Raw genomic sequence first — 243,793 nt, forward strand, 5'->3', positions numbered from 1 at the left:
AATCCCCATTTAATTTTCAAAATGAAATGAAACACGTCTTTGTACATGTCAATTTGAGAGGGTATAATGATGAGGTTCAGAGGCCACGGTATATCTAATTGCAAACTGATCATATTACACGCTTCCAAAGCATCGTTACACACTTTCCAATTTTCGTCGATTTGTACGGAACATTTTTCATAAAATTCTGGATAAATGTCCATTATTATATCTTGAAGATGAGACGTGAGCCATATATCGTTACCCCAGTTTTTATTTTGTGCGTAAACCTAAAATAAACGACACGATAACGAACCTAACAGAAATAAATAAAGAAAATAAGACTCAAAAACTGCAAATTCTCTTCCTTACAAAAAAACAAACTCACGTCACAATTTCATTTCATTAATCTATCAACTTACCTCCATAAAAAACCTCCTGTAAAAAGGAAACAACAAATTATCAAAAAACAAAAATATATGACGCATAAAACGAAATTCCTTCTCTAACAGATACTCTTCCATCAAGATATTCTTCACTTTTAGACCAGATACAGTAAACCTTTCTTTCAATATACCACAAAATATCTTTTCGAAGAAATTACTAACCGGAAAGAAAGTTTTAGTTATCGAAGATATTCTAAAACATTATAAAAAAATAATACAACACAATAATTTCGATATTTTTACTAACTTTTCAAAAAGACTCCGTTTTTTCGGTTCCACTTCTTCTTTATCATATTTAAAATAATCTTCGAAAGCCAACATTAAAAATCCATCTGTAGTATCCACTAAATTATCAAGTTTATCCATTTCCGTTGGTTTTGAACAATCATCCGATGATATGACAGGAAATTTATAAGAAATTTCTTCCGTTGTTTCAAAATTTTCATCAATAAATATTTTTTCATCACTATTGAATAATCTACATAATTCTTCTAATACCCGTCTAACAAATTCTTCATAAATAGTTTCTAAAATGAACTAGATTTCATAACACGTTTTATTAAAAAAAGAAAAAAATCACCTTCGCGATCATTTACTAATGAAAAATCTTTTAGTAACCTCAGTAAATGAACATTTTTACCGATTTTTAACACTAGGGTACTCATAATTTTTAATAAACCATCGCTTATACAAATTTCATCGGATATAACGAAATTCAAATCACACCCCGTATCTGTCGATCTAAAATTAAAAAAAAAAAACAATTTAAAAATAGTATATTACATAATTAGTTTGGAAAATGATATATTTCACACTAGTTACTGTTTTGAAATACACTTTCCGAAGAATTCTGCACACAATTTTTCCTACGACCACATAAAAAATTCTTCAAAAAACGAATTTTTTAATTAAGTCATTTGAACAAAAAAGTATTTCAACACATATGTTGAAAAGTATATAAACACTTTCAAATTCGCTAGAATCCATTTTTTTGCCAGCACAATACTTATAATTTTACAACATGACTGCTTATATGTTTGACAATTAATACAGCCTACTTAATATAATTTTTAGACTTTCAACTTACCTGTTAGTAAAATCAAGACAGTCATGAAGAATGTTTTCCTTCACTATGGAGAATAAATTTTCATTCAACTACTTTATACATTACCCAGTAATAGTAATGATACTTAATTTTAACGTTTAAATTATCTTGCAGATACTGGTATGTATTTGAACACAAATCACTTTAAATTTTTATTGTAAACACTAATATAACCTCAAAAAATCATATTATCTGTTTCTTCAGTGTCTTAAATTTGGCCTTTTGCCTTTCGGCACCCAGCCAGATTCATATTGTATTGGTATTGTATTCCCTTTATCGTTCGAGACCATATATAACATATGAAAAAGAAGCATTTCAATACATGTATGTTTTGTTATTTATTAATACATGTGTGCAATAAGCTACTTTTTTAGGTAAAAATAAGTATGCAATGTATCATTTCCATAAGTGGTCGTAAGAAAAATTATCAATCAATAACTCACTTTGTTATTAAAAATTCGTTGGAATAATCGTTAAAATCATTCTTGACGAACCATGAATGTACAACATTCAAATAATAATATAAACTTTCAATATACAGGGTAACCCTCAAATCTTGATCTAATTTATTAGTAGAAAATTGTAAACTATCATGGAGACGTGTTAAAAGCGATGTAGCGCTAATAATATTTTGATTTTTCTCAAAATCTATCACTACGTAATCATGAATTGTTTTTAATAATTTAATCGGTTCGAAAAAATGTTCCAAGTCTTCGGAAAGATTCAATAATGTGTAGATTGTTTCTAAAAAAAATTAAAATAATCCTAAAAACTATTCAAAACGATATTTATTTCACTAACCTTGTTCCCTAACTTTATCTTCCAACTGTGATAATTTTAAATATAAAGGTCTTATCAAATTTTGTAAAGAATTATTGTAACTTCGATATGTTTGCGAAACTGTTGTAACACATTCTTCATTCTTAATATCAAATAATTTATCAAAATCCCTAAAAAATTCCAACAGGTGGATATATGGTACCACCTGATTTTCTAAGAAATTTTTAAAACTACCCTGCAACATAACAATACATACGTGGAATTTCCAAAATGTTCATATTAATAAAGAAGCTTCTTAACACATTCACAGCATTATTTTTGAAAAGAAAATTATTATTATTTTTGTACCACAACGGTTGAAAATTAAATATAAGTACCATTGATGATGTATACAACGTATACGAAATGATTAGGGGTAAATAAAAACCCAAAATCGCCATATAATTTATTTTGACTGAAAATAGTGAAAAAACAGTCTGAAATTCTCAGGAATCATCCAGCAGGCCATAAAAAAGATAAAAAAAATAATGAGATCATACAACTCTCGGAGCATCCCCTGATTCCCCCCCTCTCACTCACGCAGCTATTAGCAAATAAAAAAAATTAATTGAGGACAAGGATCAAGCTGAGATTTCTAGAAATCACCAATGAGGACATGAGGAAGATAGAAAAAAATATTGTGACCATACTACTCCTGGAACATCCCCTAATCATCACTTGAGCCACACAGCTGTTGGCAAATAATTAAAAAAAAATTAATAAAGAACGAGGATCAGTCTGAATTCTCAGGAATCATCAATGAGGCCATAAAAAATAAATATTGTGTCCATACCACCCCAGGAACATCCCCTAATCATCACTTATGTCATACAGCTGTTGGAAAATAATTTAAAAAAAAGTTAATAAAGAACGAGGATCAGTCTGAATTCTCAGTAATCACCAATGAGATCATAAAAAATAAATATTGTGACCATACCACCTCCGGAACATTCCCTAATCATCCCTCAAGTCACACAGCTGTTAGTGAATAATTGATTACATACTTTTAGGGCAAATTTTAAAAAATTTACCAAAACATATAATAAAAAACAGTTAACAACAATTGTCTCTAGTTTTGCTGCAAATGAGTTAAATAATTACTAAATTAAACAAAATTTTTACTTACTGCTCTTAAACTGGAAATAGTGACATTATCTCGTATTTTTATTATATTTCCATCAAAATAAAATACAGTAGAAGTATGAGTTTCCCATAATTGCCACAATATTTCCCTTAAAACTTTATATTCTGATAATACAGTGGATTTTTTCAACACAACCAACCCCATAGCTTGATTTTCCAAGTGTTTTTCCCTGATGAAAAATGAACTATTCAAAAACAAGTACAATACACAGACAAACACGATATTACCATAACATTCCAATATTTGCTTCTCGTCGTTCACTAAATGGTTTATCTTGAAAATTTGTATCATTATACCAAGTATGTTGAATTGTATTATACAACTCTTCCCTATTAGCCCTTAAATTCATTACTACATCTTTTTCACAACTTGTGATAGTAACTAAAGGTGCAGTTTTATTATCTTCAAAATAATCTGGAGTATACCTATCATCTGTTATTGAAGATATTTCTGAACAATCCTAAATATTATATTAATAGAAATTAATTAACAATTCTTCTCATACATACCGAACTTTCATCAATTTTTGGTATAGAATATTCAATTCCTTCCATTAGATATTCGCTCCAATTAATTTCTTCATCTTTTTCTTGTGGTTGTATTTGAAACTCATGTGGATTTTCTAAAAATTTACTTGTAGGTTTTTCCGACATGCAAAGTAGAAACTTTACAACATTCAATCGAGAAGTAAGATGATATTCAGGAACGTTTTTTGTAATATAATTATTGTAAGCTTCAATTAAGGCTTCTGATTGTGAAAAAAATCCATGAAAATTGAATTTTTCTGCCATTCCTGCCATAATTTTGTCTACTTCTGTTTTATTTAGGAAATACATCGTGTCGGATTTTCTTAATTTTTCGTGGAAATATTTTTGTACTCTATTAAATGATTCTGAACCTCCCTACGGAAATACTTAATATTTTGCTTCTAAAAAAATGTAATTAAAACTGTTACCTGATAACCGGTTACTTGTATAATTAAGTCTTTAACTAATTCTGAGACTTCGACACTTATTTGTCGGGCCATATTTTGATAAATAAAATACTTTAAATATATAGAAAGTTTTTTAAAATTTAAACAAACATTAAATGTTCGTATTGACGTTGACAGATAGTATGTAACATTTGAACTACGAAAGTTCCACTATTTGAACTACTTTTTAAATTTTACTTTTCTTAGTAACTACATTTTAGATTCAGTTGTACACACATTAAAACTGAACTTCATATTTTGAGATATAAATCGAGTCTGCGGATAAAGACACACAAGAAATAAAATCCATACTTCTCAGTGACATATTGCGCATATTCAAGATAAAATGTAATGGCGCTCAATTTGAATTTGATATTTTTAGTTAACAAAACGTTATATCAGATATTGTCTTATTTTCATTTGATATCTAAGAAGTTTTTGTTTATTAAATATCTAATATTCATAATTCGTTGATATTTTAATATTCTGAATTAAAAATAAACCTTTTAATTTAATGACTGTAAAGTATTGTATATTTTTATTTCAATATACCCGGTATAACAATATCGAAAACCTAATCATATAGTATGTTCAATTTAGTACAAGTATATAATTAACCTGTATTTTATTATCATATTCTTGAGGTTCTTATCAGGAATTTTTGAATAAAACTAGCAAAATATATTAATTTATTTCCGATGTAAATGTGGGCAAAATATATTTTTATTTTAAAATATGCATTAGTTACTCGGTTCTTGTGGTGGTTTTTTTATCAAAAACTGAGCTTTCGATGCCTGTTTTCTTGTCCAAAATGTTATGAATTCCAAATTTCGTAATCTGTCTTGTAATTGTATAACTAATGAACTTTTTGACCAACAGGTAAGTATCAACTATTGAATGGGTTAAAAATATAGTTTATATATGATATTCCAGGAATTTTTTTATTCCCTTACGTAAAGGAATATTGTTTGTAATGATTCGTATGTATATAAATATTCTTCTAACACATTTTTTTATTATTATACCATTGTCGATATTAAAAAAAATCATCCATCACAGTTTAGGATCCATAAATAAATTTTTTTAGTTTTCTACTTCACCACTAGAACGCAGTAGATTGGCCAGTTTTCAGTTACTAGTTACTACGCTAGATGGCGTTAAAATAAAAATCAACTTCAACAAAGGGCATTGATTAACCAATATTTTTACTTATATCAAAATGTCGAAAAAGATAAACTTCCAAATTTTAAATCTATCTCTTCACTTTCTTTTTCAGTTAATGATGCAGAAACGAGACGTCATACTCACGGCTGTATTCTCTAGTCTCGCTGCTATAATTCTGATAGCAGGTATAAGTGCTGCTTGTTATTTCTTTCACAAAAGGAGACGTAAGCGAGATGAGGAAGAGGAGGATTCTCAGGAAGTTACTTATTGTCGAAAAGTGGAGGAGGTTCAAGAGAAAAAATCACGCTTAAATGGATTTCTTACGTTAAAGACGCCCCTGATTTCCACTAAAACTCTGGGGTAAGTCGGAATTAGCAATAGCGTGAAGCGTTTTAAATGCATGGAAATAAATTTTATTAAAAATTTTGATCTTGGACGGATTTTCGTTTGTAATATGGGTTTCTCTATATGAAAATGAAAATTACTTCCAATACCATAAAGAAATTTGAATACTAATTATTGTGTTCAGCTACTTATGAGAAAATATGATTATTTGAATTTTCTTGACTAGCAGTGTCACCTATTGAGAGAATACAGAACTGAAACTAAAGAGCACTGCATAAATTATTACAGTTATCTTCTAACTTTGATTATTTCATAATATAGATGTATTTTAGCTTACAACGTTTTCGCTTAGATGGCGTAAGTATAGTTTATCATTTCTCTTCTTATTTTTGTGGAAATTTCTATTTTTATTGAATATTCACATTCTTTATAATATAATCTATTTTTAATTACTAAGATTCATTATAAAATAGTATCGTGGATCGTTATTATTATAGAAGATAGATTATTATAGTTCTACTCTTACCTCGGTAATTTCCGTTAAACTCGGAGATACTCGATTGATGGTATTAATCATAATCTTAGATAAACCACATCTATCATAACAAAGAAACAATTCCACTTTGGGTTAAAATTCATGTTAAATCTTTACTTCTTATACGTATAAATAATTTATTTTATTATTTAATATTCATAGTTGAAGCTTTGTTTAATTATTCAATTCATTTTTGTTCATACATAGAGGATACAATAACATGGGAATTGTGTGAAAGACAGAAAGTATTCAACGACCGTATTTCGTAATTTCTGGAATATAGCGAGTTGAAATGGGTGCTAGAAATAAATTGCCACATAACGTCTACATTTTTGTAAACTCATCGTTACGCCTTTAAAGGAAATTGCGATATCAAAATGGTACTCAGAGAATTCCATGAAAATTCTATATACAACTTAATGATCAGGGATCTACAGCATATTAAAATGAAAAATAAAGATAATATTTATTTTTAATACTGAAAAGTGCTGGGTAATGAAACAGCTTTACAGAACAATAATAACTTTAAAAGGTAAAGCGATATGAAACAGTGGGGTGATTCATTACTTCTTCTTTCTCATTTTTATAGACACAACCTTTTAGACATCTATCCAGTTTTTATCTATTTCGATAAACTATTGTCTTTGTACTTTATATTACGAGGTGTTAAGAAAGTTATGTAAAATTTTTACATTATGAAAGTGGATATGGAAATAAGATGTAGCGTGAATGTAAAAAAATAGAAATTAATAGAATATATGTTTTTGACATCATTCGATGTCCTAATTGTTTTGATAATCCATAGTTTTAGTTTGTTCTTTTTTATTTTTGTTGTGTTTCTCGTAGTTAAAGAGGAGTTTAAACGTGTATTAAAATAATAGGAACTGTTTTTGGCTTTGTTATTGCGGTATAGGTTATGTAATCAAAACCTTTATACTACACAAACTTTTAAATATGAAAAAATTAGGATAAGAGACATTGTATGCATTGGAGAGGGGTGCCAAAACATGCAAAGGTCACGAAAAGCACCAACAAAATGATGGCGACAATGTATTTGGACAGCTAGAGTATCATTTAGATTGACCAAATACATTAATACACAATGTTTTGCTTTCCAAGGCTACTGTATACGAATGTGTCTTCACAGTATATAAACACCCACCATATAGCCCTGATCTGATTCCGCGGCTAACGAAGATTTTGATTCTTATTTGTATATTTCTATATAACAAGTTTTACTGAAGTAAATCCCACAAATTTAGTAGTGACACTTATTTATCACCTCACCTCACATAAACATATTTAAAAAAAACTAAGTTCAGCTTAACTAAAGATGTCGTCGGATGTCATCTTTTCCGTATTTATTAAATGTTAAATTAATTTTCATGCGAAAGAAAGAAAAACTTGAGGGAAATCCATTAAAACTTTCTGGAACGTTAAACGATGTCATGGTATCTTGTTTTTCTGTGAAAAAATCCTACTTGAAAGTACTTTTTGCGACACATAAATACTGTTGAGCATTTCGTTAAATTCTTCGTTATTGATGAAAGGAAATGGATGTTACCATTTTTGTATCATTTTATATATTTATTATCTGGCAACGTTGTCGAAAAAAAGATCGAAACGAATCATGCTCGTGTTTAAGACAGTTGTGTCTGTGCGATGTTGAGTAGACGCGGTTTCGAAATGAGTAACCGATACAAGTTTTGCGTACGAACACGTTTTACGAACTTGAACAACAATTTCTGAACTCGCTGCTACCAAATGACTCAACAGTAAAGAAGACGTACCAGAAATTCTTAAAAACGGGCTCTGTTGCCGACGCGCTGCGCTCTGGACGACCGGTTTCTACGAATTTATTGCCTGACATTTGCTCTGTAAACAGATGACAGAAATTTTATGTAATTCCTTTAGAAGTACTGCCTGTGATGAATAATGATTAAATTTACGACTAAAAGTATTTCTGGAAGGCTACTTTACTTTCAAGTTACATTTTTTACTTTCAAGATGAGTCAAATAGTGCCAAATCTGGTGAGTAAGTTGGAGTGGACATTTAGCGTAAATAACCTTGAAATTTTTCTTCTTGCGTGGTTCTCAGTTTCTGGGTTACATCACTTTTAGTATATTTTTATCTATTTTTGAGTTAATACGATATTACAAGATGTAGTTTTCAGTATTTCGTGAGTTTCTTTGTTGTTTTTAACTCAAGGTTAATGTCAATCCATTGTTCGATGTATATATCACTAAAACGGGTATTTTTGTTTCATACCTCGTATAATGGTTTCAATTGTATGAAATATAGAAATTATTCCAATTCTAGTCTCTTTTGTGAAGTAATTCATCATCAATCCGATACAAAACCATCAAGCTTAATGCCTCTACTGTTTTGTCTTAATCCTGTAAATTGTAAAATCCTTTGATTCCATTTTATTCTTCTTCGCGCGAATTCTGTTTATCTATAATCTTATTATTGCTTCAATAACAGAATCTGACACTTTTTTTTATATTAAAAGTCTTCTTCATAAAAGTAACACGGTTTTCATTGTTATTTTTTCATATTTTTACGCTGATATTTGTTTTTGTTATCCACAAACTTTTATCATTATTTTTATAATTTCATACAACTCCATGCTGTGCTTTCATTTCATTAATAATATCATAAAAATTTTGAATATGCCGTACACAGTTTGATACTACATAATATCTTTTTTTTTAACATCGTTGAAACTTTATTAAACTTTGTTATTGAAAGATTTTTTCTCATTCCACATATATTCCGACCCATACAAGCAATTGCCTCAGATAATCCCCTAAAAAAAACCCAGTATCTTTTTACTTGGGTGAAACTGGAACATAAAAAAGTTAGACACGTGGCAGATTGTTTCACCACGAAGTAGTTGGATAAATTTTTCTTTACAAAACATTATGGAGAGGACTATTTTTTTGTGTACAATATGACATGATGAAACGAAGTTTTTATACTATTTTTTTTATGTTTCTACCAAAAGACAAAAAGAAAAACTATTGTGTTCATTTCGCTAATGGACTAGATAAAAATTAACCAAACATTCGTGATTCACAAGATTGAAACACGAAAAGCTGTCCTCACAGATGAATGACGGAAATTATTTATTCCGTCACTTGTCAATTGGGTTTCATCCGTCAGTGTCAGTGTCACTTCCTGCGCTCCACCTACATGTCGTTTTGGTATTCCAAGTTATTGACTGACTGGTAGTTTCGTTTTTGTTATTAATAACTAAATTTCATTTTCGAATAAATTCAGAAACGTTTTATTCGCTTTTGTATATAAATTATTTCCGCGGTCGTTTCTGTCGCCATTATTTAAGCTTAGTAGCCTCCGACGATCATTTTTCATTTGTACTTCGTAAAAGTTTTTACATTTTTTCTTCGATGGCAAATAATTAAATGCACGCTTATATTTTTTGAGCGAATTTGATTAATGAAACTGTGTTAGAAAGCGCTCGAAATTATTTCAATCCATTAATCTGAATAGATCAAATTGTGCAGGAATAGTTAAATATCAACCCGTTTGATTCGCGAAACAATTTGATAAATGGATTTTCATCGAAATAAAACAAATTTTAAGTAACTTATACTTATAAATGCGACAGAGTATTAAATTTTAGTGAACATTGCAAAACGATCACAGGATGAATCATCCAAATTGTATCAAAATATAGTTAATATTATTTTTTTTACTTCTTAGATCTTTTTATAAGTTTTTCCTTATCATTAATCTTGATTTGAGGTTAACTTTCATATAAAATAAAGTTAAAATAACAGGTAAAAATTCTTTATCAAAATATTCTGATATTTCGACTTCTTTTAGTCTTTAACAAAATATAATTGTTTTTATTTTTGTGTCAGTTACTTTTGAGGAAAGATTAAAAAGTTATTACGGTTACGGGGGCAAAAAATTTACGAGGGTTATCTCGTTTTAAGTCTATATACTTTGTTAAAATAAGTTTAACGTTTTTTTAAGCTTATATTTGTGGTATTTTTCACGCTGTTGCGTCTTTAGACCGATTCTGGTGGGGGATCTTTTGAGTATCACACTCGTCAAACTTCATTCCCCAATCGTCGTAGTATCTTCTTAGATTGTTAGTTTATCTTCATTCTTCAGTACTTAGTTAATGTTTATTGTTAGTGTTAGCGAGAAAAATCGATTTTTTGGTGAGTCAGTTAATGAATTTTGGTTACTATCTACAAATTACAGCTTAATTCGAAAGCTCGTGGATACTAAATCCAAGTTCTTATCAAATCCACGTTGCAGTGGTATCTGGACTTCGTCCATTTGAATTGCATGTGAGGAAATACCCTGTCGACATAAGAATTAGAAGAAGGGATACTTAGAACGAAGGTCACAACTTTTTTAGCGCGTCTAAATTCGGTTCTTTGGCACTAGTAAAAAACCAGCCCCAAATTTTCCTGGACTATCAAATTTATACGTTTGCTAACTTCAGAATAAACTTTTCTAGTTTCTTTAAAGGGTTATCGTCACTAAAATCAATATTCTTATGTAAATATTCGCAAATGTTGTCATAAAAATGAAATTGTACATCGAAAAACGTCTACATCAGCTTAATTTTTGGCCATCCTCGAATAAGAATAAAAAACTGTTAGTTTGTTTCAACGTTTAATAGTTACAAACTCTATTTGGTTTTTCCGCAAATATTAGCAAGAAAATGAAGATATACAGCGGTTTCGAACGATCAATTGTTTCTGGTTGATCTTGGTTCAAATTTCAAAATTTCAAAAAGCAGGAAACAATATCGAAATATTTTCAATGACCAGTTCTAATGACCACCAGTAGACTAATTCGTGTCTCGGGGGCAGACAAGGCGATACATATGGAATGGAAATGGGAACATCGGGATTTTCTAGGGAAATCGGGGACGGTTGGTAACCGTGATCTCAACGCATGCGCAACTATTATTCATTGACATCTTCAAATTGTAGTCTCAGTATAATAAAACATAATAAACAGTTTATACGTTGTTTTTTTTTTTGATTTTTTCGAAATAATACTTTGTATTTCTGGTTATAAAGGACGCAATTAGGATTATATTCAAATAAAAAATCACATAATCTATTTAAGTAGCGAATATGTCATTGGCACGTTTAGTAATAAATCTACAGACATTCGGGAACAATGGACAGTAGGGGTAATAACGTCAAACACAATCTGATAATGGAAAAGCTCTTCTCTTTTATTATCTTTTTTGTCCTTCGTCCAGTTGCGATATCTAATTTTTATTTTCGCTTCGCTCGAAGACGAGATTTTATATATTCGAAAATTTTTAGAAAAATCCCTGTAACCAACTTACTTTCAATACGACAATGTGAAGTAAGTGATGACTTATAAACGCAGATGTTTAACATCACTCATTTTATTTTTTCTTGAAACTTTTCTCTTCATTTGTGCAGTTTTTTCAATTTTCGAGGGGTAAATTGCATCAATTATCATCATACGGTTCTGAGAAAGAAGATCCATCATTTTTTCAAACCACACTTTCAAAACATCTGCGTTCATGTCCAGCTCTGCCGTTTGGTTCCCAATTGTGAGTCAAAAGTGAGGACCGAAGATCAAAATTAACTTATAAACACAACTAGAATCATTGAGACGCCCTGTACTTTGATATAAACATGGATATTATAATATTGTGCATAACCTCAACATTGGATTGAGTTCAATATAATCGCGTGAAAAAATCTGAGGATGCCTCATGCCGATCAACTTTTTGGTCCTACGAGAAGTCTCTGTTTAAATCTAACAATTTTTCTGCACATCTAAACTTGAGTCTAATTAACTTAAAATTTAATTAAAAGATGATAAACTGCTAATTATGTAATCGTAGAGAGTCAGATTAAATTAAAACTTCGTTTATAATTCTCACTTCTATCTTTTCATTCTTAATGTCGTTACTTGCTAGTAAAAAGGAAACTTCGTCTTGCATTTTTTCGGGGCTACAATCAGGAAGTGCGAAATTAATTTGATTATACGACTAGGTTAACAAAATTGATTCGTTATACCGTTTAATTAACCAACACGAAAATTTATTACGGAAAAATAACTGTCAAGAAAGAAAATTTTATGTTTCATTCAGATCCTTGTCGTTTGATCGTTCAATTTGTTTTGTTATTTGTTTTGACGTCCTGGATTAAATTAGCAGCTTGTCTATACTGTTTTCTCGTCTCCGGACTGGAATTTTGGTTTTCCTGGAGCTTCACGAGCTGTTTAAAATGCATATCCTTGAATAACTCTGTAAATCGTAAATTTTCCAACACCCAACGAAAAATTACTAATAAAAAGAATCATACTGGACCACCACAAATTAGCAGTCAAAATATTACTGCTCCGTTGTCTTCCTCGAGGTCTCGCAGGCTTTTGACATGCAGGTTTCATGTTACAAACTAAAAGCTAACACGCCTCAAAATCATTACCTAATAATTATTATTCAACTGATAGGTACGGGTTAGTTATCAAGATGAATATTCATCGCTACATCCTATAATAGCTGATTTATAAAATTGATTTTCCCGTATCTTCACATACAACAGGTGCTATACCGAACCAATCATGGCCTCGATATATTTCCAAAATCCCATGAACATAATCCAATATTGGTTTAATAGATGGCGCATAAAAGTCAAGTCTATTCATATTGAGAAAGGAAACTTATCCTGCAATAAAGATTAATTACCAATATATACCACAAATAGATGAGGTTAGACACCTTAACCAACTAGGTTTAGAAACCCCGCGACATGTATTGGTTAATCGGAAGGTACTCTAAGTAGAAACACTTTTACAAAGTAATCCTCAAGCTAATTTGGTGCTGTAGAATACAGTTATGGGGTATTGCATGTCTAGAAAGATTTTTAATGCGTCTTGGTATGTACCAATTGATACATAGAGATCTTGAAGTTCCTACAGTTAGAGAAAAGATCTTATGTAAGAAGGTTTGAGTTACACCAGAACCATCTGGCGGTTAATCTACTGGACTGTACAAAAACATTTGGTTTGGTTCATAGATTTGAGTAAATATGATGCCAGGTCATCAATGGATGACTGACCTTCATGTTAATCGGATTGCAGAACCTATAAGATGTTAAAAAGTGTTGAAGGATAGATTTTTCGGTGTATACGCGGCGCTTCCAAATTCTTCATAAACAAACTAGAATTTACTTGATTAGTAACTTGTTTTTATGACCGCGTTCCTTAATGAAAGATTATTTTTTTGTATATAAGCAACCCTGGTATCGCAGTAATGAATATATTTTAATGATTTTCGTTATGAAATACTCCAAACTCATACTAGTTATACGAAATTTTCAGACGACTATCCGAGTACGATATATAATTAAAACCGTACTCGAATTTATACGAATTTTATTAAAGTTTTAATCACTACTACAACGTTAACAAGATTCATTTCGTTCGAAGGAATTTATCGAATATATTTCCCACTTCGTAATTGTGTAACAAGCTCAAACATGTTGGCGTTATTTAGTTACTTTATTGTCGCTTTGTTGGTGCAACTGTGACAAAGCTTTATATAAATTTGAACCGTATTCAAGAGAAACGATCAAATTAACTATTTACGATTAAAAAATAGTTGTGGTTATCATTATATATTGAGTATCACATCGATAACTCTAGAAAATATCGATTAAAAAAAAGTATCGATATCTCGATTTATTCATATCGATTTTTTTAGTGTTTGCGTTTACTGGGAAATGTCAAAACATACGAAAACGAAAAGACGTTGTTATTATTTGTTAACAAGGGTCAAAAAAGATATATAATGTTAAGACAGATTACTGAATGGAAAACTGATTATTAAAATGAAAATACTATACAAGATAAAGACTCAATTAACGATAGTAAACAAAAATACGGTTAGATGTAAACAACATTTATTGAAATAAGTTTATGATGGAGATCTGTTTGAGGTTATTTTGTATTTAGGTCCTAAAATTTCAACTATTGATCGTGGTATATTAGATGATGATCTTCCTGGTGTGGACACTCTGCGATTATGTGTTTTATAGTCAATTTGTCATGGCAATTGTCACATTTAAGTTCAGCTTTAGCATCAAATAAGTACCTATAAGTCAGTCGCGTATTACCTAGACGGAAACGCGTTTGAAGAACTTCATCTCTACTCCATGGTTTCACGGAGTTTTTCACTTCACTAAGCTTATATGTGGACGTTTATCATTTGTTTTCCCATTCATTGAGCTTAACATTGACTTAAATACGGTCGTAGCGTCATTCAATTGACAAAACATGATAGAATTTTCTACGCAATCCAGTTGTTCAAAAAAACCTTTCTGTAACATATTCTATAGCGATTGATTTATAAGATGCAGGTAAAAAGTTTTTGCTCACCCTATAGTTTGAGTGATACAAAATAAATGAAATTTTCGCGGAAGTCGGACATTGCTTTCGAACTTTCCTGTCAAATTTGTTTCACTTCACAAATAGGTTTCTGGTTACAAAAAATGTAAAGTACAGTAGGTGTTTTACAGGGCTAACTGGGACTAAACTACAATCATAAACAACGAAGATATAATTCATAGTTATAAAATGATAAATAAATCATCCTGTACATGCAAGTTTTGACTCGTCGGAAAAACATAAACCGTTGTATAAAGTAAACAAATAACGGAGATCGTTTTGACTTTCGCTTGACAATATAAGGGAGAAATTTGTTTTATTATTGAATGTATTTAGGGGTGGACAAAAAATTTTTAGTGATGTAGTGTATATTTACTAAAAATGCCTCGTTTTAGTGAATTAATTATCTATACTAGCAATTACAAATCACTCCGACTTTCGTATTTAACTTTTAGACAAAACAATCTTTTGTGGTTGCCTTAACCTATACAACTCGATCCGTTTCTCCGTCGAAAAAATTCTTTTTGAAACAACATTCCGAGCTGAATTTCCACCACGCCTATGGAAAAGCATTTTCCTCCCCACCGCCCTTCGAACGCATGGATCCGAACTCCGAATGGGATGCTGAAAATTTCAGTTCTACATCACGATGTCGGCCAAAAACAAGGATGTTGTGGTCCTTCCCGCTATTTTCTGATCCTTTTTTTTCATATGTCTCTCCTTATCACGTGTCTAATTTCTTTCTGAACTTAACGGCTTTTTTTTTATATTTCGCTTACTTCGGGACCGTGTTATGTAACTGTTAACTGAAAACAAACAAAGGTGGTCTTTGCGTGGTCATTTGTGCTTTTGTTGAATTAAATTCTTGATAATTGTTAGTGTAATAATTTTGGATACGTCGTCGTTTTCGGTGAGATTCGAAATAATCTGATCCTTTGTATATTTACAGGAACGATTTCATTAAAGAAAATAAAAATTATATTATTTTCCAAAATATGTATCACAGATTTTGACACTATTATTGCTATTAATTATATTGATGATAAACTGATTGAGATCCAAATAGACAACAGATTTGTTATATCGATATATGTAGTTTAAAATAATTATACAATTGTTTGAAAAAATATATAATAAATTGTTCCCCATGGACCATTGAACACCACATTACTGCTTAATTTTCTTAATTGAAAAACTGTCATTATATCGATTCAAAAAACGTGAAAATATATTTTTCTTTGTGTATATGGCCGTGTCATTTTCCCCTACATACAAATTTCACCCCTGAATCATTCTCTGGACCATCTTCACATTAATTCTGAAGATTTCTTTCCTAAACATTTCTTGATTAAAAACTGACGTTATATCGATTCAAAAAACGTAAAAACATATTTTTCTTTGTGTATATGGCCGTGTCATTTTCACTTACATACAAATTTCACCCTTGAATCATTCACTGGACCATATTCACGTTAATTTTGAAGATTTCTTTCCTAAACATTTCTTGATTAAAAACTGTCATTATATCGATTCAAAAAACGTGAAAACATATTTTTCTTTGTGTATTTGGTTGCGACGTTTCTACCCACATAAAAATTTCACCCTATAATCTTTTCTCCTTCTCTTTCGTTAATAACTTCCTGCCTTTACCATTCTTCTCGTGCCTAGCCCACATTTTCATTATTTTGAAAGTTTTCTTTTTGGAAAATTCAATTTTTACCATGAAACAACTGTCATTTTATTAATTCGATCAATATAAAACGTAAAAACACATTTTTCTTTGTTTATTCGATTGTGATTGTAACTTCCTACCTTTACCATTCTTCATGTATCTAACCCACTCAAATTTGTTTAAAACAAACATGAAAACACATTTTTCTCAGTGTATATAGTTGTGCCATCTCCACCAATATAAAGCTGATTAATATGTTGTTGTAATTTCATACTATCTGTCATTTCTAGGTGATAACATTTTAAAATAATAGATTACTAATTATAGACAACTAAATAGTGTCAAGATTTTCTAAAGCCTTCTTTAACTTCCGGATTTCTTGTTGATGGTCTTTTCGATGTAGATAAGCTCAAATCTTAGCAGTAATTTTCTTATTTTTGGTAAAATTTCCTCATACAGTCTATAACATTCTTAGGAAACCTATTTTCAATATAATATGACTTTTATTTAAATATCCCAAATAACCAGAAAGGTTATATAGTTTTTTTTAGATCAGTTTCTTTTATTATAGTCCAACCTTAATCCCCCGATACATTTAATCCCAGAAATCGCTGAGGATATTCTTAAAAAATCTAAAAATCTTGATGAAAACATTCATCAATCATAATTCCTAAGTTATCATAGAAAAAAATTCAAATGTTAATGCAAGAAATGATTATTCAACTTCCATTTTCACAATTTTGAATTTTTTATTTCCCAAAAATTTTTCCAACCTCTAAGATGACTTACAAGAAGACAAGAGACTTTCAATTTGACTTATCAACCGTCTACATACTTATTTCTTTGTTTCTATGCAGTTAGCAACCAATTGCCACCATTCTATCTTGTTCAGCATCACCTGGACGATATTATCAGTCTTCTCTACTTTCTGAAATCGTTCTAGAGGTTACGCGGCTTCATCCAGCTGGTTTACTTTCCGCATTTTGTGTGAGAAGCTGGATCCATAATCTAAGATCCTTTATCAGTCGTCAAATCCAATCACCACGTCTGTATTGGTTGCCGCATCCTTCTATCCTATGTCTGAGCTGTTTCTGTTTATTCTCTAACGCTCAAAAGCTAGGAGGTCCACGAGGATGACACCCACAATCACTAAGGCAGACACGGTGCGTTCCTGCCGGAGTGTCTCTGCACCATTGTCATCGCTTTGCAATATTTCTTAATCCCGGGGCTTTACATACTAAAGAATCCAGTGGGCCGTCGCCATCAGCATCTTCATAGCTCTCTTCACGATTTACTGCTTTTTCTATTGGTCCTAATAGTTTAAATTATGATGAAATAACTACAAAAATGTTATGAATAAATTTGCTACTTTCAACAATGCTTATCGAAGATCTAATTTATTATACCATAAACTGTATTATCAGTTTTTTCATATCAGGTTGGTTCTCGTTATATTTATGGCGTTGAATTTATAACACAAATTTAGTTTCCATAGTGTGTTTCAAAGATAAGTTTGATATATGCGAAAATGTGACAAAAATTTGATTCAAAAATTAGTCTATAGTCTTGTTTTATGTGCGTAATTTTAGATAATATTACGTACCAATTTGAATATTTCCTTAAATTTTCGTGAATTTACCTGAGTCTAAGAGTTTTTTATTGTACATCAACCGGTCCTTAAATTTAAAAGTGTTATCACGTCACGTTGAAGCTAAAACTACGGGCGTAGGCGACTGCGAGCTCTGGCACTACATACTCCGCCATTTTTGACATTCAGGCGTCAGTCGGCGTTGTGCTACAACCACGTAAACATGTTCAATTTATATCTTCAGCTATTTGGAAGTTATAAGGTTTATTTGGTGAAATATAACTGTACACTCGATGTATACATTTTATTTATACAAATACCATTTTATAAAGAAAATACTGGAGGTTAATTAGTAAAAGAAGTGATACGCCTATGGATTACGAATGCTCCATCATTTTATTATTCTCTCATCCATACAAATAGAGTAAAATTTTCATTACGTTACAAAGGAACCGATAAAGTTTCAATATGAAAAGTTAATGTAGTATTTCAGATATTTTCAATTTAAATTAGGTATTTTCAAGCGAATTAAATCCCTATTAACAAGATTATATCTTTTTGAATTTCGTCAAAATACAATGCAGTGTTTTCGACCTAACATTCAATATTATTTTTAATTGGCACGCATATTGTATCCACTCAATTCCAATAATGTTGTTCAGTGAATGGAAAATTCGTTTTTGTACAATGTAAATCCATAAAACAATATTTTATGCTACTAGAATTGAAATGTTCAAAAAACAAATAACATATGCACAAATTTTTTGTACAGAAAACTTGTAGCCGTCAAGCATAGCCTGGTTACAGTACTTCATCTTCAACCCTTCCTTAAACTTAAAAGTGTTAGCCCATCACTGTTTCCTCCATAGAAAACATTTTTATTAATATTATTTCTCACCTACACTTACAGAAGATGACAAAGAAAACGATGTTGAAGCTAAAACTACGCCTGCCGTTTTTTTTTTTCAACCTCCGAACACTTCGTGGGCTGAAGGCCATAGTGCTGCAAAAGTCCATCGGAAAATGAGTCGTGTGTATGGGGAAAACTTCATGAGTAATGGTGTCGAAAGTTTCAAGATGGCCATAAAGATGTGCATGATGAAATATGTCGTTTCAGATTACCTGGTTCAATGGTTGAAGAAAACTGCAGATTCACCATAACTGCTTTGTCTGCGGAATTTCCAGAAGTCTGTTTCTGGTTCTGAACGGTTGGGCTACATTGGCAGCAACTTTCTCTGAAGGGGATGTTGAAAAGCTTGTCCACAGATATGACAAATGTCTCAATTTCTTCGATGATTATGTCTAAAAGTAACCATAAGCGTATTAATCTTTTGGTGATAAAATTATTGTTTTATATATATTTATAACCAATCGGAGGTTGAAAAAAAAACGGCCCTCGTTTTTCTAGTGATTCTTATAAGTTATTTCTTTAAAAAATAATTCACATCCACGAGATCTAAAGCATAACTTTTTGGATCTTCCGTAACTACAGTGGAAGTTGTTAACATCAGTTGTACAGAAACAGTAATGAAAGAAATTGATCCAAAATACCATGACAAGATGGCCAAAATTAGTCAGACGAAAGTCTAAATCTCTAATTCATACTAACAGCAACGATAAGAAGGTAAATCCTCACCCCTTTCCAATTTTCACAATACAGTGTTGCTAGATTGTGAATTTTATAACGAAAAGGACGAAAGAAAGGTTGAAAAAAGTTCCTTAACAGATTTCAACTAGCTGAAGTTTACATAGAGACAGATAGTCATGCTCCAAATGGTTCCAAAGAATTGAGAAAATTGACATTCTCAAATGGTATTCATAAACCTCACAAAGAAAATGTTTAAAGATGGAACTTGACACCAAAAAAGAACAACATATACAAAAGAATATAAGGATGAAAGTAGATAGAAGGAGCTAATAATAGGTGGGGAGGTATGAAGATACAGATTTAAAATCTGAAAAACTTATCGATTAAAAAGAAAACGATGAGGTTAAGGAATAGAACAATACTATAGGGGATGAAGAAATAAGAAGAATAAACAAAAACTCAAGAATCAAAAAGATTTAATAATCTCATGATGTGATGTTCTTTGTGTTAGCAGAAAATTCTATGGGTCTTTAACAAGTTTCTCGAACGAAGTACTTGGATTGGCCAATTTCCTATTAAACTGAAAACGCTACTTTTAATTTTCAAACGGATTACATTATGGTGAACGCCTCTAGGTGTGTAAGTCACAAAATTGTTTCTCGACCCAACGGGTTTAATAATCTACATAATCACTTCAATGATCTTTTGGCTTAGAGGCCCTAGCGAATATTAATACTATACTAAAATCGATGGTCCAATCAGCGAATCTCAATTAGGTCCGCATCAGTAATTGAAAAATCTGCCGAAAATTTCATTGAATTTCTATTAATACTATAATTTTTGTAACCTTTAAAAAAATTCTTATAACTCAATACGAGATGTATGAAAGAAGTAATTAGACTGGTATCTATTAAATCGATTTGTTTATAGCTTCAACTCCGTTCAGTTTACACATTATTTTCAGCATTCTTAACGGCAAAGGAAACTTGGAGCAACGTTTAAGTGACTTTTAGATCGCTTCATAGGCCTAGGGGGATTATTATTTATTTTTCTTCAACATAAACATCGATCAAAAGACTTCAAAGATATTTTTTGCTATTGGAAACGTTCAAAACTATAGCCGACTTTTCACACAATCGCCATACTTGAAGAAGAAAACAATGAAATTAACGGTGTTTATCGATGTTTTTTGATCTGTTTCTCCAGTACAAACTGTCAACCAAGTGTTTTATAAAAAGTTATTAATATTGTTATAAAAAGTAAGATCAGACGTTGCAGACGAGTAGATGCTTCATGGTGATAATAACTCTGAAAAAACAGCCAACCAATTTTATAATCTTACATTGACGGTCTGGGAATTTGCAGGCGAACTCGGTATTCGTGAGCTACAACTGCCTGTCGAGTAGGTCTTGAAATTACTGCCCTAGGAGGGATTATATCCCCCGATCATCTTCAGGGTACGCTAGGGAGCTGTTTGGTCTAAAAGAGAGCTCCAAGCTTTTGTGAAGCTACCTTATCTAATTCGGCTCTGAATTTACAATGATGGTGATATCTTATGCACAAATATGACCAAATCCTAAGTTGCAGTACCAGTTTTATTTGTAAAAACTGCAGTTTGTATCTTTGACACGTTAAATTAATTCATATTACGTCTATCCCTTCAAGATTGGTATTGATGATGGTGATCTGTTGGTGCCTATGGATTTTGTTAACCAAGTTTATTTAGCTGTTTGTTTTGTCGACGACATCAATATTCTATCATCGGCGAGGCTGTATAGATGACAAGATGCATACCTGGAGAGCATCATCGTTGACCTTTTTTGAAGAGTGTCCATCGATGGTGACCTTGATGTATCGGCCGTTGAGAAAACTACTAAGTCAGTTTATAAATGAGGATGACAAACTATAGGATAATGACAAGCAAAACCCTGTCAAAAACCTCCGAAGTGTTCTGTGCGATTGTTCTAGATTCCCTGCGATGGTGATAGTGATGCGAGGAGATCCCCAGTGATGATGTTTACAAAAGCCGTTTTGGTAGTTGATAATATAAGAAGACTCAAGATATTCCAAGATTTGTTGGTGAACGACTTGGCAATAACTGGGATTGAAGCAATCGGACGGTTGTTGTTGGAAATCGTATTTTTCTACTGTTGGGAATTGGTTGAACCAGAGCAAATTATCAGTATGCAGGAAAGAGACCTTTTTATATGATAGGAAACAGAGTTTGTATAGTGGACTTGTTAGTTCAACTGCTCAATGTTCCAAGACAAGTTCATATAAAATAATCATTTGATTACCAAAAGATTGGCTACTTTAGTAGTCCTTGATGTTGATTTGAAGGTCCTCATTGGTTTGAAAGCTCTTCCCACCGAGTCTTCAGTTGATGAAAGCAGTTTTCTTTAACCATTCTGTCAACTCGTTGAAGCAGGTCATCTGAAACGACAGATTTGCATCCTTGGTCCCGTTAATCATTACGGCCATCTTCAAACTTTCAAAACCATCACTTATGAAGTTTTCTCCATATACACGTTTCATTCTCCGATGGATTTTTGCAGCACTGTGGCCTTCAGCCTGTAGAAAACGAATAACACTTGGCGGGAGCATTAATAATGGCGGACATGTATATGTGGCTATAGCATAACGCCGACTGACGCCTGAATGTCAACAATGGCGGGTAGTATTTAACAAATGGGCTCTTTTGGAAGGAATAACGTTGAAAAAAGTTTCATTAAATGAAAAATTAGTTAATTTACATCAACTAATACCTCAAAGAAATAATAAAAAACCGTTTTGTGAGGTAAATAGAAAATAAGCTGTTCATTATTTAGCGAGAAATTTCTTTTGGTTTTATCGACAAACGTAGACAAGAATTTCAATTCGTGTTTCTAAATGAGCACAGCTACAATCGGCGGCAGAAGTTTCAAGGGAATTCTTAGTTGAAATAATATTATATACTCTTAGGAAGAGCTAATGGTGAACGTTTACAGTTACTTCTGTTTGAACGTTAAAGAAACTTCTGGAACAAATTCTACCTTTTAGATATTTTCTTTCGGGAGCATTTCAGTAATACGCGCCGTTTCGAGTTGAAATAGAGAGACTTAATTATAAAGAAATAAAACCAAAACAGATATCAAATGTATTAAAGCCAATAAGGCTGTTTTCGATTCACTCTTTTCCAACTAATACGAGGTATATCCGCAATTTAATTTTCTATTTCTATCCTGGTCTCAAACAGAAAAAATTTCAAATCGCTGTTACCTACGCGTGTTCTTTGTAACTTTTATTTATGATGTCCGTATTAATTCAAAATTAACACAGTTCAAAATGAGGGCGTAGGGACGAAAAATCCTTACCGAACTGTTTTAATTTAAATATTTGCACTTTACCCTATGAAACTATACACTATACACTATACACTATACACTATACACTATACACTATACACTATACACTATACACTATACACTATACACTATACACTATACACTATACACTATACACTATACACTATACACTATACACTATACACTATACACTATACACTATACACTATACACTATACACTATACACTATACACTATACACTATACACTATACACTATACACTATACACTATACACTATACACTATACACTATACACTATACACTATACACTATACACTATACACTATACACTATACACTATACACTATACACTATACACTATACACTATACACTATACACTATACACTATACACTATACACTATACACTATACACTATACACTATACACTATACACTATACACTATACACTATACACTATACACTATACACTATACACTATACACTATACACTATACACTATACACTATAATTACCAACATTTTATATAACTGAATCAGTACCCAGTCGCCTAGTTTTCCTAATTTTTGTTTCTAAATGTGTCATTTTTAATATATTTTGGCGGTTACAGAATTTTCAGAAAGACATATATGCTGAAGAGCTTGTGGTGTCTTCTCGCAGTTCTCCGTTAAGTAAATCTATTCTCTTCTTTTTGTCGTTTTCTATCCTTTCTGCCTGATCCTGATTTTCTTTCAAGCAACATACCAAATACCCCGACAGATATGGTAAATCTGAAACTCCAGCTGTGGTAGCATTTGTTTCATCGACGGATTCATTATCCTGTAGCTTTTCAGGTGAATGAACACTAACTGTCGAGCTCAAACCGCTAAAGGAAAGTCATCATCGTCATCTTCTCTTGCCGCTTGATCCTCCATCTATCCTACATGCCTAGTTGTCTTCTCTGTCACCTTTTACCATGATCATGATCATTTGTACTGCGTCAAAGATAGTATTCTAAAAATTTCCATCTATTTTTACCACTTATTATGACACTTTAGTCCATTGGTTGGAGGATACTTGTGGTGTTAGTTGGTTGTAGTTAGTTATCTCCAGAAGCAAATTTTTTCCTTCAAGTTCAGAATCCACACGATCTTGTTGGCTTTTTAATTGGTAGACAGATGCTTAATGTTTTCGAAACAACCGGTATTCTTAGATCTTTTTCCCTCCAATACACTTTTATGACTTGAATTTCGAAGTTTGGTTTGGTGTCTGTAAAACAACGCAGTTTTTACAGCATTGAAAGATTTATCAAGATTTCCACACACTCTATGACGTTTGTATCAACATCAAGAGCCTCTCCACTGATCTGTCCATAGTTTATGTTCGATTTGCTCAACCAATCTTCAGAATGACCTGCCCCGTTACATAAAACTCTGCCTTTGATAAGTGATCCAGAAATTCGGATAAAGTTCTTCGTAGTGTGGTTGTAGCTACAGTCGATTGAGGAAGTCATCTACGTCGAACAACATCAGTCTCCTGTTAACCTTTTTGTATTGCTCTAATCAGAAGACTTTTTCTTCAGATGAAAACTAAATTTAATGCTAATAGACCGTTCCGTATCCACGTTTCACGACAGAAGCTGATTAAAGCTACGAGAAAATCGAAGCTAGTAAAGTAGAAGTGATTATAAATGATTATTTCTCGAGGTCGTTTATCGAATTTCAATTTTTCATTTCGGAAATTATCTAATCACTCTAAATATTACCACGAAAATATTTCCAAGCCGAATGGAATAATTTATAAACGTCGTTTTATATCCAACAAGAAGAAATATTTTTTTCAACCACGCAGTTTTCTGAATGAATCATCTCGCCGTGGAAACACGGATTCTGGATGTTGTTCCGTTCGGAAAAAGGTTTCATATTTTATATCATATTTATCGTGCAGAAGCAGATATTGCGTGATGTACATATCGTAGATTCTTTCTGGAGATATTGAACTTCAGATAGATTTTATTATCAAATATGTGTTTGTAGACGATGTGAGGAAATAAGAACGAAATTTCGGCAAAAATGAGTCTCTGCATACAGTATCTTACTCCACTTTCATTTGTTCAAGCGTATCGTATTGAAAAAACTTTCTTCTTCAGTCTCTAGAAACTTATTTCCGCTAGCAAACCATCTGTGATGATGTGTAGTGTATTTCGTGACCATTGTTCCAGCTTCCAGGTGTCTAATACTGTCTTCAAGTCAAATTTTGGCGATGCTAGGTTGAGAGGTGTCCTCCTTGGAAATTATCCGATGTAAGGACGAGGTTTCTGCTTTGGATGGTGCTGTTGTTCTTCATCATTCTAGCTCTGCTTTCATCAAGTTCAGATTCCCAAAAGATTACGTTTAAACAGGCGTGCATCATAAGGGACTTTGTAATTCTTTTGGTGTATTGATCTTGATTGATTCTAGTTTTTTTCCTGCTTGTGGTTCTCTTGAAATCGATATGTATATCAATGGAGAATCGATGTGTTACATCGAGAAGGTGATTGATTTGATTCTCATTTCCGTCCATGTAGAGAAGATGGTAAAGTTGATGTTTCTGTTAGCTGTAATGTTGAATCCGTACTTTGTATCATTGAACATGGTAGATAGAAGACTCGTTGCAAGGAAGAACCACAATGGACTCAAGAAATCACCCTAATATATTTACAAATAGGTATTTCGTCAGTACTGAGGGAGTTTGGACTGATTTGCAGTTTGTACCGATACAAAGTCCACCAGACAATAGACTGGAAGACTTTCGCAAGCCTTGTATGAGGTATACCATCAAATGCTTTATTGTAATCAATGAAAACAGTGTGTATACTCCGGGGATCTTTCTGTGCTTGCCGAAACTATCACAGAGTCTACAACAAGTTGTTCTTTGGACCTTTGCTGATCTCACCTCGACGTCTTTATAAATTTTGTTAGTGATACAAGCTGTGAGAGTCTTATATAAAGTAGGTAGGCACGTGGTAGGTCTCTACTAAGTGGGGTCATCCGTCTGGGAGCAAATGAGTGGAGCCCAGTGCTAAAAACGTTGGAATATCTTCTGGGTTCTGTAGGAAGTGAGAAAATTACTTCGCCAATTCCCTGTGTACGCTCGGGGATTTCTTATACCAGAAATTTCGGATATTATCAACTCCCGGTGCTTTCCAGTTGTTAGTATTTTGGATTATGTCAGTAATTTCTTTCAGTATAATATTATTATTAAAGATAAATAAGTAATTACAAAAGCTTATTTATTATTTATTGGGGGAGATCTTTGGCCATAATTTCTTCATTCTTTTCTTTGCTTGTCTTTGCTATTAATTTATTGTTTTGGTCATTGGATCGATGTTTGTATCTTGTGGAATAGTTCTTCATCACATCTTTGATTAGTAGGATATTCAGATCGTTATGAATTGTTTGGTTAGTAGCGTACCAAAGGGCTCTACTCAACATACGGAGTGTTCTGGAATATCTATCACATTTGAAGGTTTACCGCAGCTCCATAGATCTATTCCATTCGACCAGATTGGTATGAATGTAGTTTTGTAAAAGAGCAATTTATTTTCTAGTCTTAGTTGAGACTTTTCGTGTGTTTTCCATGGATGTTTTCCATCTAAATGCATCCCTAAGTACTTGAAAACTGATTTTGTCAGAACGGGAATATTATTGATAAACATGGCGAGAAATACTCCAGCAAACACTTTCTTTTCTTCAAGAATTCTTTTATTTACAATGTAATTCTTAATTTGATAATCTTGTAGAAAGAAAATTTCGATTTTGAATCACTCCAGTTTGAACTAACTTTAGTAAGTTTCGCATATCCTCTCCAACTTTTTATACGATGGATTGTTAACTTACCTTTCAACCCCTAATCCTGGTTTAGTAACATTCCCTTAGATTTATAACGTTCCATTGAGGTTAACTCGCTAATGTATTTGCACTAAAAGGTTTTCGAAATTTTTAAGGACTACTAGAAGGTAAGAGCTGAAAGAATTTATTTAGGTACTTGCGTACCTTATGGATTTACTAAAAGCTTACGCACATTTCACTTGTAGACGAAATATACGAGGGTGGTTCAAACATAAACAGGAATTTTGCTCAAAAAAATTTTATTATCAAGTTACAGAGCTCTGTAAACAACTTTACAACATCTCCGGAAGCTCTCGGACGCGTAACTATTCGCGCACGAAAAATTAGTCCAGCGCATGGTGACAAATCGCGTCGTTTTGATCTGGAGCTATACTACAACGTGTTCTTTGAAAGATTACTATAATACTGCGCGAGAAAGTCAACCGCAATTGGTTCTTCTGTGGCCATTGGTAGTGGATAAAATCCTCATTAGACTTAGCAGCGCTGGATTTACAGATCTAGGCTACGCGAATGATCTAGGTCTTACAGAGGCAACATCAATCTACCCTATTACAATCTTAGAAGCCTCCTCTTCACCATATTGTGAAGAAAGAGGCATTTAGCGCGTCCACTGGCTAGTTCAGACCGTAAAACTAAAGCCAGGTAATCTGGAAGCTGCTCTAAGCATTCTAGAATCAATAAAGTTGAAAAGCAACCCAATGGACCAAATTCATAGCATTTTAAACAAAGATATCTCATTCGAAATGGTAATTAACGACCGCCAATCATGGTTCAATAAAATTCTTCTTCAAGCTCGATGGTTTGAAGCTAGTGGACTCGGCATTTCTGGACTTTACCGCCATCATTCGCCATTTTTAGATAGAGTTGCTAGCAATAGACAAATGTGCTCAAGAATTTCTCGTGATGACCATAAACGACATGAAACTGGTGGTTGGTTTTCTGACTGGTCCACTGCCCCGTCAAATACCACCTTAAGACGATGGGCATGGTAGATTCTGCGAACAAGGCAACCACAAGAACTCCTTTGGGAGGAGTCTATGTATTTTGGAAGTACAACTCAGCATTACTTAAAATAAATATACAAAATGTAACTTTATAGTTTACTTATTATTCGAACTATTCGTCTAATTTGAGAATGTAAATACGCCGTTAAATCCCGAAAATTGTCTTGTGTCCGATACTTTCAAATTAGAACTTTATTGCAAGCTTCTGAGCTTAAACACTTGGATCACTTTATGAGCCATAAAGTTACCAATTTTATAGCTACAGCCTCACAGATCATTTAATATCATGATTGTTTTATTAGATTAGATAAATGCTTACAGAAATAATTCGAAAGGTTTCTCGTTTACGAAATATGAGATTTCCTAAGAATATAGATTAACTTAATTTCTTTCTGCATTTCTTTATAATATTTTACAGTTCCACTTGGTTTTAACCGTAGTACCATAATCACAGTCTTCTTTAGAAAAAACTTCCGACAGTAGACAAAGTTCTTGTCAGGGTTTGAGAAGATCGGGATTTCCCTGAAGTAAACTAAAGCACACCGAAGTTTATTCGCCTGAATACGAAAATTAGAAACCAAATAAGGAATATATTTTATTTAGATGCACCGTGGATCAATGAGGAACGTAGATCAAATAAATTTCGGCAAGATGAAATCCCTTCGTAATGTTTTTACATGATAGACAACTAGGATTTGTTAGATTATAACCCTTGAACGTCTTAATAGATTCAAATTTCATTTGAAAAACAAAAAATTCTTTGAAACAAATATAAGAAACGTGAGTAATTCAATTTTCTTCGAATAGGGAAAGTCTTATCAAAAATCGTATAAAAAGAAAACATTGTCGAGCTGAGGAAAGTCTCAGAAGTACTAAATCAGGAGAATTCCAATATACACGACTCGATAAGCATATATTCACGTGTAATGCGCTCGGGGTGCAATCGAAGATCATTTCTGAGGTCGATTTTGTTTTTTTTTTTCTTTATCTCACCCTTGGAGATTTTCAACGATGCTCCGATCCTTTCCAATAAATGAAGTAATCTCTTTATGATGTTTTTACGATGAAAAACGGACAAATATATAAAAAAACCAGACCAATAAAATGATCCTTGGATACAAATAAAATAAAAAAAATGTTATCAAAACTTAAATAAACAGATATAGTACGAGAAATACAAATAATCAAGCTGAAATTTTACTAAGAATACTTGACGAAGTGGATAGAAGCTTTCCCCCATATCAGAATCATTCAAGTTTCTATCAGAACTGAAAAATATGGAAAACCAGATTGAACAACTCACATTTTCAAACAGGGTTCCAAAATTAACTCCAAAATAACTTCACAAGTCCCGCGGTGGAGTCATAATCTTAAAACGTATAAAGTAATACACCCTTGTTAGGTTCCTTTAAATTCAACCCTTGATTCAAGGGGTAAACTATCACCCAACCAGTCTGGAGTTATTACGACCACTAGACGTGGAAGAAATTCTCAAAAACTGAAGCTATAGCTATAGCAATCTCATTTGACATATCGAGGGATTTTGACAAGGTTTAGCTTCCTCAAACACCGATCCATCCAGGTCATTCTGGTTGGTCACACCTCAAAAAGGAATCTCTTTCTTCTGTATATCAACGATCTACTGGTCAAAACTGAAAACTTGATTTATACCTTCATCGACGATCGCACTCTAGTGTCATCATTCAAATCAACCGCCCCAATAAACTCAAATCAATACCAATTAGAAACATTCTGGGATAGGATAGAAGCCATCTGATCGTATTTAATGCAGCAGGATTTGGTTCGGTCTGGACATCATCGCAAACTCGCTTATTGGGTGTTGAGGTTGGGAGAAAATGTCCTGATATAGTTCACCTATCCGAATTAGCTTCACAAAAACTTGTAGTCCTCTTCATGATCAAAAAGCCACAGGTTCTGATTCTCTGTAAGGCCCAGATTCGTTCATATTGGGAGTATTGCTCGCACATTTGGAGCTCGGCATCCAAGCATACCTCGACTCAATACAGAAGTGAAGAATTCGACTTATAGGCGTTCCAGAGTTCACCAGAAACTTGGACACCTAGAGTAATATTTGCAAGACCTACTCGACAGGCAAACGTCAATTCATTGCGAGAAATGCTTCTAAGGCACTACAACCTACAGAAGCTTAAATAATCAATATCCACATGGTAGAAATAAACCTCAACTCGAGAACTACTCGAGTTTAGGTTTATACTATTTTTAGACCAAATTACTGCCAAATTCATCATTTTTTTTATTCAAAATCAACTTGTTTATCTCTCGAAAACGTATTAACAATAAGTATTGTTGATTCTAGTACAACTGGAGCTCATTATTCCGTTTCAAATAAATCGTAATGAAAATTGAAGAGAAAAATCCGTGAACTGGAAACAGTATTTTCAGTTGTAATCTTTTCGACTAGAAACAAATCTGTTATTCAAATTTATATTTTTTCAGTTGATAAAATTTTAAATATTGTTTGTAAGTATACAAGGGAGCAATACGCAATTAATTATAGTGATAAAATATTTATTATTAACTGTTATTGTATAAAACTAATGTGATATTTATTGAGTGGGAATAAATCACATCCATGGAGTTTTTAGACGGATTGCGCCACAACAAAACACTTTCTAGATTCCTCTCACAATCTCTGTAAGTATAACATTCACTATTATTTTTGTTTTAGTCGATAAAAAACTGGATATACTTGATCTAACGACTTATTCAACTCTTCTGAAAACGTTTTCTATAAAATAAACTCAAATTACTGTCGTGCCAGTGACTGTTACAAGTTTGGAAGCAAATACTGGTCCAAATATGAAAAATACGATTAGACGTAACCATTAGACGAGCCCTAATTCAAAAGTTTTCCATTAGAGATCACTTCAGATATGAAGAAATTATTTTCTTTAATATACCAACACTACCAAAGAAATAAAAGCTCAAAACAGACAGACAGGGAAATTACTTGAGAAGGTTTTGAATCAGAAGTAAACACCAAATCGTTTCTTAACTAATCAAAGTCTATATTTTTTTTTAATTGTTTAATGAATTTTTTTATATGAAATGTTTGTGGATTTGGTAACGAAATTTCAAAACAAATTAATCCGTTTTCTTTGCTATGAATTGCGTAAATTCAAAGAAAGTTTTTCTTGGAGAAATCTAATAGATAAAATATCAAAATAAGAGACTAAGGACTCTCTTTCAGGAATAAATGAAGTTCGTCGTGGACAAAGTTATCGTAAAGTGGCAAATCTGTATGGCGTACACCACACAACCATTTCGAGAGACCAGTTCACATTCTAGGAGGCCTGGACAAGGACGTGCTTCAGCTTTAACTCCCCGAGGTGACCGTCTCTTGCAATTAAAATCATTAAGAAATCGGTCAATGACAAGCGTGGAGCTCAACAGCCTTTTAAGAGATGTCAGAAATGTAAACATCTCTGATAGATCAATAAGACGACATCTTCAGAATGCTGATCTATACAGCAGTCTCCAAGCACGTTTGCTAATCAGGCAACAGACTAAGATTTGCAAGGCACCATTTAGATTGGAATTGAGAAAATTGGTGCCAAGTTTTATTTACTGATGAGACAAGAATCAGTCTAAAAAGTACAGACGGAGAGGTGGCGGTCCAAGGAGGGTCTATCATGTTTTGGGGAGGAATTTGCCCGCACAGAATTAGTGTCTCTTCCTAGACCTGCCCTTAACGCAGCAAAATACATATTTGGGCCATTTATTGATGAATATTTTCGTTTGATGCATGATAATGCCGCACCACACATGTTCTGAACTAAATGTACGAAGTAGGAATTCATACCCTGGCCTGGCCACCAAGAAGTCCAGAATATGAATCCTATCGAGCAAATCTGGGACATTTTAAATGAGCTTGAGCAAGCGGCTTTAGAAGAATGGGAGAACACACCTCAAAAAGTGATTTTGACAACGAAATTAGGAGGAAACCCACAGTTACGCTAGCTTTTAGTGGACGGGTTATACATTAGAAACAGGTCTATAAAGTGCAAGGAATCAGATTACGGCTTTTCTTATTGAAAAGGGGAGAGAAGTGTCAACAGCGTTGGTGGAAAAACACCAAATCTAACCCTTCACAAAACTAGAAGACCTGTTGGTGTTTCTACAAAATTACAAGGAGAAGACACGTGGAGATCGAGACGCAAATTACGATTGGGGTCTTGTCGTAATGACAAGGGATGTTCTATGTCTAACTGGACGGACTTTCTTTAGTGTGATCTGGATTTTCGTAAGACCAGATTAAGATGGAATGTAATGTTATTTTGCAACTTTTCCAAGAATTAAAGCACATTAAAACTTTAAGTAATGAAGCGGCAAATTCGGTTTATCATGGAAAATAAAAAAAAAAAACTTATGCACTCGGTTGACAAGTTGAATAATTGAAATTTGAAAGAATTTTTGGTGCTCCTAGAATAAAATAAAATGAAGTTTTCCACACATTATTTGAAGGAAGTTCGATTTTATCAGTTTATTAGATTAGTTTACAACTAATTCGCGTAGGAAGAAATTAACTACATTATTGATTTCGGAACAGTCCCCAGTTTGTAATAGCAATGTGTCTGGTACAGCTGATATCTGGAAACGGTTTATGCAGTCAACCATATCGAAGCATTTGCATCCAGTTATTAATTACATGAAGTACGAATTATCTAATTGTATGATAAGAATGCGAATAACTCTAAATTTATAATGAATTTCATGCTTATTCAAAGTGTACTTGTTATTTTTTCAGAAAAGATGAGATATTTTCTATAGGGGCTTCCACGTAAGTCGATAATTTCAAAATTATCATCCCTGCTCGTTTTCAATTTGCATAAATATGCCATTCGACATTGTACTATTCCAAAAAAAATTAGCTAGAAGATACATAAACATCAAGTTCGTTTAGTTTTTCGAAATTCATGATACTTTTCGCATGAAATTATAGTTTGACTGGTTTTTATAGCATTTTCCTTTCATCAACAACATCAAATTGACAGTTTATTGAAAAATTATTGATTTGTATAACAGCCAAATAATATGGAAGCAAATTCTGCTGTCAGACAATTCGAAGAACAAAAAAATTGATATAGCAAATTGACAAAAAAAGAATTTGATGTTGTTGATTGCAAGAAGGTATTTCTTAGATTTGTAGCTCAAACTTATTAAATACAGGGTGTTTTTTCAGTAAATACACGTTTTGTGTAACATAAACGATCTGAATGAATGAAAGCTAGAAAAAAATGGCAAGAAACTGAATTCCCACAAGACATTTTGTCCAGAACGCTACTCAAAGACTCAAAAGGGAAAGAAAAGAATCGAATCCATAGATTAATAAAAAAAATAGAGTTTATTATAAAGTCTAACCTAACCTTTTCGAGGCCATGCTTACAGAAATTCCTCGCGATTATACAGACTTTTGACGTTATTATATTGTATCTTTCTCATGTTGAATAAATTGAATTTTGATATCGAATTTATAATTTCCTTTCATTAAGGTTAGGTTAGGTTAACTTAGGTTAGGTTATGTTAAGATGTGTCGCGCATGTACAGGACACTGTTGTCAATGCTACCAATCTATTTTACTGTATTTATATTTATCAAAATATGTACGAGAATTGTTACTTAAGTTTCAAGATATAGTAACATTGAAGTAAATATGTCAAATTTGATATTACGAACGACTTTCTATATCCGAAAAAGCGTTCGATGGGTTCAAATCACATGTTTCGACAAGTTTTTATTTCTCTATATCAAAACTTGAGTCCCAACGAGTTAATTCATGAAATACTCATTGCAATACAGCAATAAACAATGAAAAAAAAAACGGCATTCAACTAATGGTTAAGTTAAAAAGGCCATCGGTATTCCACTCAAACTCGTTGGGTAAACGGGGATGCGTTTGACAGTAAACGTCATTAGCATTTAAACGTTCAATAACTGTTATTTATAACAGCTTCGGAAATCACCGTTTAAAATTCTAATTTTATTACCGTATTTGTCGCATTTAGGAGCATTGCGAAGTCCTTAACTTACACAAAGTATGTCCTTCAATATTCCAGACAGTTTACCTGGGTAAATACCTAGAAAATTGAGGGAGAATTTCTAGCATAACTTGCTATTATAATGCAGATACTGAAAGTCCTCGGTTATAGCTAAAGGAAAATTTATCGATAATGTTATTTAATCATACTCAAAATTTTGTTTTGTCGTTATGGAATTATCAAAACTTATGCACGCAGTAACTGGTAATAACGTAAAAAATAGAAGAATCGCGCGATTTTGAATGAATTGACAAATATTTGTTTTAGTCAATCAACTACATTCAAAGTTTCATCTATTTTTAGTATTAAAATCAAAATATACCAGAAAAAAGAAGCTGCTTTATATTTATAGTTAAAATTTAAATAACGATCCTACTTTTGAAGCCTGCTTAGACTCGAATTTTAGGCAAATTATCTCGCTTTTATCTTAATATATAAAAATTCATTGTCCGTGTGTATTTTCTCAATTGACTCAAAAATAATAAACTGATCATCAACGTTGATTGTGTTATTAATCGTAGTTTTCTATAAGTCTGGAACAGATGGCGCCTTAAGCGAATTTCTTTACAAAGAACTGTAAAATTTTATCTTTGCACCTCATAGATGGCGCCAATGTGATCTATTTTCTTAGATTACACACTATACATCCTTTTTAAATCACTCAGCCACAGCAACGCGTGGCTGATAGAAATAAAGAAATATAAGGTTAAAAAAAACGTTCAAAACGTATTTTTTCTAAAACGGTGTCGCCAATATTAATATTTTTTGTTGCGGGATGTTTACTAAAACATTTTATGTAACTTTTCCTTTACTTTTTTCAATTTTGTAACTCGTGAAAGTAAAATCCGGGACAAACAGCGCCCCGTTTCACTTTGTTCCGGGACGCGGGACAAATTAGGGAAATACTGAACTTCCTTGGAAATATCAAAGTACACAAAATCTATATGGAGTCAGAAATGACCAAAAAAAGAAATAGACAGAGCGAAAAGAGGAAAGAAATAACTGATAGCAGTTGAAAATAAACTAAACGAAATTAGATATAAATGGAACAGACTGAAGATATAATGAAAAAAATTACTAATTATTACAGGACATAAAAACCAAAAATTGGATGAATACAATACAAGAAGATATTGAAAAAGCGAGTAGAAAGGAAAAATGACTTGGAACACGTAGAATATATAGAAAATTGAATAAAGAAGAGAAAGTTTCTCCCTTTTTTTGACTTTTTTTGCTTTTCTACCTGATCCTCACATTCTTTAAATCGAAATATCTGTCTCTACACACTATTATACATTGTAAATTGTCTGACTATACCCATTCTCACAAAGTGATTGTGCGTAAACGTTTTTTTCAGATCTTGATTTTGTTCATACACACTCTTAGTTTGGGAGAAGGAAGATAAAATTTTAAATTATTCTTTAAAACCAATTTCAACAACACTCGCGCCATTTTCTTTCTCCATGCATTTTAAATAAACTATAGTTTTTTGAAATGACGTTTTATGGTTTTAACGAACTGTCTCATGTCTTTTAATACTACTTTGGGTTTTAAAGTATTTCAATTTTCACCTTGTTGTGTATTGAAATGAGATTCTTGATTAGAACTTTACATACTAAAACTCGACTTCTAATAAGTTTTATGACTAAAACTCGACTTCTAACATGTTTTGTGATTAAAACTCGACTTCTAATAAGTTTTATGACTAAAACTGGCGACTTCTAACAAGTTTCATGACTAAAACTCGACATCTAATAAGTTTTATGACTAAAACTCGCGACTTCTAATAAGTTTTATGTCTAAAACTCGACATCTAATAAGTTTTATGACTAAAACTCGCGACTTCTAATAAGTTTTATGTCTAAAACTCGACATCTAATAAGTTTTATGACTAAAACTCGCGACTTCTAATAAGTTTTATGTCTAAAACTCGACTTCTAATGAGTTTTATGACTAAAACTCGACTTCTAAAAAGTTTTGTGATTAAAACTCGACTTCTAACATGTTTTGTGATTAAAACTCGACTTCTAATAAGTTTTATGACTAAAACTGGCGACTTCTAACAAGTTTCATGACTAAAACTCGACATCTAATAAGTTTTATGACTAAAACTCGACTTCTAATAAGTTTTATGTCTAAAACTCGACTTCTAATGAGTTTTATGACTAAAACTCGACTTCTAAAAAGTTTTGTGATTAAAACTCGACTTCTAATAAGTTTTATGTCTAAAACTCGACTTCTAATGAGTTTTATGACTAAAACTCGACTTCTAAAAAGTTTTGTGATTAAAACTCGACATCTAATAAGTTTTATGACTAAAACTCTCGACTTCTAATAAGTTTTATGTCTAAAACTCAACTTCTAATGAGTTTTATGACTAAAACTCGACTTCTAATGAGTTTTATGACTAAAACTCGACTTCTAAAAAGTTTTGTGATTAAAACTCGACTTCTAATAAGTTTTATGACTAAAACTCGCGACTTCTAATAAGTTTTATGTCTAAAACTCGACATCTAATAAGTTTTATGACTAAAACTCGCGACTTCTAATAAGTTTTATGTCTAAAACTCGACATCTAATAAGTTTTATGACTAAAACTCGCGACTTCTAATAAGTTTTATGTCTAAAACTCGACTTCTAATGAGTTTTATGACTAAAACTCGACTTCTAAAAAGTTTTGTGATTAAAACTCGACTTCTAATAAATTTTGTGATTAAAACTCGACTTCTAATAAGTTTTATGACTAAAACTCGACTTCTAACATGTTTTGTGATTAAAACTCGACTTCTAATAAGTTTTATGACTAAAACTGGCGACTTCTAACAAGTTTCATGACTAAAACTCGACATCTAATAAGTTTTATGACTAAAACTCGACTTCTAATAAGTTTTATGTCTAAAACTCGACTTCTAATGAGTTTTATGACTAAAACTCGACTTCTAAAAAGTTTTGTGATTAAAACTCGACTTCTAATAAGTTTTATGTCTAAAACTCGACTTCTAATGAGTTTTATGACTAAAACTCGACTTCTAAAAAGTTTTGTGATTAAAACTCGACATCTAATAAGTTTTATGACTAAAACTCGCGACTTCTAATAAGTTTTATGTCTAAAACTCAACTTCTAATGAGTTTTATGACTAAAACTCGACTTCTAATGAGTTTTATGACTAAAACTCGACTTCTAAAAAGTTTTGTGATTAAAACTCGACTTCTAATAAGTTTTATGACTAAAACTCGCGACTTCTAAAAAGTTTTGTGATTAAAACTCGACTTCTAATAAGTTTTATGACTAAAACTCGCGACTTCTAATAAGTTTTATGACTAAAACTGGCGACTTCTAACATGTTTCATGACTAAAGCTCGACATCTAATAAGTTTTATGACTAAAACTCGACTTATAATAAGTTTTATGTCTAAAACTCGACTTCTAATAAGTTTCATGACCAAAACTCGACATCTAATAAGTTTTATGTCTAAAACTCGACTTCTAATAAGTTTTATGTCTAAAACTCGACTTCTAATAAGTTTCATGACCAAAACTCGACATCTAATAAGTTTTATGTCTAAAACTCGACTTCTAATGAGTTTTATGACTAAAACTCGACTTCTAAAAAGTTTTGTGATTAAAACTCGACTTCTAATAAGTTTTATGACTAAAACTCGCGACTTCTAATAAGTTTTATGACTAAAACTGGCGACTTCTAACATGTTTCATGACTAAAACTCGACATCTAATAAGTTTTATGACTAAAACTCGACTTCTAATAAGTTTTATGTCTAAAACTCGACTTATAATAAGTTTTATGTCTAAAACTCGACTTCTAATAAGTTTCATGACCAAAACTCGACATCTAATAAGTTTTATGTCTAAAACTCGACTTCTAATAAGTTTCATGACCAAAACTCGACATCTAATAAGTTTTATGTCTAAAACTCGACTTCTAATAAGTTTTATGTCTAAAACTCGACTTCTAATAAGTTTCATGACTAAAACTCGACATCTAATAAGTTTTATGACTAAAACTCGACTTCTAATAAGTTTTATGTCTAAAACTCGACTTCTAATAAGTTTTATGACTAAAACTCGACATCTAATAAGTTTTATGACTAAAATTCGACTTCTAATAAGTTTTATGACTAAAACTCGCGACTTCTAATCAGTTTTATGACTAAAATTCAATCCAAACTACACGAGAATTGTGTATTCACCTCGTGGAAAGTCCGGTGTTTAATAAAAAGAATATAAAAACTGCTAAATCTGTCTGGGTTCATTGCTTTGGGTGCTTTTTGTATCCAAAAGCTCTTAGCTACAGCCCTAAGCGGACACCATCTATTCGAAAGATTTAACATTACAAATATTAAAGTAATTTGTTTGTTATTAATATCATGAAAACTTTAATATCTGTCAATGTTTTTGACGGTAGAATTCCGATACTGAACAGAAACGATATATGTACTATTCTTTGCTAATGTTCTCGAGAAAGAGTAAATGGGGTATAAAGTTAAATTGATAGTGCTACATTGGTTCGCTGTAGGCAATAAGTTCACAAATTAAATCGTCTCGTTTTCGTGCTCGTTCGATCGTAGGTAAATATTATATTTATAGTTGTTTCTAACGTTTTTAATAACCAAAAAAACACTCTATAATCAATCATAGTTCATAGAAATTTTTTGCAGTGTCTTAATAATAACGAGAAGATGACGTTGCCTGAGATTGAAGTCGTAGAATGTAATCTAATCGTGGTTAATTTGTACGAGCTTTCCCCGGATTCCAAACCTCTTTATAACTTCCTTCAACGTAACTGTTTCCTTTCGACGTGACACGAAAATGATCTTTGCTTGATTTTGATTGTTACGAGATTAAGAAGTTGATAGAAAGGCGAAATTAAGACTTTTGTTGATTTAAATAATCGAATGGAGCAGAAATTTAGATGGATTTAGCTGGTAACAAACAGAAATTCGACACTTTAATGTAGAAAGCACTTAACAATATTATTTTAACTGTTTACAAAGTTTAGAGAGAACCAGAAATTATAAAAAATAAAGTGAGTCAAACAACAGTTTATACAACAAGAGTAAATCAGAATTTTAACGATTTTAAATAACTGGCTACAGAATTTATAAGTGAAGAAAAACATGAAGATGTAGAAGAATGCAAATTATTCGAAGAAATAATAATCAAAGATGAACAAGAAACTATTAGAAAATATAATGTTAAAAGTGTTTTTGGAATAAAATTTCTCTCTTATCAATTTTTCTTGGTTGTTTGTGTGCTGACAGATTTGTTGCATGGATGTGATCTTTCAAAAACAAACAACCAGTTTCTGTGGCCTTACATCCACTCTGCACCTATAACTAGAAGATATTTTGTACAAGACTTTGTACAAGACAAAATACATATACTCCTCCCAAAAGAGGCTATTTTTTTGGAGATTTTTGTGCCCCATTTCCCTAGGTGCTAGTACACCTTCTTCAAGGTTCTTAAGCCTTTTAGCGATTTAGGCAGGGAATTCGCAGAGTAGATGCTTTGCTGTTGCTCGGAAATAGATTTAGTATAACAAACATTGATTCAAAGTCTTCTACACAAAATTCACATAGAGACAGACAGAACTTTTGACTATTCTTCGGTGTTTTGAGGTCTGTTTATATCGAACTTTCCTGTTGTCTAGTCTTTTAGAACAAGTAGTTCAAACAGAAGGTGTTTTTTTAAGTTTTATTGGTAACTCTCAATTTTTTCAACTACTCTATTAGCAAGTAACGACCCTGATGGTATTTATTGATGAAGACGCTCTAGATAACTGGCTGTGTCTCTAAATTTCAGATCATTATCTACTTCAAAAGTCTAATTCAATTTAAAATCAATAAAATAACATATTTTTTTTGTTTCAGGTAAGTTAACATTCAAATCAGCTTCACTAAATTTATTGGTAAGCTTTCTCTTGACTATAAGACGTCAATTCGATGTTTTTGACTGTTCAAAAACGTTTTTGTTCTTCTTCGATTGTTTTCAGTGTTTTTGTCGAACACTTCTGGCGAAGAAATGATGACGTACCATTCAGAATTGAATTCGGAATGTCAAACTTTATGATGGTTAGGTTAGATTTGACATATCCAATGTTGTCATATCTCAAAACTTGAGTAACAACCCTCGTATATACAAAGTTTCTATCGAAAATCGTCCACTTCAAAAACATTTACAAGACGAAACGAAACAATGACGGAAGTGGATATTTATCTCAATATCTGTTAGGCATTTTGCCAACTAGAACGTCCTTATGGTTTATTATTGTTCCTGTTGCTTCATGAGACAAAAAAGGCGAAAAAAAAAATGCAGAATTGGATTATGGTAACTGAATTAAAACGAAATTAATGAGGAATGTGTATCGTAATAGTCTTCACTTTCCTGACATTCTACTACGTAGCTTTGTATTAAAACAAATATGATTTTCATCTAGAAAAAAAAACGTTGATGTTCCTCTTATAATAAATGGAGCTTTCATGGCAAAATTGTTCTAGAAGGATTTGTTTAATTAAAAAAAAGCTTTATTCCTCGTATTTTTGAAAAGGATTGAGAGAGAGAGAGTTTGAAAGGAAGTGCTTTGAAAAAATTCTAGTTCTATGCTTTTAATGCAACATTTTTTGTTGTAGCGTATATTTCAGATTAGGGAAAATGATTTTATATTTTGAATGAGTTTTAATGGAAGCATATAACATCATAGCGGACTTTCGCGTTAGTAAAATAGAAAAAAAAATACAAAGACTAGCTGATAATAAAGAGAATTTATAATGAAATACATTCGTTAGATAAAAATAAAGTTTTATTTGAAAAAATTGTTAAAGATATCAAAATTTGATGTTGACACGACAGAATTATATTCATCTAATCGATTTATCAATTTATTAACATTACCTCGTAATTTTCTCAAACAAATTCAACTGACTAATTTCATTTCTTATTTGTTATACTATAATATCCAATCATTGACGTAGAATTTCGGAATAATCGGAATGATGTAATACTTTTTAGCAATGTTGCCACTTTTATTTACGAAATTTACTAGGTATACAAAATTTTCTTTCATCACCCAATAATATAAGCCGTCCCTGTATGTGGCCTAAATATAATATAGCGAGGCGTTAAGATTATCGTTTTTGCGGAATTTAAGATATACGAAGAGTCATCAATCACTAATAACTGGTTCCATTTTGCTTTGCTATTTCGAGACTGGTATTTGTTGTATTACATTTTGTACCATATATTGATTTCAATTCAAATAGTTATTAATTACCTACTACTATTCAATTCGCATATGAAGAAAAAGAGAAGAAAAAAGATAGTATTAGAATTTCACACCCTGTAAAGAATAAAATTGAAATATAACGGTTTTAATTTTTGATCCATTATTGTTTATATTGGTTAGGTTTCACAACCATTGGTGCAAACTTACTAATTTCAACTAATACCAAATTTATCTAATATAAAAACAATTTAATATAAATTAAATCAATAATTAAAAAAAAACATTCTTGTTCATGTAAATGTCTTTTTCAATACAAAATGTCAGTAGACTGTGTCATAGTATTACAGTTTTCTATATATATAACAAAATAGTTTCCTGTATAATAATCGTTATTTATATAAATAATTTCTACTTAAATTTTTACGCTTGTTCGACTACTCAATAATAGATGGCGCTATCATAGCAACATAGATTTCTACCTTAGCGATATTATTAGGATACCAAATACATCGCCATCTATATGGAAAATATAAAATACTTCATTTCTAGACAGTGCAGTGAACTTATTGATTAAATTTAGAAACTGGATCAATATTATATACATTGAAACTGTAGAGATGGCAATATAAACTCCGATTATTTAATAAATATTAAGTATGAAATATTACTCAAATATATATATATATAATTTATATTGATTATTCTGAATTGTATAATGAATAATATATAATGTTTTTATGACCTTGGTAATGTCATGATAGGTTATAACCTATCATATTCCCAACTCTATTAACTACTATGATCCTTCTTTTTGAAATTGCTGCCTGTGAATGCTTTTGAATAGTTAATAAGCGCCAACAGACTGTGAGTGCAAAGAACGAGCTTGAAAAATATTAAAAAGTCATAAGGTTCACTTGTTGAATTGTAAAAATTTTTTCAAACAAAAGAACGAGAATATTCATGACACACATAATTAAAAATAAAAAAGAGAAATATTTCATTTCATACAAGATGATTTTAATTTTATTTAAAGTGTTGTATGAATTTTTAGAACTATGTTTTAATGAGAAACGCTTGTTTAGTGGCGCCATCTTACGGTAGTATCTAGATTCACGAAACTGCAATTAGATATGTAGTAAATTTTTTATATAAATGTAATTAGTGTAAAGAGTTTAACTCAATCGTTACTAGGAACGTTCTATAAATGGTAAATCTCTATTTTCATTTGGACATGTATAAGAAAGTTTTCCGTATAAAAGTCATAAAGTTTTTAATGGGCCCAAGTGGTCCAGCAAATTACCAACCGGCATGTTGAATGCCGACCTAGGAACAAATTGCTCAACGAGGCTTTCACGTTCCGAATTTAAATTTCACTCGAACGTACAAGGTTGAATTTGATTATTTCTACTTCTGTGGTTTGCTCAAAAATAGAGATGGGATAATACTGTTAACGGTTACTATCCAGAACATGTAAATGACGCCTTTGAGGCGCCTCCATGTTGTTTTTAATTTTATCTAAATAAGCGAAGTATAGCCACTTGTCCGGTTTTAATCCAACGTTCTGCATGCTTTTTGAGATCTTGATAAAATGATTGTTTTGGAATTAGATACAAAAGATTGCCACACCGCATTTTCAAAATCTCCTATGGATTCTAATGTTTTAGACCGTCCATAAAGTATTGACAAAATATGAGGTTAGGAAGTTGTTTACTTTCACTTACGGAATTTTGATTAGTGACAGCCAAGATGCAATGCATGATATTAAGCGACGTGCAATATTTATTTGTGCAATATATTGATCATATAAAGCAACATTTAAAAATAACTATTCGGTTAAGTATCTTAAACCTAAATTCTTTATGAAGTGAGGATAAACTGGCGAGTCAAGATGAAGTTATAAAAAAAAGGGTCATCTAAAAATAAAAGCTTTCGTACTAATGGATGTTCACACTCTTTGGAAAATGATAATTGGATATGTCAAGTGTCACTTTGTGTACGAGAGAAAAGAAAATGGCAAGAACCGGGATCTTTCTAGTGACCATTTGTCTTTTTCCCAATATCAGAAATTGATGCAACTTCTGGAGTACCCCAAAGCTCAGTTCTCGGGTTGTTTTCATTTTTAATACTTATCTTAATGCAGATTATCTAAAATTAAAATCAGTGGAAGAAAATAAAAATTCTATTTATAATTCAATGTTATATTTTCCGTTTCTTAGAAACAGTTTAATTTAGTCGTGGCAAATCTTCGGTAATGACGGTCTTTTTCTTTGAACAAAAGGGCGTTTATCAACAACGTTCGAAGTCGGTTGTGGAAATGCACCGAATTTTTGACGCTCCAGTTGATTAGGGGCGATATCAAAGGGTAAAAAGAAAGATTTTAAGGGTGGGAAACGCCTTTATTCGGATTTGGTAACGTCAAGTTACTGAATTTCGAATTATTTTTTCGCGTCAGCTCGTTTACAAAAAAAACACAATTTCGCTAAATATCAGAAAAATATTTATTGAAAAACATCAAATAAAAAGTCCAGCCAAGGAATTCTGCCCGATAATGTCTTCCACCCTAAATATTTTCCCGATTTTCTTCTTCTTTTAATACTGATTAATATCGATACTAATAAATAGGGTGGTCAATGAGTGAATTAGAAATCTGATAGAACCGTTAATCTATTCCAAAGTTTTGGTTGTTTAATTAATTTTTTTTTTCCAAATTAGTTGAAACTGTGTAGAATGTAATTTTCTACAACACCATTTTGAAGCACGTTTCTAGAGTTATCATAACTTAGCTTTGTCCTAGCTCGGTTCACTGAAATTCGGGTTAATACTTAAAAGGGTCAACCCTTTCAAGTATCTGTTATATATTGTCTGTCAAGATTTATAACTGTTGTTCTACTTTATAAACTACTACCGTTGATTCATGTTTCTCACAAACATTACTAAAAACGATAAAATAATTTTAATACTATCGCACATACATACAAAGAAAAAAATTGTGTTATTGTCTTGACATTAGTTTTGACCCGAGAAGGAACAGAAAGGTTAGAAAGGAGACTAAAAGACAGAGTCGGGGTTTTCGTTAGAAAATTAGTGCGTGAATACTATTTTGCGGAACGAATTCCCGAGCACCATAAAAACCAGAAAGGTCAGTCATATAATGCGAGGTACAGCATATGACATTCCTCACCTGATTATTCAGGAAAAGGTTCGGGACAGAAGATGGATAGATCGTGAAAAACCATTAGAATATGTGACTGGAAGTGAAATAACTATTCGATCAAATTGTCATGGAGATAACCCACGGTTGAAGACAAGAACATCACCAAAAGAAAAATACCAGATTCGTTGTTTGGTTTTGATGTCATCGACTCCCATTATCTCCCTAATTCCGTCATTTTTTTATCCAGTCCCTCCTGAATTTCCTCATAGTTCTTCTCTAGAAAACCATTTCGATCATCTCTAGCATTTTTTCCGTAGATTGTTCGATCTGCCACTTCCGGGACTTTATACAAAAAATTCGGGGGAATAATGCTGTGACATAAATAAAAAAAATCTCATACGATCCATCGTTTATGATTTATAAGGCGTTGAAGTTGCGAAATACTCATAATTAGGTAAAATTTCCGAATTATACATTCGAACATTTCTTAACAATACATGTACAACCTGTATAACCTGAAAATAGCGATTTTTTTTAACAAAAACTTATGAAATACGTAGATATTTAGATAGTTGTGCATACCAAGAAAACCGTTCGCCATAAAGAAACATTCTGAAAAAAATTATCATAAATTGTGATTATTTATTGTAAATACTTACAGAAGGTATTAAAGCGCAATCAAATATTTCTAATTGAACTACTGCTGCGTGCAGATGTAATTTTGAAAAGGTCATTATTATAACCAAACAGAGTGGTAGTTATAATAATTGTAGGTTATCGATTAGTTATGAGACCACTCCTGTAACAAAACGATTCGAAGCCATAGCTGGGAAATGTATTGCGTAACGTAATTGGTGAGAAAACCCAGGAGGACCCGATAAAATATTTTCGTTTAAGATCTTAAGTTGTAGAAAGGGTTCTACGCAAACTTTAAGAAATAAATTATTGGAATCATCATTCGAGAAAACGGAAATATTAAAATTTTTGAATTCATTTGAGTGTAGATGTGAGTTTATGTTTGTAATTAGTGGTTTGGAATAGCTTTTCCTCAACGATATCTCCTCTTTTATACAAAGGTATAATTATTGTCGTCTCAAGACAATTTTGAAAACTGAATTTTTATTAAAGTGATTTATGAATTCCTGTAGAATCGACAACACATTTAATCGGTATCAAATGGGAATTTATTTTATTCTAATCGTTTTTTTTTAATATAGAGCGAACCTGATCTGTTATTTTCATTTCTAAATGTGAATTATAACCTAAAAATCGCATTGTAAGGTGCTGAAAGGAGCAAAGTTGTATATATGTGTGTTTTTCAGAGTAAATTCATATTTGAAATTAACATTCTTATTTATCAAATATTAATCAAACAGCAGTTTGATTTAATACATAAAAATAATTCTCTGTAGTTCAACGTATCATATCGTCAAGTTTTATTTCAGTTTTCATATTTTCTTCTACAACAACATGGATTATTATGAGTCTTCCTATTGTTTAATTTTAGTTTTTTCAGTTGAGTTTATGTTAACTTTGTTTTCTTCGACTCCATCTTATTCAATAAGTTTCTCTTTCTCATTACATTGAATCTAAATCCGTTATAGAATTCTCTGTCATCTATTTTTTCTCATTCTCTCTTAGTATTTTCACTTTTACAAGTATTTACGGATAATTTGATAGTAAATTGAAATATTTCAACATTGAAATGCAACCGTAAACACCTACAACTATCTAATTCATCCTTTCCACTTAATCCTCCTACTATGATCCTAATTATATTTCAGTATCTCTTCATAGCTTGTTATTGCCGATATATCTCTTGGGATATAATTGCTATCATATTTTGTAGCAACTCCTATTTAGGAATCCAAATTAGGTACACTAATTTCGAGATCAGACGAGTTGGTTATAACAAAGTTTGATTTAATAGTTGGGTATTAGAATAATAAGAAAAAAAACTTGAAATACTATAAGAAAGAAGAAGAAGAAACCCCTATAGCTATAAAATCTGTTGTTTGATCGGTATACAACATGAAAAAAAGAAGAAGACCAAAATGTATTTGAAATAAAAAACAGAAATGAAAACAGACAGAACAAGGAAAAAAGTGGTATAAAAATGAAAGTAGAGAAAGCATTAGAAAACTATCTAAATCTAGACAGGATGGAGAGAACGCTTGAAAAAGGTAATTGAAAAAATTATTAGCAAAAACAATATGTATTTTAATTATTGTAGATCACATTAAATGATTCTAATAGAAAATTTGACATTCTTCTAGATTGTTTCGAAGCGCTATTTGTACCTTTAGATCGATTTTACATTGTATCAGATCATTTGAGATTATTCTAGATTTTTTAAAGCGCTAGATCTATATTTAGCATTATAGATTGAATTAGATTATTTTAGATCATATTGAAAAACTTGAGATTATTCGAGATTGTATCGAGTCTCTAAATAGATTTAGATCACTCCAAATCTCTCTGATTGCTTGAAATTTGTTTAAACAACTATATATACGATGTGGTAAAATATAGTTTAGATATTTGTTAAGAATTTGAGATTGTCAATCACTCTCTATCTCATGATACAAGACAAAAGATGATTCTAGATGATTTTAAAATAAAATTATGCTTCTAAATTGCTTAATGGTATTCAAAGTAACCCTAGATCATCTTAAATAACTTCTAGATTAACATTCTAGCCTTTAAATAGATTCAGATCCCTCCAAATCTCTCTGATTGCTTGAAATTTGTTTAAACAACTTTATACAATGTGGTAAAATATAGTTTAGATATTTGTTAAGCATTTGAGATCTTTCTAGAATCTTTCAATCACTTTATATCTCGTAATATAATACAATAGATGATTTCGATCATTTTAGAATAAAATTATTCTTCTAAATTGCTTATTGGTATTCAACGTAACTTTAGATCATTTTAAATAACTTCCAGATTATCAATCGTGGCTTTAAATAGATTCAAATCTCTCTGATCGCTTAAAAATTGTTTAAACAACTTTATACAATGTGGTAAAATATAGTTTAGATATTTGTTAAGCATCTGAGATCTTTCTAGAATCTTTAAATCACTTTATATCTCATGATATAATACAGTAGATGATTTCGATCATTTTAGAATAAAATTATTCTTCTAAATTGCTTAATGGTATTCAAAGTAACCCTAGATCATCTTAAATAACTTCCAGATTATCAATCGTGGCTTTAAATAGATTCAAATCTCACTGATCGCTTAAAAATTGTTTAAACAACTTTATACAATGTGGTAAAATATAGTTTAGATATTTGTTAAGCATCTGAGATCTTTCTAGAATCTTTCAATCACTCTATCTCATGATATAATACAATAGATGATTTTAAATAACTTCCAGATTATCAATCGTGGCTTTAAATAGATTCAAATCTCTCTGATCGCTTAAAAATTTACAACTTTATATGATGTGGTAAAATATAGTTTAGATATTTGTTAAGCATTTTAGATCTTTCTAGAACCTTTCAATCACTCTATATCTCATTATATTACGCAATAGATGATTCCAGATCATTTTAAAATAAAATTATTCTTCTAAATTACTTATTAGATAATTCTAGATAATTTAGAAAATTTGGGCTTCTTCTAGTTTGTTTGCCCAATGCAAAAACCAACACCCGTACCTGTATAGTTAAAAAATCTTTTAATTTTAATAGAAATGTTTTCTTAGTGTAACTAATAGTTTATGATTGCGACGTAGTTTAGAGACAGAAATTGTGTTTTCTGACTATCACTCCCGACTGCATTGTACTGAAATTACCAAGTTTGTGTGAGTGCCCTATTAGTTAGTGCCGTTATTGCAATATCAAAGCCACATTACAAATCATATCAAAGTGAGCACTCGCAAATAGGTACGTTTGTCTTGAAATTTGGTTCAATTTGATCATAGTGATGAAGAAGGGATTGAATTTGGAATGAAATCTTCTAGTTTTATGTCAATTCTTTTCATAATCTGATAACAGACGTTAAAATGATTGTTGAATAATGCTCAAAATCGATTTTCACGGTAATAATTATGTTGCGAATGAAATTGATCTTTTTTCCATACTTTTTGCTTTGATTTTCTTTATAAATATCGACGAAATTTAAAAAAAAACCGTGAAAATTGAAATCAAAAGCGGGAGCTTCAACGTAATCCCTCTTTTTTAAATGAATAATGGATTTTTTTTATCAATATTTCCCATTGATGCTTCGTTGCTTTATAGGTTTCCTTTCCATGATTCTAACACGAAATTATTTCGTGGAAAAAAAATGTTTTACTGATTCCCTCATATATAAAACTGAATCTAATAAAACATCGTATTCAGGACAGAAAATCCCATCCGGAATCTTGTCACTTTAGAAAGGATTCTCGCAGACATTGCCTTTTAAGGTTTTGATAAACGTAAGCCAATTTAACAAGATCAAACTCTCATATCGATGAAAAATTGATAAATTCCAATCATATCATCCCTTGTCTTGGATATATTAGTGTAAATGAGATCTTTTATTCGGTTCAACAAATGAAAATCTGGAGATTTGGGTGGCCAATACTTACAAGTCATATCTACCTATCAGGGTATGTTTGATCTAAAGAATATTTGGAATAATGTGCATGGGAACCATCATGTTGGTTAAAAGTACATGAATTATGTCTAGAAAAATCAATAATATACAGGGTAGTGGCCGTTCGAAGCACGCGGTAACTTAATCGGATGGGGTTTAAGAAGAAATACAAACTTAGTTGTTATTCATTGGAAACAACATGGCGGATTATTTTCGCGGTTTATTTATTTCATTCATTCAATGAAAAACATCTTAGAACTGGGACACATTTATTTACAAAATAATATTTCAAATCAGACAAGGAAAATTACTTTAAAAATAAAAGTTTGTAGAAACTTATTTTGTACATAGAAAGAGCAAAAGTTTTAGCCTGTATAGTCCATCATTTTGCTTTGCTTTGTCAATGAATATTTCTCAACTGCGAATTAATGAATTATTTAAACTTTCTTCTATTCAAATATTCCAATTTCACACATCTCCTTCAATGTCTTTGCTATTCTTCAAACTGACTTCAATTCTGACCATTTTCCTAGGAGTTAAATTCATTTCAAGGTCTTCCAGGCACACTTGCAAGTATTTTAAAGCATTTGAAAGATCGTTTGCTTTAGATTGAAGTGCTTTAGAGTTTATAATTTGTAAAATTTTCTAAAGGAAAACCGGTAACAACGAAATTGTAGTTTTACAGTAAAATAATTAGTGATTTTTTAATAAGTATAGGATTTGATTGTGAAAAAAACCACAAAAAATTTGAAAAAATTGATGAAATCTTTATTGGAATCGATAGAACGATCAGTTTAAAGATGATTTCATACAAATGTTGGCCGCCGCTCCGCTTTAGGTCCAATTTTGGCACACTCTCTCCAAGATATCGGCCGGTATTTCACGAATAAATGCTTCAATATTGCATCAATCGTTGCTATTTTATCTCTGTAGACATTAGACCTACAAGAAACAGTCCAAATGCGTTAAATCACAGGATCTAGGCGTCCCCAAACGTGAGATGAAATATTCATCAAAAGCGGCTCTCAATTTGGCTATTGTTTCGAGTGCCGAGTGGCATATGGCACAGTCTTGTTGAAACCACATATCAAGCATGTCCAATTCTTCCATTTTGGACAAAAAAAAAACGTCAAATATCACACGGTAGCACTCGAAATTCACAGTAGCGTTCCAGCCATCATCGCTTTTGAAGATGATGCTCATAATCGACACCAAACAGTGGCTTGTTAGTGGTTTAATGTCCAATAATGTAAACTGGGTTCGAAATTTAGTAACAAGCTTCCGAATAGTTCCCTCAGTAGGCCGACTAAACTGCCCAAAAATTGGAAGAAGTGAAGTGAACTCTCTTATATAGACTAAACTGAACAAGTTTGACAATGACACAAGACACGTGATCTGTCAAAAACAGTGTTGCCAAAAAGATACCAGCAAAAACATCACTCGTTAGCTTAATTTCTCTCATTTGCTTTGGAATTTAGTAAAATGGTTTTTGAGCTTTAACAAACGGAACTTTTAAAGCAAAAATGACATCGGAACGTCCTACACATCTAGTTGGATTTAATGTTGCTAAGTTTGAAGATTCTTCAGGCTTCCCTTTATTACATTTGGCACGACATCTCTTATGATGTTTTGAACTCGACCATAAGTGCTTTTTCATGCTATTAGAACCCTTGTCCACGGCATTTTATCAAAGAAATATTTTTTTCATTTATGGATATTATAATCTGAGTGGATATTGTTGCGGCAGTTTGGTTCATAACCTCAAAAAATCCTAAAAAAGATTCTTTAATCACGAGCGCATTTGGAGTTTCCTTTTCATTTTTATCGATAATATATATAATTTTTGAAATATTTTGAGTTCTATCAAATATCAATTGAGTAAAAAGTTAAATTTATTATTCCATTTACCAAAGCGTTTTCCGCTTTTTGAACCAGAACTCATTTTGACAATAATTTTCATTATTTTCTACTATATTTACATATTTTAATATTTTTCTAATTAATCCAATATAAATTCAAAATTTTGTAACTTTTTCTATGGACGGCATAAACAACGCCATCTATTAAGGTTTCGAGAACGAAATACCGGATAATTTCTAAAACTGACTGGATAACATCTCTTCATTGAAATTTTGATAATATTTTTTGTTAAACTTGTATATTTACGTAGGTAACTTGAATTAATTGAAGATAAAACTGATAAATTTGACTAAATGTTCTAATAATTGTTAGAATCATCCTGTCATCACAAGACACAATTTTTTTGAATACGCATTCAAATGTTATCGTTAATTTATCAACGAATTTTTTTTTGTCTGTACTACAGCGTATAAAAAACATCAAAATGCATCTCAACGTCCGTTAGTATGAAATTTAAAAACAAACGCGAATTCGCTCTAAACAAATTAAGTCGAAGTCGCTTTAGTTTCATTTTCCGCAAGCTGCGTATAACATTTACGGCAAAATCTACGATACGTCGTCACGGCAACGTCGCTTAGAGCATCTCCTATCGCATTTTGAAGCAAGTTTTCAGTGGAATGAACCATCGGAGGTCGATTGGAAGCGTAGTTTGGTGTTTCTGGTCTATACGAGTTCCATCATATTTGGAAACAAAACACGCGGTCTTAACGCGGGAATATTTTTTGAGAAATACTCCGCGGGCTTTCGATTCCGATTTAATTGTGATATGAGAGTGTTTTAAACTAATCGAAATGTATTACTTTATGACCGGCGTGGTGCAAAACTGTGAAAATATTTTGAGGTAAGTCGAGTAAAATAATTATTTTGTGCTATACAGCTTGTCCGAGTAGATTCAATTCGTTCATTATTCGCGAAAGGAATATTTTGGAAAATGCCAAAATTTTTCGCGATCAAATAGATTTTTAATCACACTACAATCATTTTTGAAAAAACAAAACTTTATTATCAATTGATATTCACTTCTAGTATAGTATTAGAATCGTTTTTAGAGGCTTTAGCAAATTTTAATCTACAGATTTTGACTTTAATTTTATGTACGAATACTTAATTCCATATTTTTATTGACGTAATTTCAGAAATTTAAGAAAATAGTACTTTCAAGACGGATTTTTCATCGAAACTACCATAAATTGTTCACAATTTTCCCCTTATTATGATTGTAATCTAAAGAATTATTCATATATTACATATATTTTTATGTCTTTGTAATTTTTTTTGGACGTTTCGTGATATAAAATCATGCCCATTTTTCCACAAAATTCCTCGAACTTCAAAGTAAACTCTATTTATTATCAGACGGAAAGATTTATGAGGATATGCCGCAACTGTGGTTCTTCGTTATCGTGATCCCATGTCCCATATATCCCAAATTATTTACTTTCTAGAGTTTTTAAATTATGTTTCTTGGCATACATCCCACTACAAAAAAAAAATGAAATACGGGAAACATTAAAATTATTAGATTTCCAGTCAACATAAAACCTGTTACCAATTTTTTATTTAAATAGATTATTTAACAAAATTTACGTCGTCTTTTAAAGTTTTCTCTTAAAACTAACTAAGAAAAACACATTAAAGATCAATAAAATCATTCCAACGCTTCTCTAATTTATCCAAGCCGTGTTTGTAGAAGAATTTTTAGCATCAAAATAAGCTTCAGTTTCAGCAATTGTAGTCACTGCGGACAAGATCTGAACTATAGGGTGGATGAGGAAGCAATTCGAAGTCTAATTCGTTCAATTTAATCATCGTTGTATGGTCTTGGTGAAATATTCGACATCGTATCCCAAAATACTGAAGCCATCACCTTTCCAGCTGATTGTTCTGCCTTTGGACGTGACTCAACGGCCGCAGTGGATCCATAATTCATTCATTATCTCATATCAATGCAAAAAATCTGATTTATTGCGTGTAAACATGGCCAAATACTGATCTGAATCATTAATATATTTTTGTTTTCGATCGATGTTAGTTAACGCGGCACCCACTTTGAGAAAAGCATTCTAATGGTTAAATGTTCATGTATAATTGTAAATTTGTGGATTTTTGATATGTTTTCTGAAGTAACTACCTCAATTGGTGTACCAGAATGTTCATCAACATCGGTGTGTCTACGAGCACGTTTAAATTCAGCAAACCACTAAAAATGGTTGTTTTCGTACTTTGAAAACATTGCTAAGCTTGTACAGTATTTTTTTCATCAAAAAGTAATGATAAATTAACATACGAAAATGTTTTGAAAATAACAAGATTTGACACATAGTTTTTTGAAAGTTGGTATTTCATAAACGTCAAATGGCAGAGCCATCTATATGTCAGTCGCACGACTTATTAAGTCATGACATATGGTTGTAACTCAACTCTTTGATCTTCTTCAATTACATCTCAATATTTTTTCTTCTTCTTCTTAGTCTATGAAACTGATCTATTTCATTTTCGATTTGTCTGTTTTTGTTCTTACTTAAGCTCCGTTCATTTTCAATTCAGTTCATTTTTCTAATAGAGTTTTTAGCCAAGGAAAACTTTCAACGCTCTCTAACATCCACTAAAATTAATATCAATTGCTTTCTACGTCGGAATTTCATTTGCCATATTACTGCAAACCATATTCAGGGCATGAGGTGAATGAACGTGAATAAAATCTGCTATTTCGAAATTAAAAACTAACATCAATCGGGAATGAATAATTTATCTAGTTAAATAAATTTAAAATCAGGGGAATTTGATATCGGTTCATATTATAATTATATTTTACAAGGGATGATCTTATATAATTTTGAAAATATTTTCCTAATCGAAATGGAATTCCATTACAATCAGTATTCTTATGTGTGTTTTGTATGTTTTCAGTCGCGTTTTAAACAAAAAATTTCCTTTTTCTGGTTTATTTTAGCCAAAAAATGATTCTGTGTATTATCTAATAGACAGAAATGTTTTTTCTATGGGTTTTCCGAATTTAATTTATTTAGAAATTGGCGGAATTGAGTATTTTACTTTTAATTTGGAGAGAAAAGCGGTTTGATGTTTTCCGAGGGAAATTTGAAAAAAATTGCCTGCTTTCAATTGAATTTGTTCATAAAATAATTTTTTATGATCAAGTTGCTTCTACGAGTTAAATTTCATGAAAAAAATTTTTTATTAAAAGCGTTTGACTTCGAAAATTGGGTTTTTTCAGTTTATTTAGGCCACACAAGGTTTCCTATGTTCAATTTGGTTTCAAACAGTAGTTTTCTAAAGTGATTTTGCCCAAAAATGTTTTGTCTGAGAGTTGTTTGCTCAAAATTAAACTTTTCCGACTTTTTTCTTTTTGATTGGGGCATAAAATGTTTGTATGTTTAATTTGACTATTAAATGTTTTTGTTTGGATGAAAAAAATTTACTCCAAAAAGCTTTTACTGAGACTAATTAATTTTTTTGACTTTTATGTTTCCAAAAATTCGATTTCTTTTTATGATTTTGGTGAGAAAATGCGATATCTGGCTATTCAAAGTTTCTGTTTTTGTGAAAAAATGGCTTTTACGAATTAAATTTGTTTCTAATAATAATTTGATCAGAAATTGTTCATATTTTCATTTTACGCAATTGTTTGGTTGAAAAATTGCTTTTTTGGGTTAAATTTGGACAAAAAGTGTCTTTATGATCGAACTTACTTGAATTTTTTCAGTTTAATTTGTTTATAAAATGTTCCTTTGTTCAATTTGGAAATCAGGATTAAAATTGGTTGAAAATAAATTCCTTTTATGATCTGAAATTGGCTACTTTTACTTTAATTTGGCTATAAAACGACAATTTGTCCAAAAATTTGCTTTTGTAACCTGAATTTAGCCAAAAATTGCCTATTTCCACTTTAATTCGGTGAAAAATAGGCTTTTGATTTGTACAAAAAATTACTTTTCTTAGTGTAGTTTGTTTCAAAAACGGTTTTTTAAATCTAAATTGATTTAAAGGTTACTTTTACGTATAAGTTTGGTACAAAAAGAGCTTTTAAGTTTCCCGTCGTTATCAAATAGCATTTCCGTTGTAAAAGGGCCTCTAGAAGTCTATTTTAATTACAGAATAGTTTTGCTTAGTGTTGTTTTCAAGTTTCTGTCAAATGTCAAATGTATATATGCGTTCTTGAACTCTCAGTACTTTTTGTAATGATTAAAATCAACTATAATTAAAATATGAAGAAAATTAATGATCTAATAACAAATTATTTACTGAAATTCTCATGGACAGATATAAAATTTCTTCAAAGGGTGAAAATAATATTGAAAATAAATGTGATAATTAGGCAACATTATAAACATTAACGTTAACAAGGTTGCCTAGCTAAATGTCAAAATACTCGTTACTTAATATAATTTCCATGACGAGAACAAATTGGTTAAGTGTCAGTTACAACAATAGATAATTGAAAATTTTCAAAAGATTCCTTGTACGTGTTATTCGAGAAAAACGGGAAGGTAAAATTTGAAATTTGTCAACGTTCCATACACGTGAGCTGACAGAAACAGTTGAATCAATCACGTTGTTGTTGTTTTAATTGGAATGACGAAACATTTTTTTCTATTCCGATGGATTATAATAACATTTTTATATAATGTAGAAATAGCAACATATAAATACGAATGTTTTTCCCACAGATCTGGACTAGAATATTCCATATAAAAATATTTTGAATGTTATTTACTGAAACTAAATTTAATAATAGAAGTAGTCCGGGAACTAATAACCTTACACTAAAACCAATAGAAATGATTTTTAGTTTTTAAACACTACTTTAATTAAAAAAATTGCCCAAGACTATGGAAACTGAGGAAATTCCCGGAAACCTTCTGGAAAATTGGTATTTTGTCAATAACGTGGAAGGGGTTGAAAATTTCAATACAATGTATATGAACAAACTTGTAGAACGTGAAAATTTACACAAAAAAGGTCTCTACATATTTTTTCGAAAAATGCTTTCTTCATGAGATAATGATGATAATGGGTAATGTCAGATCTACGCGTCAACAACTCCGAATACTGTGATGCTCGACTAAAGTCCCTATAACTCCCTTATTTTTGGATGAAAAGTCCCAAAGTAAACGGGAATATGAAGGAAAATCCTTCAGCTATTGATATATACAGGCGTATATGCCGTAAAAAGATTTTTCTAATTGTTATCCAAAGCTGAAATATTTTATTTTAATAAATAAACAATGTAGTTTTACAATTTTTTTACTGGATGATTTCGACAAACAGAATTCTATCACATTTTTCTAAACACGTTTTTTGGTTTGCTCATTTTTTCTGATCGATATCTTTGCGATTGACGTGAAAATATCAAAGTGCAGTTTCCTGAAAACGGTCATTCTAGTACTAAGACTCTGCTCGTTCAGGAAATTCTCCAAAACACGTGGAAATTTTTCCGTTAAGGCTCGTAAGTCTTTCTTTGTGACCACAGCTGCATCAATGTGAGAATTCGCATTTCAAAACCAACTATTTTTCGCATTTTTTTCTTGGTAATCTCAACCCAGTTTTATTTTGAAATTTCAAGCTATCGATCAAAAACAACAACGTGTTAATGATTCGGAGCATGTTTGGCCATGTTTTCACGTAATAAATCAGATTATATGCATCGATATGTCACAATGAAGATGAAAGATGGATCCATCACTACACTCCGGAATCAAAACGATCATCAACTGAGTGGACTGCGGCCGGTGAACCACGTCCGGAGGCAAAACAGTCATCTGGGAAGGTTATGGCTACAGTATTTTGTGATACGAATGAAATATCGTTCATCAACAATCTCCAAAAGGGAGAGGAAATTGATAGTGAATACTACACAAAGTTGTCGGATCGTTTGATTGTAAAAATCAACGAAAAACAGTCCCATATGTCGAAGATTTCACCAAGACAATACATCGATGGCAACGATGATTAAATTGAAAGAATTACACTTCGAATTGCCTTCTCATCCACCGTATTGTCCAGATGTGACCCCCAGTGACTACTGGCTATTCTCTGATTTCAAAAAAATGCTCACCGGTAAGAAATTCATCTCTAATGAAGAAGCAATTGCAGAAACTTCACGTAGACATTAATTATTGAATTGAAATTCGAATAAAAATTGTGTGTACTAAAATATAATCGATAAAATTACAAGCGTATTGAATCAACCAACAGTTTTTTATTCCTAAAATCGGTTAGAAATATGAAATAAAGAAAATTGGTATAGAAAAAAAAAGTTATTGATAATCATTTTATCTAAAACTCACAGCGTTAAAATAAATTGAATCCCGTTTAAGTCGATTTAACCGATTTACGAAATCGACAATCGGAAAGTGTCGCTAGTTATTTGGTTGTTAATTCAAAAATAGACTTTCTACAAATAGAGGAATTAATTAAATCGCCGTATTGTCGTTGGGACGACATTTTTTGTATGTCAAAATCATTGGATGGAACAAAAAATTCTGTTTTACAAGACAGTAACGTATCATTTTAAGATTTTACTTTCAATTTCGGAGGGTTGTCGGTCGATTTTTTGCTCACAGTGTATATGAACAACCTGTAAATGCATCAGAAAATACATCATACTACCTCCCTCTTGGCAGTTTCCTATGCAGTCCCGAAGAGTTCATCGACCTATTGCCCTAAATATCCCCGTTTACGCATGTACCGTCTCGTAACAATTTTACCTGAAAATCTACCTGGTTTCCTCCAACAATTATTTAACAACGACCTAGGTTTCCGGAAATTTATATAAAAGAAAATAATTCCTTATAATATAAACATTAATTTACATACTTTGTATCTGCAAGCTTCAAATAATGTTTAAATCATGAGTTTATCTTTCTAATCAAATTAACTAAAGACCAAAGAATCATTATACTGACCTCATTCGATAATCATGTAATAATGAATTTAATTATTAACAAAATTATCACAAAAGACAATCATTTTCAGTAATTATTTTATTTAACCAATTGAGATTGAATCTACTGGAAACAAATCAAAATTTTTTTGATAACTTGTGCGCTAGTCGCCCCTACTTGGTATAAATGTGTCGAAAATCTGTCCAAAGAACATAAAAAGTTTGCTGCTACGAAAGATCTAAAACAAGGATTCTGCTATTTTGCCAATACTATTCGAAATCTACTTCTAGTAGATACTGAAGATGTGGAAACGAAAATGCAATGGAATGGGGATACCTTTCAATGATAATACTACGCTATACATCCTTTGCCTGACAGACCAAAAGACTCTAGAACTCATACAAAAATACAAGAAATGGAAATATCGAACAAATTGACACAAAACATCGACCTGGAGGACGATACAAATAAAACACTCCGAGGAATACGTTGTATGGATATTAAGTAACGAAACTAGCTTTGATAGAAAAAAGTACGCATGCGCTATTGTCTAACGCGACTGTCAACTCTTTAGTCTGTAGTCTACTGTTTCGAATGCGATATCTGCTTTGTTTGTAAACAAACCAGTGTAGCCGTTGCCTTGGCTTGTATAAAAGCTGTTGTTTCATTTTTCCAATGTAAAAAATAGGCAACGGATTGTTGTGAAATTTCACATTAAACTTTAAGCGCTTTCAAGATGATCGAGAAGATGTTGAAGATGATTCACGTTCGGGTCACCCTTTCACGCACTGCTCGTCAAGAGGTTTTTAGTCAATCACAACATCCCAGTGCTAGGAAATCCGCCGTAAATCAAATCTGCATTTTAAAGAACAAAATTTGAGTCTATTGAAGACAGTAACTGACAGAAAGAGGCTGTATTGTTTCGAGCACTAAACGAAGTAATTAAGAAGAGACTCATGAAAGATGTAGCCGCGATTAATGGGACCAAACTTCTGGAGAAAAGCAGCGAGCAAATCCAGATTAAAAAAAGTCAGACCGACAAAACCAAATAACTAATCTGGAACGATCATGTACAAAGAATGTCAGACTGAAGAATATCCAAACAGATCCTAAAGTGGATACCACCAAAAGGAGAAGATGAAGACCATGAAGAAGCTGGAGAGAGGACATAAAAAAGGAAATTCAGGAGAAGTTATGAAAGAAATCGTATCTCAAACCTTTAAGCAAGTAGAAAAACATAGAAAAACAAACATAAGCAGATTCTTGGTGTAATTATAGATGTTATATCAACTAAATTTCGTTCTACATAGAAAACACATTTAATTTATACGCAAAAATAGGGGAAGAAAAACAATTACATTCTCTAGATTTGTTTTTTGTTCCTTCTTGGCGAGATTTAGTTAAAAGATGTTCGCTATTATCCTCGAGGATAAAGGGAAACGATTCAATCGGATTCGTTAGCTTTTCATACTAATTTCCAACCAAATTCTTGATTCTTAACTTTGCAATATTACTCAGATTTTAGTATTGGAATAAAACGAAAAAATTGAAAAGATGTCATATAAGAATGTTTGCATCTGAAAAAACATGAAAGGCGATAAGAAAGTCAACAAGAGATGTCAAGGGATTAAGATTAATCATCGTCGTATGTTATATTCTAGATGAGCAATGTCAAGGGGCGACATTAATTATAAGAGAAGTCAAACCAAACATTTTTTGCAAATGTGCTCGAAGTAAAATATGTTTATAAGAAATTTCTATTCAGCGTTTTTAGTATGAATTTGTAGACTATCGAATTTCATGCCAAGAGACATTTTTAAAATTTATCAAATTAAGTGAGAACAATTTATGACACTTAAAGAATCAGTTTATTAGCACAAATTCTGTATCTCTATCCACATTCTCACGAAGTGCGAGATCCTACGAAACTTCAGAGCTTTACACCAAGAAACGTATAGAATAGAAGATGTCTTGCGGCTAGAACCATTCCATATACTCAGATTTCTGAAGATTCGCATTGTATATAACACTCCCAGAGAAGAAGCTAGAATACCTTGGTATCTGAAGTTATAGTTCCAGTTTCCTTAGCAATAATTGAAACCTCTTAGTTCTTCGATACGACTTTATCCGAAAAATGGCAATAACAAACAGTAATAGCTGGTCATTATCAACAGAAGATCGATTACATGATACAAGAATGAAGTTGTCTCTATTGCCTTCTTTATTATCTCCCAAACCATCTCGTTATCTAACATGTGTCAAAAATATTGCAACTCTTTCTTCATGCATAATGATGATAGTCTGGTGGTTCAATTTAACTCTTCCATTTAGTCCAGGGATTTCTGAACAGTCACCTGTAGCAGCACATTTGGCCATTCTTCTATTAAAACCGCCATATCCTCATTCGTTGTAGCAAACATGGTGGCTTCATACAGTATTTAAACAGATTTTGTCATCATTTATAACTAAAATAACGTATTTTCAAAATGTCTGAATCAAATTAAAATCAAACAGATATGAAACTAAACAAAGCAGAAGATCGATAATCAGATGAATAAATCTAAAAATCGATAAACAGAAGTGACATTGTTGAACCAGAAGGTTAATTATAAGACACGATTAATCAAAAACGTGTAATGCGGGTCGATTAACAAACATTCTGTTAAGTAATCAGCAAACAGAAACTACATTCGAAGATTTGTGATTTGATAAAGAAAAGTTATTATAACGATATTCTGATGCCATGAGTGTTAACAACATACTTTTTATCCCTGAAAACTTTCAAGTTCCCGTAGGAATATCAAATAAACGACGCAATTCTAAAGTCGACGTAGATGAAGAAGATACATTTACCTACACCAAATATAAAGTTTTATTGATTTTCCCACGGGTATCTAACATTTTTCCAGGATGAAAAGTATCTTGTATACCAAATAGCATCTGAATTCGTTTAGCAGTTTTCACGTCAACATAACAAACATTACAACTAGATGGCGTTAAAGTTATATTTATTTTATAATACTTATTTTATTATCCCCTGCTACAGGATGTTTATAATCTATAGAATATTCTAGAATACAAGGTACCGATATTTGTTTATTCATTAAAAAATTGACATGTGACAGATGAAGGTCGTTTCAGACTTTTGTAATGTATGGTTACGTTGAAGGTTAACGCTGTACGTTGTATATCAACTCCGGGGTTTCTGTTTTTGATTTGTAGTAAACAATTCATGCTTTGTTCAATTATATACCTTGTTTGTTTATATAAATTCCCAAATATACAATAACCTAAATTTGAATGTTTAACAATATTACGAACATAATGTTAGTTTCAATCAACCTAGTCCTCGCGTCAGTCCAACTCAGTTCATATTGATCTTTTTGACCTAAGGGGTTCGGCTTTAAAAGCAGTGATTACTATTACATTCGAGTAGTTCGAGTGATGTCTACCGTGGAAATTAATCTTGAACATCTGTAGGTTGTAGCGTTTCTGGAAAAAAGTGCCAATAATTGACGTTCTAGGCGTTCTAGTAGGTGCAGGTACAATTCGCTATAAGGAAAATTTCCTTTAGATGTTTCCATTTGGCCAAATTTGGTCTGAGTGAATCCTGAGTTTGGATTTCCAGTTCACCCGTTGCTGTAATTGATCTGATGTTTCGTTTTACAGGGTTTGTGGTTAGAAACAGTTCTAAGAGACTAGCCAAGTCACCATTTCGATCGGGGTTGATTCATTGATAAGTCAAAACTTACATATAATAATACACAAATAATTATGAACGTTTTAATTTGATTTGAATGGAAGGTAATTGTGGTTATATTGGAAAGAAAAACTTTACCTTATATATTTTATCCAGAGACAGTACCTTAACTCAAATTTTCAATATAGAATTAACTCTGAAAATCTAATAAAGTTGTTTTCTGGAAGCTCGGTGCTCTATTTTAATAAAAAAAAACAAGAATATAAATGGGATCAACTGGCGCCAACAATATAAATGTACAAGTAGATTTCCATTTAGCGTGAAGTTGATTAAAAGAAAAACGAGATAAAGATTACGAACTTTTATGGCTTCTGTACAAGTGATGAAATTCATCAACTCCATTTCGTGAAGTAAATACAAATAAATTGCTTACGTTAGGTTAGGATTTAATATGAAATATATTGGATATAAGTTATTAGCCAGTTTTCAAGATCTACTCCTTTGCTTTAGTTTTTTTGAAAATTAACTTCATAATTCTTAAAATTTAGTTTCCTCCAAAATATCTCTCGACATAAAACTACGACTCCAAATTGCTTTTAATCATATAAATGAAAATGGACGGTCAAAGTCGCTTTCGGAATTCTTAAATAAAAATTTTTCATGTTGCAAAGGATATTACTTCTAAAAATATAATTTTATACAGAGTGAAGAACGATAAATTATCAAAAGAAAGGGCATATTTACTATTCCAAGCTCCATTCATTTCTTTTCGTTAAAATTAATTATTTTTTATTCATTCCATGATTCTGTTGGAGTAAAGAATTTTCTCCGCGGTCGATTATTTCGCCTCCCCTTCTTTTGTGAATTAGTACAATGAATCAAATTAGTACAACTACGTATTAGGGTCATTCATCAGTTCACTAGCCTTTTACGTGGAAAATAATGTCCATAAAGGGATATCAAATTGATCAATCCTTTTGTCCTTCATAGTTTCCTATAATCGACAAACATAATCACCTTACCTGTAGATGGAACGGTCTTTGCCTTATTTAGAGCTGGTTCTTCCGTTTTTAATGAATCCACGTTTCATTTTGGTTCGATTCTTTTGAAACATTGCCAAACACTCGATGGAAACATCTTCAAAACGCTGTTTTTATTCCATTGTGAATAAACGCGGCACCCATTTTGCATACAGTTTTCTTTTGAATTCCCTGCTATGTCTACTAGCTAGCAAACTTTCAATCGACGATCATCCAGTACTGCTTTGTGGATTTCTGGACTCGTTTGGTCGACCACTACGTCGCTGGTCTTCGCAGGTCGTACGGCCTCGTTTAAACCCTACTACCCAATATTTTACGGAGGAGGAATCTCACCCAGAGTAGAATCAAATAATGGCTGTCTGGCTGCCAAACAATTACTAAACAACGTGGCATCTTCAAACTTAAACATTTGCTGTATAGATTAAATATTTTCTGGTATATTTCAACCTATGTTAAGGTCGAACCAGTTACTTCTCTCGTGCAACAAAAGAGAATGCTGGAAGAGGAACTCCAAAACATAAAGAAAGGAGAATGAACCAAAAAAGTGATGCATAAGAAAATTGATTAAGTAGAAAAAACATGGAAGTGAAAAAACCATACAAAACAAAGTAAATAACGAAAATAAGAAAACATGAAAACAATTTGAAAACGAAACAGCAAATAACTAGTCAATAAATGATAGTTTTGGAATAAAATCAGAACGATTGGAGGAAGGTAAAGAAAGGAAATGAGAGAGTAAGAGATAATGGAAGATGGGGTTGGGGATTTTTACGACGATATAAGAACAAGAGAGGAAAACACGGGAGACGAGGGATGGAGCTTAGGATGAAGAGGAGACAATCTATTTAATTTTCTTTCTAAATCTTCTATAAGTGTTAATATTTCATACAGCATCATAAAAAAGGATGTCCTGACTGATTCATTCACTCATCAACGCCCAGCCTAGGCTATTAAAGATAGAGACATGAAATTTTGAGGGTATGTTTGTATCGGTGTGTAGAGGTGCGCTAAGAAAGGATTTTGCGAAATTTCGATTTTAAAGGGGTAAAACGGGGTATGTTTGCAAATTCGATTTTTTCGTTTTTCTCGTCCGCTAATTGGGATATCGACTTTGTTTTTGCACTAAAACATTCTCCGTACAAATACCTGAAAACCAATTTTTGCGATTTTCAAAATTCGACTTGGAAAGGGTTCAAAGAGTTGAACAAAAATTTTTATTACGGAACCATATATTTAGCAATACTTCATGACGAAATGAGATATCAAAGCGATTCTTTTTTAGAAATGAGTCCAGTGTGAATATCTAAAAACTAATGTCTCCGTTTTATCACAAGATCAATCTTTGAAAGTGGCAGGAATCGATTTGAGAGAGAACTGTTTCTCCCATGGTAGCCTATTCACGAGTAAGTTCTCCGTAAATTTTATTTATTTTTAGTCCAGTCATTTAAGCTTAAATTAGGTAAAAAATTCGGAATTCGAGATACCCGGATGTAAGTCTGTAAATACTTTTATATTGACACCCTAAAAGTTGTCTCAAAACCTACATATGGTAGAGTGTACGCAACTATTAAATTTCAAGGTCAAAGGTCACAAAAATCGGTTTTTTGCTTTTTTTTGTAAATATCTCATTTCCTATGGGTTTTTTGCTATTTGTATTTATTATCAATATTGTAGAATACAAAATTCTCTACAAATTTTGTATAAAAATTTTCTTCATACGGGGAACCGGTTTCGAGATGGAGGGCGGAGAGCGCGCAGTCACAGCATCACTTCAGGTCAAGCGGTGCCTCCGGTCGAAAACGCGCAATTTATATAGTTGATGAACTATCGATAAATCAATGATTATAAATATCTATTCAATAATACTGATAACCGAAACTGCAATTGAAAAATCAAAGTCTGAAAAAACTGCAGTTATAATAGAACAAGATATTGATTTACTTGTCATTTTAATTGGGCGTACACTGTCTTACGAACAAGAAATTTTCTTTAAAAAATTCCATTCCAAAACACATATTTTATTTCTGCACGCTGTGGCTATGACACAACTTCTGCGCTTTTTAAAAAGGGAAAAAATCATTTTTAAAAATTTTTGAGAAACTGACAAATTTGGATGAACTAGTTGCAGCATTTGAGAAAGAAAATTGTTTGGCCCAGAGATTATTAGAGAGTGGAACTCAAACCTTATTGGCAGTCTATAATGCTCTGAAATCTGTGAAAATTCTCGATCATCTTCGTTATATGCATTACGTCAAGTCTACAAAACTTAATAATAATAATAATAATAATAATAAAACAAAACTCATGAAGTTGGGCAATGCCAAACGATTTTCTGGAGCCTATCATGACAATTTTATCACCTGCTCCAGAAGATTTGCTAAATACAATTTTCTGCAACAGCAAGAATGGTTGTGGTTCGCGATGCGGATGCAGGAAAGCGGGCTTGCAATGCTATTTAGCTTGTGGCCAATGTAATGGGCAAGCTTGTCTCAATGCTCTACCATATCTGAGCGACATTAACGAATATGGAACCTTTGACCCCGAAATCATGGAAAAACTTGAGACAAATGTTGTTGAAGATGATAATGAAGATCAGTTTGAAATTTACCAGCAGCCGGAAGACGATTATGATAAGGAAGAAGATGATTAAAATTATAAATTGTAGTTTTTGTACCATTTATTTTTTTACTTTTAATAAAAATAAATGTATTCAATGATATTTTTTAATAAAAATATTAATTAATAATTTATTAGTTTTTTTTTCAAAAATGATAAAATATAATATAGTAGTTAACAAAAAATGACGGTAATTATACACTTTCACGGTCACCTGGTTTTTTGGCTCTAGAAAATCGAAAAATGGATAGATTTTAATGATCTTGGTCTCAAAATGTTCCATTTTACGGCGGATTTATAAAAAAAATTAGTAGAAATAGCTGGAATGAAAATTTCTCATAGTTTTACTGTTTTAAATCGTAAAAAAAAAACGGTTTTGCAAAATAATCCTTTACAAAAAATTATCTTATTATCAGATAAAGTTCTTATATTTTTTTTTGTATTCTACATAAATTAATAAATAATTAAAAAAAAAATCCAAAAAGAATGATTTTTTCAGTTTTTATAGCTTAAAATGAAATCGATGAAAAACAATCAATTTTCGTGAATAGTTTCGGACTATATTCTTCAATGTTAATAGTTTGCATTTAAAGTCATGAAAAATGGAACATTTTGAGACCAAGATCATTAAAATCCATCCACTTTTCGATTTTCTAGAGCCAACCTAACCTAACCTAACCTAACCAAAAAACCAGGTGACCGCGAAAGTGTATAATTACCCTTTTTTTTTAATAGAATACATTTTAGGCTGTAAAATATCGAAAAATTAACTTTTTTGAAATTTTTTTTTATGTTTATTGCAAAAAAAAAATATACGAACTTGATTCCACGACGTCAGAAACAGTTACGAAGGATTATATGTAGAAAGTCATTTTTTTTGCATTTAAAGTCATGAAACTGTGAAAAATATTTATTTTTTTTTAATTTTCGTATTTTTTTTTTATAAATCCGCCGTAAAATGGAACATTTTGAGACCAAGATCATTAAAATCCATCCACTTTTCGATTTTCTAGAGCCAACCTAACCTAACCTAACCTAACCAAAAAACCAGGTGACCGCGAAAGTGTATAATTACCCTTTTTTTAATAAAATACATTTTAGGCTGTAAAATACCGAAAAATTAACTTTTTTGAAATTTTTTTTTTTCAAAATATTCATTTTTTTATGTAAATTGCGAAAAAAAATATACGAACTTGATTCCACGACGTCAGAAACAGTTACGAAGGATTATATGTAGAAAATCATTTTTTTTGCATTTAAAGTCATGAAACTGTAAAAAATATTTATTTTTTTTAATTTTCGTATTTTTTTTATAAATCCTCCGTAAAATGGAACATTTTGAGACCAAGATCATTAAAATCCATCCATTTTTCGATTTTCTAGAGCCAACCTAACCTAACCTAACCTAACCAAAAAACCAGGTGACCGCGAAAGTGTATAATTACCCTTTCTTTTAATAGAATACATTTTAGGCTGTAAAATACCGAAAAATTAACTTTTTTGAAATTTTTTTTTATGTTTATTGCGAAAAAAAATATACGAACTTGATTCCACGACGTCAGAAACAGTTACGAAGGATTATATCTAGAAAGTCATTTTTTTTGCATTTAAAGTCATGAAACTGTAAAAAATATTTATTTTTTTTAATTTTCGTATTTTTTTTTATAAATCCGCCGTAAAATGGAACATTTTGAGACCAAGATCATTAAAATCCATCCACTTTTCGATTTTCTAGAGCCAACCTAACCTAACCTAACCTAACCAAAAAACCAGGTGACCGCGAAAGTGTATAATTACCCTTTTTTTAATAAAATACATTTTAGGCTGTAAAATACCGAAAAATTAACTTTTTTGAAATTTTTTTTTTTCAAAATATTCATTTTTTTATGTAAATTGCGAAAAAAAATATACGAACTTGATTCCACGACGTCAGAAACAGTTACGAAGGATTATATGTAGAAAATCATTTTTTTTGCATTTAAAGTCATGAAACTGTAAAAAATATTTATTTTTTTTAATTTTCGTATTTTTTTTATAAATCCTCCGTAAAATGGAACATTTTGAGACCAAGATCATTAAAATCCATCCATTTTTCGATTTTCTAGAGCCAACCTAACCTAACCTAACCTAACCAAAAAACCAGGTGACCGCGAAAGTGTATAATTACCCTTTTTTTTTTAATAGAATACATTTTAGGCTGTAAAATATCGAAAAATTAACTTTTTTGAAATTTTTTTTTATGTTTATTGCGAAAAAAAATATACGAACTTGATTCCACGACGTCAGAAACAGTTACGAAGGATTATATGTAGAAAGTCATTTTTTTGCATTTAAAGTCATGAAACTGTGAAAAATATTTATTTTTTTTTAATTTTCGTATTTTTTTTTTATAAATCCGCCGTAAAATGGAACATTTTGAGACCAAGATCATTAAAATCCATCCACTTTTCGATTTTCTAGAGCCAACCTAACCTAACCTAACCTAACCAAAAAACCAGGTGACCGCGAAAGTGTATAATTACCCTTTTTTTTAATAGAATACATTTTAGGCTGTAAAATATCGAAAAATTAACTTTTTTGAAATTTTTTTTTATGTTTATTGCGAAAAAAAATATACGAACTTGATTCCACGACGTCAGAAACAGTTACGAAGGATTATATGTAGAAAGTCATTTTTTTTGCATTTAAAGTCATGAAACTGTGAAAAATATTTATTTTTTTTTAATTTTCGTATTTTTTTTTTATAAATCCGCCGTAAAATGGAACATTTTGAGACCAAGATCATTAAAATCCATCCACTTTTCGATTTTCTAGAGCCAACCTAACCTAACCTAACCTAACCAAAAAACCAGGTGACCGCGAAAGTGTATAATTACCCTTTTTTTTTTAATAGAATACATTTTAGGCTGTAAAATATCGAAAAATTAACTTTTTTGAAATTTTTTTTTATGTTTATTGCGAAAAAAAATATACGAACTTGATTCCACGACGTCAGAAACAGTTACGAAGGATTATATGTAGAAAGTCATTTTTTTTGCATTTAAAGTCATGAAACTGTGAAAAATATTTATTTTTTTTAATTTTCGTATTTTTTTTTATAAATCCGCCGTAAAATGGAACATTTTGAGACCAAGATCATTAAAATCTATCCATTTTTCGATTTTCTAGAGCCAAAAAACCAGGTGACCGCGAAAGTGTATAATTACCAAAGTGACAAATATTTATAATCATTGATTTATCGATAGTTCATCAACTATATAAATGGCGCGTTTTCGACCGGAGGCACCGCTTGACCTCTCCGCCCTCTATCTCGAAAACGGTTCCCCGTATGAAGAAAATTTTTAAACAAAATTTGTAGAGAATTTTGTATTCTACAATAATGATAATAAATATAGATACCAAAAAACCCATAGGAACTGAGATATTTACATAAAACAGCGCAAAAAACCGATTTTTGTGACCTTTGACCTTGAAATTTAATAGTTGCGTACACCCTACCATATGTAGGGTTTGAGACAACTTTTAGAGCGTCAATATACAAGTATTTACAAACTTACAGCTGGGTATGTCGATTTCCGAGATAAACTTACTATAATAATCACTAGATTATTAGCAAAAGATGCCAACACAACTAATGTGGTTTACAGAGAAGTATTGACATAAATTATATAACAAAATATTGTATATTATACAATATTTTGTTTCGCGTTTTTGTAATGATTGTTACTTTAATAATAAATCAATTATTTAATATCTTTATGTTAATGAAATGTATGTATGTATTTGTTATATTATTTATCGTATAAATAATAAATGTGCCCAATTTTTAAAATGATAATGTGTCTCTTCTTTATAACACTTCCAAATTGAATTAATTCATAGAATAAAAGTCATTTCTCATTGAATTGCCTCTATATTACGCGAGGTTCGATAAACTATTGATAGTTATTTATACGATAGGAATTTAATTCGTATTTCAATTCGTAATAGCATAATTTCTAATTAATAATTTGAATGGAAACCAAATAAAGAACCATTTCCGATATTTCGTGTATGCCGCGGTGAGATATATTTTTATCAAAAAAATTATTATGATTTCTGAAAACGGTCACATTATGAAAAAATCATATGCAACTATGCAGAATTGGCTGCGTAAAACGCTGGAAACCCAAGTTCATATTTAACCCTTTTTAAATAAATCAAAAAGAAATTTTCAAAAACGGAGAAATTAGTTTTTAGATATTCACAAGGGGCCCGTTTCTAAAAGAATCACTTTGATATCTCATTCCGTCATAAAGAATTGCTAAATATATGGTTCCGTAATAAAAATTTTTGTTCAACTCTTTGAACCCTTTCCAAGTCGAATTTTGAAAATCGCAAAAATTGTTATTTGTACGGAGAATGTTTTAGTGCAAAAACGAAGTCGATATTTCAATTAGCGGACGAGAAAAACGAAAAAATCGAATTTGCAAACATATCCCGTTTTACCCCTTTAAAATCGAAATTTCGCAAAATCTTTTCTTAGCGCAACTCTACACACAGATTCAAACATACCCTCAAAATTTCATGTCTCTATCTTTAATAGCCTAGGCTGGGCGTTGATAAGTGAATGAATCAGTCAGTCAGGACATCCTCTTTTATAGGTATAGATAATACAATAACAGAATGGAAACCCGCTCAGAGGAAGACCAAAAAGCCAATAGGAAAGTCAAATGGAAGTTCGTGGTACTGGAGTAATACCCAGAATGGTAATAACGGAAAAATCCAAAACATTCTAATTTAAAACAGAACGTGGATTGATTAACCACATGAAACGAATCAAAGAGGTCTTGGTATTTATATATTGATATAGCATGTTCGTAATTAGTTAGAGAAGTAAATGACGTCTTGATAATGCAACGCAATGCAATATTAAATTATTAGTATTTACTTTTAATTTATGCGGTATTAGTAAGTAATTTCGATTTATTCATACGGGAAGTTTTTGTTTACATAAACCTTATCTTTTATCTATATTAAATCAAAATAATGCTTTCCTTTATTTCTTTTTATTTATATTACCAGATTGATATTCGAAATATTTGCATTACTGTAAGGCCTTTATCGATTCTGTGCTCGATTTCAGGCCATTTTTCATAATAAACTGAAATGAATGATATCTAACAATACGCAAAATCTCGGGTTTTTCATTATGCAAAAAAAACATTTCGACCACCCGTTGTATTTAATTGAACATTTCTGTGATTGTAGAAATTAATTCCTCAATATAATCCTTGAAAAAAATTTTGTATATACAGGGTGTCCCAGGACGAGTTAAAACTATGTGTATATGGCAAAATACTTAATAAAATCATAAAAATTTCTACCTTTGAGTTTTCGGATACGATCTTTTTTAACTACCGACTGTAACTTACTTTAAATGGAACACCCTATATATTAATACATTTTTGAAATCTACACAAAATTTTAGTACACTTTTGTCTAAAAATTTTTTCGAAAAATGCATACTTTTTGAGTTATTAAGTTTTTTGTAAAAAATTTGACTGTTGCAAACCCTTATGAACTATTTTTTTACAAGAATACCCTCAAAGATATAAAAATTGTTTCTATTCGGTTGCTTATAGCAAGGTAAGACGTATTTGAATCTATGTTGAAAAAATTTTTATTTCATACAGGGTGTGTATAAAAAGTGTTCAAAGTTTAACTTCATAAATATCAAATTTCTTTATTTTTTTAAATAGAACCACCTAGTTTTTTCTATTTCAATACGTTCAGGGGTAATTTTTAGAGATGCAGTGATGGTCTAAATTTTATATCTATCTTGTCAAAGTCTCTAAAAAAAATCAAATCAAATTGTATTCACTAATCCTATTCCAGTTTTTAGTCGTTTCCGAGATATTTGAGTTTTTAAATGGCTCGTTCTCAATTTAATAACGAACATTAGTAAATACAGTTTGATTTGATTTTCACATAAACAGGGCACACTCGTCCCCGACATGAAGCCAGTCCTGTCCGGCTATATTGGAATTCTAAAATTCGTCGTAAGTTTGATTTACTGCAGAATGCGTTTGATGTTTGTTTTTACAAAACCCCTTTACGTTATACGACATTTTCCTTTTTTTCTATTAAGGCTTCTTTCGTGGCGTAAGTTGCGTAAGACCCAGAAAGCGTTTTTGCCTTAGTGCAAATTATCAACTACATGAATTGCTACAATCAACAAAAGATCTGAAGGAATTGAAAGAATTTTTGAAGGAAAAACCTGTAGAAAAAAGAAACTGGAATTTCTTATTACGAAAATATTTTAATAAATTATTTACTACTTTCTTGAATTATCTTTTTCAGTATAAAAACTCTGTTTACATTTATATATTTCGTGCTTAGTCACAGATATATAATAGTTCGCTAGCAATTATCTTGATGCATGGAAAAAGTTTCCATTATAGTTTTAGATTTGTCATTTTCTTTTATCGTATCAAAGTTCGTTTCCAGAGGTTCTTAATATCAACAGAAATAAATAACTAACTATTTTCTTGATCTCCCTTTCTCATATTTTCATAATTTGTTTCAGCTTTGACTTGTTATCGAATGGAAATTTTGAAAATTGTGCATTTCTGCAACTGTTTCATGTTCTTCATGTATTTTTGGATTTGGCTCATCTTGAAGTATCCATACATATACATAGATCCATGTTTTGGTACGTGTCACTATCTATAGAAATCTTTTGAAGCACCGCGATTGAATTTTCAGAAAATATTCGCGATTAAACTCCATTTTTTGACAAAGATTAATGTTTCAAATATCCGTAAACAACTCGATACGTTCATCATTAAAAATGTCAAACTTTATGACGGACTGTCAGATTTGACATAATCACATCAGTGTTGCCACATCTCTAAACTTAAATAGCAACCTTCGTATTTTTTTAGATATACCAGGTTTACTTTTTAAGTTTTTTCACTCTAAATCTAACGTCTTCTTTAATCGATTTTTCTTGGCATAAAAATCGATTTTGGTCGACCTACTCGATATTCATCCGCGACCATAATGAAATTCTACAAACCAATTATAAACAGTCTTTTCTGATGAAGTCGGTGACAACCTGTATATATTCTCGATCCAATATCGAATTAAAATCGATTAACGAGCGTTTTTTAGTCTCGATTTTAATAAATTTCTCCATATTTGTCGTATAAATTTATGACGAACATTGTTCAAGTATCTGATTCACTTATACTTGCAAATCAAGTGATTCCACAGGATACATTTCAGTCCTTCAAACGAAATGAATAAATTTCGTTACGTGAACATCATCACCCGTAGAATAACATTCCGGTTAATTACGTGACTTCACAGCTAATTAATATTATACAACCAGAATCAATTAACTCACGAAATGAAATAAAAGTGAAAAAACAGTAAACTTGGAAGGCAATCACATATCTGCCATTTTGTCAACCATTGCACATGATCCTGGGACTAAAACTCTCGATAACAGTCAATCATGTCTTCAAGAATCTTGCCATTAGCGTAATAACGATGGGTAATAATTCAAAATGGCATTTAAAAGTGTATTTGGATCAGCTGTTGCATTAATTCAAGGAAACTAAATCCAAAGTTTGGTCAATACAGAAATCAGAGTTTATGATTACACCAGCAACTTTGGATTTAGTCTTCTCCAACTGTGTAATGTGTGATTTGCTCCCCAACAACCCTCCTAACTATTCTTAACAACAGTAGAAACAGTTGAAAAATTCAGACCAGCTCCAGCTAGATTATTTCTGCTATTACTGCTTTGATTCTTGCTCCTGTGAGCTCGGTCTCGAATAGAAATATTACCAAAATGGTATATTCTATAGCAGAATACCCCAGACTCACATTTCGACCTTGCGAGTGTCTTTTTCTAACGTGGTAACAACGAGGAATCCAGTAGGAACAAATCTGGAACATACGTTAGTTGAAATAGCATTTTTTCCCAAAATAGTAAAGCCCTTTGATCTCAAGCAGTACTGATTGAATAGAACTATCAAAATAGTGATAGAACTGAAGCGGTTGAAGCAATTTCAAGTCATTTTAATTTAGAATTTAGTCAATATAAGAAACCGGGTCGAGGGATCTGGCTTTTCGCGATTTTGAAACATCTTGGTACAGAAAATAAATGAAGAAAACTTAATATTAATACTATATATGTCAAATGTTTTTTCTATAAATTTTTTTCGAATTTTATAAACACGTGTATGATAATAAATTGATTGAGATCTCATATTTTTACCATAAATGTTTTAATTGATATTTTTTTAACACATTATGCATATCGCCTTAAATTCCAAAGGACATCGTCATTTACAAGATCGAGCGTCTTGACGTCGGACTCGGAAGTTCGAAAGAAATTCATGAGATTCCCCCTTCACGATAACATGAATTTTATTAAACGTTTACGTTTGCGAATTCGGTTATACGCTGAGAATCCGGTGAAGGTCACCATAAAAATGACCATAAAATTTGGTTTTATGAACCAGGGGTCATGGTTTGTACCTTCCCGTTTGATATTTGTACCATTCCTGTTGTTTATTTGATATTGTTGGTATTAATAATAATTTATAACGTAAATATAAAGTTATTTAACGAATTATTAATGTCAAATTATCGACGTAACTTCATTTAAGGGTTCTGGTTGTCATTAGTGACCCTAAATTCTCTATTCATCGGGTTATATCTCTAGTACACAAAACAATGGGTTTGGTCAAGCGAAATACTACGAAGGGAAAGGTTTTGCTTAGTTGTCTTTTCACCTAACATCATGTATAACCCAAAACGGAATAGGAAAAACAATCTGAACTTTCTTGGGATTATCCGACCGTTTCCAGTTATATTTTCAATGAAGTTTTTACATTTAGAAATGTAGTTTTGCTATTAAAACAACACACTTAATCACAAGTGATGAAACTTGAGGATTTATGTTTCGTTTCCAATCAAAAAGAATTCAATTTAGTATCCATACGTGGATTATTGTATTTTCAATTACTCTCAAGACATTTCCCTTCTTCCAATCCCTTTCCGGCCTTCGATCTTACCATTAATTAACAATTGTAGGAATTGATATTTCGAATTATATGCCGATTCAATCTTTTATAATAATTTCAAACAGCTATCGTTATTTGGAAGAATCTTAATCGCGAATTGAAGTCAAAGTAAACACTTTTCGAAGTTTCAGAAATGATTTTCGGTCCTTCTAAATACGACATTTGATTTTTTCAATTTCTTCTATGTTAATCCACACTTCAGATCACCACAGATCTTCCAGGATCTCCTTTAAATCGTCTCCGAATATGAATTAAACAGACAATGAACCATAGACAAACATTATTTCTTTGATAGATCACTGTCTTGGTTGGTGTTGAACACTTTTTATAGCGATGTTCATCATTAATGATGCACTCTGGCGAGTTAAATACCTGAGACAGGTATTTAACAGTTCTGAACTGACTTACACGATTTCCTAATATTAATCTCCTAAAATATTTGTAGAATAATTTAGGGAGGTGTGTTAAACACCATCATACTCCTCCGAAAGACTTAAATCAACTCTAAATTGTTCTTGGTGAAGATTAAGATGCACTTCTCGTGAAGTAGATCAGAAGGGTGAGAAATACTACTAAAAATTGAAGAAAAAAAGTTTTTTAAAATGTGTTAGTTCTCTATTATCTCACATATGTTCTAGATTCTGTATAAATAACAGTTTTAAACACAAGTTTTAGTTTTTGTCTGCTTGTGAGCTGATTCAAAATATTTTTCGTAATTGCCGTATCTAAATATTCCATACATAATAATTTTACGCATTAATCTATCATTTCTCCTACACCATTTAGTCGTAAAATTCGGTTATCTGATCTATGTCCCTGATAAGTTGAAAAATATATTTTACAACCCACCAAAATATGAAATATCCCCTCGATGTCTAAACTCATTTCTATACATAAATCTCCTCTTTTTGCTTTAGGTCTTTATGGTCGTAAAAAAATTGAATCTGCAATCGTAAATTTTTGAAAGGTTATCCTGTAAATGACCCATGTCAAACAAATCACAAAAAACATGAGAATATCTCAAACTTAACGGTATAAAATATTTATGAAACAAAGAGTTTATTTCAGTATTCATTGGAGGCGAGTAAATTTGAATGAAAGTTTTTTTTATTTTCCAATTTCAGCATCTGATTTATGTATATTTTCTGTATCCTTCACGTCCTAGAATATCCAATAAGCTTCTGCTTACTAATTAAAATCCATTTTTATCGTCTCTATTTATACAGGCTGCTTCAAAAAAAGGAAATCCCGTTTCTAGGATAGATCTTGAGACGGGACCACATTTTATGGAACGCCCTGTATTTTTATCGCTTCTGACTACTTCTAATCACCATACGTCATCTTATGATGGCGACTAGTTCATTCAAGCTCGTTTTATATACGATTTTAAGAACTAGAATGTGACACGAGCTCCTTACTTATTTTTTTGGAATAAGGGAATATTTTAAAGTTATTTGTCTCACTCTTGTTTGATTTATAAAGTTCGCTATGTATGAGGTGGCAGTTTAATTGACGGACAAGGATAATTAAGACTTCAAAGTCTCTGCTTGTAATTCTATCATCATTATCAGATCTAATTTGTCGTTCGGGATCACGTCGTACGTGGCATCCATCCAGCTCAATTGCCACTAGATAAATTATGATTTAGATTCATGTTTATTTAAATACAAAGGTAAATTATTGCTCTAATTACACAAAATCTTGACGTTTTCGTCGCATTAAAACTAATATCAATAATGATGATGACAATTGCCTCTTCAGGTTTCCTCTTTCTACAAGGGGGTCATCCCATTTTGACGGACTGTTTTTTAGGATTTTTTTTTCACGACTAGTAAATAGATAGAGCTTCAAGTTTATTATCATTTATTAACATATATTTCGACAGTATAAATATAAATTTTAAACTAAAAATATTGTGTAGAACTTGAGTTACAGCGTTCTGAACATCCCCGCCTCGAAAAAATGAATTCGCACTTCATCTCCACGATTCCGGCCGATTGGCTTATCTGAAACAAAAAAACTGAACGGCGTTCTAATCTGTAAGCCTTAATGCACGGAATGGAATATTATCAAATGAATATACAAAAAAATTGGACTTTTGGTAGACATTTAAAATGAAAGTTGCGAATTTTGTATTTTGCTACAAAAAAATCGAAATTTTGCAAATTTTCGATTGATAATAATAGTTCATTCTATGCTTTTACATGTGTTGAGTGTGCTCTATAAATTTCAAGTTATTCGGTCAAGCCGTTTTTGAAATAAGATGGAGGAAAGTTTGAAAAACACAGTTTTGAGAAAAACGCGTTTAAAGTTTCATGTTCATCTATGAAAATCTCGACTTACCCTCAATCGGCGATGCTTGGTCCATAGAGTATTCCGTCCTCTTCCTCTCGCATCCCATCGGGCATCCAATAACCGACATTACTTTTAAAACACCTTCAAAACCTCCATTAAAGATGATAACTGATAAGTAGCTAGCAATTTCAACAATCTTGGGACCAGAATGAAGATGCTTAGGAGCAAAAATTCAAATCAATAATTCGCCTTTTCGATAAATCTTCGAAAACCGGTTTGATAGCTACTTGTACTTCTGGTTTATCGTGATGAAATTGGTCGAGCTCATTCTTAACTTCAGTCTTCGCCTTCTGGAAAAAATTGATGTTGAGGGTTTTCATTTGAAGAACATTTGTGATAATACGTGGTCCAAACTTCCTTTTTCATATCTTCAAGCGAATCTGGATAACGTCGAATAGTTAATCCGTAGAATTTCGTTGTTTCTTGAATAACTTTATCAGTAAGTTTACATGGTTCTTTTCCACCGATTCCTTTATTTGTTTTATCATTTCTAACACTCTACTTTCTACGTGCCCTACACATTCTTTTTTTGTTACTACAGTATCTCCATAAGTTTTAATGTCACCATCGCCGATGTATGTGAAATACTTTACGCCATATTTTTCCATAGACCTCAAACACATTTTCGTGATGGCGCTTATTTCCATTTTACCGGAACTTCCGGAAGGTTGGTAAAACGGTTTCCACTAAACTTTCTTTTTTTACTACGACCAGGATGAACATTTCCACTCGTACTTCCTTTCCGTTCACTCATTATGAAAAAAAAAATAATAATTTGTAGTTGTTGCACTCTTCGAAGTTCAACCAAGACTAGAATAACTTCGGTCAAATATTTAATAACTATAGAAATGTCTGTTTAAGCCTGTAGAAACTTATCTAAACTTGTATATACGTATAAAATGGCGGCTAGGTATAAAGTCGACGGTACACAATAAGCCCGGACCCCAACTGTCAATTCAGTTCTTTCTTTTACCAGCTGTATCTTTAAAACGACTTGGAATTTTCAAAAATCACTTTACTACCGTATTCTAGACATGTTGAGAAATCCATTTATGAAAAAAAAATCGATTTTTTGAGTCCATCACATGGGATGACCCCCTTAAAGAATATTTACTTCTGATTTTCGTGAATATTTGGCTCCTGTAGGGTATTTTTCATATTTCCAAAGCCTTATTTACCTTCTACTTCACAGAAAGCTTTTTCTACTCCTTTCTTTGTTCTGGTTATTGAAGCGAAATCGTCTACGTAAGCAATTAATTGCTGTTTATGAGCCTTGTGATTTGCATCTTGCTATCTCGTAAATGTTTTTCCAATTCCAATTTAAATGCCATTATCAGTATTTGATCCCTTTAATCTAAATTTCTGTGATGCAGTTTCATCAATCGTTAATCGTTGTCATCTTTTTTTACTAGCTTAACCTTTCTTTGTACTCGTTAAGTCTAACAATTTTGGTTGGCCTCATACAGAAGTGTCTCCACAACTTTCACATCTACTTTATTGCCCTGTTTGAATATGGGACATGATATTCCATCTTTCGAGCATTAGTTCTTTCCAAATTTTCTTATATCTTTCCCATCGTAATTGATCATTTTTGCTGGAATCGCATTCTGTCTTTTACATAAGAGTTTTCCAAATATTCTATCCGCTTTAAGATTTATTCATCACATGATTTCTTCACTAAAATCTCTTCTATATCTTCTTCCAGTTCCGATTCTTCCTTTTGTTCATTCAATTTCCCACCCATGTTAAATGATATTCCTCTAAACATTTGTGCAAAGACAATTTGTGATAATTTTCTTCAGAACGTCTCTTTATAGCGAACATGTACAACGATCTAAAAATCTACATATCTCCTAAACTGTAAATTTTATCGAGTTAAACAAAGAATAACTTTTTGTTAAAAAATCGATTAAGAAATCAATTTTTGCTATCTTTAGATTATACAGGTTGTCCTTGTAGAAGTTACGGTTTGTTAATTACTGGGCTTGAACCGCCCCTGACTTTCAGATAGTAGTGTAGAATTATTAATTTAATCAGACATACGTAATCATCCATTAAAAATTCATAATAATCGAATGTATAATTTAGAAAATATACTTGAATATAAATTTCGCAACTTCAAATGCCTATAACTCAGAAACGAAGAATCGTATGGTAAATTTTTTTATGTCACATCATTATGTTCTTGTAATAGTTATTTATTTATTTGAATTTAGATGATTTATTTAGACTAACAAGGTAAATACTGATATTTATAGGTAAATCCAATTTCTGATACTTTAACTTAAAACACCCTGTATCTACTATATTTTATATGGATTATTTTATTCGTATCTTTATATTTGAGGCTTAAATTTCTCTATTTACACACATTTATCAATATATAAAGTGGTAAATAAAACAATAAAGAAAGATTTGTTTTTTTTTGGGAAATTTCAAAATAAAACACGTGTAGTTATAAATTATTTATTAGCTTATCGTTCCGAAAGCTCGAAAGTTTGCAGACATTTTGGTGATTATTTTTATTGTTATGATAACGTTTATGAAAGGAAACTACCAACACGTCAAATCTATAACAAACCAGAAACTCGGTCGCAGCTCTTTGTTTTTGATGTGCTTCTGGATGGTTTATATTTCGTATACAACGTACATGATACAGATCTAGTTGACAATATACATAAATGAAGTTACTGGATTATTTTGTTCATTTAAAATATTATCATTTTTTGTTTATACGATTAACCTAACCTAATTTTTTTATTTCGGGCAGCTTATGAATATTTTAATGACGAAGACGTCTCAAAATTTTATTTACGACAAGTAAATTATAGTAATTATAACTATAATTGTTTGATGAAACGAAATAATTTCTGAAATGTGTGTTTTATTTTGACTTAAAGTTAAAAATAACAAAAGATTGTTATAATATAATCCCTCCATCCGAAAATATTGTACACATTAAACAAAAAAAAGTAAATTATCGTGACGATTCGAGGATTGCTACTTAAGTTTTGAAATATGGCAACACCGATGTGTATATGTCAAATCTGACATTGTCATCATGAAGTTTGACATTTCTAATGGTGAACGTACTCAGAACGTGTTGTCATACGAGTGACACATTTATTAAATAAATAATAATAATAATGCATTGAAAAATAACGTGATGTCGTCCATAAAACGCTCGTCCACCATAATTTAAACTGGACATCCACCATATTTAAAAATTTATTATAACTTAATCACAACCAGGGTTCCCAACTTAGGGGTTTTCCTCCGAAATTTAGAGGGGAAACGTGAAATGGGATGTTATTAGGGGTTGAAATTTTCACGATCCACACTGGTGGATCATGCACAACATTTCAACCATCCGGAAAAAAATGTCAAAATTATTTAATGTATGATTTCAAAAAATCTTGACGTTTTTAATAATTTATGAATAAAGAATTTGAAAAACTGATGTTGCCGAATGAAATTATTCATTAATTAATTGAAATTTATTATTTGTTTAATGATATTTTATTATTTTTAATGTTATTTAATAAAAAATATTTAATTATTTATCTTATAAGTTAAAACTTTTTATGAGAAATCCCTGGTAGTTGTGGGTACTATAGGGGTTTTTGTTCGAGGCTTTAGGGAGATAAATTTTTGAGAGTTGGGTACACTGATCACACCCACTCATGTTCTTCCGTGGGTGGAATGTATTGATAATTTGATTATATAAAAATTACACGTGTACAATGAACTAACTGAACGGTGCCCCAAACATACTGATCGAACACGTGCAGAGCACGGATTCTCGATGTTATGGCGTCTCATCGAGTCTGATATAAGAATCTCAACGAACACAGGTGCCAGGTGCTTCTCAGGAAGACCTAAGAGAAGATTCAAGATTCCGAAGATCTGCGAATCGTGGATCTGGCAGACCACACGTGGAAAGAAACTGAGAAGATAGAATCAAGTGGTTATCGTCTATAAAATACTTATCCACCATTATTTAAACTGGATATTCGCTATATTTGAAAAACTACACTCAATTTAAGTGTCCCCAGACATACTAACCGCACGCGTGCAGGGCACTGGTGACTGGGTTACGCATCTCAACAAGTACAAACGCCTCCCAGGAAGGGCTAGGTCAAGATGGCGAAGATCTGCGAAGCGTGGACCTGGCAGACCACACGTGGATAGATTCAATGGATATCATCCTATCCACTTATCTTTTTCAGATTCTTTCTTTTATTTTATTAATTCTTGATAGCGAAGATCCGCGTTTTGTGGACCTGGCAGACGACACGTGGAAAGAATCGGTGAAGATAAAGTATTGAAATTTCATAAGAGATACTAGAAATCTCTGATTAAGCCTAATTAAATTGAGTCGATATTAAAAATAGAGTTTGTTCAAATTAAAATAGAAATTTTTTTGTAAAATAGAAAACTACATTAAAAAAAATTATGAAAAACAAAATTATATAAATATAGACATCTCAAAACTTATTATTTATGTTTGTTTCAGGTAAGTTATCAGATATTACGTAAGTAGAAAGTTTCAAATTTTATAATTATCAGAGTTTATTTGGAAAATTTTTAAAATTGTTTTCGAAACAGTTTATAAAAACTTTGAAATCTGACCTCATAAATTGTAAAGACATTATTTTCATCTGTCAAAACCACAACAATGTATTACAGCAACGATACGCGTTTCAAACAAATAAAATTAGATTTGGATCATTTATCAGAACGAAAATGGGGTAAAACAAAAACGATTCTTTACTGGAAAATACTCCTAGTAAGTTAACTTTGATAATTTAATGACTTGTTCGTTATATTGAAACTGAATTTACTTTTGTATTACATCGTATAATTTTTCAGTTACCCTCGTATGTATAAAATTAATTTTTCCCAAATTTTAATTACATCGTTGCAGATACACATTTTTCGCATCCTTTATAAATTCATAAACCGAATTTCATCCATAAAATGTAAATTAATTTCCGACCCAATTTTTGAGGTGTGTATTTTTATACGAAATGAGTTGATCAATTGAAAAATACTCAATTGTGTACGTTGAATTTGAATTTGAAGACAAATTTGAGCTCTCAATATTAATATTAGAAGGTGCCTATTTGGAAATTTCGATTTCTCATTTAAACAATTTTGTTTTCAGTTTATATTTATATATTTACTCCACAACTAATCTACAAATTGTTAAGAGCTGTGTAATTTTTTTGTAGGAAATTAGATGATCTACATAAAAGGTCTCTTATGATTTTTTTCTAACTCTACTCGTTTCAAAGTTATTTTAGGTTAAAGTTCAACCTTGAATAAAATATTGAAACCTCGCCATTCTTTTAATTTCAACAGAATGAATCATAAAAGACAAAAAATCGACTAAAATCGCAGTTTCTACCATTAAATTTGTTAGTTCAATTTTTAAGCATCTCAGAGACATTAGTTTTTTTAAAATATTCGATGCTATTATTTAGCGAGCGCCTTTTTGGTAGTTTCGTGGCTGGTGCAGTATGTTAAAAGGCATTGTGCTACATTAAGAGAGAAGTTTTCGCCGATGAAACTGGTATAGGGAGGACGTGATCCCCCAAAATTTCTTCTTTGTATCAATTCGCCGTTAATCCCCCGTTACCAACTCGATTTTTGTTTCTATTGAAACTACCTCCAGAAGCTTCCTCTAGGTCTTCTTTAGACTCGTCCTTTTCTATCGCTACCAAGCAGCCACGCTCTGCTTTCATCTGAGAAGAGAAAGGAGCCCCAATGGTTCAATTAATGTGTCTCTGGCAAATGGTAGACGGGTTCGGTGGGCTGGTGGAATTTGAGTCCAGTAACTGGCCTTTTTGGCTTAAGTTTAGCTGCCTTAAACCTTTTGCTAAGCTACTCACAGCCATTCGTCCCGTTTCTATCAGCTCTTGTTGGACACCAATGAGGGCGGATCTTTTAGATTGAGGGTATCAGCCTCTTGGCACTGGCCACTTCTCGCTGACTCTGGTCTTCTGGTAAAAGGGTGGTTAAGCAGCTTTATCACTTGTAGTGTCCATTTTCAGGTCGAATTCTTGTTTGTTGTTAACGAGAATGTGTATGGGTTTATGTTTCATGGTCATCTGCTAATGGTGGGTCAACTAAATAACCTTTTATAAAGGTCAATTACCCCTAATTCTAAATAAGAATTAAAAGAAGAAAAATACAAATGTTGAGTCGATGTTTTTGCCCACGAGTGTAATAAATGGTATAAGACAGGTTTAATACGATGGTTTATTCCTTCAAATTTCCTTTTTAGATCATAATCATTATTCCGTGGAACTTTTCTATTGTTTACAAATCTTGTTTTTTCTTTTTTTATGGATTTTTCTAATGCAGATACGCGTTCAGGTTTTTTTTTTCGTTTTCGGTTGTACCAAATCAATTTTTTCCGATAGACGCGAAATTATATACTTTCACAATCTCATTTTTACGTTTTTTCCTGAAATTTCTATGAAATGAAAGTCATCGACTGAGAATTAAGAATTTAATCAATGGAAATACGAATCTGCAAAAAAGAGAACAGCGAAATCGTAACAACTGGAAGAGAATCTTTCAGGAAAGGTCGTTATACAGGTAGATAGATTGAAAATTATCTAGTAATTTTTTTTCAAATAAATTCGATAGTCATTTCTACCCCTTATTCCCAATTAATCATAAAAATATATGAGTAATATATTTATTTATTTAGTTTCTTATTTCTTAAACCCTTTCATATGTTGTTCTTGCTAACTAATCTTGATATAAATTTCAATTCAGAATTTAGCAAAAATAATATAAATTGATAATCACAAATAAATCACCCTAAAAAGCACTACACTCTACGCTCATGATATTCTATTGATTTATATTGTGCAGAATCACGATCTCTGTAAAAGAAATTGAATATTGCTTCGGCTTCTCTCCGTAGGATGGCGCTACTACTTCTGTTTTAGAAAATATATTGAAATTATAATTCCTTCATGCAATAATGATTATGATATTTTTTTATTATATATAAAATGGAAACTTAATTTATAAAAAGTAATACATTTAATTATTCGTATTTGCAACTTTCCTATCTATCTATTATTTTTTACGTATATTGCATTTTGTTTTCGTGATATTTCTTTGTTTGTAATTCTATATTTGTGGACGATATTATGGAAAGAGCGTTTTCTATTGGGAGTATTAGACAAAATCACGTGACAAAAGCAAACGGATGTGATTGGCTCTTTTCTATTGCTACGAAAGTGTTCTTCCTTTTTTTTTTAAAGCAATACCTGTCTTGAAAGTAACCATAGAAAAATGAAAAACATAGAAGGATCTCCAAAATGTATCACTTATAAATCTACCCTCTATAATATCTGTATTTGAGTTGATGGAAAAACTGATTGACAAGTGACAGATTGAAGATTAAAACTTGATTTTTCAATTTACAAATAAGAGTGTAAAAATAAAAGAAAATCCCTTACACTGCCACACAAAATGTTTAATTGATTGATTTAATCAATGTGCATCACTTATAAATAAATGTATCTGCTGTTTTTAAACAATATTAAACGATGTCTTTGACAAGTGATAGTTCAGTCGTTGATTTAACTGATGAGAAAACCTTCAACTCAATTTTAATTATCCTCCTTGTTATTTCATTTTATAACTTCAATATTCTAAATATAACTTTTGTCGAAGCGAATTGTACAAGAAGAAATTAAAATATCAGCCTATATATTCTTCTATATTAAATCTAGGTATTTATAATTTAGTTCCCAGGCTACACAAAGGAAGGTTTGTACGAGTATTTGGTTAACAAAGGAACATGTCTGTCTTCAACGCTTTGAAATTATATTTACTTTGATAAATATAGAGTATTGTTGGAATACCTCACTATCTTAAATGAATAGCAGCAGCATTTGGTTTTGTTTACAATAGAAAATACTCTTCTAGCAATTTCCCATTTCGTTCGACGTTGCAACATCTACACACCTTTGAAGTTTTCATGAAAAACTTCGAGTAAGTCCAATTGTTGTGAAAAGAATATGGGAAAATGATAATTTTTTGAAAGAATTCAAGCTTTAAAATATTTCAGCTATCAAAGAGTCATTTATTTTGTATTTATTTTATGTTTTCTCTGTATTGTATATTTTAATGAAACTGGTCACTCTAAATTCTTCATTATGTTCCTTCTTTTTGTTTTTTTTTTATATTTAAAGGTATTAGTTTCGTCTAATTAGTGTAAGATAGTCAATACTTTATTTTGAATAAATATATTCTATAACCAAATTACTTTTGAAATAAAAATTGTTACAAATACGTAATTTTTTGTGTAACTATGTGGAAACAACTAAATTTTTGTTTAAATATATCTCTCCAACACGATTTATTGACAAAATATTACTATGAAATCTATCAAAATTGTTTTATACATTCCCTCAATCTGCATATTACTATCAAAGTATGGAAACGCTGTCGAATGTAACTCAATATCTCGTCTTAATGTGATAGTAAATTAATAAGATAATAGCTGACACTAGTTATTTGTATAAATCACAATATTTTTTCCAAAAATGTCTCTTGTCTGTTACTTAAACGAAAAAAAGCCAATTTCTTTAGAGCTTTTCAACAAATTTCAATTATAACGAAACAGAAGCGTTTATACATTCCAAATTACTGTCAAAGATAGCGTTTAATTTTCGTTTAATAAACGTTACGCTTTCAACGCGGTAGTTATAAATCAAGGTCGAGGATGTTTATAATTCGATTGCGTTGTGCCGTGGATTTTTATTAATATTCTTAATGTTGTGACATGAGAAAAAATCGTATAACTTCCAATAAATGAAAATATTATAAATTTCAATAAATACATTCAATATAAATAATTACATTTTAATTTTGATGCACATTTTAATGTAACACGTGGCAGTACTTTGTGTTGCCTGACTAGTAGGTTGAGATATCATGTATCGGCCGCTAACCTTGAAACTAATAAATGTTTTTATTTAAATCAATATAGTAAATCTTATATTTAATTTCAGATATACTTTGTATATATATTTACGACATTTTTATAATTGATTCACTACGGTAATTAGTTTTCTCACCTCAATAATGAACATAAGATGTACCAAGTTCTTTTTATTTTCATAACTTTTGTAAACATTTCTAAAAGAGATTTGATTTGTAATATTCCCAAAGCAAATATTTTCCGTATAAGATTATATTCATATCAATATTTCTGTTTTTGCAACTAGTTCATGATCTTAAATGTTCAGTTTGAAATACGAGTATTTTAGGTGTAAATACCATTTTTTATTTAAAGTTGTGTAACTTTGGGGACTAACTAATGACATAATTTTAGTGCCCGCACTATCCAAGACAGGTAAAGAAACAGATCAATGAGCATTGGAGAACTTTGACATTATAAAATTTGTGGAATTGATTGAACCATTGTCTGAAAGTGTATAGAGACACAAACGTTTTTCTGATCCATCCTGTATACAAAACAGTACCAGTACCCACTTATCGCTAATCTACTTTTCTTATAGTTGCTAATTTTACTTGTATTTTAAAGCAAAAAATGCATTGTAATAAAACAAAGTGTTTTCTAATCTACTCCACATCATTCACGTTACCATAACAGCTATAAAATGTCACGTAATCGAGTCATATATTCACAAGTAACACGCAAAGAAAATATATTCTTTATTCGCTACCATTGAATATCATATAAGAGGGAAAAAATAATAAATTTTGACATATGCTCAAAGTGTAACAGGTTAGAAATATATATAAAAACGGGAACAATGAGATGAATTACAAATGGTGCCTAATAACATCATAAAAGCGGTAAATCTGACAACATTGTATATGTCGAATTATAAATATTTGTATGAATCATCAATTTCTATATCTTTGTTATACTAATTTCACTTGAAACATTCATTCGTCTCCAGCAACATTCAAAATAATTTGTTTGTTGTGAAATATTCAAATATTATAATGCTGTCCCTTCCATTTTCATTCATAACTTATACAAATAGACTCTAGTAGGTACCTGTTGCAAAACCTTTGTCCTAAATAAATAGTTGAGGCGGTGGTTAATTTCAGAGTTATATAGCTAACGAACAATAGGATGGAATTGATCACTTTTCTCGATAAACCGACATTTGAGCTAGTAAAACTAATTTTCATAATTAGTCCAATCAAATTAGATATGAAAGGCTACAAAATTCTTATATTCGTATAGTTGATAAAATAATTCCTACACATTTTTGAACCGTTATATATCAAAGAAGATAAGGTTTTTTTGGGAAAAAAGTGTTTTTTGAGCTCATTTTATGACCAAATTTCTCAAAAACCAATGTTAATGTTTAACTTGACAGGACTAAACGTTTATTAATTAACTTGTTTCGCGATAACTTGTCAAAACGCCCTCGTATACATAACTCTAATACGTATTCTTGTCTTTATTATGGTATTTATTATTTTGGCACATATGCATAAAATATTGTGAATGGTTTTAACTAATTTTATTTCAAAATAAGTTAACTTTCTAATTGTACTTTAAATCAAATCCGCAATATTCTACGTGAACAGATTATAAAAAAGAAAAAATACGAACACATAATTGCATTAAGTACAGTACAATGCTGTACAGAAATGCAACTCTAATTTCTTGTTTGCTTTAAAACAAATCACTTTCAGTGTGAATTAATACCAGGTAGATACTAAGTCAACCAAAATAAGAAAGTCCCTCATGCCGTTGCACCAATAAAAGATCCAATTTGACGTAATCTCATAATCTCTACATCCCGAAGGATACAAAATGTGAGGATTTACAAAAACCAGGTTAGAATATGCAACGCTGCATTCAATATAGAAAGATTTAAGGCGTATTACGTTTACATGGTAGCATCCTACAAAATGCTCTCAAGGTGAAAGTTTTAAAACAAATATAACAATAGAGATGAATGATTTTTTAAATAATAGAACCAAATCACAGTATAAGTATTTCATATATTGAATAATTATATAAAAATAACTTTGTAGAAATGTTCAAAGGTGAATTAAATTAGTAATAACTATTAATAAACATAATATACAAATAAATACGCATTGTTGTCATATACTATAGAACGTGAGGACAAAAAAACTTAAGATATAAGGAGAGATATTATTTGTGATGGGTGATAATTTAAATAAATTCATAGTGTAACACAATAAATATACGTGAATATAGTGTGAAACAAATATTCAGATTTATTCATATTTGGTAGAGGTGGGCAGATTTCTTGCTGTTTATGTTGATATAACAATATTTACATTCTAGTCTGGCTTAATACTATAAAGGTCGAGACCGTAAAACCACAGAGACATAAAAGTAGTGATGGGTAATTATTTAAATACAGTTGTAAATCACGGTATCGAACAAAAAATATAATACACGAACATAATGAGGAATAAATATTCAGATCACAGAGATATAATAGTAGTGATGGGTCATTATTTTAATAACTCTACTAAATTCCAGTGTTGCTGAAATGCCCATAAAAGACTATACACTTGTGATATATATTTGATGCATACGGATTTGATAGTTGTAGCGCCATCTAATTATCAACCTACGACCTGTTCAGACCACCTAATAGTGATGGGTGATGATCTTAATAGCGGTTATAAATCACGGTATAGACATATAACAAGCTTTGTTGGAATTTTTTTTTTAAATATAAGTAGTTTTTGCATATCGGGGATTAATTTGACTGTCCTATTACGAAATTCGTTTAATATTGGAACGTTCTTTTTACAAGTTGAAGACATTTTGTTACTTTATTCAGAATATCACTACCTTCAATTTTCGATTACTTTTATCAGCAGAACATAAAAGTTTAAATTTGATAAGTATTTAAATTTAATTCAATTTATGTCATATTTTAATATAAAACTTCAGTTACGATCAAAATAAGAAAACTTTTTTAATTAATTTCACCGAAACTTTCTTTCCCCGTTTCAACCGGCGACTTCCGCCACTGAGAACTTAAAGCATTGGATTCATAGGAGCCCGGACCAGCAGGTCGATGTTGTCATGGCAACATAGTACCTACTACGATTCTGTCTATATTGTTTTAATGCTTCATTTTACACGTCCACGTTTCATCACTGACACTCCATAGAATTATTAGGGGAGAGGATTTTTTTTAAAACGAGACTGTCAGAGCACAAATAACAGGTTAATTGTGTCTTTGTACTTGGGAGATCGTTTCGTTCAAGGACACTTGTTTGCTCTCCAAGCTTTCGACTTCGGCATTCATACGGGAGAAATGGCTTCTTTTGTTTACTTCGAAAATGATCCGGCGATACTGTTGATTCTAAAAATAGCTCGAGAATTTTGAGGTTAGTTTTATAAATGTAGACGCGAGAAATTGGAAGGGAAACTTTTTATTGAAATATTTTTATATACCATGTGATTTGTAACTACATAATTTACAAGTTATTTGGATTAAAATATGCAATCTGCATAAATATTATCATACGGGGTGTGGCTATTAAATAACGAGATTAGTGCTATGAAATATTATATTTTGATATAATGTATCTCACTCACTCACTCAATAAGTCGTGTTACGGATGCACAGATGGCGCTGCTATTGTCAAATTTGTCAAATCTATATGACGTTTATGAAGTACCAGCTTTCAAAAATGTGTATGAAATTTCATGGCATTTCGATTAGAGAAATTTTTGTGCTTTTTGATATGTGTGAATTATTTTTAGTATCAATTTTATTATAAAATTGAAAACAGATTTTTCAGATTATCGTTATGATATTTATAATAGGTTCTAATTCGATAAATAACGTTTTTGCAACGCAAATAATAAATTAATACGATAAATCAACAACGTTGATTGAATTTTCAAAATAATGTGTATAGTATTTAATTTTATCATAGTTTATATATCCGTTTTACAATTTGTGCATTCAGAAATTTTAAAAATTCATTACATGAATCATTAACAATCATTTGCATTGTTCATTTTTTTAAACGATAAAATATTAATTTTAGAAGTCGGGAAATTGGTCATTTTTATATATATATATATATATATATATATATATATATATATTACTTAACATCTGTTTTAATGTATAAAACTTAAGAATAGATTTTTGATAGTTGGTAATAAGTATATTTTTAAAGGTAGAAAACGTAGCTAAAAACTAGCTGGTAACGAAAGGTTATGTAGCGAGATTTTTCTAGGTTATGATTTGTTCTGTCATTTCTTCACCGTCATTTCCTCATTTTGAATAAAAGAGAGGGGATGATGAGCTACGAGATAATGATTTTCAAGATGGAAAATTAAGAAATTTGACTTTGTTTTTGATAAAACGTTCAATTCAATTTAAGGGGTTAACATATTAAATGGTCACAACAATATTTTGAACGTTTTGTCTGTTTACGTGCTTTCAGGATTTGATGAAAGATTTACCCGGTGTTCTAACCTCAAAATAACCTACAAATTTTAGCAATTTCGTTAATTACTTCATTTTGTGTGAAGAAGAGATTGGAAAAATGCTGTGCGAGAAGGAATTTCCATGAAAAACACTAGAAAGAAGACACCATCATCAATCCCTTGGTGTAGACATCGAAAAAAGACTGCGCAAGCATATAAAAGACATGCAGACACGAGGTTTTACTTTGACTATCAATGATTTAAGTATTGTTGCTTTTAAGTATGCTGAGCAATTAGGAATTAAACCCAGATTTACTATAACACAGAAAAGGCGGGCTATGATCGGTTGCAAATATTTTTGAAAAGAAATTTTGATATTTCATCAAGGAAATCTCAAGGGGTGTCATATGCTAGATTTCAATGGATAAATAAAGCAGAAATAAGCTCTTATTTTGAAATGTTTCGAAGGATTCTCAGTGATAATGACTTAATAAATAAACTTGGATATATTTACAACATGAACGAGTCCAGGTTGCAATTTTTACAAATTGGTTGTTGCAATACTGAAGGTAATTGCACCAAGTTTGAGGACATGTATTCTTACTGCGATAATAAGAAAAAAAAGGAGTTGAAAGATCTGAAGGGCAAAAGAAAAGGTAATATAGATACTGGGGATCTCTCCTATATTATGATCATCACTCTCGGATACAGTGGGAAAGATGGCCGCTCCAATTTTTCTTAAAAAGGTTGAAATAAAATTTAACTAATTTATCAAAGTGATTTAACCTTGTTTTTTGATGAAAGTTATCAATGAAATACAATTTTTTATATAAATTCAATGTTTTATTCAATAAATTTCATTCCAAGTAAAGTTACTATGACCATCTCCCCAGATCAGTCAAATTACCATCTTTTAGGGATAGTTTCATATGATTTAGTATCTATCCTAACCTGTCAAAATAAATACAAAACGAATTTGGTGTCAGTACTCTTTTGTGGTGGAAATAAAGTGGAATTTATTCACATGTAACGAAACTGATTTATTAGAAACTCAAATAATGCATCACGCAATAAAGAAACGGGGGTAATTCGTTACAACAAACACTTCTTTATTACTTTTCGGTGTTAACTCGTGCGAAAGAAGCAATTCATAACTTTCCCAGATTGAATATAATACCAAAGTGGTTTGTTTGAAAAAGGTAGATTGAATATTATATAACGCGCAAGTTTTCATTAAAACTTTTCTAAAGAAAAAAAGGAAAACTGTTCTCTCGCCTGCCTTAAACTAAAAATACAATATCAAAATGTCTTGTTGACGAGAACTTTCTATTTCCCTCTGTTTTTGGCTTCTCTCTTTTACATGGGATTTTCTGAGAGCTGATTGCTGAAGTCTTATTAACATTTTGATGAGGTATACCTTCCTGTAATAGCCACCTCCATTTCCTGAAGGGTTTTCGAGGGTTGATGTCTATTTCTGATCCTTTTCCAACGCTCACCCCACAGATATTTCCCCTATTACATCCCCCATACTATTTCGATTCACTTTTATTAACAATTTAATGAGGTACATCTTCCTACTCTTCTTTAATGGCCACCCTAATATCCTGAAAGCTTCTTTAGAGCTAATTTTCACCTTTGATGTTTCTCTAAATATCACTTTAGGTACATATACCACCCCTATTGCATCCCCCATACTGTTTAAATTCGGTTTGATTAAGGTTTTGATGAGATATACCTTCCTGTAATAGCCACCTCCATTTCCTGAAGGGTTTTCGAGGGTTGATGTCTATTTCTGATCCTTTTCCAACGCTCACCCCACAGATATTTCCCCTATTACATCCCTCATACTATTTCGATTCACTTTTATTAACAATTTAATGAGGTACATCTTCCTACTCTTCTTTAATGGCCACCCTAATATCCTGAAAGTTTCTTTAAAGCTAATTTTCACCTTTGATGTCTCTCTGAATCTCACTTTACATATACCACCCCTATTGCATCCCCCATACTGTTTAAATTCGGTTTGATTAAGATTTTGATGATGTATATCTTCCTGTAATAGCCACCTCCATTTCCTGAAGGGTTTTCGAGGGTTAATGTCTATTTCTGATCCTTTTCCAACGCTCATCCCATAGATATTCCCCCTATTACATCCCCCATACTATTTCGATTCACTTTTATTAACAATTTAATGAGGTACATCTTCCTACTCTTCTTTAATAGCCACCCTAATATCCTGAAAGTTTCTAGAGCTAATTTTCACCTTTGATGTTTCTCTTAATCTCACTTTACATATACCACCCCTATTGCATCCCCCATACTGTTTAAATTTGGTTTAACTAAGATTTGATCTTCTTCAATATCCACCCTCATTTCCTGGGGTTAAATTTCTACCCTTGATCTTTTTTTGGAGCCCACTCCACAGATATTCAATGGAATTAACTCTTCCGTTCTTTTCAGTGTTTCCTCAGGTGTAAAAAATTGTTTCAGCGGATTGTGAAAAACTTTCTGGAGGTACCCGATATTCTAGAAAAAATCTAAATACGAAATAGAAAGTAGTTTTTCTTTTTGAAGAAAACTAATCCAAATAATGTAAGAACCTTGACAATTCGTTCGTTCAACCAAGAAATCTGTTTTTAACGTCATCTCCACCGAGCTATTTTTTTATGTCTGAAAACAGAAACTTCACTGGTGGATTCTCTTGATGTATCAATACCTTCTTCTTAGCTAATTGCGGTGGTTTTTGCTCGATTTCTTTGCTCAAACGTTGCAATAAGATCGGATAATACTGGCCGTTGATAGTCAATAAAAATTATCCCACGATCATCCCAAAAAACCGACGCGTTGACCTGCAAAGGAACGGTCTTCGTAACTCAAATGAATATCTGCGTTAAATCGAAATACATTATTTTTTTAACTAAAATATTTTAGTAAATTATAGTTACTAAATCCCATTTTTTGATTTATTATAACCAATAAATTATTATTTAACAATAAATCTCTAAAATCTGCATTCAAACACGGTGCCAAAGTTTGCAGATCAATACCGAAGAGTAAAAATTTGGTGTAGTACTGTTTCTGCACGTGTTGTCAAGCAATTTGAAACTGAGGCGAAGCTCTAATCAAACTAAAAGTTAGCAAGAATGTGGACGAGCGTTGCCTTGTAAGTGATACTAATTACCCTTAAGGTAAAGTGATTTTATAGCCTAGACTTGCATTGAAATTTCGATACGAATATTGAATTCAAACCAAAAAAATAACATTAACATAAAGTTACTTAGAAATATTTATTTTTCTCTATGAAAATGGTGAGTTTAAGCATGGAATACATGGTCCCAGAAATACCTGGCAAGACCTAGAGATGGCGGTAGTTGCTTTAAAAATACCACTGTATTAAAAAGTACACAAAAGTACAACATATAATAGTTTCAGTATATTATTGAACGTTTTCATTACAAGATAATCCGCGCTAAATGCCGAACTCGTGCCATTTCTGTTTACAAACTATGCTTGTTAATATAGTAGCTTAAATTAAAATCTATTCGAATCAAAGGGACATGTAATTAAATTTTCGTAACAGTTCACTATATATGAAATAACTCGTACGATGTATTTATGTAATTTGGAATAAATCCAGTTTTTCAATAATTGACAGTTTGACAGCTGACAAGGTAATTGGTGTAAAATATTTAATTACTTCTAGCCTATTATCTTATATTCTTAAATTATATTCTTTGTAATTAAGTATTAAATTTGAATTGAATTATATTCTTTGTAATTAAGTATTAAATTTGAAACATTTATTGATAATATTATTGTTGAAAATACCTCTACGTTTTCTATTTTTCTATGGCGAACCACAGTTATTTATTTCGAGATAAAAAGAAGAAACGGTACGTAAATAAAGAAGAATATACAGGGTGTCTCGCTTAAGAACTAACAAAGATCATATTGGTGAAATCTAGACAATTGTCGATATATATTCAATTGTATTTGTATAAGAAGTTTACTTAAAGGTTATTTAATGTCTACTATAAAGATTATATGGTTAAAAAATTATCGTAATTCGAAGCATCAGTTCTTCCATCTGCTATTCCGAAGCCATTCCCATGATCCCTTCTACGTTCCGCGATTCCGCTGCCGAAGCCGATCCACAAGTGGTAGTAGGCCATGCCTGACAGTTGCGCTTCGCCCCGCAGTTGCTCGTGGACGTCGCGTTTCACTTGTTTTCCCACTTTCGATTTTGTGTAAGTGCGGACACTTTTTTCCTCGTTTTTCAATTGATTTTTTTTTTTTGTATAAAATTTACGGTGAACTGTCGGTTGTGATTTTCGGTTGTGAATCTGTGAGAGTGTCAATCATTCAACCTATTTATCGATCCACAAAGAAACGTATGAAATTTTGTTTAAAATATTTGATGATATTCGACAAGCAAAAATGCTGCAACCGAAATTTTTATGCGCTGCCAAATCAGCCTCATAGAAATATTTCGAAATCTTTTAACTGTAACGAATCAAAATATTGAAATATTTTTATTGAAAACATTAAATTAATTTCATTATGGTTTTAACTGCACTGCCGTGGCCTCAAATTTGCCAGGAATCGTATCAAAAAGTTTTCGTTAAACTACAAATTTCATTTTAGGGGTTAGGTATGTATGTGCTAAATCTGGTAAATAGAGCGGATGTAAACATTAATAGACTAAATCTAAAGTGATTAACAGCATGTTTTAGCTTCATGTCCGCTTATACTACATGTAAACCGTTCTCAAAGTTAAAACATTTTCACGGTAGACAAGTTTTAACATTTTGGTAGCATTTGGAACGACCATAAACTGCAACAACCAGCGATACATTATAAAACGTTCAAATGGTACTAGTTGACTATTGGATTGAGGTTAGAGAGATAGAAGAGGCTATTACACGTCAAAAAAATATTTCCCAGGCCTTGACGCGGTTTATGCAAAATGATTTTTTACATCGACATCAATTGTACCCAACAGTACAATCCTGAAATGAAAAAATTATCAATACAATGGATTGCGAAATGGGAACCTGATCAGAAAAAGCCAAAGACGATTTCATCGGCCAAATTATTTATTTATCTTTCTAATATGAGTGACACACAACAAACTAAGAGTCATCTAATGATTTTACTAATTATAAGTCAGGGTCTGGATCATTTTGCGTGAACTAATCATGAACTACTTTTCTTGACGAAAAAATTGCAAAATTATATACAATTTTATGCAAACTATAGAGTGGGCAAGAACTTCTTCATCATTAACACAATTTACTTCTCTCGGGCGGCCGTTGAAGCCGTTGAGCACATAGACCTTCAGATAGACCCTTCGTGCCCCACTTGACGTTACCACAATCCGATGTCCTATGAGTCGAACCCTTTGATGTCGTTAAGCAGATTGTGGAGTTCGTGCAGGTGCAGGACACTCCCAGATAACGTGATCTGCAGTGTCGTCATCCTCCATGCACCACCGGCACTCCGGATCATCCGTGATGCTCATGGTGACGTCTTAGATGGCATGCTCTTCGTATGAGATCAATTCCATTCAGAATTCATTTCATATTTGTAGCTTTTACAGCGCCTCAATGATCTAGGATGACTGTTTCTTTGATTATTGACATTAAAATGGATATTTTGTCCACATCAATCGGATTCACGCCTAGACCAATAATAAATTTTCTTCGTCTTGGTATTTCTGATAGGATTCGTGAAGAAAATGACTGAAATCTTGTGATTGCAAGAGTAGTTTCATTATTTTATTTGTTTTAAGCACAGCTTCTCTTTCAGCTTTTTCGACCGTTTCATTTCCCTTAGAACGATCTTGAATTGAACTGTGACCGTCCCTGTATTAAGATATTGAATTCTTAATACACTACAAGCTTGATTAATTAAGTCATTAGCATGTTAATAACGTCTTCTATACTAATTACAAAATTTCATCGTTAATCTTTCGGTTAAATTTACTCGCCAAAATATTTCCAGAAGTTTTCGTAGGATTATGTAAAAGATTATTTAGAAATATGAACGTCATCCAAACTTATTCATTACTATCACTTCAGAACAACCATATCAAAACTTTAGCATTAAATAAGGTCCCATAATCACGTTTTATTACAAGATTTGATCAATAAATACAGTGTGATAAACTTCGAAAATTTGATGGATTCTAACCATCATTTTGAAATAACCTACATTTTATGGAGTCTTCCAGAATGCTGTGCCATATCAAAAATCCATTTTTATAAATGTCACACCCTATATTTTATTGTATATTTGAAATCAGTCCATTACAATGATATACCTCTACAGAGTATTTAATAATTTATAACCAATTTTTCATGAATCATTCCATTGAAATCTTTTAACTTTATTGGCTACTTGGAGCAAGCCATTGATGTGGATGACGTGGAAATTTTTCCAATACAAGAGGTAATTGATTTACTAGAAAATCTAAAAGTATACAACTCAGCAATTAAAAGTGACTTCGAATAGAACATAGTTTCTGAGAGAGAGAGATGGTCATCACTGGGGGCCAAATCTGGTCTAAAAGGAGAGTGTGGTACAGTACTTTTGAGTCCTTCAACGTCTGACAGTAGCGATTCCCAGTAATTATTCCAGAAAGCTTACACAACAACAACAACAACCCTTTCCTGTCCCAAAAGGCACTAGCCATCACTTTGCCTGCACACAGAATTTACTTAAATTTCTTCGGCTTCGGCATTTCCACTGACAGTATCATTTGTTTGATTCCGGTAGCTGATAATACACCCACGTCGCGTCCCCAGTTAAGCTGGGATTTATCGAACCGTTCAGTGTATTCAGTACTCGTCCCCAGTGACAACAAAGTTCTAAAATCCTCGCCATCAGTTCCGAAAGCATGAAGAAATTTGCGTTAGCGTTTTCCGAGTCCCACATGAAGATAATAAGGTTCATCTGGCTGATCGCAATCACTTCGTTCGGAAACGATAACCGGTTAGAACGTTCGTCGTGGAAGCTTGTGCGTTCGTCAATGTCAACCAGAGGAACATGTTTAGCACACAAAAAACGAATCACAGAACGTAATTAGCACTGTAGGTTAAATGGAAGGTCTGTCATCAACAGTTACCAAAGCAAGAGTAAATGTCATAGACAGTTTACGGGGGCTTTCGCTTAACAGAGTTCCTAGCAACGGAATTTTTTGAATAAACTCGTAGAATTCTTAAAAAATCGTATGAATAGATCAATAATGTCAAAACTAGTTATATTTTTTTCATTTTTTATTAATAATGATGATATGTATTAGATTATTGTTGACAATTCTCCGAATTATGACACAAAAAAATTCAATATACCTTCTTAATTATCCTGAATTTGTATAAAACCTCTTTATATTCTTATACGTTTCACAATGCCTTAAATTCCAATATTAATCACAAGTCTACTTTTATTGAAAAACTTTATTTTTTGATAAATGCTTTACGTAGCGTTTCATATCGATTATAGCTTTTGAAAGGATATGAAAACAGATCAGAAAACGCTCGAAAGGAAATTAGATAATCTTTCAAAACGTCGTTTGTTATTTTCTATTAGAACCCCGTACTTTATTAACTGAGGGTATGTGGAGAATGGTGTATATTGATTATATTTTTGTTTTATTTTTTGATCAACTTTTGTAGAGGGTGATCGTCATGTGTAGAACATTTTAAATGAATCAGCTAATTCTTAATGATATTTTACAGTTTCCCCGTTTTTTTTCCAATATTCTCGTGCTCAAACCATTTGATAAATCGACAAAATATCAGTTCAATCGAAGGAGAAACCACAATACAACCATAATTCATTGAAAGTGTCCACCCCTATTTGGTTTTAGGTCAATACCCAGTGCGCCATCCGATGTGAATGTTGACGATTTATCATCCCTTTTTTGAACAAATTTAACTGTTGAATTATAGGGGTTGGTTCGTTCCTACGTTTGCCATTTATAATAAAAAACGTATTTAATATAAATCATTAATCATTTAACTCGACGATATAGTTATAAAAACGAGCAACCCTGATCCTTGAACTATCAAAACATATTTTTACGATTAGAATAACGTCTGCCTTGTTTCTTTGTGATCATATTGATGCTCAAAACTTGTTCACAGTCTCTACAACACTATGAAAAACGTGAAGTTTTTAAACTGAAACTCCAACTCCTCTTCAACTCTTATTCACCCCACTTTACTTAAGAACTCTAACATAATTAAAAATTCGAGCGGCTAAGACCATCTCTCAATCAACAAAAAGAAGAAAGGCAACTTTACGCGCACCAACCCTTGATGGAACTCAAGTAAAACTTCCAAGGATCATTCTAGATAAAACACTTACTTGAAGCACTCATATATACAGGGAAATTTACAGAGCCAATGCCACTTGTTCCAAGCTCTAACTTAAACCTAAGATACACCAAATAGTCATTAAACTCATTGGATAAATCACGGCTCAGAAAGAACTGGGCCATGCAACAGACCAGACTTAGATGCGATGCTTTTTGTCCGCCCTATAGTTTGTTTGCACAATTTTTACATACTCTGTTGCAATTTCGACGAATTTGTTCCGCAATAATTGGATTAACTGCTACGACCAAATCATTCCTTTCAAATACACTTTACACAGCTTGGAGGAATGCTTGGGATCGTTGTCATGTTGGAAATTAAGTTTTACGCCATTCTCTGTGTTCGTGCGTACAATTTTAATGTTTTTTAACCCACCGCAATATCTTTTTTAATTTTGACGTCTTCCAAAAGGACCAGTCGACGTTAAGTCGATTTTTTTTAACTTAGATTAATGCACAAGTTTCAACCGATAGTTCCTTGGTTTTATCCATTTAAAAAAACTTACTAGTCTTCATTTGGTGGAAAGGAAACTTCGTATTCTGATCTGCAACAGCCTTAGAGTCGATGCTAAACATATCAGTCCTTCACCATATAGAGAAAGGAGAGTCGTTTAGAGGCGCCCAAAAGCTAATCCAGACGAAAATTGAAGCTCAAAAATATAACTGGTATCCTAAGAATTCTAGTATCAATAAAGCTAAGGACCAAATAAATAGACACAGGCATTCCATTCGATAATCAATGACCGTCAATCAGATTGGGATAGTTACTGATTTATATATTGACTTTAGTGTTACGACGTTATTTCCAAAGTGGTTCAAGTGGACCCCCAGGGGTCTACAGAAGACTCGACAAGAGTCTACACAAATTTTCATCATTAAATCAGTGATTTCTAAAGCAAAGTCTAGGTAAACTCTATTGATTAATAGATTTTGATATTTGTTAACGAGTTTTGGGAATAATGTTGAAATGTAGTAGCCAATAATATCTTGAATGTAGTCCAAAAGGGATAAAAGTTTGAGAACTATTATGCTAAAGCATGGGTATCGAAAATAACTTCAAAAAATCCATGGTAATAATATTTGAAGCGTGTTATCCAATATATTTCATTGATGAAATTTTTTTTCTATTAGAAAACAAGATTCTCTTGAATATCTAGAAAGTTTGTCCCTTTTGCTTCGTAGTATCAAGGGATCTATCACTTTCCCTTTGAAATACATCGTCTTTGAAATGTCCAAAGAAAACAGAAATTTGTTTGAATTGCACCTACCGAACGAAAACATTTTTTCCTTGCTGTATCTGTTTTTTGTTAGAAATTCGATGTTTTGTTAAATTTAAGATCAATGGAGTGAGGTTAGGTTAAATTAGAAGATTTATCGTGAAACTGTCATCAAGTTCTTGAGAAACAAACCGAAAAACGTCAACATATTGCGTCTGTGGCAAATCTATTTTATTATATTGGTAATGCCTTGGACAATATTTTTTATATTTTCTTTGTTTGATAGGCTATGGCTAGGAAACACTCTTCCAAAATAATCTATAATCTATAAACTAGAAAATACTAGCGAGTATTCCTAACCTAACCTAACCTAACCTAAACAAATATTTATTATACAGATAAACTTTGACATTATTGACGATACACCCTCCATTTTGTAAATGATGAGGAACGTAAACTAAAGAAAGAATAGAAAGAATACGGAACATATTTATGTTTTTTTACATTAAACATAACTTCTTTTCAATAAACTCGTTTTAATTATTTTCTTTGAAATTATACATTGATGCTTTATTCTATAACAAAATCTATCGACATTCTGACAGGTGGTTAAAGTTAGGAAAAGACGCATTCCTGTTTTTAGGTTATATTAATTGACATTTGACTTACAAATATGGAAGAATTTGACAATCAGTTTTATTATTTGAACATGATATTTAAATAATTTCTTTTATCAGTTATTTACAATAACATTTTCACCCAAAAACTCCTAAATAAAAAACGTTTTTTGGCACGACGCGTTGTTGTATTGGCCCATGTTTCATATTGTCACAGATTTGTCTATTTTGAGTATATTTTCTTGTACTTTTGAATTTGATCATTTTCTTTTTGAAATTTTTCACCACATGTCCAAAATTAATTTATTATCGCTACAGATTTAAATATTTTTTGGGCACTTTCTTCAAATTGATTTTCACGATAGAATTTTCTATTATCTATAATTAATTGATTCTTTTAAAGGTTTTGAAATTGATTTTTTTGTTTCTGGAAATTGCGGTCTACTATATGGTACTAATATACCAAAATCTATACTATTACGAATATACTGGGTTGTCATTCAATTAAAAATCAAAATGTACAAAGACGAAAAATGTTCGACCAAAATTTCGATAGCTAATCATCGTTGCTAAACAAATATTGAAAGTTAAAGCTGATACTGTCGAGAAACTATCTTTATATAACCAGAACGACAAGTTCGAAAGGTAAAAACAGATTTTTCAGAATAAGAGAAGGAAAAGTTAGAAAAAAAGTGAAAATAGGCCTTCTTCCTACAGCAAAGCTGTTGCAAGATCATCAACAGATTTCATTTCATCTACGATGAACGTTTGTTCCTTATTTTAGCTTTTAAATTTCTCATACCGCTTAAAAACACACATTTGCTTTTTGGGTACTTTTTTCAACATGATTTTCACGATGGAATTGCGAAAACTCGTGTAAACACCCGAAGTTTTCACTAATTTAAATATCAACTTTTTAATCATACCTTGTATATTAACTTATCAAAAAATAGTGATTTTAATTGCGAAATTTGAACTTAAATATTCTTTTTTATCAATTTTCATCAATCTCATCAGGCACCGAAACGAATGGCTGTTGAATAACTTAAAAGAGCGAGTTAAAGTCATCTGGGTGTAATATAGAATTACTCCAAGTGAGAGTGGAGTGTCATCAAACCACAAAGAAGCATAAATACAACATACAACTGCGATGAGGACCCGGCTGCGACTAGATCGATCGCACTTAAGGGTGCGGATAAAAGGAAAACTAGGGTTGGATCGGCTCGCTGATAAATAAAAATAGAACGTTAATTTCAAGCATTCAGAATAGATATGATCATATTAATGATTATAATCAAACTATATACACTGAATTATGTCATTATATATGTTTCAACACATTCTAAAGTAAGCAAAAGTTTTGAGGTTTAATTTCGTGGCTAGTACAAGATTTCTCCGAGCTACACGCTGGCCAATTCATAGCGGCAATTTCGACATTATGTAAATACTGCAGTACGTTAAGTGGACGGACATTGTCTTGTATAAGGATGAAGTTTTCATTGATGGAACTGGCTTAGAAATAGTTAATCGGTTCGCCGTTAATCTCCCCGCTCCACCGCCAGTTTCAATAAAAACCAACTCGGTTTTAGCTTCAATAAAACTTCCCGTTCAAACCTCTTTAAAAAACCACGTTTTCTTTATTTCTATCTCTAGTTCTTCTTTAGATTCCTCCTCTTCTAGAGTTCCCATGCAAGCGAATTCTGCATTCGTATAAAAAGAGAACGAAGTCCAATTGTTCATAATTCGAATCAACATTTTCACTGGCAAACCAACTCGGTTTTAGCTTCAATAGAACTACCCGTTCAAACCTCTTAAAAAAGCCACGTTTTCTTTATTTCTATCTATAGTTTTTCTTTATATTCCTCCTCTTCTAGACCTCATATGCAAACAAATTCTGCTTTCGTCTGAAAAGAGAACAAAGCCCAATTGTTCATCATTTGAATCAACATTTTCTCTGGCAAACCAACTCGGTTTTAGCTTCAATTGAACTACCCGTTCAAACCTCTTAAAAAAGCCACGTTTTCTTTATTTCTATCTCTAGTTCTTCTTTAGATTCCTCCTCTTCTAGAGTTCCCATGCAAGCGAATTCTGCATTCGTATAAAAAGAGAACGAAGTCCAATTGTTCATAATTCGAATCAACATTTTCACTGGCAAACCAACTCGGTTTTAGCTTCAATAGAACTACCCGTTCAAACCTCTTAAAAAACCACGTTTTCTTTATTTCTATCTCTAGTTTTTCTTTAGATTCCTCCTTTACTAGAGTTCCCATGTAAGCAAATTCTGCTTTCATCTGAAAAGAGAACGAAGCCCAATTATTCATCATTCGAATCAACATGTTCTCTGACAAATCATAGATGAGCTGCTCGATGGGTTGGGGTTAATTTGGGGCCAGTAGCTGGACTTTTAAGCTCAAGGTTAGCTGTTCTTCTGCTTGTCCAGCCACTCCTGAGCTCTTATGAGGACCCCATTTCGCAGCGATGTACTGACAATGAATCGGTCATACCTTTTGGGCAAGCACTTTTTCTTCTGGAACCGAGGCTTCGATGTAAGTGACCAGTCTCTTGGTAAACTGTGGAAACAGCAGACTTATTCATGTTCAACGCACTGGTTACTCCAGCCTCGTCGCGATGGAGTGACCGCTTGAGCAGTTTCATTTAGAGCTAATAGATTTATGTCCACTTCAATACGGATTCAAACACAAATTGATTACAAATTCGATAGAAGACGAAGTCCGTTTCTGTCTTAGAAATGCCTTTATATTGCGAACCGACTTTTGCACGGCCCGCTTACACCCGGGTCTCAAGAACTAGGACTTTTTTAAGGATTTTTTTTTTCGTGTTTCCCAACTGTGTTATTAGGTAATTGTACCATTTAACATTCGATAGATTGTAAACGACAGATCGATTTGATTGGTTGTTCAACCTAAAATAAAATTCGAGTTTTGTCTTTACTTAATTGTCTTTTTATTGTTTGCTCTTTAAGATGTTTTTAGAAACATTCGTGTCGTTTCACAGCAGAATAAGATTTGTTTCTTCATACATCACTAATCATCGGAAAAATAATTGCTAGAACTCTGTAAGGACCTTTAATCTGATCATAGAAAATTGGAGAACTTCCAATGAAACCTATCAAAACTTTTTCGTTATTTTTAAATGTATTTGGGTCTAAATTATTCAACATTTCGCAGATTTGTATGTATAACGAGCGTGTTTGGATTCGTGTTTAGGTTAGATTGATACAAGCAACCTCGATCTTTGGTCATAGCTCACCCAAAGCCGTAGGTTCATTGTCATATCCTTTGGAAACTTTATATCTAATTCAGTTATTTTTACTACGTCGTCCTCCAGCAAAACAAGCACCAACAAAGAAGAAGCTCGATGGTATCTTCTTCTTGTTGCAATATGATTGATCTTCTGGATTTAGTCTTTCGTGTCCCTTATTAATCATTTATTTTCTGTTTAATAGTTTTAGCCAAATCGCTCTTGATATACTGGAATCAATGACTATACATCCTGATGTTTATCTCTGATTCTTATGTCAATAGCATCGTTCAACAACTCCAACAGCAACATATCTTTCCTCGTCGCAAGAGAGTGCATCGAGAAGGGTCTTTACCATTTTTAACACTGCCTGTGTGGATGATTGTTTCTACTAGACAACCTTCTCGATTGTGTAAATGAGGATTAAAAACCCACTGAATGATCGTCGACTGAAACTGTGGTCGAGTTGGTTACCGCGTTTGATCACAGCATCGATAAGATGTCTCCATCACAGATCAAAACAATTGATCCAAAAGGTAGAACCAGTTCCAAAGAAGGGAAAGACTATTCTATGTGCAGGCAAGTTCATGTCGTCGTTTGAAAAAGGAAAAACTATCAACGGCGAGTATTATACAGAATTATTGCAACGTTTGAGCGAAGGAATCGAGCTAAAATGGCCATATTTGGCTAAGAAGAAAGTGTCGTTTCATCAAGACAATGCACTACCTTACGTATCCGTTATAATGGTCAAAAATTGATGAATTAAAGTTTCAATCGCTACCTCACGCACTCTATTCGCCAGATTTAGTCCTCTCGGATTATTTTCTGTTATAAAACTTGAAAAAGTAGCTTCCAACATTGAAGAGGTGATGTCTGCGATTAATATCTATGTTGAAGTGCTTGACGATTCTTATTTAAAAAATGGTATCGTGAATCGCTTTTTGTTGGACAAGGAACTTCTGGAACCATCCTCGTATATGTAATTCTTTTATATTCTAATATGTATATAACATACTGTGGCACTTAGTCGGTTATAAATTATAATTATTTCATATGTTATACTAATTAACATTTTAATTTCTTTATTCACAAAGCTGATTATACGTTTATAATTTATGCTACACCTGTGGGATTCCACGCATTCCTCAAGGCTTGGGTGGATCAATAAACAAACGTACACAACTAAAAGTTGTTAATCTCGCCGACGACACCGTTTTAGTTTGAACAACGGAGTGTTTACCTTTCTATTCAGACTGATTAAATGATTTCTTTCCATTCTTAATTATATTAAGAAGAAAACAAATTTTCGGTTTCCTATCTTTTTGCCGGACTGGAGTTATTGAAGAAAAGTGCAATGTCGGTTGCTGTACACGAATCAAAAGTTCATGGTTCGGACCGCTATTTGTAGGGAATCGATGAATATGAGTTTGAAGAAAACTTTCTTTGCTTAAAAAAGCCTAAATTACTTGTTCAAAAAATTGGAATTTGCTACATAATGGGACTGAAATAATCGATTTCCAGAATTTGAAAATCTAATTTCAACCCTCGCAGTAATTCTTATTCATAGACCTATGAAAAGATGATTACAAAAAAAATCATTTGTAGAGACCTAAAATCATGACGAATTATTAAAAAAAAATATGGTCTAGAGTCGGAATCTTCGTACACTGCATGGATTATCATGTTTTGAGAACAAATAATAATCGGATAGGTTGAGATCAGGACTGTATGGTAGATGTTCAATTTCTGTGAAGCCGCATTCGTGTACAGTAGTCTTGAAAAAAGAAACTGTAAGGATCTAAACATTGTCACGAAGTAAGAGTCTCTTTGACTTAACTACCATAGTCAGATTAAACGCCGCGTTCAAATTTGTATTTGATTCCTTACAGTTAATCAAAAGGATACTCCCGCAGACCCAAAATATTATAGCCAACTTTTTTTGGTAGTTTTATTTTTATTTTCTGGTGTCAGTCACTTAAAACACTAATTTAATGTTTTCTGGATTAGTAACTTTCACAGGAGCCCCCCACATACGGGTAATCTTTCAATAATTCTAAATCCCAGCGAAACAAATTGCTTTCGACAGAGGATTCGAACCTCCGATCTCCGTATTGGAAACAAAGCACTTCGATAACCTTACCAACTACACCGTTACGGCTTGATATAAGTTTCGACGAGATGTAGGTATATAAACAGCAAATCCATTATAAGATTATATGTTCTTTTGACATGAAATCTTTGTCACAAATTTTCTTGGTACAAAAAGTTTGTTAGCTAGTTGTTGTTGAGTTGGGTTGGGAATTGAGCTTCCATCAGGTCATTTTCAAGATAAAAAAGCGTTTCAAGTAAATGGATTCTAACGATACTGGTAGTTTACTATTGGGTATTAAATAGGAGCTAAATTCGTCAGAAATTTCTGATTAAATTCATAATAGAACTCATTCATTGTTAGTTGTTTGATTGTCAATAAGTTGTAGTGACTTATTTATATTAACAATAAGAGAAGTGCGTTGGACATAAGAAAGTTTATTGTATCAGTGTATTTTTGTGCTTACATTGCAGAGCGATAAATTTATTCGAAAAAGCTCTTCCTGCGAATCATAATTGTGATGAATATATAGAGGTATTTCAAACAACGGTAGCCGACGAAATATTTTGATAAATTTGTTTTTCCCACCAAAAAAACGATGAAATAAACAAATGGCAGGTTTATGTTGTTTGCACGCGAAAAATATTCTCCATATTTTGAATTGACGTCATTTTACAGACGAATACTTATCCAACTTTCGAGGATGAATCAAATTTTTTTCAGTTTCAAGTTTATCGGTTCCCGACATGACTTTTCACAATATGAAAATATCGTTTTCTGGTCGGAATAGATTAATAGATATTCCCACGTCATTATTTCCGGAGTTTTCAGTACTTTCTTCTAGAACTTATTATGTTTTCCGATGTGACAAACAATACATTCAAGTCATAAATAAAACAGTAAAACCCGCATTTTGTTGACGGCGATTTCTCAATTTTTCTTGGATCAGATATATTTTTGAAGATACGGTACATTTAGCTTCAAACTTCAAGAACGTTATCAAGAAAATAATTTTCTATGGAAACTTTCATAAAATTTAAATGCACATATTCAATAAAATCTTCTACATTAATAAATTTAGAAATATAATCGTTGTTGGGTAAAATACTTATGGAACCATCCTCGTATTTGGTTGCCTATCGAATATTTTCACAGATTTTTCCTTGAAAAACCACAAATAGAATTTAAATCGTCAAACTTTGGTGACGTGGTCATGACAATAGTTAATGTCGTGTAAATAGTATCGAACGCTGCGTTTTTATTGGTTAGAAATTAACACGACTTGCTAATTTAAATTTACGTCATCTCCGCATTGTTTTATACTTTCAAGAATATAAGTGAAAGAGAATGTGGGGAAATAAGAGAAACGGTATTAAATTTTAATTATTCGAAAAGGTTCCTGAAGTACAAATCAACGTAGTTAAGTAAATTCGCCAAATTCCGCAACGGAGAGAAATTATTTCAGACAGCTTTTATGTTAAATTATATTTCTTGTCTTAAACTTAAAAATTCAAGAGTATTTCGTTGTGTTTTTAAAAAAATTAATCACATACTCGACAATTTTTCAGATATTTTAAACAAATCGCGCAATCAAATACTGTGTTCATCGAAATACATCATTTTTTATTCCGTTAAAATCGCGTTGGTGTACACTTGAGTTTACTACGCGAACAAAAGCACTAACGAACGCGTACAACATGTAAATACGACTATTGTGAAAATACGGTTACGCCATCTTTTATTTATCAATACAAGCGTTTCGATGTTACGAAAAAAATGCGAAAAGTTGCAGGAAAAGATCGTGTTTGAAGACGAAGCGTCCAAAGCAACTGTATCTGAACCATGGTGAACGATGTGGCAAGCATTTTCAAGGTCTATCGAAATACTCGTAGCCTTTTTCGAGTATTATTCTGCAAGGTAAATATGACATAATCGTAGCTAGTTTGACAAAGAATTGAACGTTTTTAGCTTCGATGTACTTTTAATAAAAATTCTTCATGATATAAACATGTTTTTTTATTATTATTATTATTCATATTTTTTTATTTCAAAACGACTTTCGACTTTTCAGCTACTCTGTACCTATACTAAGAAAATATTTGTGTACAAGATTCCGAATTTTAATGTTCTGCTTCGTAGATCCCTTAACCTTAACCTCGAAAGTCATAAAAAGCCAATATGAACTTACAAGTTGAACTTACGCGAGGACAAGGTTCGTAGAAAACAAAATTGCGTTCATAAAATTGTTAAACATTTAAAAGTTAGTTTAGGAATCAAAGTAAACAAACAATATGTATAATTAAACAAAGCGTGAATTGAATTTGATCGTAAATTGTTATTTATTGTGTAATCTAGAAGGTAACGTTCATTTTCCTGAAATTGATATAAAAGATACACCACAAAGTGTATAATCCCGTGATGCGGATCCCCAAGTGAGGTAGCTCCTTTGAGGAGAGTCGCACTTTTGTATAATTCACCTCAAAATATCGTTGAAATCGGTGTTAAATGAATAAGATGCCAAATCAGCTTTGAGGCGGTAACGCATAAAGATTTAGTCACTTCAGAAAGCTCTCTTCAATACAGCTTCGTTATAGCAATTTTTCTCTTTTATATTACACAAAAACCGTCGCAAATAAAGGGGAAATTAATGCTTGTACCTCTGGATGGGGCTGAGAAATCTAAAAGCTGAATTACGTGCAAAAAAAATCTAATCTCTCACGAATCGCGAACATCTGGAATCCTTTGCAACATTTCTACTGAGCATACTGTTTATCTAGCACTACAACAATGCTCAATATTACATTTTATGGTTCTTCGAGCCGTATAATAACCCGCAAACCACGAAAATCTCATATAATTGTGTGTGTTGATGTAATAGAGTGTCCAGTTTCAATAAAATTTAACGTTGAATTAGAAAGCTATGATGATTATATTCTAGAGGTAATTCGAGATATTTCTTTATTTTAAAATGATTGATCTTCAAAAGGTAGTTCTTTGAGATTATTTTCGAGGCGAATACACTAAAATATTTTTGCTTATGGCATATTAGAATCGATAAATAAATAATACCAAGTTTTGGATAGCAACTAATTAAAAAAATAACTTTCCGGAACTGTTTTTAATATTTCTACTGAGCATACTGTTTATCTAGCACTACAACAATGCTCAATATTACATTTTATGGTCCTTCGAGCCGTAAAATAACCACGAAAATCTCATATAATTGTGAGTGTTGATGTAATTGAGTGTCCAGTTACACAAGAAACTTTGTTTGTGAAGTAAAAGAGGTCAAAAATTCGTTATTACGTCAATTTTTTTATTAATCTTAACTTAAAAATTCGAAAAATACGACTCACGATTCAAAATATATTAATTAAATCAAAACAAACCAAAATATTTCAATATAACGTGATGGATAGTTATTAAACTTCTGGGTAAACAGGTCCGTTTAGGATAGCACAAATAACGGGGTTTGTTTGTAGTCTGTAGAAACCATTTTCACCCCATTTCGTCCCCCATGAATTCTTAATTATCCAATAATCTTTTCCATTCTCGTTACCATAGCCCACTAGCAAAACTGCGTGATTTGGGGCGGCATTTGAACAATCGGTTTCGTCGAAAATTCCACCTTTGTACAATTGTAGAGCCACATCGGCGCTAACAGGAACCGAAATAGGGCCAACAGAAGCTGAAAATTGAATAAAAACAAGAAATATAGTCCAATCAAAAATTAAAAGAAATATTTTTAGTTTTACTCGACTTATTAAAAGAGGAATAGCTAACTACGTGCTGCTCTAAAAGTTTTTTGTAGTTCGAAATGTAATAAGTGATTCATGGATTCATTTTAGTATATGATAAGCCGTTGATCTAAGAGGAAAGGGTTTGCCAGGGCTTAAAAACGTCTGGAGGTTTGCTCTTCGATAAGGTTCTCCAGTTTGAACGCACCTAGGACGCTTTTCGTCATACGTTTATCGAATTTTCGAATTCTTCCTATTGATACAAGATTTTATCTTCCTTATACTGTATAAATGAACTTATTAAACAACGACCCTAAACTGCATCAGCTTCCGAGGCATTCGCGAAATTCATCCGAAACTCACCGCTAGACCGCGGAGCGACTCTACTTCAGGTCTCAAAACTGAAGCCCTTTGATTAGATTAGGTTAGGTTAGGTTATATTAGGTTAGGTTAGATTAATTTAGGTTAGGTACTTAGATCCTTTGGGATCGCAGAGGAGATGGAAAGGGGAGAAAATTTAAAATATATTGAAAAAATCTTACCGACAGCACTCTTTAGTTTATCTATGGTAGGATCAGCTATAGCGACTACATTTTTAGCGTACAAAACAATATTGCTGGAATTGCGATGACAACGATCAGCCTCTGCGATGTAAGGGTAAGATTCTTCTGAAGAAACCCCATGATCTAGTACGTAATCAAAAGCATATTTCATAGATCCCCCATAACAACCATTATTGTTGTATAAATTCGAACAATCTATTAGTTCTTGTTCACTGAGCGGAATAGAAATATTATTTTTCAAAAAGTTTTGTCCTTCAAGTGCACCAGTCTGTAGAAATATAATCAAATTAGAAACATCTATTTTAGGGTAATTTGTAATAATGGAAACTAATGCTACTAGGGTGAGTTTGTATATAAAAATAACGAGCTGCTAACACGATTTCGAACCCTCATGTGTTAAGACAAACAGTGACGAGTTGAGGATGAGCAACGATCTCAAAATGAAATGAAAAACGTGCTAAAAGTTCAAAAATTTCTTAAATTAAATCGGCGATTCGAAACCGTATATAAACTCATGTACACTACGACCCAAAAATCCACTGTTGTATCCTCAGTCTAAATACGCTCCAAATTTTAACTCTCTGGACCTACGAAGACGTATCAACTTCTAGGTAAAACAATCTGCTAAATCTAACATCTTCAAGTGTGTATTGAAGAGGAAGTACCCAGCCAAGACTTTTATTATTCTATAGCTGTCGGCACTAAAAGGTCCAGGTCCTTTGAAGGGTTAATTCGTCTTATTTGGTCAGCTACTTCAGTTCCTTCCACTCCAGTAATCTCCAGGGAAGACACCAGAGGTAAAGGGAAAAGAGGTAGACCAAAAAACGGTGAAGGGAAATAGATGAAGGAGATCAAAGATCTGTTGGGTTCACTTTTGTTGTTGTGACCTCTGTGTTCACGCTCCCAGTTGTAACTCTCTGGACCTAAGAAGACGTATCGTCCTCTGCGTAAAATAATCTGCTGAATCCAACGTCTTCAGGTGTGTATTGAAACGGAAAGACCCAGCCAAGACTCCGTTAGTATTCGTATGTCTTAAAACCTCTAAACTATCCACCTTCTTTTCCAGTGTTTTTTCTATTATTCTGTAGTTAATGGCACAAAAAGATCCAGGTCCTATGAAGGGTTAATTCGTCTTATTTGGTCAACTACTTCAGTTCCTTCCACTCCAGTAATCTCCTGAGAAATTTTATTCTTCTTACATAGTTCGTGAATGGACGAAGACAAACTCTTGAACCGAGTTGTATGGAAGATACCAGAAGTAAAAGAGGTAGACCAAAAAACGGAGGAGGGAAATAGAGGATGAAGATTTTTGAGAAAAAAACATCCAGAGCTGGAGAGAAAAAGCAAGAAACCGAAAGAATTGGAGAGAAGTTACAAAGCTATTTAGATTTTATGATATTGGAGCTCACAGCTGCTTGATTATCGGACAATATGACCATCTTCTGTTTGCGAAATCGTAGATACAAATTTTTTTTAAGAGCAATAAGAAAATCGTTTTGGTGTGGTAAAATCGCAGCTGTGAAAAAACTGGTATTATAGGTTACATCGTCGACAACATAAATAACTAACTGGTATAAATCATACTTACAGAACTGAAAGACCAGCACGCGCCGCAAGTACCTTGATCTTTAACAGCAAGAACAGCTCCCGTTGTTCTCCAATCGACAGATTCCGGAGCTGTAATACCGGAAAAATCTTTCGATTTGGTGTTAATCATTGGTTTAACGCTTATTTGCTTATCAAGCATATTTTTAAATTCGTCTTGTGTCATGTCTGCAAATTTGGTGACGCCCATATAATAAGAACTTTCACCTTTATCGTAGTTGGCGTTATGTTCTCGAATTCTCTTCAAGTTGGATTTGAATATTTGGAATCTTAATCTCTCTTCTAAATAAGATTCGAAGGATTTCTCATATTTTATCTGAAATAACATCGCAAATTCGCTTTTTAAATTATAACAAAATTTATAGGTTATCCTGTATTATTAAATAGAATAATTCTGGTCATAGTATTAACAAAACTACTGTTCAATGAATTAATCTTCCATCTAGACTGAAATATCAAGTAATAAGTGTTGAGTTACATACGTAATTGCGCGTACTAGAAAAAAATTATTATCAATCTGCTTCGTTGTTGACGCCTGTCGAAGCATCTTGTCAAAGTATGCCAAATACCTCGAAATTCAAATCAACAAACTAATAAACAACAAATGGAAAACATGATAAAATGATATTGAAAATAAAACGAAATTTGTTTCAAATTCCAAATTGTCATTAGATCGATGGCAATATCAGATCAATCAGTTACTTATTGAACCAATTCAGCACTAGGATGAATTTTGGGATGATGAAGAATCAATACACCTCGAGGTTTGTCTTCAAAATAAACCCCAACTTTATCAATCTCTTCTTCCTTGGAGCTAAATATCTTTTCTTCGGGAGTTGTAAAGAACCAGCGGCTAGATCTGGGATCTATGTGATCAAAAAAGAAAGTAATATTTCATCTGTGTAACAACTCTTCAAGTAATCTAAATTTTAGACCATAAGGAAATTCTAGCGACGTTTAACTTTGTTATTACTGATAGATCAAAGTATGGATAACGCACAAGCCAGTGAGTACTTTTTCTTTGGGGATTCTTTTAGTATATTTTATATAATACGATGTTGAAAAGGTGCGGCTCGGGAACGGCTACAGAATGAGTGAAAGAGAAATCAAAATCCTGTGCTTTACCGATATGTACCGGAAATAAAGATGATCTCCAAAGAAAACGGTTTGATGTGACTATATTGATTGTAGAAACCATATGCATAACAACATCGAAAGAGCCCATAGACCCAAAATCAGTCAAAACCATAAACTGGTAAAAGTAACAAGGAATAAATCTCCAATTGGAGCAGAGACCTATCGTTAGAAAAGAAGAAGATGTAGTGATAGAGAATAATACTTACTTTGAAAGAATCCCATTGTTTTTTAGCCGATAACCCATAGGTTGCCACAATAATCAAGGGAATTACTAAAAGAATCTTCATGATTTTAACGAAAAAATTACAAAAATTCACCGCTTAATATTTCTCGATACAATTGAGAAGATTTTACAAATTGTATATATACTACTAATAAATCACGTGGCTATATCAATAATTATCTTATTTCAAGTGTTTCCATCCAAAATCATTCAGTTATAGATAAAATTATACAAGATTTGTTTCAGAGATACCATGCGGAAGATGCTTGTTCAGATATCTAAAATCGACCCGTTCCATCTGTTTATTATTCAATCAATTAATTTATAAACGCAGCGTATGATAAACGGTAGAGGTTTTTGATCACATGACTAATACGCAACAATATTCATATGAATCAAATCAAAATTTCTGTCAACCCAGTAGAAAAAATCGTTATGATTGATATTCCAACGGTCGGCCTTTTACGATTTGGTAGTTTAGTGACTTTTTCAGTTGTGAATAATTCAGTGATTCCCAGAGTGTTCCAGATGTACCCCAGGGGTCCACGGGAAGTTATACAATAGGTGTAAACTTAAATTTTCATAGTTAGACAATATTTTTCAACTAAAACTAGTAATAAGTATTTTAAAAGCGGTTTACAAGGAAAAAAGTTTTTATAAGTTCCGATTTTAACAATAAGTACACGTTCAATCTAAAAATCAACATAGTAAACAAATCTCACATAAACTCAAAATGCGTTAACGTAAAATACTTCTGTCAATTTAAAAAAAAAAACTATTACGTATGTCTTGTATGTTGTTTGGTCTTGGAAGAACACAATCGATCTTATATTATATTTGATGTATGTGTTCGATAAATCATAGATTAAATCACTTGATGGGAGATCTCCATCGTTTCTACTTTATACATCTTTATTTGGAATTATTAACCTTGTTTATATACTACATCAATCAATAAATCATATGACTGACACATGACGTGCTTGTGTCAAATCCATTTGACGTTTACAAAGTACCAACTTTCAAAAGACTGTGTGTGAAATTTCATGACATTTCAATTAGTCACAAAAAAGTGACAGCCATTTAAGTGAAGCTGCTTTTGTTATTTTCAAAACAACAACTTCGTGTGTTCATTTATGATTGCTTCTAGATGAAAAAAATACTGTGAACGTTCTGGTCGTCAAATTATGATTATATCTAATCGTAAATTGAAATTGCGTGTGACAGCTGAGGCCGTAAAAGTATCAGAAGGCAGTGTAATTGCAATTATGCACAAACATTTGACCATGAGAAAGTTTTTACTCACAGTCGATCAAAAACAACGTTTTGTTGATTCAGAGCAATGTTTGGCCATGTTAACACGCAATAAATCAGATTTTTTGGTCAATATGTGACAATGGATCAAACATTGATCCATTATTTCACTCCAGAATCAAAACGATCATCATCTGAATGGGCTGTAGCCAGTGAACTAGGTTCGAAGCGTCCACAACAGTCAGCTGGAAAGGTTATGGCTTCATTATTTCAGGATTTCCATGAAATATTGTTCATCAACTATCTTCAAAAAGGAGAAACAATCAATAACGAATACTACGTAGAGTTGTTGGATCGTTTGAATGTAACAATCAAGGAAAAACGGTTTCGTATGTCGAAGAAAAAACCACAGTTTCACCAAGATAATGCACCGATTCACAAGTCGATGGTTAAATTGAACAAATTGCTTCCTTATCCACCGTATAGGCCAGATGTGACCTCCAGTTACTACTGGCTATTCGCCATATATCAGAAAAATGCTAGTCGATATAGTCCAGTCATATAAGGTAGTTCAACTAGGAAAATCGAGATACGAAGCTATAAAGTCGTTTAAACTTGTTTATTTGACATCCTAAAATTCCTCTCAAAATTTACATATAATTCGATTTGAGCAACTTTAAAAATCGGGGGTCAAAAGTTAAAAAAATCGATTTTTTGCAAATAACTCGTTTCCTATGAGTTTTACGCTATTTTTATATATAATCAATATTGTAAAGCATTCAATTTTTTACAATTTTTGTTTCAAAAATTTTTTTATACGGTGAATCGTTTCTGAGATAAAGGGCTGAGCGCGCGCGTTTATATTCCCGTTTGAAATCTGGTACTCTCTTAATTACATTTTAATTGTATTCTCGTTTATACTAATTACATTTTAAGTAGAAAATAATTCAATACATCTCGTTTAAAATCTTTAAAATTTATACCCGGATAAGAAATTCAGCTCAACTGAAACTGAAGCCTATTTTGAGGTAAAAAGACAAATCCTTCTACAACCACAGCATAAAGAAGTTTGGAATGATTGTATTGGTCTTGAAGGAGATTACATTGATGGATAAAATTGGTTTTTGGGAAAAAAAATGTGTTTTTCTTAGTTAGTCAAACGACTTATATTGAGTGATTTATACAAATCCATGAATCTACTACATCTTACCCTATAATCCATTCATTGTGTCCATAGTGCGGTTACATTAACTCGATAAATTCGATACGGCATTCAAACTAACCCCATGTCCTCTAGTATAAGCCCTGCAGACATAATATCGGTTGACTGAAAACTATATCTTCAACTGAGGCAAGTAATTTACATATTTAGTTTGATGTTGTCTTTATGCTTGTCGAGTTTTGAATTAAGCTCCAGTGATGGAAAGCAGAATTCATGTTGTACGTTTTGATTATATCATTGTTTTGATGTGAGGAAAATGATATCAAACTATATAATACGCATTTAGTTTAATAAAGGTTGTTACTGAATGGAGTAGATTTACGAGGATGGTTCCAGAAGTATCTGGACTAACAGAAACCATCTTCGAAAAGACAGTTGTACAACCAACGATTCTGTATAAAAGCGAGTGTTGGAATATAAATACATGGAAGAAAAATGTACTAAGAAAGATTTTTAAAGGAGTCTAGGAGCAAAACGAATGAAGAAGAAGAACAAACGCAGAGATCAAGGCACTTTTTAGTTCGTTTTAGTCGTCAGAGCAAAAATACTACATCGAATGAGGCATATAACCAGAATGGACGAATATAGTTTGGTGAAAAGATCCTTATCAAGGGGAGAAAGGACGATAAAGAAAAGAGGGCGTCCACGAGAAAAATCGATAGAAAATTAAGAAACAACAAGAATTGAGATTTGGTGTAAAGCAGAATTAAACAAAAATAAATAGAGCGACTCCAAGACCTATTAAATTGAACGTAGCCATATTTAAATGAGTCATGTGCATCAAATCGGGTTTCGTTCAAACAACTCATGCAATTTGTTCTGAATTTGTCTAATGTTGGATCGAATTTGATTTCTTAACATCGTTGGCATCGTCGTCAATTATCAGTCAAGAATATACCATCAAAAACAACTCAGTTCTTCTAGTTTAAAAGATTGTGACATCCATGTAAGTTGTAATTTTGATACTTGATACTACCAACAACGAATTTTCTTAAAATCTAACTTCTTGATAGTTTCAGCTATAGTTTTTCTCAAAGTCCAATCCCTGTCTCTTTGAGTTTTTTTTTGGAGGCTTTGATGTAACAATTTTCGACAAATCTGGACAGTAAATGCTTCTTACTGTATTATAGTCACTAATTGAAGATTTCAGCGTCTTTAATACTTCGATATTAATTAGATGTAACCCGCCCAGACTTGTAAGTTCCACGTAAGCTTGACCGTATGTGAATACTGCAGAACCGATATCCATCAGCGCATTATTCTGAATTAATCCTTGACTTTTGTGTATAATTATAACATAACTGAACACTGTTATCAAAATTCTATACTTCCATGTCTACTAAAAGGGTCTTAGAGTTTTGATGATGGATCAATCAGTGGATAACTTTGAGTTGTTATAATTCTTAAACTACTAATTCAAATTGGACGAAATTTGACATATACCGTGTTTATATAATGCTTACTTGGTTACTAGAAATACAGACTTCTAGTTTGATCCTTAACGGAATTATAGAGGGTCGAAAATGTCCTGAACTGCTTCGGGAAAGGATGGACTGCACAGTTTAATTAGGTCATTCCAATTATGTGATTTTTGTATAAATGAATGAATGAATTTAATTTCCTCAGTACGGAATCAAAAATTTTGAAATATTATCCAAAATGTTCTTAAAAACACTAAAAGCAATATCAATCATGTCGATGTATTGAGGTCAATTCAATATATTGCAAGCATTTTATTTCACGTCATTTTGGAAAAGATTGATGGTAATTTCACGTACAGTTTTTTTTTAATACGTTGCAATCTGTTTTTCGCTTCTATGGGTATCCACATATTAACTAATCAATCTTAATCTTTTTGCTTTTACTTTCAGTTGCCGGGTTTCATATGGTTTTATATTTATTCGGTTATATTTTAAGTTAAAATATTCTCTATTATTGAAAGTACTAAAGATAAAGCTCTCAGTTTACAATACCGTGTATATTAAATTAAACTAGAAGTGTCGTGAATACGACGGTAACTATTTATACCATTCCATTCATTTGTGGAGTTATATGGAAAGCTTCTCTTATCATTATAACGAATAGAAAGTATATTAAATGCATTCCAACAATTCAAACGAAAAAAATTCTTTGTTATACGAAATTTACGTCGGAAATTGTAGCTTGAAATAAACCACGGACTACGTAGAACAGGGGCGGCTTATGCCTAATCATTATAATATAATATAACTGTCAAAAATAAAAAAAAACTAAGAACTAAAACTTAATAATCATTTAAATAATGATAATCTGAATATTTCTTGATGATAACGTTGATATGTTGAATAATGTACTTTCCGATTCACGCAGTATTATTTATCTAGGATATACGAACGTGTTCTACGCGCTCTTTCTATGACCTACATTGATTCGCGTTAAGGGGAGCGAACAGATGACGCGAAAATAATGCTGAGACATTTCTCGTTTGTGAGTTATAGGTCTTTGAAGTTACGAAATAGAAACTCTAGAAATATTTTCTAAATTATACGTATTATTCTCGTTTCCGGTGTTTTAGGTTATCGCAGAGATGTTATGTCTATCAAACAGACATGGTTGAAACTCGTTTTTAAAACTTTCAGTTATGGAAACTAGGTCGAAAAACAACTAGAAACTTGAAACAAAGAACATTCTAAGGAAACTTTTCCAATACAATATGATATAACTACGCTAGAAATTCATATCAAAGGTTTGCTCGTCGTATTTTACGTCTAATTAAGAAAATTCTCAACTAATCAATATGTAGATATCATTTCCTTAATGTCATATTAGTTGTAATGATTCATTCGTTTATTAAAAATAGTATACGAGGTCTGAACGAAAAATAATGTATATAGGGACAAGTAGTAACGAGTTTGAACAGCTGAATTAGTAGATTTTTCATTTATACTTTATGATCATGGCGATTTTTGTTGATGATAATGCAAGATCACATTGAGTGCGGTGGTTGTACCAAAAATAGCCCTTCCTCCTGGCCGTCTGGTCCAAATCTCATAAAGCATGCTTGGTATCAGCTTTTAATGACAATAAACTATGCAAAAATTTCTTTCAGAGCTTTGAGCATAAATAACAGACACTATATGCGACAAAATATACCAAGATGTGCTGGAAATAGAGATCTCACAGAATATTAGCCGTTGCTCAATTTCCACACGTCATAACTTGTTAAAACTAGGCTCTAATTCTATGAAAACCAATTTTTTATAGTACATTTTCGTAATAAATAGTATGAAGTGCGATAAATACCAAATTCTTGCATTATTGAGACACAAAAGAGATTTGAAAACGCAATACGTAATTTGTTGCATCTAAACTCAAATAATGGTTATGCCAAGGTCTCAAAAAGCTTGCTGAACACCATAAAATACGATGAGATATATAAGAAATCGTTGAGAAGATCTTCATTTGAATGTTTATTCTCTATTCTATTTAAGCTATTTTGTTGATTACTATTATTGCTAGTATGAACGATCCCAAAATAATTAACGATCCAATAGAAAAAAAATTCTTTCCTCTGATAGATCGAACGGGATAATTTCATATAATGGATAATTTTTACCTTCATCTAAATAATTGTTAAACTCGCAATAATAAGATGGGAGACTTTAGAACTAATGTGATTATTGATAATACCTTTTGTATAATGTGAATCTAATTCTAATTTTTTTGTTTCATGCTCTTCTTCAACGACATTTTCGGATTGGCAACGAATAGAGCTCAATTAGAGTGAGTATTGAACATATTTTATGACAACATATTGTGTGGAGCTTTCAATTTATATTAAAGCATATTAGAAGAAGTATATGATAAATATAGGTTGAAAATGTTATTTTCCAATCGAAAAATTCACTTCTCGTTGAAAATTCTCATACTTTCCTGAGAAATTATCAGCGGTTGATTTAATATAATTTATACTGGAGATTTAAATATTTGTCAGTACATGTTGCTACCTAAATGAAAACCCCCAACTGGAATCTCTGTAATACGATAATAAATCAGTAGAATAACGCGATGGTAACCAGCGACATCTATTTGAATTATGAGAATGTGGATATAAATTTAATAACTTCGAGAACCGCGCCGAGAAAATTTATACAAATAGTGTTCGTTTTATGATTAAAACGGTAAAATTAAACAAAAATTTTAACCCGAAACATTTTTAATAATCAAGAATAGAAGCTGCAAATACTACTTAAAAAAAGATCCACTAAAAATAAAACTATTCCCAGGTAAAAACTAAATCTGACAACTATGTAAAAACTATTGTAATATCGACCATACTACAGTTAAAATTTTTTACGCCCATATCTGTAAACGTCAAAAATCGCAATGTCAACGTTCCTTGTATATGACATTTAACAACAACATACACGAACGTTTTGAGAAAACTTAAACTTCTTGGTTTAATTAAATTACAAACAAATTTATATTTACTTACGACTTTATTTGATCTATTTACACAAATTTCCTCAATTAAAAAACATAAAAACTTTTAGCATTAGCGAGATATATTTGCCCCTAAATATAGGCAGCACATTATGCAATTTCTAAATATAACACGTTTTCTTAAATATCATAAATTTTTATTTAATGGAAGAAAATGAATGGGCGTAGAAAAAGTCTAGTACGTTACACGAGTTGTAAGCCCATTACGCATATAAATACGTTACTTAACCTCTAAACGAACACAATCCTGATTTCCTAAAGAAAATATTTTTAATAAATATAAAAACGCTGTAAAGAGAAAAACTTTAACGTACACAGCTTTCACGATAAAATACATTTGTTGCCTAGGAAATGAGAAATTTGCAAGTAAAATCAAATCCTAATTACTCTGATAGGATCAAGTCCACAGTGGCCGTTCGACTTTGGAAATAACCTAATAAAAACATCAAAAATAAGTTGATATATCTTTTTTAAAGATTGTGTTTCGTTATATAATTTCTTTATACTTTATATTTTAATCAAATAGTAATGGAGATTGAGTAAGTTAATTATTTATCGTAGGACAACAGGAAGTCCTCAAGCCAAATCACCAGCAGGCAGCAGTCAGGGGGCACTTCCCCCAGAAGCGAGAACACCCACCGCTTCTTCCAAAGGGGCACTCCAAAATGTCAAGGGGGACCACCCATCGGTAAGCCAGGATGTAAGCATGATCTGTTCTCTATTACTATGCTAGATTATAAAGTAGACATTAATAAACATATTTCAAAATGCCTCAACTGAATCTAATTTATTCAATGTCTACTTGTAAAAATATGTGAGCCAATTATTTATGTTATTTTTTATACACGACGTACTTGTCATTCAAAAATATATATAAAAACCAGCTAAAAGTCAATCTCATAAATTTCAATAGACATATGTATGCAACCAACATTCCAATACACTGCAATGCTGGCAACCAGCATTACATGTCGTTAAATATAAGTACGTCGTTTTCTAAAATAATAAAAAATTATCGGCTCACAAAACTCGACTTTCTTCCGTTGCTCGATTGTTGATAAATGTTATAATGTTAATGTTGTTTTTGTTATTAATACCGTACTGGATTGCCTTTCGAAAAATATCGTTTATATTATGTAACTCCTGTGTGAAGTATAAACCACGTATAGATATCTACGTTTTTTACGACCGTTGATTTTATTGCTAGTCTCCTTAAATCTTTATGGGTTGAAATGATAATATATTCGCCATTAAGGATGCTGTTAATGTAAAGTAAGCTATACACACTACGGTACACCGGAGAAGTTATCTGTGAAAGTTTGCCTGCGCAGGTCAACCGTACGAACATACACTCCTTGTCTACTCCTACAGATGTTCCGGATTATCTGCGCAGGCGTTCCTGCACGTGTTGACCTCTCCGGTGAAAGGTAACGTGTGAGTTAACCATAATAGAATCTTGAAACTACAATCACAATATTTCCACTTGGTTATATCAACATGTTGGGTCGTAAAACTGGATATTTTCCATCTAAAATTCAATTTTAACCTAGGAATGAAATAAAACATCATTGTTACAGTTCTCAAACGTCAATTTATTCTTTTTTTTTTTCTATCACACATGTTATGAATTTTCATTGTTGACAGTAAAACGGAATATTGTTTAAAACGTTTCTAATTCGATAAAATCGATGTAAACTATTTTCTTTAGTTAGAAAAAAACGCTACAATTGAATGTGGATTTCGACGTGAACGTTTTATCGATGTTTGAATTGTCGAATATGTGGTAGATATGTAAATATTAGGTTTATGTAGATATAAATGTTGATGTATACGAATGTTTGTATTGATGTTGCATTGGGTATTATCGTTATCTAATTGATGTAATAATAATCATAATTTGTTTCATCAGTAAAACAGAATGATTTACAATTATTCTTCATAATTTTCAATTATTTTGGTCAAGCATGATCATGGTTGGTAAACAATTGAAAATGAAGTACTATACAGGGTGTAGCATAGGCGAATTGAGTTGTATTAAAAAATTCAGTTCATATATTTTCATTATAAATGGAGCATTTCTGATTATACCGGAAGTAGGCTTCATTTAGCGTATTTTAAATATATATTGGTACGTTTGGTTCTATTTTTAAATAATATTAAAATTAAAATGAAGATAATACCAAGGCTAGGCATAATTTTCCTTATTTTAAATGGAAATTGGAGCTTTTTTATTTGTTTGAATTCTGTATAAATGAAATAAAATGTTTATGAAATATCTAAATGGAGAATTTCCGGTTATACCGGAAATAGGCTTAATTTTACTTATTCTAGTTGGAAAATAATACTTTTTGTTCTATTATCAAATTCTGGCCAACAATTTGAGTGAAAATCCAAGAAATATAGCATTTCCGATCATACCAGAAGTAAGTGTAATGTTACTTGTTTTTATTGGAAATTGGAATTGTTTCTTTCATTTTTCAATTCTTCATAAAATTTTATATGAACTTTGATCGAAATAGAGCATATCCGGTTATACCGGAAATAGGCTCCATTTTACTTATTTTACACAAAAATGAGTATTTCCGATTTTATTTTCAAATCCCGCAAAAAATTTTGAATAAAATTTCAGTGGGAAACTAAAAATAGAGCATTTCCGGTTATACCGGAAGTGGGCTTCATTTTGCGAATTTCATATGGAAATTGGTGCTTTTCGTTTTATTTTTGAATTCTGCATAAGATTTTAAAAGAAATTTGGGTATTATATCAAAAATAAAGCATTTTTTTGAATATTCTTCCAAAATATCCTAATAAATAACGGTATTCATTTCAGTATACTAGATAGAAATTAATCAAATTAAATCCTTTCTGTCGAAATCAAAGGAAAACTATTCTTAAGGCAAATTTACTTATGAGCTTTTCACATTTTATCTTTTAACTGTTCAGTAATTAATTAAGAATTGCTTTTGAACGTTAACTATTCTAACCATGTTAATTTGTTAAAAAGAAATTAAATCAAATGAACGCATTCGCTGTTTATTTCAGTATATAGAAAGAAAATCGAGAAGCATTCGAATAAAAATCGATTCTACAAAAGAAATAATGAAATACTCAAATTTATTTTATAAATAAAAATAGTTTCAAGCTGTGGCGTTTACTCAAAGATATATCGACGTCTCAGTGTTTTTTATAAACAAAATATGTAACATTGCAGTTTATCTGTAACTAAATACAAGTAAAACAAAAAGAAACTCAATCAGTGGAGTTTACTCAAAGAAATATTGACGTCTCATTGTTTTTTATTAACAAAATATGTAACATTGCAGTTTATCCGTAACTAAATATAAGTAAAACACAAAGAGTCTCAATATGTGGAGTTTACTCAAAGAAAATTGACGTCTCAGTGTTTTTTATAAACAAAATATGTAACATTGCAGTTTATCCGTAACTAAATATAAGTAAAACACAAAGAGTCTCAATATGTGGAGTTTACTCAAAGAAATATTGACGTCTCAGTGTTTTTTATAAACAAAATATGTAACATTGCAGTTTATCCGTAACTAAATATAAGTAAAACACAAAGAGCCTCAATCTGTGGAGCTTACTCAAAGAAATATTGATGTCTCAGTGTTTTTTATAAACAAAATATGTAACATTGCAGTTTATCCGTAACTAAATATAAGTAAAACATAAAGAGTCTCAATCTGTGGAGCTTACTCAAAGAAATATTGACGTCTCAGTGTTTTTTATAAACAAAATATGTAACATTGCAGTTTATCCGTAACTAAATATAAGTAAAACACAAAGAGTCTCAATATGTGGAGTTTACTCAAAGAAATATTGACGTCTCAGTGTTTTTTATAAACAAAATATGTAACATTGCAGTTTATCCGTAACTAAATATAAGTAAAACACAAAGAGCCTCAATCTGTGGAGCTTACTCAAAGAAATATTGATGTCTCAGTGTTTTTTATAAACAAAATATGTAACATTGCAGTTTATCCGTAACTAAATATAAGTAAAACATAAAGAGTCTCAATCTGTGGAGCTTACTCAAAGAAATATTGACGTCTCAGTGTTTTTTATAAACAAAATATGTAACATTGCAGTTTATCCGTAACTAAATATAAGTAAAACACAAAGAGTCTCAATATGTGGAGTTTACTCAAAGAAATATTGACGTCTCAGTGTTTTTTATAAACAAAATATGTAACATTGCAGTTTATCCGTAACTAAATATAAGTAAAACACAAAGAGCCTCAATCTGTGGAGCTTACTCAAAGAAATATTGATGTCTCAGTGTTTTTTATAAACAAAATATGTAACATTGCAGTTTATCTGTTACTCAATATAAGTAAAACACAAAGAGCCTCAATCTGTGGAGCTTACTCAAAGAAATATTGATGTCTCAGTGTTTTTTATAAACAAAATATGTAACATTGCAGTTTATCTGTTACTCAATATAAGTAAAACACAAAGAGTCTCAATCTGTGGAGATTACTCAAAGAAATATTGACGACTCAGTGTTTTTTATAAACAAAATATGTAACATTGCAGTTTATCCGTAACTAAATATAAGTAAAACACAAAGAGCCTCAATCTGTGGAGCTTACTCAAAGAAATATTGATGTCTCAGTGTGTTTTATAAACAAAATATGTAACATTGCAGTTTATCTGTAACTAAATACAAGTAAAACAAAAAGAAACTCAATCAGTGGAGTTTACTCAAAGAAATATTGACGTCTCATTGTTTTTTATAAACAAAATATGTAACATTGCAGTTTATCTGTTACTCAATATAAGTAAAACACAAAGAGTCTCAATCTGTGGAGATTACTCAAAGAAATATTGATGTCTCATTGTTTTTTATAAACAAAATATGTAACATTGCAGTTTATCTGTTACTCAATATAAGTAAAACACAAAGAGTCTCAATCTGTGGAGATTACTCAAAGAAATATTGACGACTCAGTGTTTTTTATAAACAAAATATGTAACATTGCAGTTTATCCGTAACTAAATATAAGTAAAACACAAAGAGCCTCAATCTGTGGAGCTTACTCAAAGAAATATTGATGTCTCAGTGTTTTTTATAAACAAAATATGTAACATTGCAGTTTATCCGTAACTAAATATAAGTAAAACACAAAGAGCCTCAATCTGTGGAGCTTACTCAAAGAAATATTGATGTCTCAGTGTTTTTTATAAACAAAATATGTAACATTGCAGTTTATCTGTAACTAAATACAAGTAAAACAAAAAGAAACTCAATCAGTGGAGTTTACTCAAAGAAATATTGACGTCTCATTGTTTTTTATAAACAAAATATGTAACATTGCAGTTTATCTGTTACTCAATATAAGTAAAACACAAAGAGTCTCAATCTGTGGAGATTACTCAAAGAAATATTGACGTCTCATTGTTTTTTATAAACAAAATATGTAACATTGCAGTTTATCTGTTACTCAATATAAGTAAAACACAAAGAGTCTCAATCTGTGGAGATTACTCAAAGAAATATTGACGACTCAGTGTTTTTTATAAACAAAATATGTAACATTGCAGTTTATCCGTAACTAAATATAAGTAAAACACAAAGAGCCTCAATCTGTGGAGCTTACTCAAAGAAATATTGATGTCTCAGTGTTTTTTATAAACAAAATATGTAACATTGCAGTTTATCTGTTACTCAATATAAGTAAAACACAAAGAGCCTCAATCTGTGGAGCTTACTCAAAGAAATATTGATGTCTCAGTGTTTTTTATAAACAAAATATGTAACATTGCAGTTTATCTGTTACTCAATATAAGTAAAACACAAAGAGTCTCAATCTGTGGAGATTACTCAAAGAAATATTGACGACTCAGTGTTTTTTATAAACAAAATATGTAACATTGCAGTTTATCCGTAACTAAATATAAGTAAAACACAAAGAGCCTCAATCTGTGGAGCTTACTCAAAGAAATATTGATGTCTCAGTGTTTTTTATAAACAAAATATGTAACATTGCAGTTTATCTGTTACTCAATATAAGTAAAACACAAAGAGCCTCAATCTGTGGAGCTTACTCAAAGAAATATTGATGTCTCAGTGTTTTTTATAAACAAAATATGTAACATTGCAGTTTATCTGTAACTAAATACAAGTAAAACAAAAAGAAACTCAATCAGTGGAGTTTACTCAAAGAAATATTGACGTCTCATTGTTTTTTATAAACAAAATATGTAACATTGCAGTTTATCTGTTACTCAATATAAGTAAAACACAAAGAGTCTCAATCTGTGGAGATTACTCAAAGAAATATTGACGTCTCATTGTTTTTTATAAACAAAATATGTAACATTGCAGTTTATCTGTTACTCAATATAAGTAAAACACAAAGAGTCTCAATCTGTGGAGATTACTCAAAGAAATATTGACGACTCAGTGTTTTTTATAAACAAAATATGTAACATTGCAGTTTATCCGTAACTAAATATAAGTAAAACACAAAGAGCCTCAATCTGTGGAGCTTACTCAAAGAAATATTGATGTCTCAGTGTTTTTTATAAACAAAATATGTAACATTGCAGTTTATCCGTAACTAAATATAAGTAAAACACAAAGAGCCTCAATCTGTGGAGCTTACTCAAAGAAATATTGATGTCTCAGTGTTTTTTATAAACAAAATATGTAACATTGCAGTTTATCTGTAACTAAATACAAGTAAAACAAAAAGAAACTCAATCAGTGGAGTTTACTCAAAGAAATATTGACGTCTCATTGTTTTTTATAAACAAAATATGTAACATTGCAGTTTATCTGTTACTCAATATAAGTAAAACACAAAGAGCCTCAATCTGTGGAGCTTACTCAAAGAAATATTGATGTCTCAGTGTTTTTTATAAACAAAATATGTAACATTGCAGTTTATCTGTTACTCAATATAAGTAAAACACAAAGAGTCTCAATCTGTGGAGATTACTCAAAGAAATATTGACGACTCAGTGTTTTTTATAAACAAAATATGTAACATTGCAGTTTATCCGTAACTAAATATAAGTAAAACACAAAGAGCCTCAATCTGTGGAGCTTACTCAAAGAAATATTGATGTCTCAGTGTTTTTTATAAACAAAATATGTAACATTGCAGTTTATCTGTAACTAAATACAAGTAAAACAAAAAGAAACTCAATCAGTGGAGTTTACTCAAAGAAATATTGACGTCTCATTGTTTTTTATAAACAAAATATGTAACATTGCAGTTTATCTGTTACTCAATATAAGTAAAACACAAAGAGTCTCAATCTGTGGAGATTACTCAAAGAAATATTGACGTCTCATTGTTTTTTATAAACAAAATATGTAACATTGCAGTTTATCCGTAACTAAATATAAGTAAAACACAAAGAGCCTCAATCTGTGGAGCTTACTCAAAGAAATATTGATGTCTCAGTGTTTTTTATAAACAAAATATGTAACATTGCAGTTTATCTGTTACTCAATATAAGTAAAACACAAAGAGTCTCAATCTGTGGAGATTACTCAAAGAAATATTGACGTCTCAGTGTTTTTTATAAACAAAATATGTAACATTGCAGTTTATCCGTAACTAAATATAAGTAAAACACAAAGAGCCTCAATCTGTGGAGCTTACTCAAAGAAATATTGATGTCTCAGTGTTTTTTATAAACAAAATATGTAACATTGCAGTTTATCTGTTACTCAATATAAGTAAAACTTTCCATATTCAATATTCATAATCGTTGTTTGCATAAAACTGCACCAAATAAACAAAAATAGAAACAATCACGTTCAATATGTACAGTGGAGGCCTAGAAATAGTAAAAATATCAATATTAATGAGAATATTTTGATCTAACTTGGATGGTGCGTCGGGATTTGTCTTACAAGGGTAATTAAGATTTATAACTCCTAATATACAATAAAAATTGTACAGTTTAATAAATCGCTAAGTAAGAAAATATCCATCCAAATTATTTTACATTTTCATTAGGTTTCGCGATGACGCGATGTGCCCTTAAGGTTTTAAACAAAAACTGAACTGACTTGAAAAATTTAATTAAAATGAATTTAGTTGACACAAATTTAGCCAACGGTTCAAAATTCATGTCGGCACAATAAATCGGATCTTTAATTATTTTTTTCTTAATTAACGATTCTCTAGTCATGAAAAATTAATCCGCTAACTTATATATCACCAAAAGAAACTTGTTTTTCATTGTTTTCCATGCACAATCGAGATTTAAAGCAGTTTTCCGGTTGCTGTGTTCTTGTCTCAAAACATCGTTAATTTCGTTGAGTTGACAGTTAAATTTGAGGTTATGTGTTGTTGAAAATATATTTCATTTGGAAAATTATTTGGGATTGTGGGAAAATAACAACTGAATATATAAGTAAAAGTTTTTTTTTTCAACCTCCGATGGGCTGTAAAGAGAAGACTTCAAGCCACCGCTTCATTTTAGGGAAAATCATTCTGTGCTAGGTCAAGACTTTATGGTAGGTGTTCGAAAATGTCCCTTTGAAATTGAGTTATCACAAAGTTTCACAATATGAATCTGCATTAATTGGAACCAAAAAAACTTGTCATATCCTTACGGGTTCATAAGAATCTTTTAGAACCTGTTGGAGGGTGTTTGCATCTATTATTGTGATGGATTTCCAAAAACCTTCTCCATCAGTACTATAACTGTCGAAAAACTCCAAAGCTGCAACCACTCGGCGAATTTTGTGGTTATATTAAAGCACCAGGCAGATATTTAAACTTCCGAACATTGCATCGTTAATTCACCTCCGAGTTTCCTCAACTGCTTGGTCAGTTTCGTCACCATCATTCATCAAGGTGTCTCACTCGATTCATTATTCGTCGTCAGTTAAAGAATTTTTGAACCAGCTGGATTCCTGACCATCTTTGAAGGTTGAAAAAAAAAATAAATCTCGTATTTTTGATGAAAAAAATGCCTTAAGATTCATACTACACTAAATGAAATGGTAAAAATAAACAAAAACTCATTAATTTGTTTTTTCTCTTAATCAAACCAAACGTTTCTGTAACCAAAGAATCGTTTTCAGGATCTTTGGTCCAAACTAACCTAATTTTCGATCTCTGGAGACGATGCTGTTAATTCACATTAGTTCAAGGCGAGACATATATGTAAATAGTGTTTTCAAAGAGCAACTTGAGAGTCGATTTGTACATTTTTTACTATTATGCAATTTTATTTTTCTCTTACAGATGGCATTTCTTCAAAATCGCTCAATATCGTTGGTGGACATGTACATTGACAATTCTGAACCTTCAGAAAACGTTGGGCAGATACATTTTTCCTTGGAATATGACTTTCAAAACACAACGCTCATTCTTAGAATAATACAGGTAAGTTGCAATACGTAATCATGGTAAATAATTTTGTTATAATCACGTCCAGTTTCTTTGCGATAACTACATATTCATTTCTGACTTCATTTTTATTTATAACTAACTATTGCATTCAACTAATTTACATATTATATACTGAAACGTTTTTTTTTCTTATTTACTTCCTCAATTTATATATACAACAACACTAAACATAATAAACTATTCACAAATACTTATTACTGAACACTTAACTAATTTATTTAAATACACCGTGTACTTTTTACAATTCCGATTCACTACGACATCGGATGATTTACTGACTACTACGGCTGTTAGAAACTCGTTTATATACATCATAATTTTATCCAGAATGTTCGAAATCTCTAATTTGCCGTAAACAAATAAAAACGGTGATGTCATAATGTGAACAACTTATAAAAACAATACAAAGAAACGTTGACGTATAAAAAAAATAGGAAACAAAATACCCGGCGCATCTGTCAAACTTTAGATTCTATTCATATAATACAATAGGACCGGCTTCACGGTCTATGTCAATTTGTTACACAAAGAAACAGTTTTATCAACCCAGACATCTGCGAGGCTACCATTAGGTTGGGTTAAATAAGACTAGTATCCAAAACTCTACATAGAACCGAACAGTCTACGCCAAAACCTTCATAAAGTCAGGATTCTACAAAGGAAATTGTTCTAAGTCATCAGGATAAGTTATGAACCATCAACTTCAAGAGAACCTCACTTGATACAAAGTGATTTAAACGATTTAGTACGTGATTTGAATCTGTCTAAAAAACTTTCAGTAATTTTCTTTGTAAACCCGTGTTGTGTCCTTTGACCTGTCTCACCCTCTCGTAATGCGAGAATTATCTACGCCACCCTTTGGGGAAATCGTTGACCTGCATATCCTACCGCATAAATATAAAAATGTATGACTGATATTTCAATATTGAACCGCGTGGAAACTAAAATTCCAGTCGTATAACGACACAAACAGACGTTCATTTCGTGAAAAAAATTGTTACTGAAACCCATCATTCCACGAAAAAAAAAATCACGTACTTCAATTATGGAAAAAACACATTAAAGGGTGGTTTGAAAAATTAATGTCGTTTCCAGACAGAGACAGTCTCGTCCAATTCACTTTTGATGTTTTAAACAATACTGGTTCTTTTTTTTTGAAGTACAACAATGGTGTTTTAAAAAAAATGGAAACCCATAAACCCATACATCAGTCTCCAAACTTCTTAATTGCCCACCCAGTACAAGATCCAATGAAAAAGTTAACGTTCAATGTAGTCCCACAACTTCTGGGATTGTATTCATTTGATAAGGAACGTTTTATGAGAAGGATTAATCATTTAAAAGTATTTTTAGCAACAAATGTGTGAACCTTCTATCGTTCAATAACATATTTTTTCATTAGAGTCAAATTATTTTCGAATACATTCATTCCCTGTTTCTATTTAGATATTTTGATTCTGTGGTTGCTAAACAACAAAAGAAAACACTCGATATGATTCATTGAAAATTCTTCGCAGTTAAAAACTTCCATTTTGGCTTTTGGTTTGTCGCCAAAAGGGCGAACAGACTTCGCTAATGGAAAACGATCAATGGGCAATCAGGTGTAACTCGTAATTTTTTCGCACTTCGTTGATTAATCGATTCCAACTACACCCAGTTCTCTCCTGTCTCTAATCAATTTTTTCTACCTTGTTTTTCATTCGTGACAGAATTCATAACAAGCAATTATTTTTCATAATTCATCACCTTGAACGTGAAATGAATATTACGAACGCTACATTGGAAGAAGAGAGAAAGTTAATGAGTCTGAAATATTTCAAATAAAAACAGCAAAGTTAATATTTTATTTAGTTAATCCTACTTACTTGAAAGCTTTAACAGATGAGTAAATATGGACATTGGTTTGTTTTTTTAGAAAAAAATTTGGAACAGAGCAAATCCAACAAATAAAAACCGGTTTACAGCAGGTAACCTCAACGCAATGCATTGTCATTCCTTTTTCATTCATAAAAGAAGAAGAAGCAAAATACATTTTATACAAAAATCATTGAGCAGTAGTTCACTCATATCCATATGAAAATCTTTGGATTTGGAAGTAGAATGAACCATTTCATTTTGAAGATTCTTGGACAAGAAAGCATACAGATCCATTTCTATAAAGAATCTTGTACTGAAAACCATACAGATCTATTTATACGAAGATTCTTGGATAAAGAAGAAGAACAGAAACAGAAATAGAATCTTCTATATCATTGTTAAAATTATTGTCCTATCTAGTATGTAATTTCGAATGGTGTCCCGGGTAGGGGACTCAAAATAAAACTATCCAAGAGTTTTTGAAATGTCAACGTTTCGATCTTTTATTTGATCTTTAGCATTGATAGATAGATTTTTGCGCAAAAAAACGTGCAAATTTAATTTTTTTTAGATCCTTGATGCTTAAACAGAAAGATTCTTTTTATTTGAAGATTCCCTAGCAGGAAATCATGAAGATCCATTTATATAAAGATCCATGGATGCAGAAATGGAATTTTTATTTTTATTAAAAGTTTTTTGGGTCAGAGAGCAGAAAGCTTCTTTTTATTTGAAGATTTCCTAGCAGGAAATCATGAAGATCCATTTATATAAAAATCCATGGATGCAGAAATGGAATTTTTCATTTTATTCGAAGATTTTTGGGTGAGAAAGCATGCAGATCCATTTGTGTAAAGATCCATGGTATAGGAAACATATAGATCCATTTATTTAAAGATAGCATACAGATCTATTTCTATGAACGTCCTTGAAAGTATTAGTAGAATGATTTATTTTAATCGAAGATCCTTGGGCAGTAAAGCATAAATATCCATTTATATGAAGATCCTTAGATGCAGAAGCAGAAAGATCCTTTTAATGTGAAGTTTCTTTAGCAGGAAAGCATAGAGATTTATTTATATAAAGATTCTTTGGTACAAAAGAAAAATATCCATTTTATTTTAAGTTATTTGGACAGGAAAGCATACATATCCAAACATATGAAGATTTTTTATTCCAAGAACGTATATTTTTGCTCTAATTCAGTTAGTTTTTTTTTAAGAGAAACAGCACAGTCTCTATAAACTTAATACCCTTTAACATTGAGTCGATTTCACTTAATACTATATATTATTTCAGGGTAAAGATCTACCGGCCAAAGATCTGTCAGGTACTAGTGACCCTTACGTCCGCGTCACGCTATTACCCGATAAGAAACATCGTTTAGAAACAAAGATAAAACGTAGAACGTTGAATCCTCGATGGAACGAGACCTTCTACTTCGAAGGATTTCCTATTCAGAAACTGCAGTCGAGAATACTGCATCTGCACGTTTTCGACTACGACAGGTTTTCCAGGGACGACTCAATCGGAGAAGTATTCCTACCATTATGTCAGGTAAATGTTCGACAAAATTTTAGTTTTATCACAATAATTCAATAGTTAATCTTTTAACAAAAAATTATGTATCTGGTGATGACGATGGATGTGATTCTGAGACGAAAATTCTCGAAAATCATTGATCGACTTCTCCCTGAATCATATGCGAGCATCAAGGTCAAGAAAAAACATTTCGTAAATGCTTCCAGTGAATAGATTATCCATTTACCTTTTTACTTTGTTTTTAATAAACTAATCGATCGTATTTTTCATCAAACCCTGTATATTTAATACTGCTTAAACAACGGAAATTTAGTTTTGTGTCAAGATAAATAGAAAATTGTAAAAAACCAAATAGAGTTTTGATTCTAATAGAATTTGTACTGTACCTTCTCGCTTTCTAAAAAAGTGAATAAATAATTTTTTTCCAGGTTGATTTAAGTGAAAAACCTTCATTTTGGAAGGCGTTAAAGCCTCCAGCAAAAGATAAATGCGGCGAGTTACTAACTTCGCTATGCTACCATCCTAGTAGCAGCATTTTGACGTTAACTTTGATCAAAGCACGAAATCTTAAAGCAAAAGACATCAACGGAAAATCAGGTAAATAAACCAATTCATATATCTTCAAATTAACTCGAAAATTACCATAAAATAATGAGAAAAACAACGAGATATTCTATTTCTAACCTAAATGTAAATAACAATTATTTCACATTGAACTAACCTCGCCACCTCTGTTCCCGTTGTTTGTTTACATTAACTCATGTCTCTATAGAAAGAAAAAAAACGAAATGGACTTTCTGCTCTATTTACTAGACGTGTTTTCGTTTCATACACAAAACTATGGAAGATGTTTACTATTATTATCGTTGTCATATTTATTTTTCAACAACGTACAACTACCAACTTCTAATGTTGATTTTTAATCACAGTTGAAACGAAAGTTTTTAAACGTACTGTATGTACGTTCAAAGGTTAATCGAGCATTAAACGTGAATAACTGCTGTCCTACCTATAATCAATCTATATAGATATCAGTAGAGGGAGTCGTAAATCAGAAATAGAGCGCGTGAAATTATGGCGGGAATATCCTGTTAGGGGAAATGTAATCAAACGAGAACTACGTCAATTTGAAACCTTACAGCAAATTTTATTTACGATCAATCCATTTGCATCAATTGCAATTTTTATTTTAAAAAACAGAAATGGGAAAACGAAGAATATCGTAATTTAAACATCATTACGACAGATTTATAATTTCGACAGTATAAACACGAAAATCAGTTAGGGGTAAGCAGTGTTTAGAGTTAACAAAAAGTCTAATGAAAAAATAAATTACCAATGAGAGAATTTAGTCAAAATATTATTTTTTTGGACAATACCATACAAGAATCGTCTAAAATTTGTTGGAAATAAATCACCCATTGTGATCTAATAATGACAGCTGAAGTAACTATACCACAAGCAGTGTTGCCACAATTTAAAAGCTGAATGTAAAAATTGAACTAGAAAATGTACTAGATTGTACCAACTTCAAACAAATTTAATAAAATTATAGAAAGATGTATAAACATAAGTTTAAATTAATTTTTTTTTTTCCAAAAATGTTATAGACAGTGTCAATTATTATTTTAAGGATGAAAAATTTATATAAAGTTTACCGATAAAATTAGTAATGCAGTACAAAAATCTCACGATCTAAATATAAATCAACTTGGCTCTGTTTTCTAATTATTGTTACAATCTAGTACAATTTTTATTAAACGAAAATATAAAATAACTTTATATTTGCGAACGCAGGGAAAATGTATTAGAAAAAAGGAAAAATGTACTAGCGTATAAAATTCACTAAAATGTACTAAAATTGTACAATTGTACTAGCTCTGGCAACACTGACCACAAGAGCTATTTAATAATGTTGAGGAAACTTCTTTTTTTTATTTTTCTATGGTTAACTACGGTATAGTTGTTGATTTGGAAAAAAAGAAGAAGATATACCTAACTAAAAAGGTATTATTTTAGAGGATGTTATTTATTTGTGTTTGACAGTAAAAATTTAATGTAATCTGTTATTTGTTGTAAATAAAACTATCTAGATAATTAATTATTTGTGAAAAATCGAAAAGAGTATTGGTGGAATCTTAATAAATAATAATCAGAAAATGTAAAACGAAATCGAAAGTTTGTGAATTTCTTTTGAGTTTGTAATAGACTTTATCACCATAGAGCGTATGCAGAAATATCTTAAACTGATTTTCATAGAAAACAGTCCTAAAATCTTGGCAAATCATTAAGGTCTAAAAAAGTACGATCATCAAAAACGAAAATTACAAAATCATTTATAGATTTCCAGAAAATATAGAAATTGTGAAACTGTCAAATACGGGTCTTTAAATAAAACACTAAGAGTTTATTTGTACTAGAAAATCAGCCGAAATTTACATTAGATAACCGCGTTACTATAAGCTGAATATCAAATTAGAGAAATCTGTAATTCAATTTATGACATATGATGGTGTTCACAACATCGTTGATAGGTGGCCAATAATCCGAAACACGAACAAGAACATTTTAAATGTTATTTTGATCAAATTTCTTTCAATTATTGTTATTTTTCACAGATTTGTCGTACTCTGAACGTATTAAGAGTCAATATTAAAATTACTAAATTGATAATTATTCTCGGCACTCCATTTCGTTCCATCGAATATTAAACGTAACCTTTTAGTCAGGCAATACACAATACGGCTACGTATTACATTACATGCTTTATATAATTGGTGTTTTTTATAGATCCTTATGTAAAAGTATGGCTTCAATTCGGCGATAAACGTATAGAAAAACGAAAAACGGCCATCTTCAAATGTACCCTCAATCCTGTTTTTAACGACTCGTTTTCTTTTACCGTACCATGGGAGAAGATTCGAGAATGTTCTTTAGACGTAATGGTAATGGACTTTGATAATATTGGAAGAAATGAGTTGATAGGACGAATATTATTGGCAGGTATGTAATTTTAATATCTTCTTATTTAAATTGTATGTATCAAATGTTTTTATTCCAAGTTTTAGGACACCCTACCCAGATTTTACATGTTTTCAATTTAAATGAGCCATACTGTATGTTTATTTAATTGATTTATTGTGAATCTTACAGGTAAAAACGGCTCCGGCGCTTCTGAAACCAAACATTGGCAGGACATGATCACCAAACCAAGACAGAATGTTATACAATGGCATAGACTTAAACCAGAATAAGAAAATTATAGTATAACGAATATAACTTCGAAAGCACCTCACATCATCTTTCAAAGTATTTATAATCGGATATTATCTATTTAATATTCATGTTATCTCACTATATATTTATATCTTATATTCGTTGATTTTTGTCAAATTTTATTAATTAAAACATATCTAAGGGGTTGTCTTAAATGTTTTTTATGGAGAATAAAAAAATTATTCAGCACCATCTTCAAAATTCAGTTTATAACACAAAAAGACGCAAAAATCTAACCCTACATCGTTAAAAAATATTCAATTTCATGCGAATCACCGAAATTGAATTAAATTAGAAATTTGGACTCACACTTTTTTATAATCGCGTACGATTATTTAATAATCTAAAATACAAAATTATCACTATCAATTTTGACTAAAATATTTATATCAAAACATATCCGAAGTCGAATTAAATTTGGCTGCTTATTATTTAGTTGAATTTCATTGTCTATGGTTGGTGTAATCGTTTTTGATTATGCATCTAGAGTCAAGGACCAAAGGACGGTCTACTTAACCAAATCTGTCAGACTATCTTCTGACGTCACAAGTTACACGACATTACCTCATTTTATATTAAAACGTAAACAAACAACAAAATAATAAATAATGTAGTTGCTTTCCTTAAAATATCACTTCATAAGGTGAATAAAATGTGAGTAACTTCCTATATTTGGAAAAAGTTGAAAGCACAAAATGAGAAACGGACCCAAAAAATCGAAGCGGGGCTGCATATCAACTAAAAAGATTGAAGAAATATTAACTGAACTCAATATGACCATTATTCTTGTCAATATCATCAAGATAAAAGATTGCTTAGGATGGCAACGTAGTTTGTGACATCACAAAATTGGATTGTAATGAAATTAGACCGTCCTCTTCTTTATGGAACAGTCCTTGACCTATAGTAGTGTTATGTGAAGTTTTCTAATGTCATGTCAATGTTTATTTTGTGGTTTTAATGTGTTTATTTATTGAATAAATAATTATTGTTATCAATACTTTTCAATACTCAGTTAACAATTGCAGATTTTTTAGTTTATTCTTACTAACTCATAATTGTCGGAATTATGTTTTTTTTAAACGCGGATGTTTTAAAAGGGTACAGTTGGGATTGAAATATAAATCTGATTTGAAACTTGAATATTCAATCCTAGCGAGAAAAGCGATATATTTCTAAATATTAAGATAAAATTTTACTTGTTGACTGGTATAATTAGTGTACTAGACGAGACATTTAAGACAATTTCTATATTTAAAAGTATATAAAATATCTATTTTTTTTTATTTACACAAAAATATTTTACATTCCAAAAAATACAGTAGTATTTCTAAACCTCTATATTTACCTTAAAAATTATTACCAACCATAAAAACTATACAGAAAAATTATTTTTATAAAAAATCAATTGTATTTAATTACTATTAATAATAATTAATGAGGCATTATTATCTATTTGAAATTTGACTTTTTCATGAATTTGTGAAGCAAATAACTCACGATTTTTAGAACAAATTGTTATACAAACTTTTTTCGATTAATTTTTTTTCATTTTTGGCATTTATTGGGTTCAATGGAACTGAAAGTCAACTGGTGTGAAGAATCAATGAAGACGCATGACAGTTTATTTATGTAAGACCCTACTTGTTTATTTAAAATATTTGACTGAAAGTTTCATTAATTAAATGCCCTTTTATTCAAATCACTTTGTGTGTAGTTTTATTTATGAAAAGCGCTGTAATGGAATCTTTATCAACAAACAATTAACGAATTAGTTGAAACATATTTATTGATATAAATGAACTATTTTTAAAATTAATCATAATTTATTTTTTTATGAATCCCTATATCTCTTAACTCTTTCACGAGCACAACTACTTAAATTAGAAATATGAGGGTTGTTCCATCTACGAAAATTTCTTCATTAATTTTCCCACAAAAAAAATTACGACGTTGATGATATTTTCAAAAATGGGACAATCTTAATATTAAATTATAAAATATAAACGATGTCTAAATAACATAACAAATATTCAAAAAAAGAACTGCGAAAAAAGTCTCTGAAATGAGAAGTATTTTTTGTGATACCTTGTAGTAATGTTAAAATATTGTTATATTAAATGTGAATATTCATATTATAATAGCTATAAGATTTAATACTTAAATTTTCATCGTTCAACTATTTTCCGCACAAAAAACAGATTCCATATTATTTTCAATGGATTTCGTCTACTAATATACTAATTAAAAGTTTTTATATTAATTACAATGCGCTACCCAAAATGTACTGTCGTGTATCCTCTAGGAATACTGAACTAATATAAAATAACGCACACGAAATATTCACTAATTGGAATAACTATATTCGTAACTTTATTAATAATTAATCATACATTTACATGTTCTTTTTAATGACAACTTAACTTTCTTCTTCTCTTTTATTCCATGTTTTGGATTTGGCAAGAGATATGGGAGGGAGAATAAACGTCAAATAATGCGGTAAGCTGCTATTTTGGTTTTAACATCGGCGGCAAATTACATAAAAATTATAATACATAACAACTATCAAGCGCCGCGTGTCATTATGTAATTTTTGATATTGTTTTCTGTACAGTTTTCAATGTTGACAAAAACTTTGAGGTGTCATACGAGCACATCGAATACTGTACAGAACCCACACGACATCGTTCCAAGAAGAAACGATAAATGACAGCAACAGTGCTCACTAACTGACATTTATAAACTAAAACCGCGTAATCTGTTACCAAAGTTCCGAAATACGAGTACGTTGTCTCAGAACATTCTTGAATCAACGGTAACTAATGGGAAGCTCAAAATGGCGTCTCTCGAAGTTTATTCTTCCCTCCAAATCTCTGTATTTGACGCACAGTGCTGCAGTACGCGCGCACAAGAACTAATTATATTATATATTAACTGCTGAACAATGAGGCATTGAACTATATAAAAAATATTAATTTTAAAGTTGAACGACAAAAATTTCAGTAAAACTAAATTATTATGTAGTTTTAACTGTCTACAAGTGTAACGACAACACGCTTTATCTTTGTCTGTATAGTAAAATTAACTAGAATGAATTCAGAATGGATTTTTCGGAGAAGGTCATTGAAGGAACGATCAGATTTGTGATTTTGGGTGTTTTTGCAAAGAATTTTGATGTGCTTTTTGTAATATAGCGATAGATTCGATATACTTGTAATTTTCATATGGACAAAATATTTTTTGCTATAAATTCAGTAGTAGGCATTCATCGACAGATAAATTATTGTATGATTTCAAATAAATTCAGTGGAATTCTAGTTACGTCATATGACGCCATTACACATTCCACTAGATTAATAGGCCAAGCTGTAGGGATTTGAAAATGCATAATTGTAACAAAAATTTTAGCAACGAACCGATCGCCACAAGAGAAATAAATAAAACTAGAAGAATTATTGGCATACAATGTTTTTATGCCAAAAAATAATTGAATCTTTTTCAATAAGCGGTATTTATAGAGTCGATTCCATCATAATTTACATTATCGGGGAGAGAGACTCGTTAGGTTGTTTTTATTTGGAAAGTAGGTTCATTTGTGTAATAGCCCTGATATAGGAAAGTTTTTTCTCTGCAGGGCTATTACATCATCGTCATTTGTCTATTATTATATAAACGCTTTTCGAGATATCTAAGTGGTTTATGTCAAATTTACGGAATTTTTAAATTTATAATCGGATTTATGATAAGATATACAGACCAATTGGAAAAAACGTGCTGCAAACGTTCAAAAAGTGGGCAATTTAACTGAAAAATTGACATTTAAAACGGGTCTAATTGTTCGATTGAGACATTCTATCTCATATTTTGTAAATATTTTTATTTTCCACAAATCGTCTTATTGGAAAGTTTTGATTTCTCTATTAATTTCAAAGTTGTAAGCAATAAAACGCGTCTTTGTTGCATTTAATTTTTCAATAAATAATAGGAACCAGAAATGCGAGCTAAGAAACACAAACCTATTCATCTTTTTACAATATTTGATAAAATCGTAAGATTTTTTTGTTGACATTATTTTTGTCAAGCCAAATACCCTATACTTGGCCTATAATCAATGTCTACTGGTGATAAATCAGTGTTGCCAACTAAAATATGTAATGAAAGGAACATTGCTAATGTAATTTTATGATGAAATCTCATCATCAAGTTGGCTTGGTATAAAAATTTTCTGTCAATGAATGCGATAAAATTAGTAGTTCACGTATTTTTTTAATCATAGATAAGTATCGTTACCCTGTTAATATGTGGCCAATTGTGAAAACTCGATGTTGATTATCAGTTGTAATATATTTCAAAATTTTATCAAGCTCGATGTGGAACAAGATCGCTTTTGAAATAACTTGATCTACAAGTTTATTATTTCGAAACAAAATTCACAATTCGTAATCTATAAATTTTTTGTGGTACCTCTAATTTTAATTGTGGAAAACTCCTGTTGAGTGCTTTTCAATTGTTGCTTCAGAATAGTTATAGATGTAAATTAAGAAAATTCATGACTGTTATATAAAATTCATTGTTTAATCAACTATAGTATAGCAAATTATGAATTTTATTGTTGCCTAGACTTTACGAGGACATTTCACGTTCATAATTTATAGCGAACCAATGGTGGTTGCCTACTTTTATTATAGATAAACTTTTATTGTTGAAATGTTGGCTTTATACCCTCTTTAATATATTCTAAACAACTGTTCAACTTAATAGTCTATAAGATTCCTTTCCACATATACATTATATATCAAAAATGATTTTATTTTCCAAGTTGTTCTCAAAATATTTAGCTATTTGATCCTAAACTAACCTAACCTAAAAAATGTTTGGTAATTGTGATATTTAATTGTTATTTTTTAAAATAGTTCGTTTTTGTATGTACTTTTGGATTCTTTATGACCCCACTTCCGAAAAATAACATTTTTTTGAATCTATTCACTATTGATTAACGTCTAATGATTTAAAATAAGTATAGTTCGTTCCAAAACTAAGAATTTCTATGGAAATCTGTATTTGCAACATTGTCAAATGATACAAATAGTTATGTTACTAAAAATTTAATTTTTGTTTTAAAATCTGTAAGTATACATGTTTATTTTATCATTTTAATAACCCCGCTACTGATCGTAACACTATTTTTAATCTGCATACCATTAGGACTCGTTCTATTTTTATTTTACCAGACTACATTCAAAGAAAAACACCATTTTAAAAATAATAAGGTGAAACAAACCAAAGTATGTATCGATGTTTTTATTTGTTTGCAGCAAAACAATAAATAATTTCGACAAGTTTTTTCAAAAGTGTTAGAAAGATAACACCTAGATAACTGGGTGTAGAAGAAGCAGTTTAACTGTAGTGCCTGAAATAAACGTATCGTTTTTTGCGTTTACATACTGAAAAATATTTTCAAAAATTATTTAGAAAAATAAGTAGTTGTAATTTTCGATTACGGGATAAAATGTTGGCATTTTAAAGCAGTTTAGCTATCTAGTATACTAAAGTAATGATAGTTCGATGTATTTTTAAAAGACAGCTTAGGATTTTTATATATTGTGGTTTAGACTTCCGTGAAATCATCTTGAAAACATTAACGTATCATTACGTAATCAATTTCATTCTTTCTTACTTCAAATAACTAATAAATGTATATTTTAATTTTAAATTCATGCGTATTCTCTTACGGCAAATTGGGAATGAAAGGGAACAATTACACAGTAAAAAGCTGGGAATTATTGCAAAACAATATCCTAAATGAAAATCGTCATGATTTTTTTTGGTGTTAGATAGTTTCTTGTTTTTTTAATGGTTTTTATGTTCTAATTGCTATTCGATCTACTACCGATCCAAAAATGTCAAAGTTCCCTTTACAATGGTCAATCTATCAATTTCGAATAAAGTTCATTAGCTTCTGTTCGGCCATTTTTAAACAGCTGATAAATTCCAGATGTTTTATCATACAAAATACACTAATAAAAATAAAAGTTATGTCACAACAAGCTTTGTTATTTAGATAGGCAACAATTTCAACTATGTTAATCATTCGACTTTGTATCTATATTTTACAAGGGTACCGCAGTTGTTCGAGGTATTTTACGAAGTCCAAAACACGTTAAAGATTGTTGAACTTAAATTTTATCATTTGAAGGATTTTTATGAAGTGTTACTCTTAAAATTATTAAAAGAGAACTACATGTTGTGTAGGTTTTGCCATCATCAAATCAATGTTGAAAAACAACAAAACATTTAAATGTATGTAAATATATGTTAGTTGACAGTAACCTAATATTGTAGAAGTATTTATTAGTAAAGAATAAACGTATTTAATTTAGAACATTGTTTTATTTCGTTTTCCAGTTCCATTTTTCTGTTTATATTATCTAACGATATTCAATTCTATTAAATTTTATATGAAATTTAAATATTAAAAAAAGTTTTGTCAGTGTCGTTATTAAGAAGACAGTTTAAAAAAAAGAATAAGTTGGTTTGACATGTCTTAATGTATTTAAGCTCGTTGAAATAAAAAAAGCAAGTTGGCGCTGTAAAAGTTGTATTTTATATAAAATGAAAGAGTCTTAGATAAAAATCCACTTCCAATTCGCAATAAAAATATAAAACCAGAATAGTAAATTGAAAAAGTCGTTTTTGTGAAGGTATTGTTCAAAACACAGAATTATTATACCTTAAATATGTTCAATAAATGTGGGATAGGCAACCATACATACAAGTGTAATGATAGTTGCATAACATGTGATTCTTATAAGAATAGCATTGTTAGTTTTAATAAAGATATTAATAAAAACAGTGAAAATCATTTGATAGAAGTATAAACATATTTGAAAAGATTGTCAAAAACTAACATAAAAAAATGTATTTTACTTTGTGAAAAAGCCGTAAAATATCGCGACACAAGATGGCGCCGGTGCAGTATAAAGATACATATATTGATTTTTATTGTAAAAACGACTCGGATTCAACTTCCCGACGAAGTTTTTAATATTTTATTTTTTTTTTATTTTTATAAAAATATTCTCTCAAATTCAACATATTCCTCCACTTATTTTTAAAAACCTTTTTATATATATTTCAGGTTTTTTTTTAATTCTAATTTAATAAGAACAATACGCCATTCGCAATTAAACACGTATTCCGAAATATCATATTTTACCAATAAAACAAAGAATATTTATTTACTAGAAATATAATTGAAGAAGAAATATATGAATTATATAAAATATGGATATAACCTCATTTATTCAATACCCATACTATTTTCTAACCATTGACAACGTTGCCCTTTTTACTCTCGAAGTATTGATCAGTAGACATCCTTCATTATAGTGCTGCCAACAGTTGAAATTGCTTATATTCCAGATAAACATGTGATAGTAGGAAATAAATTGTAATACCTAGTTTAATATTAATTAAAATTATTGTGTAAAAAATGGCTGAAGGTACTTACGAATACGAATGCATGAGAGCTGAACTATTGGGAATCGAAAAACCAAATTACGACATTTTTATGGAAAATTTAAGGAAAACCGAGCAAAAGGAGGTCCTTGAGGAAGAAGTCGATGTAGAAAATTTGAAGGTTGGTGAAAAAAATAATTTTTTTTTAAAGAAAATGGAAGATTAATGCTTATTGTGATAAAATTAATTTGATATGAAATTAGTAGTTCCGCCATGTTTGAATAAACGCATTTTTTGATATTTATTTAGCTTACAACGAAATCATTGAAATTTTTGAAAATTTTAAGCATTACATGACCTAAACTAATATATAATATTAATTTTTTGATTAAAAGAAGAGAAAATATTCTTTATTCATTTTGAAATGGATGATACATAAAATTAATTTATTCATTTAAAAAATGGTATAAATAACATTTTGTCAACTCGTGTCTCCAAGTTTTTTCACTCGTATACAAAGTGTTTAATCTTTCGGGGCCGAATATTAAATAGAGGACTGAAATAGATTAAATTTTCGGAAAATTTTTTTCTGCGTTGACTCATTGACTTTAGTAGATGGTCAATCTACTAACCAGGTGATTTCAAAGGATAAATTTTTTTATTGAGGGGTGCAAAAAGTGCATTCTACTACAATACATATCTCATGATATATTTTTGTTTGAAAACAACTATGAAGGAAATAATTTAAATAAGCTTATTGTAACTTTGTTAGAAAAAGATAATAATAAACTACCATTAATACTAAATAAATACGTTTCAATACACGGCAGTATTTTGTGTTGCCTATCTAGTATAGAAAATATTATTCACATGTTTTGATATTGCTCACGTTTTTACTATATTTCGTTGATTTAAAACCAAAAATTTACATTTTACAATAATTTTTGTGCAGAAAATCAATTTGGAACATGAAGGACTTACAAAAACATCGGGAAAATTAGATGAAGTAAACAATATATTGAAGAAAACCCAGTCGAAAATCAATCAAATGAAAATATCCTGCGGATCTGTAGCGGGTCTGTTAAAAAATCGTCTGGGATCTTTTACTTCGCAGTCTTCCTTGGATGTAGAACAAGTAGAAAACAAAGAAACACCAAATCCACAAGAAACAACTAATCCATGTAATGACACCAGCGAAACATCGACACCTTCCAAAATCGTTACGTCGATGAGGAAAAGCGATTTACAAAAAGGATTAGACAAGGATCTCAGCGCATTGGACGCGATGATCGAAAAAGCTGAGCATGCCCAATACTCGATGTCACATCAAACCAAACAGATGAAGAGTTTTATAAAATAGGACACATTATTTTTAGTATATCCCCTGTATTTTTTAATATATTGCTGGAGAAAATATAATCAAGCTCTCTTAATATATATTTTAACGTGTTGATGTGCAATAATTGTTAATCTATACTATGATTTTTGAAAATACTGTTCATTCTATATAATATTCTAATATAATTGAATTATTCATAAAAGTGTATCATTTACTGATTCTTCTAAATGGTTCCCGTTTCTGAAAAAAAATTACCTAACGCAAATCATCGTCAATGCAAAATATTTCTACGACACAAATTATTAAAAGTTTTGACGAATCAAATTTCGAAATATTTATTGTATTATATTTTCAAAAGTACCAGAGGCAATTCTGCATGAACTCGATTCAAGGTTACTGTTACAGAACCGTATCCAGAATATCAACTCTAGTCGGTTCAATTTTTTCTGTCATTTTATACATTTATTTTTTAATCAAAATGTTTTTATAAATTTTAATTTAAACAGAAAAACAATACACCCCTCCCAATGGACTCGCCCGAACAAATTCTGTTTAAGACGTATGGGGCCATCCATAAATTACGTCACACAAATTTCAGGACTTTTTAACCCCTCCCCCCCTCCTTGTCAAAGGTTGTCACAATTTCAAAAACCCCTCCCCCCTGATGTGACGTCACACATTTTTCAAATTTATATATTTATTCAAAAATAATCAAAAGAAAACAGTTATTTTTATTTTTTCCTTACTTTTATTATATAATCTTTGATAAAATTAACATAAAGAAGTCAAATATTTTAGACAACAGAAAAACAAACGACTAGTTAGGAAGCAACAAACGACTAATTAAATTTTGCGTGATGAATTTTGAATTTTAACATGTGATGTCACAAAGTTTTTGACCCCCCCTGCCCCTTGTCACACTATGTCACATTCCGATGATACCCTCCCCCCCATTAACATGTGACGTAATTTATGGATGACCCCTATTCACATCCTCAACAAAATATAATCACTCTAATAACTAGATAGAAAATAATCAATACAACAAATACTTTTTGAAATATCTTCCTCAAATTAAGATTATTACTACCGTTAAACAAATAAAATATCGAACAAGTCATTTTTTAAAATTTTATAGAAATTCGTAAGCCCATTCTGTCTCGCAAGTCTCCAAAGACTTCTTCGTTGAAAACATTCTTCTTACCTGTTCTCGATGCTCTAATAATATATTATATCCATGACTTTGTTGTGTCGCGTCAAAATCGTCAGAGTATGAAAGCAGTGTTGCCAATTCGAACATATAACTAAAGCGTAAATAGTCCTGTTCTAATATATTGCTTTTCAAATAGTTTGAGTTTAAACCATGCATATTAAAATATATCTATTTATTCCCGAAAATATTTAATTATATATTGTTGCAATAATTACACAAATATGAAATTATACCGATTAATAAAGTTCTCATTTACCGTCTGTAATTTAATGTTTATAGTAAACTCTCGATTAAAGACAACATATATATCTATATCGTAAATTCATCTGGCTAAAAAATTTATTATTCAAAATTCAATCTCAAACCGGCTTTATTCGAATAACATAACATATCATTTACGCAGTTCTGTTATTATAAAATCGTATAATTGAAAGAATATTGGCAACATCGTTGTAGAAGCCGGTACAAATAAAGAACAGTAAGAAGGCAGAGAAACACTAGGCAGAAAAGTACATGTGCTTTCAAAGGAGTAAACAACTGGACTAGATGAATATGGATTATTAGTATAACACATTCTAATGTTCTTTTTTTATCATTCATGTTTTCTTTTTGCAAATGATCTTATGTAATTCAAATCCAGCTGATTTTTTTACCACCCTTTAATATGTTGAGACAAATAGAATAACCACAAGGCACTAAGTGAAAAACAAGTAAATCAAACTTATCAATCATCTGTCAAATAGATCATTTCGTAATGACGTCACAATCAGCCGCCATATTGTCTTGGGGGACAAATATCGCTTTATTTACATTGAAATTATTATCGGTGTTTAATGTTCATTTTTTTGACCTAAGATATTATCAATGGAAAAAGCGCCAAAAATAATTCCCTATATACAAACGAAATAGAAAATTTTACGGACATTATGAGAATATGGAAGACGCGACGTTTCAAATCACGTTACCTAAAGGATCTATACGTTAAACTGAGTTAATTCCATAAAAAAGTTGGTGTTGTATCGGTAAGGGGGAAGGTAAATATCTCAATGCATCTGATTTGAGTAAAATTAAATGGGACGTAGAATAAAATGAGTTGAAATTATCTGAGATTTCACACTACTATTATAACATTTATGCGATATAGACTATACAAAAAAAATCATAGTTATCAATAAATTAAATGTTTGTAACTACGTTCCAAAAATCTCTGGTTTGTTCCAAATAGGTTACTTTCAATGGGACTTAAAAGAATTGAAGAAAATTGTTTCTATATGATATAACGACTAGACTATCATAGATTATTTTTTTCGAACAGGTGCAGTGGTCCTTCACTCTCAATAGATGCGCGCGTCTACCATAAAAATAGTAAACGTTAGGCAATCTTACAGTTCGCCGAAACCATTTGTTAGGTAAGGTGATCGTAAAAATTAAAAAAAAAATAATACCGATTCGTAATTAACGCAACGATTATCAATAAAACCGCATTCGACGTGTAATGGCTTTTCTCCGTTCGATAGTTAGATACAGTGTTTATAAAAAATACGGATTAGTCTACGATTCCTTTCAAACGAATTCGGGTAAACTTAAAAATTTGAATTTATACCAAATCGCGTTGAAATCGACTACTGCTAGTGGTACTTTAGTGGAAAATGCAACAAACGCAGTGGAAACCCCTCAGCGAGATGTCTTGGATATTACTTTTTCTGACCCAAAAGCGGCTTTTAAAAGTAAAACAAATTGGGAACTTATTAGGGCATATCTGGTATATGCCTTATGTTCTATCGAATATTTGGTTGACAATAATATGAAGGTAAGAGGACATTTCATTCAAAATAGTTTCGTGAAGTATTTAGGCTGGCAATTAACGGCGGCATTTACAAAAACAGTATCCAATAATCATAAATTATAATAACTGTACTTTTACTAATTTGAACCCATAAACTAAAGTTCATTATATAATAAAAATTAATACCAACAGACGGAATTCCTTTTGGATACGTCTAGTATGTTGATATTGGGTTGGCAATGGAACTAGAATTAACCTTCAATCGATTTTAGCAACATCACAAGTTGTAAACCAGTGACGTACACTTTACAGAAGTCAAATAGACATCAGGACTTAATATATTGTTTTTATAAAAAATTAAATGCATTCATCATTTACAAAGTAAATAATAGTTCCCGCCATTTTGATTCAACGTCTATAATACTTTCGATAATTATCATGTATGTTATACTAGGTTAATTCAATATGTTTATATATATACGAGTGCAAAGAAAAATGTTTTTTATTATTTACAAAAAAATAGAAGAAATTGAAAGTTTTAAACAGCTTTAAATATTAAAGTGTTGGAAATTTTGGTTACATTATTTTGATTGGATGGTTAAATATACAAGTTGTAATGGAAAACTAACAGGGGATGAGGCAAATTACAGATTGTAGAAAAAACTACAAGGAAGATTAGAATGTGGATGGAAAGACTTGGTACAGGATATACAAGGTACATTATTGGAAATGACAATAAAATGGAGATCAATAGTAGACGCTACAAAAACTTGTGATAAACTGCAAATAAATTCTAATGAAATTTCTGATTTTCTACAAAATACAGTGTCAAACGAGTTTAATTTGAGCCGCTTCAATTCTAAATAGAACTTAGAGTCTCATAAAGTTTTTTTTCTGACAATTGATCTCATACAGAGTTCGGCTTAAGTCATGAAAAAAATTGCATTAAGAGAAGAAAACGCAGCGTCAAAATGAATTTATTAGAAGAAAATTACTAAAGGGATTCGAAAAAAAATTACAGTACAGAGAAGGCCCCACAGAAAAAAATCACAGGGTGTCCATTTTTCTTTTCAATATCTATTTTAGTCTCCCTATTTTTACAATGAAAAACATTTTACCTATATTAATAATTTATTTTTTAAACAATCTCACTCTATAATTACTAAAACCCACAATTGGCGAGACAGATTATATCGTCAGTAAATAATTCCAATTCCCAAGGTCTTTTTATAGTTTTCAGTTGAATAATTTTCATACGACATGATTTAGGCCTATTCATAAACTAGACTTTCAGTTTTCCGTTGTCATTCGCGAGTGACGTTTGACGTTCCTAGCAAATAGACTACAGGAGTGTTGTCGTCACACACCGCCATTGTTAGCGCAGGTCAGGGATCACTTTCCAAACAAAGTTTTAACTGCATTGACGATCGTATAATATGATTAGTGATTTGTGATTTTTTCGTATTTTATTTAATAAATTTTGCACAAAACACATTACCATCTTATAGAATAGTTAACTAAACACCTTTCAAATAACTTTAAAGAACGTACACTACATCACAAATGTTGGAAAGTGAACGATAACATTATGACGGCCGTGACGTCACGCTTCGGTTGTCTATTCTACACCCTATTCATAAACTTGACGTTGTTGCTGTTAACCTAAAAATTTTATAATTTTTTTTTGACGTGTGTACTGCTTTTCGTTTCCGTGATATTTTTATGGTTTTGTTTGTAATCCGGTATTTTTTAACGATATTATGGCAAATCACATGACAAACGCTAACGAATCTGATTGGCTTTTATCTGCTGAAAGTCATCACGACAGACGATCGGCCATTTTACGTAATAGTAATATTAATAATAAAGAGTAGATTAAGAAAAAAAAGTACCTCGGGTTTTTAATTTATAATTTATTGTGTCTGTAGGGTTAATGTGATAAATTATGGAAAACTGAGTATACATACAGGGTCTACTCTACAAGTTATTTCGAAATATTCTTTCAATCGATTTATGTAGATGCTCTCATTTAGATTAATAGAAATAACTGAATAAATGTTATAAAATTAAAGTTTGCGTAATTGAAATATGGCTGGATAAAAAATAAATATACTTTAGTGACACTTTATGATAGGTATTATAAATATTATAAATTACTTTGTTAGGTTAATTATATCAAAGTCAATTTTAAGAGAATGCATAATGACGCAGATTTTAATTGAATTAAGTCGTTTATCATGAATATACGAGGGAAGTTCGACGTAAAAATAACTTCTCAATAGAATGTTACTTTATTATTATTATTAGAATGCTTTGGATCATTGTCATGCTGGAAGATAAATTTTCTGCCGGATCGTCCAGTTTTAACTTGTCGTACTCATCGACAACATATAAATATACCCTCGTATATTTATATACTTACTTATATACTATTATTTTTGGTTTTTAAGAACTTTATTAAACAATATGGAAAAGAAATTTGTTACTTTTGACCGGTAGTGTAATATTCGGTTTCTTTAATCGTTTTCCATATAAAAAAGCGTATTAAAACATTAAACCGTGCATTTTTTTTATATCTACAGCTTAATTGATACTAATATCAAATAAATTATCTATAGACTTGAAATACTTTTATAGACACCTTTTATATAATTGTCTATAGTTTTAAGCTAAACCATTCTTATCTATTATCCCTGTTAGTGAATTATTTTTATTGAATACTACGCGTCATCTGATGACGATGTCGCCTATATGTAAAATTAAATTGTAGGTTAGTCTCGTGCGTGAATTTACGTCATTAAATATACTGTGTATTTTTTTTAAGTAACAATTGAATACATAATAATATTTTAATGAAAAAAAAAAATGTTTTCTCAGTGGTGATGGTGATGAAAAATTTCAGATGTTTCAAATTTTATATAAAATAAAGATTGGCTATCAAAAATTAGCCGCATTTTGATTGTAGATTATACATAGTGCGATCTATGAGTTCTTAGCGTTTCGAATGTTCTGGAGTATTCTAGAAATTGAAAATTTCAATCTTATTTTCAAAAGCACGCTATTTAGATCAATTTTTTCCTGGGCGGAAAATATATCAACACATACAAATCGTTCTGGAATGCAATGAAAAATTTTCAAGTATTCTAGATAGAGTTAAAGCTATCAAGACTGGAAATTTCATGATTTAAAACAATCTGGAATGTAATTGAATGATTTCGAATGTTCTAGATCAAGAGTTCTTAATCAGTTGGTCGCGACCTCAAAGGGGTCCCTGGACGTGTCTGAGGGGGTCATATAAAAAGCATTCAGGACACAGATACGTGGTTCTTAGTCTAATATAGAAAAAAAGATCATAAATAAAAAAACTGATAATTTTCCAGTCAAAATGTTTAATTTTATCGTAGCTGTTAAATTTTCTACCCCTTAACCTGGCTTTCAGCTTTTAGAACAAAAAATAATCGAACGGTGCCAGATCGGATCTATACGGTGGGTGTTTAATCACTTTGAAGTCGCATTCGTTTATGAAAGCGAAGTAATGGGGACTGGAACATTGTCATGAAGAAATAGCTGATTTTAACACCCCCTTTTTCGATAATTTTTTGACCCAACTGCGTTAGTACGTCAAAGCTGAGACATTATTCAAAACAGCTCTGCTATAATACAATTTTTTTACTGTATGAGGTCCAGAACTGCCATGGACACCCTGTAAAAAAATCTAAATATATGTATTAAAGACGAATCCTTATAGTAGATAGACATCATTAGTTTTGGGGTAATTACGTCTATTTTTAAGCATCTAATGTATATTTGGAATAAAAACGAGAGGGATTTCACTGTCTGAAATCTTTATTTTCGTCTTATTGTTAATCAAATTTTCCTTATTTCCAGTTAATGAAACTTGCGGAAAAAATATTAGGCGAAAGATTGTTCGTTTTTTTGATGAAATTAACGTTTTATGGGCATTTCGTTGCCGGGGAAGACCAGATGAGAATAAAACCAACCTTGGAAAGGTTAAGGTCGTTTGGAGTTAAACCGATACTTGATTATTCGGTTGAAGAAGATTTGTCACAAGAAGAAGCAGAAAAACGTGAAGTAGCGTAAGTGAGCTCCAAATAATTTCTAGTTTATCCCTGTGCTTGTGCACTGCTTTTCATAAAGGGTGATTTATCCGCAAAACCATGACGTTAACCTTGGATTCACCCCCTGTACCATAATTTTTATAACGATGTTAATTGTGAATAAAACAAAAATATAGTCCAAGTGCTCGCCAATACCAATCCATCATATTGTCCTTATTTACATTAATTTCACTTAAATTTACCTTGAGCCACCCCTGTACACTGGTTTATATAAGAAATGTCAAAGTTGGACAAAAATTTGACGTTATGTTTTTCAGTTTAGTTTACCCTAGATCCGCCCCTGTGCAATTCTCCATATATAAAATGCCCAATAAAGTTTGACAAAAAGCTTGACGTTCTGTTTCTCAGTTTAATTTTCCCTAGATCCGCCCCTATGCAATGCTTTATATAAGAAATGTCAAATAATATTAAGCAAAAAACTTGACGTTAACTTTCTCAGTTCAGTTTACCCTGGATCCGCCCCTGTGTAATGCTTTATATAAAAAAGTGTAAAATACAGTTTAGCAAAAAGCTTGACATTAACTTTCTCAGTTTATCTTACCCTGGATCCGCCTCTGTGCAACAATTTTTTAAGAAATTTGACGTTATGCTTCTCAGTTTAATTTACCCTAGATCCGCCCCTGTGCAATGCTTAATAAAAAAAATGTAGAATAATGTTGGGCAAAAAACTAGACGTTAACTTTCTCAATTTAGTTTATCGTAATCAGTAACAGCTTTATTATAATTTTTAAAATAAACCACAACGGATTTCCTAGAGATGTTAACAGATAAACAAATACGTTATTGAAATAGAATTTGCTTAGTTCGTGGTAAATATCCTGAACGTGTTCTGTAACCAGATTCATGCGCAGTTTGAAATTGTGCGTTCGCGTGCTAATAAAACAGGATTTAAAATTCTGTGTTCGTAGAGCACCACTTTTAATCTGGCGCATGTGAAATCATTGTTTTTGAGATATTTACCATGAAATAACCTCTAACTTATATGGTTTTCTACGTAATTGTATTTAAAAAACGTTGTAGTTGACTTTATACTTACAAATATCAGGAATAAACCTTCCAGTTTATATAAATGTTATTCTCCTAGTTAGTTTTAAATTGTTCATGAATCGTTCGTGGAGAAATGCATCTTCAGAACATATTCTTAACAAAGCATGCGTAATTGACACGTGTAGAGTATATTCACAATACATTTTGAATGTGTCCAAATTATCTCTCGAACGAAGCTATTATAAATAAAATATTAATGGAAGAAAAAAGTGGCAATTAAATTTTTACACTTTCAAATATTCCTCGTGTGAAAATTGAACATTCTAAAAAATACTTGGTCAAGGTCAAGGTAAATGTGGCAATGAAATAGTTTATATACAGCGAGAATCAAAATTTGGTTAAATAGTTCAAAAACTAAGATTCAGACTCGACGATGTCTAATATTTATAATGTTGTGAATTGAATATTTGACAATAACCTCGATGTAATCAAAAACATTGAACATTTGAAATAACTTTGGGGTTTTCAATCAATCTGTCTCCAATATCACGATTCTTGCGAGATAAGAAGATACGCCATCTTGTCCAAACACGGTTAGAACAAAATGACTAATTCTAGTATCAATATCTCATAATTCGATTTTTTTTGTTTTGAATCCATGGTTTTGAAAATAACAAAAGTAGCTTGACTTAAATGGCTGTCACTTTTTTCTGACTAATCGAAATGTCATGAAATTTTCCACTTAGTCTTTTTAAAATTTGGTACTTAAACGTCATATGGATTTGACAAGGGCAACGCCATCTGTGTGTCAATAATACGACTTATAAAAATAGGAGGAAACATCTATTTTCAAACTGATGATAATATTCTCACGGAAAACTCATTTTGATATAGAGCTTCTGTACCTGAAGCTGGAGACGAAAAAGTCGAAGGACCTCTAAAACAATACCACGTAGATAAGACGTTCGCGGACAGAAGATACAAAGTACAATCAGCGAGAACGTATTTCTATCTCAATGAAGCTCAATGTGAGAAAAATATGGAAATTTTTTTGAAATGTCTAGAAACTGTAGCAGGTAAGCTCCAACAAGATATATTTAATTCATATCTATATTTTTTTATTCATTACTTACTGTCTTAATCCAAGCTGACATCTCAAGGTTAAATTATTTGCCGGTATTTTATCTGTATTCAAACACCTGGCAGTAGATGGTGGTCAGAGCCGGACTAAGCCGACGGACACGTGTAGCTCATATCAAAGGACATTGGTTCCAAGTTGACAATTATTTTCATAGAATTTCTGTTTAATTCTAGTTTTGAACTGAAAATTGAGGACCCGTATTCTAAGATTTTATTATTGTTCATGTTGTTCACTGGCGAAACACGGATTAACTTGCTCTTTGTGCTTTTTTCGCTAATTTCGCCCGCTTCTGACACCAAAACTTCTTCAATTGTGACATGATACAAAGGGAACTCGATTTAACGTAAACATGCCTCAACGAAACGTTTTTTCTTACGTAGACTCTAATTCAAAATTCTAATTTATTAACAGCTGACACTTGAAGGCACATAAAAATATTTTGAAACTTGCTATCCACCGAAGTAGAACGTGCAGATAGACCTTTGATCCACAAACATTTAGGTTGTTATTTGGAAATGGTGTCCACTATTTTTTAGGTTATGTTAGGTTAGAATTCCCTTTCCACGTTACTTCAAAATTATTTATTTAGTGTATAAAAATTTCTGTTTCTTGTTAATAAAAGTAATAATACGATTAATCATATGATTTTTAATATTCTTATTAACGAAATAAGTGTTGAATTTATTTTTTAATTAAGGCCTCTTTTTTATCTTAACAAATGACCAAAATGGAAAAAAAAATTTCGTTTTTGCATGTTCTTTCCGAAAAAAAAAACAATGTTCTTCGAAAAAAACTTTTAATTACAGTTTTTAGAGACAAATCGAGGAATTTATGGTTTTTTGGATTTTTTATGGGTCAAAAAAGTGTTAAAATTTCTATTTTTAAATTTTGAGCCTGTTTTTTTTTGTTTTAAAAAATGGAAAAAGTTAGGTTAGGTTAGTGAGAATGTTATTTTTCGGTTTTCTATCAATTTGAAGAAAATATTTTATAATAAAAATAGTTTGAATTATCTTTGATTGTTTTTTTTTCAAATTGTTCATTTTTGCATGATCTTTCCGGAAAAAAAATCGAAATTCTTCGAAAAAAATTTGTAACTACAGTTTTCAGATAAAAATCGGGGAATTTATGGTTATTTCGATCTTTTATGGTTCAAAAAAGTATTGACATTTTCATTTTCAAACTTAGGTCTCATTTTTATTTTAAATGTACCGAAAAAAATGAACAAAATGAAAAAAAAAATAATTGAAAAGATCAATTTTTCCATCATTGATATTCTATTAATTCCTATTTAATTTTTTATAGATTTTCAACACTCAGGTATGTAACAAAATTTTAAGCTTATTAGGAATTGTCAAATCTGGTTCATACAGCTATAAATTTAAACTCAAATATACATTATACAAATTAAATATTTACTCACTCTATAATTCTATCCGAATTTTACAAATGTAGATTATTTGTTATCGTTTTTCAAGGTTACCAAATTCGACAATTTATATTTTATTCATTTGCTGCCATTGAAACGTAGATAAATATAGAAGGGCTATTTTAATAATGCAAGTAACTTTTCTTTATACGCTTCTAACTATGTATATAAACTCATAAACATCGTAGCTGGCATAAATGAAGTATTATTGTCAACTGCTAACACCTGCTATTTGGAAATAGTGCATCAGATTGTTGTATCATTCAGATAATTTTTAACTTTAACGTTTTTTGTTCACATAAATTTCCTATCGATCTCTATAATGAAACTCTTTTGCATCATAGTACCAAAAAAAGTTGGCTAGGACTAGAACTACTAAAAAACTGTCTGCAATGATGTATCTACTAGACAGAACCGTATCCAGATTACCGATATAAAACAATAATTTGATATAGTTAATTCCAAAATATTTCGTCATCAATAAATACGAGGTTAATCTACAAAATAAAGTTCCCAACAAATTTCCAAAATGAAAAACATGTTTATTGACAAATAATAATACATGTTTGGAAAACTTAGACTTCAAGAGTTTCTTTAATTCAAAGAAAATATGGTAATCACGGGGGGGCACTTCCACACGTTGCCATTTGTTGAATTTCGTCAGCAAATGGGAGCTCCATCTTTGACGGCTACCAAGACCAAGCTACACGCCAGTCGTAATACTAGTAGTTAGTAGTGGATAAACCAGATGTCGTCAAAGCATCAAAATGATTAGACATTTGTTATTAGATCCCTATTTCAATTATAGTTTGACGGGAACCCTTTTGGGATACAAAAGGATACGAACGTTATATTTAAAAATTATTCTCAAGAAAATATTTTAAAAAATCTTGATAAAAAATTACTTACTACAATTATTTTCATGTAATTTTCAATTCTATATTTAGAGATTTACTATTTCAATTAATTAAAATGTAGTATTTTACATTATATAGAAATTCGACAAAATGGCGAAATAAATTTATTTTCTAAGTACGACCCTGTTTAATTTGTACGATTTATGGTTTTCTAAGATCAATATTATTTTATAGGTAGTAAATTGAGATGACGTATTTCGGAACTAACAATACATATCATATATTTGTTTCAATTTGATATTTTTTTAATAAAATTATAATAATTAACCTATCATTTGTTGCAATATTTCCAAATTAGACTCTAATGTTATAATAATCGTAAATACGGTTTTTTTAAAACGATTATGAGTCATTTGAATTACGGTAATTCTATTTAGTTAAATTAAAAATTTTTATCTATATAATAGACGTAAAATCCACTTCATTTTTTGTGTTTACCTACCATTACAAATCATAACCTCAATTATGTTGTCACAAATAATAACGATTTTAATATTTCAATCAATTTTGATATTTTTGCGATGTTGCATGTCTTGGTGGTGGTTTTCAAAAGATTAAATTGAAATTTTTCAATTATCTCCAGATGTAATAATACCACTAATTATATACAAAAATATTCATTTCGTTATGTTCCACGTAACAATAACAAACGCCATCTTGTGATGTTGTTAATTATTTGGGATAACCGATTTTATTAAAGTTTTTTTTATGAATTTATGAAAATAATCATCGGATTTAATTTTAATTTAGTTTTTAATGTACAGGCCCTTCTAGAGGAGCAGGACTAGCAGCGGTTAAATTTACAGCTTTAGGCAGACCTCAACTATTAGTAAGTGCTATTCATCACATGTAATTGTAGTACAAATCAACTAAATCATGTAATGATACATTTCCCGCTTCAATCTCGAATTTGAAGGTTATGTTACACGCTTAAAATTATCATATTAATATTTATATATCATAAATCGTGTTAAAATTAATTGTACTGCTAATAGATTGATAACATCATCGAGTTATATACAGGGTTTTTCATTAATCAAAAAAAACCAAACAAAAAGTGAATTTGATTATAATTTTTGACGGAAGTTGAATTAGAATTATATGCAATGCGTGTATTTATTGCAGCTTCAACTGTCTGAAGTAATTATGAGAGCTAGGCAGTACATGACCGAAATTGTGGGAGGTGAAGGAAACGTTTTATCCCATCATTTGAAAGTTGAAGATCTAGAAAATAAATTTGAAAAAATTCAAGATAAAGAATCTCTGAAAAAATTTCTCACGCAAGTCACTTCCGATAAACATGGGTGAGTTGTATTTGGTTATACGAAAATGGTCCCAGAAGTACCTGGCTTATTTATTTCCACTCTCCACTTTGACAATAACATTAATTCTTCTTCTATTTCATCACCTACATCTTTGTTCTTGAACTGAATGAATACGATGAAAAGATAATTTGATGTTTAATATTTCTAAGTGATGTTTTTTTTTGTTTCCTTCAAGTGTGCTCCACTTGTTTCCTTGGTCAGGTATAATAGACGACAACCAAGAATTAAGTGCGACGTTCAGGGTACCGGACTTGAAATCCGGTAGAATGATTAGATTGATTACTCAGTTATCGGCAAAAGAAGAAGAAATGTTCAGAAATATGGTTAGAAGGTTCAACACAATCGTTAAGGTTAGTTAGGTTAGGTTATATTATTAATCACATTTTAGATCGAAATCAATTTTTTAAAAACTGATGTATATATATGTATATGATTGTTTATTTTACTTTAGCATAGTTCGACATAACATAACAACGTTTTCTCAGCTACCACTTGGTCTTCTTTTTAGTCTTATTCAAGTTTCTCGCTAATACTCCTCTATTGCGCCGGCGCCGTTGAATCTAGACTCTGCGACAGGGCCGGAGCAAGCGAGAAACTTATTGAATCAAAGTTCGTAACGAACCAATATAAAATATTTTGTATGGTGTAAATTGGAAAAAGCGTTGAAATTCATAATATACGAAAATAATTTATGTCTTTATTAATGTTTCAAGTTTGTTTTTTGATCTACAAGCACCTGACTATAACAATTAAGAAGTTGAACTCTCACAGTGTTGCCACTTTGTTACATTCATTTTTTTGTATTTTTAGTGAAAAATATAACCTAGTGACAACGCTGTAATTAGGACGAGGCTGCTTATGTAAAACGCAACATATTTTTATATTAGGTATTAATGAAGTTTTTTTTGCAATAACCATATTAACAGGCAGCACAGGAACTGGATGTTAGAATAATGGTAGACGCAGAACAAACCTATTTTCAACCCGCCATTACGCGACTCACGTTGGAATTCATGAGAAGATATAACAAACAAAAAGCGATTGTATTTAATACCTACCAATGCTACTTAAAAAACGCATTCGACGAAGTTTCCACGGATTTGGAACAAGCTAAAAGACAAGATTTCTATTTCGGAGCTAAATTAGTAAGAGGAGCTTATTTAGACCAAGTAATAAATAAAACAAATAAACTTTACAACGAAAACTGATAATTATTTGTGTTAGGAACGTGCCAGAGCAGCAGCAATGGGTTACCCCGATCCAACTAACCCCAGTTACGAAGCGACTACCGAAATGTATCACAATACCCTATCGGAATGTCTAAGGAGGATAAAGGCGTTCAAAACGAAAGGGGAGGATAAAAAAATCGCCATTATGGTAGCTTCCCATAACGAAGACACCGTTAGATTCGCTATAAAAAAAATGGAAGAGAACGGAATTGAACCGTTGGATAAAGTGATCTGTTTCGGACAGTTATTTGCTATGTGTGATAATATTACGTTCCCGTTAGGTGAAATTTATAATAAATATTTTTAATGAACATAAATTAATCAATATTTATTTTAATAGGCCAATCAGGTTATTCGACTTACAAATACATCCCGTACGGACCTGTAAAAGAAGTATTACCGTATCTATCTAGAAGGGCTCACGAAAATAAGGGCGTTTTAAAAAAAATTGAGAAGGAAAAAAGATTGTTGGCCAGCGAGATTTTCAGGCGATTGTCTAGAGGGCAGTTTTGGTACACACCAAAAGGAAATTACGTCCCCATATAACATGTAAGTGAATAACGTTCATCTAGATAAAATCGAATATATTAAATAAAATTTTTTAGGTTAGAACTACAATTTTAGTTTGAAATTTATCGAAAATAAGTGACAACATTGTTTGACGACGTATCTTTGTAGATAAGTAGTTATCTAGCAAAGAAATTATCTGCAAGAGACAGATTTATTGAGATTATTTGAATTTATAACAAGAAAAAAATATATTTCTAAAAAAAATCGACTTATTTATTGTACATCTGAGTGTATTTCTATAAATATTTCAGTTTAATATTCGAAAATGATAGAACCCAAGACTCGAAATTGTCAAATAATATTTATGTATATTGAGTAAATGAAATATTAAAATAACGAAATTATTTGATCTAATAACATATAATGATGATACATACCTTTTCTAAATCGATTCAATAAAAATTTCATTTTCACAATTAATTCATTCACCATCAACTTAATTTCATTTACATATTAAATTTCAATTACTTGTTTATTGTTTTATAACAAAATGTCACCGAATGATGGCAACATAAAAGTTGACGTTTGGCGCCAGTGCTACCAATAGAAGAAAAGAAAACTCACCATATCCACATTGCATTTTGATTGGTTCTTAAATAATTTAATAATGATAATTGTATGTTTACATTGGTTGAAAATAATGAAATAAAAAATAACAGAATGCCTAATAACTAAAAACAAATTGATATATAATATGAATATTGACTAATAATAATAGCAAAAGTAATTTTATAAGCCAGTTTTAGGTAAAAAAATATGAAAGATGGATTTATATTTTTGATGTCATTTGAGAATCTGGAAAATTTTATTTCTCGTTTTTTTTGCCTTTTCTGGGATAATTTACCATGGTGATAATATTTGCTTACCAAAATATCAATGATTTTTAAAAAAAGCTGATATTTTGACGGGAGAATTCCCGTTCGAAAATTATGGTACTTTTTCGATATTATGTCAAAATAACATGAATTACAGTATATTTGAGACATAAGAGAGTAAGTTGTCACCAAATTTTGCAAAAAAAGATGTTTTTTGTAAAAGATAAAAATTGAAAACTATTGTTTACATAAATTTTGAGGTTATGCGAAGAAAGTGAAAATACAAAAGTTCTAGCTCTTCTTATTACCTACAACTTTGCTATTTGACTTTTTTTCCATAGTTTTGGAAATCGAGATAAACCGTTTTGTACCTTTAAAAACTCACCCTCTTCCTCTTCCTTACCTTAGATGGCCCGTAAATTATGTTTCCTTCCATTTTCATTATATTCTCCTTTTCCAATTCTACTATTATTGTTTTTTTAATTTTTATTTTTTTTAAAGGCTTCTACGCTGGTTTATTATTATAACTTAGACAACAAAATAGCTCATCGAGTACTTTATAATATAAACAAAAATAATTGTTAAAAGTTTTTATAATTCATGTTAAATGAATTTTATTACTCTAAATTAATTGTAAAATTTTCACAATTTTAAATGCAACGTGTTGATGTCGAGATGTTTTTGGATCTGACGTTTAGTGTCGTTAGGTTTAAAATTTTAAATTCAATATTTTAGATAATTCTCAGTTTTTGTACACATTCGGATGGAAAATAATGTTTGATATACGATGACATCGTGTATCACCTTCATGACCTAACCTAACAACCACCATCGTATGTGCCAAAAACCTTACGTTTTTGTGTCACTAAGTATATTGTATCATAGATTTAGTTGGTTTATTCCCATTTAATTCACCCCATAGTAGAGTTTTATTCATTTTAGAATCACAAAATATCTCGAATTTAAAAAAAAACTTTTCGTCGCGACCTATAGTTTTATTAATAGTTTTTGTTTTGCTGATTAAATGACATTTAATCAGCTTGTGATGTTGAAGTTTCTTTAAATTATATTTTAGGTTTTATGTAATTACATTGTGTATAAATTATAAATAGAATAAAAGATTTAAATTTTTCATCATGTTTTTTTTTAAGTAATACTGTGACTATCTACACTTGAATTTTTCATCTGCACTCTTAAAAGTGATTTACTGATAAAGAAAAATTGAAACTCAATAAGGAAAATTTCGGTATTTTTATAATTTCAAAGGCGGCGATTGGCACATATCGACTCAATCTTGCAATGTCATGTACTTAATTCTGAGAGTCCACTGGCGAACTAAATTTTTTACAAAAAGAGATGCAACTGAATCTATGCATATACTGCAATAAAATTAAAAACTTAATCAAAAGAAACTACTTTCTATATAAAATTAACGAAAATATTCAGGTTATGTTGTTTCTTACATTTGATACTTAATATTTGGCCTTATTGAAAGAGCAAAATATTTTTCTTAATGTATTAATTTTGAACTGGTTGTCTCAGTGTGCTGTACGTCAAATGTCGTCACTATTCAACATTTACTGAATGATTTTTATAACAGGTTGTCGCTTCCTTTCTTTATTTCCAAGCTTAAATATTTCAGTTTTGTATCTATTCGATAGCAATGGAATGACTATTATTAATTAAAAAGCTTCAATCTTTTATTTCCAATGTCTGTAATAAAAGCCATTGTATAAAAATTATATGTGTAAGTGAAATTATTATTCGGGTTTTAGTGAAAATTACATTCTGAGCATTGGTAGCCCTGTGGCATCAATTAACGGTGCTGTAAGATTTATTTTTGACATAATGAGTTGATTGTAATGATTGTCGTTGTTTAGAAGCATATTATCAGTACTTATTAATTTTTATAAGATATAATTTTAATAATCACTTTAAAGAGAGTCGTCTTTTCCTTTCGATTGAATTGAATGGAAACTTGACAATAATTGGAAAAAAATTACAACGTTGTAACGATGTTGCACTGAATTTAGAAGTTTTCAACATTTTTTTATAAAAATGTTTTGTTGTTTGAAATAAAAAAATGCCGATTAAACCTTGTAAAAGGTTTTTAACTGAGGTCAATGTGAAATAAACGTTCTCCTTTCAAACGGAACATCCCTCTGTCAGACGGGTATAGTTTACAGATCTTCGCCGCCTATCATTCTAAGCGGGTAAGAATATCCTTTTTTCGTCTCGTAGACGGATGTTTTCACTACTACGCCGACGTGATGTTATATCCGTCTGTTTCTACTAATGTACATTTCCCCATATCTCGTTTTTTACTGTATTTTTTTCTTTTCTTTTTTATCTATGTAAATTTATTTAGTTTTATTACATATTTTAGTTCTATTTCTTTAATCTTCATATACTTCTCATAAATGTTCAATCAGATATTAGCAGTCTAATTTGTTTTGTAATTTTTATTTCAAAACTATCTTATTGTTTTTTTTTACATCAAATTTAACTGACTTATATTTGAACTGAATTTTTAAACTAAAATTGATGCTACGAAACCTACTTATATCAATCTACTACATACTTTGCTTTTCTTATTGCTCTCCAGACTAACATACTTTTGTTACGAACTCGTCAGCCATATGGACTGTGAAGCCGGTCCTGTTCGATTATGATAAAGTTTGGCGTATGCACTTCTCAGAAAGGCTGTTCACTTTCTTTTATGAGTTATTTAGAGATGCAATTTGTTTATATCATTTTCATATCAACAATTTCTAGGGACAGCTTTTTATTTATTTACTTTCTAAAATAGAATTCTCGAGAAATTCTTTTTGTATAAATACTCGCTTGTTTATGAGGAAGTCTGTGAATAATATCATAGTAAATAGATGAAAATAGTGAAAAGTAGCGAGTAGTTTAGTGTTTAATTCATGGTTTATTGTTTCAGAGTATCAATAAATTCACCTCACAGTTTAAATGTTTAAGAAATAATAAAAATATGACTAAATCAGTAATTTTATGATTAATAAAGTGCTAATTAACAAAAAAAGTGAGTTAGGGTATCCCACTTGACGTTACCATGTCATTTGAGAAGCCGATTAGGTGGTTTGGCTTAGTAAGATGGGGTAAATGAAGGCCATATATGTCTGTGAGACGAATGTTCCTCATAACCTAAAAAATCTTGTTTTGTCTAAAGGGTTGATGTGGGTAAGTATTAATGTAACCCCTTATAGATTCTACTATGAAAAAAAAACACGTGTGTCATAAAAAAATTTAATTACATTTAAAATTTTCACAAAAGTGGATAATTCAACATGACGTCTTGTCTTGCTAATTCCAACAACATAGGATCATCGAAGAACTTATTGATAGAGACATCTTGACTGAGACCTTTACGTCTTCGAGTTTTTATCATAAATTCTCTAGCTAGGTGAGTTGAAGGTTGGGGTTCGAGTGGTCTAATTACGATCGTTTTATCCAATGGATCACCAGGAACAATCTACAACAAACGAAATCAACGGGCAACAAATTTCAATAAAAACTTTCAAAATTTTGTTTTTTGTTAACTTTCAATTAAAATTTAATGAAATGATTTCGTTTTTAGTTTAATTGGAACATTTTACAACACATAAATTGAAAAAGCAATTGAAATCATTCAAAATTTTGTCTTCGGTTAAGTTAGGTGCTAAACTTTGCACTAAAATCTGGTAAAGTTGACAGATATAAGAAAGAATTTACCTGCCAATGATGGAAAACTGATAAACAGAAAGCTTGTCCTTGAGTGTGCGTCCTCAAATCAGTTTCGAATCCGAAACTGTCGATGGCAGGAATGAAAGCTTTGATAGTATAGAGAGGTGAACCGGGTACGGGAGCATCTTGAGTTACGTGACCACTAAAACGAATAAAACAACTATTATACTCTAAAAACTGTCAATTGATAGTGATCCATTGAAAGTTTTATTAAAAAACGAAAATTATTGATAATAAACAAAATGAAAATTATTGTTATGATAAAGGATACACAAAATTTTCATCAAAAACCTGACAAGCTATGAAAGTAATGTTTTTTGAAATAATTATAATTATACACTTACCGCCTTTTTGCCAAAACCGTATAAACAGCGGAAACACAATCTGCTGGAGCTTGTACTTCAACAAACAAATAAGGTTCCATCAACCTAGGAGTAGCCATAAGAAACGCAGAATAAACCACCCTTCTTGCCGTAGGTATAATCTGTCCACCGCCCCTGTGTAATGGTTCATTAGCTATAACTGCGTCCAGTATTTTAAATTTGGTATTTCTAATAGGTTCTTCACATAATGGTCCCTCTCTAGTTCCCCATTGGAATCCTTGTACGATGGAATCTTTTACTGAACTCAAAAGACCTTTGTCCACTTCCGATGGTAGGGTATCGTCAACTAGAATATTGGGACCTGAAATGTTTACAATAAGCAAACAAAATTTGTTGAAATTTTTCATAACACACCCGTATTATCTGGTCCGAACGCCCATATACTTCTAGCTGCTAGTAAATCCCAATCGTATTTCGTCTGAAAAAATTCCCCCAATTTCTTCTTGTTCCAACCGATTTGTACGTTTTCAGTTTCTATATCTTCCGCTAGACCTTTTTCCAATGGTTCCGCTATCATTGTTATTTTATTCTTTTTATTCGGTGTTTCTGCGAAACATTTTAAACTTGAGGTTTCAACGACCGTTTCGCAAAACGCCACCACCGGATCGGCCACTGTAACATAGATAGAAAAATTAAAAAAAAAATTATTTAATTTAGAGAACAGATACTAAAATAGCTAATAGTGATTGATAGAGTAAAGAAATAGTAAAAATACATGAATATATTGAAAATATACTGAGAAAATTGATGTTAAAATAGGGAAATAAATGTACAAAAGTAACTATACACTGAGAAAAATGATACGGAATCACAAAAATGATGGATAGAATAAAGAAATAATACAAATATAAGAATATGTTGAAAATAGAGTGACAGAAAATGAGAAAATAGATGTTAAAATATGTATGAGGGTAAATAAATGGAAAAAAGGTTATTATACACTAAAAAAAAGGTTACACAGAGTCGCAAAAATGATTAATAGAATCAAGAAATAGTAATAAATGGAGAGAAAGTTACTATACACTAAAAAAAATTATACAGAATCACAAAATATACGAATGCGCTGAAAATATTTACCTTTGATGTCTATTTCCGAATACATTTTCCTTAAATCGTGCATTACGCAATCCAGGTATAATTCCCCTGTTCCTAAAACGACGTGTTCTCCACTTTCTTCCACCCTTGTGGTTAATAAAGGGTAGGATTTATTAACTTTTCTAAGACCGTCCAACATTTTTGGTAATTCTGAAGGATTCACAGGTTCAACAGCTATTTTTATTATACTCTGAGTGTTAAATTTCAGAGGTCTGAATATATATAATTCCTCCCCAGCCGATAAGTCCGTTAGGGTCGCAGTTTTTACTATGGATTGATCGATACCTTCAATCAATACCCAATTACCGGCGGGTACTCTATTCAATTCGATTTTATACCTAACAAAACGAAAAATAAATAATTAAATAAATGAATAAATACATTTAGTATTACCTCGATTCGTATATCCATAATCTTCCTATTGTTAATATCCTGGAATCTTCTTCGTCTTGAATCGTATAATTTTCTCCTAATATTCTGACATCTGATCCGGCATGAAGTGTTCCACTCATAACTCTGCCTAAAACTTGGAAAAACGTGCAATCTTCCGTTGGGTACATTTTAGAACTATGTACCTAGAAAATAATTGATTTTATAGACATTTTTAAACACTATTATTTGTTTTTATACCATAAGTATTCCGTCTTGGTCACAATTTATCATATCTTCGTAAACTTTACTTGTACTAGGTCCGGTATAAATGTGATTGATTTTTAATTTCGCGTTATCCAAAGGAGAATTGATGTGCTCCACACACATATTCACGAAACCTTAAAAAACATTTTATTATAAAAAACTGAATTAAATAAAATTGATTGTTACCATTAAAATCTCCTAAAAATTTTTGACAAACGAGTCTCAAAAGTGGTCTTATATTCAATTTCATCTCGTTCTTATTTAGTTTTATTCCTAACTCGTCCAGTACATCGAGTAATGAAGAATCAACGTCACCAACAACTTGGGCGAATATTTTATAGAGTGGTTCTAAAATGAATTCAACGAAGCTTCTTTGGGCTGAATTATGTGGAGCTTTTTTCGTAAATTTTCTCCTGTGGTACAAAAAAAAATCATTTTGGCATAAATTTGAAAGGATAACAGTTGCAAAATGTTCATTTATCACCTCCCAAAAGGGAAAATTGAAATATATAAAACAATAACATACAAATTATAACAAGCTTTAGAATTATAAGAAATAATAAAACAAAAAAAGAAGTGAAAAAAAGAAAAAAGCAAAACAATAAGCAGCTCAAAAAAATGAGAATTTGGGATTAATTTTAGATGTAGACTGAATATATCTGAAAAATACTCACGATTTATTATTAAAATATATATCTCCCCATAACCTCTTGGAAAATTCTTCAATATTAACTTCCCCATAGTATAAACTATAAACATTAGCGAATGATTTCAAAGTAAAACATATTCCGTATTGTGAACTGGCGAAACACACATTTCCCAATACTGGCGATACAATATGAGGATTGGCATCATCGGAATATAACCTGAAATTACAAAATTTTCATTATAACGAATGATAAATTTCAATTAGACCACTTACGTTAATAAACCATTGATTTCTTCAACTATGTGCCTTAATTTATAATAAGCATCTTGGGGAGGTAACTTTAGCTCCAAAATAAGTCTATCAATTTTATTAATGCAAATTGTAATTTGCATTTGCTCTTGTACTGCATGTTTTAGAAGGCGTTCGGTATTTAACATGACCCCTTCAGCAGCATCAACAAATAATACAATACCATCACACAATCTCATAGCAGCTGTTACCTCATCAGAAAAATTAACATGACCTAAAAATAGAAGAAATTTTTAAATGAAATTGTTGATTAAAAAAATACTCGTTCTGAAAAACCACTAGAATTAGAAATAATGGACAAAAAGTTGCAAATCATCTAAAAAAAATCTTTCAACCACATGAAGAACCTACTCCAGAAAGAACTTTCACAGATTGATCAAGATAAAAGTAATTATCGAAATAAAATTTTCCTTTTTGACATAATTACAAGGGAAAAACTATTTGGATTAAGAAATAAAAAATCCATAATTAACAAAGTACATAAAAATGCTGTAAATGCCAGAGATCTGTGCAAAAGTCTAGCATCTTCAGGTGTAGATTCATTCAGCAGATCTTCTAGTATCCTATGACACTCAAAGCAATGTTTGCAGATGATGTAGCAGTGATTTCATCAAATAAAAATCCAATTCAAGAATCAGAAAATCCTCAAAACCACATAATTCCAGTGAAATATCTATACCTCCATCTAGACTATAAACTCACATGGAACGCATGTATGTATGTAGATATTGGGGTGTTATATACACCGCAACTCAACTGATCTTTTGTGTACCCATTTCTTGCTGGGATACTAGGGAACCCAATGTTCATAGCTGATCTGTTAATCTAACCCCTCTAGAAAATAAAAATTGTAATAAACAAAACCATGGATATACTGAAGCTCTGGGGATGTAGCAAGCCTTCAAACACATTCACTTCAACCTAAAACTGTAAAAATTGTGCTAGATGCTCCATGGTAAGTATCAAATTTAATTATCCACAATTACCTAAATATACCAATCATCAAAGATGTCATTAGAACCAATACAAACAAATATAAAGACCTCTGTACAAACAATAGTAACCAACTCTGTTCAATCCCCCACTTCAAAGACTAAAAAGACAATGGCTGGAAGCTTTGTAAGATAAACTTGCAGAGATCCGTACCTGTCACAAGACATTCACCTACATCATACCATTTACTTATTACAGTTATTACTCAATAGAAGTAGATTGTAAATTTGCAATTAAAGAAAAAAAACCATAAACTCACCTGGAGTATCGAATATATTCATAAGATAACTCTTATCTTTTATATCTTGGAGGAGTAATGTTACTGGAATGGATTTGATGGAACATCCCCTTTCTTGTTCAGTAAAAAGAATATCCGTATAACGTAAATTTTTTTCTTCATTATCCTGATAACCTGGATGTGTTTGTTTGATGAGACAATCTACAAAAGTGGTTTTTCCATGATGCAAATGACCAATTAGAGCAACATTTCTTATGAGAGATGTATTATCCATCATATCAGCAAGAAATCTGTAAAAAAATCATCAAAAAAATATGCAAATAGTGATTTAATACTCACTCCATGCTATAAACAGTTTCAGGTAACTCTTGCTCTTTCAACTGAAATTTTTTCTTCTTAACAGGTTCTACTAACGGTACATCTAATGGTTGAGCATCTTCTTCTTGGACAATTGTTTCAACGTCAGGTCCGTAAACTTGAAGTGCTGATGGATAATATTGTTTATCTTCATGTAAAACGATAGCCATTGGTTGTGGTTCATCTTCCATTTGTTCCTCCTAGAAACATAATTATCAGAAGAATTAATTTAATTGAGTTATAATACTAACATCGTATTCTTGTTGATCATCTCCATCGAGTAGTTCTTGTTCTTCTTCCTCTTCATCATCACTATCCAATTCTGGACCTATATAATTACCAAATTCGTCATATAAATCAGCATCCATTCTTTAATCAGCTAAAATAAAAATATCTATAGATATTTGATGAAAATCTCAATTCAAATATTTGTAACTAAAAAGTTTCTTACAGCCTTGACGTTTTAATATACCTTTTTATAATATAACAAATATTGTTATAAAAATTTTTAATCGGCGTTCTTTACTTAGTTAACCTTAAAAAACGTTTGTTTTTCGTAATTCTTCTTTGATGCGAAAGTCCATAGATACATTAAAAACATAGAAAGAGAGTTTTGAATTTATTTAAATTAGTATTCATTTTAATTAAAGTTGAAAAATAGATTATACTTTTGTTATAAGTTTATTATTTTTCAAATCACAAAAATTATTATTAAATTTCGGGTAAAATAGATTTATAAAAGACCTTGCTGAAGATTCTCAAAAAAAGTGAAGTAAAAAAGAAGAAATGTTTACTAATAGAAAGCTAGTTTGTATTAAATTAAATTCATTTTAATTGAAGTTAAAAATAGATAATACTTCTGTTGATACGATAATTATTTTATAAAACTCAAAATCATAATTAAATTTCAGGTAAAATGGATTTATAAAAGAACTTGCTGAAGCTTCTCAAATACACATTGAAATAAAAAAAGAAGAAATATTTTGTTAATAAAACGAAATGTGACATTTGACATTTCTTTCGTGTTCTTTCTTTTGAATGAAAAATCGTGTATAGAATTGTAGCACACGATAATTTCTGTTTAATCCATATACAATCCGTAAGTATTCCTATTGTTTCTAATAATAATTATGTTTATTTGTCCATTACTGTTAGCACTATATTAATAGTTTTTTCACAAATATAAAAAATAACAGCGATGTTTATATTTTAGTTTCAGGATGGCTATCAGACCCGTTTACCGACCTACGATTATTAAAAAAAGAACGAAAAAGTTCATCAGGCATCAATCTGACCGATATGGTAAACTCAAGGTAAATATTTTTTATTATTCTTAAAATATAAGTTACTCATGAAATTGAATTTTTAGCGTAACTGGCGTAAACCTAAGGGTATCGACAACAGAGTCAGAAGACGTTTCAAGGGACAATATTTGATGCCAAATATTGGTTATGGGTCAAACGCTAAGACTAGGCACATGTTACCAACTGGTTTCAGAAAAGTTTTGGTACACAATGTTAAAGTAAGTATAAATACGTTTTTGGTTGAAATTTATTTTGTCGTATTTTTTAAATTCCTACAAAATATTGATTGTTGTTGGTAAATTTGTAGTTAATTTAACTATGATGTAATTGGTAATTTGCGCCTGAATCAGATATGTCGATAATCTTAACTGAGGTTTTAAATATTCAAAAAAATATATATATAATTTTTTTGACTCCTTTTTAAATTCAAGGTGTTTACTTTCTTACAGGAATTAGAAGTGCTGTTGATGCAGAATCGTAAATATTGTGCAGAAATTGCTCATGGAGTATCATCTAAGAAACGTAAAGATATTGTAGAGCGTGCTCAACAATTGAGTATTAGGGTTACTAATGGACATGCTAGATTACGTAGCCAAGAAAATGAGTAAATTAAGCCTTTTGTTTAATAAAAAATGTTAAAAAGAAGCATTTTATTTTATTTTTCTCTTAAATTTTATTACAAAATGTCAATACATTCTTTGTTTGGGAAATTGCTCAATTAGAATGGATTGATAATTAGACTAATGAAAATCAATGGATATTGGAGAAAAATCAAACATCAACATAAATCATATTAATGAAGAGAAGTCTAAGGAAATTGATGGAAATAGAAGGATTATGAAGGAAATTGACAAGAAACTGAAGCAAAATCTATGGACCTAGAAGAAAATTGATGGAAAATCAATGGTAAGCAATGAAAACAACAAAAAATAAGAAGGCAAACGAAAACCAATGAATATTGAAGAAAATTGATAAACAAACTGAAGTAAAACCAATAGAAATTTAGTAAAAACGAGAGAAAGTTGATGAATGCATCTAAGAAATTGCAAATTCAATGGATATTGAAGAACATGATGAGAATATATGGAAATTGATGAAAAAATGGAGAAACGTGATGTAAAATGAAGGATATTGATAAATTGAAGCAAAATCAATGGACATTGAAGAAAATTGAGAAAAATCATTAGTATCAGAAACTACAAAATAATGAGAAAATCAATTAATATTGAAGAAAATTGAAGCAAAATCAATGGTAAGCAATGAAAACTGCGAAAAATAATAAAGCAAATGAAAGTTAGGTAAAAATTCAAGAAAATCAATGGATCTTGAAGAAAAATAAGAAAACTTACTGGCAAACAATGAAAATTGTGGATTATAAATAATTTTGAGGAGAAATCTGAGGTCTGTGCCAAAAGTAAGGTCCACCTATTTCTTAAAAATGGAAAACAATGTTTTCTGCCCCGTTTTCCTCGTGGACATCAGAGCAACCCTCAGCACCTTTTGCGGAAATTCACTCTTCACCTTAAACCTCTGTCCTGCTAGAGAGTGGGGGAACCACTGTGCGTGGCACAACCTCATTTTTGGTACAACCCTCGTATTTATAAAGGTGGAAAAAGTTGAAAAAAAACGCTCCAAAACTGTTAGCACTTTATTCCACACTAATATACATCTCATATATATAAAGGAATTCATTATAATAACTGGTAAATAATTTATTTTTTCTTTTGAATAATATTTTGTATCTTCTGCCACTCCCTATCCAGGTGAGCTTTTTCATTCTTGTCTTTATGCTTTCTCGATCTACGACCATCGGCCATTTTGAGACCGTACTGGAAAGCAGCTTTTGGTAGTGCTTCTTTTTGATTCATATACTCAGAATATTCTTCGGCCGTGTCAAAGTCCCATCTCACAATTGGTCCTTTCTTATTACCAAGATCCATTTTGGAGTAATCTACTTCGTCGTCACTGTCATCTATTGCATCGTTCATCTCTTCCAAACCTACAGATATCCATAAATAGAACGAATTTTTTAAAAAAAATATTTATTTTTCATGTATTATCATTCATACTTTCTTGTCAAGAAATCGATAAAGTAATGCTATAAACTCCTCTACCGGACATAGATCGTAAAGCCCGTCCTGTTGTATTATATTAATATAATGCAAAGTTTGGCGGATGGGCAGGGTACAATTCTTTATATTGTTTTTATAAACTGTTTACAGTAATTTGTGGACGTTTTTATAGTCAATTTTTGAGGTTTATTTATTTTTTTTTGCAAATTAGAGATTTTGAACATTCTGCATATTATTATAGTGCATATAAATATCTGTAGTAGGCAGTGAATAATCCGATGTCGTAGTGAACACATCGTAATAGTAAAAGATATTTCCCATATTATTTTTTTTTGTAAATACGAGGTAAAAATAATGATTTAAAAGAAAAATTCATTTAAATCAGACAATTTTTCGATTTTCTAGACCCCTAAAACATTTGAGTCCACTGTTTCCCATATTTTTTCCATAAATCCTCCATGAAAACAAAGATTTGAACAAAAATTTATTGAAATTGAACCATTGTTCGATTTTCTAGATCCAACAAACAAGGGGAGCACCATAGTAGTACAATTAAAAACATACAACCATATAAAATCTTCAAGTAAAGTATTTCCTATATATATTTTCCATAAATTCGCTATGAAGATAAAGATTTGAAAGAAAAATTCAAATTCAATTGGTTTTTCAAACTGAAAAAAAGAGGGTGTTCCATGATAGTATAAAATTACCTAACATTTCATTTGTAGATTAACAAAAAAACTTCATTTGATGCTTTACAAAAAAGTTATGAACAATTATATCTAAAGAAGTGCATTAAGGACAACTTTTAAAGTCATAAAAACCATATGAAATCTTCTAGTGGGGTATTTCCTATATTTTTTCCATAATACCACCATAAAAATACAGGTTCCAAAGAAAAATTTATCAAAACCAGATAATTTTCCGGTTTTTTAGACTTAAAAAACCAGTGGACGATGATAGTATAAAATCACCAACTTACCTGGATAACATTCTGCATACCCTTCTGGTTCTTGTTGCAATTTATTCAAGATTTCAGCTGATTTATTCACTCTATATGTAGGAGCAGCATTATCAACAGGTTCGTTATCATGTTTATCAAAGTAAGCATGCCTTTTTCTATCATGATCACGATGTCTACTGCTTTTTGTAGAGGGTACATAATCACCAATATCACCATATATTGAGTCATCTTGATGGGAACGTTTGTGACTTTTCTTCCCTTCGTTCTCTTCTAGATCATAATCTTTAGAATTTTCAGGCATACCTTTCTTTGATTTCTTATTTTTACGGTTACCTAAATGGAAATTTAACAAAAATAAATCAGATTCAATATTGAAGATAATTAAAATATCTTACTTTGTCTTAAATAGCTCAAAATTTGCGTCAATTTATTTATAACTATATCATTTGTTGTGACTGTAGTTGTTAGCTCAAACGAAGGCATATCAGCTACTGATCTTATCAAAGTAGTTGGAATATCACTTTCAGCCTCGTCATCTGAAATAAAAATGACTTTCTTCCTATTTTTTAACAATTTTATAAAATAATTAGATACCTAAATCAATAACATATGCCATTCTACCAGGAATGAATAACTCTGATCTTTCAATGTGTCTGGATTTCAAAACATTCACTGTATAATAAATGGATCTTCCAATTTTCGTTTTAAATTTCAATTCTTCTTCCTCCTTCTTCTGTGCATCTTTTCTTTCTTTTTCCTTTTCTTCCAAAGTCTTTGTAGCAAGTCTCTCCATTTCTTGTTCCTGTTCCATTTCGATTTGTTGGATTTCACTTCTTACTTTCTGGAGTAAAGCATAATCCAGCCCTTTTACCAAGTGAGTATGTTCCATGTCTCCTCCCAAGAATTTTGATTCTTGAATCATTTGCCTTCTTCGTTCGGCTGCATCATATCCAGATTTAAGATCCGGCGCTACGGCTCTATAAGCTTGAGCGGTTGTGATAGGATCATCTGCTTGGTAATCAGGATTAACTCCCGATCTTCTCTCGCTAGCTCTGTCACGATACTTCTCAGCTAGTTCTGCCATTTTATTATCCTCCTGTTTTTTAAGTTTTGCATAAAAACTTTTCTTTTTACGACGAGCTTCTGATTTATCTTCGATTTTAGGAGGAGGCATGGAATTTGGATTATTCATTGCTTCCTTTACAGAACCAGGAGCTGCTGGGGTATGTGAAGGATTTGATCTAGGAGTCATTAATAATTTTCGAAAATCGTCGTTCGTAAGACGTTGAGACATCGGTGTTTCGGCCATTTTTATGAATTTACTTGTAAAACTCTCAGTGATGAAATTTTCTTGTACAAGAAAATGTTTATCAATATTCTATAAAACTGATACAAGTAAACGTCAATTTTGACAATGTCAAATTAACATTCTTCTTCTTTTTATTCAACAATAATACTAAATTTAGTAATAGAAATGTATCTATTCCTTTGTTGAAAATTACTAGATCGATGAAAAAATATTTTTTAATTGTTATTCACCAAGAAATAACTATTTTGTAGACAGTTCATGCAAATGATCCATCATCAAATTAATTTTTTATGTTGTATTTGAAGCATTAAGATGGGCTTTCCAGCAAAAATAGGATTGAAGTATACGAAAATCATCCATTGGAGATATTCTTTGAAATGTTTTCTCTTTAATTGATAAAAAGGCCGAAGCAGTTAATCTCGATTGTATTTAGTACTTTAATAGAGATTTGTTGGTTTTAAAATGAAAATACGTATATTTATAATTTATTTTCAAAACATAAATCAATATAATAATGTACATTTTTTCAAATTGTCTTTGGAAACGCTTACTTTTACTACAGGTATAGTTTCAAAACAAACACCTGAAAGAAATAAACTTAAAATACCAAAATTAGACTTAAAATACAGTTTATTTATAAAAAAATATATCCATTGAGTGAATAATATCCTCTGGTAGTAAATTATTCATCACTTTCTTCCTCGTCACTAAAATATTCGCTTTTTTTGATTTTTTTTCTGGGAACATTCACTGCATTAACATCTGCTTCATCGTACTTTCCAGTAGCGACTTTATATCTATAACTTTCTAATTCAACTTTTTCATGCTAAAAATAGATTTTCTTAATAATTACGGCTTAATTACTGTAATTAATCATACTTCTAGAGCAATAGCAGCACTTAGAGATTCGTCATCTTCAAATACTGGCTCATCTTCTTCATTCATATCTGCATCTTCATCTGTACTATCAAAATATTCCTGCTGTTCCTATAAAAGTTTGCATGGAGTATATGAATTTAAAAATTATTTTCTTACCTTTGTTAACTTCTGCATAGATGGATCTTTCTTTTTTCTTTTTCTAACTTTTTTTGGAGGTGGTTCACGATCTCCCAGCAAATTTTTATCACATCTGTAGCTCAAATGTCCGTATTCTCCACATTCATAACATTTCGTCTTATTTGGATATTCCTGCAAACATTAATTTCATTATAATCTATTGCCCAAGAGTTTTTGTGTACTGCTACTTTTCTTCTAATAAATTCCTTAGATCTACCATTGTCAACAGCGATGCTCGCTTTCAACGTTCGTCCAAACATCTACAATAAAAACAAAAATTTCAAGGAATTAAAAAAATTAATAATTTAGTTACCTCTTTCATGTTTGTTTCTTGTACACAAACAAGGGCATCCTCAGGTTTTAAGAACAATATAAAAGCGACACCTTTACTTCGTCGCGATTCACGATCTTTTAAAATTGTAACTCTACGAATAAGAAAGTGGTTTTGGTTATTGCAAATTTGAGAAAAAGTGAATATTTTATTTTGTATTTACTTCACTATTTTCCCATGTTTTTCGAATAATTTGTGTAGATCATTATTCTTCAAATCGAATGGTAAGTTCGAAATGTATACAGTACTTTTACTAGGAATCAAACCACCACTCATTTTTTTTAAATATAATTATATCTGATAGATTTTTAATCTTTCTTCACATACATAACACACAAAATCTTCGAAAACATTAAAAAGTACTATATAATGAGTTTTGTATTTGTAGGTTATTGTATAAAAATATTGTGTGCTACACCATAGATAAAATAAAAGTTGTTGGTTAATGTTGAGGTCTTCCAAAGAGATTGTATTAAATTGATTTAATCAAAAATATTAATTTTTATAAAAATATTCAATAGTTTTAATAAAGAATAGATCGATATATAACTAATGGGAAAAATAAGTGGTTGAATCCATCAAGTAAAAAAGACCAATTGTTAAAAGAAAGAGTAACAAATTGACATCTAAAAAAAATTGTTTGTTGTGTATGTCAATTATGTTGACAAAATTTAGAAGTAAAAAAATTACGTATGAAGGATAGATTTAAAACAACAAAACGTTTGCTTGTAGTAGCATTTTTTTTACTTTTTATTTGGACATGCAAACAAATATTTGGAGAATAAAATAATTATAATTGTATAATAGTTAGACTAGCTTTAAACATGTCCAAGCACAAAGTTTCGTATTTTTTTAATCCGGACGTAGGCAACTTTCATTATGGTACTGGGCATCCCATGAAACCTCATAGGCTATCTGTTATTCACAGCTTAGTGATGAATTATGGTCTCAACAAACACATGCAAATATACAGACCTTACAAAGCTAGTGCACACGATATGTGCAGGTTCCATTCGGATGAATATATCGGTATTTTATTTTGTAATCCATACATTTTGTTACCTATACAACATTTTTTTTTAGATTTTCTTCAAAAAGTTACACCACAAAATATTCAAGCTTTCACAAAACATCTCAGCCATTATAATGTAGGTGATGATTGTCCTGTTTTCTATGGGTTGTTTGATTTTTGTTCGATGTATACAGGGGCTTCGTTGGAAGGAGCAATGAAACTTAATTATAACGAGTGTGATATCGCGATAAATTGGTCTGGTAAAATTATTTTGTTTGATTTATTTAGAATGTAGTGAAATATTTGTTCTCATAGGGGGATTACATCATGCGAAAAAATTTGAAGCATCAGGCTTCTGTTATGTTAATGATATTGTGATAGCGATATTAGAATTGCTAAAATATCACCCTAGGGTGTTATATATAGATATTGACGTTCATCATGGAGATGGAGTACAAGAAGCATTCTATCTTACAGATAGAGTTATGACTGTTAGTTTCCATAAGTATGGGAACTATTTTTTCCCAGGTGATTTTTTTCAGGAATTATGTGTTTATTAGTGTTGATAGTCTATTTTTTATACAGGAACTGGGGACATGTATGAAATAGGTGCTGAAAGTGGGCGTTATTATTCTGTAAACGTACCATTGAAAGAAGGTATTGATGATGCTAGTTACTGGCAGGTTTTTAAACCTGTTATATCGGCTGTAATGGATTTTTATCAACCTTCCGCAATAGTTTTACAATGTGGAGCTGATTCACTAGCTATGGATAGGTAAGTACTTCTTCAAATGATATTTTTTCTGAATTGAATTGAAAATTTGAAATTATGCAATTTATTCCAAAAAACCATATTGTACTCTTTAAGATTTACAAAACTGTAAAACAGGGTAAGATTATCTTTGGATATTTGTAGAAATAGCGTGGAATAACTTTTTTTACTTAATTTGCATAGCTAAAGACATACTGTATATAAGGTGTAATCGATAAAATGGATAATCTGTTTTAATTTGCAAAAAAGTTAGTAGGAATTGACAGATGCTTGATGTACAAGGGATGTACTTTTTTCTTGTTATTATTTTTATTGATTGCTCTTTAATTAGCACATACAGTATATTTGCTGCAATTGTTTAACTGTATTTTTTTCATTTATAGAACTAACACATTTTTTGTTATACGGGGGGTGATCTAATTTTTGTTTGTCATTATTTTTCTTGGTTGCACATTATTTGGCATATACTGTATATTTAGGCTAATCGTTTGAATGTTTACTCGAAATATACTGTATATTTGATGTAATCGTTTACAAAAACATTAATTGCAATAAAGTTCGTAGAAATTGACAAATGCTACTTGTACAAGGCATGTACTAATTTTTTCTTTCTATCATTCATTTCGTGACATACTGTAAATTTGGTCTAATCGTTTTGCTGTATACTCAACTTCCATTAATAAAAAAATCATCCAAACTGGCATTATTCTGTTATACAGAGGTGTACCAAGTTTTGAATTGTTATTTTTCTAGATTCCATTTATTTGGTGCACACTGTATAATATATTGTAATATTCAACTTTTGCCTATATAATTGGATATTTATCAAACTAGAAATTGTATTTAGAAAAATATTTTAAGGTATTGAATTGATTATAAAAGCCTCATACAACAAGAGGGAAAGAAGTTGACAGACTAATTTTAGAAAAACGACCAAATGTCCAATAGAATGTTATAAATCTTGTTTTTTGGTATAAATATTTGGAAATTTGGTATAGTACAGTGAGATCATTCTATAGGACAAAAGAAAAAAGATGGATATTCAAAAATTTTTTAGGTTAGGATGTTTTTCTTTGAGTACTAAGGGGCATGGCGAATGCGTAAAGTTTGTAAAAAATTTGAATGTGCCTACATTAGTTGTTGGAGGAGGTGGTTATACACTGAGAAATGTAGCTCGTTGTTGGACGTACGAAACTTCTTTATTGGTGGATGAGCAAATTTCAAATGAATTACCGTTTACTGAATATTTGGAATTTTTCGCACCCGATTTTACCCTACATCCCGACGTTGTTACTCGTCAAGAAAACGCCAATAGTAAACATTATTTAGAAGCCATAACAAAGTGAGTGTATTCAATAACATGTATAATCTCCCTTTACTGGTTAATTCTCGTTCAAGGTATACCTTCGATAATTTAAAGATGTGTCAGCATTCTCCTAGTGTTCAAATGCATGATGTACCAGGTCCGGCTCTAACGGAAGACGAGAAAATGAAGGAAGAAGAAGATCCGGACGTTAGAATAAGTCAAGATTTAGAAGATAAAATGGTGGAAGCTAAAAACGAATTTTATGATGGGGATAAGGATAATGATAAAGACGATGTTAAATCTTAAGTTTTAATTTTATATTGAGTGAAATGTTTTTTTTTTAAATAAGGAAAATGATCCATTTGATTAAATAACTTATAAATTGATGAGTTTTTTTCAACTGTCATCATAAATCAAGTAAATTTATAGAATTCCAAGGTAAGTAAAACTCCAATGTCCATTTTCTGATCTCTCAAACAAACTTATGTTTAGGGAAACTTTTTCTTTATCGGACTTTTCTACTACTCCAGTTCATTCAGAGAAAAATGTTTAATCATACAAGACATAATGAAAAAGACAGTAAATGTAGTAAATTATCAAAATTAAAAACTGAAATTTCTAAAAAAATTTATTATTTTTCTCTTTAATTCAAATGTAGTCAGCTTTTTCTTCAAATTTGTCTATGTAAATCGCACATCATTAAATTTGGATGAAAATTGGTTATATAATAAGTTTGTCAACAAAAAAATAATTATACACTATGTTTAATTAAAAACATTCCACCCCTTAAAACCCTACAGCATTCCTAAAGTCAAGAAGATTTTTATTTTAGATGTAAACTTATTAAACAATTAAATATTTGTTCATTATTTGTTGCAAATGCAACCCCACTTTATAAGTTTCAAAAATAGCTAGTTTATTTATTATATTTCACCTTCCATTAACCACATACCTTTTGAAGTTACCAATGAGTTAACAAAAAAATTTTAATGAGAAGTAAATATGAAGTTTACGTTGTTTAAAAACATAACCTAAAGACAAAAGTCTTCTCTTTTTTTAATTAATACATGGCTTTCCGGAAACTACCATCGAATTAATCTGATCAAGATCTGAATATTCGGAAAGTAATCAGCATCACGTTCATTATTATTCAGAAACTGATCGAAGTAACCGTGCTACAACCATAAAACCTTTCAACCCATGTATACAAGTTGGTATGTAAACAATCAGTTGATGGACTTAATTTATTCTTGTTTTTGTACGTTGATCCGCAATCAGGTGATTGATCTGATCCACGATGATAGTTTCCGAAAAACTCTGAGTTAAATAGAATTATAAATCTGTGATAGACAGGAGATTTAGAAATAAATTCAATAGAAATGAAATTATTTGTGATCATAAACTAAGCAATTGAGTGATTATAATGAGGTTAACGGATAACAATCAGCTGATGTATCTGATCTACGATCGTATTTTCTGTAAAGTTAATTAAAATTATTTGTGATTGGTAGATTTAGATATCAATTTTGATAGTAGTGGGATTATTTGTGATAATAAACGAAACACGTGAATGATAATAGTGATGTTAATAGAAGTAAAGGTATATTTTTTGATAAAAAACAAAGTAAAATACGTATTTTTATTAAAAATAGTTTATTTCGTACATAAAATTATAAAAAGAACTTTAGAACATAACTTAAAAGTGTTGTCCTCTTAGGTACCATGACATAAAAATTATCACATTATTTTGATCCCTTAGTATCCCAAGTTTAAAACCTATAAAATGAAATATTTAACAAAATAATCAAATTTATTTACATAACAGTCTATTTTTGAATTACATTCAGCAGCAAGTTCTTCTAAGTTTACTTTTTTCTGAAATTTTATTTTTCAAATCTTGTTTGATGTTAACAATGTCGTATTTTCTTTCAACGATATAATTAGTAGAGTAACTATGATCAAAATTGCTGGAATAAGAAAAATTAGGATTTTTAACTGCTTTTTGTTTGTTAGGATCTAAAAACTTTTTGACCAAAGACTGAGTGGCGAAGCTCATTGTAGAACTTTCGCTGCTAGTTTTCTTCTTAATCTGCATCTGCTCTTCGCAAGTGTGATTTTTGACGTGTTTTCGTAAGCTGCTAGGATCGGTGTATTTTTTTGGACAACCCACGACTTGACAGGCGTAAGGTTTCTGAATAAACAAATTATCAATAGTAAGAGGAAGTATACCTAAAGAGAGGTTATGTAAAATAAATTCGAATAAATTTCTCACCGTATCAAAATGCGTCCTTTGGTGTTTAGCTCTATCTGAACTATTCGAGAAGCTTTTTGGACACGTCGAAAACTGGCACACGTACGGTCGTTCTCCGGTGTGACTTCTTTGATGAATTTTCAGATTCTCCAAACGTGAAAATGCCTTATTGCATCCTTTAAACTGAATAAAAAAGAAACATATACATAATTTAAAATTCTTGTTTTAGACAAGTGACGGATGCTGTAGCTGAATAATTTAACTAAATGCCAGAATCAACTGATGCTATTTTAAAATGGCCGCCGTGAGGTAAACAAATACTAGTGACATAAATGTAGTTTGTGAACTTATTTGTTGAATTTTCGACCACCTTATTATTACTTTACCTTATTATTACCAGTTTTTACAACAATTACATTGGAAACTTGTAGAAATGAACAGGATTCACACTAAAGCTCTTTTAATCTTATAAAAAAGGGTCAACTCCACCTGAAGCTACCATTGGGTTACCACTTTGCAACCTTGAAAAGTATTTATTCGTGTTTGATAAACTTGAACGCTACCAGAGCGGAAACTAAAGTCCAAAAATTTTTCGTAATTTAAACATAAAATAAATACTAGTGTTCTTAATTTTGTTAATTGATTGACTGACTAAAAAAATGCGAAAATACTCAATTTCAACTATATTATTTCCATTTAAACAAACTTAAAAATGCAATAAAAAAACAATTGTTTACCCCACGACCGCCATTATAACGTAGATAAGTTTACTTAGATTGCCTAATAATGTAAAGTTCATTGAACTACTAATTCAATAACTTTGTTCGCGGGTCGAATTTAGGAACGATTCAGAATTAGTTGGTAACCAAGGTAGAATAGGTGTAATTCTTTATTAAGAACCTATTCAGAATTTATCACGAACAATGAAAAACCGAACCTAACTAAAATTTCTTTAAGTCATTCCTAAACAATAATTAACGGAATCGATATGACCATCGAACACGGAACTGTTATTAATAATACAGAACACAACTAACCGTGACAAATAATTGTTAAAGTGCGCCTGTGATTGGTCTTTAAACTGATTCGGATTCAATACCCACGAACAAAGCTATATAAGTGATCAATGAATCGATTGTTTTAAAACAGCTGATCTTGACAGTCTGCCATTTTGCTTATGGAACATTTAGGTTTGAACATGAATCCATTGTTTTCATTTAATTGGAATAAAAAAGTATCTCTTGAACATTAACGAATTTTGGAAGTTATCAAAGGATAATTATATTTCTAAGTGTATGAATAATTTAGCTTTGAAGTAATTTTCGGGATGTTTGTGTTTTGTTTATATTTGTGTTTATAGGTAAAAATATTTATACGGTTAAAAGTGTTTTTAGTGAAAGTAATAACTTCTAATCGTTTTCATTATGGAAAAGAGTGATTAGTATCAGGTATTAAGTTGGAAATAGAAGTCAGATATGAAGTTAGGTTAAAAATCCTTTTCAATTTTTGTATATACGACTCGTAGTTATTATAATGGCAAACTAATTGAGATTAACAGATACCTGGATGAAATTTAAAAACGTTCAAAAGTCTCCAAGCTTACAAGAATAATGAATTTGATTTACTACTTGTTCATGCAAAACAGATGAAAAACAATTTTTTTATTGCAGGAAGGGTACGATTTTGTATTTTTAGAATAAAGGTGAGCATGTTATGGTTAATATTCTTTTGAAATGCATATTTTTTTAAAGCAATGCTCCACCATTCGTGCCGAAAAATGTTTTCAACACACTGTAATTTATTTTTTTTTGTACACATTCGAAAATATGGACATTTTAATGAATGAAGAAAAAGGAGTTTTCTATGCATTGAATAGTATAGAATAGAAGAAATCCCTCCTCTATACCCTCCATAATTACAACAAGAAGTATCGTCAAAAACATAACCTCGAAAGTCCTCCCTATATATTAAACATTCCTATGTTACTTAAGTCTCATTTGTTTTTATATGAATAGATTATTTAATTTAATAAATTTCAAATAAAATGACATCATAATATGTGCGAAACGATGAATGGGAAACGTTTTTAATCTGCCATTCAACAAATGTTTTTGGCAAGGCAAAAAATCATTTCCGCAATTTTTTCACACAACGTGATAAATTGGCCATAACCCTTTACGCGAGTATCAAATTCGAAAGTTCATTGGCAAGAACCGTTGAAAAAAAAATACAAAACGGCATCATAACACATGTTGAATAGAAATCAACAGTCTTTTTACCAGAAGCGGCGGTGATATGGGTCTTCCTTTTAGAAGTAGGGCAATCATAACACCGAAAAAAAAGTTGTGCTTAATTTTACAAAACAAAATACATGAATTCGAGTTTTAATTTAGTACCTTACAAAAAAACAATAAACCTATTTAACATAGTTGCCAGGTGTATCAACAACAAAATGTTGTCATAAAAATTGTTAACTTTTAATTAATATAATAGACAAAGTGGTAATATTTCCGTTTCCCTTGAAAATATATCATAATTTTATTCCAAATATTAAGTTTTACAAAATACAATAATTTCTCAATAAAAACGAATTGAATTAATACATCCGGCAACAACGCTTTTATGATTTTCTTCACGTGAAAGAGTTGGCGGTACGTCAAACAAAGTGACGCCATCTTAATAAAAAGACGATAGAGAATCTGATGTGGTTTGAAATAGTTTCAAAGTGCAGTTTATTCTCGATTTTGTTTGAATGTTTAAATAAAATCAGTGTTTAATTCACATATGAGTGTGTTCTACCACTGTCTTCATATGATAAAATAAAACAACACCTGGTTTAATTTAATGTGTAGTGTGGAAAGGGTGAAAAAATAAATCGTCTGCATACACGCAAGTAATTTAAAATATTTATTTTATATTGGTGGGTTTATAAGAAAAACATTAACCCACTGCACTATAGATGGTTGTTTATTATTTATTATATCTAGACTAAATTGTTTTAAATCAAATAATTCGATAATATTGTTATTACAGACGTTCTTTAAGGTTAATTTATTTACGTATAGCTACAGTGGGTATCAAAATTATTCATTTCTGTAAAGTACGACATATTGATTGTATTATTTGTTTTTATAGTTGAAAATGTTATATAATATAAATAATTTTATTAAATTTGCATTTTAATAGATAAATTGTGTTGTATTAAAAGTTGATACTAAATTTTAGATTTCAAATTAAAACAACTTACTGGACATTCATTAGGTTTTTCTCCACTGTGGACTCTCATATGTATTAATAACTTGTATCTGGCATTGAAAGGTTTCGTTTTCCTTGGACAATTAGACCAATAACAAGTAAATTCTTCTCCTGAAATATTTAACTAGTCAATTTCATCAAAATCACATTTTCACGACATTGTGACCTTGAAATAATCATTTTTTTTTCTCCTACTTCCCCATTCAACTTGTTACATTTCACTCTATACTATAAATGTGAAGATTCCCGCCAAGGACGTTTTCCTCCTGGAATTATTTTTCTTTCGCGGTAGAAGGTTAATTGACGGGAAAATTTAGTATAAATTAGGTGGGTCAAGTTAATAAGTTTTAGTGTAATTGTGAGTGTTGGTGTAGTTGTAGTGTAAACAGTGTGTTCAGTATTAATATCACCAGCGGTTCCAAAAATTTCAAGTTAGTTGTTTTTTCCCAATTATTTTTTTACCCCTAGATATCGTGTTTATTCATAGGCGTGTCATTAAGATCAAAAACCATTTATTATATTAATTAATATGGGGATGAAACGCTATTTTTTTACCGTTTGCTATGTAAAATAATAATTACCTCTTTTCAATTCCACGTGGCATTTTTCGATGTGTTTCACGAGAAGCGATTGAGATTCATAAAACTGATAACAATTTTCCCATTTACATTGAACATTGAGGGTACTACTCACTTCTTCGTAAACGTTGTCATCAATTTCTTTAGCATATTTCTGGAAATAAAATATATCACCAGATTTTCGCAACACTGTTTCCATAGATGGCGCTGCCATTGTCAAAACCATATATAACAAAATTATAATTAAATTTACGTGTTTCCAATGATTGAAAACTGTCAAGGATCTCTATTGATTTTCATTCGTAAAACAATATCTCCTATTATTTCTTGCGCTAATAATTTTTGTTTGTAAGCCATTTTTAACCATACACACAAAAAAACAAATATCTGTACTAAAAATTACGTAAATAATTTTTATTCGTAACGTCTGGACATGAGCTATAACGCTTATGTGTAAGAGAGAGAACTTCTTTTCTACTCTCTCCTTTCAAGAAATTAATGGTCCCTGCGCTTGCGATGTCATGTGGTCACGAAAATGTAAACAAAAAACCAGACTTGCATTTTATTGCGTTGTATTTTACTTAAACACTGTCATTTGACTCGTCTCTTTTAGTAATTTCATTATTTATGTATATAAATCTTATTTCCTTTATACAACTTATATAATTTGATAATATATGTCTTAATAGTGAATTTAGTAACATTGTTCGATCATTTGAACAGACCACTGTTTCGCGCACTTCTGTCATTGGAGCCGCCATTAAATTCTTAGCTCGAGGTCAAGTGATTCCAATACTTTAATGTTATTGTTCTAGCAGCGCCTTCGTGGTGCTATTCACAACTAATGTTGTGAATGTTAATAGTAGTTTTATGATCTGTATACAATGTTGCCAAGTTTAATTTTAATACGGAAATGTTTGAAATTTTTTATTATATCAATTCTTATTGTTATGAAAAATGATTTACTTACCCTTTTATTGATTGAAGAGGTAGGATTTGAGGCGCTCAGGAGAGGATCGTCATTTAATAGAGCTTCGCTTTGTGTTAAAACCATTTGGTTATCTCTATGAATGTCGAAATAGGGGGTAGGTTCTTGTATAGTACTGTTATCAATGAACTGTATCGAACATTTTGAACCTAATAAATGACCAAAGTCACAATTGGCGCCAGTTGAATCCTGAAAGTAATTTTTTTCTATACAAAAATTTTTAAATTGAAATTTTTTCCTTCATACATTGCCTACGGTTCTAAATATAAAATCTACTTCATCTGTTCGTATAAACTCTTGGGATTTTATTAAATAAAATGACAAAGAAAAAAAAATTCATTCAATACAATAAGCTACAAATACACAATGTTTCGAATTATTTTTGGAAGTATTCCACTTTTAATGTTTCTAGTTATTTTTGAGCAACCCCTGTAAAAATTAGTTAACAATTTCTGATAAAATATAGCACAGAACAACTACAGTGATTTGATAGATACAGTGTGGCCACATGAGAATGTCCGTTGTTTAATCCAAACTACGACACAAAATATATTATTTTCGAATTTTTTTCAGTTAAAAATACTTTAGAGCCCTTTGAAAATTTTAAATGAAGTATTTGAGAATATAAATTACGATTTTATGAGAAAAAAATGCTAAATCAGTCGAGTTTGGGTTCAAAATGGTGGCCACTCCCATGTGGCCACACTGTATCTATAAAGCCATTTTAAGAACAACTGTTGCATAGCGGCATCTAGTAGTATGACTTTAAATACATTGTTATTTATATTTATGTCTTTGCTATTTAAATAGAAAAATCGACCAAGAAATGTTGTATCTACGAGGGATGTCTGTCTATACACTTTTTCAACACTTTCAAATAGTAGTTGCCGTTTTTCTCTTTAAAATGGGCGTTAACGTGTACGATAATATTCTAAACTGATGAAAATCTCCTGCAAGTGACTAAATAATCCTCCAATGCATTCGCAAATATATTTCTGAACTTATTAAGTGTTGATATCTTCAGATTAAGATCGGAAACTTATCAAACATCCCTCGTAAATTCAATTATGATTATTCCTCATTGCTTTAATATTTACTTCATTACGCCATCTAGTGTTTATTTGTATGACATAATAATAATATTAGAATCTATATATTTACCTGGTTTATATATTCCAAATCGTTGGTTGTGGTTTTTCGTAAAAAATTATTAAAATTTACGTTATTCTTAATAGTATCAACCGGTGGTAAAAAACCATGACATTCGTAGTCACTAACACTATTTTCTTCTGTTTTCAAACCATCCATAACAAAAGCACCATCGATTATATCTCCACTGAAATCGATACTTTCGAAACCAATACACGTTTCATTGATTTTGTCGCCGTGGAAAGGAGGCGGGACATAAAACTGAGAAAATTCACCGCGCGTTACCGGTTCACCGAACGAACTTTCCGTAGTAAACGTTTCTGTATCGAAACTTTCTTCGATCTCTGTGGTTTTAGTTACATTTTGATCGAAATCGATTGCGAAATCATCGAAATCGAAATTTATGTCTATTTCGCTGTTCGGCGTGCTCGCAGGTGTCATATCGGAATTCGAAATCAAATAATCTATGAGATAATCGTCGCCTACTTGGTCCGGGTAATTTATATCTGTGGTTTCCGGTATAGGATCATCGAAAGTCGAGAGAATGTCGGTTTTTGATAGATTTTGAGCTTCGTAAAACGCCAAATTGAACTTTTCCATTAATTCAGATTGCGATAAGTGATTTATCGGATCGTATAACTGATCTGTCATGTCGTACGTTTTTAATAACATCTAAAATGAATACATTTTAATGATAATCGATTGATATCGATTTTTATATAATTTTTAAGCTTTCTGCAATCTGTTTCTTTATGTGATTTAGAAACATATTACAATAATGAAACTAAATTCGGATCGTATAAAATTAAATTGAATTTTATTTTACTTGAAGGACTTTGAAAAGTATCTAGATTTTATAGGGATGAAATATTTAAGTTTATTTTTCATTTACGAAAACTGAGGTATGTATAGAATTTAGTATCAAATTCTTACAATTGAATAAAATGGCTAGAAGTGAATGAAGAACTAACTGAAAAAATCGTAAAAATTACTCATTTGTGGGTGTATAAATTATAATTTTACCCCCTTTCAAATAACAAGAATATATAAAGTATAATTCGATACCAAAATGATGAGAAACGATATAAAATTTGTTTGAATATTATAAATATGAATATATTGATAAATATAATCATCATATTATTATAAAGAAATATTTCAATAAATTTTTTACTTATTTATTAGACACACACGTGGGAACGTTTGTATTTGTTCAAATATTAAATAAGTTAACGATTATATAATTTAATACCTACTTACTCTTAAAGATTCACCAACACAAACAAAAATAAACTTCGAAAATTATTCACAAGCCGTTCAATTAAAATTGTCCGTATCGAAATCGGTAAAATCAATTTGTCAAAAAATCTGCTGACGCCGTTAACTCTAATGAGCTCACATCAAGTGATACCATCAAAATATCATAACTAAATTAATATGACATCTCGAAGTGTTATAATTTTAAACCCCATGAGATTCCGATAGAAAATAAAAAATCGTTCGGATATAATCGTCGATTTTCGTCGAGAAGCTTTTAGAGCTTTGATGATAATAGGCCAGTCAATGAATGTTATTAATTTTAATTCAATTTAATCAAACTATAGACTATAAAACCAATAATACATTGCAGAATCAAATAAATATTTTACTGTATTTTATCTATTGGGTTAGCATAGTACGAGGCATGATCAAAAATTTCGGTGAATAAATTACTTTCGGGTATCCTTTTGTGTAAAAAGTATTTTTATATATCGTATTTTTTAAAGTTGGCAATTCTGTTTATACCCGATCAAAATCTTTTTTACTAGCAGTTTTGATCGAACGATTATTTAAATTTTAAATTGTCCATTTTAATAATCAAGAACCTTCGGACGTATTTTCATATCTGCCCGGCTTAGATTTGCAATAAATACACGCTAATAAGGCGTTTTCGAAATCGCAGAATCCATTTATGGATATCACAAATGTCGGAAATGAATACTTCCGGTTTTACAGATAAATTGGGTTTCTTGACCTCCAGTTCGGCTTTTCAAACTGGATTTATAAATTCCACGAAATGGCAGTGCCTCTTTATTATAAGAACATAGAAGAATATATTTTTTCCCGAGTCTACCAATTTAGATAAATTACACTGAAAAAAATTAAACCTAACCTAACCAGAAAATAGTTTCGTTTCTTCGTCAGCTTCACAACATTTCCCGATTTCAATGTAAATAAAAATTGGACAAACAGAAATCTCGAACAAGAATTATTTTTATCTTAGACCCTCCAAAATAAAAGCTTTCGCTAAAGTCAATACAATTATATATTAACCGGAAATACTAATTTGCGACATCCGGCAACGTTGACAGATATTTGACATGTTTTCAACCATACCCCGTTGTATTACAATGCGAGTATTGAAATAAATACGTCATTAGGCTCAGTTAACACCCAGTTTGACAATTATATATGCTCTAAAACGTGCATTTATTTTTCTTAGTGTACGACCTATATCTGAAATTTTTGATAAATTATTTTGAAAGTATATTGAATAATTTTCAGCCTAAAAAATTGAATGATTATTTGTTGAAAATTCTTAATCCCATTTTTGAAGCACACTATATACTTAACTTATGTTTTATAATACTAAAATTCTGATTTTAATATTGGGCATATACGTTTTATATCACTGTTTATATGTTACTGCTTATATACCATTATAGGTTATCAAAAATCAAATTTACGTTTAAAATAACGTATTTTTCTCTGTTTTGTTATATATTGACTCTCTCGAAATGATTAAGTAATAATAAAAATAAAATATATATAATTTCTTTTTATAAGGATTTGAATGGAATCAAACTACTGCACATGAAACGATGACGTCACATAACTTTGACATGACCTGATAGTCTCATATCAATTTAATAATTACGTTTATTGTAAATAGGTATAATCCCCATTTTACGTTTACCCTGTAGATAAACAAAAACAAAACGCTGTAAAAGGTTATAGGATATAAAAGTTAAATAACTAAAAAGAAAGTTAATACCAACTGTTATTAATAAAGAATGCAATATATTTATGTCTCTCAATAAGTCAGAAACAAGTGCAGGACGACTTGAGATGATGTATCGAATTACAGTGTGGTAAAAAATTTTAAGCCACGTGCAGGCAACCAATGAGAAGTTTCGTACGAAAACACATGAAATACTATTAACACTCAGCGCGAAGCTTTTTTTATATACTTCAATCTTATAGATGAGTTAAAAAAAATAAATGGTTTATGCAGTTTGCATTTAATTCTTAAAGAAGACATTCGTAAACTAATATTTTCTTTCATTAATAATTTAATAAGTTGGTACAATTCATCATACAAAATAATATCTACTTATTTCAATTTTGTAATTCCACTAAAATTTATCTTAACCTATAAGAAACTGCTATCTTTATTATCGATAGAATAGATTGCAGTGTTGTCAAGCTTTAAAATATTCTAAAATTTGGTGAAATATTTCATCAAAAAGTTCTTTTTACAGTCTGAGACATCCCCTTATAAACAGGACATCACATCCTTTCAGATAAAAAATGTATTCAATAAATTAGGAAAGTAATATTCCAATATGTCATTTATACGGATGCATCAAAAACTACTACAGGAAATTCCGAATATTAACCCACCGGGTACCGGCTCGAAAAGGACAACGAAATGACCAAAGCCGAATGGATTATTTTTTTCATTTGTTTGTCACATCTCATTTGGCCAGTTATCGAAAAACTTTAGATTATATCGTAGGCATCAGGTCAAAGACTAAACTGTTTATACGGCGTGTCCAAAGTCAAAAACTATTGAAATAGTTTATACAGGGTGTCCCAGAAGTTTTTTTAATCAGTTATCAAAAATCTATAAATTATAACGTAGACACCAGATCAAAGATTATTGAAACAGTTCATACGAGGTGTCCCGAGTCAATAACTATTGAAACAGCTCATACAGGTTGTCCTAGAAGGCTTTCTTTCAATTTGCCACTTCTTATTTGGCCAGTTGTCAGAAATTTATAGATTATGACGTAGGCACTAGGTTAAAGAGTATTTAATCAATTTATACGGGGTGTAATAAGTCAATAAATATTGAAACATACCCAATCGGTCGAAAAATTTTTTTCACGTACTCTGAATAAGCCATCGTTCTCTGAATGACAATATCAGACGTTCAGCAGCATCTGTATTTATATGACTACTTTTAAAAGGAAAGACAAATTAGAAATCATTCCATGACGGAGTGCTTCCTAGATAATATTTACGTGACTTTTCTTCGATTTTTCAAATTGTTTTTCACATAAAACATGTTTAATTGAGTCTAGAAATTTTTTTTCGTCATATTTGTCCAACAACGAAAAGAGTATTGATCTATCTGTCAAATTTATGTGATATTATGACAGATGACATCTGAAACATGATGGTTGAACAGAAACAAACCACTTACAAATCATTTCATAGGACGGAGTACTTCCAAGATAATATTCACATGATTTTTCTTCGCTTTCCTTAATTGCTTTTCATTTAATAATGATAAATAGAGATAAAAAATATTTTTTTTTAATTTTTGTCCAATAACGAATAGAGTATTGATTTATCAGTCTTATGTAAAATTATGACAGATGACATGTCAAGCAAGGAAACTAACAGCATGTCAAACAAAGGATGATCCAGGTCGTAGAATGCAGCAATTATATACTTATCATTAAAAGATTGAAACAAAATAAAATAGTTTTATTCATATTCCGAATGTTTCAAACAAATTAACAGTTATTAATATACATTATAAAACTTTTAATTATCGAAAAAAATATTTGTATTTATGTTTTAACTCTTCAATATTTCAAAATTCAAGTTTTTTATTTGTTCGTATCAGATCAATTTTTTTATCCAAAAATATGAATAGAAACAGGTGCATCGATGAAATTTGAAGACTCTCCGCTTGATTTACGCCCAGATGCGTTTTAGACAGCTAGTCGAGGCTTTCCATATTTCAACAATATTTATTTTTATTTCATTTATTTTTTTTTTCGTAGACGGTTGGGTTTCCCACGGATTGTATTTGTGGTTTGAGACGATTCAACCCTTAATTTTTATCATTTTCACGTGTTTCCATAAATCGTCCGGTCCGATTTGACGGAACAGCCCTAATGCGCCACATTTTTCTTATAAGTATTAAATGACAGTTAAAATTTGGTCTCGTTAAACACATGTTTTATGTCTATCAATTAAATTTTATAAAACAAAAAATTTTAATGAAATCATTGGTATCAATAAAGTGATATTCACTCTGTATAATAATAAGGAATGTTGGTAATTAAGAAAGTTTATTTATCTGTATACTGTCATTAATTCCACCTACAAACAGTTTTGACGTATCCTGTAGGTTGTAATGTTCAAAATCAGCATTATGTGGCTTTTAAAAGAAACCTCCATCATATTGAACGGATTTAAATCGTATTGAATTTGTTTTAGTAGCCCTAAACAAATCTATATCTTACTTGAATATCATTATACATCAAGCAATCACATTTCGATCTAATTATTTGAAATATTTCTTATATTAATAATTTTTTTCTCATTGTTCTAAACTACCCCCCCCCCATAAATTTTCTTTTGAAATAACTTAACCTCATAATACCTTTGATTCGATTTACGGTAATGATTGAAACTCGGCACACTTATGACCCTTCCAACTATCCTATGCGGACGTCCCTGACTTCGGAGAGACATCTAACAAGAATCCGACAAATAAACGAGATGACTCGAGATCAAATGTTCCACTGCGTTTACCCGTTTTTAGTTTTAAATTCACCCGTCACATGTGGTAATTGAATGTTTTTACTTGGACGGGGTTAACACTCGGCAATTTGAGAGAAAAAAGGGCATTAACGAAAGTAATTTGATATACCAGAACTTTACTACCAACAGTTAGTTATATCAGATCTAATTTTTTTTTGTTTTTCGAAAGTTCAAAAGACTTATGGTTGTTGTTTATAAAACAATGCGTACGTTGTCAGAAAAAAAAAGGTTGAATGATGAGTTATTACGCGTAAATATTATGAAAATAATATACAAGGTGTTTTATTGAATATATCGACATTTTTTTTTCAAACTATGATATTAATTGTTAGATATAATCGTGATATTACACAAATTTGGCAACGCTGCATCTTATTCTACAAATATTAGTTATAAATATATATTATATCGTCACCTGAGATCAGAACTAGTCTATGTCCAAAATTTCTCGAAATTAGCTTCTGGCGCCACCATACTGAACTCATACTCCAGCGTTCAGTGCAGAAGTAGTCTAACTGCAGAGCGCTCGATCGGCTCACAAATCTAATAATAGTTAGAAGTCTATGTCACACAACGATATAATATTTGGTGCAGAAGAAGCCTAAGTGCCACTGATAGTCTATGTTAGGTTAGGTTAGATTACAGAAATTACAGAAAAAGAGGGATTGTCGTATTTGAAGAATTCTGGGCTTTAGCAAACGTCAACACACAAAGGGATTTTATAGCAAACTATGTTGAGTACAAAAACAAAATGAGACAACGCAGAAGACCAATTAATGAAGAATCTGCTGAAACTATAAGTAGGCGATCATTTACTTACACGTATTGTTTGCCTATTGAGCAAACCAAGATCCAAGTTTGCAAGACATTTTTTATCAACACATTAAATATAAGTGCTCAAGTGGTGAAAACAGTTTTTAATAAGCTAGGAAGCGCTGGGGTGGTAAAAGAAGATAGGAGAGGAAGAGCATCAAAAAACAAGTAAGAACTCTTCTCGTTTATATTTGCCATGAACATTAAATGTAGCAAAAATGTATAACCTTTACATTGATTATTGTGAGGAAAACAACATTTCTCGACCTGCTACTGAAAGCATGTACAGAGACATTTTTAAGAACGATTTCAACCTGTCATTTCATCAACCAAAAAAAGATTTATGCGATATTGTCACAAATACGAAAACTCTACACCAGATGAAAAGATAGATTTAGAACATGAGTACCAAATTCACATTCAAAACAAAAATATTGCCAGGGATCTAAAGAATTCTGACAAAGAGAAGGCCCTAGTTAATATTCAAATGTATGCGGCTGCCTTTGATTTACAACAGATATTACCCGTTCCAAAATCAAAGGTAGGGTTAGCTTATTACAAGCTTAAGCTATCTACATTCGATTTCATTGTGTTCGACTTATCTTCCAAGGACTGTAACTGCTTTATGTGGTACGAATGTGTCGCGAAAAGGAGCTCCTCTGAAATAGGAAGCTGTATTCTTATGTTTATAAAAGAGCATATTGCTAAAGGCGTTAAAGAATTTTGTTTCTACTCTGATAATTGTGCAGGGCAGAATAGAAATAAAAATTTATTTTACCTGTACAACTATGTTTCACAAAAGTATAACATTGTTATAAATCATACATACTTTGAACGAGGTCATATGCAATCAGAAGGAGATTGCGTCCATAGCGTAAGAGAAAAGGCAGCCAGAAATATTCCGATAGCAACACCTGATCAGTGGTACACACTGGTAAGAACTGCTAAAAGAAAAAAACATTATACCGTTCACGAAGTATCTCAGGATTCAATTTTCGATTTAAAGAACCTACAGTTGAAAACCACCATAAATAGTGAAAAAGACAGCGAATGAAAAAATCAACTGGAACAAAATAAAAATAATGAAGACTTCTCCGGATCATCCTGATTGTATCTTATTGAAATACAGTTATAAACAAGAGTCATTTATAATTTTAAATCTGCTAGAGAAGGGTAGAAAAAAAAATGAAAAGCGTTACCCATGAATACAAATTAAAGACATTGTATAACAAACCTATCCCACTTACCAAAAAAAAATACTATCATTTGATATTCCTTTGTGAAAAGGGTGTTATTGGTAAGTCACATCATGAGTTCTTTCGGAATCTACCATTTTGTAAGTAAGCAGAACAGAATTATGATTCTGATAGTGAATAATGGTCATTGTCTCTTTTTCATGTCCTGTTTATTTTGGAGGACTTGGCGTTGTTTTTGTATTAATTAGGCATTATTTGAAAAAAGTTGTGTTAATATTTCTGTAACTATATTTCTTTTTCCTTAATATCTTGCAGGCCTCACGGAATCGCTTTTAAATATAAATGTTGTATGCATAATTTTTCTTTGTATTTATTACTATTATTAAAAAACTAATTTAGCACCTTGTGTTTACCTATTTTTTGGAAAATTGTTTTTATTATACAATGGTGTTATTAATTAGTGATTAAAATGTTCTTTGTAATTACGAGTTACATGTAGAAAATTCTTGAAGGACATTTTATAAAACGCAATTACAATATGACTTATTGTAAACAACTTAGCAATGTTTATAGTTAGTTCGTTCTTGAGATTAATTATATTCATTCAACTACATAAAAATATTTTGTATTTTATGTAAAATAAATTTTTTAAAAATAATTTTCGAAAACCGAAAATTATAATTGGCGCAGTCATTCGGATTAGTGCGGTCGCGATTTTTCACGATAAAAAATTCCGACTACGTACTTCAGTACAGCAGCACTAGATCTACGTGTTCAACGAGGAACTTCAGGACTTCAGATAGCTGTAAGTGCCAAGTTTCCTTATTATTTTTACTCCTTTTATTATCTATCCTTATCAAACTTTGAATAAGGAAGAGATAATCTAATAATTTTGAATATTATTTTTATGAACGATTTAGATAACTTATTAAATACATTTTGTAATCTAAACTTAAAAGAGAATTCAGAAAAAATGGCAACTTCAAATCCGAAAACCCTAAATTGGGAATTATTTAAACTTAAATTAGAAAATATCAAATCTTATGATGGAAATGAAAATACTTTAAACAAATTTATTAACAGATGTGAAAATCTAATAGAAACGTACTCGATCTATAATGATCAAGATATTAACAATCATGTCTTGGAATGTATCCAAGAAAAATTAATTGACAAAGCTGAATTAATGGTAGGAAATAGGATAGAATTAAGTACCTGGTTTAAACTAAAAGAAGCGTTGATACAATGCTTTGCAGATAGACGTGATTTAGATTGCGTATTACAAGAATTAACGAACACCTTTATAGCAGGATGTTCAGGTACCATACGCAATAATATGTACTTGAAAAAGCCTAACTCTTTACTACAGGAAGCTATGGCTTATGTTGATGAGTTCGAGAACTTTGAAAAACTTTACGGCCAATTTTATGAGCCTAGAGTTAGATACAACAACAATAATAATTTTAAAACTAATTCAATAAATAATAATAGAAATAATAATAACAATCCCTACTATCAACATTATAATAATAATTATAACAGATACCAATTTGACAATAATCAAAGATATAAAAGATATAATAACAACTATAATTATAATAACGAAAGATATAATAATAATAATAACAATTATAATAATTTTCCTAGTCAACCGATAAATGTAAATCCCATGCCACAAAGAAGGCAAAACTATCCGACAAACGCACAAGTATTTGGTACCAGGAAAAATGTTTTCCGTCCAAACCAAATACCTGCAAACCGTTAGCCAAGACCAGAACCGATGTCTACGACATCGAGAAATTTTTCTGATAAACCTAGTAGACGTGTAAATCTTAATAATAATAATAATAATAATAATAATAATAATAATAATAATAATAATGCAAACAATACTAGATATTTCCAATCACGATATGAGGAGCCAAATTTTACATCAGAAGAGTTATACAATAATAATTATAAAGATAATGAAGAAGAAGAAGAGGTAATTGATTTCCAACATTTATTTGAGCTAGAAGAAAATAATGATCAAACCGTAAATTTTCGAAAAGAGCGTCGGGAAAAAGAATCAAAAACGGAAGAAATAAATTTTACTCCTAATGATCCATTAACATTCTTTGAAAATTTTATAGAATCTAACGAATCAGAACCCAGTGAAAAAATTATTGAAATTAATTTTACATCTAATAATTCATCACCAAAAATTCATAAAAATGAAAGAATTAAATCATTGTAAAGAAATAAATGACCAATTAGAACCAGATCTCAGTAAATTATTTGATGAAGTAGAAAAAGATAAATTAAATGTAACAGAAAAGAATTCAGAAGAAAATATTATAATGATAGGAGAAATGAATAATGATACAAAAGGAGAATTAGAATTATTTGATAAAGTGGAATTAAACGTAGAATTAAAATATACGGAATTAGATGAATTAAAAATGAATGAAAATGTAATAGAATTAAATAGAAAAATAAATCAAATAAATAATGATGAGACAATGGAAGAAAAAGATATAATAAATGATGTTATAAAAATAGATAATGATATATTAGAAAAAGAATTTTATGTCATAAAACCTGAATTAAATACAAATATATTGGACATACAAAATAAAAATAATATAATTAGTAAAAGAGATACGAATAATGAAAATGAGAAAATTGTTATTAATTATGAAACAATTAACAAAGAATTTGATAGAAATAATAATGAAATAAGTTCAAAATATTTCAATAGAAAATTAAATGCTATACCAAATGAATGTTTAATTGAAGAACTATTTTGGAAACGTAGTACGGTACGGTACGCAATTCAAGAAATCATAATATGGATTTTTATACAAAGACCTTTCTTTCTTTTTTATTATTATGTTATAAGAATAAATAAGATTTAGAATTAATAGATAAAAAATAAGTAAAATATATTAAAAAAAAATTAGTAAACTTTTAGAAACAATAATAATAAAAAGTTATTATTAATTAGAATATATATATAAGAAATTTAATAATTTAATTCATAACTTTGCTTATTCAACTGATGAAAAATGAAAATAATATAAATAAATTTAAATTATAATCATTGTAACACAAATGAAAACGTTTAAGACAATTTATATAATTTTGAATGAGCCTCTTAGTGTTTATCCTTTAGAAACAAACCAATATGAAATTCATAATTTTAATTATTTGAAAGAAAACGAAAAAATAATTACCGAAAATTATAATTGTAAATTGTGTTAAATGAATAAATATAATATAAACCCTTCAATTAAATTTGATTTAATATATCAATGTTATTAAGATAATAAATCTTTCATATTCAACAATAACGAGAAAATGTATCTATTTCTCGTTAGGGTCAAGCATATTCAATGTCAAGTGTGAATGGAACCTCAGTTGTTGATAATATATTAAATTATGTCACTCATCACGGTTTACCTTACAAAATTACAGCTGATTGTGGTTCAGAGTTCAAGAACAACGACCTACAAGATTTTTGCAAACTACATAAAATTGAGTTACATTATACAACGTCTAAAAACAGTAATGCCAATTCATTCCAGTTTAATTGAACATTTTAGATGCATAAAAGAAAATAACAAAGATTTAACACCTGATCAATTGATAAAACATTCAATATTAGCATATAATAATTCAATTCACTCTGTAACGCAATTTACACCATTTGAAATTATTAAAGGTCATATATAAACAACTCCGATCCATTTGATTTAGACGATCATTTAATAATATCCAATTATATACAAAATCATAAAGAAACGTCAAAATTATTATATAAAAAAGTTAAAGATAGAAACGCTAACATTAAAGAAAAAAGAATAAATAAATGAAATGAAAACAGAAATGATCCACTCTGTTATGAAAATCAAGACCTAAATTTAAAAAAGCAGAAATCGTAAAAAACTCCGGTATATTGTTAGAAACAGACAAGGGAACTTGTCATAAAAACATAATTAGAAAACCTAAAACTAAAACTAAGAATTTGTTACAGAAAAATGAAGCTGTCAACGATACTAATATTACTACTTATTTACAAGACAATTAAAACAGAAGACATAAAAATTACAAAAGTAAATAATTTACTATTACCTATTAATTTGGGAATTAATAATCTTATATATACCAAACACACTTTTATATATTATATAGATTTAGAATTCATTCATAAACAAATTAATAATTTGAAACAATACTATTATAGCTTAATAATTAAACTTTGCATAGTCCAAAAGTTAAAAATTAAAATTATGAACTATTCTATGTCCAATGTATTTCCAAATCCAGACCAAATCCCCAGTATCTTATATCCAGTGATGGACATAGAATATGTATCCAACTTGCGTTAGGTAGCCTATGTCCATTAGTTTTTAAAAACTATATAATAGGTAAAGTGTGTTATATACTATTTTGTTTTAGCCCCCCCAATAGCGATTGGATTAAAATTAGAGTAAAATACTTCAAAAGGTTTTTCGTTTATACACAAAAAAGTCTCTCCTGTAAAATTTTAGAAATGTGACATTGGTTAGTTCTGATCTCAAGTGACGATATACTCTATTCATAATTAAAGTCTGGCAACGTTGTAAATTATTATTTATATCGTAAACATGACAATTTTTTATAGGTTAAGATCAATATTTACTATAATTGAGAGATTTAAATATAAAAAATATCAGCTATTGAAAATTATTAGTAAAACTAAGTGAATTCAAAATCAAATTTTCATTTATTTCCTTATTTTAATTATTCACTATACATGATTTAGGTTCAAATTGCCGCCATATTAGGTAAACACAAGGGAATCTACGTGCCCAGCTACCACAAAATAAATTTAATTACTTGCTATGTTGCCTTGATTCATTATACTTGCAAATAGAAATAAATGTTTTTTCGATACAATTTTTTTTAATTAGTGTTTTTTAATAATTTAAACTGAAAAATGAAAAAAATTCACTATTATTTTATAATTTCAAATTTGTTAATATACTAGAAATAACTATGAGGTTATAAACATTACAAATAACTTGGCAACATAAAAAAGTTGCAGAATATTGAATCCATTTGAAACAACATCGTTATATTCCTAGAAAACTGAAAGATATGACAACGTAAATTACGTTATACATTTGAAACTATTAACTCATAATTAATTAATCGATTTGCTATGTGACCAGTTCCAAGTTATTCAATTCAATTAAATGGTCTATTTCAATTAGCTTTAAAAAATAGTCAACTACCAATTTAAAATGATTATTTTTCATTAAAAATAAGAAAAAAAAAACGAAATTAATTGTAATATACAGTTGATACTGATCGGCATATTTCGAAATTCGACTAGAATTCGAAGAACTTAACCTCAAAAATGTTTTTTTCAATAGGTTCTAGATGATACAATGACAAATGATCTAAACAAATTGTTTTAGAGACATTCAAGTGTGTTTAGCTGTCTACCGAATGTGAACATTTTCTAATGTTAACCAGATGTTATAACTTCTCCCTATTAGAAGAATTAACTTATCACGTTAGTTTTCTGAACATTTGAATGCGCTATGAGGGGTCACTGAAGTTTAAAAATAAATAAGTGACCTTGCTCCATTTAGCAGGGTTTTTTGTCATTAATTTCACAGGAAATTGACCCTCGCGTGGTTATTTCATAATTTTAAACAAAGTGGTAGCTTATAAAGCATCTATTGGCTAGTAGAAAGTAGTGTCGTTTTTAATTTATGTACGCCGTACTACTCTCGTTTCAATACTTCGTAATTCATATTTTCACACGTCACATCTGTTTGCCTACGGTCATAGTTTTCTCAGGTTGTCATAGTTGCATAATGAATATCAGATATTTCTTACACATATACCGGTTGGGTAACTTAAAAGTAAATTAAATTAACCGAAAGTTATTACATTGATCTACTTGCAGTAATTTGAATTATCTTATTAATGCCGCTAGATGGCGTAATTTAAATGTAAAACTAGTATTACTAACAATGAGAGCGTCCATAAACCACGTAGCTCGGTCAAGAGGGGGGAGGGATAAGTTCAAATACTACGATGAGTCATGTGACGGGTGGGAGGAGGTGAGAGCAAAGCTACTTTGATTTTTTCAGATGAAATTTTATTTAAAAAAATGATTTTATTTGAATCATAATTACATTGTTTAAAAAATTCTGAATTGTTAATATTTTCTTAATAAATATATAATAGAAAACAAAAAATATTGTGAAATAAAACCAAGTAGCATCGTGCAGGGGGGGGGGAAGAGTCATGGAGAAGGCTACGTGCAGGAGGGAGGGGCCCAAAAAAAGACTATAATATGCCATTGAAATACTTCGTATTGCCTCTTGTATTTATCAATCATATCATCTTCTTCAATGGAAGAAATTGAAACTAACCACCCATCAGCGACTGATTTCATGTATAAAAAATGATGGAAGACAATTTGAACGCCCCATATCACTCACGTTGCTAATTAATTTGTTTGGAATGTATATATTTTGTATTATTGAACAAAAGCTCTTCCAAACAACAAGTTCATAAAAATCCGATAAGCAGAACCGGACTTCAGGCATTTTTTCATAAAAATGATCCCATCTCCCCCACCTTACATTTGAAGAGATAGACTAAAATTTGTTGAATGAAAAATGCGAGGATTTTGTTGAAGAATTCAGTCGTCGTATATAAAGTGCGACTTGATTGGGTAAATTCTGAGAAATTTTGTTTTTATGATTTAATTTTTGCAAATCCGCTCTCTAGCGGTAGACTTGAGATTTTAGATATAATATCTACGAGTTTCTCGGGGCCACTTTTAGTATATTTTTTTTTCTGAAGCTGTAACTCAATCCGTTCTTGAGATATGACCGTTCTTGACCACCTGGTACATTTGAACACGTGATCAAATTACCTACATAAAAATTGTATCTACGGACTAATTCACTTGTAATAGCAATATATTATCTAATTTTTATGTTTTCGTTCTTATTAAGAACGTCTTGAGTGAAATTCCAACTTCGTAGTGATTTAAAAATACGTTTTTTTTACGTATAATGATAAATTTAATATTTCCATATATACCCCCGGACAGTACTTCTAAAAACAGTCGCGAGCCTGTCGAAAAAACAATGAAATTACTCCACAGCTGGGTTATAGAAATAATTCATGTAAATATGAGACGGCCTAATGTGTGTATATAGTATAGTTTACGTTTTTTTTTCAGACTTCTAGACGTTTTTGTGTCTATTTTTTCATCCATTCTTTCGACGACGCCAACACGTGTTCGGTGCATGCTAAGACATGCATATAAGAAAATTAAAAAAAAGTTTTATAATTACTTCGAACACATAACATAAAGCAGGAGAGCTCGCAAGGTCTATATTTAATTTAATCGTAAGGTTAAAGTGCATTTAGGTTATGTTACGAACCATATGATATTATTAAGAACGTGCAGACAATATAAAATATTTCAATTTATAAATAATGTTAAAAATAAAAAAACAAAAACCTTTAATAATAATATCAATTTTTCACCCCCATTTATTCTGTAACTTCATGTTGTTTTGTTTTCTTTATGATAAACTGTGGTTATTAGTTGTTTGGTTTAGCTATTGTCAACAATAAAAAAGAAGAAGACTAGATAAACACATCGAATTAAAAGCAATTTAATGAACAGATTCTAATTTTAAAAATTAATAAAAAATACACTTGTTTTAATTGGATATATAAAAATATATAGATCCAAATAAACAAAATATTTTTATTATTTCTTTCATCATAAAAATCCACCTGTCGACTTGATGATATATACACTCAGTCACTAAATATAAAATCAAGATGGGGTTTTATTAAAATTGAGTTAAACACATAAAAAGGGTTGAAAATACTTTTATCAACAAGTTTCAGCTGTTCGGTAACCGTAAAGATACGTCGTGCAATTACAATTTCAAAAAAATATGTTTGTTTAAAAAGCAATTATTTTTTTTTTCTATTTATTTGTATTAGAGTGGCGTAGCAACAGAAGAAGCACACGTCTGGAATATCAACACTTTCAACAACAGGTTGTATGTTATCGTTTTGTTTACAGGGGTAAAGAAAACATGTTGGGAGTAATTTATTTGAGAGACACTTTCTTATACATAAAAAATATGTTATGTTGATGCTTTTACGAAAGTATAAACTTTCAATGGCTATTTAATAGTAAAAAAACATTTAAAAAAAGGATATCTTATAAATATGAAACTAATTTATTTATTAGGTAGTTTATATAATTCATTTTTCATTATTTTCTAATTACATAACATAAACAAAATTCAAAAGTCAACGAACTGGACACGTCATGTTTCAATTTCAATCGATTGACAGATCATAGATAATAGAAAAGTAAAAAGGTTAACTAAAAATTAAATATGAAGTAGGTTTATTTTTTTTCTACCAGAATCGCGAATTACATGCTATGAATAAATAAAATATTTTGTCTCTATGTAATCTATGTTTAAATGTATTTTGTCGCGCTGTACATCGATAAAGTAGGAATCATTTTGCGCTATAGAGGAGATGTGAAATAGAAAAATTAAAGAATCAATGTAAAAAGATAAGTGGAGTGGTTATACAGTTGTTGAATATCTTTATAGGACACAAGTGTAAAGTTTATTTGTTGTTTCTTCATTTTACCATAAGGTATTTATATATTAAGTAGATAATAATTCGTTTTATAATATGAAAAGATATTAGTTTTGTTTGTTTTGATTACAAAAAACATTTTTTTAATAACAATGAAGTACTTATCATAGTTAATGTAATTAAATGTAAAATTAAAGGTAAATTTGTATCTATAAGGATTTAGTGAAACTTGTGGGGGTGGGAACAGATTTTTAATGAGACGATTTTGATTCAAAATTAATTTTTTTATTTTTGAAAGAAAACGACTAGATTAATATTTTTTATTTATTAATTTTGTATGAAGTAATTATATAAATATAATTTATACAATTATCAATACCATGTTGTAAAAAACATAATATATATATAATATAACTAAACAGATAACTTAATATTATTATAGTCTTATATAAAGTAAATTACATCACTGCTCGTCGGTTTCAGACTTTATGAGCCCTTTTTTCTAGAACAAAAAATAATTTTATAAACAAATTTACTAAAACTGATTTATATAATGATATATAAAAGAAAATTTGTTTTTTTTTTATTGAAACCGTAAGACCAAGACAATAAAAACAGATTTTGGTTACTAACTTAGCATATTCTAACCTAACTTCTTATATGTTAAAACCCAAAGTGCATTTTGTAATATTTTCTACATTTAATTTTATATGTTATATAATAGTATAAAAATTTAAGTAAAATTACAATAAAAACCATACCTTTAGTTTTTCTTTGGAACATATGATTCTGAGCAAATATTTTTTGCTGACATCGGCGATACAACTCTACATTCACAATCTAAACCTTCTTGGTAATTGGCGATCGTGTCTACAACATTGTAAGCGGCTACGTGAGCAAAATTTTTGCGTTGATCGGCTTTGGCATCTAAGAAGTTGTTTGAAACAAAAACGTTACCACGATTCTAAAATAAAAAACATTTAATCAAACAACAATAAGGTGTTTATAATATTATTTATATAATTCATGATAAAATTAACCATTTGAAATTAGAAATTGATCATATTTATGACGTTGAATCTTTTAAAGTCTCTCAAAAAGAAGGAAAATGATTTAAAATCCAAATGAATCGCTTCGAAATACCACATCATTCAATAAGTCGTGTGACTAACTAAGAAAAACACATTTTTTTTGCCAAAAATCAATTTAATTATCAATGTAATCTCCTTCAAAAGCAATACAATCATTCCAACGCTTCTCTAACTTCTCAATGGCTTCAGTTTTAGCGAATGCTTCTCATTTGAGCTGAATTTTTCAACGGTGAGCATTTTTTTGAGATTAGCGAATAGCCAGTAGTCACTGGGGGCCAGATCTGGATTATACGGTGGATGAGAAAGCGATTCGAAGTGTAATTCGTTCGCTGCATTGTTTTAGTAAAACGGTAGTTTTTCTCTCCCATTTGGAGATGGTTGATAAACGATATTTCATGCGCATCTCAAAAAAACTGAAACCATAACCTTCCCAGTTGACTGTTGTGTCTTCGGACGTGGTTCACGTGGTGATGATATATCTTCGAATTTAAAAAAATGGACCGGATGGAATGGATTTGAAGATATCGTTCATGGGGATACCAGAAACTCGCGAACACGGCCAAAACAAGCCAGTTACAAGCGTTTCCAGAGATAAGAAAATGCAATTCTGTTCCTATGATAACTGAAGTGATCAGCAAGACATGGTTTGTCAAAAAGTTAGGAATATCTCTGGTATGTATGTAAGTATGATTCATAAACCAAATCTGCTGTCGAAATCGCGTAATGTAGCAACGAAGCAACCCTTCACCTAGTAGAATGTTTTAACGGCGAAGTCGACAATTATAGAGAATTTTTTTAAGCCGTATCAACACACATCAACATCGTATTCTCCAAAATTGAAGCATTGATCTTAACTCCAAATTCGGATTGGAATAAGACAGGATTTGGATACGTTTAGGCTGACATAGTATGATTGGTTCATTTAGTTTATAATCGTAACGAATAATCGATTATTATTCATTCATTCATAACTCAATAAAAACCAATCGAGATACGTTGTACTTAAAAACTTGGAATTGGCAAAAAATTTACCTTAACAGTAAAATCAACGCAATAATCATCGTATTGAAGGTCTTTATAAAGTTCGGCTGAGCCATCTGGTTTTTTCTTTCCTTGACTAAACGTGAAAACGTGTTCGCTGTTGAAACCAATCACATCAGACGTTTTCTTCTGGTCTTTGACGTGGAAATTTTCGAATGGAGTGAACAAGTGTATGGAGATTTGATTGTTCTTGAATAATAAAGTTCTAAGTTTCTGTAGCTGAAAAAACAAAAAATAATAACAACATATTTCGATGTATTACAAATTTTATGGATGGGAAAAGTCAATAATCATACTTGCAGGATGGACGCAAAAAAAGACAATTTAAATGAGAATGAAACAACGGAGGAAAGGAAAATGAGGTTAGTGAACACTAAGAAAAACACAGAAAATGATGATGAAGAATTGTATAAGAAAAAGAGGTGATGGAAAATACTTGCCTGTGAAAGAAAAGTTTGAAAAAATGGATCGAACATGACACGGAATCCCATTTGGACTCCTCAAAGGAAATAACGAAGGCAGCGCTGACGCCTACTTTGAAGGAAAAACTCGATAATTTCAGATAGAACATAGACACAAAGAAGTCAATTCAGATAAGAACGAATTCCCAAAAATAATAGAGAGAAATGAAAAAATGGATGGAAGAGGACACAAAGTTCCAATTCGACATCTTAAAGGGCATACAGAAGGTCTATTTTGAACGACGAAGTCGATAATTTCAGATAGAACATAGATACAAAAAAGGCAATTAAAATAAGAACGATACAACAAAGGAAAGGTAAATGAGGTGGGTAAACACTAAGAGAAATACAGAAATTGATGAAGAAGAATTATATGAGAAATGGGGGATAGAAAAATACTTGCCAGGGAAGGTTTAAACAAAATAGATAGAGGAGGACACAAAGTCTTAAATCGACGAATATAGAAGGTAAAGACGAAGCTTATTTCGAGGGAAAAAGTCAATAATTACAGATAGAACATGGATGAAAAAAAGACAATTAGAATAAAAGCAAATTCTCTAAAAAAAATAAAGAAAATTATCAAGAAGTTAAGCAATCATCCAAGAATTAGAACGAAATGGAAAGGGGATAGAAAAATACTTGTTGGGGAGTGAAATGTTTGAAAAAAAATGGATGGAATAGGACACGATGTCCCAATTATACTCCTCAAAGGGCGTATAGAAGTCAGCGCTAAATCAGACGCATAGTTTGAGAAGAAGAACGCTTCTAACTAATTGCATCAATATCTAAGACAACCATATGAATAAAAAGGCTTTATTAAAAAATAATTACTTACCGGATATAGTTTTCCAACTTCACACGGTTTACCCGTTACGGCGATTATGGTCTTCGCGGCGTGAGCTCGGAATGGGTATTTGTAACCTTCCGTGTAAGTTCTAGCTTGAAGATCTTGTCCTAGAGCTAATTCCACGTCTTTCAAAATACTATGTAGTGCTTCGACGGTTTTGGTTAATCCGGCAACGTTGAAATCGTTTTTGGGCGGGTCGACGAATTTTAAATCAGGTAATTTTCCTTTGTAAGTTAATTTTCCACCGACGGTAACGTGACTAGGTGAATGATTTTCCCCTCCGTAGGTGATTAGGTGAATATCGACGTCACTGAAATATATATTTTCGTAATTTTTCGATATATAGGTAAGTATATTACTTACGTAATTCCTTTAGTAGCTAATTCTTTGATAACCTCTTGAATTAATGGTTTAATCAATTCATTGTAGACTACTTGGTTCTGTTTAACGGTGTCTATCAAAAGAACGATATCGGCGGCATTAGTTGGTACTTTGACGCTGAATTTGTCTCCAACTGAACGAGGTGTTTGTCCATTTGTACATTTCACTATTGAACATCGAAAATTATTATTTCTGTCTCAAATCTCACAAAAAATCTAATCAATTGAAATTATTCATCGAAATGGACAACCTCATGAGGTTACGAGATTTCTCTTGTTCCGTAGCCGATACAACAGAAGGGTTCAAGTCCCACGAAGGGATTGTCTGTTCCCTATTTAGCGAGTTTATCAGCTATTTCATTTCTTTATTAAGCCAGTGGAATTTCCATATGCAGAAGAAGTCCATAGCAAAATTAAACCAGTATGCCTCATGCCCGGATTCAAATTTTATTATGATTAATAGAAGGAAGAGTAGAAGGCACTTTCCAGTAAATATGCCCTCAAATTATTGCGAAATGCGGATAAAAATGATATCGATATGATTTCAATCGGCAAGTGATTGTGCATTTTTTGTATTGTAAAGTATTGAGCCCTTAACTAATTCTGAACGTAGAGTGGGTTGATAAAGGTCGTGCTGCGCGTTCCTAAGTGAATAGCCGTGCAACGACTTTTCTGAAATTGGAGAAACGTACTTACGAATTAGTCTAACGGATTCAAAGTCAGAATTTTAAATCTTTTAAAAAAGTCCCTGCTGTTTATTCCGAGTATCTAACAACTCTCTTTTGTAGTTTGAAGGGTATATCGGAGATACGACTCAATAAGGGCATAATAAACCGTCAAGGAGGTGGATAAGTTCAGTTTTTTGGAAACAGCAAAGCAAATGGTCTGTATAGTACACCAGCATTTGTTTCTTCCAAATTGTTTGCAGGTTATGTCACTTAAAAATCACATGGAGCGTATAAAAAAAGAAGAGTTTGACAACATAACACGAGGCAACGTTGTTAGGCAGTTTATTAACGTTGTATTATTCGAATATGATTAAAAAACTTACGTAAATTAGGTGGAACTGATACGAAAATGTTATGCCGTAAGCAACTGGCTACATAGGAAGCAGCTACGGATTGTAAGATGTTTGGTGTGTTGGATGCCAGTCCTGCTGTACAAGCTGCTTTGAACGTTTCTGTATCGACGAAAGGATAGCACAATCTCATCGGCGATTCCCAATCGAACAGTTTGGTACATTCGGCGTTCACCGGTCCGGCTGCAGGTACAACGACGGGTTTACAATTTCCGATTTTGTACGAATTTCCAAAGTCGCTTTCAGATGTTACGATCTTTCCATTGGCGGCGGTGAAGTCGTCGTAAGGTTCGTTGTTACCTTTACCAAGAAGACCTTTGATTTGTCCGTGGTAGAAACCTGAGATGAAGTAACCACATCCTCTCAACGTTGGTGTACAAGCTACTGTAACACCAGATTTCGAAGTAAGATATACCATATAGTAGTCTCTGTAAACGCTGAGTCCTGATTTTCGAATAGGTAGTTCTACATGAGCTGAAAAAAAATTTTTTTTCTATCGACACAGTTTTTAAATAGAAATAATTCGAGTACTTACCGTTGTTGAGGGTCACTTGTCCGTTCTCGTTTACGGTAACAGAATCATGTTGATCGGCCAATGATATAGCAGTTAAATGACCATTGGAGTAAGTACCAATAATTGTAAAGTTACCATTAAACGCGTCTCTAGCTAATAAGTATTTGCAGTTAGCTGGGAAGTTGAAGTATTTTCCATCGAAAGTGAAGATGTATTGTCCTTCAATTGTCATTGCGAACACTGCAAAAATATTGTCTTTTTTTAACGGAATTAATGGCTCGAAATGAACTATCACAAACAAAGGCGTTATACCTGACCCTATTACGGTTAAATGAAGACTATTTACCTTCTTAGATACTAAAAAATCGATACTTACGTTGGAATGGAGGAATCCATTGAGTCGGATTGTTAAACAGTGATAATAAGAAAGTTACTATCTCTTTAGATGGATCTTCTTGTAAAATGTAGGCGATTGGTGAGAATTTGACAGCTACGAGTTTAGGTAACTTGTTGAAGATGTCTAAAGAGAGAGTTATCTGCGGTTGACGAATATCTGATGTTGTATCCGTTAGAATGAACAAAACTTTCTTGATCAGATTGATGTTAGCCGTAATTATTTTATCAAATACCGCGAAATCGTCGACGGGTTCTTGTTTGATTTTCTGGAAAGAAAAATAAGTGAAAAATTATCTACGACATAAAATTTTTATTGTATCTAAGTTTTTGTATTTAAAAGAACGACTCTAAGTGTTGATTTACGATTTTCATTAGTAGTTACACAATTAATATGAATCGATTCACTGCAATAATCGTTCGTACACTACTTTTCGTTGAGAATTAGACCAGGTGGACCACCAGGGGTCCACGGGAGATAGGTCTAATCTCCAATAAGCTAGAGCAACGTTCATTCGACCCTGAAGTATCAATTCCAGCCATTTATAATGAAAGATTATTTTTTAAAAAAGCGTTTTAAGATCGAAGAATGAGAATACGCCGTTTTGAGATTACGTGGGCTGTCCTCTACAACAATTTCTATGAAAATCGATAAAAGTTTAAAAGACAATAAATCATCGTGAATGAAACAGGAATTAGACACTATGTCCAGAACCTCTGCACCATTACAATATATAAGAGATTGTAAATTTTGAAGAGCTGAATTTAAACATGGTAGTAACTGGCTGATACTACCAATACTTTTCATACAACCCTTATAAATCAAACAAAATAAATAGCTTTAGTGAAAAACATATCAAAAATTTTAAAAAACGCTTTGAGTGACGTCTTCCAGCTATTATTCATCGATTTTTTTTCGAAATAATTAATTTATGAATGCACTGGTGAATAGACACGTTTAGAAAAATACTCTGAACCTACCGGAGGCAAAAGAATATCCGGATCACTGTTTTAGTTGATTAGAAGTGAATATAACGAAAATAAAAAAGCACGGAGGATGATAGCCAACAATAGCAACTAAGGGTTACATCGTTCGGTTTTTTAATTGAAAAAATAACATAATTTCCAGCTGAATTCATAGTCATAAGTCATAAGACTTCTTAATCCAAACCATTTTGCCCGGTCCTGGGCATCTTGGATCCGATTGGAAGGTAACCTTTTCGAATCGTGCTTCTATCGAGTTGGCGGTCGACTCCTGTTGCTGTATGCCTCAAATCTGGGACACCATCTCGTGTCATGTCATCCCTAACACGAAACTCTTCATAGCTGGTTGAATCGGATCGCATGGACATGTTGGTATATCTGAGCAACATGTCTCAGCCGTTTAGTACGCAGGATTTGATTGTCTCTGCCCATTCGAATAAATGAAGTCTTGGTAAAAACGTTTTAAATGATGGGCGAGATGATTCGTCTTCTGCGATTGCTTTTCCTGATTTTTTTGGCAAACAAAAGCTGGTTTACCAATTAGAATTGACCGTTTAAAGTTGCTAAGTTCATCGTATAGTTTTTTCTGTGTCTATGAGTTGATTAATATCATTGAAAAGACGATGTAACCCCTAATTTTGTTCGTAGCTTGTATTATTTTTGTATATTATTCCAAAAAAGCCAATAAACTAATTATTGTTAATGCCGATGAAATTGATAACTACGTAATTTAAAAATTCAATATTTTAGTTGTCACTTTAATGAATTTATTTACCTTTTCCAAGTAACTGACGGTCAAATCTACGATTTCATTAATTTCTGGTGCAATAAATATTTCAGGCGGTACCAAATCTTTAATAGTTGCAGCGATTTCTTTAATACCTCCTACAAGTCCATCGGCATTTGGTATTCCATTCTTAACGAACTGTAAAATAAAAGTTTTGTTATTTTATTATTGTTATTGTTAATATTATTTACTTACGTCTTCCCATTCGGCTCTCAATTCCTCAACTATGGGAAGTGCTTTGAGTTCGTCGGAAATTCTCTTATACAAATCTGAAATAATCTTTCTAACTTGTACGTAAGATTTTTGAATGAATCTCCCGACATCTTGACCCAATTCGCTGACAGTAATAGCGAGTTGCTTGATTTCAGGTTGGTATTTTTCTATAACTTCGCTGACGAGTGCTAAATAAGTCGAAACTATGTCTATTAACATATTAAGAATTTCTCCAAAGATACCGAGGAGTTTTTCAAGAAGATCTCTGAGCGCTACAACAATATAATTATCGAAAGAATCGATTAGAGCTGTGGTTATTCGTTCTACAGCCACTTCTATTGATTTAATTATATCTACTACAGTTGTAAGTACTTCACTGAGAACCTCGAAGAAGTTTACGTATACGATTTTAAGAACTTTTCTAAATTCTTCAAGGGATTTATCTTGATCTAGTTCATTTTGTATTTTTTGTAATTCCGAGTCGTAATATTGAAGCACTGGTAGGACATCGGGAACGGCGGTTTTGATCATTTCCGAAAATTTGTTTCCTTCTTTTACGTAATCGTTGCTAATTTCCTTTCCGATATTTTCTAATCCCTTAACGAACGTTCCTACGTTTTCTTTAGCATGCGTCAAAGTGCTTTCAATCGCTTTGGAATTGACGTTGTAATCGGGTTTTAGGAAATTGGCATCGTCCAATTTGACTGTAACGTGGAAGAGGTTCGCTTTACCTCCGCTCGTAATCAGGTCGCTGCGGACATCGGCTATTTGTCCAGGAATGAATCCGCTGTTGAATTGTAACTTCGTCTTGGGATCATCTAAAATTGATAAATGTTATAATCTGCATGAAAATTTGCAATTGCACTAATAATAAAACCTCGAGACCAATTCAGAACTGTTTTTGATACTATTTAAGAAGTTTTTGCAGTTTCGTGACTATAGACGAGTCGTAGATTCATTAGTACATATTATAGACTAAGACTAAATCAAAAACTATGGGTTTTATCAAACAAAAATGTGTTCGAAAGAAAAAGGAGATGATCCTATCGGTGGGAAAGTTGTTGGCCAATGTTTTCTAGGATTCATAAGATCTATATCTTCATTGGAGAAAGGAAAAACCGTAATTGGGTTGCACAATACCCAATTAGGTCCCAGAAGTACCTGGACTGACCTAGAGATGGTTGTAGTTGCTTGAAAAATATCATTGTATTAGAAAGTACACAATCTATACAGCATATGATTCAAGTTATAAGACGCCACGTATTAATTGCTTGGCAACGATCAATATTGAACGTTAACAGTGAATTTGTAAACATGGAAAAGCGGTGGTTGACCTAATGAGGTGACGACTTCAGAAATGTTAAAGAAATTCCGAATGTGCGTAAACTAGTAGAAATCAAAATCAAAAGCGACTCCAAAGAAGACAAAGACCGTTCTATCTTCAGGCAAGGTCATGGGGTCGGTTTTTTGGGATAATTTCCATTGACTATTTTAAAAAAGGAAAAATTATTAACGGCGATTATTATGCGGACTTATTGCAACGTTTTAGACAAGAAATCAAGCAAAAACGGCCGCATTCGGTCAAAAAGAAAGTGTTGTTTCATCAAGACAATGCACCAGCTCACACATCCGTTATTGCGATGGCCGTTGATACCTCATGCACCTCATTCATTCGTGATGTTTAGCCCCTTCGGACTATTTTCTGTTCCCAGACTTGCAGTTTATGGCTATTTTGAGGAGCTTGTCGATTCTTATTATAAAAAGTGCATCGAACTTATTAAACATCGCTGGGAAACGTGTATGGGGCTAAAAGGAGACCAAAATTTTTGTGTTTTCGTCTACTTCTTGTAGAAAGCCGATTGAAGACCGAATTAAAGAAAAACTAGTCTCATTCAACGAAAAAAAAGTGTTCTTCCATTATGATAAGGCTATCGACACGATTGGTCGCATTGGGCTAATGTTTGCTCAACTGATTTGGTCCAATGATATTTCTTTTTATTACCAAATTTGAAACAGTCATTCACCGAGCTGAAATCTGACTCAAATGATGATTTCATCACCAACTTTTTATTTTTATATCTCGCTAAAACGTTTTTTCAGATAGATTTAAAGAAGTTGAGACAGTATTGGAAGAAAGTTTTTTTCGTTTTTGTTTTGTATTTATCGGACCAATATCCACATCTCTATGATTCTCTATAATGAGATTTTGGTTTCCCCAAATGCATTATCATGTCCAGTTTCTTTTCCTATCTGCGAGCTCGATGTTTAACATTCGTTTTTCCAAGAATCTGATGGTTTTTTTATTCTATCCATATTTTTCTTTGTCGGTAACTGTCAGCTGTGTGTAATGAACTAGTTTTCAGATATTTTAACCAAAATATATCTTTAATTTTCTTTTCCTTTCTCTTTCCTACGCCATCTTTGGAGATTTTCGTCCATTTTAGTAGAGTTGGCTATAATTTTACAAATCTTCTGAGCAACTAGTTTATGGTTTTCCTCTTCTAGTTATAAGGTTTCCAGTTTATTTTCCTTTCTACCAATTCGATGTTTAACATTCGTCTTTCCATTGATTTGATGGTTTCTTCTATTCTTTCCATATTTTCTTTTATAAATCATCAAATTATCGATTTACTCCTCCATTTCCAAAAATATCATAGCAAAAAAAAAACAATAATTTGACACCAGAGTCTTGACATAAAGCAAAAGTTTCCAACTAAGAATGAAACATTCAACGAAATTAAAGGTTTTTACTTGAAAGAGTTTCTTTATCGATCAATTTTGATTCAAACTTACTTTTGTATCCAATGGTACAGAGAAGGGTGTTGAATTTCTTTATTTCCAAATGAACTAAAACCGGTTTGTTATCATACGAAGAAATTTCGCTGTCTACAATTTGTTGATCTCTATTTATGTTCATTTTGTTTTCAATCTTGATCAAATCGATATTCATGTATCTTAATATGAGTTCAGCATCTTTTTTACTTCCTTTAATTGAAAATAAGTTGTCGTATTTTGAACCTTTCACGTTATACGTCAATCTGTCGATGTAGTGTCCAGAATAAGTTTTTTTGTCCAGTTGAACGTCTTGCGTGAACAAAATATCGATACCGAGACCATTGCTTTTGACGTTGGTTGTAGATTTACTAAGATAACCGGTTGGTCCGTCTTTTTTCATCGAGAATTTGTATTCAGCAATTAATTTCTGAGCAGTATCTCTGAATATATCGAATTCTAAAGTTACAGTAACATCTGGGATTGGAGATTGGTTACCTCTTACAGTATTCAAGGAAATACTGAAAGGCTGAAATAGATAATTATTAGTGATATATCGAAACTAATTTATATGCAGTTATACTTTTTTCAATTCGGGGTGCGTTAATCTAACATCTCCACTAACGATTCCTTTACTTTTCGGATCCACGTTTACCCAACCGCTGAGAGCAGCTTTCTTGTTCGGTTGGTTCTTTTTGTCCAAATAGAAAGCAGCTTCTGCTGAAACTTTACCGCCGGTATTTTTGACGTTTTGGAGACCTTTTACGTGACCTTCAAGGGAAATTATTCGTTTGGGGGTCGTCAATGAAATACCGGCTTCTTCGGGGTGAAGATAGACGTTGTACGAGTATTTACCATCGGCAGTTCGTTGGAAATGAATATCGACTAGTTGATCGAAGACGTAATTGTTTCTAGTTGTTACAGCTTTTAAACCGAATTCGTTCGGAACGCCGAGCTTTCTCAAATCGACTGTGATTTCCAAAACGTGGTTGAACTTGTTGATATCTGAAAATATACGTATAAATGAATTTGTTTTATAATTGAAATTGTTGATAATGTCTTACCGTTTTCGCTGATTTTGGAATCGAGCTCGAAATGGGCGCATTCCTTATTTTTTTCGCAATAAGATTCCAAAATTCTGAATTGTTTGTCTGTTATCTTGAGCTCGGCGTCGATGGCGTTGTTTCCTATTCCGGCATCGAAATCAATTTCAAATCCTTCTTCTCCGTTCTTTTCAAAAGTTAAAGGTTGAGATATATATTTGAAATTAGCGGCTTGTGATTGTTCTTTGATTTTAAGAGTTCCAGAACCTTCTATTATATATTTCCCGTGCTCGTCTCTAGCTTGATAAGTGGTGCTTCCACTTACGACATTCTTTCCAGCGGATTTGATGTTGATTTGGATTTTTTTGTTCGCTTTTCCTCCTTTATTATTAGCGTCGAATTGAATCTTATTGAGTTTAAGGTTGGGAGAATTTATATTTCCTCTAACGTAGAAATTATCCATGTTTTCCAAATTAGTATCAAAGTTACCCTCGAATAAAAAGTTTGACTTTTGACATTCTACTTTCCATTCACCTCCGAATTCTTTTACGCTAATTTTATTTCCTTTCAAGTAAACTTGACTGATTTTTCCTTCGGGATCCTTCAATTTTACGTCGATCAATGGAGAAAGTTCATTATATTTCAATTCGGTGTCTTGTGTCCAAACTTTTCCATCCAGATTCAACTTTACGTTACTTTGTATATGTTTGAGGTCTTCAGAATGTTTGGTTTCGACTATCAATTTATTCGTTTTGAAGTTTTCGTAGGGTGTTTCTAATTGGACATCTAATTTATATTGGTTTTTAGCCAGTCTATTCAGGGCTCCTTCGAATTTGACGTTTTTACCAGCGCCGTATTGGACGCCAACGTTTCCGTTCAATTGGCATTTGTCTCCTTCCAGATCTTTACGACTGTATCCTCCAACAACTGAGATTGGTTTATCTGATGATTTGAAAGTTCCCTAAAAAAAAAACAAATGCATTTTTCTGGACAAATCTGATTCAACGCGCGATAGAAATATTTCTTAAACCCTCACTAAACTTCCACTAAAATTGCGATTACTCTTAGATAAATAAAAAGGGAGAAGCTTGAGTGATCAAGCAGAAATATAAACTTACTTTAATTTCACCATCTTTGTCACTTGCTCTAAGTTGTCCGTCTGCACTAAAATCGGCTATAACTGCACCTTTCTGTAATAATAACGAATTTAATTATATCGATATACCAAATTGTGATAAATTTAACTCACATTATTTTCGGCTAAGGCGGATATAGCTCCGGTTAATTTCAATTCTTGCCTTGGTTCACGCGGAAGAAGAACAGATCCTGATATTTTAGACTTGACCGATTTTAAATCGATTATAGCCGATAAGAATTGAACTTCAAGTTCTCCGGATATCGGTATTCCTTCTCCTCTTATATCATATTTGCCTCCAACTTTACCACTGAGAGCTGTACCATACGAAGAAGACAATTCGAAATCCCCGGATTCGTGTATATAATTGAATTTCAATCCGGATTGTATTGGATCTTTCAATACTGATCCGTAGATTTTTCCCTAAAGAAGAATAAATAAATTTACTAGACCTCAACCTTATTTTAAATGCTGTGGCTTTAGTCGAATTACCCCGCCATGCAGAGAAAAATTTTTCCTATATCAGAGTCAGAACCCTCTCGGATTATTTAATATTCCCAGACTTGAAAAAATGCCTCGGTAGTCAAAGATTTTATTATATTATATAAAGTGCATCGAATTTATTATTGAACGTCGCTGGGAAAAGTGTATGGAGCTATAAGGGAAATCGTCGTATCTTTAAGGTAAAAATATTTAATTTCATCGTTACTCTTAAATTTATTGCTCCTTAACACCAATTGGATTTCAGTGGAACAACTCACTGGTTGTCAAAATCCCATTGTCATCGTTGTATTAAAAAGACATGGACCTTCCAACTATTGCTTACCAATTTTTCTGCAATCTAGCACAATTCTAAATCATACCATTTCGACTGTTATGAGTTTTATAGCAGATATTTGAGCAGATGCTCTTCCAAGCTGTCCAACACAATCCCACCTAGAGCAGTATCTCTAGCTCATGAATACCAAGTTCCTCCTCTCTTTGGAGAAGTGCCGGGCAACTTTAAAAACAACAGCATCAACAAATAATAAAATCAAAAGTAATAATAAACTGTTCAGAGGTACTTTTCTGGTTTCGTGATACTAACGGAAGCCCCTGTTGGATACCTGAACACTATTAAGTGGAAGGAAACCATGGAAAAGATGCCGAAGAAGCAGTTATAGCGTTAAAAGTTTCACGATATTCAGATCGATTTGGTCGATGATTAATATGGTTGAAACAAAAAATTCTTTGAAACCATCTAACCAGAGTAATAAAATCTGTGATTGATGGACTTGCTTCCATGCCGTTTTCTATTACATTCACTCATCGAATCCAGAAGAAAAAAATTGAACGGAGAGAAATAGACGACTAAGCATCTGCTTTGTTTGACTAAACTAGTAAAAAACATCATTCTGGTTTGGAAATGCTTAAAAATAAGGTATAAAATTAAAAAAAAATACAAAAGTGTAGACGTCTACAGAAATTGTTAAAGCTACGATTTCTCGTGCAACAGAAGAAAGAGAAGAAGTTAAATACGTTTCTAAAATGAAGTAGAACACAGAAGCCTCGAGTCTCCAAGTGAACCACGAGCAATCAAGGTTGAGGTTGGCCGTATGGCGACGACTAACCCCACACCATCACAGAGGTAGTTTGCTTTCTCCGCAGGTCGAGAAAATTAAATGTACTTACCGTAGAGTCAATTAAACGTTTTTCTCCTTGTTTTTGCACTTTGAAGATCAATTCTCCGTTGATATTTCTACCATTGGCGTCATCTGCGGATGCTTCGTACGACACATCGTAGGTTCCTTCTTTGTGGTTGATGTTGTTGTATTTGCTGGATACACTGATCTTACGACCGGGGCTATTTTTATTTTTCCTGTATTCCAAACTAGCCTGATCTTGTCCGCGGCTGACATCACCGTTAGTATTGAAGTTACGGTTGAATTTTCCTAATAAATATTGATCGGTCGGAAGTATAATTTCGATTTCTCCGTTTTGTTTGCCGTTTTGGAACTCGCCGTTACAGATGCCGTTTACGTTAACTTGTAAAACTTTTCCGAGTATGTCGACTTTGTTTTTGGAATCGATGTTGGATGAGGAAATTTTAGTGTTTGTAGATACGATTATCTTTTGGTTTTTGTCTTTATCGAAACTCGGGTATAGAGTGAGAACGATATTGTATGTAGTTGGAGGTTGAACTTCGAATGTACTTTCTAATTTGACGGATTTTTTAGGTGTGTTAGCGTCGATTTGTAGATCTGCGTTACCTTTACCTTTAACCGATTTCAATTGTCCATTTACTACTAACATATTTTTAATATTGACTTTAACGCTACCGTTTGCGTTACCGTTTTTATTCGCGTTGATGAAAGCGTCAATAACGACGACGTTACCGCTGACGACTTTGTGGTGAGCGGATAATTCGCTCGGAGTGCATTGTAGTCCGCTGTCGACTTTGAAAGGCGTTGGATGCGTAGGAAGAACTACCGTTAAGTCGGCACCGAGGTTTACGTTAGTGGCTTTGATGTTGTGTGTTATGATACCTTTAACTTCCAATTTAACTCCGTTCAAATCTAATTCGTTACTGATTTTGCTTTGTTCGCCCGCCAATACTTCTCTGGACGATTTGAAACCGACTTTATTTTCGAAACTGTAGATATCGAAATCAACATCGAAATCTCCTAGTGTTTTTTTGTTGATTTCGAAATCTAATTCGGAACCGAATTTAATATCGTTGTAGTGAAAATCGACGTCGTATCGCAAACTTTTCGGCTGTTGTTCTGCGTCGAATTGAATATTTAAATTCAATAAAGGATAAGAGAATTTGTTTTTGAAACCGAAAGTGAAATCATCGGGCGTGTTGTATCTTCTAGTAACGCTACTGGTTAACGTGATTGTGTTAGTTTTAGAAGAAAGATCTTGACCGTGGATCAATTGCCAATTGCTATCAATATGTGTAAGATCGTTAGATTTTTTCACTCCCCCGTTTATATGGAAATTGAATGCTTGATTGATGTTGTTCTTCACTTCTGCATTCACGTTCACTTGGTTAGGATCGACGAAAAAGCGACCTAAAACAATTTAATCATTAAACTTTGTGACTCTAACAAAAACTCATGAATCTACCATATTATCGTGTAAATTTAAGTAATTTCCACTTAAATCTAGGGACCCTAATAGTGGTTATACAAAAGAGAAGTTCTTTCTATTTCGAACGCAGTGCTTTTCCAAACTGTAAACAATTCACTACATTAGCCTTTATTAACATTAGCAGATGTTTTCAAGATTTTCGCTAAGAGGTTCTACATAAACTCAAAAACGAATGGCAAGATCGAAACGAATCGATAATCTGATTCTATTGAATTGCCAGGAATGCAGGAATCGAAAAAGGTATTAAATTGGTGCTCAAATCCTTACGTTTAAACAACCTACACAAAATCTAGTATCTTCAAGTGCCCATTGAGGACTCAACGCATCGAAAAAACTCCTAAGAGATTGTTCTCTCCTGTCGAATCACCCTTCCACGTCAAAAACGAATGACACGATTAAAACAAATCGATAATCTGAATCTATTGAATTGCTGTGAATACAGGAATCGAAAAAAGTGTATTCAGGTGTCCATTGAGGACTCAATGCCTGTACAAGACGCCTAAGAGATTGTTCTCTCCTGTCGAATCACCCTTCCACGTCAAAAACGAATGACAAGATTAAAACAAATCGATAATCTGAATCTATTGAATTGCTGTGAATACAGGAATCGAAAAAAGTGTATTCAGGTATCCATTGAGGACTCAATGCCTGTACAAGACTCCTAAGAGATTGTTCTCTCCTGTCGAATCACCCTTCCACGTCAAAAACGAATGACACGATTAAAACAAATCGATAATCTGAATTTATTGAATTGCTGTGAATACAGGAATCGAAAAAAGTGTATTCAGGTGTCCATTGAGGACTCAATGCCTATACAAGACTCCTAAGAGATTGTTCTCTCCTGTCGAATCACCCTTCCACGTCAAAAACGAATGACAAGATTAAAACAAATCGATAATCTGAATCTATTGAATTGCTGTGAATACAGGAATCGAAAAAAGTGTATTCAGGTGTTCATTGAGGACTCAATGCCTATACAAGACTCCTAAGAGATTGTTCTCTCCTGTCGAATCACCCTTCCACGTCAAAAACGAATGACACGATTAAAACAAATCGATAATCTGAATTTATTGAATTGCTGTGAATACAGGAATCGAAAAAAGTGTATTCAGGTGTCCATTGAGGACTCAATGCCTATACAAGACTCCTAAGAGATTGTTCTCTCCTGTCGAATCACCCTTCCACGTCAAAAACGAATGACAAGATTAAAACAAATCGATAATCTGAATCTATTGAATTGCTGTGAATACAGGAATCGAAAAAAGTGTATTCAGGTGTCCATTGAGGACTCAATGCCTATACAAGACTCCTAAGAGATTGTTCTCTCCTGTCGAATCACCCTTCCACGTCAAAAACGAATGACAAGATTAAAACAAATCGATAATCTGAATCTATTGAATTGCTGTGAATACAGGAATCGAAAAAAGTGTATTCAGGTGTCCATTGAGGACTCAATGCCTATACAAGACTCCTAAGAGATTGTTCTCTCCTGTCGAATCACCCTTCCACGTCAAAAACGAATGACAAGATTAAAACAAATCGATAATCTGAATCTATTGAATTGCTGTGAATACAGGAATCGAAAAAAGTGTATTCAGGTGTCCATTGAGGACTCAATGCCTATACAAGACTCCTAAGAGATTGTTCTCTCCTGTCGAATCACCCTTTCACGTCAAAAACGAATGACAAGATTAAAACAAATCGATAATCTGAATCTATTGAATTGCTGTGAATACAGGAATCGAAAAAAGTGTATTCAGGTGTCCATTGAGGACTCAATGCCTGTACAAGACTCCTAAGAGATTGTTCTCTCCTGGCGAATCACCCTTCCACGTCAAAAACGAATGACACGATTAAAACAAATCGATAATCTGAATCTATTGAATTGCTGTGAATACAGGAATCGAAAAAAGTGTATTCAGGTGTCCATTGAGGACTCAACGCATCGAAAAAACTCCTAAGAGATTGTTCTCTCCTGTCGAATCACCCTTCCACGTCAAAAACGAATGACAAGATTAAAACAAATCGATAATCTGAATCTATTGAATTGCTGTGAATACAGGAATCGAAAAAAGTGTATTCAGGTATCCATTGAGGACTCAATGCCTGTACAAGACGCCTAAGAGATTGTTCTCTCCTGTCGAATCACCCTTCCACGTCAAAAACGAATGACAAGATTAAAACAAATCGATAATCTGAATCTATTGAATTGCTGTGAATACAGGAATCGAAAAAAGTGTATTCAGGTATCCATTGAGGACTCAATGCCTGTACAAGACGCCTAAGAGATTGTTCTCTCCTGTCGAATCACCCTTCCACGTCAAAAACGAATAACAAGATTAAAACAAATCGATAATCTGAATCTATTGAATTGCTGTGAATACAGGAATCGAAAAAAGTGTATTCAGGTGTCCATTGAGGACTCAATGCCTGTACAAGACTCCTAAGAGATTATTCTCTCCTGTCGAATCACCCTTCCACGTCAAAAACGAATGACAAGATTAAAACAAATCGATAATCTGAATCTATTGAATTGCTGTGAATACAGGAATCGAAAAAAGTGTATTCAGGTGTCCATTGAGGACTCAATGCCTATACAAGACTCCTAAGAGATTGTTCTCTCCTGTCGAATCACCCTTCCACGTCAAAAACGAATGACATGATTAAAACAAATCGTTAATCTGAATCTATTGAATTGCTGTGAATACAGGAATCGAAAAAAGTGTATACAGGTGTCCATTGAGGACTCAATGCCTGTACAAGACTCCTAATAGATTGTTCTCTCCTGTCGAATCACCCTTCCACGTCAAAAACGAATGACAAGATTAAAACAAATCGATAATCTGAATCTATTGAATTGCTGTGAATACAGGAATCGAAAAAAGTGTATTCAGGTATCCATTGAGGACTCAATGCCTGTACAAGACTCCTAAGAGATTGTTCTCTCCTGTCGAATCACCCTTCCACGTCAAAAACGAATGACACGATTAAAACAAATCGATAATCTGAATCTATTGAATTGCTGTGAATACAGGAATCGAAAAAAGTGTATTCAGGTGTCCATTGAGGACTCAATGCCTATACAAGACTCCTAAGAGATTGTTCTCTCCTGTCGAATCACCCTTCCACGTCAAAAACGAATGACACGATTAAAACAAATCGATAATCTGAATCTATTGAATTGCTGTGAATACAGGAATCGAAAAAAGTGTATTCAGGTGTCCATTGAGGACTCAATGCCTATACAAGACTCCTAAGAGATTGTTCTCTCCTGTCGAATCACCCTTCCACGTCAAAAACGAATGACAAGATTAAAACAAATCGATAATCTGAATCTATTGAATTGCTGTGAATACAGGAATCGAAAAAAGTGTATTCAGGTATCCATTGAGGACTCAATGCCTGTACAAGACTCCTAAGAGATTGTTCTCTCCTGTCGAATCACCCTTCCACGTCAAAAACGAATGACACGATTAAAACAAATCGATAATCTGAATCTATTGAATTGCTGTGAATACAGGAATCGAAAAAAGTGTATTCAGGTGTCCATTGAGGACTCAATGCCTATACAAGACTCCTAAGAGATTGTTCTCTCCTGTCGAATCACCCTTCCACGTCAAAAACGAATGACACGATTAAAACAAATCGATAATCTGAATCTATTGAATTGCTGTGAATACAGGAATCGAAAAAAGTGTATTCAGGTGTCCATTGAGGACTCAATGCCTATACAAGACTCCTAAGAGATTGTTCTCTCCTGTCGAATCACCCTTCCACGTCAAAAACGAATGACAAGATTAAAACAAATCGATAATCTGAATCTATTGAATTGCTGTGAATACAGGAATCGAAAAAAGTGTATTCAGGTGTCCATTGAGGACTCAATGCCTATACAAGACTCCTAAGAGATTGTTCTCTCCTGTCGAATCACCCTTTCACGTCAAAAACGAATGACAAGATTAAAACAAATCGATAATCTGAATCTATTGAATTGCTGTGAATACAGGAATCGAAAAAAGTGTATTCAGGTGTCCATTGAGGACTCAATGCCTATACAAGACTCCTAAGAGATTGTTCTCTCCTGGCGAATGACCCTTCCACGTCAAAAACGAATGACAAGATTAAAACAAATCGATAATCTGAATCTATTGAATTGCTGTGAATACAGGAATCGAAAAAAGTGTATTCAGGTGTCCATTGAGGACTCAACGCATCGAAAAAACTCCTAAGAGATTGTTCTCTCCTGTCGAATCACCCTTCCACGTCAAAAACGAATGACACGATTAAAACAAATCGATAATCTGAATCTATTGAATTGCTGTGAATACAGGAATCGAAAAAAGTGTATTCAGGTGCCCATTGACGACTCAACGCATCGAAAAAACTCCTAAGAGATTGTTCTCTCCTGTCGAATCACCCTTCCACGTCAAAAACGAATGACAAGATTAAAACAAATCGATAATCTGAATCTATTGAATTGCTGTGAATACAGGAATCGAAAAAAGTGTATTCAGGTGTCCATTGAGGACTCAATGCCTATACAAGACTCCTAAGAGATTGTTCTCTCCTGTCGAATCACCCTTCCACGTCAAAAACGAATGACAAGATTAAAACAAATCGATAATCTGAATCTATTGAATTGCTGTGAATACAGGAATCGAAAAAAGTGTATTCAGGTGTCCATTGAGGACTCCTATTAGATTGTCCTTACTTGAGTTGATAAATTCCATAGATGTTCTTTGGTTATAGTTTTCCAGGAGTATCTCTATCAGTCTCACCATGTAGATTATTAGAATAACACCTTCTTATCTACATTATTTTCTACAGAAAGGTTCAGGACCTTGCGAGTCTACTTTAACAAGCTTATCTTCAATTTCAATGACGCTTCAATATGTTCAGGAATCCATTGGGAATCTGGAGGAAATAATAAAAATCCGTACTGAAGAAGGAAAAGTCGAATTCGTGGCATCGTCCACGGTTCGATTTCTACCTGTTTCTCTAGGTGAAATATAAGATTCTAGTCCTTTGAAGTTGTAAAATAACAAGCCGTGACCTGTCGATGTAACCGATATTACCACGGCAGATGTTCGAACTGACCAACAGAATTCAACATAAAGCAGTAATTGCAATATCTACTCGACCCATAGACGTGGATCATCCACTTTTTGATAAATGCGAGCCTGTATAAAAGAAGCTCAACAAAATTTAGATTCTAATTTCTGAATATTAAGTGGAAAGGAGAGACGAGGTACAAGATGTAATTAACTTTAGATTTAGGAAAAATCGATCACTCTAAAACCCTGTATGCTAGATCAGATGATAATCGATGTCCAATTTGATGATGATATTTGGACCACCGCAACGAACAAAAATGATCATTTTTTTGGGACTGTGTTCAATAATTAATTGATTAATGTTGAAAGATGAAAAATTCCTAAAATATGTGAAGTTATATTTCCAAATAGTCTCTTACCTGTTAATGAAACAGATTGTTGACCTTCGGAAAATGTCAAATCGCTGAAGAAAGTTTTCTTATCGTTTCCAATATTTCCGTTAATTCCAAGGATTTTTTGATTGGGAAGATGAATTTTGACGTTTTCAAAAGTGTATTTATTATTTTCACCAGTTTTTTCAGCAATAATTTTTCCATCAACTTTTACGGGTAATTGTTGATTGCCATCGGGTGTTTTGAATTCCAAAATTGGATTATACACAGATTTATCTTGGGAACCAGATATACCGACTCCTAATTTGACGTAAGCTTCCGTGTTGTCTTGTCCGGCTTTCAGTAATAACGATTTTTCTTGATTGGTATTGGTGATTCTACCTTCGGCGAATGCCGATTTCACCGGAGAATTGAAGATAGCTTTGATGAACTTTTGTGGATATATTTCGCTCAAAAATTGAAAACTGACTTTTTTCTCCCCGTTTTTACCTACGCTTTCTACTAAAATTTCACCGGATGTGAAATCTTGATTTACGATGTTCTTGAAGTGGTATTCTTTCAAATCCTCGTTTTCGATGCTGATAGCGAATTTAGCGTCTCCTGAAAGAGGGAACGGCAACACCGTAGTTTGTTGACCGGCTAAATTGGGTCCATTTAAATCAACACAGAAGGCTAGTCCGATAAACGCGCTAGCTTGATCCAAGCAGAGATTAAAGTCTTTAGGTTGAGAGAATTTCAGAGTAGTTACAGATGTTTGTCCTGCTTGCTCTCTAGTTTCACTAACTATTTGATGATTGAGTGAAATTAGTTTTTGTTCTTGTACCGGCAAACCCAATTTGACATCGACACCTTTACCGTTGTTACTATAACTAATTTTGACGTCACTTCCCGTAGCTGTGTATAAACTGGATACCAATTTGATACCGTTTTCTACAACTAGAGCATCTAAAGAAAGTCTACCGGTTATTTCAATCTTGGCGCTTGGAATTAATTTCACGTTAACGTTAGTATCTTTGTTGTTCAGCAGAGCTCTTACGTCTATTCCACCTTCAGCTTTGAGTTGAGTATTCGCCGTACCTTCTGCTGCCAACCGTAGAGGAAAACCGAGAGATGTTGGATAATCTAATTCCGAATCTAAGAATAAGATATTAGCACGGAAAGTATCCTGAAAACAAAATCAGAAATATTATATCCAAAATACAAAAGCTGTTATACATTATAAGTATACAGAAGTATTTTCGTGCTTCAGGCACTTGACAGAAGAATAAATCTTCGCTTGTATGATAATATGGAAGAAATACGATTCAAATGCGGATAAAATCGTCTGCCGAAGCGATTGGTTTGAGTACCAAGACAAAAAAGTTACTAATTGCTCTAATAGATCGACCGCGGTTAGTCCATTGGCCAAAAGTGATGTACAAGAGCAAGAGCTTATAAAGAAAGTCACAATAATGCCAAGTCACGGAACCATCTTTCGTCATTTGGGATCTAGAGGAGTCATAAACTGTGGATAGATTTCATACAAGAATGATTCTTAATGGTGATATTACACCAGAACGTAAATTGAAGTACGAAGATGAAAATTATCGTTTTCTGTCAAAGTATTGACTTATAAGAACCCACTGGTGTAGAAATTAGAGTCGCGGAACCATCTTTCGTCATTTGGGATCTAGAGGAGTCATAAACTGTAGATAGATTTCATACAAGAATGATTCTTAATGGTGAGATTACACCAGAACGTAAATTGAAGTACGAAGATGAAAATTATCGTTTTCTGTCAAGGTATTGACTTATAAGAACCCACCGGTGTAGAAATTAGAGTCACGGAACCATCTTTCGTCATTTAGGATCTAGAGGAGTCATAAACAGTGGATAGATTTCATACAAGAATGATTCTTAATGGTGAGATTACACCAGAACGTAAATTGAAGTACGAAGATGAAAATTATCGTTTTCCGTCAAGGTATTGGTCTATAAGAACCCACCGGTGTAGAAATTAGAGTCACGGAACCATCTTTCGTCATTTAGGATCTAGAGGAGTCATAAACAGTGGATAGATTTCATACAAGAATGATTCTTAATGGTGAGATTACACCAGAACGTAAATTGAAGTGCGAAGATGAAAATTATCATTTTCCACCTGGGTATTGACTGGTGCAGGAATTATCATCACGGAACCATCCTCCGTTATTTGGGCTCTAGATCAGTTAGAAATTGTAGAAATTAGAGTCGAGGAACCACCCTTCGAGCAGTTATGAACTGAGGATGTATTTCATATATGAAAGAGCGTAAGAAGATGAAATTTATCATTTTACGCCATAAGATCCTACTGGTACAGGAATTAGAGTCATAGCACGATTTTAAAGTATTTAAAATTTGATTAATCGCTAAATTATGCGTATGAGTCTTGTTTTTGGTTAATGAATGGAATTCTCATCTACAACAAACTCTACAGACTCAATGATATCCCTTAAAATGCGATTTAAATGCTAGTCTCTCATGAAAGGATAGTTTGAATACCCATCAAATGTAACATACTATTCAGATACTTACTTGGAAACTCTTGAGTTTGTCTAAGCCTTCGTTGAAGTTGTTTATAACTTGATCGATGATTGCTTCGGGTGTCAAACCTATATGATGAGCGTTCAAGTTGGTATAAAGGAGCTCGGATCCAAAAGCTTTAACGCTGATGTCAAGATCTAAATCTTTATCTAATTCGTTTTCTTTAATTTGTACCGCTCTACCAATGTTATCGATTTCCTTTCTACTGACATCACGACGTGCCCTCAAACTCGATTTAAGTTTACTATTAAGATCTTGCCATAATTTCGACGATGTTTTTATTTCGTTTTTAAACAATTCTCCCAGAGATGATCCTCGAATTAAACCGTTCGGTCCGAAATAATGTTCCACCAATCTGTTTAAATTTTCCTGTCTCAGATTGAGTTCGAGGAAATTCATGGAATGACCGAAGACTTCAGCAGTGGCGTTCAAAGTAGTCAATCTCGGTAAGAAATCGTTTTCGGAATAAATGATATTGACATCAGATGACGCTGCCATACCGAGGGTATCAACCGCGTAAGATAATTCGCCGTTGTACGACCACTTCCTGAAATCGATCGGGAATTTCTTGGTAACGCTAAATCCGAGGTACTGTTTGGCAAGTTGCTTGTCTGGATTAGCTGAAGCTCGAAGATTGCGGATGTGAGAAGTGATAAATCCCCCGACTGAAATGAAACTTTTATTACTTAAACTGCTTATGTTTATATTTCAACTTGATCGGGAAGAAACGAAACAGCCATTTCCACGCTATACCAGATGATTCAATGGAAATTAGAGCAAAAATGAACGTAATAAGTTAAAAAACAAGTTTGATCTGGTCAGTACAAATTGCTTTGCTTTGTTGGTAGTAGAGGAACCCAGGATTTTCATCATTGTGTTAATAAGAACTTAAACGTATCATATTTATACATCAGCAATCTTCCACTAGGTCACACACCAGGATTCTACTGCTTTGGGTTATCTAAGATTTTATTGAATCCTTTTTTCGTCAAAAATTTTAATAAACACGTCAAATGGGACACCAATTAATGCTATGTATTGAACACACCTGATTGGTTGATTCTTATTGATAAAATTGAAAATATTGCTACAATTTGATGTATTCAAAGTGTTTATAGTATATTTTGAGGTCAAATGAACAATACGTGACTCGATTCGTGAATTTTTACACAAGTGCATCCGTTTTTTTTTTCAAATTTCCATAAAATTTCCCTCCTTAAGTCATCGAATGTTTTACCACGACACGCAATTCAAAAAGCTACTTTGGCATCGATCCACAGTGATCAACCAACTGTTTGGACTACTACTTAGCATCAGGTGTCATCTTGATTTCTAGTAAATCAGTTGACCACTACTGTTTTGAATGACAGTTACTGTTGACAGTCAATTGGCGGGAATTTTAAAAACTTTCACCTTTGTAATTTAGAGCTTGATTCTATGTAAACAGTTCAAAATGGCCGTTTCGTCTTGACCTATTTAGATTGTACATACATACCTTGGTAGCTGGGTTCCTGTTCTAATAGAGCTTTTACGGCATTACCAATTTTGTCATTAGGGCATTGGGCCAAAACTAAATAAGCTCTTATTCTTATTTCGGAATCTTGTTGTATATTTTTCAAAATTTGTAAAGCGCTGTTTCTTATTTTATCTTTACACGGATCTGAAAGATAAGTATCTAAAGCGAAAGCTCTCAACCTGGTGGAGGCTTGTCTGTTTTCAGCGATCGAAGTGATTTTTGCAACGACATTGTCGTTTAGATGTTTGAAGTTTGCCAAAGTTTTCAATATGAGAATAATTTGATTTTCAACTTTTTTGTCGGATGTAGTAGCCGCAAGTTTTTGGAGAAGTTTTTGGGTGATTTGATTGATAGCATCGACGTTTTTGCAAGAATGTGCTCGGCAATAGCTTCCTACAACATTCCCGATACCTAAGTAAGCTTCTTCTGGAAGGTTCGGAAGGTCCAGTAATTCCTGAAACAAATTTGTTATAAAATATTAATATAAAACAATCGAAAAAAAGAAACTAAGAAACTCTTTTCTCGAATATAAACTATTTCACAGAAATAAATCTTTTATGAAATTTTATTTAGTTCGAAAAACCACCTTCAAAATAAAACTTAAAGTTTGTTGATTTCGGTTACTATTCAATTATTTTTGCTTTGAATTCAAAATCCGTCCAATTGAAGGTTATGTTAGGTCAGGTCGTTACAAGTAACATTGAAATACGATAGGTTATATCATTACGAATTTTTATAGAATTTGTTATTTCAAAATACAAAAAGATAAGCATAAATTACTCTAAGGTTAATTGAAGCAGTTTTTTTTTTCTTAATAATTTAAGCAATATACGTTTTAGCAGTTTTATCATACATAGAATAACCTTCATGAGAAAAGTGTTCAGCAAGCGTCCATCTGCCAGGGTATAATTTGCTGTCACTTTAGTTATTAACCTCTTGGATTGACCAATTTAATTTTTTATCATAATTTATTGGTTGGTATTACACCTTTGATTTCAATAAAAGCCGATTAAATTATTTATATATTGTTCCTGCATTACAGAAAGTTTGAACAACGTTTGTTTCAAATGATTTTTTTTCGTAAAAATACAGTGATTCAGTTATTATTGAAAAAAATGCATTTTTTGGTCGAAAACTCAACATTTTCAATCGTGAATAGCTAAAAAAGTATTGATTTAATAAAAAATATGTACACGCAACATTTTTTTATTCAAAATTCACTCTTTTAACAATTTCTGTACACTAGTACACATTTTGTAACTTTCCAGATCAATCCAAAAATTTCTAGAATCTTCTAGAACATTTTAAATAGCTTCTAATAAATTGCACTCATTTTAGAATATTCTAGAAATTTCTAGAACTTTCTCGAACATTCTAAATCGATCAAAATAAATTGCATTCATTTTGGAACTTTCCAGATCATTCGAAAAATTTCTAGAACATTCTAAATCGATCATAATAGTTTTTCGTACTTTATAGACCATTCTAGAAGTTTTGAGATCTTTTCAGAAGTCCTTATGCCTTAGAAAAGGACAGAAATATATGTTTTCAAACCGCGCCACCCACAACCACCCACCGCGACCAAACTCCCTTACTATGACCTGAAGACAAGGAGTATTTACCACCCCAACGGGAAGTTGGTTGGTGGTGATAGAGAAAACCGTGTCTTTATAGATTATAGATTAAATTTTGCAACTAGGCATACTTACAGCTGCAGTTTTGATTGCATTTTCTGTTGAATGTTTGATCAAAGACATTCCGAGGTACACCAAACTCTTCTCACCCTCATTGAATTCGTTGCTCTTTAAAAGAGTTATAGCAGCTTCGATGGCATCGCCGGTGCCGGCTTGTAAAAGAGCGTCCAAGAAAAGTTTTTTAGAAGTAGCTTTATCTCCTGGAAGTACGCCGGATCTTACTTGATTGTAAACGGCCAAAAGATCGTTTTTATTTGCGACTCTAATTGTTTTTATCAAAGTAACAAATTCCTTAGCGGTTTTTTCGCCTACTACGACATCGATACTTTTAGCGACTTCTTTAACGGCGTTCGTGATGGTGTTAACGTTACAAGTAGGGGCAGTTACCGGATGGGGATTATCGAAAATGATCGATCTCGGTGTATTTGTAACAGCTTTCGGAGATTCTTTCAACGTAGTCATTAGATGAAGCTTAGTTGTTACTACTGCTTTAGCACCATTCTTTCCAACGGAAAAAGGAACGAAAAAGTAGTTTTCGGTTACTAAAACTTGATTCAAAATACCGTTTTTGATTGTTAGTTTCGCGGTGTAGTCACCGTTCAATAGTGGACTTGATTTAATTTCACTGTTCAAATCGAAAGTTGTGGCAAAGAAATCTGCTTTTAAGTGTTCTCTGTAAGCGCACTTGTTTAGATCGCGGCTCTTGACGACGACCAAATCTGCTCCTTGTTTGTGTTGCGCTATTTCCGTAGGACATAAACCGAAAACGTCTGTTTCGTGTGCGCTGTTCAAATTGGCTTGGAACAGAGACGCGATGGCTCGCTTAATATTCAGAGAGTTTTGGGTATCATGGGCGTCTGTACAAATACTATCTTCGATATGTCCATCGTGGAAATTGATTTGAACGGGTTTTTCTAAATCTGGAACTGTTCCATGTTTCTGCAAAAAAAATTATGCTTACACAATGTCTTTTGATGGAATATATTACAACTATGGATGGCAGCCATGCCATAGTTGGCAAATATTTGGGCGTTGTAACTAAATTAAAACAGAAAACATCGAAGAATTTTGTGGGGGATTGGCATACAAACATTTATAAGGAGTAGAGGGCCAGGAACAGGCTTCAGAAATACGATCAAGGATAGAAAGGGCTTGAACTGCGTTTAACAACATGAAGAAACTATATACAGTCAAAGATGAAGCTAGTCAGATGCTGCATATTTTCTGTTTTGTTCTTTGGTATAGAGGCTTGGACCACAACCTCGGCTACTTTAAATTGCAATTGCAATCTTTCGGAATATGGGTATATCGACTTATTTTGTTAATATCCTGGACATGCAGTTGATTGTCAAAGCCAAAGTGAATAGTAAGAGGGGGCCAGAAAAAAGGCGGTTGCTCAACCTATGTCAGTGATTTGGAGTGTCATCTTTTGATACGTTTAGAAACAAGATAAGAATAGCCTTGTTAATAACCAACATTCACAACGGATACGGCAATGAAAGAAGACTAAATTTGCATGAAAAGTTTTGTAATATCCGTTATTTCACCAAAGTTCGTTGACGAGGAGAAGTTTGACAAAGATTTTCGATTATAATAATGACTTTTGTCACTAAAATGTAATCACTTATTCAAGCTTTCGAAACAGAGTTGAAGCTGCAGTAAAATTAAATAATGTATTATTTACTTCATTTAAAAGAAAAAACATCGCATAAGAACATAGCTTGTCAAAAACAAATCAGGTATCTGGATCCTCGAGCTCAAAATAATTATTCCATATAATAAAATAAATAAAATACTTTAGTACATTTTTATTATTTGACCTGACGCGCCTCCTCATTCTAAATTTAATACATGACCCTCTGTGTAATTGAGTTGACACCCCTGACTGTGTTACATTCTCGTAAATGGCTACTGTCGATATATCAGTCCTATCATTTTAGCAAACCTGTCCGATCTAGGAAAATAGCAAAAAAAAGCAGAATCAAAGATTGGTTTAACGACTTTCGACGTAGTCGCACGTAGGTTTTTAATGAGCCACGTTCAGGTGTGTGTAGCACGGATACAACAAAAGATAACCTGACAAAAATCCACTATCTCGTATTGGCGGAATATATTTCAAATGATCATAGCTGTCAACGCGATAGGCGCGTCTCGAGAAAACGCTTTACAGAAATTGGAATATCGCTGAGGCAAGTGACAATTGACAAGTGACTATAGTGACAATTTTCCGTAGATACTAAGTGTGCTTTGAAAATATACATTTGTTGTTGTTATTTACCTTGTTTCCTGTTAGAATTTGAACGTTTTGAAGCCTCAGTAATTGATTACAATCTCCTAATTGTGTTAATAATACTGTAGCTTTTACATCGGTACTCGTTATTTGGCCTTCTGCGGATGATAGACTTATATCGATTTTACCTTCATAATTATATTTGTACGTTGTTCCAGGCGTATATTTGAATACTTGGTTATCTGAAAATCACCAAAATTATGAATTTAACTTAGTGAATTTGGAATCTCATGACAAAATTTTGATTCAAACTTCAAGGTACTAGGAATAAATCCCAAAAAGAGATGTTACACATATCTGGGGACAAGTATGTTTTATATTTAGGATGAATTGTTATTGTAATGCTACATTTACATGCTTGCCAAGGTTTTGTGTATTTCTAGGATCCTAAGTCTTCACAAAATACCATTTACACGCTTAGTTTGTTCTAAACTAGTTGTGTTGTGTCGGCTACTGCTATTGACTTGTATAATAACAAAAACATATTTGTTACCGACACTAAACACGCATCAACATGTAAATACATCTAAAGCTTCCTTTGATTTGTGCTAAAAAAATGATACTAGTACCAATCGGCGACAAACTCACACAACCCAAACCAAACACTTCGTTCATAAGCTTGTATTTATCGAAACTTGTTGAGACTTGCCAAGCATTCAAAAGTAGCATAATAAAGAAAAAGTTTTTGATGATTGTGTCGAGTGAAAAATATGTATTATCGTTATTTCCACAAAGATGTCACAGTTATATTTAAATTAAATATTACTCACTTCCTTTGCATCCTGTCCTGCATACTTGATCTGAAAATATAAATACCAGTAAGTAAGTAAGCATTGTAATTATAATTTCCACTTATATACAAGAAAATAAGGCAACAAGTAACGAGAACAACCTCACTTTATTTATAAAAAGAAAGAACAACTCAAAGTTAGGGTTCTATCAAGAACAGAGTAACTTTGAACTTTTTTTTTTAAATACTTCGACCAATCTAATATCTACCTAGACAGCTATAAGTCTGGACTGAGTTTTCCAATTGACTTTTTGCTGCTTTGCAGCTCTAGTATGAAGTCTGGCGTTGGCGTGAAAAACATACACCTCGCTGATGAGACAAGCTCGTATTATGCATCAATGCTGAAGCTTAACGTGACCCAAGAGATCGTGGCCAACAGTTTCCTCTTTTATAATCGAATTTTGGCTTTCGGGCTATTTTCTTCGCCTTTACAAAACTGTTAAAATAAATTTTAACCAACTTGGTGTGATTTTTAATTAGTACAAGGACGACAGGGATTAACTATAGTTATCTGTTGCTTAATAGATACGAGCGCCATCTTCTTAATCATCTTAAGAGCTAGTAATTTAAGTCCTTGATAAACCGACTTTAGGTATCTTGAAGTAACGACTACAAATGACAAATCACACACAAATATCTATCAGTCTTTAAAAGTAGGGCTTTAAATATTTTCGAATATTATTAGATTCCCGTCGAGTTTCTGTTATTTTTTTCGACGAAGTCTGTACCATATAGTACATACCTTGTATTCATTAAATTACTACTCGTTGGGATATTGTCATTATCTCAATTAGATCAAGTGGATAATAACCGGTAAGCATTAAATCTACCGCCGGTTGTTTGTTGCAAAAGACAATGAAGATATTTAAAATACAAATAAAATTTAGTTGTAAAGCTTTGTTCGAAATACTCGGAATTGAATAATCCTTTTATTAGATAATACATATAGAAGTTTCCACAAAATAATCGTTCGAGATTATATTGTTCATTTCAAAATTTCTTAGGTAAACCAAACAGCCACTTAAATCCATTCCTATTCTCAACTAAAAACGTACAAGGTCATTTATTCCGAAGTATTTGATTCTTAAATTTTGATATAGACAAATAAAAACAAATATTCGTAATTGGATATGACTTTATTATTTTCCAAAATATTCTCCATTAAGATCAATATACTTTTGCATGCGATTGTACCAATTGTCGAAGCATTTTTTCCATTCCGAGTGAAGTACGTCCGAAACATGTGATTTGAACGATCAAATGCTTCTTCAGGTTTAGAAAAATATTGACCTCGCAATTTATTTTTTTGGGATCCAACCAAGGACTGTACAGCGGATGACCAATGTTTTGATTATTCAAAAACACTTTTGTTTGAACTGATATTCGCATTGTCGTTTTCTGCGATTGATTTCCCCGATTTTTTCTAGTAAACAAAAGCTGGTGTACTATTCAGAATTGACCATTTGCTTTTGATGGATTTAGCTCAACTTTAAAGACCCATACAATCAATTGCTGTTTAATTTTGGGTTCTTCTTCTTTTGAAGCACCACGATTGAATTATTTCATGTACAGCCTTAATGTTTTTTGGCAAATCCCCCAATTTTGGATGATTTAACACAAAATTCATGCAATAGCGAAGTCCCACCACGATTTATTCGGAATACCAGCAAAACACGGTGATTCGAGATGGAGCTTTATTACCAAAAGTCGAAATTTGTTGATCGGCGCACTGCTTTTGGTTTCATCCACGTTTTGATCAAGATAATTTCAAGTATCTGTAAACAACTCTTATAGCACTCGTATAATAATAAGTTTTGATTACGTCCGCCATTAAAAATATCAAACTGTCAGATTAGACATATACACATCAGTGTTGCCATATCTCAAAACTTAAGTAGTATGAAATTGTTTTAAACCCCCAATAATAAATGATTACATGTAAAAAAATGAAAACAAGTGTTTAATAACAAGTGTTATTCAATTTTTTTATCTTTATTTATTATAAATTCACAAGAAATTCTCGCATTTATTGTTATTTCATATTTTTATCAGAGGCTCATTGACATTAACCTTGATTGAATCAAAATAATAATAAAAGACTTTTGACCTCGTAATCTTACATTTTTATTTACTGTTAATTTGTAAATTATCATCGTACTAATTTTGTTTTATCTTCAGCCTAAAATATTTTTATTAATTTTCTAAAAGTTTTGAAACATATGCAGATAAATACTTAAAAAACAGTTGTAACAAAAAAAAATTGAGGTTATAATTGTTAGTACGATAGGCAATTGGTAAAACACCATTAATATTTTTTCGAATTCGTCTATTCGATAAAATGATTAATAATGACCGAATATGAGATTAAGAAATATTTTTCCAGTAAAGGAAAAGTTGGTGAAATGTTTTAACAATAATAGATAACTAGTATAAATAGAGGTTAACAAATATCGATATCAGGGTGAACCCGTGAACTTGATTATTTACAATGCATATAATGATAATGGATTTTAATCAAAACTAGGAAAGTTTTAACAATATTATACAGAACACAATCTATACAGCATATGTTTCCAAGTTTGAAGACGCCAAGTTGTTAGGTATTTGTTTGGAAGCCATCAAGACTTCTCCTTTCTAATCAATAGTAAAATATTGGATAACAGAGTTATCAACAGATCAGCATCGAAGTGGCGGACCAAATGAAATTAAGGAATTTTGAAAAAAATCAATAAACGACCGCATTTGCCTAAAAAAAAAGTGTTGTTTCATCAAGACAATGCACCAGGTCACACATCCGTTATTGCAATGACCTAAATTAATGAATTAAACTTTGATTTTCTACCTCATGCATCCTACTCGCCAGATTTAACTCCCTGGGGTTATTTTCTGTCCCCAGACTTCAAAAAAATGACCAATGGTCAAAAATTCTCAAGCAATGGCTATTCTTATTATAAAAAGTGTTGGGCCGGGTACATCTTCGTAAATAGAAAATCTTGAAATAATTTCATTTATATATAAGTTGAAATGGACCATTTTTTCTTATAAATCTTTCCGAAAATATCGATAATTGTTCTTATTTTTGAATCAAAAGTAAAACACAAAATTCAAACCTGAGCAATATCAATAAAATTTTGGGAATGTCTCCATCTTTGAAGCTACGGGAAAGAAATCGTGAACCTGATGGACCTGATAAGAACTATGCGACGAATTTATAAAATTACTTCACTTTTAACTATCCTTGATAAGCAAAATTCGGGCTCATCTGATCGTCAACGATTACGGAATTTATTTGTTCAATTAGAATTAGATGGTCTGGGTCGCATACAGAGAACGCCAGATTTTAGAGCAACAAAAGAAATAATGGACATAGAACAAGAGAAAGACAAATTCAGGACTGGAAAACGAAAGAAAAAAATAGGAAAGGCAACACGTCCTAAAAAGCTTGAGTGTAGCACCTATTTTCATGTCTTTTATTATATTCTAACTTTGTACTATTATCTTCCTCATTATCATTATCTCCTTCGGTTGTTTAATATTTTCTTTGCTATTTGTTCCAGTTCGTTTTCTCTTTTCTTCATAAATTGATACGATTTTACTTCGCGATTATCTTAATCTGTCCACTTTGTCTTCCATTTGAGGCTTTTTTACTTTATTTTCTTCACTGTGATTATTACATTTATCATAATCTCTTTTGTTCATCAACGGTATCTGTTTCTTCATTAATAACTTTTCAGTTTATCTTATTTTCAGTGACTACTTTAGTTCATAGTTGTGTGGCATGTGGCCCGGTCTCGTTGTAACCACAAATCAGCAAGATTAATACTAGCAATTTCCTAGACCGTTCACCAATGACACTAAAATTTTGACGTCGTTTCTGAAGATACTGGAATTGTGGATTATTTTGACTCCAAAGGCGACAATTCTACTTATTTCCATACCCATTTAATAGAAAACTGGTTTCATTGGAGAAAGATATTTTGAATGGACAATGAATATCAAATTCGGCGCATTCGCTGATGGTGATTTGGCTTTAATTCCTGCACAAATTGAATCTTGTAAGCTCAAGTGCCAAAATTCTTTCGCAAATTTTTCCATAAAGTGGAAAAACACTACCACTACTCCGTTTACTGGGAACGGCGACGAATCGATTGATTTGGATGTTCTTTAATGTTTCCGTCTACGACTTCTTCAGATCTTACTGTTCGAAGTCTTACAAGATGCGAATTGTCAATAAATTTGTGTCTAAATCCATCCATAATTGATGTTAAACCAAAGTAAACAAGAAGGAACTAGCGGCTGTCAAAATATAGGTAGAAATAAAATAAATCGTTCTAGTGGAAAATTTTATAGGTCAAATTGATCTACATATATAACTAATAGGTTGGAAATTTTTAAGTAATATAATATCAATAAACAAATTGTGTTTAAAAATGTATTAAGAATTTTCTAGAATATTAAGTTTATATACATTTAATTTATCAAATATAAATAGATAGATAGTGAAAATCTGAGAAGACTTGGTTTGGAGTGGTCAAAACCCATGCGTATTACAGATTACATAGCTGTATCATAAGTTTTATAATTATTATTATTTAATTGCAATTGGTCCTGTTAATAGTTATAAACAACTTTCCGCAAACATCAAAGACGCCGATATGATAAAAATACGTGAAAAACATCGAACGAACCGGCGTATTCGCCAAATTTTTTTACTTTTGTAAGCGAATAGGACCGGCTTTACGGTCCTTGTCGAGGACGAGTTCGTAAAAATATTCAATTGTTTTTAATAATTTACAATTAGTAGCACGCTTAGTGTTGGAAAATGCATTATTCTATAGAAAATGATTTCCGACAAATAAACTACTCTTTTAGCTCAGAAAGTGGTAAAACATTTAGAAGAGCTAAGATCGATTCCCTGAGTTACTTTTAATGATTCTCGAAGAATCCATTTTCTCTACGGATGCGAATATTGTACGACAATCACATGATTAGAGATAATACTTTCCTAGATATTAGTTCTAAAAAAAATATAAGCAACGTTGTTTATAAAAAAAACATATCAAAGACTCCGGTTTGATAAAAATACGAGTAAAACATCATCAAATGAACCGGCGTTTCGCCAAATTATAGACTTCCATTATAAGCGAACAGGACCGGCTTCACGGTCCTTGTCGTGGACGAGTTCATAACGATAACTGAGTCGAGGGACGCTTATAGTCATTTCAAACTGTTTTGTTATGAATTCTGATGTATTGATACACAAATAGACCGCTATTTTAGCTCAGAAAGTGGTTAAACATTTAGAAGGACTAACATCGAAACGATTTTACTCGACTATGCACGATTCTATGATCCCTTGGATGTTTTTAATGATCTCTAAGAATCCATTTTTCGATTGAATTAAAAACAATATCTCTAACAAACTCTATCTATATGCTGCTTTCTCTATGTTTAGTTTTAACTCTACGGTTAATAGTTGCATGATAATTGAATATCAATGAATGACGTGACTTTCTATTCTATTTTGAGGTAATTATTCAACATAATAAGAATTATTATTTGTTTCTAATACAAATAAATTTGAATTATTGATTAAAATTGTTTGGACATAAATCGAACTCTATTTTTTTAAATATATAAATCGTAAACAAAACAATGAGGACTTCGTTTACTATCATATTAATTTCGAATTATTGTAATCCTAAAAAAAACATTAGATTTGTATTAACTAGTCTATTAAATTCTATATTTATCTTAAGCTCACAATTTTTGGAAAATATATCGCAAAATTACGATCTTATTTCCTTTTCACTAACAATTTCAATAATAGTGATAACACTAAAAAATTATCCATTTATCTTACCGGCAAATGTCTGTTGAGCCACTAAAAACACTGCAAGGGCAAGGCCCAATCGGAACGGACCTCTTCGTCCCATTGTCGCACAGCAACTGATGTTAATTATCTCAAGAATCTCCTTTATACTTGTCCTCTGACCTTTGACTTTGATAACGTATGCTAAATAATCATCATTATTGGTTCTCTTCGGTAAGGTAGCTAGAAACTGAAATTTTTATACGAACCGGCAACGTTGTATATTTAAAAATATCTTGAAAAACATATAATCGACGATTTAATTAAATGAAAAAAATATGGTATCTAAAGTGATTTTGGGAAAAAATTTGATTCAATAAATATAATTGATTAGATTTCTCAGAAATTAAATTAAAAAATATATTTATATATTATAAGATTATTTGGTCAAAATATTAATTAAACATGAGGTCAATTTGGAAATATATATTTCGGTCCATATAGAAAATACATAAAACTGAAATTTTTTAACTGGGCACGCGCAACTCCTAATATCTAATAATGAAATAAATTTTTTTTAATACGAGGGTTATCTAAAAAATTTCGGACCTTTTACGTCGATTTATAGCTCCACTACACCTGAAACGAAAAAAAAACAGTGAAGTCAACAGTAGATAGCAAATAACTTGAAAAGCAAAGTCTACCCAATACTTTTACTCTAGGGGTGGGAATATTTTCGTTAAAACTAACCGTCGAAATCGATAGAAAAAATCATTCTGAGCACAAATTATCCTATGGAGTTGTTTCCAAAAATCAATACTTTTCGACTTATTCGTGATTGAAATTTTTATATAATTTTTCACAAATAACTGAAAAACTTTAAATTTTATCGAAAAAACTCTAAGGAGTTAAATGTAACGGTTTTTTTGGTTAAGGACCTAATACAAACCGAGTTATGATTGAATCCTTTTTAAAGAACTTCAAAAAACCATTCAAATGAGACAAAAGATAGAATCCCTTCATTTCACGAAAAAAAAGTCAATTTTGAAAATGGTCTATGAAACAAAAAAGTTTGGGAACCAATAGTCTATATCATCCTATAAGTAATAAATTATACGAAGTTACCTTGAAAAATATTATAGTCATATGTAAAAATTGTCTAAATTGTATATAAGTACTCTTTGTGAAGCTAGAACCATGAAAAATTAGGTTAAGATTCAAAATCTCGATATTTTTTGTGTTCCCCTGTACATCATTGGAAAATTTAAGATTTTGTACCCCGTACGCTAGTTTTTCACAACAATGTTCATAGTTTTCTGTTAATTGAATCATTAAATAATTTTTCATATTTCTCGGACTTTATTAAACACATTCTACACCCTTCAAATATTTTTTCTTTGTCAATGACATCTACATATCACTATTATCATTTTGTCAATTTTCATGTTTGTGTTACAAAGGTTATTGATATAGTCAGAAAAATATTTTTGTGTTTAATAACAAAAAAATTCCTAATATGAAATTCTTTCGATTTTGGACTCAAATTGTTTCTTTGTACCTAAATCCAATCCATATACCAAACTGGTTTTTACTGGTATCCACCTGATTTATTCATTTTCAAACGTTACGTAAAATGTTTGTTAATGCCCAAATTTTTTTTAGTACTAAAGTTTGGATGACAGCATTTGCGCCAATAGGCACCTGGTTTATCAATATTTTAGGAGTGACTTAATTTTCAAAATTTATGTATATATAAAATGTATCAAGTGTCAAAAGGTTGCGATAAATATTTCTCATATGGAGAGTAATTATCTGTGTTTTTTTAATATATTGATTATTTTGCAAATCTCACAAATGTATTTTCACATTTTGGATTCTAAATAACTTTTCTATTATATAAACTATGACTATAAGGTTACTGAACCTTGTTGCTATACGAAACAATTATTGTGAAAAATGATATTTATGGATTTCCACCACTAGTTAGTATTGTGTATTGCATAACCTCGAGGAAATTAGAATTACGTCCTTTGAAATACGATTTTTCAATGGTCTTATAGCGGCTCTAAACTAAATTCTATTATATTGAGATAAAAAATTCTTTTAGAGTCGTTTGAAGTAATCTGTACTAAATTTAAAAAGGGTAGAGTTACTCTCTATAGGTAAATTTCCTGGAAAGTTTTCAATCATTTATACTGCACTGCTTAACGGGTTGCAGATCTCACCGGTGACGTAAACGTACATAAAATGAATATTAGTATTCGACCCGATTAGGAGAATATCAATATTTAATATAAATTATCGTTATTGATTCTGTTGATTAGATTCCTAAATAAACATATTTAATATCTCCAAAATTGATTGTTTAGCAATGACACATTTTTAAGAATTTCTTTATATTAATAACTTATCAAACTATAGGTAGGTACATTGTATTATTTATAGTAAGATTCCACATTATTTAAATATTTTGATGAAGACTTGAAGTTTAATGTCTAATATTCCATGAAAATATAATTAAAGAAGGGAAATAAACTAATTTTGTTCTGCCCGAAATGTAAAGTAAATATGACAACACTGTATATTATGAGCTTTAGCAAAGGTTAAGTTTAATATTTAATAAATATTCATTTCTTTGATTTTGTAATTAGAAGTAATGACTCATTACATCCCCTTTTTTGGCATAATAATAATAACTATTTTCTGACATTGTAAATAAATTGTGTATCAATGAAGAAATACAAAAAATGGAATCAGCATAGTTTAGGTCAACGTGAGAGGTTCTAAGTAATCAAAAGTTATCTATATAAAATATAAACTATGGGGCATGTCGCTGACATGCATTTTGTTAAAAGTCAAGGCCAGTTTCGATTGGTTCACTTATCAAAATCTTCCATTCTAATTGTGAATTTTTTTTGAAATACGAATGGCTTATTTTGGACCGTTTTAGAAAGAATTTAACTTGTTTACATCAGCGTGATGTTTGATAATAAGATGGAATTTTTGCATGCAAATTTTTGAGAAAACACTAATTAGTTTTATTTATGTCAATCAAAATTAATATTACAAAAATATAATATTTAACCACGTGGCAATTTTAACTCTTAACAGATTCTTGAATGTAAAACAAATTTCCATGAAACTCAAACTCGTAGAATTCAGCGAAATAATTTATGTATTAACAGCTCTTGTAATGAGTTAAATATCTTGGAAAATATCAGAATCATCCTTTATATAAATTAATATGTGAACTTGGTTTTCATATAATTTCTCAATAATTAAATCAACTTTATATAATTGTTTGTCGACTATCATGATTGTATGAATGAATTTTGTTATTTTTCATTCATTCACTCCATAGCAACAAGAAAATTTGATCGTAAAACGTCTCATTATTTCACTTTACACTCGAAAAAGAGTCAAAAAGTACAATTAATATATCTCGGCAATTTTATTCGGTTTTTCAAGTAGAAGAAAGTCATAATTATCTTCTTAAGCTAGAGATATGTTGCCATGTTTCATTAAGCCATTTTTGTAAGTAGGTATATAGTTATTTATTCTAAAAAATCTTGAAATTTTTCAAAAAGGAAATATTTATTGAATTATATCGATTTATAGGTAATCAAAAATACTCAAATAATTTATTCAAATTATATATATTTATGTGACTACGTAATGGTATATTGAGTTAGAATATAAAAAATCGATACTAGTGAGAATGTTTCGAGAGTGAGGAACCACGAGTATTGATTTTTTTTTATCCACTAACACAATAGACTGCTTTCTCTATTTCCATAGAATATAAAAAAAAAGTTTCCTCAGAAAAATTTCTATTGTATTGTTTCAATTTTCCGCGTAATTACAAAAAAATAATAATTTTTTGTATTAATAATTAAAGCAGTTATTTTTTATTGGTAAGGTCAAGTGGCAACGATGTCAAATTTCAGCTATTATATCTTCAACTTGTAGAAACCCTTTAATACCTTTATTTTTTAAGAATGATGTTGCCAATTCATTCACGTAACTTTTCTTGGAATATTTCCTAGTTTAATATCGAAGTCAAACATTCTGTTCAAATTGTAATGAGTGATTATCTGGCGCTATTATGTATATCTGACAATGACATATTTGACAACAATATCCATGTTGTTTATGGAGTAAGCTAAAAATTGCATGTGTACAGAAGAAGAAAATGTTAATTTACCCAAAATTTATTCAATTCAAGCTAATTTAACGGACATTAAATTAG

The 243,793-nt window shown here is 31.3% G+C and overlaps 13 protein-coding genes and 2 long non-coding RNA genes across 21 annotated transcripts in view; 8 read left to right on the forward strand and 7 right to left on the reverse strand.

Moving 5' to 3' along the window:
- The window catches only part of LOC130902041 (gamma-tubulin complex component 5), a 6,442-nt gene extending 1,642 nt beyond the window's left edge, over positions 1-4,800 (reverse strand). Inside the window, exons 1-10 of the mRNA XM_057813840.1 lie at positions 4,449-4,800; positions 4,003-4,395; positions 3,721-3,953; positions 3,476-3,662; positions 2,332-2,545; positions 1,974-2,274; positions 1,006-1,166; positions 673-952; positions 402-618; positions 1-269 (exon numbers count right to left, since the gene is read on the reverse strand). The exon at positions 1-269 is cut by the window's left edge and continues 29 nt beyond it. Of these exons, the coding sequence (XP_057669823.1) occupies positions 1-269; positions 402-618; positions 673-952; positions 1,006-1,166; positions 1,974-2,274; positions 2,332-2,545; positions 3,476-3,662; positions 3,721-3,953; positions 4,003-4,395; positions 4,449-4,520 (2,327 nt within the window). The 5' untranslated portion in view covers positions 4,521-4,800. The remainder of the gene's footprint in view (positions 270-401; positions 619-672; positions 953-1,005; positions 1,167-1,973; positions 2,275-2,331; positions 2,546-3,475; positions 3,663-3,720; positions 3,954-4,002; positions 4,396-4,448) is intronic.
- LOC130902471 (uncharacterized) overlaps positions 1-6,169 on the forward strand; it is a 12,857-nt gene extending 6,688 nt beyond the window's left edge. Inside the window, exons 2-3 of the mRNA XM_057814646.1 lie at positions 5,743-5,990; positions 6,160-6,169. Coding sequence (XP_057670629.1) covers positions 5,743-5,990; positions 6,160-6,169 — 258 coding nt within the window. The remainder of the gene's footprint in view (positions 1-5,742; positions 5,991-6,159) is intronic.
- A 40,350-nt stretch (positions 6,170-46,519) lies between these two features.
- On the forward strand, positions 46,520-142,377 carry LOC130902048 (synaptotagmin-7). 4 transcript variants are annotated; one of them, XM_057813848.1, is made up of 9 exons: positions 46,520-46,659; positions 51,393-51,827; positions 119,194-119,205; positions 120,487-120,625; positions 129,159-129,299; positions 132,480-132,737; positions 133,151-133,319; positions 135,513-135,725; positions 135,876-142,377. In XM_057813848.1, the coding sequence occupies exons 2-9, from the start codon at positions 51,778-51,780 to the stop codon at positions 135,974-135,976; spliced, it is 1,083 nt and encodes a 360-aa protein (XP_057669831.1). In that variant the 5' UTR covers positions 46,520-46,659; positions 51,393-51,777; the 3' UTR covers positions 135,977-142,377. The 4 variants fall into 4 exon arrangements, with proteins under 4 accessions (XP_057669831.1, XP_057669832.1, XP_057669829.1 ...); XM_057813846.1 differs by lacking the exons at positions 46,520-46,659; positions 51,393-51,827 and adding exons at positions 94,353-94,532; positions 107,271-107,619; XM_057813849.1 differs by lacking the exon at positions 51,393-51,827 and having other exon boundaries at positions 46,564-46,659.
- LOC130902050 (procathepsin L-like) lies at positions 108,998-113,168 on the reverse strand. Its single transcript, XM_057813850.1, has 4 exons — positions 112,951-113,168; positions 111,591-111,923; positions 109,982-110,270; positions 108,998-109,390 (listed from the first exon to the last, which is right to left on the reverse strand). Exons 1-4 carry the CDS (start codon positions 113,029-113,031, stop codon positions 109,125-109,127), a joined length of 969 nt encoding a protein of 322 aa, XP_057669833.1. The 5' UTR covers positions 113,032-113,168; the 3' UTR covers positions 108,998-109,124.
- A 1,003-nt stretch (positions 142,378-143,380) lies between the features above and the next one.
- On the forward strand, positions 143,381-144,997 carry LOC130902051 (uncharacterized). The gene is made up of 2 exons (XM_057813851.1): positions 143,381-143,637; positions 144,409-144,997. Exons 1-2 carry the CDS (start codon positions 143,491-143,493, stop codon positions 144,814-144,816), a joined length of 555 nt encoding a protein of 184 aa, XP_057669834.1. The 5' UTR covers positions 143,381-143,490; the 3' UTR covers positions 144,817-144,997.
- Positions 144,998-147,382: 2,385 nt separating this feature from the next.
- LOC130902052 (proline dehydrogenase 1, mitochondrial) lies at positions 147,383-161,477 on the forward strand. Of its 2 annotated transcripts, XM_057813854.1 has the most exons (11): positions 147,383-147,818; positions 151,683-151,891; positions 153,815-153,996; positions 155,364-155,378; positions 157,169-157,233; positions 157,530-157,708; positions 157,905-158,079; positions 158,656-158,898; positions 158,954-159,239; positions 159,299-159,507; positions 159,564-161,477. In XM_057813854.1, the coding sequence occupies exons 1-10, from the start codon at positions 147,504-147,506 to the stop codon at positions 159,502-159,504; spliced, it is 1,875 nt and encodes a 624-aa protein (XP_057669837.1). In that variant the 5' UTR covers positions 147,383-147,503; the 3' UTR covers positions 159,505-159,507; positions 159,564-161,477. The 2 variants fall into 2 exon arrangements, with proteins under 2 accessions (XP_057669837.1, XP_057669835.1); XM_057813852.1 differs by having other exon boundaries at positions 147,393-147,818; positions 159,299-161,477.
- A 713-nt stretch (positions 161,478-162,190) lies between these two features.
- On the forward strand, positions 162,191-163,933 carry LOC130901020 (uncharacterized). The gene is made up of 2 exons (XR_009060237.1): positions 162,191-162,556; positions 163,288-163,933. It is a non-coding gene; the product is annotated as an uncharacterized LOC130901020 (long non-coding RNA).
- Positions 163,600-169,659, reverse strand: LOC130901019 (116 kDa U5 small nuclear ribonucleoprotein component). 3 transcript variants are annotated; one of them, XM_057812068.1, is made up of 14 exons: positions 169,223-169,659; positions 169,002-169,129; positions 168,733-168,950; positions 168,415-168,683; positions 167,127-167,376; positions 166,879-167,070; positions 166,391-166,617; positions 166,199-166,338; positions 165,962-166,143; positions 165,551-165,906; positions 164,828-165,085; positions 164,435-164,774; positions 164,079-164,232; positions 163,600-163,839 (listed from the first exon to the last, which is right to left on the reverse strand). In XM_057812068.1, the coding sequence occupies exons 2-14, from the start codon at positions 169,116-169,118 to the stop codon at positions 163,633-163,635; spliced, it is 2,910 nt and encodes a 969-aa protein (XP_057668051.1). In that variant the 5' UTR covers positions 169,119-169,129; positions 169,223-169,659; the 3' UTR covers positions 163,600-163,632. The 3 variants fall into 3 exon arrangements, with proteins under 3 accessions (XP_057668051.1, XP_057668052.1, XP_057668053.1); XM_057812069.1 differs by having other exon boundaries at positions 169,202-169,313; XM_057812070.1 differs by having other exon boundaries at positions 169,002-169,144; positions 169,223-169,308.
- A 79-nt stretch (positions 169,660-169,738) lies between these two features.
- LOC130901696 (60S ribosomal protein L32) lies at positions 169,739-170,699 on the forward strand. The gene is made up of 4 exons (XM_057813232.1): positions 169,739-169,849; positions 169,964-170,063; positions 170,120-170,272; positions 170,504-170,699. The coding sequence occupies exons 2-4, from the start codon at positions 169,971-169,973 to the stop codon at positions 170,660-170,662; spliced, it is 405 nt and encodes a 134-aa protein (XP_057669215.1). The 5' UTR covers positions 169,739-169,849; positions 169,964-169,970; the 3' UTR covers positions 170,663-170,699.
- Positions 170,700-171,689: 990 nt separating this feature from the next.
- On the reverse strand, positions 171,690-174,514 carry LOC130901695 (protein Red). Its single transcript, XM_057813231.1, has 4 exons — positions 173,685-174,514; positions 173,486-173,626; positions 173,109-173,423; positions 171,690-172,053 (listed from the first exon to the last, which is right to left on the reverse strand). Exons 1-4 carry the CDS (start codon positions 174,397-174,399, stop codon positions 171,767-171,769), a joined length of 1,458 nt encoding a protein of 485 aa, XP_057669214.1. The 5' UTR covers positions 174,400-174,514; the 3' UTR covers positions 171,690-171,766.
- Positions 174,515-175,011: 497 nt separating this feature from the next.
- On the reverse strand, positions 175,012-176,160 carry LOC130901080 (zinc finger CCHC-type and RNA-binding motif-containing protein 1-like). The gene is made up of 6 exons (XM_057812168.1): positions 175,950-176,160; positions 175,769-175,880; positions 175,644-175,715; positions 175,435-175,587; positions 175,279-175,386; positions 175,012-175,225 (listed from the first exon to the last, which is right to left on the reverse strand). Exons 1-6 carry the CDS (start codon positions 176,060-176,062, stop codon positions 175,082-175,084), a joined length of 702 nt encoding a protein of 233 aa, XP_057668151.1. The 5' UTR covers positions 176,063-176,160; the 3' UTR covers positions 175,012-175,081.
- Positions 176,161-176,410: 250 nt separating this feature from the next.
- On the forward strand, positions 176,411-179,262 carry LOC130900622 (histone deacetylase 3). Its single transcript, XM_057811343.1, has 6 exons — positions 176,411-176,815; positions 176,870-177,058; positions 177,114-177,326; positions 177,384-177,573; positions 178,628-178,912; positions 178,969-179,262. The coding sequence occupies exons 1-6, from the start codon at positions 176,611-176,613 to the stop codon at positions 179,180-179,182; spliced, it is 1,296 nt and encodes a 431-aa protein (XP_057667326.1). The 5' UTR covers positions 176,411-176,610; the 3' UTR covers positions 179,183-179,262.
- A 1,377-nt stretch (positions 179,263-180,639) lies between these two features.
- Positions 180,640-187,595, reverse strand: LOC130900785 (zinc finger protein GLI1-like). Its single transcript, XM_057811655.1, has 6 exons — positions 187,110-187,595; positions 185,931-186,137; positions 184,964-185,114; positions 184,375-184,493; positions 181,149-181,310; positions 180,640-181,067 (listed from the first exon to the last, which is right to left on the reverse strand). Exons 1-6 carry the CDS (start codon positions 187,536-187,538, stop codon positions 180,720-180,722), a joined length of 1,416 nt encoding a protein of 471 aa, XP_057667638.1. The 5' UTR covers positions 187,539-187,595; the 3' UTR covers positions 180,640-180,719.
- A 5,946-nt stretch (positions 187,596-193,541) lies between these two features.
- LOC130900787 (uncharacterized) lies at positions 193,542-206,309 on the forward strand. Its single transcript, XR_009060219.1, has 2 exons — positions 193,542-193,901; positions 202,164-206,309. It is a non-coding gene; the product is annotated as an uncharacterized LOC130900787 (long non-coding RNA).
- Positions 204,325-239,790, reverse strand: LOC130900786 (apolipophorins). The gene is made up of 22 exons (XM_057811656.1): positions 239,596-239,790; positions 233,713-233,742; positions 232,931-233,124; positions 230,668-231,591; positions 228,938-229,412; positions 227,434-228,107; positions 224,908-226,045; positions 217,974-219,355; positions 216,417-216,725; positions 216,286-216,357; positions 215,189-216,128; positions 214,708-215,129; positions 214,146-214,653; positions 211,335-212,170; positions 211,128-211,277; positions 209,352-209,637; positions 208,997-209,215; positions 208,435-208,935; positions 207,367-207,550; positions 206,992-207,313; positions 205,687-205,914; positions 204,325-204,527 (listed from the first exon to the last, which is right to left on the reverse strand). Exons 1-22 carry the CDS (start codon positions 239,666-239,668, stop codon positions 204,327-204,329), a joined length of 10,068 nt encoding a protein of 3,355 aa, XP_057667639.1. The 5' UTR covers positions 239,669-239,790; the 3' UTR covers positions 204,325-204,326.
- Between the last annotated feature and the right edge of the window lie 4,003 nt (positions 239,791-243,793).

The sequence above is a fragment of the Diorhabda carinulata genome, chromosome X (assembly GCF_026250575.1).
Source record: "Diorhabda carinulata isolate Delta chromosome X, icDioCari1.1, whole genome shotgun sequence".
NCBI classification, from domain to species: Eukaryota; Metazoa; Arthropoda; class Insecta; order Coleoptera; family Chrysomelidae; genus Diorhabda; species Diorhabda carinulata.

Coding starts and splice junctions, on each gene's coding strand:
- LOC130901080 (XM_057812168.1), bottom strand. CDS start 176,062: ATGAGTGGTGGTTTGATTCCTAGTAAAAGTACTGTATACATTTCGAAC. Junction 175,387..175,434: donor CTATGCAGAAGTTAACAAAG/GTAAGAAAATAA, acceptor AAACTTTTATAG/GAACAGCAGGAATATTTTGA. Junction 175,226..175,278: donor GTGCTGCTATTGCTCTAGAA/GTATGATTAATT, acceptor ATCTATTTTTAG/CATGAAAAAGTTGAATTAGA.
- LOC130901696 (XM_057813232.1), top strand. CDS start 169,971: ATGGCTATCAGACCCGTTTACCGACCTACGATTATTAAAAAAAGAACG. Junction 170,064..170,119: donor ACCGATATGGTAAACTCAAG/GTAAATATTTTT, acceptor TTGAATTTTTAG/CGTAACTGGCGTAAACCTAA. Junction 170,273..170,503: donor TTTTGGTACACAATGTTAAA/GTAAGTATAAAT, acceptor ACTTTCTTACAG/GAATTAGAAGTGCTGTTGAT.
- LOC130901019 (XM_057812068.1), bottom strand. CDS start 169,118: ATGGATGCTGATTTATATGACGAATTTGGTAATTATATAGGTCCAGAA. Junction 164,233..164,434: donor ACGGTTTTGGCAAAAAGGCG/GTAAGTGTATAA, acceptor TATTCGTTTTAG/TGGTCACGTAACTCAAGATG. Junction 163,840..164,078: donor CAGTTTTCCATCATTGGCAG/GTAAATTCTTTC, acceptor CGTTTGTTGTAG/ATTGTTCCTGGTGATCCATT.
- LOC130900622 (XM_057811343.1), top strand. CDS start 176,611: ATGTCCAAGCACAAAGTTTCGTATTTTTTTAATCCGGACGTAGGCAAC. Junction 176,816..176,869: donor CCATTCGGATGAATATATCG/GTATTTTATTTT, acceptor ATTTTTTTTTAG/ATTTTCTTCAAAAAGTTACA. Junction 177,574..178,627: donor GATTCACTAGCTATGGATAG/GTAAGTACTTCT, acceptor AAAATTTTTTAG/GTTAGGATGTTTTTCTTTGA.
- LOC130900786 (XM_057811656.1), bottom strand. CDS start 239,668: ATGGGACGAAGAGGTCCGTTCCGATTGGGCCTTGCCCTTGCAGTGTTT. Junction 216,358..216,416: donor CCGCCTTAGCCGAAAATAAT/GTGAGTTAAATT, acceptor TTATTATTACAG/AAAGGTGCAGTTATAGCCGA. Junction 207,314..207,366: donor TTAGCTACTAAAGGAATTAC/GTAAGTAATATA, acceptor TATATATTTCAG/TGACGTCGATATTCACCTAA.
- LOC130902048 (XM_057813846.1), top strand. CDS start 107,555: ATGTGGCAAGCATTTTCAAGGTCTATCGAAATACTCGTAGCCTTTTTC. Junction 133,320..135,512: donor AGACATCAACGGAAAATCAG/GTAAATAAACCA, acceptor TGTTTTTTATAG/ATCCTTATGTAAAAGTATGG. Junction 135,726..135,875: donor AGGACGAATATTATTGGCAG/GTATGTAATTTT, acceptor TGAATCTTACAG/GTAAAAACGGCTCCGGCGCT.
- LOC130900785 (XM_057811655.1), bottom strand. CDS start 187,538: ATGACACCTGCGAGCACGCCGAACAGCGAAATAGACATAAATTTCGAT. Junction 181,311..184,374: donor AAAAACCTAATGAATGTCCA/GTAAGTTGTTTT, acceptor TTTTTTATTCAG/TTTAAAGGATGCAATAAGGC. Junction 181,068..181,148: donor AAAGGACGCATTTTGATACG/GTGAGAAATTTA, acceptor TTGTTTATTCAG/AAACCTTACGCCTGTCAAGT.
- LOC130902050 (XM_057813850.1), bottom strand. CDS start 113,031: ATGAAGATTCTTTTAGTAATTCCCTTGATTATTGTGGCAACCTATGGG. Junction 111,924..112,950: donor AACAATGGGATTCTTTCAAA/GTAAGTATTATT, acceptor ATGTTATTTCAG/ATAAAATATGAGAAATCCTT. Junction 110,271..111,590: donor CGTGCTGGTCTTTCAGTTCT/GTAAGTATGATT, acceptor ATATTTCTACAG/ACTGGTGCACTTGAAGGACA.
- LOC130901695 (XM_057813231.1), bottom strand. CDS start 174,399: ATGGCCGAAACACCGATGTCTCAACGTCTTACGAACGACGATTTTCGA. Junction 173,627..173,684: donor GGCATATGTTATTGATTTAG/GTATCTAATTAT, acceptor TTTTTATTTCAG/ATGACGAGGCTGAAAGTGAT. Junction 173,424..173,485: donor TTTGAGCTATTTAAGACAAA/GTAAGATATTTT, acceptor ATTTCCATTTAG/GTAACCGTAAAAATAAGAAA.
- LOC130902052 (XM_057813854.1), top strand. CDS start 147,504: ATGGCTTTTCTCCGTTCGATAGTTAGATACAGTGTTTATAAAAAATAC. Junction 157,709..157,904: donor GTCACTTCCGATAAACATGG/GTGAGTTGTATT, acceptor GTTTCCTTCAAG/TGTGCTCCACTTGTTTCCTT. Junction 158,899..158,953: donor GAGGAGCTTATTTAGACCAA/GTAATAAATAAA, acceptor TATTTGTGTTAG/GAACGTGCCAGAGCAGCAGC.
- LOC130902051 (XM_057813851.1), top strand. CDS start 143,491: ATGGCTGAAGGTACTTACGAATACGAATGCATGAGAGCTGAACTATTG. Junction 143,638..144,408: donor TCGATGTAGAAAATTTGAAG/GTTGGTGAAAAA, acceptor ATTTTTGTGCAG/AAAATCAATTTGGAACATGA.